Genomic DNA, 246381 nt, shown 5'->3' with positions numbered 1-246381 from the left:
TAGTAAAAGTCATTCAATATGAAGCAAAAAAATGATGGCAAGCACTTTTTTAGAGATGTTAAACATTGAATGGGGTCAAATTGACCCCAAGGATAACAGGAGGGTTAACCCTTGTGTTGTCCTTCGTGTCACGGGGACTCATTTAGTGTATGTACTGTCCTACTACCCCGGTGTTGCACTTCGGGTTCCCGGGACCCTTTCGTGTATCGTTTCACGTCAACCTCGGTCGCCTCGTCCTTCGGGTCAACGGGACCTAACCCTAACCCTCTTCGGCGGCGCCGCTGCCCTGCTCGTGGTGGCTTTCACGAGCGCGGCGGACGCTTCCATGCGAGGCAGACGCCGCCGTCTCTCGATGAGCGGAGTCACGAGCGCCCGGCCCAGCCGCTCAAGGAAAGCCCTGCGCCTGTCGAGCTTACCGCGCAGCCACTCGGGCCTGAGCTCTCGCCAGAGCACAAAGGCGTTGTAGGCGGACACGTCGAGGATGTTGTGGAACACGGCGAGGGGCCAGCGCGCCGTCTTCCTGGGGCAGCTGTACGTGCCGACGAGCTTGTCCAGGTTGTCCACGCCGCCCTTGGTGCTGTTGTAGTGCAGGATGATGTCGGGCTTGGCGTGCCTGGCGGTGCTGACCCGCGCGCCCCCCGTGTGCACCGTGTCCAGCTCGTAGGAGGTGAAAAAGTTGTTGCACGTCACCTTGTCGGTCCTCTTCCTCCTCTTCGTATTCGGCGCCACGGCGGCAAGGTCGAGGCCGACGGGGATGATACGTGGTCGAGGACCATTCGATTTCGCCGTTTCTCGACGCGAACCTTTCGCTCTCCTCCTCGTCTCACTCCTCGTCATCGCCTTCGCCCTCGTCGTCTTCATCTCCCCTGTGCCATACACCCTCTTGGGGTTCTGCGAGTGCACCTCGTTCTTCTCCTCTCCTTTGTTCGTCTTGGTCGTCGGCCTCGGCGTAGTCGTCTTCTCCTGCGTCGTCGCGTTTGTCTCGTTCCTCTCGTTCCTCGTCTGACTCACTCCCGCCTGATGACCATTCGTCGTCTGACTCGCTGTCGTCGTTGCCGTCTTCTCCTTCGTCTTCTTCTTCTTCCTCCTTTTCTTCTTCTGTGTCTTCTTCTTCTTCTTCTTCTTCTTCTGTGTCCTCTTCTACCTCTTCAACTTGGGGGACAGGGCGAGAGCCTGACGCAGCTTCCAATCTAGAGTCACACAACGGGCCATGTCGACTGCTGAAACGAGTACAAAGGTCCGAAAGAAGAAGAAGAAGCAGCAGCAGCAGCATAGATGACAGAAACAACAAGACGAATGTGTACAGTGTATAGGTGTATGTGTGTGTGTGTAATAAAAGTGTTTAGTAGGACAGTGCGAGGTTTGTTTCTTTGACCCCAAAGGCCAGGGCCGCGGTAGTGGAGAAATACCATCGAATAACACATGGGGTCACATTGACCCCGAAGGCCAGGGCCACTGCAGTGGAGAAATGCCATGGAATAGTGTGCGGGTCACATTGACCCGATGGACAACACAAGGGCTAAATTGAATTGTTGACAGCTGATGTTGCCTTCATCAAATCTAACCTGTGACCAAGTGTTGCCCAACACGACTAGATAGATTGTGAGTGACGTTATTTGTAGGTTTGTTGTTCAGTTAAATGACTGCTGTGAGATCAACGTAGAGAAAACATTGAGAGACAGAGACATATAGGAAGAGTACTCTGTAGTGTGTATATATATCAGTGTTGATATACGTTGAAGTCTGAGTGTCAACGCGCGCAAAGTTTGCCAGTACGAGAAAGATCTTCATTGTGTATGTAAAACTTTCATAGGAAGAAGTTACGGAGCACAAGTCGGTCAATAAACGGTAGCACTGTAGACAGTTGGAGACGAAGATAGGAGTTTCGGGTGCATTTTTAGTTACACAGGAAAAGAGACGTTTAGGAGTTGAATTTGATGAGGGGACATAGCCAGTAAAAATGTAATACTGACCATTACCAACTCCAATTTCGGGATCAAGTGCAGCGTACTTGTTTGTGAGTTTTTGTCTTGTTTTGTTTATGTGTTTTGTGTATCTGCTATTTCAAAATGGATCAAAATTATAGTAAGACTTCATATCAAGCCCTAACATTACAAAGAAAACCAGAACAAGATGTGCCTTAGTTATGCTTGCTTCTGAAGCATAAGTTATGAAGGGGAAAGATTTGAGGATAAAAGTATGTGAAACACGGCTCAGGCCTAAAAAAAAAAAAAAAGAAAAAGGAAAAAGAAGACCAATGATCAACAGCTTTATAGACCAGAGAGAGATAAATGTACTTTTGAAGTTCTTATACTATTACTGTTTTGTTGCAACATTTTGAATCAGTGTCATAGATTACAACGTAGAAAGAGAATCAAGAGAACTAAAATGAGTAAAGCACAAATAATGCTTCTGGAGGAGTTGTGTTTTGTGTTTATTCAGGGCCTCAATGTGTCAGAGCGGGCCGTCTCACTTCCCCAAGCTGCAGGACCAGTAAAAAGCTGAACCAGGACCATGAATCCTGGGCTCAGTATTCTATTCCATTCAGTGGGCAACATGGGCCCCCTCCATTAGACACCTGCACCAGAAACACATCTGGTGTTACAGAACGAGCGGAGAGGGAGAGGCTGCAGATTTTCAACTGCCCATGGTGGAAATTGGCACCCAGATGGTTTTCGAGATGAACTGGAGTTGCAGTTCAGTGTCGAGACTGAAAAGCAAGAATGTGACAATGCGAGAGGCCAGGGTGGGGATGACTCTGAGGTCTCCATCACCTATCAATAGGCTATTTCAGAAGGGACAGTCGAGGAACGGTCAGCGGACGGATCAGAGGACGGGGAGAGTGAGAGAGGACGGATTTTGCTCTGATGCATCGATGTAGGAGAAGAAGATATGCAAACGGAAATCATTTAATTACTTTGTCACTGTAGGGTATTTCAATATCAAGTGCAAGTTGATTAAAAGATGTGCATGAGAAATTCAATGCCAGGGTTAATGTTTCATGTAAGGGATGTAATGGCAAAATTACATTTAAGCACAATTCCTTATATTTTTATGTTTTATTTCTACTTTACTGCTCTCACAAATACTGAAAGAGTTTATCTCATTTTCCACATGCAGATTTTTATTCTAACTTTGTGAGACATCCAGTCTGGAACATTATGTGAGCTGTTAGCCTGAACCGATAAAGGTACAAGGTCACCCCAAAACTATCTCTAGTTTTCTCATGCCAGTTAAGATGTAACTGTGGGGTGAAAGTCGTACAGGGAGGAGGAGGTGAGATGACTCCAAGATGTCTCTTGTATTTCTCTAATTGTCTTCATGTGTATCAGCTTGCCTGTCAAAATTGTAGCGTCATAATAATCCAAGTGCGTGTGTGTTGTCACTCTGAAGATGCATATAAGCCTAGTGTTCTGGTGCACTCATTTGAGAAACTGACTCCACACTGGGCTGCGGCCTTTTGTGAAATCATGTTGATCCTATTTGCAAATATATCTTTTTTAATAAAATACAAAAACCCAATTTGGTTTTAGTCTCAGTCTGTCTTATTTGTTTCAATTTACTAAACTCTGAAATTTCCCCCCCTGCTGCAAAGGAAACTTCCATAACAGGGATGTATTTGTTATAATCATCATTCAAAATGTATTCCAGGGGTTCATATTGTTGCATATCACATTGTAGTACTGTATCTCAATTAGGATAAAAAAGGGAGGATTGATAGGTTGGATATTTCAGCCTACATGTTTCAAATGTATTTTATATCTTGTATGTAGTGTACTACACAAGTGTCACACAGAGGAATTGGAGCCAGGAATGTGGGAATCTATTAGGAGCATGTGTCATAAAAGGTGTAGTTTAAGAGTAGACTGTTGCACTGAAATAGATAGCTTGAAGTGTGTGAGGACAAAAAGTATAAAGAAGCAGTTATTCTGATGTTTGTAGAGACACTATGGGTACATGCTTTTAGGAGGGTGTACACATGGTTATCTTCCTTTCTAGGAGAAACCTTGGCATATACATTTGGTGCATGTCGACTGTTCTCTCTTTCATGAAAGTATGTTTGTTTGTTGTGAATAAAGCTGCATTAGTCTGAACTCAGCATTGTTCTCAGCATTTGTTCAGTCTCCATCTCCTTTCCAGATATTTCCCAGATATCAAATGCCATGAGAAAACTAGGATGGCCAGAAGCCATGAGAAACCTAGGATGGCGAGACGCGATGACAAACCTAGGATGGCCAGATGCGATGAGAAACCTAGGATGGCCAGATGCAATGAGAAACCTAGGATAGAGAGACGCAATGAGAAACCTAGGATGGCCAGGCACCATTAGAAACCTAGGATGGCCAGACGCCATGAGAAACCTAGGATGGCAAGACGCCATGAGAAATCTAGGATAGAGAGATGCCATGAGAAAACTAGGATGGCCAGATACCATGTGAAACCTAGGATGGCCAAACGCCATGAGAAACCTAGGATAGAGAGACGCCATGAGAAACCTAGGATGGCCAGAAGCCATGAGAAACCTAGGATGGCGAGACACGATGACAAACCTAGGATAGCCAGACGCGATGAGAAACCTAGGATGGCCAGATGCAATGAGAAACCTAGGATAGAGAGACGCAATGAAAAACCTAGGATGGCCAGACACCATTAGAAACCTAGGATGGCCAGACGCCATGTGAAACCTAGGATGGCGAGACGCCATGTGAAACCTAGGATGGCCAGATGCCAAGAGAAACCTAGGATGGCTGGACGCGATGAGAAACCTAGTATAGAGAGACGTGATGAGAAACCTAGGATGGCCACACACCATTACAAACCTAGGATGGCCAGACGCGATGAGAAACCTAGGATGGCCAGATGCGATGAGAAACCTAGGGTGGCCAGATGTGATGAGAAACCTAGGATGGCCAGACACCATTAGAAACCTAGGATGGCCAGACGTCATGTGAAACCTAGGATGGCCAGACGCAATGAGAAACCTAGGATGGCCAGATGCGATGAGAAACCAAGGATAGAGAGACGCAATGAGAAACCTAGGATGGCCAGACACCATTAGAAACCTAGGATGGATAGACGCCATGTGAAACCTAGGATGGTGAGATGCCATGTGAAACCAAGGATGGCCAGACGCCATGAGAAACCTAGGATGGCAAGACGCCATGAGAAACCTAGGATAGAGAGATGCCATGAGAAAACTAGGATGGCCAGACACCATTAGAAACCTAGGATGGCCAGACGCCATGTGAAACCTAGGATGGCCAGAAACCATGAGAAACCTAGGATGCCCAGACGCCATGTGAAACCTAGGATGGCCAGACGCAATGAGAAACCTAGGATGGCCAGACACCATTAGAAACCTAGGATGGCCAGACGCCATGTGAAACCTAGGATTGCAAGATGCCATGAGAAACCTAGGATAGTGAGATGCCATGAGAAACCTAGGATGGCCAGACACCATTAGAAACCTAGGATGGCCAGACACCATGTGAAACCTAGGATGGCGAGATGCCATGTGAAACATAGGATGGCCAGACACCATGTGAAACCTAGGATGGCCAGACGCCATGAGAAACCTAGGATGGCAAGACGCCATTAGAAACTTAGGATAGAGAGATGCCATGAGAAAACTAGGATGGCCAGACACCATTAGAAACCTAGCATGGCCAGACGCCATCTGAAACCTAGCATGGCCAGACGCCATGAGAAACATAGGATGGCTGTATGCGCTGAGAAACCTAGTATAGAGAGACGCAATGAGAAACATAGGATGGCCAGACGCCATTAGAAACCTAGGATGGCCAGACGCCATGTGAAACCTAGAATGGCCAGACGTTATGAGAAACCTAGGATAGCCAGATGCGATGATAAACCTAGCATCGCCACACGCAATGAGAATCCTAGCATGGTCAGACACCATTAGAAACCTAGGATGGCCAGACGCCATGAGAAACCTAGAATGGCTGGATGCTATGGGAAAGCTAGTATGGCCGGACGCCATGAGAAACCTAGGATGGCCAGACATTATGAGAAACCTAGGATAGCCAGATGCGATGAGAAACCTAGCATCGCCACACGCGAAGAAACCTAGCATGGCCAGACGCCATGAGAAACCTAGGATGGCCAGATGCGATGAGAAACCTAGGATAGAGAGATGTGATGAGAAACCTAGGATGGCCAGACACCATTAGAAACCTAGGATGGCCAGACGCCATGTGAAACCTAGGATGGCCAGACGCAATGAGAAACCTAGGATGGCAAGACGCCATGAGAAACCAAGGATAGAGAGACGCAATGAGAAACCTAGGATGGCCAGACACCATTAGAAACCTAGAATGGCTGGACGCCATGAGAAACCTAGTATGGCCGGACGCCATGAGAAACCTAGGATGGCCAGACATTATGAGAAACCTAGGATAGCCAGATGCGATGAGAAACCTAGGATGGCCAGACACCATTAGAAACCTAGGATGGCCAGACGCCATTTGAAACCTAGGATGGCCAGACACCATTAGAAACCTAGGATGGCCAGACGCCACGTGAAACCTAGGATGGCCAGACACCATTAGAAACCTAGGATGGCGAGACGCGATGACAAACCTAGGATAGCCAGACGCGATGAGAAACCTAGGATGGCCAGATGCGATGAGAAACCTAGGATAGAGAGTCGCAATGAGAAACCTAGGATGGCCAGACACCATTAGAAACCTAGGATGGCCAGACGCCATGAGAAACCTAGGATGGCAAGACGCCATGAGAAACCTAGGATAGAGAGATGCCATGAGAAAACTAGGATGGCCAGACACCATTAGAAACCTAGGATGGCCAGACGCCATGTGAAACGTAGGATGGCGAGACGCCATGTGAAACTTAGGATGGCCAGACGCCATGAGAAACCTAGGATGGCTGGACGCGATGAAAAACCTAGTATAGAGAGACGCGATGAGAAACCTAGGATGGCCAGACACCATTAGAAACCTAGGATGGCCAGACGCCATGTGAAACCTAGGATGGCCAGAAGCCATGAGAAACCTAGGATGGCCAAACGCCATGAGAAACCTAGGATAGAGAGATGCCATGAGAAACCTAGGATGGCCAGACGCCATTAGAAACCTAGGATGGCCAGACGACATGTGAAACCTAGGATGGCCAGACACCATTAGAAACCTAGGATGGCCAGACGCCATGAGAAACCTAGGATGGCAAGACGCCATGAGAAACCTAGGATAGAGAGATGCCATGAGAAAACTAGGATGGCCAGACACCATTAGAAACCTAGGATGGCGAGACGCGATGACAAACCTAGGATAGCCAGACGCGATGAGAAACCTAGGATGGATAGACGCCATGTGAAACCTAGGATGGCGAGATGCCATGTGAAACCAAGGATGGCCAGACGCCATGAGAAACCTAGGATGGCAAGACGCCATGAGAAACCTAGGATAGAGAGATGCCATGAGAAAACTAGGATGGCCAGACACCATTAGAAACCTAGGATGGCCAGACGCCATGTGAAACCTAGGATGGCCAGAAACCATGAGAAACCTAGGATGCCCAGACGCCATGTGAAACCTAGGATGGCCAGACGCAATGAGAAACCTAGGATGGCCAGACACCATTAGAAACCTAGGATGGCCAGACGCCATGTGAAAACCTAGGATGGCAAGATGCCATGAGAAACCTAGGATAGTGAGATGCCATGAGAAACCCTAGGATGGCCAGACACCATTAGAAACCTAAGATGGCCAGACACCATGTGAAACCTAGGATGGCGAGATGCCATGTGAAACATAGGATGGCCAGACACCATGTGAAACCTAGGATGGCCAGACGCCATGAGAAACCTAGGATGGCAAGACGCCATTAGAAACTTAGGATAGAGAGATGCCATGAGAAAACTAGGATGGCCAGACACCATTAGAAACCTAGCATGGCCAGACGCCATGTGAAACCTAGGATGGCCTGAAGCCATGAGAAACCTAGGATGGCCAAACGCCATGAGAAACGTAGGATGGCTGGACGCGATGAAAAACCTAGTATAGAGAGACGCGATGAGAAACCTAGGATGGCCAGACACCATTAGAAACCTAGGATAGAGAGATGCCATGAGAAAACTAGGATGGCCAGACACCATTAGAAACCTAGGATGGCCAGACGCCATGTGAAACCTAGGATGGCGAGACGCCATGTGAAACTTAGCATGGCCAGACGCCATGAGAAACCTAGGATGGCTGGACGCGATGAGAAACCTAGTATAGAGAGACGCGATGAGAAACCTAGGATGGCCAGACACCATTAGAAACCTAGGATGGCCAGATGCCATGTGAAACCTAGGATGGCGAGACGCCATGTGAAACTTAGGATGGCCAGACGCCATGAGAAACGTAGGATGGCTGGACGCGATGAAAAACCTAGTATAGAGAGACGCGATGAGAAACCTAGGATGGCCAGACGCCATGTGAAACCTAGGATGGCCAGAAGCCATGAGAAACCTAGGATGGCCAAACGCCATGAGAAACCTAGGATGGCCAGACGCCATGAGAAACCTAGGATGGCAAGACGCCATGAGAAACCTAGGATAGAGAGATGCCATGAGAAAACTAGGATGGCCAGACACCATTAGAAACCTAGGATGGCGAGACGCGATGACAAACCTAGGATAGCCAGACGCGATGAGAAACCTAGGATGGATAGACGCCATGTGAAACCTAGAATGGCGAGATGCCATGTGAAACCAAGGATGGCCAGACGCCATGAGAAACCTAGGATGGCAAGACGCCATGAGAAACCTAGGATAGAGAGATGCCATGAGAAAACTAGGATGGCCAGACACCATTAGAAACCTAGGATGGCCAGACGCCATGTGAAACCTAGGATGGCCAGAAACCATGAGAAACCTAGGATGCCCAGACGCCATGTGAAACCTAGGATGGCCAGACGCAATGAGAAACCTAGGATGGCCAGACACCATTAGAAACCTAGGATGGCCAGACGCCATGTGAAACCTAGGATGGCAAGATGCCATGAGAAACCTAGGATAGTGAGATGCCATGAGAAACCTAGGATGGCCAGACACCATTAGAAACCTAAGATGGCCAGACACCATGTGAAACCTAGGATGGCGAGATGCCATGTGAAACATAGGATGGCCAGACACCATGTGAAACCTAGGATGGCCAGACGCCATGAGAAACCTAGGATGGCTGGACGCGATGAAAAACCTAGTATAGAGAGACGCGATGAGAAACCTAGGATGGCCAGACGCCATGTGAAACCTAGGATGGCCAGAAGCCATGAGAAACCTAGGATGGCCAAACGCCATGAGAAACGTAGGATGGCTGGACGCGATGAAAAACCTAGTATAGAGAGACGCGATGAGAAACCTAGGATGGCCAGACGCCATGTGAAACCTAGGATGGCCAGAAGCCATGTGAAACTTAGGATGGCCAGACGCCATGAGAAACCTAGGATGGCTGGACGCGATGAGAAACCTAGTATAGAGAGACGCGATGAGAAACCTAGGATGGCCAGACACCATTAGAAACCTAGGATGGCCAGACGCCATGTGAAACCTAGGATGGCCAGAAGCCATGAGAAACCTAGGATGGCCAAACGCCATGAGAAACGAGGGATGGCTGGACGCGATGAAAACCTAGTATAGAGAGACGCGATGAGAAACCTAGGATGGCCAGACGCCATGTGAAACCTAGGATGGCCAGAAGCCATGAGAAACCTAGGATGGCCAAACGCCATGAGAAACGTAGGATGGCTGGACGCGATGAAAACCTAGTATAGAGAGACGCGATGAGAAACCTAGGATGGCCAGACACCATTAGAAACCTAGGATAGAGCGATGCCATGAGAAAACTAGGATGGCCAGACACCATTAGAAACCTAGGATGGCCAGACGCCATGTGAAACCTAGGATGGCGAGACGCCATGTGAAACTTAGGATGGCCAGACGCCATGAGAAACCTAGGATGGCTGGACGCGATGAAAAACCTAGTATAGAGAGACGCGATGAGAAACCTAGGATGGCCAGACACCATTAGAAACCTAGGATGGCCAGACGCCATGTGAAACCTAGGATGGCCAGAAGCCATGAGAAACCTAGGATGGCCAAACGCCATGAGAAACCTAGGATAGAGAGATGCCATGAGAAACCTAGGATGGCCAGACGCCATTAGAAACCCAGGATGGCCAGATGCCAGAAACCTAGGATGGCCATGGAAACCAGGATGGCCAGACGACATGTGAAACCTAGGATGGCAAGACGCCATGAGAAACCTAGGATAGAGAGATGCCATGAGAAAACTAGGATGGCCAGACACCATTAGAAACCTAGGATGGCCAGACGCCATGTGAAACCTAGGATGGCAAGATGCCATGAGAAACCTAGGATAGTGAGATGCCATGAGAAACCTAGGATGGCCAGACACCATTAGAAACCTAAGATGGCCAGACACCATGTGAAACCTAGGATGGCGAGATGCCATGTGAAACATAGGATGGCCAGACACCATGTGAAACCTAGGATGGCCAGACGCCATGAGAAACCTAGGATGGCAAGACGCCATTAGAAACTTAGGATAGAGAGATGCCATGAGAAAACTAGGATGGCCAGACACCATTAGAAACCTAGCATGGCCAGACGCCATGTGAAACCTAGGATGGCCTGAAGCCATGAGAAACCTAGGATGGCCAAACGCCATGAGAAACGTAGGATGGCTGGACGCGATGAAAAACCTAGTATAGAGAGACGCGATGAGAAACCTAGGATGGCCAGACACCATTAGAAACCTAGGATAGAGAGATGCCATGAGAAAACTAGGATGGCCAGACACCATTAGAAACCTAGGATGGCCAGACGCCATGTGAAACCTAGGATGGCGAGACGCCATGTGAAACTTAGCATGGCCAGACGCCATGAGAAACCCAGGATGGCTGGACGCCGATGAGAAACCTAGTATAGAGAGACGCGATGAGAAACCTAGGATGGCCAGACACCATTAGAAACCTAGGATGGCCAGATGCCATGTGAAACCTAGGATGGCGAGACGCCATGTGAAACTTAGGATGGCCAGACGCCATGAGAAACGTAGGATGGCTGGACGCGATGAAAAACCTAGTATAGAGAGACGCGATGAGAAACCTAGGATGGCCAGACGCCATGTGAAACCTAGGATGGCCAGAAGCCATGAGAAACCTAGGATGGCCAAACGCCATGAGAAACCTAGGATGGCCAGACGCCATTAGAAACCTAGGATGGCGAGACGCGATGACAAACCTAGGATAGCCAGACGCGATGAGAAACCTAGGATGGATAGACGCCATGTGAAACCTAGAATGGCGAGATGCCATGTGAAACCAAGGATGGCCAGACGCCATGAGAAACCTAGGATGGCAAGACGCCATGAGAAACCTAGGATAGAGAGATGCCATGAGAAAACTAGGATGGCCAGACACCATTAGAAACCTAGGATGGCCAGACGCCATGTGAAACCTAGGATGGCCAGAAACCATGAGAAACCTAGGATGCCCAGACGCCATTAGAAACCTAGGATGGCGAGACGCGATGACAAACCTAGGATAGCCAGACGCGATGAGAAACCTAGGATGGATAGACGCCATGTGAAACCTAGAATGGCGAGATGCCATGTGAAACCAAGGATGGCCAGACGCCATGAGAAACCTAGGATGGCAAGACGCCATGAGAAACCTAGGAGAGAGATGCCATGAGAAAACTAGGATGGCCAGACACCATTAGAAACCTAGGATGGCCAGACGCCATGTGAAACCTAGGATGGCCAGAAACCATGAGAAACCTAGGATGCCCAGACGCCATGTGAAACCTAGGATGGCCAGACGCAATGAGAAACCTAGGATGGCCAGACACCATTAGAAACCTAGGATGGCCAGACGCCATGTGAAACCTAGGATGGCAAGATGCCATGAGAAACCTAGGATAGTGAGATGCCATGAGAAACCTAGGATGGCCAGACACCATTAGAAACCTAAGATGGCCAGACACCATGTGAAACCTAGGATGGCGAGATGCCATGTGAAACATAGGGATGGCCAGACACCATGTGAAACCTAGGATGGCCAGACGCCATGAGAAACCTAGGATGGCTGGACGCCGATGAAAAACCTAGTATAGAGAGACGCGATGAGAAACCTAGGATGGCCAGACGCCATGTGAAACCTAGGATGGCCAGAAGCCATGAGAAACCTAGGATGGCCAAACGCCATGAGAAACGTAGGATGGCTGGACGCGATGAAAAACCTAGTATAGAGAGACGCCGATGAGAAACCTAGGATGGCCAGACGCCATGTGAAACCTAGGATTGCCAGAAGCCATGTGAAACTTAGGATGGCCAGACGCCATGAGAAACCTAGGATGGCTGGACGCGATGAGAAACCTAGTATAGAGAGACGCGATGAGAAACCTAGGATGGCCAGACACCATTAGAAACCTAGGATGGCCAGACGCCATGTGAAACCTAGGATGGCCAGAAGCCATGAGAAACCTAGGATGGCCAAACGCCATGAGAAACGTAGGATGGCTGGACGCGATGAAAAACCTAGTATAGAGAGACGCGATGAGAAACCTAGGATGGCCAGACGCCATGTGAAACCTAGGATGGCCAGAAGCCATGAGAAACCTAGGATGGCCAAACGCCATGAGAAACGTAGGATGGCTGGACGCGATGAAAAACCTAGTATAGAGAGACGCGATGAGAAACCTAGGATGGCCAGACACCATTAGAAACCTAGGATAGAGCGATGCCATGAGAAAACTAGGATGGCCAGACACCATTAGAAACCTAGGATGGCCAGACGCCATGTGAAACCTAGGATGGCGAGACGCCATGTGAAACTTAGGATGGCCAGACGCCATGAGAAACCTAGGATGGCTGGACGCGATGAAAAACCTAGTATAGAGAGACGCGATGAGAAACCTAGGATGGCCAGACACCATTAGAAACCTAGGATGGCCAGACGCCATGTGAAACCTAGGATGGCCAGAAGCCATGAGAAACCTAGGATGGCCAAACGCCATGAGAAACCTAGGATAGAGAGATGCCATGAGAAACCTAGGATGGCCAGACGCCATTAGAAACCTAGGATGGCCAGACGACATGTGAAACCTAGGATGGCCAGACACCATTAGAAACCTAGGATGGCCAGACGCCATGAGAAACCTAGGATGGCAAGACGCCATGAGAAACCTAGGATAGAGAGATGCCATGAGAAAACTAGGATGGCCAGACACCATTAGAAACCTAGGATGGCGAGACGCGATGACAAACCTAGGATAGCCAGACGCGATGAGAAACCTAGGATGGACAGATGCGATGAGAAACCTAGGATAGAGAGACGCAATGAGAAACCTAGGATGGCCAGACACCATTAGAAACCTAGGATAGCCAGACGCCATGAGAAACCTAGGATGGCAAGACGCCATGAGAAACCTAGGATAGAGAGATGCCATGAGAAAACTAGGATGGCCAGACACCATTAGAAACCTAGGATGGCCAGACGCCATGTGAAACCTAGGATGGCGAGACGCCATGTGAAACTTAGGATGGCCAGACGCCATGAGAAACCTAGGATGGCTGGACGCGATGAGAAACCTAGTATAGAGAGACGCGATGAGAAACCTAGGATGGCCAGACACCATTAGAAACCTAGGATGGCCAGACGCCATGTGAAACCTAGGATGGCCAGAAGCCATGAGAAACCTAGGATGGCCAAACGCCATGAGAAACCTAGGATAGAGAGATGCCATGAGAAAACTAGGATGGCCAGACACCATTAGAAACCTAGGATGGCCAGACGACATGTGAAACCTAGGATGGCCAGACACCATTAGAAACCTAGGATGGCCAGACGCCATGAGAAACCTAGGATGGCAAGACGCCATGAGAAACCTAGGATAGAGAGATGCCATGAGAAAACTAGGATGGCCAGACACCATTAGAAACCTAGGATGGCCAGACGCCATGTGAAACCTAGGATGGCGAGACGCCATGTGAAACTTAGGATGGCCAGACGCCATGAGAAACCTAGGATGGCTGGACGCGATGAGAAACCTAGTATAGAGAGACGCGATGAGAAACCTAGGATGGCCAGACACCATTAGAAACCTAGGATGGCCAGACGCCATGTGAAACCTAGGATGGCCAGAAGCCATGAGAAACCTAGGATGGCCAAACGCCATGAGAAACCTAGGATAGAGAGATGCCATGAGAAAACTAGGATGGCCAGACACCATTAGAAACCTAGAATGGCCAGACGACATGTGAAACCTAGGATGGCCAGACGCCATGAGAAACCTAGGATAGAGAGACGCCATGAGAAAACTAGGATGGCCAGAAGCCATGAGAAACCTAGTATGGCCGGACGCCATGAGAAACCTAGGATGGCCAGACGTTATGAGAAACCTAGGATAGCCAGATGCGATGAGAAACCTAGCATCGCCACACGCGATGAGAAACCTAGCATGGCCAGACGCGATGAGAAACCTACCTAGGATGGCCAGATGCAATGAGAAACCTAGGATGACCAGACGCGCAGCTCAATTCAGCGTCAAGTTGCAGCTCTGCTACAGTAGCAGATAACCTTTAACATTACCTGCTGGTATGTTAGAGTCCAGCGGCTGCTCGCTCTGTTTGTTATAAGAAACACACCGAGCAGATTAATGCGCTCACAGATAAAATTTTTGCAGATGTTACTGCTCAGTGTTTGGCTAGCTAATAAGCCGTAAGCATGTTAGCTTGAGCATTGTCGGAAGGCGCCGAACGGCACACAACGACACATTCCGCATATCCTCCGCTCAGTTTAACCGCTAACCCCCCGGTACCGGTCAGAGAGGCGTGTTTACTTTGTGTCTCGGTCCTCAGGTGCGTCCAGCGACGGGCTCCGGTCAGTTTTTAATTACCCTATATTAACAGTTAATTTTGTTACGGTATGAACTTAATCTTAGCAAAGGCAAAAAAATTAGGGCTGTCAGCATTACCACGTTAATCGTGATGCGATAAACTTACTGCAGACCTGTCAGCACTGTAGAAGACTCGGTCTTAAAGAGTATGGTTGGCATGTTCTGACCCGTCTTATACATTGCCGTCGAGTTGGACAGTAGTTTCACGCACGCATACACAGCCTGTACAACACGGAGAAGCCAAACTGGAACTTCTGCAAAGTGATGCAAGGGGATGAGAAACCTAGGATGGCCAGGTGCGATGAGAAACCTATCATCGCCAGACATGATGAGAAACCTAGGATGGCCAGACGTGATGAGAAACCTAGAATAGCCAGACATGATGAGAAACCTAGGATAAAGAGACGCGATGAGAAACCTAGGATGGCCAGACACCATTAAAAACCTAGGATGGTCAGATGCCATGTGAAACCTAGGATAGCCAGACGCCATGAGAAACCTAGGATGGCAAGACGCCATGAGAAACATAGGATAGAGAGATGCCATAAGAAAACTAGGATGGCCAGAAGCCATGAGAAACCTAGGATGGCGAGACGCGATGACAAACCTAGGATAGCCAGACGCGATGAGAAAACTAGGATGGCCAGATGCGATGAGAAACCTAGGATAGAGAGACGCGATGAGAAACCTAGGATGGCCAGACACCATTAGAAACCTAGCATGGCCAGACGCGAATCATCTCATATCTCGCTTCCTGTTTACTTTGGCTATAGTGTATAAAGTATTTGAGATTATCTCTCATTTCTTTCCTCACGTGGTACTTGATGAATTTGTTTGAAATTGTAAATTTGTTCAAATCTTAATAAAAGCATGATCGCACAAAAGACCGTCTTTCAAATGTTGCATATTTGCTTTATTTTTCCAGTAAAGCAAATATGCAGATTATACAGAGCAATGTCCCTTTGTGCAATAAGATGTTAAGCAGCCTACCTTATTAATGTTTGTTAGCGAGTAAAAGAGCAGGGCTGCAATTCCAGAATAAGATTTCCTGTCCTATTGCTGCTCAAGGAGTCAAGAAGAGCTGTTTCTGCTTGTAAAGTGAATTATATAACACTATGGTACAGACGTTTCAATGTCAAGTGAATGCTTCATTAGGTCTTCATGAAGCAACGACAGTGGTGTCAGCAGTGTAAAGCATGCATCTCATATAAAATGCCTCTCTTTTCCCGTAGCTATGATATTGAGATGAATCCTAAAGTCATCTGCAGCGCAGCAAGCAGGCTGCTTTACTTATTCACTATTCTATTTGTGCAGAACAGGCTGGTGAATGACCGATTCTAGCCCTATTTGACCTTTAATTTATTCTGACTGCACTGATCAGAATCATCAAGACTGTGGGGGGGACTACAGACTCTAGCATTCGGTGAATGAGAGTCAATTTTTATGTTTTTGTCAATGTGCAATAACGACAGACAACTATGCTTACCTGTAAAAATCGTATATTGATCTCCCACATATTAAATATTAAACACATCAATACAACTTTGAAAACTTACATAATTTCAAAATTTGGATGTGAACAGAATTGTATTCATTCTAAATTTAAGTGTAGCTACTGTGGGTGCATGTTGTTATTAATCACTCTAAAAATTGTTAAACTATTTCTTTCATTTGATTAGTGTCTTGGCATTAAAGATAAGTATGAAGTGTGAAGTTACTTTAGTTTGATTGGGAGACTAAAACACAGTGTCATATGTAGGAATCAGAGTCCAATGCCCATGTGGCATTGGTTTTATTAACCAAACAACAAACAAACCAACCATTCTTCTGTTTGCATCTAAATACATATTTAGATTTTTTTATCTTATTTGACATTATAGCTCTTGCTAATTGCTACTTCTTCTCATTTCTGAAAATGACAAGCAGGCCAAGAGGGAGCCACTATTGATCAAAACTTGCATACACTCGCCATTTCTTTATTTAATATACGATTATTGTCTCTCTGAAATTAGACACAATTTAATTGATCTGCTTGAAAGCCTAAAATAAGTGACTGGGCCCATGTTGGCCAGTACTGTCTTTGCATTTCATGCTCTCTGAACCTTGACTGATTTAATTTTATTCAATGAAATGATTCATGACAATGATGATGGTACTTCTGCCACTGTTACAGTGGCTACTAATAGTAATGATGACTATGACTGTTAATGTGCTTTAATCTTGTAATCTTATGGGTGTGCATTTAGACTCAAGCAGGCAGACTTCTTCATCATGACATTAAAGGAAAGAGAAAAATAAATATGGATGGGGAAAATATCTCATACAGTGATGTTTGTCAGGGCAAAAAAAACCCTCTCTGTATCAATACTGAAATTATTCAGAGAAATTGATTATTGATTTTATTCACTGAAATTATTTGGATTAGATGCATTCTTACAGCTCTCTAGTGGTCAAAGTGCAACATTGCACATTTCACTGCTACATCCATGTGATGCAGATTAGTCTTTTTTTTTAATATATTATATATGCCTTTGATTACCATGACAACCAAACCAAAGAGACGAACACAGAATGGCCACAGTGCTTCAGAGGCGCATTCAAAAGACGTAAATAAACGCTAAAGGCAGAGAAGGTGGGGTCCGTTCAGAAAGCAGGTTTAGTGAAAACTCTGGGTAAGTGAGGTCACTCTCCACGTATAGCAGGTTCAGTGTTGACAAATAGAAATTTACGACATTGTCATCAATATATTTTATGTAGCCTGATTATTTTTTTAGTCCACTCCCAAATCACCCATTCCCCTTTCCCAACACAGCCTTTAATTACCATGACAACCAAACCAAACAGACGAACACAGAGAGTGGCCACAGTCAAAGTGGTTCAGAAGTGGTCATAGCGACAAAAACAGTATGGCAATACAGGGAATACACAGGGGTTTGTATGCTTTAACTTTAGCGTAGCTGCATGCACAATAGCCTACTGTAATGGCTGATAGGACGCCGTTTTGCTCTGGGCTGAATTTCTGCAAAGGCTCATGGGACTGTGTTCTGAACAGTTCCTGTCTTCATCAAAGTATGTTTTTAATGATGTTCTGAAAAAGAAAGAAAGAAAGAAAGAAAGAAAGAAAGAAAGAAAGAAAGAAAGAAAGAAAGAAAGAAAGAAAGAAAGAAAGGGAGGGAGTAATAGTAATTGTGCTTTGGCAACACATGTCAAATGTCATGCCCATAAAGCCTACTGAACTGAAAGATTTAATTGAGAGAGAGACTGAGGCTGGCCAGCCAGCAGAATAATGACAGAAGAAACAACTGACTGAAAGTTAAGGCAAAAGAATGAGTTTTATGTTGGGATTTAAAGGCCCCAACAGAATTAGACTGTCTGATGCCCACGGGGAGTTTATTCCAGAGGAAGGGGGCACAATGGGGGAAGGCCTTGTGGCCTGCTGACTTCTTTTTGACAGAACAGACAGGAGCCCTGTGCTCTAAAAGCGGAGAGTACTGATTGGAGTTTAAGGTTTAAGGAGAAGTGGCGTGCCAATTTACAATTTTGTAGGTCTGGTGTAAAATAATAGTGTGGTCAAATTTGATAGTTTTAATTAAGATTCTTGCTGCAGCGTTCTGAATCATTTGTAGACTTTTAGTACTAGCTCCGGGCTGGCCTGAAAACAAAACGTTACACTAATCCAGTCTGCATGACACAAAGGCGTGAATTAGGATCTCTGCATCAGCCATGGACAAAAAAAGACCTGATGCTGTGTAAGTGAAAGAAGGCAATCTTGGTTATATTTTTAATGCTGACAAAAATCTTAAAGTTTGTTTCCAATTCTCTTTAAAGTGTTTACTTGTTTATACATTTTGGCACAATTAAAGGGTTTGTACTGCTTGTCCCTGCATGGAGTGAGAGTTTGTGTGTGCTAAAGTTTGTAACTGTATGTATCTCTGCAGTTCTTGCCATGCTTGTGAATGGTGGTATACTGAGTTTGCTCTGTTAAACTTTTATTTCTTACTTAAGTCAGAAGTCCCAGACAGAGATGAATCAATAACCAAAGACCAAAAACCCTTTGCTTAAGGCCACAAATATAGAGTAGACCAGAGTTTGGTCTACACATACTCAATTTGACACTATAAATAAAAGTGAATTGAATACCGATTTATTTCCATATAACTTGATGATATTATTATAACGTGGTGATAATTATGTAACGCCGAAGACCATTGTGTTTGCTTGGCCAGCTCATAAACTCTGTCCTCTTTTTGGCCCCTGTTAGCCCCGCCTTCATCAAGCCAAGCACAAGAATCAAAAAGTGGTGTCATACATAATTTTCAAAATAAAACTATATTTAAAGATCTACTATAGCCTATAACGCAAATATACATAGTAGGCTACCAGATCTGGCCTGGGAAATAGACCCACCTAGGGCCTAGAGTCGTCCTAATTTGGCTAACTGATACAGGATTATCTATTTTGGTGTATGATATTTTTTGTAGAGGTGAAACAAAGGAGAAATTATTGGGTAGAACACAATCATGCCTTGGGCACAAAAGGGTGTGCAATACCTGATGGGAAACATCTCAGGCACGCTTATCAGGCCTACTATCAGGCTTGTTATAGCCTTATTTTTACAGTCTATGGTTAGGGCTATGGCTTGTGGATAGGCTACTGCCTGAATGTATGATTAAGTATGGTGCCAAAAGAACATTTGGAAAACAGAAATTCCTCAGTATACTGAGCCTTTTTTTCTTTTCTTTTTTTTAAAAAATTTGTGTTTTTCTTTTTTTTTACCACTCAACGTTCATCGAGCTGGGAAACACGGGTTTTATTTTGAAAGGTCTCACCGGAAGTCTTACCTTGAATCATATTACACTTGACATTAGTGTGCTGCGCAGGCTGCCAGCTGCCAGTCGCGATGAGGGGGGGCAAAACATTTGACAAATCCCACGAAATCACTTGACTATGGCGGAGGGATTCTCCCCCGGGATGAAGCGAGAAGATCAGGAAAGGTAAGAAAATATTTAACTTTTTAGTATGTTTATTCAATTAGCTGCATACAATTGATGGCAAAGTTACTGTTTGCTGTACCTGTGTCTGTCCAAGGACACTTGCCTGAGAGGGTTCACACGTGTCCTGCAGTTTCATCGTCAAATCAACACTTCAAAACACGTATGAATCATCAGATGAATGAAGGAACCATTTTATACTATTAAAATAACTGCAATACATGCATGCATGAAATCATGGCACTCTTAATGGAGATGCTCGTTGATTAAAAAGTTTAATGTTTACCTGTAAATGACTAATAAAGTCAATGGGTGCCCATAGTATCGCTTTGCCAGACCCTCCTCCAAAACGCCATTAAGGAGGGTCTGGCTACTCCACATAGCATTCGGGGAAGGGAGGAAAACGTGCTCTGGTGTAATGACATTTCTGTAAACCAATCAGAATCGTCATGGGCGGCACTAAGATCCGCTCAGAGCCAATAGTCATGCATGAGAAAACTCTGATTGGACAGATAGTCTAGCTAGCTGTCTAAATTTACCCTGCAGAGATCTGAGCAATAGTCATAAATAGTCCTCATAAATCCATCGAATTTAAAATTCCAACACAAAGAAAGCGGAAGGAAACGGAAAATAAATCATCTGGTGGAATTTCCTGAGGCACTGGAGCAACCCCGGAAGTAGAATGTCAAGGATATAGGGTGCGTCACAAAGCCCTTAAATTGCACCCCCGTCTTCTCCACTTGCCTGCCTTCCTCACGTCTTAGTCCCTCCCACCGAGGAGGCCCGGGAGAGACGTGAGGAAATCTTTGGAAGAGAGAGGAAACGAGCTAATGTGTTTTAGAGGGATGAGACGTCCTTTCCCCTGAAGTGTCACATGAATACGTCAGCTGTTTGGGCAGAGTTAGCAACTCCTTCAGGTGCACGGCTTCCGTGAAGGCTGCTCTTGTATATCCTCGGCTATAGCTCCTCGATAATCCCTCCTCGATGCTCAGTCCTCGGGCGATGAAGTAAGAGCTTTGAGACGGCCTTCACCGAGGAGGGACAGAACAACATCCGGTTCAGCCCAGGACCGAGGAGCCGAGGAGCTATCAAATAAGTGGGATGAGATTCAGCCATATACTAATGGGAGCCTAAAAATGAAGTGATTGTAGTATTGATTGTAGGTATTGGTCTTTTTCCTGCAGGAACTTAAAGATGTCAGCAGTCGTAGTCGTGCACGGTGGGGCGTGGGCCATACCGGATGACCTTGCCAAGGCCTCTGTTGATGGAGTAAAGGTTGCAGCATGTGAAGGGTTTTCAGTGTTGAGAAGAGGAGGTAGTGCACTGGATGCTGTTGAGGCAGCTGTGAGGGCTCTGGAAGAAAACACTGTGTTTAATGCAGGTATACTGTACACAATCTTTCTTCCCAATATTAACCATATAGACACACAAATCTACATTTAAAAACTACATTTGAACCACAGGGTTATACACTCAGTCGCCAGTTTATTTGATGTATTGCAGGACTGTTGTATTAGTCTGCATTATTTTTAGCTAGGTGTACCTAATAAACTGGCAACTTGGTGTATATCTGTACTCTAATTTATGTAATTTAAATAGATCTTAGCAACAGGTTTGAAAGCCACAGCTCTTGGCTCTTATCCATTCATACACCAGTTTAAAAAGCCTCAAACTACTCCCACCTGTCCACCCAGGAGCCAATCACTGATGATCAATATCCTCTTTAATGATTAGATAGTTTTATCTATAGCTCAAAGTCTCCATCTGTTGGTGGCGATGCCACCATTCATCTAGACTCCATTTAGAATCAGAGTGGTGATGATGGTCAACAGAGCTGAGGTTGCTGACTGATTATGGGGCTCAGCCTCATAATCTGGTATTAATCCAAAATGGAGTCTGCACCAAAATCTAATCTACATTTTAGAACTGTGTAACTCCCTCATGGTGACCTCAGCAAGCTTGAAAAAAACATAAACCTGCCCAATAGAAGGTAGACTCCTGTACACTGTACAAAATAACAATCTGCTTGTGCTTGAATCGTTTGGAGACAACTTGACTTGAATTAAGATGAATCCTTTTCACGTAAGGTCTTGGCCATGACCATCACTAACATACTGTTAATGGACAGTTTTCAGAAATGAATCTGTGTAGATCAACTGTCAGCACAGTGATGCATATATTGCTTGTGCACAAATCGTTTTCTGTCAGTGTGATCACAAAACAAACACTGCCAACATGCTTCACACGGACATACAGTATGTGTTAACTCACATTTTTATAGAATTAAGCTACATTAAAGCTACATTTCAGACCGTTAAAGCTTTTGAATTATACATCAGCACCAATGGAACTCTTGAAAAATCCCTTTATGTACCAAACAAATCTGTACAAGTACATACATTCATTATTTCATAAGTACCATGCTCTTTTGCACTGTTTTGTCACCACCCTGTGGACTTGTGAGGATGGAGGAGGCAACATATGACAACAGCCTGTCATTCTTGCACTCTCTCTGTCGGCTGTTGTTAGATTTGATTTAGTTTCTCAGCATTTATAAACTACCTCCAGTTTACATGGACACTCGCTATCAGCTGTGCACGGCTTTGACAACACATGCATCTGTCTGAACCATTGTATAAGTTAGTTACTGATTGTGATTGTAGGGCATGGAGCAGCGCTAAATGCTGATGGAGAAGTGGAGCTGGATGCCATTATCATGGATGGAAAGACACTTGCCAGTGGTGCCGTGTCTTCAGTGAAAAACATTGCCAACCCTGTGTCACTGGCACGGGCAGTGATGGAAAAGGTGTTCTTTTTCTCTTTTTAAAAGGAAACCGTAAGAGACCACTTATGGTTGGAATCACTGATTTGGATCCTTTTTTTTTTTTTTTTTTTTTAAGTGTTTCTAATGGCAAAGAGCTTTTGTGTGTATTGAACTGAGTGGTATTACACAACAATAAAAATGTTTTGCCATTGAACATTTCAGACATCCCACATCATGTTGACAAGCAGAGGTGCAAACCTGTTTGCAGAGAGCATTGGCATGGCCACAGTTCCCACTGATACACTGGTGACTGAGTATGAGAGGAAAGAGTGGGAGAAGCACAAGAATTATCTCACTGGAGTAATGCAGGATTTTAACTCTCAGTGGTAAGTATCTGCAGTGTTGGACTTTATTTTGACCCCTTCTAGTCTAGTCTGGATTTAATTCATACATCTCTTCACAGCATATTTTCAGGTTGAATAGCCTGGTGTGAAACAACCCTTAAATAAATTAAATATAAACTCTGGAGCCTGCTTGGTAGAGAATGAGCTTATATACAAAATGTTTTCACAAAAGTTAAAACAGTGGGAGAATTTTTTTCAAGTCCTCTTCAAACCAAATAAAGTCAATTATTTTCAAGTTGACCAAAAACAACATTCATTAACATTGGATCACAATGTGGTTTTGATGGCCATTATACCAAGTTTCATTAAATGTGAGGATTACTTGGTAAATGCCTTCTCAATTCTCAAAACATCCTATGTATTTTAGCAAAATGTTTTCCGTAAATTGACACCTGGAGATCGGCTCTGTTTTGCCGTTGGGGATTAAGAGCAAAATGTTTTTGTACTGAAAGTTGCCATTAAATTTATTTTTGCAAGTTAGACAGTGTGCAGGAGTTTCTTTGCAACTTTTGACCTACTCGTCCCTCTTCTACGCACCTGTCTCATGTAATAGATGTGTGAAATATTTTTCTGTTCTGAGCTACATGAGAAGTGAAATATGTCCACCTTTATAACCTTTTGTTCTTATTCTAGGGCCCATGATACTGTTGGGGCGGTGTCTGTGGACTCTGCTGGTAATGTTGCATGTGCAACATCAACTGGAGGGATCAGAAATAAAATGGTTGGCAGAGTGGGAGACTCTCCGATCATTGGTACAACTTCATTTACTTGCGCTTTTTCCACTATCAGCTGCAGTTCAACTTAGATGAAATGAAATTAGAAGTCCTCATCATCATATATAATCATTAAGTCTGATTTTATCACACCATAAGCTACTGTAGCCGAACAAGCTACACTGTAAGAGCAAAATTATCATTTCAGTTATACTCCCAACTTTGTTTTTAATCATTCATATTTGTTTTGTAGTATTGTTTTTCATGTTCTCTCTTGTAAATAAGGCTCTGGAGGATACGCCGACAACTTTAGTGGTGCAGTGTCTTGTACCGGTCATGGAGAGTCTATTCTTAAAGTCACATTAGCCAGACTCATTCTTTCACATATTGAACAAGGTGAAGTATCACACTTTCAAACTATTAAGATAAGATTATTTGGGATAATCATTTAAACGTGGAATGAATGAATAATGTTAAAATAGTGTACATGTCTTATGGGTTTAGTATAGTTTAGAGTAATAACAGTTTTGCATTGTAGCCTGTAAGTTTTCTTTGTCTGGCAATACAGAATTAATGCAACAGTTGTTTATTTCAGACAGCACTCTTTTACGACTATGTTTGAGCAGAATTAATTTGACAGTATGACGATTTTAACTATGGCTGCAATGAGTTTGATAGATGAGTGTGTTAGTTTAGTTAGTTGGTTTAAAGGAACACGCCGACTTATTGGGAATTTAGCTTATTCACCGTAACCCCCAGAGTTAGACAAGTTGATACATACCCTTCTCATCTCCGTGCGTGCTGTAACGCTGTCTGACGGTTCCAGCATTAGCTTAGCCCAGCACAGATCCTGCAGGTAACTGGTTCCAACTAGCCTACTGCTCCGGATTGTGACAAAAGTGACAAAATAACACCAACATGTTCCTATTTACATGTTGTGATTTGTAGAGTCACAGCGTGTACAAAAAACAACGTAACATGAGACACAGCCATCTTCTAACAGTAAACAAACCGGGAACTATATTCTCAGACAGGCTTGCTGCGAGCATATCACTCCACAAGTACTGTATTCTTCCGCCTGAGAATATAGTTCCCGGTTTGTTTACAGTTAGAAGACGGCTGTGTCTCATGTTACGTTGTTTTTTGTATACGCTGTGACTCTATAAATCACAACATGTAAATAGGAACATGTTGGCGTTATTTTGTCACTTATTCGGAGCAGTAGGATTACTGGAACCATTCACCTGCAGGTTCTGTGCTGCCCTGATGCCGCTGGAGCCGTCAGACAGCCTTACAGCAAGCACGGAGATGAGAAGGATATGTATCAACTTGTCTAACTCTGGGGGTTACGGTGAATAAGCTAAATTCCCAATAAGTCGGCGTGTTCCTTTAAGACAATTTTCTCTATATGCTAAAAGCATATTAGCAGAATTAAATTGAAAAAAAAAATAGTTTCTGTAGGACTCAAAGAATGAAATGTGGTCTTGTCTGTTTACTTGCACTTTGATGTAAATGTTGCTGTTGTAACATTATGGCTTTCACTGACATGGGTTTGCAAGTTTTTAGAAGCTCTTGTTTGTCTGAAAATGGCAGCAAAAACAGCATAAATGGACACACTTGTCTATTTCTTGTGTTTGTTGTATGGTATTGTGGAAGGACACGACCACACATTGTTCCCTAAATGTGTTTTGTTAACTATTTCCATCTATTTCCATATTTCCTCACAGGTAAATCAGTAGCAGATTCTTCACAGTTGTCTCTGCAGTACATGGGAGAACGTGTCCGTGGTGCAGGAGGTGCTATTGTAGTTTCTCCGTCAGGACAGTGGGCAGCCACATTTACCACGGAGCGAATGGCTTGGGCAGCAGTGGATCATGATGTTCTTTGGTATGGATTAGACCCAAATGAAAGATCTAAAGAGCAGTTATCCCAATATATATAGTAGTATATTATTTATATAATATACTAATATATAAAATAATCCCAATGACCATTTGAACGCATTTTTTAATACTTACTAATCATAGAATTGACCAATATAATATGGAACTGTATTTCTTAGGTTTTCCACTTATTCACTACTTAATTTGCTACTATTGTTTGTAGTCAAATTAAACGAGAAGTTTTTTCTTCTCTAATCTGTGATGTCTAAACCATGTATTGTACAATACAGTACATGTGTACAGTGAAATATATTAATAATATATTATTAGTATCAGAGTCTCAAGATCTCTGTTATTTGAGCAGCTAGTATATACATCTGCCTAATTTTTCTTATCCCCTGAATTCTGGATTACATTTTACATATAATAATATCAGATGTCTGCTTTATTTTATTAAAATCTCTTTAACATTGTGTTTATTTCTCCACATTTCTGTTTATCTGTCCAACTCCACAATTGCACACCTAATCGCAAGTATTCAAAGTCATTATATGTAGTTCATTGTGACCATAGTATGCCTTTTAAATTCAACTTGAACACCTTCTTTAGTTAGTGGGTTCCAGTGCTGTCATGTACTGTATGCTGAAAGCTGTAACTAGTGGATAGGATAAAATAACATTCTGCTCCTATTTTAAAAATCAATTGTTTCATTTTTGGCATTCAATAAAATGAGCTCTTAAAGTTAATTGTTATAAGTACTGCATGTCTGTGAAACATAACTGACTCTGAAACTCACGGTATACAAACCTGATTCTGAATTCAAATTAGATAGTATGACCATGTGATCCTACTGTGATTTAAGACATAGGTGCAGATCTGAAGGGCTGGTTCATATGGTGCTGGAGATAGGAGTTGTTATATTTTCCTCCTAGACTGGACAAATCTTTGAATACCTTTTTTATTTTTTCATTTACAAATTTCAAATTACTTTAGTTTTTGTCCTATAAGTTATACAAATGTATATTGGGAGATGTCAGAACACAATTTTGATACTGTAGTTAGGGGTGTAGATCTGTGCTATCAAGCACGTACTGTATATTATGGATATTGAAATCTCAATCTAAAAGAGAGAAAGTCAAAAAGTATTTGATTGTGTGGTAACTACACTATTTGTCCTGAAGTGTTATACACTCACTGGCCACAACAACTTTATGATTTTTTTACAAAGCTTATTTTTTTTTCATTTTGTGTTCACACTATCATAATTCAGAATGGTAATATTTCTGTTATGTTTATTATTGAGGTCATAGTGGGTAGTGGTTTTGTACTGGATCAGTGCATTATATTGAAAGGCGTTTCTAATATTCTGCCACTCTCTATGTATGTAAATGGTGAATGGTGAACAAAATATTAGAACATAATACTGTATAGAATGCAGTCCAGTTCCACACCACTGCAAACTACAGCCTCAATAACAAACATTTAGTTAAATTAATACATTTCTGACTGTGTAAATCAAAACTGAACTATCATTGTAAAGCCATAATATGGTAAAGCTGTTTGGCTCCCTTTTACAATGGTAAAAATGCCCAAGTTGAAAATATCCCTACTTAGTGGCTTGCATGCAGTTTATTTTTCACAAAAGGCTAGAACTTATACATCCATGGCTAGAACCTGCTTTTCAAATGTAAAAAATAAATAAAATTGCTTTCCAGGCAAGATCGTGTCAAATATTTTACTTTTATATATGGAAATAAATCAACCTTTTTTTTTGTCTACGTGGGACTGCTGAATGCGTTTGAAGAGTTGACGCAAACATGCTCTATAAGACAGTTAACCCTCTGTAACGTTACTCTTGTTTACAGATACAAATTGAAAAAGCACGCTGTAGACGTGTGTTATGTCTGTACTATCAGCTGCTATGCTACCTGTAAACAGAAGCCACGTGACAATCTGTCGGGCTTTGCAGCATCGGGACGAATGACGGCTGAGTTAGAGGAAGTTACTGGGAGCAGCTGTGCTAGCATGTAACCTTACACGAGTTGGATACAGCATTGCAGTAAGAGATAGGTAAGAGTCTTATATATACGGAGACAAATATTTCTACACATCCATACAAGCGTTTGAACAGATGCATGTGGGTGTGATCATCTAACGACCGTTAGCAGCAGCTACAGAAAAAACACTTGCTACCTTAAGGCCTATGCTAAAGCGAGCTAGCTAGCCTGTTAGACAGATTTAGCATCGAGCTGTCTAACTAAATATTTTCACATTTTGTACAACATATTTTTAGCTTTTCTGGCACACGTTTATATTAGTGTAAATGCTATTTATAGAAACAGTGCTAGAGTTTTGAAACAGTGAGTTACATAGGGGGTTACCTTCCTTCATAAGTTAGCGTTAGCTTGCTAACATACATGTTAGCGTTCTGCAGCGTATTCCATGAGCGGATTGTTGTTAGCCGATAGCGTTAGCATGCTAACTAGCAAACCCTTAACTAATTGGGAGAACCTTTCATTATTAGGTGACATTAAATCAACCCGTCTATATATTTACTAACATATTTAAGTAGCGTTTTTTCTATGCACTTTCCAATTCTGGCCTGCTTAACGTTAGTTGTAACTTGAATAGCTAAAACATGGTAACTTGCAGGTAAATTGAACACTATCTTTCCTCTTTGAAGGTTTTCCAAGTTTAGAATCAGAATAGGATTTATTGCCAAGTAAGTAATACTTAAAAGGAATTTGCCTTGGTGATTGATGCATACACCAACGTATTAAAAGGAAATCAACAATAAAGCAAAGTAAGTTTCGGCAAAGACAAGAACCTTTTAATATAGAGCAGACATACACAAAAAAATATGTAAAAGACACGATAACCTAAACAAATATGTACAATATAATTGTTTTAACAAGAAAATAAGGCTTTATGGTTATGTGCCGGATCTGCTAAAAAAAAGTGAGGGGATGTGCAACAGTTCAGGATATAATATGTGCAATGGGCAGGCATATAGTCCAGAATGTTCGTTAATGTAACGTTTAGTGTCTAGGGGTGGGGGTAAAAGTCTGTCAGTGGGAGTCCCGGTGTTGCACCGAAATCTGTGACCCGTCGTGAACTGTGTCCCTCCTGTTAAAATCAGTCACTGATTAAAATGCGTAGCGCCCCCTTCCGTAGTTAAGGTTAGGGACAAGGGTTTGGTTTAGGTAGGGGGACACCGATCTCGACGGTTCACAGATTTCGGTGCAGCGAACAGAATGAATGAGCAACCATTCAAGAAGCATGGGCCCTCAAAGTTGAATCATATTGAAACCCCACCCCACCTAAAGACACATATCTTCTTAAAAAAAAGAAAAAGAGTTATCATGTTATTCACAATTTCATACTTTTGGTCCAAAATATACAAATTATGTGATTTTTGTCCTTAAACCTTAATTTGCAAAAGAAAACCCTGTATGTTTTTTTTCATTTAAAAAAATATGTTATAGGGGCATTTTCTAAGATCTCAAGTTTTCCTGTTGTGCCTGCTATCGGTTGAGCAACAGCAGACGTATATGGCTGGGTAGGTCAGTCCAACACATGAATCCCTAATGTTGCCTATGGTTTTCTGTTTCACCTCGAATATCAATTCAGTTTTCCCAATTGTTAGGAAGGAAACTACTCAAAAACAGAAAATTAAAATGAACTTAAGTAAAAAAAAGGAAGCCTAAGTCAGCAGAAAGGTGTAGTGCAAACTTAAAGTCATGTGAAGTTATAAATATATTTATTTTTATTTTGAAGCCACTGGTCAAGGGCTGATGATACTTTGCTCATCTCATTTGGACTTAGACAGGATGCTTTGCCTATTGCTGTGTATGGCTCCACTGACGTGAGTTTGGCCTTCAAGACCAATAAGTATCTGCTCAGATCATCCCTAGCTTCCTGAGATTAGACCATAATGGTCCCCTGAGCCCAGTTAAATGAACATGGTGCATGATAGCTGTCTTGGAGCATTATTAATATCATTTTTCTTGATCAAAATGGGTTATTTGACGCCTGCTTTCCCCACATTCTGTCTATGTTGTTTTCATACAGGAAGGCAGCAGCATTCATGGATATTGTGGACACCTTTAACCATTTAATACCCAGTGACCAGTTGGATGAGTCCCTGGTAACTGGTCAGAATTTGGAATGTGAAGCCAGTAATGAGTTTGGGCCAGGACTCCGACTGGAAGATTCACTGAAAAACATGCTCAGTGACAAAGACCCCATGTTTGGATGTGCAAGCTCTCAGTTTAATCTGCTGGACAATGAGGACTCCACTTTTCAAATTGCTGGCTCAACAGGTATGTCAACAGACGAAATAGACGGTAAACATACACATAACATATGCTACTACCACAACTTCATGTGACTTCTTCACAATAAAGGCCATTCACAATTAACTAGAAAACTTGGTAGAGGAAGTTTAAAGTATACATTAATAGCTAGCTTTAAATTATTTATATATAATGAATATGTATAAGTTTGAGTATATGTTTTTTAATTTTTATTTTAATTCAGTTTTAAAGAGACGATACACAATATGTCATTGTACATGTGCCAGTGTCAACCAAATGGCAAATTTTTAACCATATCGGTGTTAAATATTGTTTTTGTTTAGTAGTTTGGTCCCTTATATCGATACACAGGGAGATAAATGACATATATTCCTTTGGGCTGTTGCAGGTCTCAGTGATGGTTTAGCATCCACAGGCCTCAGCAGTGAAGTGACAGTTGCAGAGACCCAAGTCAAGCGACCTTTTGGCAGGCAGAAAAAACGTCCACGTAATTTTTTAGAATACGGTAAGTGGCCCATTTAGATTCCTGTTTTCACCAGATGACACCTTCAAATTAGAGATGGTGTGAAACACACTTTTCTGTTTTGTTTCTTCTCATTGAAACAGAGTATAGCAGTGGTCCACAACCTAACAAATCCCCCAGCACCATGCCCCGAGGACGACCTGGAAGGAAACCAGCAAACAGGCTACAGAAGTCCTTTCTTATTGAGAAAGGAGTTAAAGGCACCCAGCTGAAGAAAGAATTAATTCTGGGAGGGCGTATTAATGTTAATGATCTTGATGGTGGATTATGGCTGAATCCTTCTGTTGTATTGAGACGATTAACAGTCACAATTGCGGGATTCAGGATTGAACTGCTTCCAGGGCCCTCTTACACACAAAATGTTGAAGGGAGCCAGTCTGCGTGTCTTGAAGGTGGTTTTTCATATGCTGGGGACATTGGGTTTGCCGTGTTGCCAGATGATTCTGTCAGTGTACAGAATCCCACCCCTGAGAATGTGGCAGAGGTGAATGTAATTGCAAAGAGCTCGGCTGATGATGCAGCCCTCGGACTGGGCCCGTATGTAAATCCTAACGACGTGCAGACCTCCAACGGGACATTAATGGGGAGTGCCTGCACGCAAGAGACAAAACTTGACAATCAAAGTGTTCCTGAAAAGCAAAAGCCAGTCAGTAAAGGAAAAGATGACATCAAAGAGCCACAAAACCATGACAAGAACAGAACTACTGTTAGTAATAAGACAGATGATGAGGAAAAACAACAGATCGTGGCCAAAACACTGCTCAAGTCGAAGCAAGGAATGACTTCTAACAAGAATAAGGACTTGGTTTCAGATAAACCAAACAACATGATAAAGGGAAATAAAGTATCCCAAAACATGCCATCCAAAATCCAAAGAGCAGACCTGCACAAAATTAAATCTCTAAAAGAAAAGAAAGACATTTCACCTTTGAAAAGGCCTGCAGAAAACACCCTAAGTGAGCCTGCTACTAAAATGCAAAAGACACTGGGCACAGGAGAGAGTAAGGTGAAGCCAAAATTGACAAGTACACCTAGCTCTGTAGTGAAGAAGAGCCCATCATCTGGCAACCGTGTTGATCAGCAGGGACCAACTAAACATACTCATCCTCCCACTATCCCCAAAGTTGAGACCACTAACCCGACGCCTGGTCGTCCAGGCCATTCTTTAAAAACACCTGACGAAGGAGGTCAGGAAAAGTCCAAACTGAAAAAACCAGAGAAGATCCTCCAAAGACAGAAAAGTAAAACTGCAAGAAGCATCTCCGTGGAGGAGCCACAGCTGTTTATTCCAGACAATGCTCCTGTTGTGAAGAAGGAAGCTGCGGAGGAGCAACCCTTTAACAGCGAGACGGTATGGGATGGAAACAACTGTTGTGGCCTGTGCAAAAAACACCACAATAACATGTAAGTGTGGCAAGACAGATTGTTATGTTGTTACTGAAACTTAATTACTGCATGTTGTAGATTTAACTTGATAAGTCTGTTTGTTACAGAACTGTGAACAACATTGAATTGTTGACGGTCACATTTCCTCAGCACATGCAACGTGCAGTATTTGAGGGAGTTTAAGACTTGAGGTAGTTGACATGATGAGGGGAAGGTGACAGCTAACATACCACAATATTTGTACAATTATCAAAAGACCTGAGGCCTGTACTACTAATCAAGATCAACATGCCCTGGATTTATTTCAGTTACCCGGCTTCACCTAACTTAACAACCGCGGCCCCGCATAGCTTTGTCACGACGGTGGTTAACAACTAGTTCAATCAACCCAAGTTTCCCAATCCAGCGACGTGCCCGTTCACATAAAAGAGGCGGAGTTTGCACAGCATGACCAATCGCAAACATCTACCAGAGCTGCATATTTTACATAAGAAGAGCACATTATAATTCTGCATAAATATGAAGAACACAGACACGATTTTACAGGCAAATCGCAGGGAGGAAAGCTGGTAAAAAAAAAGCAGACGCTGTTATGCGTAGGCTAAATCACAACGCTTATCAATATCACTTCCCCATCAGTCAGGCAAAAGATCTGACCATAATTACACTTGTGCTTTCCATAAACTGTCGTTGGTTTAGCCTATTATTTCAGTTGCAACCCTGGCAGTGGTAAGCGAAAAATATAAAAACCTAATTCAAACCGATGTGTGGCATTGGCAACACACGGCTCAACAAGCCGACAAATGGCCTATATGTAATTCCCTCCACTGAAAGTATATATCTTTCATAAAAATACCCATCAGGGAATGTTAACGGGGTTGTCGATCTTTAAATGTTTTAACTTTTATGAGCGCATCTCTCTCTCTCTCTCTCTCTCTCTCTCTCTCTCTGCGCACACTGAGCTCCACCTGATCTTCTAAGAAAGGTGACGCCATTATCAATCTAGTATTGATTGGTCAGTAGGCGGTGCTTTAACACCGGTTGATCTCTAATCTCCAACAAAGCCTGCTCCCGAGCAGGTTAGGTGTTCAGCATAAGTTACCATGGCGATTTAACCCGGTAACAAGTGATCCACTGTTGTGATACACAAAACACAAATCAATCAAATAGTACAGGCCTCTGACTGACAAAAATGGGATTGTAATATTGGTGTCATTTTTTGTTCTGTGCCAGAGTGTATCTAGTGCTCAGAATGCTTATTTGCAAAAACAGCTCTTAATAATATCCATACTTTGTTTAGGTTCATGGTAGGCTGCGGCCGCTGCGACGACTGGTTCCATGGCGACTGCGTTGGTCTCGACCTGACGAAAGTACGTGAAATGGAGGAGGAGGACCAGATGTACGTGTGCTTGAAGTGCTGCGAGGACGAAAGCAAAAAGGTGGAGCCCGAGGCCCCGAGTGCAGCCAAACCAGAAGTTCAAGCGAAGGCGGAGGTACAGGATCATAAGCTGTCTCCCAAGCCCCAACCAGGACCCTCCCAGACACTCACATCAGGGGGCGTCCGACCAGTAAGAAAGGTAAGCAGTGTCACCATGAGTTCTTTAATAAAGCTGTTTGATCATGAATTCAATTAATAAAATTATTTCATGTACAAAGGATATTTTATTTGTTCCCCCAGCTAATTCATCCTCTGATATTAATCATAGCCAGGGTTACCACTACACAAGGGTTTGTTGTCTTTTTGCTTTTACTTTGCCTATACAGAAGGCTTGCACGTGGGTGTGTGATTAACATGGTGTACTCACCAAAGTTTAGTGCATTTTCCCACAGATTAAACTCACTCTGTATTTCTTTTTAAAACCTTTTTGGCGCGGGGGGAGGGGGAGTTTATAATATTATGTTACCTTTTTCACACCTTTTCATTTTTATTCATATTTTCGTTCTCAATGACTTGTAATATTAATAATAGGTCTAATGTGCTTTTTGTACTGCTCTCCTTAAACAGGATCCTGATAGAAGGCAGTCCACAGATGTCAGAGAATCAGCTTACAAAACAGGTATTTTTTTAACATTCTGGTTTTAATGACACATTAGTTCAAGGCCAGTGTGGGTTCACTGGGTTCGTGATTCTGTGTTATAATATGTAAACAATATTGAAGATGATCACAATAATACCTGACTAGTCCGTTTTCTTTTTGTTTAAATTAAAACACTTTAAATTATTACATAACATTACATTAAACCTTTTATACTGCCAGTTTAGATTAGACAAATTTCATCAACAAATATGCACAAGACTTAAAAAAAAAATTATTAGTAATGTGTTAATTATATATCTATCTACACAAATCCTCAGTTACAACTACAACATGCTTTGCATTCTTGTTGAATACAGAAGTAAATACAAATCCTCATTGTCCTTCTTCAGATACTTACAGAAGCATATTGCTGTCCTTCGCGTTATAACGAGATATTTAGTTTTGTTTTAACAAGATATTGTCACGTTATCACAACATACAAACTTATTCATCTATAACAAGAAAATGTTCTTATTACAATATACTTTTTATAATTTATCTTGTTAAAACAAACAAACCAATTGCGAAATAAGGCTCATATACACGATTTAATTAAGTTCTACTTCATGCTTGGGCTAAGACATTCTGCTGCGATTGTGGACGCTCAGCCCAAGCATGAAGTAGAACTTAATTCAGTTGTGTATATCGGCTATATTTCGCAATTTATTTGTCCGCACACCGTGTTTTCATTCAAGCAGGAGTTTCATTTTCTAACCAGAAATTATCATGCTATAAGTGATAAATAGTATATTGTAATAACAAGAAAATGTTTCTTGTTATAACTTAATACATTTGTATGTTGTAATAACATGAAAATATCTTTTTACAGCGTGAAAAACATCTTCTTACAATAAACCTTTCATGTAATAATGTGATACTGATACATTTTTCTTCTTTAGGCATGGCAGAAATACGCTTCCATAGATAATACATAACCGCTAAAGTTGCAAATAATTTTCACATTTTTGTATCACAACTCTGTGTTGAATCTTTGATATTTTGCAATCCTTGTGGTCCCAGATTCCCCCCACCTGCTCAGTGGATATTGTCATTCTATCCTCATAGGTTTTTATCTGAAACAAGAGACAAAAAGTAAGACTCCATCTTCAGCTTCAAAGAAGCCTGTGTCTGTGGAGGCAATCAGGCGAAGTGTGCGTGATTCTCTGAAAGAAATCCTTATACAGAGGTGAGTATTTCATGAGTGAAAGTTATTAAAAGAATTGTGTAAATACTAAAGTTTTTATTTTTATTTATTTATTTATTTTTTTTATTGAAAAAGTTTACAAACAACTACCTTAGTGCACCAAACATGTGACGCTTTCTGCACTTCAGGTTGAAGGAGTCTGATTTGGACGTCTCAGTGGAGAGGGCCTCTGAAGTTGCCAAGAAGACGGAGAGAGAGCTTTTTCACTTGTATAAAGACACTGACAACAAATACAAGAACAAGTACAGAAGCTTAATGTTTAACCTCAAAGATACTAAAAATAATGTAAGTACCATTTTAAATCGGGCATGATCTAAATGTAAAGTTTCTTGCATTAGCATGACTATATTTGTAATTATAATTGTCTTATTTTAATTTATTGTTTTGTATGTTTTAGGTCCTCTTTAAGAGGGTTCTCAGAGGGGAAATCTCTCCTGGTAATCTAATTCGAATGAGCCCCGAGGAACTGGCATCGAAAGAATTGGCTGCTTGGCGACAAAGGGAGAACCGACATGTAAGTAATGCCTAAGTCTATGTTGTAGTTTCTTACTAATTGCATTGCATATATTCACCCTAATAGTTCACAATAATTAAATATAAAAGTTAAGCTCAGCAAGTAGTAATATAATTATTTTTAAGGTGTTCTTTTATCAAGAATGGTTGTATTTTGGAAACAATCAGTAACCCTCTCAAAATCAATGAATTCATTTGTTTTTCTTCATTTTACAGACAATTGAGATGATTGAAAAAGAGCAAAGAGAGGCCGAGAGACGGCCGATCACTAAGATCACACACAAAGGTGAAATTGAAATTGAGAGCCAAGAACCAGTGAAGGCACCTGAGCCTGCTGAGGTAAGGGACACGGCAAATATTACTCTGCATTACTGTTTGTCAACAAGTAAGAGGGTGACAGGTCTGCTTCAGCGTCGTATTTTTTCCCCCTTGTCAGCTTCAGTCTCCTCCCAAGGCGACAGAAGTCTCAGCAGAACCTCCAAAACCCCCTGAGAAAAAAGCAGAGAGTACCAACAAGGACAAAGACACAACCAACCAACACAAGTCTCACTTATTTGACCTACACTGCAAAATCTGCACAGGTAAACCCTGACACGAGAAAAAAAGCCATTAAGCTCTTTGTTTATTTCCATGTTATCCTGCTTATAATGTGACATTATCCTCCGTTTCCAACGTGTGTGTAAACATGTGTTTTTTCTTTTTCTCAATAAGGTCGTATGGCGCCCCCTGTGGAGGAGGCACCAACCAAGGTGGTCAAAGTTGCTACTACAGTGGTCCGGAGGCAGTCCGCCAAAGCAGAAGAGACAAAGAGCACAAAACCTGCGATCGACGACGACCTGCACCTCACTGTTTTAGAGGAGAGCTTCCGAAACGCTCAAGGCTATGAAGGAAGGTAAGCAGGTATTTCTGACACTCTGCGTGGTTTCTGGTGTGCATCTTCTTTTTTTTGCAAGCTTGCTCCATTGCCGGTATATTCGACACAGGTCGGATCATATAGCTGGAAGAGATGAAGAGGCCGCTTTCCTTTCCAACCTGACGGTCCTGTGGCGAGGATACATTCATATGCACGCTGTGGCAAAACTCGTGACAAAAGCTTTCCCTGTCTCAGGCTTATTTGACAACTTGACTGAGGTAATGTGGACACAGCTCAACATATTGACTTTGAATAGCTGCTGCAAAAGTATTTTGTACTAAGTCCTGTCAGAAAGTTTTGATCTTTTTTTATTTTTTATTCTTTCTTCAATAGGATCTTCCAGACAACATTCAAGTTGGCGGAAGGATAAGTCCACAGATAGTGTGGGACTACTTGGAGAAGATTCGGGCAACTGGAACAAAAGTGAGTTTTTGGCAGCTTTCCTTCTTAAAGGGATAATACAGCCTGTAGTAAAAATCTGTCAATAAATTTAATCACCCTACATATGGTATATTGTGATCAAGAGCAGTTTATGTCCAGACCGTTAACCTCGAGATTTGTAATGCCATGTGATGCATTCCAAAGTTCTGGTCAAACTTCTTGCCCATGGATTGCAGATTTTACCGACGCATGCTTTTTCTTTTATTAAAGGAGGTGGGCCTGATTCGCTTCTCCCCTGAGACGGAGGAAGATGAGATCTCTTATACTCTTCTGTATGCCTACTTCAGCAGTCGTAGGCGTTTTGGGGTGGTGTCCAATAACCTGAAACAAGTGAAGGACATGTATCTCATTCCTTTGGGTGCCACTGAAAAAGTTCCACATCAGCTTGTTCCCTTTGATGGGCCAGGTAACCTGACCACTAAACCTACGTTATTTCCTCTCTGTAAATGATTACCTTTCTCATCTTTCACACTTAATTCATCTTTTCATTTGACAGGTTTAGAAAACAACCGTGCCAACCTTCTCCTTGGGCTCCTCATTCGCCAGAGACCAAAAAGGGATTTTCTTTCTGTTGACATGAACGAAACTGCCAGGATTATTCCTGAAATCAAGCCCATCACCGTTTCCGCAAAAGAAACCAGAGCAACAGAGGAAGATGAAAAATTGTTCCTCTCTTCCTTGACTACTGCACATAAAAAAGAGGACAAACCAGTTAACACTACTGATGATGTTGATGAGCCAATTACAGAGTCTGTGGAAGAACCATCTGCATCAGAGGAGACCAACAATCAGGAACCAGGAAAACCACTACGCTTTCTTCCAGGTGTGTTAGTAGGCTGGGGTGGGGAATTACCACCTCTGCCAGATGTTGGAGGTAAACCTGCAACAATAGCAGATGACACCCAGAAGACCCAACCAGCTCCAAAAATGGAGGCATCAACTGGAAACTCAAAAAGTCCAACAGCTGCTGCATCACGAGATCGCTTTGTCATAAAGAAGAAGGAAGCTAAACCCGTTAAAGCTGAACCGGAGCTATCCAGCCCGACTGATACATCTGCTGCTAACAACTCATCAGGAAAGGAGGCTGCAGTGGTGACCCATGGGGCACCAGTCTCTCTGAAAGATAAGCCTCCAGATGTATCGACTGAAGTTTTCCTGGCAAGCTTGTCAGCAGCTCCAGTTGGGACTGTAACTAGCAGCGCTGCCTGTGCAGACAAAGGCAACGCTGGCCTTTTGTCTGAAACTGAAAAAGCACCGACTGAAGGGAATTGTTTGTTGCAGTCAGAATCCCAGGCTGCTCCAGCTCATGCTAATAGCTCAAAGCCTCCTTTAAGTGGAATACTGAAAAAATCGTCAGCATATTACACTGTGAATGAAGATAAAACAACGGTGCTACAAAAGGATAAAGCCAGCCACCCAGCTCCTTCGAGTCCCAAACCAGTTCCTGTGTTGAGCAGCACTAGAAATCATTCAGTTACACTATTTCACCAAGGATATTTACAGGTTTCTCAGGCCAGAAACAAACCGCAGGAAGAAAGGCAAACAACTATTCCATCATTCGCTAGTGAAAAGGAAGATCCTGGCATGTCCCAGGCTAATGCTACAGTAACTCAGACAGTATATCCTCCTGCAGTCCAAGGACCACAGATCGAGTGTTACACAGACACCTCTGAGCTCCAACACGACTCCGTAATGGCACCAGCTCTCCCAGAAAACAACAGTACTGCACCTATCCCATCGCAGCAGCAACCGCCTCAGGTGCCTGGCAGCTACGACTACCCAACTGGCCCTCCTCCTAACACTTTCTCCAGCCCACACACCGAGGATCAAAACCACAGTGCACCATGGGCTCAGGGTAGCACTTCACACGCTCTTTCTGGACTTCAATCACAGTACGCTGAGAGCTACCCTGAACCAGCTGGCCGACCTTCATCCCTGGCCAAAGACTACAAGCGTCTAGATGAGAGATACTGTGACCCGTGGGAGAGGCCGCGAACAGCAGAGGACCGAGACCCCGGCAGGCAGAGCCATCACAGGGACACTCATCACGGGAAAAAGAGCAGACACCACGACCGGGAGCGGGAGAAAAGGCGTGAACGCAGCTATGACAGAGAGAGGAGTAGGCACCACGGACACTCAGACGACCGCTATGGTGAGAAAAGGAAAGAGAGGCACCACAGCGAGGATCACAGCAGCCGTCATAAGGACAGACACAGACATAGACGGGACTCTGATTATGAGAATGGACGGAGAAGTTCAAAAGACAGTTAACTCATAATTGTTTGTTTTTTTGTTTTTGTTTTTTTAAGCCCTGCTAGCAAGCGTTGGGGGCTCTAAGAAAGACTGCTAGCTTGTTGGTTACTTTGCTGGTTCAAACCACTTCAGGTATATTGGCTGATAGTGGAGTTATTTTATACAGCGATCTGCAGCTTGTATGCCATTTCCTTCATACAAGTTCCATTTTACGTTATTGACAGTACAGCCAAAATGATTTGATAATAATCAGTTGGATTGTGAAGATCTTTATAGTCATGTTCGCTTCGGACCAAGAAGAACTGAATATTGGAACAATTTCAACATTTTTAACCTTTTATTGTATGTATTGTGTTCATATTGAGCTGCTGTGCTACCAATGATCAGTAAATGTTTTCAGTCTTGTGGTAACATACAAAACAAGTGTGGACCATTTAGTGAAAAGTTTAAATTGGCATGAATGTAACACATAACATGTTTAACTGAGAGCGGTGATCTAAACAGCAGCTTTGCTTTCTTCCCCACAACTTAAATTCTTTTAAATTGCTTTAATATTTTATAACTTACTTTTTTTGAAAAAGTATGTACATTTTGGCTTGTAATATACATAGATGAAGTGTGCCTTTGCACTGTGTTTATGTACAGTTCTTAATAAAGCTAATCCTTTTTTATTATTGATTATAAAAAAACTTCTACTTCTTTCTAAATGTATTAAAGATAAAACCACCTGGATTTACATTGCTGTATTACATGTTGTAGATGTGTCTGCCTAGAAATCAGACACAGGGACTTAAATTTACATTGTCACAATTGTGTTTTAGAAATTTGTCCATTAGAATAGTGACTGACCCCCAGGGATTACAACATATTTGTTTGCGATATTTCATCCAATTGAGTTCATCCAAAAGTCAGATGAAACTCTATCTGTACAGTGTTGAAGAAACAAGTATTAAAATATAGTGTAGTGTGAACTTCCCTTTAAAAAAAAATAAAATAACTACTGCCAAGTGTTACACAAATCTCCTTATGGACTAGTTTGTAGTAGGGCTAATTACTAATTAAACTACTATCACGTCACAAAGGGAGTTTTACTACTATTCATTGCCCTCATAAACATTAAAACCCTCACTATTAAGAAATCCTAGCGGCTTGGTATCTTTAAACATATAAACATTTCTGAGACTTCCTTCAAAGCCTTTTGAAAACAACCCAGAAGTAACAATTGATACATTTCTGTATAATTCAAATCCTCCAAAGTAAAGCTGACCGCCATAGTTTAAGGCCACGTAACGCTCAAATGGGTCCATGTCTTCGAAAAGTACTTTCTTATTGTTTAGTAACACCTGGATAATTGTGCTATTTAAAGATATGGACACATTGTGCCATGTGTTGCAGCACAGTGTGAGATTTCTGACCGTTATTGGGGGCGAAAGTCTCTCTCCAAGATTGACAGCGATTTTGAGGTGGCCGTTCTCAAGTCCAACTGTGAGGTAGTCATCATCTTCATGTTCAGCCCTTCCCATCCACATTATCAAACTGTCATTTGAGCTTGTGTGGAAGCTGAAAGAAACCTGTGTGTATTGAACATTTCTTGTGTTGTATCTTGGGTCCTGGTATTTAACGTATGAGCTTCCCACAAACTTAAGAGTGTCTGTGGCTATTTCTGTGTCGCAGTACCTCCCACCCCATCCCAAGGGGCATATGCAGCGGTATGAGGTAACACTAGTTGGAGAACATAAGGAACCCTGCTTGCAGATGTTGTTTACACAGCTTACAGACTGGTTACACACAGAACCAGTCCATGACGACAGACACACACATGTGAATGAGCCATTTCCTGTTGCCCTACAGTGACCTCCGTTTTGGCACACCTTGTACCCACATGCGGTCCCATCCCAGTCCCCTACGTTTGCTCCACTTATTGCCCCCGTCTCTGTTAACTCAAACTCTTCACCGTTGAGGAGAAGTTCTCTTAAACCACCAGTGAAGCCCACTGGCCCCCCTTCATTGGCATCTGTGGAGACGAAGCTTAGAGTGGACACGCCCCCGACAAAGATGTCTGTAGCAACATCGAGGGTGGTCATCCCTTCGGTCACATTCTCTCTAACCTCCTCGTTATCCAGACTGAGGAAGCCTTGGTGACCAACTCGGCCCGCCTTCACCGTGTGCCAGGTCCTGCCGCGCAAGTCCACTCGCTCAACAGACTGCAGGACGTGGGTGCCATCCCCAAGATTGTATCGCAGCTGGACAAACCCGGATGTCAAAGAGAGGCAGAAGAAGTCTCCTGTAGGAAGAAAATAAAACATTAAAACATTTCATTAGTAAGTTCTTTGTTGTAAAAAAAAAAAAAGGGGTCAGTTCACCTACATTTTCTACAGTAGAATAATAATTCTAACGTAACCTGTTCGCTGCAGTGTCTGTCTGTTGATTACCTAGACTTACAAGAAGATTGTTTGGAAAGACACCTTACTGTTGAATTTTTTTAATGTAATGTTAAAATTTGCTTTGAGCAACACAAACTGAATTGTACTCATCCTTGCTGTATTGAGGTCTGACAGATATTTTAAAAAGCTTAAGTAAAAACATAAGTTTTATGTTTAAAAAAATTAGTAAATACGGCTCTGTGACTTATACTTGTGATAATGAGTAAAACGACTTTGACTTCAGTCGATAATGTAGCAGAGGCAAAGCTGTCTTTCATTATGAATTTGGCGGCTATAGGATCACTATGGAAATATGTAATATTAACTTCTAGTGTTTTTATAGTTAGCTTTAATTTCATGCATAACACTACTTTGTTTTATGTTACATTATGGATTGTTTTATTTTATTCCATTTTCTTTTCTGATGCTCTTTAGCATGAAATACTTACAGTTTGAAGAATAATTAAAGCTATTTTTTTTCTATGACTGTATAAAATGATGGAAGGTGCTCCAAAATTGCATTATATCATCTACTTAATGGGGCTTCTTTGTAGAGTTAAGTGCAAAGTGTCTATCAGGTATTATTCTTTCATTATACTAAAGAAACAAAGGATGATTTGGTATGTATAATGTGTGCCATTGTGGCGGGATGTAGGGAGAAAACTGATCCTGGTTCTTACGTGTAAACATAATGACATAAATATAATATTTTGTTCAATATAAAGCTGGAATTGAATGCCCTCACCAGCTCTGGAACTGAGATGTTGTGCAATGTAGACAAGGATGCCATCCGGTGATAAAGGCTGGAACTGCAGCTGCAAAACAGTCCTGTGTCTTGTACTCATAGGTGGGAATGACATCCATGAGGACTGGTTACCGCTGAAGAATGGATCACTGATGGTCACAGCTGAACAAGCAAAACAACATAGCAGTTAAATAACTGGATAGTGAAGATATTGTCTTATTAATTACCAAAACACATGATACAGATAGGAACCGTTCTCGCAGTAAAGTCCTGCAGTCCCCAGGGGGCACTGGCAGGTATATCCATTCGGGAGAGGGATGCAGGTGGAGCTGTGGGCGCACAGAGGAGGGGGACTGTGCTCGACATCACACACAGACACGGTCTCAGAACAGAGTGCTCCCTTCCATCCAAATGGGCACTGGCAACTGCAGACGGACACAGTCAGACACTGTAAAAAGCTAGTGAACACTGTCAATTCCTTTCGCTATACTTGCACTGTGTAACTGATTTTCTGTAGGTTACTGATGTCTCGTCGAAAAACATGGGAATTTACATGTGACATAAAGTTACTGGGTGGATTCAGCTTAGCATTATTTTTGAGTGGGATCCTTATAGATAATCAGAAAATAAATCCATATTATTGTTTATTTTCACTTACTACACAGATGAGCCAGAGTCCACGCATGTCCCTCCGTTTTTGCAGTGAACATGAACACAAGGGGTAACTCCACACTGACCCACGCTGCGCCCAAAGGCCGGATGTCCCGCAGGCTGTCCCAGCACTTGGAACTTTCTGTCTCTTCTTGTACGAAACTGCACATCAAAAATGCACCCTTTGAAAAGAACAAACACAAGACCTTATGTCAGCGGGATATCTTTTATTTCTCTGATAGGGAACCATCAGAGGAAACACAGCAATCTTCCCTTGTATGAAGTTGAATGGTGCGCACACTAAAATGTGATTAATCTGAGCTGTGTTTGCCACTCAAATAAGGCCAATAAAAAGGAAACACCTATTAAAATGCGAGCAGTGTTCGAAATGAATATCTTTGATGGTTGTTTATTTTATCGGGTGACACCACTGGGTTTTATACTGAAATCTGCACGACTTTATTAGATGTTAACTCTTGAATTTGATGGAATAAAATCTCCGCAGTCTCTACATTTCACATCTGTTTTTTCCCCTCCTTTCATCATGCATCTCCCTCATCATATAGGCTTTTTGCTTTAATAATGCAATTTTATCAAGACAATATTTGCTTTGGCCTGTACCTGCAGAGCACCGGGCCTTCTATAAATATAAGGCCTGAGCACAAACCATGTAGTCATCTGCACATGTAGACTCCTGTCTCTGCTGCATTAGTCATTGGCATAAACAGGATGCAGGGGAAATGTCATGCTCATTCATGAATATGCATGGCATGATGCTGTCTTTTTGGCAGACTCAAGTGATGGTTGCGGTGCTGCAAACATAGACTGTCGAAAAGCGAAGCAGATTCATAGGGAAGATTATAAAATCTGGTTATTTTTGTTTTAGCTGCACTCACTGACTCTTGTAACAGAACCAAGAAACCAGAGGAGCCAAGTCTAGCATTAATAAGTGACAGTAAAATGTGCAGTAAATCTGGTTTCAGAGTAATATTTTCTAAGTTCCCGTGGCAATCTTTAAAAACAAAAAAAATGAATGCGGTTGAAAAGTTAATGACCCTCAAGATCTTCTAGCAAGTCTGATAAAAAAATATCTACATCAAAGCAGCATGAAATCAGTTTTTTTAATAGACAAGCTCGATAAACAGAAACTTCCGCGTTTCGTGTTATATGATCAACAGCTCAAATTGAGTAACTGATTTGTTTTTTTTTCTCCCAGCAGCAGACACACTACCTCCTCTGCCACCTTTCCACAGGGGAGTGTGGATCTGTTGATAACTGGGAGTGAAGTGCATTATCAGTGTGTTCACTGCCAGCCATCATGATTAGGGCTCAAGGAAGGTCACACAGATCTGATTAGACGCTCATGAGTTCTCATTACATCCCGAGCAAAAAGGTTGTGGTACCACCAGGGTCGCCTGACTCAGGTAGTGCTTACCAGTACAGGGGGAGTATGACAGTCTGATACAGCATGGGCAAACTGATGCTTTATCACAGCTGATTTGATTTTGGAAGGTTTATTTGGCAAGCAGAAAAATGAATTATACGATGATAAATAAGCAAACGCACAAAAGCGATCTGGTCCTTAAGTATATATAAAAAAAACTCTTGTTCACCTCAAATGGATCTGCCATGACATTTTAGAATAACAAGTTTCATTGCTGTAGTGCAAAGACTGCTGAATATGGTTATGATGATATTCATAGCTGTTGTCATCATTACGGTTATGGCAATTTTGCTCCACAGTTCTGCACATTAGCGGGCACAATGAATGCTCTCCAGAATATATTCCTATATGGGGTCACCTGAGAAAAAGCATAAATGATGATGATGACAAAGATTATATTCTATGGCACCCTTGTTCAAGTGACTTGTCAGCAGTGGAATGGATTTGCACACAACGCAAAACTGTACGGGGGTGTGAACTGATTAAAGGGTGCAGATACAATCAACCTCAAAGCTTTGTTCTGCCCTCATACAGCAGTCCGAGCCTGTAGCTCCCTTTTTCATTACACCCCTTCCCCTCTGCTTACAAAGAGACAGAGATCCTTGAAAATACTCCAAGCCCCAGTGCTCTTACTCCAGACAGCAGTGTTGGGTAGTAATAAAGCCGTAGCAGTCTTACCCTGAAAGCCATGACGGAACCTGGATCCAAGTGGCAGTAGTTCAGGGGTGTACTCATTATATCCACCCACAAAGAGCTGGTTGAAAACATTGAGGCCTAACAGGGGCCCTGGAGATGATCCTGTTCGGTTACGTTGTCCGTCAACCTGAGAAAGACATAGTGAAATGTCAATACTGAAGCTAGAGTCTTAGAGTAGGCGGCAGCGTGGGAACACAGTTTATTTAAAAATCTGCCAAAACGTATGACCCCGGATTGATCGCTGAGTTATTCAGGATGTGTCCACCTATTAGCCACAGTAGCTGCCATACTCCCATGCTTTTGAAAAGACAGACCTTGCTGACTCAATGCAGATTCTTTAGCCACACTTAGATGATGTAAACATTCTGATTCCTGGTCACTGGATCAAAATAATTTGTTGGTACTAGCAGAAAACCTGATGGTGTTCACAGAAACTATAACACATTTTACCTGCCTACACCAGCACCACCAGGCAGGATAGATCTATAGTATGTACACAGTGCAACATATAAAGTATATAACATTTGTTCGGTATACAGTCAGGTGACAAATTAAAGAAAAATGGTGAATAAATGAGGGTAAACAGGGGTTGCTAAATGGTTTGATGAGATGAAATGAGGGAATATCATTCAGAACAGTATAACACAGTAACATCCCCTCTTTCTATACTTCACCATTGGTCTATTGTTCCTTCTTTACATTGTTTAATCGTAAAATGCCTCTATCTGCACTTTTGCTACTGTTTGAACTATCTGGTTAGATGCTTAACTGTATTTTGTTGCACTGGTGCTGTGTGCATTGACAATGTTGGATCTAATCTACACAAATTAATCCATTTCTACTTGTGACAACTTATCACAGGTCATTGCCTCAGTGTGGACATGGTTTTGAGAAGTTCAACTGAAGAGTAAATTTTTTCACAAGAAATAGAAACATACAAATACAAGTCAGAATTAGTTAGGTACCCCCTTAAATGATAACATCTATTTAAAAAAAAAATAGTGTTTGGAGCATTTAAGCGGTTCTGGTGGCTTTCCTTTCAATTATCCCCCATCCGTATATGAGTACAGTATGTGTATGAGTAACCTTTTTTTAATACAAAAATGACACTTTTCTAAACACCAAATCACCTTTAGCCATCCTGTTTGCTTTGACCTTCCAAATGTAACGGTGTGAATGTTGACCTGGGGGTTCAGTTGATCACTGACTATAGCTGCTACACCTGATCCAAGGTTGAATTTATGCACAACTCTGCCATTTCGTAGTCCCAAAACGAGGAAGTCATCACCATCATTGCCTGGAAAACACATAGTTTGTCACAAGCACAGAAGACATATGTAAAATATTCTGCTTACATTATTAACACTACATTTATAACAAACATTTAGAATGAACAATACATTTGTCTCCTTTAAGATGAGTTTTAGTATTGTTTCATATTTTGCCTCTCTGCTTGTTTAATTCTGTGTAACTTGATCACTGCCATCCAATAATTAAGGATGCCACTTCATCAAACCAATTATCAAGCGAATGGTTCGTAATTCATGTTTTTATATTGTGCCTTTGAATTTGTACCATTTCAAAGAGTGCTGCTTGCTCTCTGTCCTGACAAGTGTTTCATTATTCATATTCCTATTGTTTTGTTTTGCCTGCACCTTGATGCATTGTACTCTCAAGAGGAAACAAGTGCAGAAGATCCACAAGATCTTTAGCTTTTTAAATTTTTTTTATTCTTCTTCGTTTGATGAAATATGCTGGTGACAATGACGCTGGCGGTTACCTGCTACCAAATCTGACCCTACAGAAGGGAGATCCTAATTTAAAGTGATGGCTGCTGACAGCATCACATTGCACCTACACCTCAAAGTCTGTTTAATGCAATTAACACTGATACTTTTGAGATGCTTGGGTTTTTTTATACTAGCAATGCCAACATGCTCCCTTTGAACGTCAAGAGCAATAACAGTTTAACTGGATATCAACTAATTACTGGACTGCAGGAAGACTCATCATTAATGTCTCAAAATCTGCCAAAAAAGAAAATCCTCAGGGAATATTTTTGATTAGGGGATATCAGAGGAGTGGAAATCTATTAGATAGCACATTACAATACACAGCGGGTTACACATCTCAAAACACTTCTTTTTAAATCCTTAATGAAGTTTGACAACTGAAATCCAATGAAGGAGACGTCTCACAGTTGTTTTTCTCTTTTCATTTGAGAATGATTTTAAATTGCTGTGCAAGTGTCTAGATTGAGCTCACCTTGTCCTTTATGCCCAGCGAACAGCATCAGGTTGTTTTTCACAGCAGATGAATTATTGGCGAGTGTGAACCTCAGCTTGAACTCGTAGAAGAAACTGAGGCTCGGGATGGAGGAAAATGCCACGAAGGAAGTGTAACCAAACTCATCACTTCCACTGAATCTGGCACGAGTGATTGTGATGGCTGCAAAGCAAATGCATGCACAACTCATTCAGTTCATATTTGTGTTAAAATGTGACTAGTTTTGGCTGATTAAGGGCTTTGTGTGTCTGTGCTGTTATGAATTGAACAGATCTGATAATTCATCATCTCCCTCACAAGTTACCAAAAGATGGCACTATTGCTACACATTACATACCAGGGGTTAGTGAGATATTTTCCTTTCTGAATGGTATTAGATGATGACCTGTTTTCAAACACTATCACCTCTTCAGTCCTATTCTATTTTCATTAGTAGCTGTTTAAGAAGGGTTTTGGCAAGCACGCATCGCTTCATACCCAATGTTCACAAGGGTAGCACAATAATCCCAGTGATATTCAATTACAATCTCAAGTTTACTTATTCAGCATGCATGGTTGATTCAATAATGCTCTCTCTTGTATTCCATCCCAGCATACCCATCTACTTGATTTTACACTAGGGGCTCAATGCAAATTTCCCCACGCTTCAAAATAATTTTTTTTGCGGTTCTTTTTTATTTAATTTTCTTTACACACAGCAATGAGGATTTAAACACAAAACTGCTCTTCTTCAATGGAAACACCTTGCATATTCTTCTGCAGCCCCAGGCAATGGCTAAGAGGAGTTGAGAGCTAACCTCTGTGACTGCCCTCAGCTCTGTTTAGCTGCTAAATTATTAATGAAGCTGGAAATGCTTCTGTTATCATCTCTAGTCTGGTAGAGCTGTATTTGCCTATTGTTTCACTGAATGGCCCGAGTGTTACATGTAAAGCTACAGCTTATTTTTAAGATGTGGCGTGTGTGTGTGTGTTTGAATTGATCATAAACATGATTGTCTTTATGCCCTGTAATAACAATAACAAGCTCAGACCAGATACCAACATGTCAGCCATTACTACAATATTAAATGACCTTGAGTGTGTTTATACGAGGCTATTTGCTCTGTTCATGGATGAATTACCCTTGAGCTGACTGTACAAATGAATTAAGTGTCTGAACTGATCTAAACTGATATTTGCAAATTTTAGAAGACGAGGAATTAATAAAAAAATTGATTATTACAAATGGGATATGAAACTATTCGTTTAGTCAGTATTAGTAGTGTCATATTACTTATGTACAAGCGGTGGACATAATATAATGAACAAAACCAAGAAAACACTTTGTGAGGGTTATATTGTTCAAATGTTTGCTTAGACTGTGACAGGAATGTTCTGAAAACTTCTAAATCTTAACTTGAAGCCACAGTTTGCAATATTGCTATATTAGGTTTCATTATATTACAAGGGTTTGTTACCCTGTGTTTGTAAATTGGACAAGTATACAGTGGAAGGACAGGGAGTTAAATCAACACCTCTGACAGTCTCCACAAACACTGAACATTATACGTTTCACAAAACTAACATTGCAATTGCATTTTTATTCAATTTAGGTCTCAATTTCCCTGTAATTTTTAAAATAAAACACCCTATGTACATCTCTTTCAACAGATACTATAAGACTCTAAAGCTCCATATTTTAGAATCTGCAGGCAAGTTTAATCTCATACAGTAACTCGAAGCCTGGGTTGACTTTACTATCAGAGACCTTTGGGTTAGCTGAAAAACATTCATTCAAATTCACAAAGGTCCATATTCATTCTTTTGATGTAGGAGGTGATAGGATTGTTGATGTGTGAATATAATCAACAGAAATCCTTTTTTGGAGGTTTTTTGGTATACAGTATTTGTTCCTATGCATAGTTTCTTTAAGCAAAAGGGGAAGTTCTCTCCAAGGAATCTGATGAAGATGTAACCATACATCGAAACGTTAGTCACTGTTATGCACCTTAAAAAATAAAATCATCAAGTAAGAAGACATCTGTGTTGCACTGGCAAATATTTTGAAATGTTTTGCTATTTTTTCTTTAAGCAAACTCAGCATTGCATAACACTTTGTAATTATGGTTCAGTGCTGGTTAAGGTAACTAGTGGTTACAGAACATACTATTAACAAAGAAGCTTATGGACTGCCTCCATGAAATGCATTCATATATGGATTATACACCACACTCTGTCAAATAATATCACATAGCATTTCCACTTTGCTGGGTATTTGTGTAATGTGGTGCAAAGCAACAGGAGCGGCAGAAGAAAAACAGAATGACAAGCGGCACTAGATTGTGAAATGCTTTCTGAGAAAAGCTGCATGTATATGGTGTGCATCTTGGCTGCCACAGTGCAGCTGGGAACAACTGTCCTGAGTTAGAGATACTGTAAACAGTATACTATTATATTCTTTTCAATCTCGGCACAATGCAACGTTAACAGAAACGTCACTAAATCAATACTTAACTGAGGTGCTGATGCGGAAAAAGTGCTGCACAGTGCACGGCTGTTAAACCATTGAAAATGGATTGTGTGAAATGTATCTATGAAAATATGATGTACTAAAAAAAGAATGCATTACATAACTGTATGTCTGCATTTGGCTGTTGTTTATTTCTTTATTATAAGATATGGGTTAAACCAAGTATTATTTTTCTTTTCTTTTTTTTCTTTTTCTTGCTTAATGCCCTCAGCCCTCAGGGTAGGCACTTTATTTTTGGCAACGTTGGTCAAAAATTCCATAACAATCTTTCAGCATATTGTAATTCAAATGGTCTCAGAGAAAACTAGACTTCGGCACCTCCTCTTGGCTCTGTTTTGACGGGAGACTTCGGCCAATCACAGGTCATTACAGAGAGACACAGCATTCCTATTGGCGGTTGCATGAAATGAAGAAGCGCGTGCACATGTCCCTTCGATGAAAGTTCTGTTTACCATAGCCAAAGGCTCATGGCTGCAGCTAATTCAAGGCTAAACTATTATATAAGAGACTTAATTGTCATCCATCTATAGTACATAGAGGAACTAAATTAGCAACTGTGAGCTAGGGTTGGCTAACCCTAGCTCATGGCTACAGCTAATTCATGTTCATGTGTATGTGTATGTACCTAACTAAAGCTAAAGGCTTTACTAAGAATACAGAATGGTCATTCTAATAGAATTGCTACAATATAAGGGTATCTGGATGAAAGGAATGATTAGTACTCGTAGATGTTACTGTATAAGGCAGTTGCATATGCCCTTGTTCGTCTGATGGAAGGGGCTAGACAGAGAGGAGCGAGGGAGAGCTGCATTAGAAGGTCTCGCTCTACTTCAACATTATAATTTGCAAACAAAGCTAATGTTTAAAACAAACAGGGTAAACTATGACTGGATTTGAGAAGCAAGAAGTGGTAGTACTGTACTAGTAGTACTGTATAGTTCACATGGTGCATTGCCTTCAGTGTTTTAGTCTCTATTAATTCTAAACATGAATTTTTAACAGGAGGTATGGGCAACTTGTATACAAACGTAGACCATTAAGAATTCTGAGTGAAGTCATTTTAAATATCTATTAATGTTTCATGAACTCAACTCTTCAGGCATTCCAGAATCAATAGCACTTCCTAGTCTTCCCTTTCCTGTTTGTTCATAGACCAACCTTATCTATTAAAGTGCACATGGGAACCAAGAACTGAAAATCTTCTATTTAGAGAAAATATTTAGCTCTTTCATGTTTCATGCTGGACAAACAACTTTAGCTTTTTCTCAAATAGAGAAAAAAAGACAACTACCTTGCTATCACGGACAGTAGTTTGCTAAGGGTACCACATGATGAAAAATATAACAAAAAGCCAAGAGAGGCAGGGGACCTTAGGAGTGATCAGATTTGACCCTAATCTTGTCTGATGTTATCAGGATTAAAATTCAAATGTCAGCCATATACTTAGTTTGACACTGGAAGGTTAGATTACTGTGTTTGGAATGTGGGTGCTGAGTCTGTGGCATGGCTGAGCGATTTATATGCCAAGCACCCTGCTGCTCCTACAGTCAGTTTAGTCAAGCAAAACCCTTTGTTTCTGAGAACCACAATCTGTGAAGCCTATCTCTAATGGCATTACTGTTTGCATAGCATGGACAATTAAAACAGTCACTTCTTGGTCATGCTGAATTATAAGCTTTTGGTGACTGCTTTTTTTATTTAATTTTATTACAATTTTGAGTTAACTGCTCTGTGTAAATGCTAATGTCACAATGACAATGATAACATACTGATGTTTAAGCAGGTATGTATGTTGTCACCATCTTTGTTCAGCATGTTAGAATGCTAACATTAATTACGTTAATTAGCATTAAACACAAATGGGAGTGTCCGTTTTGCATGTATTTGGTCATTAACCACAGTATTGGACAAAAATAAACATGTTGAGCGGTTAATGGTGCTAGGGGAAAAGTCTTGGGATCACTAAAGTCAGAGAGACTTATCCTATGGGGATGTCCGAACAGAATGTCATGGCAATCTATCCAAACGTTCTTGAGATATTTCAGTCTGGACCAGAGTGTTGGACCGACCCAATGACATTAGCGTCCCTAAAATCATGCTGCTAGCGTGCGTAAAAACACAGTATGTTTTTTTTACAGTCAAATACAACAATATTTATTGAAATCCATTCTGTTAATCAGATGTCCCAGTGGTCCTTCAATGACTGCAGTTTATAGCTGTGCATTTTAAATGTCTTGTTCAAGGGGAGACTATATATAACACCAGTTTTTGTGTTTCAATACAATAACAGCACGGAGCCCATCACTGATATCTGACTACTGTAGATAATTGCATGACTATTATAAACTGAGGAAGAGTCAAAATTCTAACAGCTCAGAAATTATCATTAGTGTTGCTTAGCCACTAAAATCACTTTTTATGGCTGTGGAGATGTGTGATATGATATAAAAATAAAGTTATTAGCATATTGCGTTATAAGGTAGCCTATGATGAACTGGTCAACACACAGGCTGAAGCAACGGCAGGCTATCTTATTAATATTATTAACATATATCATAATGTGAGAACACATCAACACCCTGCTGTACAGCAGTAGCCTGACATTTTCAGAAAAAAAGTTCTTAAGAAAAGTTGCTTTGAGTCACACTGCTGGAATTGCAGTTGTTAGGAAATAAAATATTGTTAACTATAAGAGTTTTTTGGAATATTCAGTAAAGCTGCCATGAGTTTCTTGCTTGAGGAAGACGTTTTTTTTGCCTTTTTAGCATAATTTAGTTTCAATGATCCCTTTACTTAACAAGAGGCTCTCATTTGACCAACTGCTCAGGGCTCTCATACACCAACTGTTTGCAGATTAGCCTGTTTAGTAAACCTGCTAAATCTATGTGGCATTGATTTGTGTGGAGCCATTATTTGCAACACTTACGTTCATCACACAGTAGACCTTGTCTTCCATAGGGGCAGAGACATACGGCCTCCAATGGTGACTTTGGGATGCATGTGGCTCCATGACCGCAGGGGTTGCGCTCACAAGCGTTGAACTGGCACAGCCGGCCTGTGTAGAGCGGGGGACACTCACAGAACCAGTCCTCAGCATCACTAAACGTGTAGACATAGAGGGAGACATTATTAGGCCAGAGGTGAAAATGGACCATGACATTGCAGCAACACATCCAGATGCATTACAAGCTCACAGTGGCTTACAGAACACACAGTGAGATAAGTGATGATAAAACACCCCGTGATTTGTAAGCGATTTGCAAAGATGTTATGAGTAGTAGTTAAGAGTAAATGTGTCCAGCCTGATGAAATACTTGTGATATCTGCTGAAACACAAGCATTTGAGGGAATGTGTAGATACTGTCGGCGAAAAATAAGAATCCTAATCTAGCAGCTACTGCAGACATTTCTTTTGGTAAAGGTAAACACACACACCCTGAAAAATAACAGCGGAAAGCAGATAAGTAGTGTGTCAGAAAACTTATAACCAGAAATTTTACACGATTTTCTGTCTTCTTTCCTTGATTCATATACTGTATGTGCGCTTCCTCTCTTGGCAAGAAGATGAGGGTGATCTAGCATGCAAAGTAATATCCAGACAGGGGACTTTATGAAATGCACTAAGATGTGCACAACTCTGAAAGGTATAATATCAGATAGAGGAAGCATTGGTGGGATTTGAAATCTATAAATTAATAATGTGTTTTGAGCAGCTGCACTGCAGGAGGTATTTTGCTTCTTGAGAAACTGGCTTCATGAAATGAAATATTTACATTCTGTCACCGGAGTTGAGCATTGTTAGACATGACTGTATTGAAGTACAAAAGGATGTCGTATAATGCACTAAAAATTTCTAGTGTATGATTATTAACAGGCTGCTAATGTCAATTTTGAGACATTTTAAGGCAGGCTACACCGCTACACATTGTCGCTGCCAATTGTGACCGTTATTTTCATAATAACAGTCACAGATGAAAATTGATGACGTTTTGTTATTTGTATAATCTTTGATAAGCTGCAAGAGGAATAATCAAATATTTAATGGAGCACCTTCTGGTGCAATCTCCATGTTTCAATGCGTTGAGTGCTTAAATGTTGTTGACACACAAATTGCGTGAGTTTTCTTCCAGATGGTCCAGTTTCCTCCCACATTCAGAAAACATGCAGGTTAGGTAAACTGCTGGTAGGTGGGAATATGTTGAGAAAATGCTACTTATGCAGGGCTCTAATACTCCAACCTGCACCCTGCACAGGATAAGAATAGATGGATGGATGGATAAACAAATAAGAGTTTCTTCTAATTGCAGCAAACTTCACAGATGATTTCTTATATGCAAAAAAAGTGAACCTAAATTACTTTACAAATCAGATACTATAGATACCGTAACATTAGATCATGTTCACACATTTTGAATTAACAGCCATATTTCAAAGGCAACCTATTCATATTTTAAACATGCATCTCTGTGGACTAATTTGGACTCTACAAACTGCTTTTGTGGCTTAGTTGAGGATATATTTATTCCATTTACATATTTGTTTTATATAACATTAGATTATTTGTGTGAAATCTTCCTTAGGTCCATAAAGGCTAATATGAGTTGCAGTTGCAAAATGGGATAACAATACAAAATATTGGCCTACAAACAATTCACTACCTTTATTGGACAAAACAATTCTCTTCAGATGTGTTGAAAGCAGCATACAATTAACAGTGTGGGAAAGAATCAGGTCAAGTTCTGCCTGACATATGTTTGTCTTTGCAAGAGATCCTCATAGAACAATTTTGATCCTCAAACGCATAGAAAAACAAAACCACATGTACTATAAGGGCAGATAAACCATTAAAGATGAATTGTCACATAACTAAAGACAGGCAGGAGATATTTTTGGCTCCAAAAATGTGTAGATCGAAGAGGCAAAGGAGCACAGTTGAAAACACTTGAGTTTTAATTGGCCTAATCAAAAATGCGATGTGTGTGATGACAAAAGGTTATTTTAATTTGGCTGAGGCAATCACTTTGAATATGTAATTGTTTTAATGTTTGCACACTCTCTTAAATATGTTAATCACAAATGCATGAAGTTGGTGCGAGCCATTACATCATTCAAAGTCTGCACCGCTGCAGCACGCGGGCTGGATAATTTATTAAGGAAGACTACATTTTTTGTCTAATGAGTACCAGATAAAAGGATGAATAATTGACCGGTTAGCTTATGATATCCCTGTCAGCTTGAACAATAAGCTGTGTGGCCATATGCATTCCTCAGATTTTATTCCTTGTAAGTTATTTACAGAAGACTTCTTTTCAAGTGCTTGTTGGTATGCAAATACACTTCTACAGTAAGGCCTTGATTAGGCTATGCTGCCATGGCAGTCTTCAGTTCTCAGGATGAAAGCTTTTAGCCCACTTCATTCTTTGTTAAAATAAAAAGAACCACTGGGTTTAGCAGATATTATTTATAGATAAGAACTGCTTTGTTACAGAAACACCACTTGCTTTCCAGTATTGTAAACAGCCAATTGGACACTGTTATGCTGGAGACACTGTGATTCCTGATGGGTGGGAGGAAAAAACATTTTAAAGACAACTGTTACCTCACTCAATTATTTGTCCCTTGAATTTCAATATGAGCAGAGGGATGAAGTGGAATTTCCAAATGGCATTCACCGGACACACACAGGTTCCTGTTTTAACAGACGGCTGTTCGATATTTCCCTGACCTCTTCCAGGCACCCTTGCAAACATTTCTTTGGCGGTGAAGAAGGGTGATGTCTGTTAAGTCTCCATAACAGAGTCCTTTGAAACATGCTGCCATGGAAAAGAATACTTTAGATGATACTTGAAATGAAATCCTTATAGAAAGCATGAGGGAACTTTTCTCAAAAGATCAGATATTTCTACGGTCCAACTTAGAACACACTGCACTCTGCAGAAAGCTGTGCCTTTCTGTAACACTGTTAAAGTATATTCACATGTTTAAACTCTACACTCTTCAAATGTGCCAGTGTTTTTATTCAAGGACAGTTTTTTACATTTCTAAACTCCTGAAAAGGAAACCTTAGCATACCTTACAGAACACTGTCCTTTAATAAACTAAATTGCCTTTATGTCTCAGAAATAAAATTCCTCACTTACACAGGTTCAGACAAATTAATTGACACAAGATGATAACATGTATTTGTTTCAGACTTGAGTAAGAATCAGCTGTTAATTCAACCAGGGTGAAATTTTCTGACATTTTTTCTGTAAAAAAAAAACTCTCCACTACTTAGACTGCATGTTGAGATGTAGCACTATAATTGGTCTTCTCTCTCACTAACACACCAGCAAGGTCATCAGCATAAATGTTCCACCTATTTCTATGAAACAATTTTTCACATTTTTGTCACATACACAGTCATACACAGTACAATGTGCAGTGAAATTCTTTGTGTACCTGTTCCGTCTCAATAAAAACAATAATATCAACAATAAAATCCATAAAAATAGTAATATACAACACAATAGATGTCATAATATATGGTAAACATGTTGATATCGTCAGAGCTGCACTTGAACATATCCCAGTCTGTGCGGTCTAGAGCGTCCTGCAAGGCGGCCTCTGATTGGTCAGTCCAGCGTGTCACCTTCCTTTGCACCGCGGCTTGCTGCTTAAGCCGTTGTTTATATTTTGGCATGAGGAAAATTCCAGCATGGTCAGATTTGCTGAATGGAAGGAGAGACTTTGTTTTGTAGCAGTCCTTGAAGGGTGAGTAACAGTGATCCAGGGTTCTCTCTCCTCTGGTGGGGCATGTGATGTGCTGCCAAAGGACAGGTCTGACTCTTTTCAGGTTAATACTGTTAAAATCCCCGTCTAAGATGACGGCTGCATCCTGGTGGTTAACGAGAGCCTCATGTAGTTCAGGCAGAGCATTGTCAGTGTTTGCTTGTGGTGGGATATAAACGGCACTGATGATAACTGAGGTAAACTCCCGAGGAAGGTAAAACAGGCAGCATTTGATTGTCAGGAGCTCAAGGTTGGGTGAGCAGGAATGGGTGAGATGATGAACGTTCCTGCTGTCACACCAGTAGTTGTTCACCATGAGACATATTCCACCTCCCCTCGACTTTCTGGACTCTCTCGTTCTGTCCATGTGGTGAACTGAGAGGAGATCTGCTGGTTGAATGGCATGGTCTGGTACTGTGGGTGTCAGCCATGTCTCAGTGAGGCAGATGATGTTGCCATCCCTCTGGTATTTAATTCTGGCTCTGAGCTCGTCCAGCTTGTTTTCTATTGACTGGACGTTAGCTGGTAGGATGATGGGCAGTGGTGTGCGGGGTGCCCGGTACCTCAGCCTGTTTCTGATGCCTGCCTGTTTAGCTCTAGGCCTTCTCCATGACCTGTCGCTAGCGCATCCATTGTTGTTATTGCCGGCTCTCCTCATGATTGCGCTGAGCCAGTTTGGATCAGGAGTGAAATTTTCAGTGAGACGTCATGAATCCTGTATATTAAAAAGTGTCTTTTTGTCATATGTAGATGACATAGCTCAGGTTAGATTAGTAGATTTTGAAACACATGTAGCATTTGCAATAAAATAAAATAAGGCAGCATGGGCGCCTTGGTAGCTCACCTTGTAGAGCCCATATATAGAGGTTTACTCCTCAACGCAGTGGCTGCGGGTTCAAATCCGACCTGCAGCCATTTGCTGCATGTCATTCACCATCTCTCTCCCCTTTCATGTCGTCAGCTGTGCTATAAAAATAAAGGCCTAAAATGCCCCAAAAAATTATCTTTCAAAAATAAATAAGGCAGCATGTTGAGCTGTATCATTGTTGGAACCAAAACTGTGTGTGTGAGTGTTTAAAAGCTGGAAGTAGAAAAAAAACAGCACACACATGAGCACGGGGTGAGAGACAAACAATAGTCTGAAAGTAAATACAGCTATTAAGTGAAAAGTGGTGTGCACACTGAAGACTGAAGTCTTTTGCTGCATGAGTAGAATAACATAATGTTTTTCTAGACTGCTGTAGAGATGACTAACACCTCACTGTAGAGAATAGATTCCTTTAACTGGAGATCACAATATTATCCACAAAAACCTCCTGCAGATGACACACACGCACACGCGCACACGCGCACACGCGCGCGCGCACACACACACACACACACACACACACACACACACACACACACACACACACACACACACACACACACACACACACACACACACTAATTATTTTGCGCCTTATTTCTTCTTACTTATATATATTAAAACAAGAGCATGTGTTACAGTTGTTGGAGCAGAACTCTGCATCCCAACAGCATCACAGGTTGGTGTTCAGGTAACCAGCTTTATAAGATTTGACTGAATAAGGCTTCTAATTAATCTGATTGTTTATTTGAAGTTGTGAATGGGAGGTGTATACTGTAGACTGTTTGGTTTAGAGCGCTTCGCGTCAGGGTCCTGCATCACCGTGTCTGGGTTCTAATTCAAAATAATGACCTTCTTGCTTGATCCCTTACGTAGATGGGTTGCAAATTATTTCAAGCAGACCCTTGTCCTCTATAATGTTAATCGGCCTGCAAGCTGTAGCCACCCATTTAGCTATTGCTGTTGAAAGTTTGTTGCTTGTAGAGTTGTCGAGGCTTCTCTGTTGCAAACTATCCAGTATGACCTGCCTTTGGCAGGAGGGTTCTCTGCATCACCAATATGCTTGGCCAGCAAGTGGTATTTGAGACTCGATGTACTCCGATGGTAACTTAATTCACATCGACAGTGCATACAACTAAATTGAGACTTGTCAAGAGAACCATCTGGAAGGGCTTTGAAACTGAACTTGCCATTCAAAAGACCCTTTTGTTTATCCATTTTTGCTCAAGGAGGTTTATTTCTGCTAGCCATCCACAATATTACTGCTGCATCGCTTTCTGATTTCCCAAACTATGGAGCGACCCAAGGCTCAAATCACAAAACCCAAATGTGTTAATCGGCCTTAAAAACATTAGTGGCGTTAAAAGGAATTTGTGTTAATTTAATGTAATCATCAGTAGACATTCAGTATAGCCACATATATCGGCAGAAACTTATTGACAATGAGAAACATATATACAGTACATATGAGTAGCCTCATACTGAAAATAATCCAGATTATTTTTAGTTCCCATTTTTTCTTTTCAGTACTGTCAAGGCAGTGCAACATATTCATGGACACATGACATCAGAATAATAAGACATCAGAAATTCACTGGCCTATTCTGTTGTACTGTAGTTAGTTGTAATTTGGAGTCAGAGATCTGGTCCAAAAGAAAAAATCAAAATCAAAAGCAGAGCATTTCCTGTTCCTGTATGTTTTCACATTGAGTCATGTGAGATTTGTCCCCAAGTCATTTTAATACTTAGAGTATATAATCATTATCAGCAACTTTTAGGAAGTCAAGGTTACACAGAAACTCTTTTTTTAAACAAGAACATCTCTACATGTCTAAAAATAATTGTATGGTTGTTTTAAATGCAATCGTCCTCCAAAATTTAAAGACAAAAGCAATAAATCCTCTAATGAGCAAGTTTTCTCTAGAAATATTCTTGAGGGACTGGAATCGCACAAGATGGTAAGCTATTTTTATTTCTCATGTTGAATTAAAATAATTGTTTCTTGGACCTTGAGTTATTTTTTCAGCTTATTTGAAACGAGTATAGCTGGAACTCTGATGAAGATACATTTGGTTTCACTTTCTTTGTGAAGAACACTGGAGGTGTCTTAAGTGGAGGTATGTGTGCTGCCGAAACTGGACCATCACAGAACAAGCAAGGCACCGTCTCTCCTGCAGCCAATTAGCAAGAAATAGTATTCTCTACATGGTTTTTATTGTGTGTGTGTGGTTTGTGAGTGTGTGTGTGTGTGTGTGTGTGTGTGTGTGTGTGTGTGAGTGAGTGAGTGAGTGAGTGAGTGAGTGAGAGAGAGAGAGAGAGAGAGAGAGAGAGAGAGAGAGAGAGAGAGAGAGAGAGAGAGAGAGAGAGAGAGAGAGAGAGAGAGCGCAAACCAGAATGAAATTGGAGCAAGATGGTGCGGGAGATAAGGTAACACTCCAACTTTTTTAAAATCTGGTCTGCACTTCATCTGAAATATTGCCTGCTCTGATCACATGCTCTGATTTAGAGGCACCCCAGACGAAGCCAGACGGCACCACAGGGTGCTATGGCACCCTGGTTGAGAAAAGCTGCTCTACTCAGTAAAACTGTGGATCTATTTATGTAATCTGTGTGTCAATGTGTTCATTTTTTTACTTCAATTAGAAGATAAAAAGAGGTCACACTCTGAAAACTTTAAAGCAGCTATAATCAACATTTTTACATTAACAATGAATCAGGACTATGTGTGTGAAAGGTGTCAATCATAGTGACGAACCCACAGAGAAATGCCAAAGTCTGCAGTTCCCTTCAGCGTTTTGGTGTCTTTAAGCTAATTTTTTTGTTTAATGGCCTGTAAATGTAATCTTTTGGGTCACTCTCACCATGCTCATCAACTATACACTATCTAAAAAAATTAATGCTTGTTTATGAAAAATGCTGTTTGTTGATTTATTATTGCTCATTCATCTATCTAATTAAAAATGTGAATATAATACATACTGTATCAAGCACATCTTAGTGTGTTATTAACTGTTAAAAATCCTAAGTTGGTTTATGTATCAGACAAGGTCTTCAACTTTTAATACAACATAAACATAAATTAACAAGAAACTAAACATCGCTAGGTGCATTATAGATGTTCTCCATTCCTAGCCTCCATCCATACAGTAACCGTAGACACCCTGCAGAGTGCTGCCACCTTCTCCCACACTGAGCCCACTATACATGCCTATTACAAAAGCACAAAGCACCTCAACACAGGTGCAAGTCTCTTCACACCGCACCCACCACAAACTGGTCACAGGTACATCTGTACATCCGCCGGTTGTACAGGGATTGTGCAGTTGTATATATTTTTCTCTAATTGTCTAATTGGGAGATAATGACATGTTGCATTTCATAACTAACTGTCTGACTGTATAAATACAGGTGTCCACTTTCATCTGAAGCAATACTCTTTTCTCGGGTCTGCGCTGTGTTCCGGAGGCGCCGCGAGCAATCGTGGGGGCTGCGATTGCCTGCCATTCAAGTCAATGCTTGACATTCCACCAGCTGCGCCACGGCGCATCCCAGAAGCGTGCGTGAGGGCTCTCTGCTCCACTAAAGATTCACGGCAGGTCTATTTTCACGCGAGCCACAGGTTGTTCGGACAACCGGGCAGGAAGTGAAACAGTGAGACTATCCAGTCAATTTACCAAAAGACACCCCCCCCCCATATCGTTTATGTCTCCTTTAGAACACCGCGGACAACGAGAGATTCATCTTGGAGGTTGAAAAACATAATACGACATCACAGATCTTTTTAAGGACAACACCAGAAAAGAGAAGGCATGGAGTTAAATGCAGCACATTGCCCGGCTATTCACATTGATGTTCCTTAAATACCTATTATACAGTAATGTATCACCTGTCAACCACAAGCCATTATGCTCTTAGGTTTAATACTGATATTTCTACATGCCTAAGTGAACAGAGGACCACATGAAAAAGAGAGAGGAGAGCACCAATATCACCCCAACTGAAGCGACAATCAAAATTCTTTGTCCTCCTATTACATTGTGGCAGTGCATTCCAGGGCAACTAACAGAATGAAGAGAGCTCTGTGCACTCCTGATGACCCCTGCATGCTGTGAGGTTCAAGAGGATACTGCATTAACGCTTATTCATCACACAGATAATTGCAAGGTGCACTCTTTCACAGCATGACAAGCCAATGTGAGCACAATGCCACCAGCTCCTAATTGGTATTCTTAGAGCCATTCATATTCCAATATTAATGGTGCCTCTTTCCATTTCCTGTTTAATAAAAGTAACTGTTAATTGACAGTGTCATAACACAATGAAGAAGACATTTAAAGCAGCTATTTTCTGGATTACCTCAGGTGAAAGAGCATCATATGTAGTTAATGCATACTTAAAAAGTCAGGCAGAATTGCTGGTAAGTGGGGTGTGATGGCAGTCTGATGAGCTGTACTAGATGAAGATGAAGGGAAAACGGATCCTCACATATTTGGCCTATCACAAGGGACTACGTTTCACCCAGGGATTGCCTTAACAAGGAAAATACTGTAGTTTTTTTTTTAAGAAAGAAGTGGGAAGGAACAGGACATTACCAACTTACTCAGACAGCAACTCAAGAAATGTGTCAATAATCTCTCTTACTATTATTTTAGTAGGCCTTTTGAACATTTAAGTAACTGACCATACATTATTACATATTTCTGGGTACAATCAGTAAAGGAATGAAAGACTACAATAATGATATAATAATAATAATTTAACTTTCAATGTAATATGTGATATGAACAAGAATATTTAATGTTAAACATGTCATCAAACAATCTAAAATGAATTTAATGTGCAACAATGGATTTTTTTTACCGCTTAAGAGCCAAAAAGCGGAAACAATTGCTGTAATTATCTTTTAAGTTGGTTTGTGTCAGCAATCAGTTGCTTACTTAAACATCCAGCAGACATTTAACAACAGTAGCATTCATTTGTTGCGTCCACCTAAGGAACGCAAGTCCAATGTTCACTCTACTGTAGTATTAGCTCTGTTTTTGCTCTCCACTAACTTCTAAAGGAAATGTCAGGCTCTTCAGCAGTTTTCACAAACAAGTAGCCATGTGGGTGAGCCATTGTTAATGTGTTTTACATTAGGCCATCTTCTCTTCAGCCAGATAAGTAACTGCTGTAGGACATTTTGGCAATTTAGTTAGAGTATTTATCTGTATTACATTTTCAACATTTTATGCAATTAACAACTCGACTTTCCCAGTCCAATACTTGACAGTGCACAGTAGGCCTACATTAAAATTAGTCCAATGTAGATAAGATTAGCTTGACTGATAACTGAACAATTCTGCATTAAAAAATAGCTGGAAAGAGGAGCTGTTGCCAAAACTGTAATTTCACTAGCTGGTTGACTGGGTTACGGTGTGTTCAAAGCTCCCATTACACAGCTACAGCTCCATTCATGATTTTAGTGATTGGGAAAACAATTTAAACTGGAATACACGGAAACACTTTGGCTTCATACTGAGACACATGGGCTAATGCTGCAACAATATGTAATGAATCAGTCACTCATACTAAATTTTTTTATTACCTTTGTTGTTTATAGCATATTGAGTAAACACTCCTTTCTTTTTTTAGCACATGCATGTATGTAACACTAGTTTGACTTAGCTGCAGTTCACCTCATTTCTGGGGTAATATCTTGCATATTATGCATTATTATTACGGAAGGAAAATGCATTAGAGAAGGTGTATTTTATATCCTTAATGACTTTTAAGTTCAAAGGTGGTTTCGTAATTTTTCATTAGTGTAAAAGGTGACCTTGTACCTGACACAAGTTCCTCCGTTACGACAGGGAAGGTGCTGGCAGACAGGGGGGTCACAATTCTTGATGTTTCTTCCTCTCACTGCCTCACCCACCAGGTAAATCTCCTGAAAGTTGACCTGAAGTTCCCTGATACATCCAATGAATCTCCTCGCTCCCTTTGCACGCCCGTCATGCATCTCCCAGTGGGACGAAACATCCCCAAGAAATATGGGTCCAAAGGTTCCCTGCAAAAAATGGTGGAAAGCCAGTGATCAGGGTTATCGTTTAGTAAAGCACACTTAATCTTACAAAATATGTCTCCCTTTAAATACGAGCTGTGCAGCTAAAAATAGCATGTGTAAAAATATTAACATTAGTATTATATATATATATAAAGATCAACATGAAAGTGTCTGTTACTCTCCAGCTTAATGCGGGTTTGGCACGACCTAGACAAGAAACTGAAGTTATAATCATTTATGTTTTCAGTCCTGCTGACATCATATAATAATACACATATTGATACGATGAGAGAGGTAGAATATCTATACATTGCTGCAAGCTTTCTTTGATGTGCAAGATAATTGGGTAGAATTAATGTAGATACATTCTGTGAACTTGCAGCTTATCGTACCATAACGGTCAATTTAACAAGTAAGGCATAATTGTCTCTGCTCTGCACAAAAAGAAATGCAGCACAAGACGGTCTCCTATTAGCACTAAATTACATATATTTCATTCCCAACCATGACCTCCGAATGTTCAAATGTATATTAAATACTAATTTCTATTTAGAAGGTTTACATAACAGGTTCCCAATCACACCATGTATGATGATTAATTCATGAAAGACAAATCAACATTTATCACAGCTTCATTACACATTCTTGCATATTATGTAACATTGTGTCAGTGGATTTCAAAATAAAACTCCCCTAAGTCAAAGTGATTTTTATAGTAAATAGAATCAATGTCTTCCCTTTAGATTTTGCAGTTTATCATTACACTAATTTCTATTATAATAAGATCACAAGTACTGACCCAGCCACTATTACTTTTTTTATTCTTTAAATATATTTGTTTGGGCATTTTAGGCCTTTATTAGATAGAAGCGCTGAAGACAGAAAAGGGGGTAGAGAGAGGGGGAATGACATGCAGCAAAGGGCCGCAGGTCAGAATCAAACCTGTGTCCGCTGCGGCAAGGAATGAGCCTCTGTACATGGGGAGCACGCTCAACCAGGTGAGCTAACCAGGCGACCCTGCCACTATTACTTGAACACTTTCAAAATTGTGTTCAGTAGAAACAAAGAGCCTTTCCTGTTTATATGGCTCACTTCATTCCAGAATAACACCTACAAGTACTTCAAACTTTAGCTGTGTCATGTCCAAAATAATGTGGATACATTTGAAAATCTTGTCCAACTTTTTCCACCCATTTAGAAGAACTAACAAAACATTACAAAAACACTTGCCTTTTAATTTTTGCAACATCTCTGGACGATGACTGTACTCACTATCCTTGTTTGACCTTTTTTACATGGCTATTTGTATTATTTAAAATCTAGTCATGGCAGATATAATTACTGCTTTTCATACAAAGGGTCATTACATGTAATGCCTTACTTTAACAATGCAGGCCTTTCATGTCATTTATTTAATAGGTTCTGTATCTGACAGAAATTATTGTGTAGTTATGGGAGGCTGTATGTCAGAAATGATCAATCTTATGTGGGTCTTCAAGGCTCAGATCATCAACATTACTGCTGCATATTTGAAAGCCTATAAAAACACACGGATGACAGGGGTCCATAGGAATGTTTATGTAATCTCGACACAATGTTAAGAGCCCTAAAACTATCTTTAACAAAGCTGAAGATTCAAATAAAATATGCAGCTGTGGCTGGATACTTTTACAATGAGGTTATCCATATTTTGTGTGATACAACCACTTATGCGCCACTGGAGCTGCATGACGATGAAGAGCTGATATGGAACGACTTTATGGTGCCTTCAAATGTGTTTACCATGTTTATGAGAAGAGTCCATTCAACAGACCGATGTAATATTTATGACGTTGTAAGTGGAGTAGCAGCACTGAGTTCATGAGCGCTGCATGCTACGTTTTGAATTCAATTTGATGGCAAGACAAGTCAATGAGGCCTCCATTTCATTATTGCATTTCTAGGTAGTGGTATTATGCACATGTGGTGCCAGTGTATGTGAGTAACTTGGTCACACTAAAAAACATAGCATCACTAGGCAAAAAATGTTGTTCAGTTAATTGCAATTGAGCACTAAAAGCCTTCTTTATAAACACGACTTGACCTTAGTTAAAGATCTGGCAGTAAGAATTTCAAAGCAACATAATCAATATCTTCATATTCTTCCAGGTCTTGAACCTTTCCACTTGGAATCTGTGAGATTTATGACAGAATTTAAAAATATTATGATCTCCTCTCTCTGCTGCATGTTGGCTTCCAGTCTAAATTGCCAAGTTGCAACTTCATGATCTCTCTAAGATCTAGAGCAGGGCCATGTATAGAGCATTGCTTTTAAAGGAATACGCCAACTTATTGGGAATTTAGCTTATTCACCGTAACCCCCAGAGTTAGATAAGTCGATACATACCCTTCTCATCTCCGTGCATGCTGTAAGGCTGTCTGACGGCTCCAGCAGCATCAGGCCAGCACGGAACCTGCAGGTGACTGTTTCCAGCAACCTAGTGCTCCGAATAAGTGACAAAATAACGCCAACATGTTCCTATTTCCATGTTGTGATTTGTAGAGGTACAGCGTGTACACAAAACAACGTAACATGAGACACAGCCATCTTCTAACAGTAAACAAAAGAGGAACTATATTCTCAGGCGGAAGAATATAGTTCTTTGGCGGAGTGATATGCTCGCAGCAAGCCTGTCTGAGAATATAGTTCCCGGTTTGTTTACTGTTAGAAGATGGCTGTGTCTCATGTTACGTTGTTTTTTGTACACGCTGTGACTCTACTAATCACAACATATAAATAGGAACATGTTGGCGTTATTTTGTCACTTTTGTCACAATTCGGAGCAGTAGGCTAGTTGGAACCAGTTACCTGCAGGATCTGTGCTGGGCTAAGCTAATGCTGGAACCGTCAGACAGCGTTACAGCACGCACGGAGATGAGAAGGGTATGTATCGACTTGTCTAACTCTGGGGTTTACGGTGAATAAGCTAAAGTCCCAATAAGTCGGTGTATTCCTTTAACCCATTGGAAGTTCCTTTCTTAGTTCACAATGTCAAGTTTACAGCACCCTCGATAACCCTAAATAACTGCTAGTAGCTTCTTTTATAGCTGTTTCAAACGTGTTTTCTGCTTTATATAATTTTAATGAAATAAGCTCAATCAAATCTCATTTTATTTAATTTGACTGGTGTTGAGCACTAACTAAAATAAAATCCCATGTAACCAGTATAACTATAAATCACAGCATACATTATATAATAATATTATAAAAAAAAATTAACGAGCAAAGATCCCTGTGTAATGAATGTGTTATTAACAACAAAGAAGGAAAAGAAAAGAAGCATCTTGGCATCTCAAATTAGAAGACCATAAATCACATTGGACGAGGGGGAGGCATGTGGAGCCTGTGGGAAGGTTGAGCCCCTCTCCTGAGTCTTTCAAAGTGAAAAACACAAATTATTAATTTAATAACAAATATAGGTGTTGTTAATCAAATTAATGAGCCAGAGTGAAAAGACCGGTCTGTGATTAACAAGTAAGAACTAGCTTAGTGCTACTTACATGAATGCCATTAAGGATATTATTTTCCAAGTGTGATATTCTTGATAAATAATGTTACAGGTGCACATGTTTTTAATGGAAGCTCCTGTTCTTTATTCATAAAGCAACTGCTGTTTTTTTTAAAAACAGTGTGCTTGGCTGGCTTTTGATAACATACACTTAATGTACTCATGATGTTGCTGTCATGAGTCCTGTAAGTGATTAAGCAAAAATAAATTATCATACAATATATGATTTACCTGGATATCTACAGGCAGCAGCTACTGCAGGTGTTTTAGCTTATAGAAGTCAACCAATACAAGATAACACAAACAATATTTAGAGAAGATAAAACTTTCCAGAGAAGTAAAATCCTTCCTCGTAATATCATAAACTGCTGTGCATTGTTTTGCTAAGCCTTCAAACTCATAGATCTTTTACTCAAGCTGTAATTCCTGGATACTTTAAATGTTATTTTCATGATTATTTCATGTCTCACAAGTACCTAAAGCAACACCACCCACCGCAGGGTTGTCTTAACACCCACTTCATTTACACTAAAAAGAACAAAATATATTGCAAAAGTTGGTAGAACCTCAAATTCACTTGATTCCACATAAGTTAGATAATAATGTGCTAAATAAGTGAATAGAGTGACACATATATTTCCCAGAATAAGGAGGGGGAATAACATAACTTTGATGTGTCTAAATACAGTTTTAATATTATTTAACATTCATGAAAACAGCTGTGGTTCTCTGTGAAAACATTTGATCTGATGTATTTCCTTGATTGTTTACTCATGAATGCTAAAGTCATCCATGACAAATTATATTACTGTTGAATTAGCATGTTGATATGTGTAAGGTAAACTGTCCTGTAAAATGAAGGGAATACAAAGACATGATTATGGGTTCAAAATGCAAATGTAATAAAATGAGTGTGACAAAGGGTTGATTTGAATGCAGGCAGGTCAGGTTACCTCTGACACAGGGTGTGACACGTACTCCTCGAGATGCTGAGCTGTGCCATTATCTGCAGCTATTTCAATCATACACAACCCTCCTTGTTTGCCAACAGGCAGGTTGTATCTGTTGAGAGAGAACAGAGGGAGACTAGGGTTTGTAATAATAAATCCAGCAAAGCCTGAACAATATTTTGATGGAGAGACCGACAGAGCAGTCACAGCAATGAAGCTGCTAATGTGACCACTGAGACTATACTATAAAAATGGATGACTACATATACATTACACACTATTTTCTGGGAAACTTGCACTGGTGGATATGGTTGGAATCAATGGTGCGTTTGTGTCTCACGCCACCGCCCAAAATCCAGGAGAGACAACACAAATAGAGAATGGCTTCCACTGCTGGATTTAGATAATAAGTCCAGAAATAGGTTTCTGCTCAGTGCTGTGGTGATATACCTTAAGTTGTTGTGTTCCTCAGCAGATATGAAATTCACATAATCATGCTTGTAAATACACTACTGACAGACCATAGATTTGGATAACCAGTCAGAACCAGTTGAATTTACAGGATCAAGCACTAACACATGATATGTATTACTATTTCAAACATTTATAACAATAGCAATAATACTAAGGACACAAATCAACCAGCAAAAACATTATCACAAGCGAAAATGTTCATTATGTCATTCAGGATTAATTAATGATAAAAATGAGGGCACAAACTAGATATACATTATAAACCTAATGAGTAGGAAGACAATTTTATCATTTGACCCTCTGTGTCTCTCTGGGGAAATATACAATTGCACTAGTCATTAATGTTGCAGCCATAATGTTAAGTAGCTGGTCTACTTGTGTCATACTCCAGCTTTGGCAAAGTCAAGTGATTGCCTCTATCCAATTCATCATTGGCTTTACACCGGCAATATACAATAGCAGCCTCTTTACAGGGCTGTACATTATGCAAATGGTTGTGCACTCTGTGCCACATGCGTAAACACAATTCTGTGAGGGGGTAATCTACACGGTGGGCTTTTGTTGTATCGGTTCATCACTGTTTTGCTGTGAACATGTAACACTCTTATCTGCAAATCAGGTTTCTGCAAAAAAATTTGCCACTGTTGATGAGGGAAAAAAAAAAACCTCAAATGTCTGCTTTAATGGCCAGATGGAAACTATCAGGGCAATCGCCCTCCTGCTAATTTCAAACAGCCTTCCAGGACGCCTCCCTGAGGCAATTGCATGCAAGCAACTTTAGGCAGGACTAATTAAAGGTATGGGAATCACAAGAGCTGTTTTGTATACACACACATTGATAAATTAAGGCACATTTAAGATGGTAAACACCAAATGCAACCTAGAGAAGATGTTCATCACCATCTTGGTGTTGTGTTTCTGAGGTCATTCTCTCATTCTCAGTGAGTGGTTTCAGAAAACTACATCCCCCCCACTGTTTATCACAAAGTCACAAGAATAACAAGATCCTAATGAAAAGACTGAAATGATCCAATATTGCAATCCATGTAATTGTGTACAGACTGTTGGTGAGGTATGAATCATCACAACATTGCTAATAAAACTCCCTCTTGCTGAGGGCATTAGAAGCATATTGTGGTGCTTACGATAGTAGCTTTTTATTTGGCCTGCTAATGCTGCAAACACTGTCCCTATGAGACACAGAGAGCATGCTCACTTAAGCAAACAGGATGATGTTACTTGATGAGCTCTCGTAAGCACATTGAATGCTCCACCAGGTTAATTTACATTTGTCTTGCTCTAAGGCAAAGATGACTATTTATAAAGATGACTATGACTACTTTTCTTGGTCTAGTAGCTAGATAGCTAGGAATATGCCCCCTAGCGCCACATCACCATCACACACACACACACACACACACACAGACATACAAACACAAATGGATTATATTACACAGACAAACAAATGGGAGTGAAGAAAAAGAGGCCGGGGTTTGTCTAACGCAGAGATGAAACACTATGCCATTTCTTATTGGTCTCCCTGTACTCCATTCAGTGCTGGGGTCTCAAAGGACCAACACTAGCACATTCCCAACTTGAGGTAAACAAACAAAAAACAAATGAATATTTCATTCTCTCCAAACACACAACCACAATATAGCTGTGATCATTTTTACTTACTCGATCATCATTTATGTATTTCTTCATCTGGCTAATGCTCTAATCATAAGTGATTTGTCATTTCTAACATCCTCATTTAGACCGTGTCTGGTGTGACTAATTCAGTCCAAATGCATTACTGAAACTTTCCTGAGGATCACCACTGAAATATTACCTGCAATGTTAAGGGACCTTGCAAATATTTTCAGCACAGCACCTTTGCACGGAGGTATTTGTTAAACCGTATGGTAGGTGTTTGTCTTTGCAATCCTACAGTATTTGAACGAGTCTCCTTCACAGTCCCCTGCAGAAAATTAATAATGAGGCAGGATCATCATTAAAATATTACTATTGCATAAAATATCTGAAAGTATTGGCAACAGATGGCAGTAAAACATCATACACTGCACTGGTGCCCTTGCAACAGTTTTCCCTGGCTGATAGGCAAGATGCAATTCTTTTTTTAAAATGACTTATTGTTCTAATATTTCAGATTCTTACAAAAATCAAATGGTAATATAGAACACATTTGTGGTGAATTTATAATTTGCAAGTAATTTAGTGATTTAGAGTCAAGAATCTATTAGCTCTGCAGCTGGAGACTGTAGTGTTTCCTACCTGCTAAATGGGTCACAGATTACATATGGACGATGAGTACCACCTGTTACTTTGATATTCTTTTTAGTACAACATGAAGTAGACTTATACATCAGATATGACCGAAAAGAGAGAGGGAGAAAAAAAAAATTCTTTATAATCATGCATTATTATCACACCATAGTCAACTCCACAAGATGTCAGATGGGATCGGTTTGTTGGTTTTTCCTTAGTTGCAACAAGCATTGCATCAGACCATAATCTACACCTACATTGACTATAATGCCTGCTCTGTCTCTGGTGCAGTGACTTTCTCACACGCAGCACTGCAGCATTTGCTGCATAATTTGTGCTGTGACTGGCAAGCCTCAATTAATTTGGGTAGCCTGTGTTCTATCATTATATCGCCAGCAATACAATTAGACAGCACACAGCAAGCTGCTTGGCATTGTGGCTTCACAAAAGAAATTCCAAGTGAGCAGGCAGAGCTGCTCGTTGCTTCTTCAATTCATCTTCTATGCGACTACTTGTCGATACAACACTGAATGCTGTGTGATTGAAAAACATACGCTACCTCAGATTTGGCATTGTGTCAAGAGGATGTGGAATTAAAAACAAAAATGCTCACTATTAAGAACTCACTTTTCACCCAGTTGCACATATGGCATGGCACTTCCTCAAAATAAATGTTGCTTCCTCATTCTTCCAGCTATTAAAACCCAGTGGGAAAGTGGGATGGGACGAGAGGATGAGTTCTGTCCCGTTATTGTGTAGTTCAGAAAATGTAATCAATGGCTGTTTACCAATTACTTTTGCAAAGGGATTACTTTACCCATTACTTCAATAAACACCAATTACATCAGCGATTATTTTATTTTTGAGTTACCAATAAGCCTATGCACATGCTCATATGTGTACCAAAATGAAGAGTGGATAGATGGACACTAAACAGCCCTCTTAATTCTGTATTAGCAAGCAAGTTATCGGTCAAGGTGACAGGAGGCAAACAGTTGCTTCTGACCAGAACAGAACATGAACTCAAAGAGCCCTATTTTAACAATCTGAAACTCAAGTATCAAACGTGAAACGCAAGTAGCTTTGTGGACGGATCTTGGGCGCTGTTGCTATTATACCGGCGGGATAAATGACTCTTGCGCCCGACACAAATCTAAAATGGGTTGGTCTGAAGTAGCTAGGTGTGGTTTGGGCGTAACGTGCAATAAACCAATCAGAGCGTCATCTCACATTCCCTTTAAGAGCAGGCACGATTGTTCCATGGCGGATTGCTATTATGACGGCGGATTTGCCTGGCGCACGCCAGCGGGAGCTGTCCGAGATGCGGCAAAGTAATAAATGCCCAGCATTGCCACTCCCGGACCAGATCCCGCCGGAGTGTTCAATCCCGCCGTAGTTCAACATCCCGTCTCCTTAAATCCTCTAATATTTCCTCATTTATGTCATCAACACAATGACACAACAAGCCACAAAGAATGTTGCGACTTTTTGAGGATTGTACTGTAAAGGGCCTCCTGACCTATCCAAACACCTGAAGCACATTTTCAGTAATATTTTTACTTGTAATTATGTATGATTTGCAAAAATGGAAACTGCTGCATCCGTGTAGATGAGAGAAGCAAAGTGTATGCGCGTTGTGCCCACGCTATATTATGGCCAAATATAGCGCAAATATATTCCCTAATTTACAGACGTGCATCTGTGAAGGGAAAAGTCCTCTGTGCGTCGGGTGCAAAATAGGAACGATACATGCGTCGGTGTACAAAGGCAATTGCGCTGAGTGCAAAATAGGAAACAAAGCATTTCTTACATTTCCGTCATGCTCCTTTACAGAACAGACGTTCTGAAATTTGCTACTACTTTAAAACTTCTTTCTACAGCCCCAGTCAGTTTCCTCCTTTTACAGCAGCTGTTGCTAGGCAACATTTTACACTCACAGGTGCATTTTTACATTAAAACAATATTCAATGGTAAGGGTGGGAGGCTTGTTAAAAGTTGTAATTGCAATGAAAAATCAATAAAAAAATTGTTGAAAAAAAATTAGTAGGGTTGGAAATCACCAGAGGCCCAAAGATACGATATTATCACAATACTTTATTGAGATATTCTGAAATATTTTGCAATTTATCACCTTTTTTCATCTTTCTTCTTTGTCAACATCTGATTTATCTAAAGAAATAAATGTCTGTTTGTTCATCTCACTTTTCATCTCATTTTATTGCTTCAAAATGGGATTGTCAAGCAGATAAACTGACCAACATGTATCATAAAATATCAATATTTGGCATCTGTGTATCGATACAGTATTGTATTGTGAAAATATCACAATCCTATGCTGTACTTAATCCCCTGCCCCCCATTCAATAGTCAGTAAATATACTATTAAATACCATATAATAATATAACATTTAAACATGAACGTGTTTCATTGTATTATGAGTGAAAAGTAACAGTGACAGCAGCATATTACTTATTTATTAATGGGTTACCCACAACACTGTGGTTTTAATATTTTAGATGTTCGGTGTTTTATGTAGACTTTAGCTTTAGCGAGGGTCTAACAAAAGTTGCTATTGAGTTGCATTATAGGAAATGTAGGATCCAGTGTTTTTTGGAGCTTGACCTTCAGGGAATAATAGCCAGGACATCTTGGCTTCTGTTGGCTTTATGTCTGCTAAATTAATGTAAGGTATAAACAGTATACAGGACTAATAATCTCACAAATAACAAATGTCTCACTATAAAACACCAACTATTTTATCTTTGATCACTGCAGTGCACTTTTGTTGGTGCAAGTGCTTTTTGGTTGGAGTGAGAGCATTTTGAATTCATTTATCACACATAAGTTAGGCAAGAAGCAAATTGAATTGATCTGAATTATAAAAAGACACGCTACAATACTCTATCCAATCACCAAATAAACATACAGGTGAGGTATTTTGGGTCCTTTTATCTTCTGTGATCAACCATGACATTCACATTTCAACAGCATCCAACAAAGAAATTCAGAAAACTACATTTGCAGATGTAATGGCAAGGTGTTCATGCACGGCTCCTACTGAAGCAAAATATTCAGTGCTTTTTTAACAGAAATAATACAAGTCCATAAAGACATCGACATGAACATCAAAACCCATGAGTTTCTAGACACAAAATCCTCTGTCATAAAAAGAATATTCCCAGTAAGTCAGAGCCATACTTGACACACTACTCCTATTCCTTTGACCGAAGAGAAAAAAAAGAACCCACAAAAGTGGCATAAATTTAAATAATCAAATCTGCCTGGGATTCTGAGTTCACCTGTGACAAGGGAACAAAATGTAATGTTGCAGAATGCTATGTGTCATCCTTGTTGATCTTTGAGAATGAAAATAACTCCAACAGTGAATGCTAAGCACAAAGGATTCAACCAATAATGTATACACCCTGGCAAATGACCGGGGGAGCATTTGGAGTCTGCCACTCTCAAACTCGTAATAGTCTTGCCCCGAACATCCCCAAAGGAAAACTTGCCGACATCAAAAAAACAATGGCAACAACAAACATGTCCTCCCCAAATGAAAAATGACACAGCCTCTCCGCTGCACATTCCCCTTTGTGAAATAATTTGGCATCACAGGGCATTTAAACAGTGGCCTTTTGTCTTGCTAACTTTACAGTCTATATTGGAGTGCTACAAATGGGTTGTAGAATTTTAATGTAAAAAAAAAAAGAATTTTAATGTTAATGTTGTACACCTACTATCAATCTGCCTGTCCATTAAGCATTCTTTCACTGGAAACACAATGCACCGTAACACCATTACATTCAGAAAATCTGCATAACTATTGATAATGCACCTGAATAAATTTAAGCTATAATATCCTACATCCTTCAAACCAAAACTGCTGTTTCTACACAGACTGCAGTCAAATGCAAGCTCTTCTTTGTTAATTTCCAACAAAAGGTCAACCCAGTATGTTTCACATATATGGCATGGTCTGTTTGCATTGTTCTGGTCATTTTATGCAATCTTGCTTCACAAAAGCTGCTCTACAAAAAGAAAATGTAATTCATTCAATTATGTTTACTGTCAGAACAGGCTGATAAACTCTTGATTAAATATTCACAATGTCTTTCATCCATTTGTTGGAGATGATTAGTGAGAATGGATGGTGTAAGACTGTTTAACAGTGCTCCTCTGTGGCTCAGAGAGAATTGTAAATAATAGGGGTAAAAACACAATTCCTTTACAGCGTTTAATGAGTTTTGGATATATCTATATCTATATATATATATATATATATATATATATATATATATATATATATATGGTTTTGATACTGGAACGGAAACTACATGAAGGTAAAACATCTGTGCTGCATCAACAGCTGTGTAGACCATCCACTAGAGGGCTTTTAATGTAATTTAAATAAACCCTCCACATTGTTTAATGTGTTGTTTTGTACTTATCCTAGTAACCACAAGCAATTATATCATTATCAAAACTACAGTGATTAAAACGCCAGCATGGAAAAACATCAAGAAAGTGAAGTGCTTATTTTCATTGTATGGCGCTGTATGTTAAACAGAGGTGTCATACCACTTCTTCATGTGAACAATTGCATCAGTGCAAAAATGAAGCAAAAGGCAAGTGTTTACATTTTCTGTCATCAGAACAGTGCTCAAGATGACAAAAAGATAGGTGGGTTGAAAATAAGAGTGTGTGTGAGTAATGAAAGAGGGGAAAATGAGAAAAAAAGATGGAGATACTGTAAGTCTGTGTTAGAGTAGTCTTGCTTTGCCAGACCCTCCTCCAAAGCACGATGCAGGTGCTGCTGCAAAAAAAGGCTCGGAAAGACCTTGTTTTGGTGGAACGTGTACCTTTAAAAGTTGTTTTAGTCATGCAACAGAAAACTCAGATTGGAAAGATAGTCTAGCTAGGTGTCTGGATTTACCCTGCAGAGATCTGAGAAAAGGTTAAGCATAGTCCTCATAAATCGACCAGAGTTTAAAATGTCAACACAAAGGAAGCCCAAGGCAACGAATATCCTGCCTAAATGAGTGAAATCCGGCGGATTTTCCGTCGTCAATCCCGAAAGTGGAATGTCAAGGATATAGACTAGTGTTACAGTGACATCAGGCAATTTGCATTGTCCTTGTTTGGTCATTGAAACTTGTAATATTTACAGTTAAATATAGCCACTGCCCTGCCCTGCATAGACGATGACGGAAAGTTGAAGCATGCACTCAGTACTGCCAACAATCATCCGAGGAAAGAAGGTATTCACTGCTCAAACAAGACTAGATGATGTCATGCGCTCATTTGCATATGAATACAATTGCTGAACCGATCAAGAATAAATAGAGGCAGAGCTCAGCAGCAGGCCCTCTCTCATTTCTCCCACTGGCTCACTCTGCCTCACAGTTCCTAAGCTGTAAGCCTGTGTGCACACTACAGAGACGGAAGATCAGCTCTGCATTGGGAAGCATTGTGATCAGACCTATTTGGATGAGACAAGCAAGTGGTGCGAATGCATGTGGATCAGGTTCAACATTTGGTACCAAATCTATTGCCAAAAGCTTAGGAGTTTTCCCCAGATAATCCAAAAGAGTAGCAACATTTGCTGTTTGTGGCTTTTAAGAAATCCTTTTACTAGGTGGGCTGTCTGAAAAAAAGCTAAATCTAGTGACAAGTGTGGAAAGTTGGCAGAGGTAATTGCTTTTTATTATTAAATTGTCATCTAAGTAAGCTACAACCATCTGACTCCAGCTGAGTTTACTGCTATGCAGTTAATGTACTGTACGCCACGTTACTGCAGCTCAACATAAAAGCATTTACATACTGGGTTATATGTTTCTATGTTATGCTATATTTGTATTATGTTATGCATCCAATCTAAAGGTTTGTTGTGAAAAAACAACTTGTTAGTTGTGTGTCTTGGCTGGGATCAGAGTTATTGAAATGCAAAAAAAAAATCTTTATCACATTGGTTCTAATATGGACACAATTTTTATTTATTGCATTGACAAGCAAAATGTTAATTCATTCTTAGCAAAGGCAGCATTCTATAAAATGACTAACTTAATTCTCTGACGTAATTCAATATTTTATTATGTATTTTGTCATTGTTAAGGTTTAATCTAAGCTTTTAAATGGGCTTTTAAATATATTTTTTTAAATAGATTTATTTTGGGGCTTTTAAATAGATTTTATATATATATATATATATATATATATATATATATATATATATATATATATATATATATATATATATATATATATATATATATATATATATATATACAGTATATATATATAAATTGTACTGCTGTACAGTCATTTGAATGCTGAAGTGTGCATTTTACTTTAATAGTTATGGATCCATTGATGGGTCAGTCTTGATCTACAAGGCATCATTATGTATGCAAGATCTTTTTTTTTTTTCCAAGTAAAGAAGTATCACACTGTGGGCACTGCAACCCATACTGAATCATAACAGTTTCTGAATAAGTATAATATAATGACTTGGTCATTCAGAAGGTGTAAAGTTTGCCTAATGTATGCTGAGAAGATTAGAGACTCTCTGCCACTTACGGAAAAACACCCCACAACCATTTGCCGAAATGGCCAATTTTTTCAGCAGACTGAATCTCAAAAGGTTAATGATCCTAAATCTCTCTGTGAACTAATTGCAAGATGCCACAGACAGTAACAGATATGTTGCCCATTTTTTTCATGATCAAAACAATAAAACTAGAGTTAATATATTCACATTCTGACATTCAGTAAGCTAAATTTGGTACTTAGCATAATGTATACCTAAGGCACAAGGTATTCTCATTTATTCTTGCATGGTTCAGTACATGAAACATGTCAGGGACTACACTGTTCTGGAGGTGCACAATGATCATACAGGCATTAAAGTTGGGATTTGTCTGAAATAGTAAGCTTCATTGCACAATTCTCTGATCAACACTGATGTGGACATCTACTGGACAGACAAGTATTCACAGGGGTTTATCAAAGACACCATGAAATGCCCTTTGTAAAAATCCCATTGAACATAATCAAAGTGGGAAGCACTGAGCACTGCACACATTTTTTCAAGTCTTTAAATAGGTAAATGTGAACACTACACCCCATCCACTATGCTTTGCTACTTCCAAACGGCTTGCCAGTCCTTTAGTTGGAGGAGGGCCAAGCTACAACTCAACAAAATCACAAATGTTTGCTGTCCTGGCTCCACAATGGTGGAACAAGCTCCCCAATGAAATCAGGACAGCAGAAACCCTACACATCTTCTGTTGCAGACTGACAACCCACCTGTTTAGACTGTATACTTGGCCCATGAAAATATGAAAATAATAATAATAATAATAATAATAATAATATAATAATAATAATAATCATTCTCTTCTATTAAAATGTAGCACTCAAAGCAGTTTTGCTTATTTGATACATGGTACAGTATTTACATGATTCTTATTATATATACTGATTTGTGAGTGGTATCTTCATGGTTAAATGTACTTATTGTATGTGGATTTGGCTAAATATGTCAGCTATATCAATGTAATGTAATACATACAAAATACATTGTGTTTATTGTCTTTTTATTTTTTGTTCATGTTTTGGTATCTACTTAATTCTTGTTTCATAGTCTTTTGAAAAACGGAGTGAAAAAAGTTGCAATTTAGGAATTAAATTGGTGATTCACTTGCACTCTTTTTTTCTTTAAACAACATGAGTTATGAACATAGACTCATGTTTAACAAAATGTCATGGTTTTTGTGAGATTTGATTGGTATGATGCAGAGATTTACCATATACATCTGGAACAGTATCATTCCAAAGACAGAATTAGCTTAAAATCTTAGACATCCTTTATTTGATATCATTAGCCATTGGTGGCTTCTTAAAAGTGACCAATACTGTATTTACACTTGCTAAATCTGTACATCAATCACAAATACATCCTGATTTATAAATAAAAAGGCTATTAGGCTTGTTTCAAAAAGCACAGGTAATAACATAGATATCATGTTCAAAAGAACATTAGGGAACAAAGAGACAGGTAGAAGAGACATATCATACCGGATTGTGATTGGGATCCATCTGTTATTGTTGACATTCTGGCCTGCTGCTGCATTCAAAACATGACTCCCACCACACCCAAGTTTAGCAACAGGGCTTCCATCTTGAAGGAAAACATGAAGAAACTGATCCCCAAAGTTCTGCTCCTGATCTGAAATGGTAATAAAGTGTGTTTAGTAAAGAGTCTTTTCTTCTGTATTGCCAAATTTAAAATTATGTAAGCTACAAAATGTATGTCATTACTTCAGGCTTAACTCTCAAGATATTGAATACAGAAAATGAGTCCCCTCGGTGTGTCTAAAAGAATAAATAAAAATGTTTCAACAAGAAGATGACGGAGACATGGTTAGAAAGAGAAAATTGTTTGACATGAGCATAGTGGTAAGTAATTATATTATGCAGGGTAAATCCCAATCCATCTGTCCCACTAAGTAGCAACCAGAGGTTGCTATATTGTATCAATTTGAGCAATTTGGCCTTAGACTTACCCAACTAGTGGAGCCTTTTAAATGTCAGTGCGTTGAGTTTGCCAGTAACCTAGTTGACATTGTTGTGCGCTCCACATCATATGCCAATAGACACACAGGGAACCAAGAGTGCAAGGTTTTCACCCTCTAAGAATAGCACTGAACTGTCCAAGATTAAACGGCCTAAGATGGACACTGCATTCAACACTACTCTACTTTTTTCTTAAAGCATTCAGCTTGGATGGTCCAAATGGCATACAAGTCAGTCACTCTTGAGTGAAAAGTAACAAGACAACAGTAAAAGTCAATGACCCAAGAGAAATATAGCCAAAGGGCTTGAAGAGGTCATTTAAAAGGGTCTGGAAAACTACCATCAATTCTTACTGAGGTACAGAGGAACTTTCTAGTGGATACTTCCACCTGCAAGGGATCATAGGAAATGTTTGAGGAGAGAAGAGAGAGAGGGCTGATTTAAGACAAATCCCTACTAATACTCCTCAAGACAAGAAGAAAGCTGTTGCAGAGCCTATTCTAGTAGAACCTGCAAGAAAGTAAACACCGGGCTCCTCTACCCTCACACCACCTTTGGAAAATGAAAGAATGGACCACAAAGCACACTTTGGACATCAGTTTCCTTGATCCACCAAATTGGTCTTCTAAGAACCCAAGCTACGAGAAGCTATCTCGGTCTAATAGATAAAGCACTGTCCACTTGTGATAATAGTTCAAATTACAATGCACCAGCACAGCACCAATATTAGCTGAATCGTCTCTGTGTACAACAGTGCCATCGTGCTGTCTGGGGCTACTAAGATAACCATCCACTTTTTAAGACTCCCCAGTAGAGGAATGGTTTTCACAAGTCTGTATTAATGTGGCATTTGTGCAAATATCTCCAAGTATGGACTGTCATGGGTTAACAGAAGGCAGTGGGTTTTATTTTATAAATAAATAGATTTATTACTTATTTCCACCTTCTGTCCATGCTCCAAAGAGTCTTGGTTATAATGGGAGTATGACCTCAGCCTAATGGTGAAGTCAATAAACTGTTTCTGTTTACAGCTAGTTTAGGTTGTGAGACAAGACGCCATTATTCGATTTTACACTTCCTAGACTCCAGTACATTATATCACAATGGGAGTTTCTGCTGGTCTTGCAAGTGAGGTTGGGGGAGCGAAAGACAGCGGCAGCATTTATCCTCCCACACAGGTTACAAGGGTCTTCAGGAGGGAGGTAGAGAGAGGGTGCACACCAGTCCTGCACCGTTGTCTAAGAAGACATGAGAAGAGGGCATGCAACATTAGAATGCAGCTCTATAAGGGAGACAGAGCTAGAGCTTGCTACTCTTGTGCCAGTGTCAGGGATTACATGGTTGCAGGGCAGAGGACAGAAAAGAATACTGCCTGTTAGAGGGACCTGTTTTTGTGTTTTCAAAAGGACATTCCACACCTGGATTAGAGAGACTGACAGAGAGCCAAACATCCAGAGAGAGCTACTGAGTAGGAGCAACACTTGCTCCCTTGCATTTCACAATTACAATGATAATTGAGCCAGGACTCTGTAAAGTATATCCATGTAAGGATAGGTTGGTATAGCTTGCTGGGCTATGACTTGGACAGAGGTGTGTGAGCTGCAGAGACTTGAGTCTTCAAATTGTGTGTGCCCTCTCATGAAGTAATGGCATGGGTTGAGGATTTGGACACCACAGGAAAATGGCGTGAAAGCTGTGCTTGTTGTTTCAATGCTGCAATGCAACTGATATGAAAGCTCTGAACAATTTCTCCATAGTAAGAAGGGCATCCGGAAAATCCCCATCTCTTTGTTGGAGGGAGGCTATGCTGAGCTTAATATGCTGCCCTCTGATAATGCATTTTCTCAGCCGACATGGAAGTCTTCCCTGTTTTACGACTCAACAGGGATGCACTTAACTGTGCCATACGTGTAACCGCTGTTGCTGAATGGACCACAGGAGGAATATCTTGTTCAGATAATCCACCGTTTCCTTATGCTTGTTCTGTGGAAGGGAAGGACTTCTACCAATTCCTCACAAAATAGCATTAGGGACAAAGAAGGCAGCCAAAGTGGCTGTGAGGTGAAAATATATTTTTTAAATGTTTTTATTTGCCTGCAGCATTTAGTTAGTTTACATCCTACTTGAAGGGACAAATCTCCCTCTGTCATTCAGTAATTGTATGTCTATAAAGGTTGACTTTATATGTGAAGTTCCCCAGGGATCAACTATCGGTCCCCTGCTGTTTAGTTAGGACCAGGCTGCCAGCAGGCTACATCATCCCAGTTTTGCCATTGTTATCCTATTGGCACTTTCCGCTGCATGGTAGGGCTCTGCTTTACTCAGCTTAACTCACTCTTTCTTGATTTTCAATTAGCACACGTTTTGGATAGTACCTTGTACTTATTTTTAGTACCACCTCAGTCAAGGTTCCAAGCGAGCTGAACCAATATGAGAAGGTGGAGTTAAAACACAGCAGACCACTGATTTGTCATAGAGAATCATCAATAGCCCGCCAAAACGTCTGCACAAACCCTCATTCTCAATAGTGACTGCAATTTTTGATTTACTACATACACTAAGCCGAAAAGTAGAAGTGCAGGCGTTCCACTTTTTGGTTGCATGGATATCATGCCAAGTCATGTTTGCAACATCACTCAAACTAATCTATTATAAAAAAATATATTACATAAGTCACTGGCAGATGCAAAAGATTTAAAATAAACCAGTGTTCCAGTGTTCATCTCTAGTTGGATAACTATTTTCAATGCTCTACTTAAAAAGACAGCGGGGTGACTCCAAGTTATTCAAAATGCTGGGCTGTTTTAACAAGAAAGAGAACATTTTATCACATCTTTCCAGTCCTAAGAGCTCTATAATCGCTTCCTGTTAATTTTAGAACCGATTATAAAATGTAACCTTTAGTCTGCAAAACCCTGTGTTGTCTTGCTCCACAGTACATTGCTGACATGCATGTCAATACAATGTATGGACATCAGGACTCTAAAGGTGATCTGGTCCAGGCCCCATAGTTTTTCCAAGGATTACTAGAAGATGACAAAGCTGCTTTTAGTTGTTATGCTTCTAGCTGCTGGAATCCTTTAACAGTGCATTAAATATGCTCAAATGATTCAAAAGCATAAAAAAGTTCCCCTTTCCCATGCATTGATTAGCCTTGTTTTTATAATTGTTTTTTATTAGCTGCTTAACTGATTTTTAATTGTATTTGTTAGCATGCTACTGTAATGTCTGCATGTGTTTGCATGTTTAATGCTCTTAATGCAAATTGTAATTTTAATAAAATGTACATTTGTACAATCTAATGCAAACATACACAGGCCTGCGATAGATTGTACCATTACAAAGCTCATAATGTGTACATATATGTAAATTACTGAGCCCACACATTACTGAGCCCACAGTTAAAGGTGCTGTTGTATGGGACTACATTATATTGAGAGGTGTTTCTAATCTTATGTCTTATCTTCTTATTTACATAGATAATGCAGTCCAGAACAACATCATCAATAAATGTCCAGATGGAGTGTCTATGGCAAACTAAGCTCAAGAGAACAGCTGGAGAGCACACATTTTAGATTTTGTTAATAGTTAACTTGTTAGTTACAGATGTAATTACTTTTTTGCATATTTCTACAAGGTAAACTATTTGTCAGATTTGTAAACTACGTATTTGGCTGGTAAACATTGTACCTTGAGATGGTAAGAAGTGGAGCTACTGAAAACGTATAATTTTTTCATATCTATCGTTCTTCTCTTGCAAACAAATCTTTAATTTGTGGCATAAAATGAGGACATTTATTGATTCCTGCTTATTCAAAGAAACACAGTTTCATATCCCAACATTGACTTCTCTGTAACAAACTACTATCTTTGATACAATCAGTTTTTGTTTGTGGTGTGTAAGAGAGTTCTTTTTAAAACCATTTTTCAGATGCAAGAAGGGCATTTTCAGGAAAGCTTGAAAATATAATGGAAACATACATCAAACGTTGTGTTATACTTCAAAAATGGTATGACTGCCAGGGACCGTTTTTAGCAGTGCACACATTTCTTTTGGCTGAGAGAAGGCAAAAATGTAAATGTAACTTGAGGTAACAAACAAGCAAAGATTGTTTAATAAATTCATTTGAGGCTTATGTTCAGTAAAAAAGGATTATGACTCTCCAGCAGGTAGCGGGTCTCTCTAAGTTGTTTGTGATGCTGGTAGGAATAAAGCAGAAGCAAATGAAGTCACCTTGAACAGTCGGTGAGAGGAAAATGTGTAAGTCTGTGGTTTTCCGACTGCTGTGAACTCACAATGACCATTACCATTACCATATTTTTACGACATCATGACAACGTTATACTTTTTTATTACTATCTTTTATTATTGCATGCAATTTCACAAATTTACATATTGTTAAATTAAATTGAACTTACAATGAAAAGCCTATGTCTGGTATTTTATTGGAGTTTTTTTCTTTAACCAAACCATGTTTGTGTGGATAAATGACAAGTAAAAACATAATTATGCTTGGCACATAATCATCTATTATAATTGCTAAACTACATATTCAGTAGAGACTCGAGAGTTAATGAATGCGGCAGCAAAGACAATGAAAACCACAGACGCAACTTCCTTCTGCAACAATGAGCGTTTGTCTCCTTTTCAAAGCAGTTGTTTCCGCTTAGCACCATAACTCATTTGTTGACAAATATTATTTACTAGATATGTCAATGTTGCCCCATCTTTTATTTTTCTATTTTTCTTCAGTAAGGATATTGTTCCCTGCCGTCCCCATGGCCCTGTTACTCTGCACGGAGCCTAACAGAGCGTTCGTCCTTTTGTCAGTGCCTGTCACCTGTTCTCTCCCTCTCTCCCTCTCTTCCTCTCTCTCTCTGTCTCTCCACCTCCTCGTATTTCTCTTCTCGATCTGACAATTGAAGTCCAGGGGGAGACTTACATGTTTGCTTCCGGGAGAGGTGTAAAAAGGGGAGCGGAAAATAAAGAGATCTGGGCAAAGAGATTCTCTGCATCTCAGTGCATGTCTTCTGGTTCTCTTCTGATTAACTTTGTCTGTTTGATCTCTGGAGTTTTATCCTCTGATGTGAAAAAGATGGTGCACTATGAGCCAGCTAGATAAAAGGCACTGTGCCATCTATGTATGCTTTCTGATCATTCATCTATTTTCATGAAAAGGCTCACACTCTGCTTTCTGACATAGGCAGCGGCAGTAAACTATTAAAAATATGTTTATGGAATAAAGAATAGAGTAGGTTTAATTTAACTGACCAACTTAAAATCATGAATAGGGCTGGGCAATATATCGATATTGATATATGAGGCTAGATATAGTCTTAAATTTTGGATATCGTAATATCCTGATATGACACGTGTTGTCTTTTCCTGGTTTTAAAGGCTGCATTACAGTAGAGTGATGCAATTTTCTGAACACACCAGACTGTTCTAGCTGTTCTATTATTTGCCTTTACCCACATAGTTATCAACATAACTGATGATTATTTATCAAAATTCTCATTGTGTGCATATTTTGTGAAAGCACCAATTGTCAACCCTACAATATCGCCACAATATTGATATTGAGGTATTTGGTCAAAAGAATTGGGATATTTGATTTTCTCCATTTCGCCCAGCTCTACTCATGAATAGGTTCTCTTATTAACTTTAGGGTTAACATTAAATCCTGGGAGTGGTGATGAATCTGTGAAGACTTAGACAATCAGTGACTAAAGATCAACGCGGCCAGATAACTGGTGATTAGACGAGGCAACTAATATGACAGGGTGGAGGTGAAACGATTATGCTAGCCTGATATCAAGCACACACTAATTCACTTGACACATTACACATCTTATAACTAACTTCAGGCATTTTTCCAAAGTGATCTTCCTCTAGCTCCACTGAGATGCTCTACAGTAAGTTCCATTTTTCTTTGAATTTTAAGCTCCAATATAAAAAAAACATTATATGCAGGAAAAATGTCCCACTAATTACTTTTTATTTTTCTTCATTCACAATCAGTGTATATATTAAATATTACAGAAACTGTTACAGAAATACATAGTGCATTACATACATGTGTGTTTATTATTACAGATCTGAAATGCTGTTTGCTATTCATGTCCACTGCATGCAAAGGGATATGAAAATTGGGAACAACTTGCAGTGATTGAACACAATTTCTTTGGTGTATTTCAAAGTTTATAAATGCAAAGTCTTTCATATGAAGTGCATTGCTTTTGACAAGTGTAAAGGTATCCCCAGTCAAGAATTGAAAAGCATCCAGGGGGGCAAATTATGACTGAGAAATATAAACCTCAGTTCCCTACAGCTGCATTCTTTTTGTTCATGTAATGTGCTGCTTTTCCAAAAAATCTCAAAACAAGCATTAATTCAAGTATGGGGTAGCGTACACTGTAAAAACGGATTTTGGAGGGTAGTAATGTTGAAATTTTACTGCAAATATATTAGTCAGTAAGCAAATATACAATAATGGGTAAATTCTACCTACATTACATATTTATAACAGTAACATTTGCAGCCTAAACAAATATAATAAAATCTACCCCAAAATGATAAGTCTGCAGTTCAAAGTGCACATGCGTCAGTGCTGGTTCTTGGCCAAGATCTATCGTTTCACTGGCGGGACACTGGAGTCAAGCTGTTTGGTTTAGCTAAGGTAAGATTCCTTTTTAACAGGTTGCTGTGTGTAATAAACTTATTTAATGGTTGGTTTAGAGTTTATATTTGGCTTGCTTCTCTAGGCTGTTAACAAGTTACTCATTAAAAGTTAGCGAGCTACCGAGTGCCAGCTAGCTAGCTAATGCCAGAGTTGAAAGGCTAACGTTAGCTTCTAATGTTACTAAAACGTAGCAATGTGGAGATTGTTGTAAGAGATGTTAGTTACGTTACTTCAAACTAGCTAACGTTACCTGTCGTGGCATTTGACAGTGTCACAATGTAACGTTATTGCTTTCACGGCTGAACCATGTAGGCTCTAAATGTAAGCTAACTGTTAGCTAATATTACAGGTAATGTCACCTAACGTTAGCTAGGTAGCCGGATAGATACAGTGAGGTTACCTAATAGTATTGATAAGCCCCGACATTACATGCTTTTGAGAAAATATATTTTAGGCCAACCTTAGCTACATAAAGTTTGGCTTACTCAGCTTTCATCTTACCAGTTTGTTATTTAATATACAATACAATTGAGATAGGGGTGGATAAAAAAGGGTGAACTCAACTGTGAGGGCAGTGCAACAACCGGTCAGTCTCTGTTACACGCACACTAACTACAATATACACTGTAAATGAGGTGTAGGTGTGTGTGTGTGTATATATGTGTGTGTGTGTGTATATATATATATATATATATATATATATATATATTTTTTTTTCCACTAATAAGTGTAAAGAATTTGTAGAAATAAGTTAATCACTAAATACATCTATTCACAGTCCCAATGTGTTGAGAGAGAAAAAGGGATGCAGTTGTTTGTCGCCTCATTGAGTACCATGGGGAACATCAAGAAGATCTCATCCAAGATTGCTAGGTATGTTATTAAATGATCGATCAATTCAAGGTATCACATGGTTACACATAGGGTTGGCCTGATACAATTGTTTAATTTCCGATGACACACACACACACACACACACACACACACACACACACACACACACACACATATATATATATATATATATATATATATATATATATATATATATATATATATATATATATATACTTGGATAGCCACCATTATGGGACAGACATGCCACCCCTTTTAATGTCAGTTTAGTTTGTAATGAGGCAGGAGGTCTATCCACAATTAAAATCATAATGTAACTTGGTTATATTAATAATGCAGGTTTTTAAACCAACATACGTTATGCAAACTTTCTCACATTACTGCTAATCAGTTACTAAAATAGGGTTTTAAAAACATTTGAGGTGAGAAATAGGCAATAAAGTCACAGTTTTAATTTGTCACTGAATTGTATTGAAGTGCTGATTATTAAAAACAAACTCTACTTGGGTTGATTTGGCTTAACCAAGAAAACATTATCAATAAATGTATTGGGATAGTATCTTGTTATTGTCCTTAACTTAAAAGTGCATATTTTTGTTTCTTTTTTTAACATGGAGGATGAAAAGGAGGACAACATGGACTAAACCATGAAGGTGCTTGTGATCCATAATCCTGCAGCCAAGGAGCATACAGCAGATGTGTTGATTGCGATGGAGGGAAAGAAAGTGCTGAACGTGTGTGGAAACCAAACCAAGGCATGTGTGCTTTTGATGGGATTGATCTACGCTCTCAAAATTGAGTATTCCAAGAAGCTTGAGTATACTTAAAGTTTTTCAGAAACTCTTTTGGTGCTTGACAGAGCAAAGCTGCTCAAGAAGGTCCAGAGCCTCAAAAGTAAGCTAATGATGAACTGTTTGTCACCGTATTCAGGCACAGACTGTTTCCTGGGAACTTAATGTTGGTGCTGAAGAATGCTCACTGTACAATGCAATCAGACAATTTCATCTCCCAAAGAGCAGTGTCACATTGAAATTCACTACATTCACATGCATATCATCTCATGGATCAATGTTATTCAAAAGATACATATTGGTTGAGCAAGGACTGAACTCAGTGTGTTTCTGACTGGTACTAGGCTGTCAATTCATTTAACCAAAGGGACACGGTGTTGAGATGTGGAAAATGCTGTTTTTTGTTCAGGCACAGACTGACTGGTTATCTTCAACAATCCCATAAGGCTTTGCAAATGTAAGATGTTCATGTTTGGTATAACGAACAAACTGGAATCCACATATGGAGGGTTTAAGAAACTTGTTTCAGTTGAATATGCAGAGTGGAGAGGGTTCTTTTGTACCTCCTCCTTTCCTTATTTTTTTGAACATTTCATTAATTAAAAGAAATTGACATGATCAAATATCTCCTGTGTCTGACAATAATTTTTTTAAAGTAAAGTTTACCTTCCCTGAATAAGTAATGATTAATTACTCATATTGTTCAATTATTAATAACAATTATTAAGTATTAAGTGCTTACAATCAAGAGGTAATGTTACTTACTTTTTATAAGTAATCAGTTGTGTAATGTATTGAGAAATATTAGGTAGACTTTACCTAATTTCTTTTAGTGTATCATAGCTGTTAAATGTAGATATGCTTCACTCAAAACATGTGGTGAAATCTACCCAAACAGACAAATTGCAAATTGTTACCTCACATTTATTGAGTAGATTCTATAGGTTGCTTTTTACAGTGTACAAAAAGCTTTTGCTTTGCAATTAGTCTGCTGCTCTGTTCTCAAACCTATAATTTTCCAAGGGTCTGCAAAACTTTCCAAAACTCAAACCACTGAATTTAACAACACATGATTACCAGGCTAGTGCACACACAAACACACACACACGCATGCATGGACGCACGGACGCACGCACGCACACACGGAGATTCCTCGAATTTATAGATAACTGAAAACTCTAACATCTACTTATAAACACGTCACGTTGCTCTAATTAAGCACCTATGTCAGACAGGATACTGTATATTTGTCTTAACATTGATAGCACCATCGCCTATGTGTATTTAAGATTTAGCTGACTGACCTTTCAAGTGCGCCAACCTTATAAAAAGCACTAATTTAGAGTTCTATTAGGTTCTGAGAGGTGGCTAATTAATAGCTCGTTAAACACAAAGATTTAAGGCTTTGGTGGAACACTGAGGCACTCGGCAGCCATCATGGGAGGCCAATGTCAGCTCAAACAGAGAAAAGTCAAGCTTTTATTACTCTAAGGAGCTAACTGTTCAATCTAGAAAGAATAGTTCTCAACTGTTATTGAAAATATATTTAATGAATTAAAAGGACTTCTTTGTAATTGCATAGAGTGTCACTAGCATCACATTTTGGGTTTTTGACAGGGCAATGGACCTTACTGCTCCCCACTGAACGTTATTGGGCCAGAATCTCCACATTTTGATCAAAGGAGATGAACCCTGTGGTATATTGTAATGTTAATTAGGTCTATAAATGAAGGGTTCATTTGCAAAAACTGATATCTCTGCTTTTATTTATTTTAATAATAAATCATGTTTTTTATTGTGCACTCAAAGGGAAACCAATCAAACTGGTGCTGGTTTATTCATTTTAAGAATGCCTTTTTATGTTTTTGCAAATGATCATCTCTTCAAATGTAAATGAGAGGCCACAGACCTGTAGACAATGTCACAGATAAGGGGTTGATCTAGGTTACACCAGCAAGATAAATGTTGTGATGTCTGTTCACGGTTTGTGTGGAATAAATCACCTGTGATCACCATACAATGCATGGTGGTTACAGTTCTGTTGGACTTGCACCCAACTTGCTGTGGTGTCACCTGGGAACGATCAAGGTGGCTGCAGTTTTTAGAGCGAGGAGCTACAATTCCGGTCCACTGAGACACACAGTTGGATGTTTTTTGGAGTCATTAGGGGACCCGCATTGCCAGGCATTCATGTAGTGGCTTCACCTCTATGCTGGCTGGTACTTAATATATGCATAAATACTATGAACAGATGCATAATACAGTACACACAAAGCTGGATAAATGGAACAAAGTTCTCATGGCTCAGCTTTCTCAAGCCCTAAAAAACTACCGACTCCTCTCCTCCCAAAACAATGCTCTATTGTTAAGAGGGTCTGTCTGAGTGGTTGTCAGGGCTACCTATCCAGATCTCCTTCTGTAACAAAAGAGTGTGTATGTGTGTGTGTGCAGGTGTGGGAGAACAAAAGAGCTGGCAGGAAGTAGATGTACAATGTAGAGCTCACGGTTAAAGGGTCAGCCCAATCCTCGCTCCCCATGTGACCGACCAGCTCTTGCCTTCTTATGAGGATTTCTTTGTACGCTTTTAGGTTACAGCTCAGATCATCAGCAGCGAAGCAACAAAACAGACGGTTCGCAGCTCGCAGCTGTCCACAAAAGACAAGGCTATTTGTTGTCCTTCACCGGAGCACAGTGAACTTCCCTTCTCTCACATGACAATTGGTTGTGGTTCCTTGCCTTTCTCCTGTAGCCTTGGAAAACAGTACTCATCTTTGTGTCCCACAATTCACTGCAGCAGCAATACATAACTTGTGGTGCTGGTATCCCCTGGTGACTTCTTTCACTCCAGTGATTTTTATTATTAATATTTGTGATTGATAACTACATGTGTTTTATAAAAGAAAATTGATAACACCACAGGCAGTTGCTCCACTCTTTTCTCATCCTTGTGTACTTGCCCTCTACATTGTGAACATGCTATTGAACTTGAATCAATTTAGATTTCATTCAGTGTTTTCTTGCTGTGTTTTTCTCCTGCCTTTTCTATGGCGCCATAACTGTTACTAAGTACCCTGCTCCCTAGCACTCAGAAACAGCATCATATTTTCAATATAATCACAGGCTGAAGAACAAAGCACAGGCTGATTTTGTGTCATTTCTGCATTATTAGTGATCCAAAAAAAGAAGAGGTCGAGCGCAATAATAATAGTAATAACAAGAAGGACAGTAACAAGAGGGGAAGTATTTCAGTCAAGAAAATACCCATTATTTATAACAATTCTAGACAGCATAATGCTGTGTAGACTAGCCCTTTTCTTCTGAGGGGCTAACATCACAACATAAATCATATTTGGTTTCTGTGACTAAATTCTCACTGTAGCTGCACTGGAAACATATCTTAATGTGCCATTATGGGATCTGTTTGCCCAGTTTGTTGAATAACGTCAAATATTATATATAGTTATTATTAGAGATGTGCTTGTTTTCTTGCCAAATGTTGGATGAGAACTTTGACACTTCTTTTGTGTCTGCACAATAAATACGAAGCTACAGCCAACAGTTGATTAGCTTAGCTTAGCATAAAAACGCAGGTGCAGTTACTTTGTGTCTTGTGTGGCTGTCAGGCAAATCCAGGAAGTCACTGCACCTGGCTGAAAAAATACTTCAGCCCTGTTAAACCACAATGTGTTGTCTTCTTACTTGTTTTGTGTGTAGACTGAACGAATGAGAAATAAGATGTTAATTAGTGAGCTTTAGAGGTGCTGGTAGGTGGATTATGTTACCTAAGGGCAGAAGAAAGCAAATAAGTGTATTTCCCAAAATGTTGAACTATCCCTTTAAATAAATTAAAGGAGTAGCTTTCTTGATGAACTTTAGTGGCTGATATTGGATCACAGAGGATTTCCAGTTTGTCAATTTTTACACTAATACCTGAATAATGTCTTATTAAATGTACAAATCAGATTTTGTCAATAAGTTGCATAATTGTAATATTGCCAGCTAAGATTCCTTTTTACTTTATAAATATTTTGTAGATATGTACTCCACAGAAATTAGATTAGTCTAGTCTGGACTTGTAAATTAAAAAAAACATGCAACAGCTTTTACAGTATAACCTACTGTGTTTCTGAAGTATGGAAAATACAGATTAATATTAACATGTATCCCTCATACGCGGCACAGCTACATACGGAAGCCCTGAAAGTTTTTCCGGGCATCGTCGGCCAAAACCTAAGTTTAAGTGTACGAGTTAAACTTTGGTTTTGACCATGAATAGTATCTCCTACGTACTTTTTAAAGCACTAGGATAAGATGGTTTTAATTGTCGGCTATTGAGATAGCTGTAAGAAAAATGGACATGTTAATACATATGTTCATATTTTCCAACATCTATCTAAGTGCTTTTAAATATTTGCAATAACATGAGACAGTACTCACTATAGAGGATGGTGCCCTGCGTAGATCTTGTTTTTACTGTCAAATAGAGAATAACAGTGGTGTCCTTGACAGTAGCAGGGAGATTATTACTGGCACCAGAAGACTGGAGAAGGGATGAAAGGGGCTGCAGCTCCAAATACGATGTGCCATCAAATGAGGGGATATATACTGTGGTCTCTAGAAAGAAAAAATAAATACAAATTGATTAAAAGCATTTAAATGGTATGAGAAAAGTGAGTATAATCCTAATACTCCTTAGAAAACACATTTGTACTTGAAAATATAACCCAATTACGCTTGTATCTGAATGAATAATGACATATATAGTAAAAGCAATGCCCTACAGTACTTTTGTTAGTCAACAGAACAGCAAGAATTGGCTGGTGTGTGCCTTCGCAGCACTGATAGTTTGCCTGTGAGCAGAGTCAGCAGGGCCCTGTCAGGACTATGTGCTAGTGTGTTATTTCCCACTGGATGAAAAAAGGGTATGACTTTAAGGAGAGGTGGAGGAAGTACCCGCTCAGGTCATCAACTCCACAAGCCAGTGATTATCTGCTGGCCTTTACACAAAGGACACTGTACACCTGGTGGATAGCTTGCTGTTCAGGTGCATGACAGTCGATTCAAAATAGGCCACCCCGGCCTTAGCTCAGGGAATTCTACCATAAGAGTCCAGCTCTCAAGGAAAAGTACAGTTTATCCTCAGTTGAGAAACTCATAATATACAGTATGTGTATGGTTAAAAAAAACAGTTTATTGTATTGTAAAAGAAAGATGAATATCCTCTCATGACTCTTGTTTACTTTTCTTAGTTGTTTTTTTTGTTGGATCAATGTATTTTTTTTTAAAGCAGACCTGTGAATGAAAAAGCAATATAAAAAAATACTGAGAAATGTGATAAAGAGTTTAAATGATTGGCTTAACAGTGGCAATGGCAGAGAGGAACAGATGTCCAATCAGTGTCAATGTTTACTCAAGTAGAGTGGTTTTTGATGTTAACACGTATACATTTCACAACTCCGTGTATACAGGAGGTTCTTATACTCTGATTATGTGAAATCAGGTTAATTCTAATATGAAATGGGCAACTAAGACATTTTAAAACCTTTCTGTATTTTTTGTAATTTGTCATATCATGTTGCTTTAAGATTAAGAATAAATCAATGCACACTTTAGTAATAATTTTTATCCCATGTATTGTAACCTAAAATTTATTGTCAAAGAAGAGAGGACGAGGTAGCTGCTGCTCTTTAATGTAATTTACTGTTGGACTGCTTGATCTACAGTATGACTCAGACACTACTGGTGGACAGTGAGCGTCCGTCATTCATAATAGCTTATCCTAAAAATGGCTTGCTAGAAAAGGAGCCAAGTTATATAATAAGTGAAAATATCAGCAAGGAGTTGACAATAAGGACTCGTCAGTGGCCTGGGGGCTACTAAGCCACAGACTTGGTCCAGTTTAATGATCAGTCACCAGACCGACACCCAAGAAGAGTTTCTAGTTGGACCATTTCTCAAATGATCATAATCCTGTTATCTTTGCCTGTGGGCTCTGACACTTTCTGACTCTTGCTATTCTCCCGACCAATCAGAGTGGATGACTTTTCAGAGTTACACAAAGAGTTAAGTGGAGCAGACATGAAAGCCAATACTTGAAATTGCAAAGAGAAAATGAAAACTGTATTTCTTTTGTTGTGGAAGGAGCCGTTTCCTTGGACTGAAAATAATGAATCAATCCTGTAATGTTTGTTGGCAATTTCTGAGTAAGGCAGATTGAGCTGGCTCATTTTTAAAAGGCACCAGCAATTACAGCAAACACACACTAGATGCCCACAAAAAGAGCTGGCAGCACCTAAGCAGTGTGTTGGCAAAGCAGGAAGCCGACAACCCCTCATCAGGTCCCATTAATGTCAAACACAAAAACAGAAAACTCTACCACCCTAAAAACTTATTTGTCTGAATGCTTTAAAACAACATTTACAGGACTCTTTCTGGTCCTGATTTATGAAAACATTACCTGCAATTTATATCTTTTTTTATAATTAGATCATTTTTAAATAACACAATGAATAGTATCAGAGTCAATTAACCTCATGTATTGCAGTTGAATATTGTTATAAAATGTATTTACATAGTAAAAAAAGAGTATGAGTAATTAGTGGGGTTAGATGAGATTGAAGAAGGTAAAGGCAAACTATTAAAAAGAGAATTTAGAAGCAACTAATTTGACAAAACCAGGTTTTGTAGTTTACACCAAAATATAACAAAATGAAAAAAAAAGAGTTCACATTCTTATTAGGATTGATGTCATGGTTAGGGGAAAGTTGCTGAAACGACATAAATGGGACAAAACTGTTCTCAACTTTCATTTTATTATTCCTTTGGCCTACATCACAGCTTCAAATATACGAGAAGTAAGGACATAAGGTAATGAGCCGTAAAAGGAGGTCATGATCAATACAGACCAAGTCTGAATAATTTCCTGCCTCACTGGTTTCCTCTTTTTTGCTTAGTTCCATACCTTGTAGCCATTTACACCATAATTAATTTTTGTGATCACTTGGATTTCAATTGAATGCTCACATACTTGACAGAATGTCTTTGGCAAGGTCTATGACCCACTGCGTCTTTTTTGGAGAGATAATTTATCATAGCTCAAAACTCTGACATGCCTACATGAACTGGCTTTATCTTGACAAAACCTGTCTTATGGTTGGCTACTTGATCATGATCAAATACTCACTCAACCACCTGGCACTGGCCTGGATTACGGTACACCCCACCAGAGGGGCAGCCCCATGGTCCAAACACAAGAGAGTGAGACTCGCAGATTACACACGTCAAGCTTCTTATTTACAGGCCGCACATAACATACCAACTAAATCTGACTGAGAAGCAAGTCTGAAAGCTGCTTTGGATTTACAGTCTCCATGTGATATGAAGAAGAAAAACTATATAATTTTAGTGATTTAACCGATTTGGTGATATCGTAGATGTGTGTAGACATTTTGCGTGTAACACTGTCTGAGAAAGGCTTGTAAATCAGTTCCAGTAATACATTTGACAGTATGACACCTGACATTTAAGCTACAAGGCTTTGCTGTGTATGCAAATGTTATTGCCAATCCCTGTTGTAGTATCACATATTCAGTTAGTAGGAAAAAAAAAACTCACTGTATGCTTAGTACCAAACTGAAAACAGACACAGTTAGCGACTAGCTGGTGAACATAGTGGAGTATTTAGCAGCTAAAAAAAACACATGAGTTTCCTCATGAGTTGGTAAAGACAAAAAAATAAAAATAAAAACAGAGCTAAAAGAGAGTTAAGTTGGAGACGACTCTAAACAAATGATAATGTCAGCATTTTATCAAAGACACAAAAAGGTCCACATCATTAATCACTGGGTAGGATGACACATCTATAATTCAATTATTCTTTTCTTATGTCTATTCTTAATTCAAAAAGGTGTGAAGACAAGGCTGTCACCAAGCAAAGTCGCTGTAGCAATACACTTTCACAGACTTTGTCAGCATGTAAACAGCCTCTGGACTCCGTCTGCCTGCTATCAGAACTAGTGTTGCAAAGCACATCGCTGGATGAGTGTTCATATGAGATTGCACTCTGTTAACCTGAGAGACTGAACTGCTTTTGAGGCAGAGAAAATCCTCAAACTCAGCAGAAATTACTCTAAAAGGGCAGTGCTAGTATTTAAAGGAAAAGTTTATGAATGTGACAAGTTGAGGGATAAGCAGGAACCTACTTTATGACAGGGAAAAGGCTGGGTGAAAGTCATTTTTATGATTGATTTTTACAAAATTGTGAGAATGTAGAACATAGGATTCATTTTATAGGTATGGTGGTGAGAATTTACTGCATATATTGTATTAGTATGCATTATAACATCACACAGTCAGGGTATTATGCACCTTTGGCGTATCAGGGTTAATTTCCAATGAGTAAGGTTAGCCTTAAGCTCACACATTGTCACACAGGCAATATGTCAATGCAAAGAGTTTATGTGCTGTGATTATGTTTTGTGGCACACTATAATTACCTGAGAGGTACAATGGTGAGGAAAAAAAAGAATGAATACATGAGTGAATGAATGACTCATATTCCTTTTTCTCTACTGGCTGCTAAGAAGTTGGCCAAAGCTTATTTAATAATTGGCTTAGCAAAGCAGAATCTCTGTCATGTAAGCAGCACGTAGATGTCTCCCACGGGAAAAACAAATGAGAGTGAAGTCCTAAAAATAGCACCATTTTGTTACAGTGCCTGAAGAGACAAATAACATTTCACTAGATTACTTAAACACCTGTAAATTAGCATTTTTAGAACACATGGCAGAGTTGTCAAATAATGGTGTAAGATGCACACAGGCTGCTTAAACCATGTCAATGGCTGTTAAAATTAGCTTTGAGCAACTTTCTGTCAGATTTCCGTGTATTCTACAAGATTATGCTATTAGCCTATATCACGTTCAGAGGTTGTAAAGGTGAAGATCAATCTGGATTTCATTGCTGAAACTCTCTGAAATGCTAATAAGTATTTGCTTCGCTTACCATATTCCCAAGGCTAAAAATGTACAGCACATATGGTATATGGTGCCTATCGTTCTCAAAAGATCCTTCATTAAAACCCATGACTGACAGCATTGTGAGTGCAATGCTCTATGAGTTGCAGAGAAAGAGAAAAGCTTTACGTTCCTAGTTAAATGCTGAACTACGATTGGTCAATCACTGTTTGGGGGAGGGCATTAGCAAACATAATTACATGTACCTAAATCCTCCTACATAGCGAGACAGGTTGGAGACAGGTAAAACACATGCCCATATACTGTAGTTAGCAGTAGTAGTAACATATCTAATCTATATTAGTAGTACCATGTTGGATAATTAGTCATATAGCCAGAGTGCAGAGGTGAGTGAACATGGCCATCATAACATCTAAAATATATATCAGTTGTGAGCAGCTTGGCTTGTCTTATCAAGCACACAAACAATTATTTACATTGTTAGTGTTACTGCTGTTGTCACTGACAGATAATGACCACAACAGCAAAATATACAAGAGGATGTTTTCTACACTGTCTGTACATATCATCCATGACTAGAGAAGTAGCTACATCATAAGTGCACTGAGAAGAAATCTGTAAAGGAAATTCTCCTTAGTATGTGTGTCTAGTACTGTGGTCTCCTTAGTATAAGTGTCGGAGCGGTTGGTACAAAATAAATATTTTTGGTGGGGACAGGGGTTAGAGCTTTAGCTGAATGTTGAGCAAGTGCTGCAAGGTCGTGTTCTCATTCTCAATGAGCGTTGGAGGTGAACATGGACACAGCGATGGTTCAAGCTGCTTATAGGGATCTTTCATTTCATTAATCATATCCTGAATAATTCACATCGCTCAAAATTCTTAATGCAGCTCACTCTATTCTCCCTCATAGTGAAACCTATTAGCCAAAGAGGCTCAGCATATATTAACCAACATAATTTGTTGGCTGGCTCTTCATGATACCACTATGGAGGTCACAGTACAGTAGGTTTTAAGTTTTTCACTGCCTGTGTATGTGTGTTTATATATATATTAAACTGTCCAAGCCTACCTTTCTCACAAAAAGTTCCAGTAAAATGAAGCGGGCAGTGACAGGAAGGCAGAGCTCCACCAGACAGCTGTAGCCAATGACATGTTCCTCCGTTGTGGCAAAGATCGGCACGGCAAACTTGAGGTCCATGCAGAGGAGGTTTTGGTGTTTGTGTGGGAGCTGCCATTGTTGTTGTTGTGTTCACAGTGTCAGGGGGGGTTGACTGAGTTGTCAAATTGGAAGAACTTGTTGTGGAGGCTTCTATAGCATACAAAGTATCTCTGTAAAATTGGGCAAAAGTTTTAGTCATTTAAGTGGGCAAAAGTCCAATTTAACATTAGAATGGTTTGCTTTTAAGGCTAAACATATGAACTAAATTCCTGTGCAGCTAATTTTACACATTCAATAAGGGGGAATGTAAAGTGCAGTCATTTACCAAGTAGACAGATTTTTAACTACAATCCCAGGCAGAGAGGAAAACTCAAGTGTTATTTATCACAATAAGTGCATCAAATAGAGCAAAATGTGACTACTGGTGATTATGTTATACTTTATTATCCAAGCATCAAAATATTAACAAACAAGTGTGTTAATGTGTTGTGTGTTAATGTGATTTTTCTTGTGTAAACCCAGGAAAACTATAAAACATGTTTTGCTAATAAAAAACAACAAATACTGGGTAAAAATGAAATCAAAAGAAGAGATCACGATGAAGTCACTGATTTACTTTACCTGCATCGGTCTATGTTCCTGCCGGCGATAGCATCAGATGTGTAAAAGCTCCTGACTTTATTAATTTGAATTATTTCAATGCAGCCAGTATAGTTGTGGAAAGGTTTCGCTCTCTAAGGGAAAAAACAACATTTTATTTAGACAATTGATTGTTTTAGCAGTCCTATCCTATCTTTTACAGTTTTTTATTAAGATGCAATTTTAACGATATATATTCCATGTATGCAACATTCATGTAACTTTAAAGCATGTATGTCTAAGAGCATTAAGATTTCAGCAGGTAAACTACTCAGGACTTCTACAGTCTTACCTGATTGGATAGATATTGTTGCGGCAGACCACCTGTGAAGACGTGGTTTGTCCTTTGTATGTGTCCCAACCAGTAATGACTTGCCGTACTTTTGATTTTCTCATGACCAGAAAGAGTTAGCTCTGCCTCACACGGGGTCAGGTGTTGTCTATAAAAGAGTATGAACACTTCATGTCAAATGTACAGCAAGCACAGGTACACTAGTTGTTGTAGTTCTCTTAAATGTTTTCAACATGCAGTTTGGTGGAGAAGAGGTTGGTTGTACAAGGGGTCTTCAGTTAATATTTTTACATAATCACAAATCATATCCCAAAAAAATCTATTTCTACAAGTTAAAAAGGAAGGAACTTATGTTGCCTTGATGAGAAAAGAAATGTTTTTGTCAACTTCCTCTTGCAGATAACATGGAATTTCAAAATCTTTTTTATATAACAGTGGTCTGAGAGTGAAAAATTAAATGCTGAGATTTAAAAACTGTGTGTAATTGTTTTGTTTACTCACATACATTCATTGATCATAATCCTTTTCTGAGGTGTGACTGCTGACCTCCATTTTGTTTTATCTAGGAATCTTATACGCCTTCACACAACTATTTTGGACCCACCCCACAGACATTCATAGATTGCTAAAAACCAATTCTCCACTTTGAAACAACAGGGGAGAGCAGATAATTACCTAAGTGCAGATTCTGAACTAACCATCTGCAGCTTGAGGGTACTCTGGCCACGGATGCACAGTCTCCTCTCTAGTGTCTCCTGATACCCCTTGTTCCCTGAGAGGAAGTTAGGAGGTCCACGAAGCAATCTAGTCTGATTTGTTAAGCCTGTACTTTGCAGGCTGTTGCATATGCCGGCTAAACACTCGGGGCACTAACTCCGAGCTGCAAAAGTCCTTCCTCTAGAGCCAGCGTGGAGAAGCGGTTAATTTAGAAGCAGTCTGCCAGAGCGGCCTGGCCAGCAGCCAGAGGGCACTGTGCTCACTGTCCTTGAGAAGTCAGCCCCACTGGGTTTCTATTTAACATATTGAAAAGCGTCTTTGACGGGAAGATATATTAAAAGTCTATAATGAGTAAGGCTGTGACGTTGAGGATGGCCACGGTGTTGTAGCTCTGGGTCAAATCAGACAAAGATGGACGGACTCGGCCATCAGACAATTACAAAGAATTTGCTTTGTGACACCAGGAACCATTTTTCCATACTCCCAACCCTCTAGTTATGACAGCTCTCTTTCTTGCAATGTCTCCAAGGGGTTGGTACGGAACATTATGATTGATTCATAGTGCTGTTGTATTTTTATTGCAGAAAAAAAAAAAACAGGGGTGGGGCATTGCAGCCCCTTAAACCTGATAGGCCTTTCTAGCTGCACTTGCATATTTAGGGCAGTGCAGCTTTCTGCCATAAAGCATGAGGCAACCTTCCCACTCAGCTTTGTTTCCACAGGAGATCATTTGCTCACCTTTGGCACAGTATGTTCATAATCACCTTCAGTAGCTTACAGTATTAGCTGCACCTTGTCTCTAATGTAAATGGACTGTTCTTATATATAGCGCTTTTCTAGTCTCGACAACATAGTACAGGAACCATTCACCAACTTTCATACACTGTGGCCGAGGCTGCCGTACAAGGTGCAACCTGCTCATCAGATAATCATTCACACTCCGATGCGCAGCGGGGTTCAGTGTCTTGCCCAAGGACACTTCGACATGGGACTGCAGGGTCAAGGATCGAACCACCAACCTTCTGATTGGCAGGCAACTGCTCTACCACTGAGCCACGGCCACGTACCTGTGCTCATCTATTTTAAAATTTCATCTTCAGAAAAACTTCATAGATTTACTTCTCATTCTCTTAATCTCAGTCTTTTAGATCAATCTAATAAAACAGAAGAGTGTTTAAAAAATATTAACTCTGACCGAACAGAACTTAAAAAAAAAAAAAAAGATGAAATGGCCTCTTTGCAACACTGAATTAAATCTCTATACACTCCCCTCAAAAGCAAAGTAAAATGATTTGATATGAGTTAATCATTAGCCACATTGTTTCAGCTTCCAGCTCATACATAATAAACTTTGTCTTGAAACTGAACCACACTCTTCCTCATGTCAGAATATAATGGAGAGGGCTGGCAGCAAGATTGCACGTGCTTCGGAACAATATAACTAAAGGGGCCACAGCCTCACTTTAAATCATTTAAACATTGATTTTGTGCTAGGCTCTTGCTTGTTAATCTTTTCGTAATGAAAAACTGCAAATGAAGACTTTAGAACAGCCAATAAAACATGGTCAGTGATCACTAATGCATTTTAATAGGCACATTCTGACGTTTGCTTTAGTTCTTTAAAATGTAAGCCCATTTGCTCATTCGTAATAACATCTAAATTCGCAGGCTGGTGATTCCTGCCAATTATGTATCTTCCCCCGGTATTAGTTACAGCCTTTCTCTGAAGAAAATGTCTGCCACACTTGAAATGAGTGGATAACTAGGGATATCTAATACCACCTGAGGTGCTAACACTATTTGAACACAACTTGTATATTACTAAGACCTTCTGTAAGTAGCTTATCGTGAATGTGCCTCTTTTTTTCTCTATAGAAAATATGTTCTTGCCTGAAGCAGATACATAACACACTGCATCTGGGTTGATGTGTTTGTTAATACAACTTGTGAATTAAAAGCTGTAAAATGTAACTAACTTACTTCTGATAGAACATGCTTTTTTCTCACATTCCAACAGCATAACTTTTTCTATAAACTGAATATTAATTGACCACAACACAGAATCTTCACACCTAGATTCAAAAGGTTAATTGAATATAACAAAGAACATACCTGATATTAACAATGTGAACCTTCCCATCATCAACATGAATTAAAGTATTGATCCGTGTAACCTCTTCGTTACAGAAAAAGACATACTGAAACAGAGTGTAAAGAGATTTTTTTCATGTTACTGCTCTATGAACTGTATAAATTGACAGTGTGATAGCAGTCTTTCATGGGCAAATATAAGGAAATTTGATGTTGTGACTACAAAACTGAACAATATCCATGCCTAATAACTACAGTATATAACTTGAGTTTTACCTGCAAGATTCCATCCAGGATGAAGAGTTTCAAAAAAAAGAAATCACCATTAGTGGGTCCTTGGTCCACATAAAGTATAGTTCCCTGGGTCACTTGAGTCTGAAATCTCACAGTGATGTTGTTGAATGCGCTGAGTTCAATTCCCTCAAACTCCAGGTATGAATTCCCAAAGTACTGAACATAGCTTGCAACTGGGAAATAAAAAAATATATAGAAAGCTGAAATGGGGGGAAAGTGTAAACAAAAGCAAGACACAGTGCAGTTTATGCATCTAACTGTCAATTCTGCTGAGATTCGCTATTGATCCCTGTAAAAGGGAATTCAACTTTTCACTTGCTTCCTCCACAGGGAGGTCACTGCACAGGGTGAGATACAGAACATCAACTAATGACACTCTTGAATGAAGTCTGGCTAAGGACACCTCAGCAGGAAAGATGCTTGTTGCCATCGGGGCTCGAATATGGACTTTTTGGTTTAGTTATTCTGTTGTTGCACACACTACTGCATGTTGCTGCAATAGATTCAAGAGGTTTATTGTCATACGCACAGTAAAGAAAACTTACACCATGCAATGAAAAGCTTGCTTTGCCAGTCTTCCTTACACAACGAATACAAAAGGAGAATAATACAATAAAGCTAAAACAAACAATAAAAAAGTTGTTTCCATCAAATAACCTTGGCAACATGGATGGAATACATCAGCACAGTGCAGGAATTTAGTGTGGGAAGGAAAAAAGTAGTTATTATTTTTGAAAGCAGAAAAAAGGCTTTCAGGGCTCGGATAACATCACCGTTTTTTTCTCTTTTGCTCACTGTACAGGCATACAGTAAATAGTCTTATTTGCCAAAAAGCTGTGAAGCATGCAAATGGCACTATATTAGGCGAGAGAGGAGTCTTGGCTGAAATGAGCGTATTCATACAAGTTTATTACATGCCTCATTTTATAGTGGAATAACTTGGCTTTTATCATCCATGAGAATGGGCAATTATGGGATATTTCAGTAAAAGTTCCACTGCCCGCCAGCTTATTGGGGGTAGTGACGCAGACAAACTTAAAAGACTGCAATTGGAGGCAAGCATTAGAGGTGCTCATGCTCAATATATTTCTCATTTGAAGGAAGTGGTGCAATTTGTTGCAGAAAAGTCAAACCAGAGAGCCTGTTAAAATTAAAAGCATTCCTCGATGCACCTGTCTCATGCTCTGTCTGTTCTTGTCTGAAAAATAAAATCGTTACACTAGAGAAATCACTAAAGCTCCTTTAAAGTTGTTGCCATGATTAATCGGGCAGCCGCGAATAAGACCTTTATCAATATTTGTTACGCGTCCAGTCCCAATAGGCTACACCCCCTTTGATCTGACAGTGGGCCCCTCAGGGCATTTAGCAAACAAGCTAACCTAAATACCCACACTTTCTCCAAAGAGCAATATGACCAATACCCTACGGGAAATCCTCTGACAAAAAAAAAAGAAGACAATTATTGGGAGCAGACCTACTGTGATCTGTGAATTAATGAGGATAAATGCACACAGCAACAACGCTGGGCTGTCTACTGCTTCACTCCTGACAATGGGGTTTGCCAATGCTGATGATGGAAAATTACCCCTCAGAGACAAAGCTATTCATTAATTTTAAAGCCTTGTTTAGTCTGATGTAGTCTTTGATGCAGTCTGAGGCTGCTGCCAGGAGGCAGTATCACACCTCATTAGAAGTTAGCTTCAATCTCTCCTCTAAAGGTCTCTTGTTTTTACCGCTACCGTAGATTCTCATACCAGAATGTCTCATCCACGTCTCAAGTAACTAGTCGGGCTAAATCATACTCCAGCGCTAGGTCTGGCAACGTGAGACTGGTGCAATCTAAATGAACAAATCTGTGTACAATTTAAACAGTATCCTAATTTCTTTTCACTTTTACAATCAGTATTTTCTTTACTGCTTTAAGAGAAAAAAAGGGCTAACATAATGCTGACCAAGGAGTTTGTCACTACTGCACTCTGTTCAAAAACTTTTCTAGTTTCAATGGGGGACAAAAGTCATCACAGTGAGAATATTCCTTGATATAAATCTTTCGGATCAGATTTAATTAGGACCGGTCTTAATACATGTCCATGAAAGAGGTGAGAAAATTGATATTCGTCTTATTTAATGTAACTTAGAAAGGTGGAGCACAATGTTGCAGCACAGACTGTATGCACAAGATATTCCACTAGAAAAATATATTTGGAGAAATGTGAACTTATGAAGATAGACTTTGGGCGGTGAGATTTAATTGATACAGACTCAATGTCCCATTTATTTAAAAAAAGGCAGGACGTAAGCCCCGTTTCATCCCTGATTTATGGGGTAAGGTAATAGACTGACTGATTGAACTTGTCACAGGACAGAGATAAAATACTGCTGAGGACCATTCTTGGACACTTGCAATTTCAGAGCCCTGAGGGAAGCCAAAAGGTCATTCTGTACTGTACCTACAAAACTGGCAAAAAATGTCTTTTATTCAAGATATGTGATGTAAGAAGATTTAGTTGAATATTATTATACTGCTGACATACACAGAGGAATAAAATCCTAAATATAATATGGCTTTTTTCTAATCATATCTTTTTTGTCTGGTTTTAAAAATAACTGATTAAATGACTCCAACACACTGCACTGACAGTTACTGTACAGGAGTACAGAGGCCATAAGCTGCAGCTGAAGTGACAAATTTAGACACTGCTTTTTCCATCTCGAGGAGCATTTTTCTCATGAATATTCATAACTGTGCACATCATGCGGACGCCATCATGACTCACTAGCAAAGTTGTGTCCCTGAATATATCAAAATGGTTATAGGCAAACTAATCAGGCCCTGCCAACTCAATGATAAACAAACATGCTAACACAAATTAGTGCCTCACAGAACAAATGCATGCATGTTAAACTGAAGGTTACAAAGGTGGCTGCCCCAAGACAGGTGCTGCATGCTTGAAAGGACCCTCTGGCTAACCTCTTACTCATCAAGTTGATTTTGAGAAGCTTAAGTAATTTCATTTCTGCTACACGTGGCAGCAACAGATAACAGCTTCACCTGTACTGTGGTGATCACTCACAGGAAAGTCAACCAAATCGTGGCTTAGCTGCAGTAAGCCTCCCTCCACCAGCAGTGTCCTCTCTAGATTCCCATCAGCTCTCATATTGTACAGCTTAAATATTGTGGACCTCAACATTGAAAGTATAGTGATGACAAAAAAAACAACGGAAGACAATCATCTCAATCTGTGGAATAAGGTTTCTTTTTTGTAGCTACTAGTTTTGGTGAACTGAACCGAATACATTTTTTACATCAAAATTTCATTTTTATTAGATGTTCTTTAGTTGTTAAGATAAAATAGTGTCCTGTCAGTATACCATATTAACTAGCCCCCCTATGTTTAAATTCCCATTGACTTGGTATTTTTCAAAGGTTGTGGAGCAGTCTTAGGTTTAAAGGAGCACTGTCTGAGTCTATTTCAAGCAGCACCAGGGGCACTGCATGTGTTTAGATTGTGACCTAGTTAGATAAACTCGTGAGTTTCTGGGTCCTCTTACTTTAAAACTTATTTACTTTGATTATGCACGTATATGTAAAAGAGTGAAGAGATGTTTTGGTGTGTAGATGCTTGGGTATGTTTTTCTTTCTTGTGTCTATATTTAACCCTCTCCAAACCAATGCAATATGCACTGGAAGAGAGCTGGATCAGCTGCAGCGGGGCGGACTCCATTATGTTTGGCCCACAGTGATTTTCAGAGTGTCTCACTGAATTGTTTCAAGCTCGTCTGTGTTCAATAGGTCTGTTTTACAGCTCTGTGAACACTTTCAAAGGTAGACAGACCTCATCTGTCAAGGAGTAACAATCTGCCCAGTACTCCGAATTCCTCCTCTCACATAGATGACTGAATCCAATACCAATAACATAGAACATATTGTGTCCTGTGTCTTTATTTTAGTGTTAAAGGATATAGAGCCAAATACTGATTGGACTTATCACTCTTTCAAATTCTTGTTCTCAAATAGAAATAGAAAATGCACTTTAGTCGCCAATACAATTTTTTTTCAATTTTCTTTCACCACAGCTGCACAAACTACAGCAATCACTTAATCAGACCCAATATGTCATTGCCTGCTCTGTTCCAAAGGCTCTAAAATCACATTTGGAGAACCAACACAGTGGGAGTCTCCTCTTATTCGAAACTGGCAAACCTTGTGCAGCAAAACAGTATAGTGGGAAGGACAAGGGAAGGATAGCTTTGTAATTTGTAAAAAAAAAAATATTTTATATATATATATATATATCTCCCTGGACCACCTTCAGTACAAATTGATTGGTGTAATGGCTTATCAGTTTAAAAAAATTAGTGTCACTTTCTTGCACACATAATGTGAATAGAAGCAATAGGATACTGTAGTAATGAGAGCTTCATTGAATGACTTAATTGAGAAACATTTAAGTTGATACACTGCCATATTCAGAACAATTCCATAAACCTTGAGTCAGTTTTACAGTATATAAATCTCATTCATAATCATATTGATCTAAAGTTTTTCCTCATACAAGAAACTTATCAAAAGTATGTAGAAACATCCTAAACAGTTCAAAAACGAGAAACTAATTTGAACTGATGCAAAATTGAAACTTCTTAAATGTATGTACTGCTGCATACTGTAAATGCGTAAATGTGGTGGAAGAAGTATTTAGATTGTTTACTTAAAGAGATGTTTTACTGATTTAAATCCAGCTCTGTGTAATCTTAGTGCCATATGACGCAAAACGACATCAAACCGCACAACAACCAGCGGATTGTGGCAGATCTCTGTGGTTTCGCTCTGCGGAGAGCAGCGCCAAGAAGGGAAGCCACACATCGTTCATCCACACACAATGTCCACACCAAGATGACACAGAGCTGGTTTAAAGTTGGGAAAATATTCCTTTAAGTAAACAGTGTAAAAATACTCCATTATAAATAAAAGTCCTGCATTCAAAACCATCTTACCGATATTTAATCTAATCAAATCAACAGTGGTATAAATATAGTATCATAAGTAAAACAGTGTTATTAGTATGATGTAAAAATGTGTAAGCAGCATTTTACTGCTGACGTTGGATAAGGTGGAGCTACTGGTAGGTTATCTACTTTAGATTCAAGTAGTTAGTTATAGGTTTTTTTTTAAACTTAAAATCCCAATCCCAATAAAAAGTAACTTGTGATTATAGCTTTTGTAGTGGAGTTAAAGTATAAAGTAGCATTAAATATAATATTAAATATACCCAACATGCATGCACAGTGTGCTGTGTACCTGTGGATTGCTCAGCTGTCGATGTCGTGTTGAGTGTTGGCGTTGGCACCCTGGTTGTGGAGCCGCGAGTGGTGTTCTTGACTACAGTCGCCAAGGGAACAGCATCCGTAACAGGAGGCAGGCAGCTGACCTTGTTGATGCCATCTACACAAGAAAATGCTTCTGGACATGGATTCAACAGGCAATCATCATAGTTGCGCTCACAGTTCCTCCCCTGTGTATGGAAAATAAACAGCATTCAGATGTGTCCTCTGCAATGCTAAATGGGATATAAAGTTTACGGCTTGAATAATTAAGTTAGCATTAAGTAGGGAACTTAAGATTATGTAACAAATACAAGGCTTAAAAAAAACTACTGTAGAACCCATTTGATGCAAGATAGTATCTGACTTCTGACATCTCAAATTCAGATTATTTTCATTTTAACGTGCAACATTAAGATAAAAAATCTGTTGTATTTTTTCCTAAGAAACATAAAGTAGTAGTAGTTGTAGTAAAAGAAAAGTCAAGTCCTGCTATCTGTGTGAGAAAGGCATTTGATTTACCTGCTTTAAAAAGGGAATACATCAATTATGTTTGGACTATAAACAACAAAGAAAAAGGGTATGACACATTTTAACAGTTCAATAGGTCAGTGCCAAAAAAGGACTCAATAGTTGAGGGTGCAAGAGGGTAAAGGGTAATAAAAAAAAAAGTAAACAGACGGAAGATGGGGAATAAGGTGGGGAGCCTCACCACAAATCCAGGACAACAGAAACAGGTGTAGCCATAGCCTGGATCATTCTGAATGCATATCCCCTGGTTGCAGGGCTGTGGAAGGCACTCATTAATGTCATCCTCACAGTGAAGGCCTGTCCAACCTGCCAGGAACAAAAGCCCACAGAGTGCTGTGGTGAGCCCAGGCTCTCCCACTTCCACCCTCTGAAGTGAATATCAATCAGACTCTCCTACATTGATTTGCTTATTTTTAGGTTCACACACATACAAAGACAAGAAAAGGCTTTCACTAAAGAGTAAGATGCCACATGCATTTTAATGAGCAGGGTCTAACATTGTTTTGTCTTTTTTTAGTACAGTATGACTACAGATTTCTCCCTGGAGGAGAGCGGATGACTTTTGAATGAAGCACAGAAGCTATGTAGGCAATATGGTTACCTTCAGTGGTGGAATGCAACTAAGTATAATTACTCAAGCACTGTACTTAAGTACAAATTTAAACTACTTGTACTGTACTTGAGTCTTTTCTTTTTCTGCCACTTTCTACTTCTACTCCACTATATTTCAGAGGGAAATATTACTTTTTACTTCACTACTTTAATCTGACAGCTTTAATTAGTAGTTACTTTACAAATTAAGATTTTTGCACACAAAACACATGTAGTTTATAAAATACAATAATACAGTTTTATTATACATTACAATTAAACTACCCTACTAACGATATAACGGCCAACAAGTACAGCTGAAATGAAGTGTTTTAACGCTTTTTTGACGCTTTTGAAGCTTTTTTGGACACTTTTAATGCTTTCTTTGATGCTTTGACAATGTTTTGTCGCTTTCAATGCTTTTTTCAAGATTTTTCTGCATCAAGTACTTTTACTTTTAATACTTAGTACATTTTCCTGATGATACTTACATACTTTTACTTAAGTAACACTTTCAAAGCAGCACTTTTACTTGTAACAGAGTATTTTTTTCAGTGTGGTATTAGTACTTTTACTTAGGTAAAGGATCTGAATATTTCCTCCACCACTGGTTACCTTAAGTGACACTTTATGTTACCCCTTTTCAATCCAATATGGGCATTCTGTAAGTATTAACATGGTTTACATACGGTAAACTGTACTCTCACACATATTAGGCACAGTGAAGTGTTCCTATTCACAAATGTCTGCCATGACATTGTCTTAGTAATCTTATTCATGAGGCACAAAGGTTTCCTGTAACAGGTCTTATTAAAGGAAAAAAACTACTTTGGTTGCCTCTTTTCAAAGTAAATTGAGAAACTCACAGGACGTCTGAGTGACTCACCTGACCTGCAGTGGCAGACGTAGCTATTAATAAGATCTTGGCAAATGGCACCATTGTGGCAGGGAGCTGAGCAACATTCGTTAACATCCACTTCACAGAAATCCCCCATGAAACCTGGTGGACAGCTGAGAAAACGTATCATATTTTAAATCTGTGAGACTGTCTTGCAGTACTGTCACTTCCTTCTAGTCGCTCTGACACACTGCATCTGTAAGAACTGCTTGCTGTCATTTATCAGAACAACTTTTTCCAGTCAGTTGTTGCATTGGATTTTAGAGTTTATTATTTAAAACAGTCGTCTGGAATCTTGAGAGACACAGCAGTGAAATCAGTAAAGCAGACATTAAACTGAAAAAAGTGGGTACTTCAAACCAATGATTTTTAAATTTCTTTTTAAAGGCACTACTTTTAAATAATTTATCATTTCAAGTCCTGGATAATATCCTTATAATGAATCTGTGGAGACTTACAAAGTATCAGTTATTTAGAAAATCTGTCTTATTTTACAATAATCTACACCTACAGAGTAGTAACCTACTTTCTGTTGAACTTAACAGTCTTTTCCTCAAACTGTGTCAAAATAAGTGTAATGATTGTTATATGTCTATATTAACATATTGTCCTAACCTTCATTGCACTATACTATATTTGAACAACTCATGTCTTTACATCCAGATGCTCTCCTAAAAAAGGAATAGCAATGTGTTAGTCAAACTTGCAAATTGTCAGCTGAATATTCATAATAAATCCAAAAACTAACTGTGACACAACCATGACAAAGTACTTTGGAGTGCTGGCACAGGATATTTGCATACCACCTGAATGAAGTTCAGAGAAAACACTGTTCAGCATAGTTGATGTGGCCAAATAACTGCTCTCAAACTAAGGGCCCTGGTTTTGTCCATCGTTGGATTAAATGAATATGGCCCTCGTGTTCATAACATTAATGCTAATGAATTTCTTTGACAAAACCTGGTCGTGGCAAACAATAAAAAAAACTCACTGCTAAAAACTCAACTTGAAACTAGAGACCTTATTTAAGAGGACGAGAACACATAATTGATTGATTCAGCAGTGCATATAATCCACAGGCAAACAAATATGTAGGGGTGGTAATGGTTTTCTGTTGTGGAGTTAGTGATTTGCAGGGGATGCCAGACGAACTTAACCCCGCGCACAACATTTCAGGTTGGGAAGTTTGGTCTGGACTTGATCCGTTGTGGAGCAACTATGCTCGAACCAGAGCTGTTCGGACCAATCAAATTGTCAGGGCGGGCTTTATACAATGATGGACAGATGATCAATAGTAACGTGAAGCCTGCCTTTGACTTGCAGCTTCTTTGACATTTGTCTCCGTTGCTCTGATTGGTTGTAGGTCTATCCAATTGAGTGCAGAGGCATTGTCTTTCCTGGTTCGGTTGAAACATGCCCCATAATCACAGCCCAATGGAGCAGTATCAGACTCAGATTCTGATTAGAATCTGAGTATGATGACGTCAGGCTAACACCTTGGAGCAAAGAGAGGTACCACTCGATTCTGCAGATGTCATCCCCACTGGCTTTAAGTTTTGTAGAAGAGCAGTCATTTTCCAGATGGGCAATGAGCCTGATCATGCATCACAGCTACCTGAGGCCAAAGGAAGACCAAGGTCTGCTGACTTGCATGGATTTACAATTCACAGTCACCAGACCGTAAACCCGCTGAACATCTTTGGGAATATTTGACATCAGAAAAGGTGACAAAAGCAGAACAATGGGAACGAAACAATGCAGATTCTCAGATTTACCAAAAACCTAGCTGTTTTTTTTTAGGATTCAGTAAATGCTTACAAACCCCTGCTGTATTCATGAGGCTAAAATTCCTTTTTTGGGAATTTGACTTTTGATGAGATCTGTGAGGCACAGTTGATTAAATCATGTAACACTACAACGTCAGGAAATTGGCAAAGGGTGCATGCAAAACCTCTTGGCTGACCACCATAATAGAGAGAGAATGGAGTGGTTTGAGGCCATTTGCTGTACACGTGCGAAATTGAATGTGTACCACTTCACACAATACATGCAGATAAAACAACACTGTATTTCATGTACTGCAGATGAGGTCTGACCAAGAAACTATTGCATGACTGATTTTACATTTTAGGCCATTAGTCAGTGTGCTAGCCTGACCAAAACCCTCTCCATTCAAGTGAAAAAATATGTGGATGTACAAAACATGCTTGCCTCTGAAGCATATATTTTAATGTGATGTTAAAGTCACAGTCTGTGATGTAAATGTAAACAAGAGGGTAGCCTTCTCCACCAAAAACACAAGATTGGAACCTGCTGTCACTCAAACACAACTCTGTATTAATGATTTCTGGTGGTGTTAAATGTATTTGATTTGATTTAAATCAGCATGAAACTCTTTAATTATGTCTGTTAATAAACCTAGCCACAAAAAAATACTGAGTACTAAATCTAAATAAAAAACAATTGTTCGCACAGAATAAAAATCTGTTCCCTCGGTTTCATAAACTGTTCGCACGGATTCACAATCAATTACTTTATAGCGAAATGTTATTAAATCACAAACGATGCATCTTTCCTAACGTAGTAAGGTTAACAATGAGCTACAAACTAATTTTCATCATAACGAGCCGTCCTCCAACCTGGAGAAATATCATTGAGACGGCAGTAAAACAAGTGCTTAGGGACAGTCTACAAACTACAACACCGAAAAGAGATACAACAGAAATATGTAGTCATTAAATGATTATATAAGGTAGTGTCTCCAAACTTAACTCAATTATAACTTGTCTTCTGCTAGTTGTACTACAGCAATTACTTTAAAAAAATAGGCATATTCTTAATTTTGGTAAATATTTTTTGCCAACATATTTTAATATATGTCATAATTACAGAGAGTCATGTCTCCAAAACTACTCTGCACATAGAAGGCCCCCTGCTGGTTGTACTACAGCACATAGGTTTAAAAAATAATCATATGCATAATTTTAGGGAATATTTATTGCAAGAAATATGTTATAATTACATAGAGCAATGTCTTACCAAATACTCCAAAGAAGGTGGTTGTACTACAACAATTACTTAAAGTGTAAAATATGTACAGTATCTCACAAAAGTGAGTACACCCCTCACATTTTAGTAAATATTTCATTATATCTTTTAATGGGACAACACTGAAGAAATGACACTTTGCTACGATGTAAAGTATTAAGTTTACAGCTTGTATAACAGTGTAAATGTGCAGTCCCCTCAAAATAACTCAACATACAGCCATTAATGTCTAAACCGCTGGCAACAAAAGTCAGTACACCCCTATGTTAAAGTTAAAATAAGTTTGTAGCTCGTTGTTAACCTTACTACATTAGGAAAGATGCGTTGTTTGTGATTTAATAACATTTCACTATAGAGTAATTGATCCCAAAGTTCAAATCTGTGAATATCTTTCTAACATTGCTCACGTTTATAAAACCAAGGGCACAGATTATGAATCTGTGCAAACAGTTTATAAAACGAGGGCACGAATTATGAATCCATGCAAACAGTTTATGAAACCGAGGGCACGGCTTATGAATCTGTGCCGAGGGAACAGACTTTTATTCTGTGCGCACGGTTTAGTTTTTTTTTCTCAGCTGACCCCAGGGGGGCTCTGTAAAATAAGGCCAAAAAACAGTTAATAATGCACAATATCACAAAACATTTCATTTGATGTCCAAATTCAGCAACATATTCTAGAAGGTGCACACAATGCACAATCATGTTGCAAATCAGCAGGATACTAAAGGACATTGTTTGTCCTTACTGTGCATATTTATCTGTGAATGCACAACATACACTACATTGCATCCCTGTGATATATACACAAATTCACCTACAACAAAGTAAACATCATAAAAAATGCTGTGCTGAGGCAGTAGGCAGTCCAGTGCATCAATATATAACAGAGTAAAGTGCACCAATCTATTTGGAGTTGTGGTAGTCTAGGATATATTCAATCATGACACTGAGCATATAGCAGCACATCAGCACAAGGTTAGACAATGTAATTAACTGTAAGCTGCTGTGTCAAATCTGCACACACTTACTACATACACCTTGTATTGAGATACACTTCATCACACAGGGGAGAGCATGTCAGCGATTAAAAAAACGATGCTTCACTTGCAGCCAACCGGGAGTACTGCTACTGTACTGTATATGAATGCACAGTTATACTCACAAGAATGGTGCATTCAAGCACAATATGTATTTTATGTTTGAGACAAGGACAAATCCCAGTTCACCGACACCAATTCTTAAACATTTTACCAGTTTACATGTGAGACTTGCAACTCCCCAATGTTTGGGTACTGACCTTTAACTAAGCCCTGCAGCACATTTGCAGTTTACAATGATGACTGTTGCACATTTATCACTCACAATTTTTAATATTTTTTAAAACAATAGATCCTTGACTCAGACAGACGTAGACAAAAGGTGGTAAGCTAGTTCTATTCGTATAGGCTTCGCCCTCTAAGAGCTGTCGCTATTGGGTTAATCCCTTTGCTCAGGCGCAGTTGTGAAGATTTCTTTCGCGCTCTTGTGCCCTTTGTCCGCAGTTACTGTATATCACAGTTGCGCGACCGTAGAACTGCTCCCTATTTTTCTTCACTGTCACAAGCATGCGCACAGGCATGCGCATGCAGCTCTCTCGGTCATGCTCTACCATGGGCTGTGATGACCGGGCACTTGCTTCTCACAGCGCGGGAAAGGCTCAGTGCTCTCTGTTGCTATGGCAACAAACAACACATGGCTATACGCTTCAATTCGCCAGCCTTTCCCCGGCGTGGTAAAAGCTATCATGCTATCCCAAGTTCAGATAACGGCTTTGACGGCTTTCACACATGTGGTGCCGTAGGCGGAGCTCGGTCACTCCCACACGGTGGAAACAGCGGGGGCGAGCACCCACTCAGTATGTGCAGTACTACACAGTCACTCCTCACCCCCGGCCGTCTATCGGGAAGGGGAGAGCAAATGCATGGAGACGTCGTTACAGCCGTTATGCAGAAAAGGGATCAAAATCCTGCGCTCCACACACTGGAGGTCGTGCAGCACCTACAGACAGGGGGCTTTGCTATAAACTGGCAAAAGAGCTTGCTGGTCCCCTCACAGACAATAATTTATCTGGGCGTGGACATAGACTCAACCACTATGAGAGCCAATATCAGGTCAACACGGTCTCATGGCAGTTCATGAAATTGTCACGTTATTTTTAATCTATTGATTCGTGTACAACACGTTTATCTTGTTTTTTTCGTGGTGGCCAGCACGAAATGGGAACCATCTATATGGAGGCTGGGTTTAGGAAAAGATTAACGGGGAAAGCACATGTCACACCCCAGGACACGATCCGTGGTCTTTGGGGACACGCGACAACAACAACGAGACGGTGGAGGTTGGGTTTAGGAAAAAAACAACGGGGAAAGGACACGTCACACGCAGGGAGATGGCCGCGGGGGACGCGCGACAATAACGGGATGGTGGAGGTTGGGTTTAGGAAAAAACCAACGGGGAAAGGACGCCTCACACGCCGGGGGACAGCCGCGGGGGACGTGCGACAATAACGGGACGGTTGTGATTAGGAAAACAACAACGGAGAAACAAAACGCCACACACGGGACGCGATCCTCGGTCTCCAGGGGGAAAGTCCTGTATTGTTTGACCCATCCACCACCCCAACCAACCTCCTTACACGGATTTTCGGCATATCATACTACTTGCTACCGTAGTCGTGCTGTGATCACGACATATGCTTCCCATTGAAATACATTAGAAAAATACGAGAAAAACGTCCCCAGGAACACAAATCAATAGATTAAAAAACGTGACCATTTTACAAACTGCCGCGAAACTGGGTTGATCAGCGCCAAGGCTGGACGCACTGAGCTCTCTGCAGTCACGCATCACGCCACACACAACAGTGTCGGCTCTGTCTGTGATGCATCTCCTGGGCGTGATGTCTGCGAGTCACGTGGTGGTTCCCCTGGGTCTCCTCCACATGAGGAAGATTCAGAGATGGTTCTGTCGAATGCACCTTGACCTTATAAGCCACAAGTGGCGGATGCTGACTATCCCTCCTTCCCTACAGTCGGACCTGGCGTATTGGGGAAACTTCCGGACCCTTTCATCCGGGGTTCCCCTGGGCAGAGCAACGTCACACATAACAGTGTACACAGGCACCTCACCGGCTGGGGAGGCATGTGCGAATCACAGGTGGTGGGAGGGAGATGGCCAGTTTCTCCCCTCCCCCACATGAACTGCCTGGAGCTGTCCACGGTGCTGAAGTACTTTGTGCCAAGTGGTAGCAGAGAGACAACTGTGGGCCCACAGACACCTTTTGTCTCTCAGAGCGGTCTACATCCCCGGGGTTTTGAACCGGGCGGCAGACCTCATGTCGAGGTGGGGCGCGTGGAAATTGAATCCAACTATCGTTCAAATGCTGTGGAGCAGGTTCAGGAGAGTGAAAGTGGATCTGTTCACCTCACGCCTTTTCCCACCAACCTTGGCCCAGAGCCCTCCTATACGCTTTCCCCCGGTCCCTCTGATCCCTCGCCTCCTGGCTCGCATCCAGGAGGAGAACCTGTCAGTCATTCTGGTGGCACTGGAGCACACAAGCGCATCCTGGTTCCCAACTCTGGTTCAATTACTAGCGGGGCCCCCTTGGCAACTGCCGTGGCACAGGGACGCACTGTCGCAGCTGAACAGCGCGATATCCCACCCTCCGGTAATAAGCCAGGGGCTATGAGCCTGGCACATGAGCGGGAGCGCTTGGAGAGATTAGGCTTGCCCGCTGCAGTATTGCGCACTATCCAGGGAGCTAGAGCCCCCTCTACTACAGCGTGTTATGCAGGGTGATGGTCCGCTTTCCAGCGCTGGTGTGCAGAACCCACATCATGCCCTCTGCCTCTCGTGTTAACTTATCTCCAAATTGGTGGATGACTTGGCTCCGTCTACAGTCAAAGCCTACGCGACAGCCATTTCATCCTGCCACAAGGGCTATGGAGAGAGGTCGGTTTTTGCATACACCCTGGTTAAGCGTTTTTGAAAGGGGTTAGACAGAAACCCGTTGTGTGCTCTCTAACACCCCAATTGGACTTATCCCTGGTACTCTGAGTTCTGGGGAAACCGCCTTTCGAGCCTCTCGCACAAGCCTCTCTCAGGATGCTGTCACTGAAAACAGCGCTTCTCCTCACCTTGACGTTGGCCAAGAGGGTGAGTGATTTATGCGTCGGTTTCACCGTCCTGCCTCTCCATTAAGGGGGACGGGAGCGCGGCCACTTTACAGCCAAACCCTTCTTTTACACCAAAAGTTTTAACCAGCTCCTTTCGGTCAAGGATGTTGTCCCTTGAGGTTTTTTTTCCCACAGCCTCATAGCAACAACGCGGAGGAAGCGTCTCACCAACCCTGCCCGGTACGCGCGTTATCTCAATATGTTTTACGCACGGCAGACATCAGACAAACATAGTAGCTGTTTGTTGACTACAGATAGCGCTCTCAACGTGCGGCTTTTTCAAAGCAGCGGCTGCCCCTCTGGCTGTGCGAGGCTGTCACCCAAGCCTATTGCTGCTGTCCCCATCCCTCCTGCACTTGGGTAGCTGTGAGGAATGCAAGTGTTCTGTAGTTATTAGTCATGATCAGACATGGGCCTTACAATCAGTATTAGGCCAATGCATAATCATGACAGGTTTTTATCAAAATAATATATTATTTGATAAAGTAAACTGGTTCAGTGCAAATAGGAAGAGCAATTAGTCTATGTTCTGCTTGTGGACCTTGTGTCGCAGGTTGCATTGCATTGCATTGACTACATGAGTTTCACCCTTGACCCAATAGCGACAGCTCTTAGAGGGTGAAGCCTATATGAAATAGAACGAGTTATGTATTGTAACTCCAGATTCTATGAGTATAGGTGTAGCCCTCTAAGATTCAGGCCACCTGCTTCACCAACCTTGGCTGAAGAAAAATGCTCATGTTGGGAGCAGTTCTATGGTCACGCAACTGTGATATACAGTAAATGCGGACGTAATAGAGACCCCGTGCAGGGCACAAGGGCGCGAAAGAAATCTTCAAGACTGCGCATGCACGAAGGGATTAACCCAATAGCGACAGCTCTTAGAGGGCTACGCCTATACTCATAGAATCTGGAGTTACAATACATAACTATCGTTAGCCAAACATGCTAATGACTGCAGCTAATGCTAGAGCAGTAAACACACAATTGCTGTTGTATTTGCAGTTTTGGAAAGGCTAAAAAAAAAAAAGACCACCCTTGAAACTCATTAAATGCCCAGTGTCACTCTTAGTACAGCTCCATGTACACAACCCATAGCATGCAGGGAAATCCAACGCGTTCCATGTACTTGTTGAGCCTTGTTATGTTATATTTAAGCTATCAGTCCAGGTTGCACTCAGCAGGGCATGTTGTTCCAATCAACTCATATTATTACATGACTCCATCCAGGAACAATTCAGTCAGTATCATTACATCAAAGCAATACAATACTTTTAACGGTAGACCAACTCACCTGCATGTAAAGTTTGATCCCTCACCGTCAAGGCAGGTGGCTCCATTGAAACACAGTGAGACATTAAAAGCGGCATCTTTGCAAACATCTATATCGTTCTCACAAGTTTTCCCTGTGTAACCATCCTGACAGAAGCATGCATATTTATCAATGAGATCCACACATGAGCCTCCATGCAAACAGGGACTGGAAGCACAGTCCTGGAAATGAAAAGACAAAGGCACTTTACCAATAATACTACAAGTAAATATTTTGACAGATAAAACCGTACAAGCCATAATTCTGTGGTTAAAAAATAAAAAGACGACAACTTTGGTTTAGAATTAATTGTTAAAAGCCGATGATCAGATTATCCAATAAACTAAATGCACACTGAGAGAGATCTGTAAGCAACACAATGTTTTATCTCTGGAGTCCAGCATAAGCTGTGGCTTAAATCAATTAGGCAGACTAAGCAATTTCTTTTAATCAGGTGTTTGTACAACGCTTGCATGATCCTGGTAGATGAATTGACTTATCCTGTAGAAAAATCAATAGTAATGAGTGATACCAAAGTAAGTAAAGTTTATTTAGCACTTTTCACAGATACAAATCACATAAATTGGAATATATATGATAAATAGAAGACATGACAATACAAGGAAAACATAGGTACATAAAATCAGACAGATAAATCAGATAAAAGCCCTTGTCTAACTAAAAGCATGTTTGAATAGCCAAGTCTTCAACCGCTTTTTAAAAGAATCAAAAGCATTTGAACAAAATTCCACAGCCGGGGTGCCATTGCCTGAAAAGGTTGATCCCTTCTGGTTTTAAAATGAGGGCGGGGGACCACTAACAACATCTGACCTGATGACCTCAGACACCGCCACACAAATCGTCCTGACATTCCTTTTGAACACGCAGCAGCTTTATTAATTAAGTTCAACTCACGTCAATGTTTGTTTCACATCTGCTGCCAGTCCATCCAGATTCACAAAGACAGGAATATGAATATACTCCATCTTCACAGCTGAGAAGGCCACAACAAATTTGGGTTAGAATGTATTTATCAAAACTATTCTATGGTATGAAATCAACCAAAACACATTCATATATGCAAGTCTTTTGCTGTATAGTTCATGCAGAATCCTTAGAGAGAGCTATAATATTTTGAACAAATGAGTATTTCCCCTTGAACGGAATTAATGACTGTAATTTGGAGACCACTGAGACAACCTGTAAGCGTGTCACATTAGCTCCTTACAATATGTGACACATGTCTCCACTCACTGCGCTGGCAAGGATGTAATTAAAAATAATTCAATGCAATTTCTGCAGTGCATTTGCAGTCTGTTTCAAATGATGGTGAAAAAATCGGTACCTCCCATGAAGACAAGGCGCTGACATGCATTCATCAATGTTGGTTTCACAGTGGAGCCCAATGAAGCCATCAGGACATATGCAATGGTATCGATTGTGCGCATCAATACATTTCCCACGATTCTGGCACGGGTTTGAAACACACTCATTGATGTTAACTTCACACCATGGCCCTGGGAAATGAAGCATACTTTAGTAAGACATTACATATTCAACAACGTAATAAGAAAAATATATTTTTAGTACTTTGTCTTTAAATTAAATAAACAAACAACCTGAGTTTTGATAATTGTGCAACAACTCTGCGACTACATTTTGGATCTCTGGAGACATCTATGCACATGCTTGGGGACATGGTCCCATTTTTACACCGTTTTTTTTGTTGTTAATACAAACTGAGAGGAATAAACTGCACTGGCTATGTTTACTGCAACAAGGGAATATGCTCACAAAATGCATCAGTATGGCTCTTTCATGTTTTTAATAGTTTCTGGATGCAGTGGAGGTCTGAGGCAGAGATAATCTACTGTATATCAGGCTGAGGCTACAAAAACTTGATGAAATTATTGTTGTTGGTATTGATGGTTGATATCTTTTCATGGGATTTGTTGATTATGTGTATATATATATATATATATATATATAAAACTTAAATGATAACCAATGCGGTTATACATGCCGTTGTCAAACTATGTAATGAGAAAATGAAAAACTGTGTATCCCATTGACTATGTTAACTGCTTTGTCAGCATCATTCATCATTTTCAATAGATCTAAAGGATGTGATTCACATCCAGGTCAAACTACCTACTTTTCTTTTTCTGACAGTAATGTATTTTTGAGATTGCATTGTAACTGCAATCTTTATCATGACTAATTCTGACTCTAAAGCAGAGGAAATCATACTGTTGTAGTATCTTCAAGTAATCTGAATGAATTTGAAGCTGCTCAAGGACATTTCTTTGGCACAAACTTGGCTGCACTAAAGCACATCCCAATCATTATAACCTTCCTTTATATGTTCCTTTCTGCCCAATGGAAATTCTAGCGGCAGGTCTGTACATTTCTCCGTCAAGAGAGAGTAATGAATGAAACCTAAAGGATCATACTGGACACGTTTTAGCCTGATAAGTACACATTTGTACAGCATTCTTTACAATATTATAGTTATGAAAATGTTAAGTATACAATTTGTAGTTAATGCAAAGCCATCAGTATAGTAATTTAAGATCAAACCGCAGCATAATGTCCAGATAAAGCAGCCTCAACATCATGACATGTTTTTACTCTGTGGTCTCTTTGGTAACCTTTGAAATAAAGTGATCACAGACTGGCTGGGATGGTAAACACGAGCGTGCTGAGTGTAGTTAAGTGATATTGCATTAAAGGATTTCTGTGTTTTTTTTACCTCGAGTTACCTCTTGCTCACATATTATTGAACATCCCTTGAATGTTTTTAATGAAAGTGTTTCAAAGTGGCTTTAACTTAAATTATCAGTACCCAGCTTCCAAATAACTGAATTAGTGAAGCAGAAATGTTATCTCCTACTGATAGTTTAAGCCTTTCTAGAAAATAGAAAGTTGTTCAATCTGTTAATTGAATTTTTAGAAGAGGGATCGAGCTTACGTGGCTGATGATAGGACTAATGATTAGCAACAGAAACATGTTGTTATATGCAGCATATAAACATAACCACAGATCTCTAATGAAAGGGAAATGACAGATAAGCTGTTAAAACCCCATAGACAGTCTGCTGCCACGTATTAAAACGGTGGCTCACCAATATCTAAAACAGAGCTCGATGAATCAATTATTTGATATACAGAAAAAATAATTCTAAACAATTGTGATTTGATTAATCATTTAAGGAAGTTATTATGCAAAATCGCCAAACATTCACTGGAATATAAGCTTTTGAGGCTTTTCTAAAAACAATGTGTGACTTCAAATTGAATATATTTGGGTTTTAGTCTGTTGGTTCAATAAAACAAGCACTTTGACTTCAAATTGCCTTGCGCTCTGGCAAAATGCGCATTTTTCATGATTTTATTAAGAATCGATTAATTTAAGAATTAAACAGATTAAGGATCATAAAAATAATTGTTAGCTGTAGCACTCACCTAAACAATAATTCATGGTTACATCTTCAGTTTAAATTCAACAAAAACTTGGTTGCGTTGAATTTAAGTGATAATCCATTGTCTTTGTTCTACTGATAGTAGAGTGCTAATAAAAAGTGTAACTGACAGCTGATGTACTTAAATTATTTCCCTACAAAAGTGAACAAATTAACTAAATACAAACTATTAATATAAAGATGCAAGATGGTTTTAAAAGGCCAATTTACCCAAATGCGTTCCTGAAACAGTTTCTGGTTTACTTTCTTTATGATGATGGGATGGATACTGAAGTCCCAGAGGTAAATATCTCAAAACCTGGGCAAATAAAACCAAAGCTACTTCTCTGGCAATGAGTTTTTTTTGTAATTTGGGTGAACTGACCCTTTAAAACACCTTACACTTTCAAAATCAAAATTAACTAAATTAATCAGAAATATAAAAAAAAAGTGTGTCAAGTTAATTAAACGATATATATGACCCAAGCCCACTAAAAGAGCGGTGCATGAACACAAGGTCCCAGTGAAGTGCAGCGCTGAACTAATAGAAAAGTGTGTTGCATTTTGTACACACTGTATATTCTTACAGCTGTGCCTAGACAGTATTGTGTCTCTTAAGGCACAATGTACACAAATATGTTCTGACTTGAAGAGAACACATTAATTATCCTCAAAACAACGTATATCTTTACTGTCCATCAGCCACATTTAAGATAACTGAGGATTCACTAAGTAAGTCAGCTTTACTTATACAGTTGATGATATTCATCATTCACGCAGACCTCACAAAAAAGCAATAAGATCAGAGGAAAAATTAAGGGGAGGGGAGAGTTAATGCTGTGAAGTAAACACCAGATAACAGAAAGTGTCAAATTTTGTTTCTCTTCTGCCAACAAATCAGAAAACAGTGGTGACTGTTTATAGTATCTAATTTATAGCAGGTGCTATGCTGAGGAATTGAAGGATGAAAAATAATGGCTGACCCATCATTAATCATTTGGTTAGCTTTTCATCTGTTGGCTGAGACAGTTGTAAACAAACATAGTGACAACTGTGGCAAAAATATATTTCTTGCCTCCCGTGTTTTATCATGAAAGAGAATAAATAATAAACCATCCTTAGTGTACACAAAAACAATCATCATGTTCTCTCATTACAGAATGTAAAACCGCTCCTTTCTTGTGCCAAACTAATAACTTGTTTCATTTAGCTAAAAGGAAAGCTATATAGCAACTAGAAAATTCACAGTTTATGACTACCGGTTCCCTCAACCCAAAATAATAACAGAAAGTTGCAACGGAAAATCTACTATGGATAATGTAATAAAGAAGTGTGATGAGGGAAATACATTCATTAAATAAGCAAATTTTTATGACACTTCTATCAGATTACCCGTAGACTGATGCTCACATTTTATATTTTTATGTTTCTATTTAGGTCAGAAGTCATTAAATACTTTAGGTTCTGGGCTGGCATTTCACACCCAATCTAAAACATTAAGAGGACTGAATTATGAATGAGATATGGGATTATACATTGAATATTTGATGCTGCAGACTGGTCAATAAGTGTCTCAAATAACTTCTAAAATTAGAATACGTAATTAGTACCAAAAACACATATATAAGTCACGTACTAAGTCATGGTAGCAAGAACAGTTTTTGTCTTCAATTGATACAATAAGTAAATTCCATTATTCCATTTACATTACATGTACAGTGTATCTTTAAAGCAACAGATCTATGCAGAGGCTAAGTCACAAGATAGAAATAATGACCAAATATAATTCATCATGTTCACCCAGCAAAAGACGGAATTTACTGAAGCCTTAATAGCAAACAGCATTGCCAGGGCCAGAAAATCATCTGACAATGTGCTGACTGAGGAAGCTGCCTCAATGTGCTGATTGCACTGTACCATCACTCAGGGGAACATGCTCCTTAATGATGGGTGAAGAAGAGAAAACAGAAGGTGACGAATAGTGTGCTTAAACTGTGATTTATATAAAAACAATTACCCATTAATCATGTCGCTGTAATGACTTTTGACCTCAGTACAGAGCACAGTGCCTACAGTATGTGCACATAAATAATACATTATTGGAATTACAGTGCCTTTTAGACAAAACATCCTAAATAATGATCAGAGAGCTGAGATCTTGGCAACTGCCAAGACTATCTTACAGTGTAAGAAACGGCATGCTTTATAGTGTTTGTCAAGATGACACATGGAGAGCAAAATTACACTGTATATAGAAATAAAGCATGTGGTTAGGTTAAAGCCATAACGAAAATTGAACAAGTGATTTATATTAACACCTGGCTTGCTAAGAAGTTAGGAAAAGATAAAGACAAAAAAGCTGTTTTTTTAATCTTAATGTCTACCCTCAAAGTGGGTCACAGAGACTTTTAGAAAGGCAAAAATATATACAGTATATATATAAAAAACTGGCAGAAGTGTCAGAAATGTGAAGAGAACAATTTTCTGGCTTTTTACATCAATTATGTCTCAAAGCTCAAACATGTAAAAAAATAAATAAAAAAAGCTCAACATAGTGTTAATAGTCTGAGCATTTATACAACAGAAAAAAACATCTATATAAAATAATGCACTGCCTCACTGACCAACCACTAAGAAAATTCAATATGAATAGTGATGCAGGTGGGAATGAAGTGTCATTATAGCTTAATCACATCCATGAAAGTGAGTAGGTATAGCACAAGACTGATTTATTAGTAAGCAGCTTCAGCTGTTACAGTCAAAATGAATGTTGGCATTCAATATGCGAAAAAACACCCTTGACTACCCTGATGGCTGAAGCAAATAATATGATAATACCATCAGGTGACACAACGAGTTACAGTATCCCAGTAATAGAGGAGATGACACATCATACCATCAAAGCAAAATAACATTTCAATCAAATCCAATCAGGCTGGACAAACATGATGTGATGAATCAAACTAAAACGGCAAATTTACTATCAGAGTAGAATAAAAAGTCACACACAGCTACAGTAGCACCACAAACCCGTTTGTGTTTTTGTGAAAAGTTGCAATGCATTTGCACGCGTTACTAAAGCAAATATTTTGTATAAGTTCTAGTTTGTTTGAGCCAATCCAAACTGTATCCTCTGGCCGCTTGCTCTCTTGGGGAACCCTGTTTCCTCAGATGAGCTTAGAGCAACAGAAAAAGTAATGACTTGTACTATGCTGTGCGTAGGCCTAATAATAAAAGCTGCTTCTGTGGGAATTGGGCCATGTGTGTCAGGTTTGGCTCTCCAGAGTAGCAATACCTCAGAGATTTCCCCTCCTGCCCCCCCCCTCTCAACTGTGGAAGAATAAATTGATGATACAATGTGGAAGACAAATGAAATTAATCTTCCCAGTACCTGACAGGAATTGGCTTTAGATAGTGCACACTCACATATACACACACATGCGCTAAAATAGCTTGATATCAGTCTGAGTGGAAAATAAGACAAATGGATTGAAGTAAAACAACAATAGCGCTCTGAGACCAAAGAGGCTGATGAAACGAAATAAAGGCAACTAACAGACACTGAGATGTTTTCATCAGATAAAACAGGTGACATGAATTTATCTCTTGTTAGCTTTACTGAAAGACAGGCACTGTATCTTGCAGAGGCAGGCAGGCTAATTAAAAGTGAGTATAGTGTAGCAGTTTTTTTTACACTAAGCCAGATCTGTGTCAGACTTGCCTCAAGAGCGTGCGGCCGCAGCAGTCTTGATAAGCTTTTTAGACTCTCCTATTGATCTTCATGTCACCTGAGGGCAAAAGAGCTACCTGAGTATCCAGGGCGACAGACACACTTGAAGCCCCCGGGTGTGTTGATACAGATGCCCTCGTGTAGGCAAGGTGAAACTTCACACTCATTCACATCCAGGTCACACAGCGTTCCAAAATAACCAGGAGTGCAAATGCAGTGGAACCTGAGGAAGATGTGATAACACTCAATCATTAGGAAATAAAGTGAAATCCAGTGAAGACCAGTGTGTCCGACAGTAATTATAGCATACTTTGATTTGTGTTTAATTCAGTTCTAACTGTAACTTTAAAATACTATTTTTATTTCAGCAAAAACAGCACACACTCTTGCAGAAGGCGAAAAACAGTACATGTGTTCCAAACCCACCAAGACAAACAAAGGGTGCGTATTAAGACCCATTTAACTCAATTCAAATCCCTCTCTGCAGCTGTCGGTGGGTCTAATACCTGACCACACACCTCAGAGGAGATGCTTATCCTGTTTGCAAGTGAGATAATAAGAAGACATGTAATTAGACACCTCTGTGCTAAAATCTAAACTACATATTTTGATTAGTAAGACATAATTTTTCTTCAGTAGACCAATTACATAACATCATCACATTTCTGTCATATGTTAAATGGTATTTATTATGCCACAACGGAACTGCTGCCTAATTATGTCAACTCTAAAGGCTGAATTGATCTGAGACATATCTGTCAAAATAATTAACATTTTCTCAGTCACAATTAGTTCATATGTGTTTGCCTCAACTGTACATACAAAGATGAGACCAAATAATGTGCTTTTTACAGAGTCAAACTCAAAGTATATAATGAAAAGAAAAAAAGACAGCAAGAGCTCAGAGAGTATACCGCAGAGTCTGATTCATCACCCCAGTACAGATGGACTTGTTCGACTTGTTGGGTCAGGGAGACAGAGGAAGTGGTGTGTGCAGTGTTTGTGGTGGGCAGCGAGGTTAAAACACACCTGATGTGAACTCCCTGGACTGTGCAATCAGGGGAGAGCTCTGAGCAGGGCCAGGTCACATGGGAGGGAAATGACGGGATTCAAACTGGAGACAAACCATTTAGGACTCAAATTGGCCCTGGGACTTCGCTACCCATCTGTCCGACTAAGCCTGGAAGCCCCGGGGCTCCCATTAAGCACAGCAGAGAGAAGCACCAGTGGAGTAAAGCCCAATCTAGATACATGATGTGTTCCTGCTGAATTTGCTCTCTGTCTTTAGAATAGCAGCTTATGTGTGTCAAGGATGAAGACAGGCTTGTTATATAAACCAGAACACTTTGAAGAGGAGCATCACAACCTTGTGTGGTTTCTTCGGTTTTGTTCTCCTTTTAAAACAAATGCAAGAAATGAATGCTGCCTGGCCTTAACCGATATGCACTTTTTTTTTAAGCGCACAGTGAATGAAGGCTAAGGAGCAAAGTTTGAGCAAACAAGGAGTTATATTCATACTCACTTGTTCACGAGGTCTTGACAAATGGCAGAGTTGTGGCAGGGGCTAGAGGTGCACTCATTGATGTCTTCCTCACAGTTAAGGCCGGAAAATCCTATCTTGCAATCACAGCTGGATAGGAAAAATTCATTAATATTGATATTTTGGTCTCAGATGGAAAATAGAAGATCTATCTATGTCCTGGCACATGCACAGAGGGAAAGAATCTATAGAAATGTAATGATGATATTTAGTCTGATTGCACATACTGTACAGTACAGTGACATAAACATGGATTTTGACTGTTTAACAATAAGGGCTGCATGACAAGCAATTAAGGCAGATTTTTATTAACAATTTGACCTAATTTCAACCTAAAATGGTACATAACTAAATCCATTAAAAAATGAGCTCAGAGCAAATCTATTAACTCAGTGTATCAAAATTACAGTTTAATGGCCTGAAACATGTACAGAAATGAAGGTTACTGATACACTGGATTTAAAGTTACTAGAAAGCCTGACATTTTCTGGCCACTAAGAAATGAAAAGCTGGTTATGGATAACACATTTTACCTGTAACTGTTGACCCGGTCCACACAGTTGCCCTGGTTTTGGCATGGATTTGAGCTACACTCATTGGTGTCAATTTCACACCAACTTCCTTCAAATCCTGCAAGATAGATGAGATGGTCATGGATGAGGAAACCCCACTACATCCTGAAAAACGTCAGGGCCGATGAGAACAAAGACCCCAGTGAATGCCATTTTAATGGAACTAGTAGCCCCTGTAGCATATCTCATCTTCCTGCTCTCAGCACTCACTGTTTCCCCTTTGAGAGTGTGCAAGTCTAATAATACTTTAGTGCCACAGACAGATTGGTCTGAGGGTTAGTGGTTTGGGGTTTGGGAGGTGTGTTGCTGTGTGCGCCATTGTGCATATATGTCTGTGTGTGTGAGAGAAATCGAGCAAGTGGGGGGGGACATCTTGTTAAGTTAGGGTAAGAGAGAGAGGCTAAACCCAAGAGCTATTTTGCCCTCGTTCATTAGAGGGTTGAGGGGCAGGATGGCTAAGCAGATCAGCATGGATGTTTTGTTGTACTTTTGAAGGCAGCCTGGGAGCTTGTAATGTTCTGCCTGTCAGAGGTATTCCTCTGGTGCTTGGTCTTGGTCTGGTCCATATGATGGGTTTCTGCTGAAGAGTCAAACTAAATTAGGTAGGTTTATGAAGTAAAACTGAATAAAAGAATAATAAATGAAGACCAGAATTGTTTAAGCAACTGAAAAGCTAATTGTGAAATTAAATCACTACTAATTATGTTGAAATACCATCGATTTCTTTGAAAAAATATCTTTTAATTAATGTGGTCTAAATTCCCACTTTTAAACAAGTTCTAGTAAATTTTAATTTGTGCAATTAACTTTTTTTAAATTCCAGTATATGTACATCTATTGGGTTCACAAACTCAGATAGGAAACATCAAAAACTACAGTATATTCAAACTGCTTAATTCAATAAGTTAAGTTCAATTTGGATAAAAAAAATAAATAAAATAAAGTCAAAGAAATGACATTCGGACCTAAAAATCCAAGACACCAAGGATAAGCGATCATGCCTAACTTATCAATTCCTTATGTCCATCATTTGCTTCTGTAACATTGACTATCAGCATTCTGAGACTGCTGTTGCATTTGTCATGGTATGAGCAACCATTTCCTGTCCAATTTCACTATTCTCGTTTAGAACTCTGAGCTATTTGAACTATGATGGGTTTTGGCTTGTGTAAGTAGGAATTCTCATCTGAGAGAAGTACTTGTATTAACAATGATGAGGTTTATAATTATTTGAGACAAAGCGCATGTTTAATCTTGCAAATGTAAAAATGTGAAACCTAAGGAGGCAGTTAAATATGAAGATATGGTTTACATTATATTACATTATGCATCACTATAAATGTATATAAGATTGTATCTACTGATTACTCCATGATTACCATGTATTAGGTTTGCCATTTTTCTGCTGTACAGTATGTAATGATACCCTACATCACGAGATAACACCACATAATGCTCTGTAATGTGAACAATGCTTTTTGTCATTACAAACAAAAGAAAAACAAACAGATGGCAGACAATTATACAATAATAGTATATATAGATCATACATTTCAGAGTGCAGATTGATGTAGCAATTGTCAGCTATTATTTGTGGTTTGCTATTCAGTCAGATGAAGGTCAGTACAAATGATATGGCATAACAACAGGATGTAGCTCTCCAAGCAACTCTCACTGTTCATTTGTTATCAGCTGAATAAACAATATTGTATACGATTATGTTTAAAAGGCAGAAAGAACAATTTCCAATGCAGCTAGAGTGACGCTAATGAAGAAAAAGTACGACAGCGACACTGACGCAGCTCTGTGCATCTTGGGACGTAAGAATGAGAGGGAATCCATGAGACCACAGAGAGCACAGAGCATCTGGTGAATTATGGGACAGCACAGGTTTCCCAAGCTGGTCTGTCAGTCAAAGCAATGGTGGAAAACCTCAGGGACTATTTCGAATGTCACCGCAATGTAATGCATCTTCTGCCACTGAGCAGTGACTGGAGGCTCCTCTTTGACAGAGTACAGAGAGGAATACCCAAGGCGTGTGCATACGTAGTCATTCCATCATCTGGCTGGAGCTACAGTATGTGATCACTGCTCCTGCCAACGAATGTCTCCGAGGAGAAGAAATTGTGGGTAATCCCCAGTGAATAGCGAACTAACTTTGATGGACGTTTCAATTGAAAAATGAGTGATGTCTCCATTTTAACAGTGTGAATTTGGTCTGGACTGCTACATTTGTGACTATAGTCTTCTTTTCAAAGTTGCTGTCAGTCTGATGTAACAATTTCTCATTTAAAAAAAAAAAAAATTATATTACACTCTGCTTGTGCAATATAGATTATGGTCTTTGTCTGTGATGTCAGTAAGCTGTCTAACAATACTCAAGTATCATACTTCACTGATCGCTTAATCTGTGTATGATTTTAAAGGAATACGCCACCGTTTGTTGAAATAGGGCTTATCACGGTCTAACCTGGCTGTAGATAGGTGGGCCAACGCATTTTTTGTCTCAGTGCAAGTAATAAGGTTGTTTTTTTGTCTTTTGTTGGCTCACTTTTACTCACAACATGCTAACCGGCAACATGGGATTCCATTCACTACGGTAAGCTAACTAGCGGCGGCGCTGCCAGTGTTGCACCGGACTAAAACAATGCATGCACAAAAAATGCATTGGCTCACCTATCCAAAGCTAGGGGAGACCATGATAAGCCCTATTTCAACAAACAGTGGCGTATCCCTTTAAATGCTGAAACCAAAATACATCATCATTCCAAGTTTTCTGTATTAATGGTTTTTTTTTGTAACACAACACAATGCACAAATACACATCCCATAGACCATGGACTTTTGTTTGCATTTAAAGCTTTCACCTTCAAACAAAACACCCTCATCAGTGTAATTTTTTAAAGGCCACATGTATAAATAATGAGTTTGCACAAAAAACATGCATTCTGTACACCATGTCCCATACATAATCTGGTATACATAAAAAAGAATGTTAGCGCACCTCGTGCATAGTTCAGACCATGCATGGTTTTTCTCAAGGGTGATGGGAAAAGGTGTAGATGAAATATGAGATGAGAAACAGAATCGAATAGGGCTGGGCGATAAAATGATAACGACATGTATCGCGATAGACACAATCAATATCAATAGAAAATGCGGTCGATAAAACGTTCGATAACTTGTTTTTCTTCATCAAAAGAAACCAGAGGTTGTGAATTAAGTTTGGTTGCATGAACAAAGGCCCTCACTCTCTGGCAACCTAGCAACGTAGGAAGTGACACTCTAACAGCCAATCATGTAACAGTATCATGTTTGGTTGCGCCACATCGCTGTCTCGTGTTCTTCAATAACAGAACCGGCGTGGAGTGGAAAGTGAGTGCCGCAGTGAGCGAGGAAATCGTTGATAAAACAGGAAAAGTCAGCAGCTGCAACACGGCACTAGCAGCAGACCACCATGGAGAGGTACTCCGCATCAGCGCCTTACTAAACGCTACAAAGAAATAACGAAGGCAGACATGCTGAGCACTGTCCAGAAGCCAGGTTACCAACCTAGCACTAAACCTGCAGAAAATAGTTCCTTCTCAGGTTTCTTATATTTAGCTAACACTTTGCACTATTTTATGACACTTTATTAAGCATTTCTTACTTATTCTTTAATTTTGCACCTTAATGTTAAGAGATAATTGTTAAGTGTTCATTGTGATTTTAGACCTGTTTACATTGTAATTATTTGAGTGTTTTCCATGGTTGTGTTGACATTTCTGCTTTTATAACTGAGGGGATTATAATCAGAGCAGGGTTAAGTTTAAAATAAAAATGTTTAAATTTAATATATTTTTCTCCTGGTCCTTATTTTAAATAGGTCATAAAAAATATCAATAATTATCGATATCGACCGATATGAAAAACTTATATCGTGATACAGTTTTCAACCATATCGCCCAGCCCTAGAATCGAATAGTAAAACGTTTAGGTTGATGATGTTTTGCATATGATGCATTAATGCAACAAGCACTGCAAATATCATGGGTTATGGTTGTATGTAATAACGGCTGAAATTGTGCTAATTCTTCCATGCAATGCATCACTATCAAAATCTAACAGGGCAGATCGCCATTAAAGCACAACCATGTCCCTGAGAGCTTGAACATCTATTTTAAACTCGCCATGAGCTTTCATCTTGTACTGCACACATGCCAAATTGTCAACCTTGAACTTAATAAACACGAGTTATGAGTTATTAATTATAACAAAAAAAATTAACACAGTAGCCTAAACAGATTTCTTATCTGTACTGTTCTCATTTGGTGTTCCCCAAGTGACATGTCAGAAAAAAAACAGTATGCTACTCTCTTTGACTGAGCAAAAACCTCCGTCTGATACAAAAGGATTAATGATACTCTTAAGAATAACATTATAGCACTTTGTGTGCTTACCATGGATTTTGGTGACATGAAAAATGTGCGAACACTGCTGTCTGCTGTGGCAGTCTGCATTCACACAGAAAGCAAAAATAAAAATAAAATGAGAAAGAGTGTGGCTGCATTGATCCATCACTGCACAGAGACAAATTTGATGGAGTGTTTTTGAATTCCTGTTACATCATTGATGTGCATGCAGCAACACGAATGGCAACAAAAACAAAGTTTTGTGTAAGATTCTATAGGATTAAAGGCAGGGTGGGTAATGTTGAAAAGCTAGCAAGGTTTGAAAGTAGCATCTCCGATAGGGCTCCGATCCACACACAAGCGTGCAGGAGAACCGCTGTGTCACTGCTTCAGAGCAGATGAAGAAAAGAACGCAATTTTACTTCATGTCTCATTTCCCGGTAAGCAAACACCTAATATTATCAGAACAAATGTTTAAAACAAACACGATTACTGTCACGCACTGTTAGCAATGCGGTGACAAAGCGCATTGAGCTCAGGCTCGTACACAGGAGTTGTACAGTATGCGCAACGGGGCAAGAAGGCATTTTATTGGTTCTTTCCAAGTGGACCGCGAGACAGTGATTGGTGGGCGTTTTTACAGGTTTCCAGCAGTTACAGATGGCGGATCTTTTTCGCTAATATTTCAGAGCCCATATGTTATTTATTGCTGTTGGAGTGTAAAGACCATATCAAACAATATATAAAAAAGTGTATATAGGAAATAGTTACCAATCCTGCCTTTACAAGATAACTGTTCTAGAGCTGTCAGTTGCAAAACATTTATCAAATAACGAATATTTTGTCTGTAAATAAGAGACACATCTGGCACAGGCAGACACATCATCAATCCTGTAAAACAAATACTAAACAACTAAATTTAGGCAATTAAAAACAAATATAAATGGGCAGACAAAGCAGATATCAAATTATTCATCATGGTTGTGTTTCTCATAATCAAGGGTTACAACATGCTTGTGAGTCCTTCACATACACTGACCAAATCTAGGTTACTCGTATAAGTGGGTTACGAATAGAAACCTCTTTGCATGTAAACACCAGCCACTGCAGCCAATTTACCCCACTGCTACACACCTGGACCACCTCCTTAGTACTGCTAATGAAAGCACAAAATGATTAAACACTGAGTTTATTTAAAATGTGTTAACGGTACAGCTGTTGTAGACCCTATTTTTATACATTATGTAGAAATGTAGCCACTTTCTCACAGCTCCTCTCTGGCTTAAACATTGCTCAACATACCGCTGATGTTGTTATCATCTACTGTTATTCTACTTTGCACAGATACTGTACCATAAAACCAGGAATCTGCTAAATGTTTAAAGGAGAAGAAGTGAAAAGAGCCATGTGGAACAGCCTGGGCACAGGTGTGTTGTCTCAGAGGTCTGCACTAAAGACAGCCACCTCCATTAAATGACCTAAAATGATGAAAATACATGAGTTGCCTTCAATTGTGTGCCTCTGTTATATCATCTGTAGCACTTCAATTACAAACAGTGCTCCACGATGCAAAATCAAAAACTGACTATGCTGTGAATTTTAAAGCTACAATATTTAAAAAAGAAAATCAACAAATGGCACTCTTCGATATGATGTTTGTGAGTACTGCCAGTCCCACGGGGAATCAACACCCTGTCTATAACTCCATGCAAATTTCTGGATGTTGCTGTTTACTGGTCCATATGTTTGAGTTGGAAGGTTATCAACATGTATGTCATATGACACAGAAAGTCTCAAATGTTTTCTTTCTTTTAGCAGTTGGCAGAACAAACCAGGGCTAAAATGTGAGAAAACAGTGGGCTTGCCTTCGACAGGTGACAAGAAACGAGGACTCCCAAAGAAGATGACCATGTTGCTCTGCTGCTACTACATATGTAAGTAACAATGTGTTTGCTAACATAAACATGAAAAGTTAATACAGTATAATTATTGTTGCATTGAGTTTGTTGAGTCTTCTTTCTGACAATAGAGGAAAAAAATAGCTAAACGCACCCTTGGCTAGTCAACAAAAAAAGAGATTGTAACTTTATATACCATCAGTTTAAATTATACATATTGGCTATGCTTAAGGGCATAGTTTCCACTGGGAAATGTGTGGGACATGATTCTGCCTTTATTTTTTTTATAATTTGACTAAACCCCTACATACTCTATTAACAGTGTCCTCTACTGCCAAGATGTCATAATCTAAATGAAAAAGTATTCTGACTTAAAAGCTATAAACGTTTTAGATAGAAAATCTAAAATGTACCATCACTGTCAAAGAAACTTGAACTGCTAGATTGGGAGAACACTGTGAAATACATTGACTCTATATTAGTTTTTAAAATCCTTAATTGTCTATATAATATAATATATATATATATATAAAAAAACTCAAACAGCTCAACCAGAGCAGGCTCCAGAGGTAACTGCACTGTTCCCTTTAGGAGAAGTGCATTTTGGCCAGGTTATTTTTTCTTTTAGAGCAACCACTACCTGGAACTCTATACCAAGCACAATATGTGAATTATCAACTCTCACCTCATTTTCCAAACCATGGCTACTGCAAAATCAAACCTGTTGTCATTAGCTGGGATAATCTGAAATCTGTTGTTGATCTGTAATTTATGTAATATTCTATTGTGATGTTTTACTCTGATTTGTTTTATTTATTTAACTTCATTTATAGGGACCATCAACCTGTCAGGGACTAAGGATGGAAATTAGCATTTGGCTATAATCCTGTATATTTACATTCATTAATATACACTGTCCCTTTCTGAAATAAATAAATTTAACATAACTTGATACAAATCCAGATGCACTCATCTAGGTCGCCTTTGACTGGTGCCCTGTGCTTACAGAAATAACCTTCCTGAGCTGTAGTGAGTGCTTTGGTGACAGTTTTTACTCTGAGTTTTGCCTCTCAGGCTACACACAGGGTACCTTTTGATTGGTGAAGCTTGTTGGGGCTGTGATGGGGTTAAATAAATAAAGAAAGAAAATTATTTATGTTTATTTTAATTTGCAGGTGACAGTATGTATTTTTAATAAACAATGTGTATATTATGACATTCCTAAAAGGACACACACAACTGATTATAAATAAAAAGCTGAAGCAAGAAATATTTGGTGACTACAAATCAAAATCAGATCTCTATAACTGTAACTATGCATTCATATAAAGTAGACTCCCTGACTTTATTGTGTCCCCTAACATCTGAAACTAAATCCAAGCCGCTGAATGTGGCCATTCTCCACAGGTTTATTATATAGAGACTATTTTGGGTAGGTTACCTCTTGTTAAGCATTCAGAGGTTAAACACCAATATGTTAAAGCTACTAATGGCTGAGAATTTTTCATGAGGGGAAAACCACTAAAAACACTATGCGCTCATTGATGCAGCTGTTGTTCGGGCTGGAAACAGAGGTCTCAAAGCTAAAATGGAACAAAAGAACAACCTTTTGCCCTCAGCAATTGAATATCACCAGCGTGCTGAGACCTTTGTTCACTGAAGGGGCACGCCCTCATACTGAGACTGAACACCTGCTTCATTTTAATATTTTGTTGCTTCTCTGTGTGACTTCACTTTCAGATTATTAGACTAGATACTGCTGCAGTTCTCCAAATAGAGCAGTGGTTTACATGGACTTTGCTTAAATACAGTATGGTCATTGACTGCCTCTCTGTCATGGACTATTAATCTGTGAGATAGATTTCATTGAATTATTTTTGTTCTCAGTTATTATACTATGGGGAGAAATGATTATAGATTGTAGAGGCTTACTGTCACAGTATATTGGTTTAGTTACATTACATGTAAGTAATGAGTCAAAATACAACAATTATTTTAGTTTTCTAGTTATATGTAACATATATATTCTACATGCTACTGCTATCGCAGCCATTATGCTCCTGAAGAGATTTTTAATCTCAGCACTTTCCTCCTTAAATTATTATTAAGCATATTATGAACTAGCCAGTAAATGCGTCTTACATACAAAATTGTATAAGTTTAGGATGCTAAACTTAATCTTGTTAATCATCTTGAATATCTGCCTATAAAACAAGGATGTATTTAGTAGCGTAGGCCCAAAAGTTAAAAATCATTATGTGCTATATTTTACTATATTGAGACAAGAAATAAAGACCAGTGATATTCTCATACATCTGCCAGGGCAGCTGGTTTATAGATTGAAATACATCTACTATAAGTCATATTTTCTACCTCCTCGTAAACAAAAAAAGAGAATTATCACTTAAAATGAATGCAGGACAGACTTTTTCCAAGACATCTTTGGCAAAAAATATTCTTAACACATCTTTTTCAATATCATATTAGGTATGTGTTGACTCCCATGTTGGCACAGGTTCACAGTAGCTCATTAACCAACTGTTTGGTAGGACACAAACTCAGTCTTGTGGAAGGTGAAGGCTAGTGTAGCATGCCATGCAAATAAACGGGTTTGTTCTCCATCTGGCCATGGAACACCTCTGGGGATATTGTGAGCCATGGAGACCAAATGGATTTTGCATGTAGAGGGACCACACAGTGTTTTTGAATTAATTCCCTATATTGCAATAATCATATTCCTCCACTCTAGAGGCAATTCACTTGTCCCCTTGTCAAATAGCTCACTTTTAACACTGAAATATGCCAACTTGTCACCCAAAACCCAATGAAAATGTAGTAATGGACACTCATTAAGTCTTTTATAAATCTAAAACATTAAGTCCTACAGTCATGTGTTCTTATGTAAATATAAAAATGTTAGACATTATTACTTTTGGTCATCATTACCATTTCAAAGAACCTTTGAATATAAAGGATTTAGGAATACATACATATACTTTGTTATTGCTTATCTGCAAATAAACATAAAATCAGCTTGTAGCTTTAAATCAGCTACAAGTGGTTTTTAACTAATTGTGAAACAAATTCAATTTAATATTGATGCAACTATATGCCCTAGCAAACTAGAAAATCAGCCAGAAGATTGGTATTTCTGTATAGTTATTCTTAATGCCTGTTACCGGGTCCAATTTCTGCACGCAGACCAGAAGAACCTAAGATTACATCTTCCCAGGCAAAGTTTCGCAGTGAGTACTGCCTTAGCCAGTTAAAAGGTAGCAGGGGGATATTTGTGACAAAAGCTTAAAGGGACAGTAATAGAGGATGGGCGAAAACAGGAGTCAACCTTGGTTGGTCATTTAACAGATGGAGAGAATTGCGGAATTTGAAATAATTCAAAGCCGATCCTGAATTGGCCCTCTTCCTCCTACACAGGTGTGTAACATGTCTATTTTATTCATGAATACGAGACGTGGTTTTATATCAATATATGAATTTACGTTAGTAGCTAAAACAAAGCTAGCTAAATGGCTTATAACATAACCTTTTTTGTTAACCTTGCTACTGAGCCATGTCTTGCTGTTGGCTTATTATTATGTAGACATAACATTACTAGGGAATGTTGACAACTTGTTTGTTGACAACAAAATATCTATTACAGAGCAACCAAATCTGTTAGTTGTAGGCTTACATGTAACCTAGGTGTATGAACAGTACTAAAACAAAGTTTACCTTGTTCCACCCTTGTCATATTACAGTTGTTAATCTTCCATAAATTGATACATTACCTTAAAAAAATACATTAAAAAATAATAGTATTAAAAATAAGTTGGTCTTTCCTTCACTCACTTCCAAAAAAAAAAATGCATGCACTAGCCAGATCAAGATCTTTACGAAACGAGGCAGTGGTGCTCATGGGAACTCCCACTTTTGTCCACAAGGGACGCAAAAACCAACACAAAATCAAAGTTCGTTGTAGCTTGTTGCTTTAAATTATTATTATCAATTACAAATTGCAAATCTTGAAAAGCTAAAGTCTAAGTTGTTACAATCTCATTAAAAGGTAATAATAAAACATGTTTTGAATTTAATTATTTAGCATCTCTAAGATAAAAACCCATAGCAGTACAAACCACAATATGGCACTTTATTTGCATCTTTTCAAAATATAGAATAAATGAAGCATGCATTATGGATCTCTTGGATTGAACTTTGTGTTTTCATATCTAGTATTAGTTGTAGTTAAAATAGTTCAAATTTGTCATGGATTCTTTGTGTTCCGTAAATAGATTTTGAGGCAGCGATCTTGACTATTACAGATATAAACTGATTTTAGTACTGTGAACTAATGGTGTGTAACATGTTTTAACACCAATTACTGTATGTGTAGCTTCAACATCTAAGTCTTTTTCCATTACAATAAAAAATAATATATTTTACCTACCAAGAAGCTTGTACGTTTTGATAAAATTAAAAGAAAAAGCCTGCAATTATTTTTCACCTAAGCAAGCACAATGCATCCTTGACAGACTAAAAGACTAAGGTTTCAAGATCAGATTTCAATCTAGGATGCTGCAGTTTAATAGTGCAAACTGTTCTCTGATCAGCAAACTGAGCAAGGACACCCAGACTTACAGTATAGATTGTGTACAGGAATCTGTTGTAACTCTGCCTTGTACCATAACCTGTGGTGAGTGATGCTATGCGTGTTTGTTTCATTTGTTGTGGTTGTCGGCCAGTAACCCTCACCCCAACCTCTACCCTATCTCCCCCATTTTCAGGTTGCTCTTCTATCAGGTTTGGCACTCCCTGCTGAGGCTCCTCATTAAGAGGAAAGTGGAACATCTGTGCTGGTCAGGCAAGATGACTTAGGCCTCCTGGCCAGAGCTTCAGCAGAGAGTCACTGCTGGGGAGAGCAAAAACTTCCTACAGAAGCCCTCTACAATCAAGAGAGGATAACTGCTTCCCTTTTATTTTATTTTAAGACGATTCTTTCAGCTGCCTCTGGTTTTATTCTAGCCTCTGGGTTCTCAGAGTATACCTTTGTAGACAAAACTCATTTCCATTGTGCCTGTGTTTTACAAATCCCTTTAATACTACTCCCAGTAGGCACCTCCTAATGGCTGCCTTTAAGTTCCTGTTGAACTGACTAACACTAAAGTTGCCACATCACCCTTTTTCTGAGACTGATATAGTCTGTGAAGTGTCTTGGGAAAACTATGGCCGCACACTTAGCTTCAAAAAACATTACGTACAGGAGGTTTGAGAAAAAGGATCATTAAACCCACAGTGAAAGTGGTTATCTTCAGTGAAAGAGCCCTGCCAACTGCCATCAGATATTGTCAGAAGAGTGGCTATTAAAAAAGTTTGACAGTGACCATCCACTATCAGAGTATTACTGTTGTCTCCTGGGTATATTCACATTAGATACCAGTGCCTCTTCAGTTAACAACAACTGTAGCTAAAAAGCATGTAGCCAGAATCAAAACACAAGAGTAGAAACAAATAAAATATTGCAGATAAAAAAAAAAGTGATGCATTTTAGATACAGCATGTAATAGTTAAGCTAATGAGAAAGTACTTTCCTATTTGTAATGACTATGTCTATTATGATAAGCACATTGGTAACATTTCCAGTTTCAGTAAAGGTCAACTTGTTTCCCAACCCACCTTAAATGATAAATTATTTATTTTTTTAACAATATATAACAGAGAGTCTAACTGATACTAGACTTCTGAAGCTGTTACCAATATAGATATTTGAGTTATGAAAATCCAACAATGATATATTGGCTTATAATATTTTATTTAACCAAATATTTTTGGTATGGAGCCCATAGAGCTAACCTGTCTCCGCCAGATGGATTGCTTCGCATTTGCTCGGAATATCCATCTGGAAACTTTCCGTTGGAGAACTTTTGGGAAGGGGCGGAATACTGGTTATTTGATTGGATGAACCATCTGTCTATCACCTATGTTGGTGATAGACGGGCCAAATCAACCAATCAGATCCACGAAGCGTATGAAAATACAACCACAAGCCCGCCCCTGCTGCTGCAGGCAAAGCATAGCTCGTAAGCTCAGCATGCAAGCAACATGTCGGTAAAGGATATTTGCCATTTGTGTAACGAGAATTTAGCAATAAAAGTCACCATTTCAGGTTCCCGGACCATATTCCAAAAGAAGGATCCAAGAGAAAAAAAGCATTAGCGAGTGGCTAACAGAATTAGGGCTACCGCTGGCTGATAATACTGGTTAGCTGATTGGATAAACCATCGGTCTATCACCACCTAACCCACCTCAAAACCAACGCTGATTGGCCCGGTCGTTTGGCTAACGGCTCCAAATTTTCTCTGCCTCAAGATGCCAGACTGATCTGCGAGTGAAAAACTGGAGCTCGCGAGATCAGGACGGTCTCACGAGGCTACCATAAAGCAGTGTTTCTGAAGAATCATAACAAAGATATACTGAGCAGGAAATTTTCCAGTTCAAACATTAGCTTGTCAGTGCTCTCTGGTGGACAGACTATATAACGGCCTTACTTAATTATCAACACCTTTGCCATTTCTATACTGCAATTTCTTGTCACTTGCCGGCCAACATTTACACTGATACCAATATATATATATATACACACATTGCTGACCGAGCCATCTCCATCGACATACCATATCTAAACATCTAAAATGTTTAAATGAGCCGATGTCATAATGTTAAAATTGGTGAAACAGCATGGAGTGCTTCAAGCGCAGTTCAAATAACTCCTCTGGCTGCAAAATACACCCCATGTCTAGACAACTGATCTATTCCATAATACAGCCTCGTTAACAGCACAAACCTTCATGTTTACCCTAAGGCATGTTTTACCATGGTGCAGCTGCCATGATTTCCAACTGTGCCCACACACTGCCCGTATTTTGTTTTGGAATGTGTACCATTATGCTTTTATTTCATTACTCAAGATACAGTATCTAAAGGAAAATGAGAGGTTTTGCGTTTTAATACAGTGCAGTTTAGTGCACATAAGCGTGTTTTAAGTACACATTGGTGCCATACACTATTTTGTGCCAATTACACAACCAAGGTCTTTTACTGAGACGTGTGCCATTTCATGTTTTATAAACGCATCAAACCCCATCTCCTTCATTCAGTCATTTCCGTACCCTGCACTTCTACCAAACAACATGCAAATAAGCACAACTAAAAGCCATGGACAAAGTGGCTAATTGGTGAGGATTTTATTACAAGTTAACCTTGATAATGTTTACTGTGTGTGTCTGTGTCCATCTCGAGTGTGTGGGATGAGATTTGCTTATAGCAGTCAACTGGCAGACATAGGCAGACGTATTCCAATTTAATTAGGCCTGGGAATAATGTGAGGCCTACACAATTTCCTTGACAAATAACCTACATTGAATGGTAAATAACAAGTCTGTAAAATGGGTCGTATAACAGCTCTGCGTTCGCTGAGTATAAGCTATGTACTGTAGGATGGATTTATGGTGAATAATAATGGAGAGCAGTGAGTCACAATAATGTGTGAAGTGAAGACGACCAAGCCCACGCAAAGCTCTTGGTGCAATGTATGCAGCCAGTACCTAATTTCCCAATTCCTCTCTAAGGAAGCCTTCTGAAACTAACCCAGTGGTTCTATTTATATCTGGCAACATCTTTTCATCTCGGCGCTGATAGAGCCATTAGGCACAGCACAACCTTACAGCATCTTCACCTGCACACTGATATGTTTGAATGTTTAAACAATATATCATTTGATAAACTACCTCACAGGTCATTTTACTAAAATATAGCATTTTTTTAACTGACAGAGCTTGTAAATTGAACATAAAATGTATTTTAATGTGCTGAATATCAGTAGTTTGTGTAAAGTATGTATGTATTTCGGAATGTTATGAGGGAGCAAGAGTAAAACCAGTATGCTTTACATACACAAAGTAATCTGATTATTTTAAATATCTAAATTACAGTAGGGTAGCAGTTTTATTCAAAGCTTTTACATTTGCAGTAATTTGAATTCCTCTTTAGTATCACTGCTAACCAATTGTAGTTATATTCTTCTGTGTGAGTTCATGTCTGTTACACCGGATTCCAACAGTGACACAGTTTGTTTGTCGCTCGACACAAATATAATCAAACACGAGAAACACAAGCTAAGAACATTTATTAAGCCAAATTTTGGCAGTATTAAGTAAAATATATTTAAAATTTAGCATTCTGAGCATATGAATAGACAGTAGAGAAATTAATTTTGCTTCAAGAGTAGTAAGTTGTTTGTATTGATTTTTTGGATAATCTCCCTCACCGTGAAAACTTTTGACCACAGCTTGAATTCCCACAAAGGATGAAACTACCATCCAAGTATGCATGAGGTTCATTTAATGGCTTCCAAACAGTGCACTAGAGGACAAGTGAAATTTACTTTGTTTGCCCCTTTATGAACATGCTTCTTTATTGTACGGATATCCTTGAAGAGCAAGTATCTACATTTACAAATGTCAGAACATACAGTATGATAAGATAAGATGGCTTGCTAGTGGAACCTGCTAGTACAGTTAGATTTTTAACAAACTAGTTTAACAAAAAGTGGAGGTAAATCCAAAGCATATTTTCAATTTGGAATTATGGTACTGTGCAATTTTAACAGCTGATGTGTACATATTGGCATTTCATGTTAAATTATTAGTTACAGATAGTGTAGTTTACGTGTCCATATTTTATCCTGCTTATTCCTATCTACAGTTGTAACACAATTTTCAAAGGTAACACTGACTGGTGCATTTGCTGTGACCAAAACATAGTAAATGGTAAGAGGCACGGTTAAAAAGACTTTTATCATTTGCCATACTGATTGGCGCTAATGGGTTTATCCAGATGACTTGTTTGGACAGTTAATGAGTCAAAGAAAGGAAAATAAGTGAAAGCTTTATGCAAAACAGAAAGAAGGGTTTAATCAAGAATTGATTGCAATGACAAGCCAAATGTATTAAGTGCTGACAAGTACACATTAGGCTAATATGATCTAGCTTAAATAACCTATAGTTGGCGTTTGTTATGTAAGTTAAAAAAAAAATGCATTTAATTGAACAAAACTCTGATGTTGATTTTTATCTGGGTCTTGGCCCGGTCCGGCAAGGTTTCCATAAATAATCATCATACTGTATGAGGAGGCAGTATGTATTGTATAATGTCACGTCATAATCGATCATGTTAGTTTTATTGGCCACCTGACTGCACAAAATGAAAGTATTACTTTATTATTATTTATATGAATCAACCATGGTTAAAAAAAAAAATGCATTAATTGGCAAAGTATTTAAAGCTAAAGTGCATAGTTTCTGTCGCCCCCATGAGGAATTCTAAGTAATGACAACAACAATGTTGGAGCATCCACATGACGCAAGCCCTCAGTGATCGCACACCATCCCCACCCCTCCTCCATGCAGTTGCTAACACTGAGGATTAAAAAAATATTAAAGATTCTTTTTTTATGTCCTCTTTGTCTCCAAAGCTGACAGTTGCTGTTATCCTTTCTCAGCGGTGACATAAAACACATCACTTGAGCTTCTGCACGCGAATGTCCCCGGACTACACCATTTTGTAAACAGCCATTCTGGGCAATACAGAAATAGTTTTGTGGAGCTGATAGGCTATATTAGCTTTGTATCAACTCATTTTGGCAATGGCTTGAATGTAACAGATGTTCATTAATATAAAATAGTGGTGCACTATAGCTTTAAAAAGTGCAATTTGTCTATGTACAGTAACCTATTGAACAAAATGGTGTAGTTACTCTCGAAAAGTGGGCTAAAAGAAAAAAAGCAACATTAGTATGAGGCTGTGGCGGTGTGTTCACTCACCAGCTGGGCATCTGCAGAAGGCTGTTCCATTGGAGCGTGTCAGGCAGGTGGAGTTGTGCAGGCACGGATTGTGGAGGGGGTCACAGGGGTCATAAGGCTGGTTGCACAAGGGGCCACTGAAGAAGGGGGGACAGGTGCAAAAGAACTCCCCAGGTACAACTGACTCCTGACACTGAGCTCCATTTAGACAGGGCCCAGAATCACACTCATTCACATCCTCTGCACAGTCCACACCTGTCCAGCCTGGCGAGCACAAACACCTTGGAAACACCAGAGAGGAGATATGGCGCTGTAGAGGTCATTGTGGCATAACTTAAAATGAATCCTAAATAAAGAAACACAACTTACAACTTATTTAGTAGTTTTCCCTAAGGTTAAGGGTGTCATTATCTTTGGGACAATCATGCAAAAAATTTTAATAGCAGTGGTACTGTGTGGCGCTGTACATAAACTACCACAATAATTCAAATGATCTGCAGGACACATTCTTCTGCATACAAGTGCACAGTGGTGCAGTCCATGTATTGGCACAGCACTCCTGGATCTTTGTGTAAGACAGTGCAGGGAATTTAAAGGTTAATTGAACTTCTGGTCAGAGCAGCTTTTAATTCTGGACAGCTGAATGTAGGACACAGGAGGTTAGAACACTGAGTGGGGATTAAATGGAATTGTATGCATGCTAGACACAGACAGAGAGAGATGGAGACAGGAAAACAGAGATTTCTGAAGTATGCGCTCTTAAGGCAGGTGAATATTCCACTTGGTGGCAGTGAGTACCCAAGCACTACTAACCACTCCACCTTGCATTCCTTTTCATCCCCCAACTTATCCACCTGAAGCGGTTTTACGTCTCCCTAGCGAGAGGAGGACATTAGCTGATGCAGATACACCAGCTTTTTCCTCCAATGAGTCACAGATCCCCTGAAACCTTTTCATGCTGTGAGCCATTGATTGACTCATTTGTTTTACCTGCCATCTGCAATTCATTATGTCCGCTGCCAGTGGAAGGACATATTGCTATCTCTGAACGGCTTCTTTTTCTGCATTTATTAAGTGACTGATGCACCTCGTGAGGACAGCGCCCTCGGGCCGGCTCGCACACCTACTTGTAGCTGTTGAGAAGGTCTGTGCAGGTGGCGTTGTTTTTGCAGGGCTGCGATAAACATTCATCAATTTCTTGTTGGCAGAACTCCCCCTCCCAGCCAGAGTTACACACACACTCATAACTCTGCAATACGAAAAAAAGGAAACACAATTACACAACCATTGAAATATAGTGACATCTTATATTTGCACTTGTCTTGGTGTAGTAATTTATGTAGTTAGATTCTATTAATTATAATAGCAATGGATGCCAATATAATATAACTAGAAAGTATTGTTTATGCATATGAAAGCTGTTCATTAAGTGGTTATGGATCAGTCAGAGGGAAATCTGACATTTATTTGTGTATTTATTTACATTTTAGTGAACGGTGCAATATAGTGAATTTTCTCAAAAAGGTTGTACTCCCACTCACAAAAAGCTCTTTCCTGTGGAAATCTGTTTAAACTGTGGAAGTGTCATGCTTGTCGTACATTTTCACATTCCTGCCATGCAGATGTATTCCTCCTACCAGCCCACCCTCTGGATAATATGCACGCCGTTTTTTTCCATGCCATTCAGGGTATATTACATGTTTTGTTTGGAAAGGTATTTTCATAGACAATCAAACATGTAAAACATGTTTGATTAAGATTTGTCTGGATTTCTTAATAACCAATTAATGTGTTTCTACTCTAAATTAAGAATCAGATTTATATACAGCCACTACCCTTAATGTTTTTAACTCCTCCATTTAGAGCAGTATGTGGGCTACTTGTCCTTTATTTTATTTCAATTGCAATCTGCATTATGATAATTAATCATGGCAAGAGAGATGAATGGTCTGTTGTCTATTACTATCCAAGGTAGCAGTTTAATTTAAATTCCTTTTTGCATACAGGATGAATGAAGTCATATGGTCAAGGGTTTTTCAGGCTTCCTCATTGCCAGCATCCTGTCTAAAGGTCCTGGGTGCTGCTGGTTGAATGCATGCTAATCTTTATTTCATACACTGGAGGGGAGCCGTTAAACTTTGTCTGATATAATTTGTACACTGTGGGCTCTATGGGGACGTGGGGAAAATGCCGTCATTTCTTGACAAATTAGATACCACCAGGAGACTCCTATAGCTTACCCCTGGCAATAGAACATAATCTCATTTTTGCTGCTAAGTCACCTTCAGGGAACGCAATTCTCCAAAATAAGCTAAAGCTCTGTGGGACATGGTGTTCAGAGAGAGGAATAGCTGTACTGTAAACAAGACTAGGTTGAAGGGTTTCCAAAAACTGTCCCCATTTGAATAATGAGGGGAGAAAAAATATATAATGGTTAAACAGAGAACAGTGTGACTAGAAACATATTGGTTAAAATTTCATTTCAACCCCTCACATCAAACCCAATTTTCTTCTAATGCAGTGTCCTTTTGTCTTTGCATTTGGAGTATTCAGTTTATCCCAGAAAATGACACTGAAATGTTTTAACTATGATTTTGTTCTGGGGCAATTTTGAAACCTTGTCATAGAATCCCTTGTAGACTGTCATAATATAGAGAGGGAAAATGAGCATTTGTCCTTCAGTTATCCTGAAATTGCTACAGTAGCACTTTCTTGAAACCAATGTGTCTTGATGACAACATAAGATAATGCTAGTATGCCTTTGGTATTGCCTATGAATAGATAAAGCGGAAACAAAAGTAATATTTCTATAAATGATGAAATGTTAGCTTTGAAACCTCAAAAGCATGGTTTAGTAATCCATAACATGGCTTTAATTATTTAAAATTATAGACCATTATTGAGAAGTTTCTATATAAGAAGTTGACTGTCACAAGTTTTGAAAAATCTTGAAGATAACTTTGAAAGGTTGACATAGAAATTCATAGTAATTAGTTTGTCTTTGTGACAAAAACAATTAAAGAAAATTGTTATTACAGAATGGATACTTTTTAAGGAAAATACTTTACTTTAGTCTCACTATGTGGCTCCTCCTGGACATCATAGGCTCAAATGCATTGTTAAATATATCACATCTTTCTTACGCACTAACTCTTTTTAAACCTAAACATTAGGTGTGAACTATACACCAGAAGTTATCTGTCTTTGTCTAAAGGAAAAAAAAAAAAAAAAAAAAAAAAAAAGACTTTATCTGTGACACATCTGCTCCACCACTGCAATCTGTTAGCAAATAAGCAGCTGTTGGAAAAAGGCCCCTGGTACTCATTGCACAGTTAGTAAGCAGCATGCAGCTCCCAAGGCCTTTTTTGCAGCTGCAACAGATCAATGTTATTGGCTTAAAAACAATTGAATAACTAGAGAAGCAGAGCTGTGCCTTGCAAAAACAAAAGTCTTAAATTGTTCTCTTAAACCCAAGTGTGTGCATCTGAAACATCAGTACAGAAGGACCAGCACACTTGGAATACAATTTACTGAGAACAATGATAATTTAAAAAATCACTTTGTCTTTGATGTAGGAAAAGCCTAAATTTCACAAACTCAGTTTTCCTTCATCATTTTAACAAGCATTCACGGAAAATCATCAGAGCCCTGCAGCTACTGTGCAAGGCAGACCAGGCCTGTCTTGTTTATCCTAAATATCCTATACTGTAGTTTAATCCAAATCGCTAGATTATCTTAACTAAGATGTAACTGTAGTGCATTTTTCAGAAAGTACACTACTGTACAAGTGGCCTTTTTTACTGCACATTTGACATATGCATTCAGAATTTCCTGCCTGTGCCTAGATATGCTTTACCTAGCCAGGTATGACAGACCCTGCAACCATCAACAGATAATATATTGTATATTATAGAGAGGCTTACAAAATGTAAAGTCACTGAATGGCTTTACAAACATCTAAAATGAAGTACCAACTCTGGTGTTTTCCAAATGATTTATGATCTAGAAGATAATCCTAAAGATAAACTATTTAAATGTGGAATTACTGACAAAAAAGGTACTAGTGTGTTGTTTTCAACATCTAATTGATGGACATGTATGCACTTGCATAAGTGCATTTAATATTTATTATGTCTATTGTAAACTTGTGTTAATTTCCACATATACTTTGGTAACCTTTTGGTCATGTTGGCACATTAAAAGCTCAGCCCACAAGGCATAAATGGCCTAACTGGCAGGATTTGTCCATTATGAGATAAAATAACGAGGTGCATACATTAGATATTATGAGACATTTCCTGTTCCTATCTTGTTTCACCCAGACACCTGGCACTTAAAACATGCTTGCATCTCCCCCTGCTGAACCAATTTCCCAATAACACCAATAAAGTCGGCCAGATTTGCCTACAATATCTAAACCTGATTGTTGTGCAGATGTAGCAGAGCCCAGAGCCATGCAGAAGCTATTTTATTATTTTTAATAATACACCGCTATTCCTGTTATTGCACAGTTGTTTATATTTTACTGCAATAGAAATGCTTTCAAACATTAACTGCATGACAGTCATCAAAGATAATAAGGCAGTGATTTTTTTTATAATAAACTGTAGTGCTTTTCAATGAGTTACCTACTAGAGTAATTTACAGGACATTGTAAAGCCTTTTAAATGCCATTATATCAGCCCATTATACTGCCAAAGAAAAAATAAAGTGTCTACTTACCAGATGGAGGTCCTTACATCTTGAGTTTGTACTGCACAAACTGTTCCCACAGTCATCAATGTCTTGCTCACATCTCAGCCCAGCATAACCAGGATTGCAAAGGCAGTGAAAGCCGTCTACAACTGAAAGAAGATCAGTGGGACAGTTACAACACCTTGCATCATAAATTAATTCACTTTACTCTGCTAATGTACAACATCTCTACACAGGTGAGTGCTGATTACGTCTATAAAGCACAACTACCCACTGTGATTTCATTTTTTAATGGATATGACCATTGAAATAAACCTGTTGTTGCTAAATCTATGTGACAGGTTACCACGCTCTGCATCAACATGACAGAGTTTGACACTCTAACCATCTTTAAATGAACCTCTCTGCAATGGCCACTCAGTCTCTTTTCTCCTACTACTTTCCTCGTCCCCCGTCTGTACTTACTCGACTTTTCGTCAATGAAAGCCTGAAAGCCTTGTCATTTGTTTTCACACTCTCAACACACTTGCAGCACACTGAATGAGCGGGGAAGAAGCACAACAATGGGAGAGAGCCCATTTTGAGGGCCATTCTTTATTCAGAGGTTACAAATGCGCCAATTTCTTCCATCAAAAGTTAAAATCTCCCACGTCTATTAATTCATTCCTTCCTCTCTTTAATTATTAATGATGTTAAAGTGGGATGCATCATTCTGTTTCTCCAAAACAACACTGGTGTACAGGCTGCCAGTGACAGAGGTAATTGCACTTCTTACTGGAGTGAATTTATTACTTCCCCAGTCAGGGTCCCAGGATTCTTCATTATCCCAAAGATTTACCACGTAATCTATGCTGTCACTCTGTCTAGGTGCGTGTAGCTGCTATTACTCTCATTAAATGCTTTAGGTCCTGGGTGGCAGCAGCATTATTCATCTCAGCCACTGTGGCTATGCAGTGCTCTCCCTGGTGGCTGGCTGGCTGGCTTCTGCTGAGCACCGGCCAATAGGTCTTAGAGGCCTGCCTCACTAACCTAAGGTGAACTGGCTACACTGAAGATTAGTCAAGACAGCTTGCCGAGGTCTACTGAAGCACAGTGAAGGATAGGATACTCTTAGATAGCATTCCACTGCTATCACTGCTTTGTTCCGGCATAAGCCAGTTGAAACAACATTGGCAGGATTTGATGAAATGCCACGAAGGCTAGAAGGTAATATTACAGCAGCACAGATATTTTGCTACTGAGGGAAATCTAATTTGACCCAGGCATGTTAAAACAAAATATTTCATGGAAATGTGAGCAATTTTCAAATCTTGTCCTTTACAATACACCAACTGGTGATAAATAGGCCTCAACTTTAAGACTATTATTTTGATCAATGAGTTTTTAATCACATATGCTAGAGACCAGATAGCCTTTGATTGTATTAATGTAGCCATTTATCATCCATTATTCAAATTACAACACAACATTGAAGCTTAATTGATTTTCTTTTACAGTTATGTTAAGGAACTAATCAAGTCTACTCCAGCAGGCAATGTCCTGGATCCTCACATCAGAAGGAATAACTCCATTCCCATAACTCTTATTAGATGCAATGGTGACCTCATTGAAAACTGCATGTCAGACTGTAAGTGAGCAGAACAAATTTGACAGATTCACTGTGTGTGTGTGTGTGTGTGTGTGTGTGTGTGTGTGTGTGTGTGTGTGTGTGTGTGTGTGTGTGTGTGTGTGTGTGTGTGTGTGTGTATGTGTGTGTGTATGCTTGCATACATGCACGTGTGTGTGCATAGAGGTTTGCTTCCATCTTGAGTGTCTGTTATTAAGCATGTTAGCAAGATAGGCTATTTCCTACCATCATAGCAAAAGCCGTGAAAACAGGGACTGGAGCTGCACTCATCCACATTGATTTCACAGCGGGGGCCAGTGAAGCCCCGGGAACAGTGACAGCGGAAACCCAAAGGGAAATGGTCCTGATCCAACTCCTCCACACACACTGCACCGTTCTCGCACGGATTACTGGCCTCACAGGGTAAGAACTCACAATTATGACCTGGAGTGAGGCAAAGAAATACACGTATCTGAACAATACAGCAGACGACAATATGCCTAGAAATGCAATAGAACTGTAAACCTGGGGTTGTTAAAAGTTATACCCTAATGTAGATTTCCTTGAACACATCCATGTGGTAGATTACATGCTGTGTCAAACTCACTCACAAACGATCAACAGAGACACAAGAATATTACAAATGTTCCAGTAGAAGCTGATCCAGAGTCCTCGTTTATTTTTGCAGCAGTTTTCCGTATACTACCAAAGTGATAAACATTCAAAATTCCAAATATTTGCAATCACAGATTATCCTCGCAGATATATTGTCTGGTGAATAATGACTGAACAATAGAAATTAAATGGCTGTTGTCATTACAGTACCTAAAATATTACAAGTTTTGCGCTTGCGACAAACAAATTACCAAATCAATGGTCTCCGTCCTCAGTTCTGATTGGCAGTCATGTTCTATGCTGATTTATTAAAACAACTCATAAAAGCACACCTGTGGCTGTGAAGCACTCCATTTTCATACTAATGTACTGAAAGTTATAATTATAAGTTATAATTTGCAATATAAACTTGTTTTTGTCACTTAACAGTCACTTTGTTGTAGCAAACTGCTAGATGTGTACAGACAAATTAAAATGCCAGATATAATATTCAGATAATGCATGAATCTTTTGAAGAAAATCACTTTTCCCAAGGACAAATAAGAAAGTTATAAAACACAAACAAATGGATAGAAATAACATGCATATACACATATTGTCTTAACAAAGCAAGTACAACATTAATCACCCCACACAATGTATATTAAATTTGCGAATAACAAATGTTGAATGTTGCAAAACATGCAAAACTAGACATAACACAATGGTTATGTGTCCTACCTCTGATCATTTCTGTAAAACATGTTGAGAAAAAATTATGATTAGGACATTCTTACAGAAAGTTCTGCAATAATCTGATGTGTAAAAAAAAACAACTGGTGAAATCATTTGTAGAAGAAGTAAATGAGTTCTGCATGCTTTAATCAAAAGTGTATACAAGGCCCATTATTGCTTTTGGCTTGGACATCAGGTTGTAGTAGCCACAGCTGATGAAAGTTCAGTCTGTCTATGTCAGCATATTACATAGAAACTTAGTGAAATATTAAAATGTTGTACTTTAATATTGTGATTCTGACAACAGATCTTATGTAGATAGTTTCATAGTGGAACTACTTCATGACCAGGCAATAGCTAGTTTCCTTGGAAAAGAAGTGGCAGCACTATTATTGTCAAACACACAATGCTTTCAAAATGCTTACTTAAAGGTCCCATGGCATGAAAATTTCACTTTATGAGGTTTTTTAACATTAATATAAGTTCCCCCAGCCTGCCTATGGTCCCCAATTGGCTTGAAATGGTGATAGGTGTAAACCGAGCCCTGGGTATCCTGCTCTACCTTTGAGAAAATGAAAGCTCAGATGAGCCGTTCTGGAATCTTGCTTGTTATGAGGTCATAAGGAGCAAGGTTACCTCCCCTTTCTCTGCTTTGCCCGCCCAGAGAATTTGGCCTACCCATGAGAGAGACATCATGGCTTTCAAATGAGCAAAGTGGCAGTTGGTCAAGGCCACACCCCCACTCTCCACCTTGCCCCTCCTTCTCTCTCCTCCTCAATAGCTACAGACAAAGAAATGGCACATCCTAAGGAAAGCTCATTGTGGGACTGGCTCTAGTGGCTGTAATTCTGCACCAAGGCTGAATTTCGGGAAAGAGACTTCAGATACAGTATTAGGGGACCACTAAGGCCCTTTATAAAAGCATCCAAAGAGCACCATGTCATGGGACCTTTAACTGGCCATTGTATAAGAGGGGACCAGTATTACAGCTGCATGAGGCAATATTTTGATATAAACATTCAATCAAATCTTTCTCTGTAATGTGAAAGGAATGCCAAAAGACCTGCCAATCTCATTGAGAACCAACAACCCATTCTACAGCTGTTTGCAGCTTTCAGTCCCAGCCGCTTTGTACAGCTACATTTCCACTGCCAAGTGCCTTATTTTACTATTATCACTTTGTACTGTGGCTATCTACTATTTGGAGATACTACTAGGCTTGGAGAAAGAGTGAAATTGTGTATTAAATCAAAGGAGACAAAGAATTTCTAATTGTTTTAGACACACTTTGCTTCTCAAATGTGTGATTGAGGAAGATGAATGAGTTGCTAATTGGGTCTAACAAGAATCTGGTACAAACCAAGGCTTGTGCTTTTGTAAGATGTAGCATTGACGTAGCACTGAAAACCAAAGTGATTTGTGCAGATTGGGACTGAAAACAGTAATTATTTTGAGGTGATTCTAAGTTACTGTATGGCATACACATGCTTATTACAACGCAATCCTGTTACATACAGTGATCTGTTGTTTTAATGATCCCAAATGTTATAGACTTTCTCTGAGAATACTTGTATTCAGTTTTATTTACAAGTCCCTTTACCTTTGACTATAAAAAGCAACCACATCACAATGTGGCCACTGCAATCCTTTATACATGTAGTAGGAATGGTGTTACATGGGTAATCAACTGTCCCCTCATTTCTGCCATACTTTCTATAGTGCTTTGAATTACAGCTGAAGACTTGCAGTCATTCCAACAAGCTGTGCCCACAAGTAAACATCCTTAAATATACGGTCATTTAAGATTTTTTTGTCTTTGATCATTTGTTTATGGAGGTACAAGAAGTGTAGGACCAGCTACATCCTAAATCTACTTAACAGCAGCAACTGATAAATCCTAAAGTAATGAATTCCTATTGTGATAACCAGCCTTGCCTATTTATTTCTTAAGTATTAACACAATTTATAAATCTTTTGTTGATTTCTTAAGGTAATCAAAGGTCCCCTATTATGCTCATTTTCAGGTTCATACTTGAATTTGGGATTTTTACCTCAACCTGCTTTATAATCAAAAATGTGAGTCTGAATCTCTTCCCCATTTGGTAAAATAATCCTTCACCCAAAATCACCCATCAACATTTTTATTTTCATTGAAATGCAAAGATAATGGCATACAGTGAGGCTAGCTCTATCCTCTGACTAAATTATCAAAAGTTGTCAGTTGTGTGGCAGAAGCACACACCATAGCCTAAATCTCACTAATAACTTGAGTTGTCTTTATTTTACCACAGTTAGCAAATGAAGACATACTCATTTTGTTGAGACATATGAAGTGAGTTCAGACAGGTGAAAATAATAGTATGTGAACTTAATTAACTTTGCTTTCTGTCCCCATTCCCTCAGTGCGCATTACCTTTAAATGGAGCCACACATTGGCAGAAGTAATTATCAGGCTGGTCAATGCAAGTGGCTCCATTCTTGCAGGGAGATGAAGCACACTCATCAATGTCAAGTTCACACTCTGTACCTTTTACAGAAAAGGACACAAGGGTTGCTGGCATTAATGTTTGGCTTTTCAAAAACAGTCAATGTTAAAATCACAAACCACATCATTGCAGTATCTGTAAGTTGAATCCGAAGAGAAGTCAAGCGTTTCTCTCTCAGAGATGATGGCTTGCACAGTAAAGCTGTCCATACCACAGGCGGGTTAATATAATTTTGGAACAACCACAACCTTTCATCTGGGAATAAACAGGGGTTGAATATAATAGATAAACAATATGAACCTACTGTAAAATAATTGGGTTCAGGTTTATTTTTTAGTCAATTCTGATCATAAAACCATACACAGAGATGATGTGAACGTAGTGCCTTAAGTGCTGAATATAGCTACAACACCAGAGAGGACTCTCTATGGTGCCACAGCAAGGTATGAAACAGCAAAGGTATTCAGAAAAGTTTTCTTCAACACATTATTCATAGGGATTATTTTTTGTAATGCACTGAACCTGGCTCTGTGTGAATTATCAGCAATTATTAAGAAACAGTTCAAAAGCTGTTACTGTGTTTGACTTCTACGGGTGGAAATACATGATCCATGTTTTAATCGCGAGCCATTATTCATCTTTGTCCTTTAACAGTTGGCATCGCAGCACCACATGTGGGGACATAATTATTCTGGGTTCTGCTACTCTGCTGTCTCTATACTATAAAGAGGAGCTGCTGATGGCGGATGACTTCACAATTATACTTGTTTTAATGGCAATTCAGAATTTATGAATAAAGATGTGATTGTCCGAATATGTTGCACATGCACTGTACATATCATTCATGTGAAAACACGCAAAGATACTCCTCAGCTGAATACATGAAGTGCATTCACTAACCTGTAAAGCCAGGCATACAGACACATCCATAGCCATGAACGAGGTCAACACACATGGCATTGTGCAGGCAGGGTGAGGATATGCACTCGTCTATGTCGACTTCACAGTAGTTGCCTATAAAAACATAAGATTTTAATGAGTCAGTGGGCACACATGTCCAAAAATTGCCATACTGCAGCTTTGATTTGTAACATTTTATGACTCACTTTCCCTAAACTTAGTAAAATGTATGTTACATTTGACGTAAAGCCTCTTTGCGTTGAATTTGAAATGTGATGATTGGTGACAGTTTCAATCCTTTGGTTTCAGTATTTTAAGACAGTTGTCACAAAAATTAAGTCAGCCTGATATTTTGCTTGCGCATTTTGCAACACATGAAATAAACACATTTTACTGTTATGCTAGCAAAATTAAATTTGACACTGATATTTTATTTTGGATATTTAACAAATATGAGCTTAAATCAAGTTTTAACAGATGAGCAACTGTATTGTTACAATATTAAGAGATTGTCATCTTTCTGTCCAAGCAGCATACCCTAAGTAGGTGATTTATATATATTTATATTGTATATGAGAAAAAAATTGTTAATGTAATATAGAAAACTGATTATTCTCTTGGTTTTTCCTTTCTAATGTGTTTACTCTGAAAATAAAAAGCAGATTAGCTGCACACAAACTAAGCCGTAAGATGATTTTCTTTTGCATTATCACTATTTCACATATTTAAAGTCACTGTAAGCTTTGGAGGAGGCTGTAATATCGTGTGAAATGCCAAAGTGAGAAGAGGTCTTTGAATTAAAGCAACATTCCATGTGATTACAGTGTACTGTTTGTCCCGCTTTTGTAACAATACAAAGGTCTAAATTGAGCTTGTTTTATAACCTCATCACCTCCCATGTGGCCTGGATGTGGCCTGAAGGCTAGCATGAATTCATTGTTGACACTGAGGTTTTATTAGAGATGTTGCCAATACTGATGCTCAATGTAGTCAAGATTGTCTTTGAACCATTAGCAACAAAAATCAATCACGGCACACAGAGTACTGGCCAGATTACCATGAAACTGGGTACGCACATTCATGCTTCCAAAAGGATGATTACTGCTCCATGACGTCTAGTACTAGTTTTGCATTGCCAGACCTATCACTGTAGTGCAAACATCTGGCCATTACATTTACTGCTCAAATGAGAATAAACCTTTAACATTTTGGCAGCTCAAATAGACAACTTTGTATGGAAGATATCAAAACATATGTGTTTTTAGAATTTAATGTGGATACTGGTCCCCAGTGGATGACTCCTAATGTCTATGTGACCCCCTTGACCTTTACTCTCACCATTAGGCCATTTTTTGCTACTTGCACAAAGTATAATTTAATAGTGTAATGCAATTTGCTTAACATGTTCATGCTCCCACATATATAACCCTTTGGATTTTAATGACTCCATGCCCTTTCCTCTATCACCATCCTAAAGATAAACACTACATTTTAACCACAATGTGGGTAAGAACAATTAGGGTCAAGCAAAAACAAAATTACTATAATTTTGTTTATTCTGACAGCATCCATGATCTAGTAGTGGTACTTCGGAGTGCTAGTTTTGTTGATGAATGGATGAGCATCTGAAAATTTTGCTTTTTACAATATAAATCTCATAAATCACAAAGGATAAATCTCATCACATTAATTTAAGAACACTTCACTATTCTTTACAGATAGAAACATACTACTACTGCTACTACTACAAAGTCAATCTATTCTATATTATATAGGTGCACAAAACAGTTTTTTTCTAAAAGCAACTGTATCATCCATTTAAGTATTTATGATTTTAGTATCTAAGATACCTGCACAATTAAGCACATCATGCCACACACTATGAGCAGAGACGTTTCCCTCTTCACGTAAAAAATATTGCCCTGTTGGGATTTCTGTGGCTCCTTTGTAATTGTGCTTCAATAAAAGGTTTCCATTGAGAGGCGTCAAGGTTGAATGAAATGTGCTCAAAAAACTGTTGCCATACATTTCCCTCCGGTCGAGGCAGATGGCCGCCCACCTAGTCTCGCATTGCCAGACCTATCTCCACTGCGCTGTGTCAGCACTGCAGTATGGCCTGCTAGTACTTTCCTGGGCAGCGCTAAGCCCAATAGCGGAATTAGAGAGAGGGGATGAGTCTATGGCGCGTGGGAGACGCGCCGGATGTCAGGCTTTATCCCAACAATTTACATTGGTTTAACAAGACTACCGCCCACCTATAGCCAGGTTCTGTTCGAGGTTTCTACCTGTTGAAATAAGTTTTTTCCTCTGTAAAGTGTCCTGAGTTAACTTATTTTATGATTTGACACTATAAATAAAATTGTATTGATTTAAATTGAATTCGTAAAAACGTGCAGGTGGCAGCCAGAGTATAGTATATATATATACACTATATATAGTATATATAGTTTATTTCCCCATAATTTTAAAGTATCACCTGTAGTTTAAGGAGAAGTAGAACAAGAGCTGTGAATATAAAACATAAAGTAAAGAGAGGGAAAATCATTAGCTCCAGCCCCAAGCATAAAAAGGTATAAGTACTTAAAGCAACAATAGAGAACCTTTCCCGCTTCGGTCCCTCTACAAGTTGGAAGCGGAATTGTCCATTATATTACATTATGCAAGTTTGCCAGATCGGGTAGCGGATCTGTAGTTCGAATGAACTGGACAATGTAATGTAATGGACAATTCCGCGTCCAACCTGTAGGGGGACAGAAGCAGGAAAAGTTCTCTAGTGTTGCTTTAATATGATATCCACAGTTCAGCTGTGAGCATAGCTCTTGCCACTTTGATTTTCCTGAAATCTGATTAGAGCCACCCATGTTTCAAATCAAACCGATCACACAGTATAATGAATATATGAGTAAGGTTAGAAGATTTATATGGGGACTGAAGTTAAAAGTTCAAAATCACATTTAGCAACAATGTTAATATTGTAGAATAAGCAAGATGTTCTGTTTGCCGTGGTATGTGACGTTATGTATATAATATAAAATATATATATATAAAGTGTTTCTTAATGAATTCATGCATCACTTGTACAAACAATGAGTAAGATCCATGCTGATCACTTGAGGGTTAAGGCACCCACAGGTCTTCATTTTAATATCTATTTTGGCTGAATTCGAATTTCTGTTTCTAAGTCAGACATTACATGAAAATTGTCTAAGTGCATTCATAATACTTACATTTCCTCTTACATATATACCCATAGCCATGAATATAACCACACTGGCACTGAAGTTGCCTATCACTCATCATTCGTCACATAAAAGTTTGAGCAGTGTCAAACAAACTCAGTCACGGTAAGAAGTGTTTAAAATACCTGTGATTCCTAGAGGACACTGGCAGCTGAAAGAGTTGAGCTCATCAATGCAGGAGCCTCCATTTCGACAGGGCTGGCTGAGACATTCATTTACTTCAATCTCGCAGTTATTTCCTTAGAAAGTATGAAAGGCAGACAACATGTTGACACATTGCTTTTTAAAAATAAAATGTCACTTTAACTCACACGGAACAACATCAAGATAGCTTTCACTTACCAATAAATCCAGGTGCACAGAAGCAGTTGTAGCCACCGAGAGTATCTTTACAGATACTCAGGGCTCCACATGGTTTTACTCCACAATCAGCAATGTATATGTCGCAAAACTGGCCTGTTAAACCTGTAGAGAGAGGACAATATACTCTATAGGATTTCTCCATTTCAGAAGACAATCTTTTAAAGTAATGCCTGTTGGATGAATAATAACATCACCTAATAAAGAAGACAAGTAGCGATCATACTCCTACTATGATTATTATTAAAGAGCAAAAATAATTACAGTATTCAATTAGCTGATTTTCTTACTTCCATTTCTTCTAATGCACAAGTAAATGATGAATTGTAATGCTGATAAAAAAAACAGTAGTAAGTACGACTAGGAGCAATCTTTTTGTGAATGGGTCACCTATTTGTTTTTGCAAAAAGACCCGTGTGCTTTCACTGTCCAACCGTGGGTAGCGGTAATGTGTGCGGTAACTTAGCAATATACCCACCAAGGCAGAGAAGAAGACTGCTAGCAAGCAAACATTGACGTAAACAATGCAGGATTCATAATATTAAAAACATTGGTTTTGTGAACATTTTATGAGGAAGTAAATGTGTCCAACAGGTTTGCTTCAAGGAAACAAATAATGCATTTCTGTAAGAAATCATGGATTTAAACATAATTTAGTTTAAAGCTATAGTGCGTAGGTTCTGTCTCCCCCATGAGGAATTCAAAGTATTGAGAATAAAACTGTGGGCGCATCCACATGATACAAGCCTTCCGTGATCGTGCACCACCCCCACCGCTCCTCCACGCAGTTGCTAGTAGCCAAGGAGGACACAGATGATTAAAAAAAACATAATGGACTCTTCAGATAAGAGTTAATTATCCTCACTTGATTTTCTGCGTGCGAAAGTCGCCGGATAACACCATTTTCTAAACATAGCCATACTGAGAAATACAGAGAGAGTTTTGTGGAACTCAAAGTCTTAATTAGCTTTGTATCAACTCATCAATGCAAATGGCTTGAATGTAACGGACGTTCATTAATATAAAAAAGTTACGCACTAAAGCTTTAAGCAGTGTACCTTCAAGCACCAAATCAAAATGTATTGCAAAGCTGCATCTGACATTTACTGTAATTGCAACAGGTGATGCAATGTATGTCCGTCTTTAGCAAAATGATGGAGATTTGTAATATTCAGACCAATCTAAATCTGAATATAAATAACTGATCTATTGATTCACCTTTTCCAATAATTATTGGCCATAACGGCCACTGAACACTTAATACCTTACACACTGTTTACTTCTTGTGAGCTGAGGACCTTAGTAGCTTATTATTAAATTGATGATGGTTACAAAATGGCCATTGTCTGCAATTTGTAATATGAAATAATGTTTTAAAAAGTAAAATGATGAAATTTGTTTTGTTACGTTTCCATTAGAAAACATTTAACAGGTAAACTAATAGGCAAGTATTTTCTACTGTATGTGAATGCTGTTATTTATTTATACTTATCTATAATTACCTTAATAACCTCTACCTAGTAATTATAAATGAATTACTGCAATGAAATGTAATCACAATAACAAATTTGACTTAGACTTAATTAAATTTTGAACTGACACAATCTAGTTATTACCTCAGAAATATTACGTGTAATATGCTCTAATGACAGTATATTCCTTTGACGTAAACAATTCCTTTGATAAAATACCAGTAGAAGACTTTCGGATCTTAAATGGGAAAACATACATTCCAAGCATCCTCACCGCTTTGAAGTCAACTTACAACCTGATGAACTCAGCCCTGACTTACACATTTCATAAGGATGTGACATGTTGTTGCTTAAGGCCAAAGAGATTAGACTCCCACAGAGAGGGAAGCTGAACAAGCGCAAGCATCAGACCACGAGTGAGTCTGCAATACACATGATTCATTCGAGGAATTGCCTCCATTCGAGACAAGCCGCTGCTGGATGGTAAACCTACCTGGTAAACAATCACACTTGAACCCTCTTGATTGATCCACACACGCTGAACCATGTTGACACAGGCCATCAACACAGTGGTTTATAGGTGTTTTGCAGTATGGCCCAGAGTAGCCACGTTGACACACACATCTATAAGTATTTGCCAGCTCTTCACAGAGGAGAGTCCCCTCAGGGTTGCAAGGATTTGACACACATTGGTTCACAGATGAGGAGCATTCATTGCCATGGTACCCTGTAAGAGGTGGGATCAAAGCAGTGATTGATGTGTGCTGTGCTGTGTACAGTATCCTCCAGACTTCCCACGTCTGGCAGATATCATGGATTGTAATTTCACGTAATGCTGTCATTGCCAGTGCTTTTCCTTCCTGCAGATTTAAATTTTCTATCCAGCCAGGGCCAAAAGCACTAAAACTAAGGAGGGATTTCGGCAACAGTACACAACCTACAGAGGAAAAAAACTGTGATTTTTGTCATGTTTTTTTAACCAATTGGAATTAATTTGTGGATTTGTACATGTGCTTTCTAATGGTATTCACTAAGAGGTAAAAGCTGTTTTGGTAAAGGCACAGTAATCAACAACACTAATATATTTTTTACATGCATTAGGATTTAAAAGAGAGGGATTTATGCAGAATAAACCAAGAAGAGCACAATGACACACTGTGGCAATAATGATTATATAGCTTAGTATTTTTTTACTCAGCACAGTGTTGCATGTCTACATTTCTACATGGTATTACTATAGTATTGACTAAAGAGCAAATAACAAGCTTGATTCATACATCAAAACAAAAATTGAGCTTAACAAATTCATTACCAATTGACTGTTTAAACATGCTTCAATACCTGGAGGGCAAATACATTGCACTTCCCCAGCTGAGTTGTACGAGCAGGTTCCTCCATTTCTGCAAAACTCAACATCTGATGCACATGCAGAGACAGAGGTGGAGCAATTCTTACCTGAGAGGTAAATAAAGATTGTTAATTGAGCGCTATAAAAACAAACACACACAAAAACAAAGAGCACATCACCAATATAATGACTCTCACTACGTCTCAATATCCTGTTCTACAAATGAGTTTGACTGCAGAGAGTGATGAACGTGATGAATTAACTTGATGTGAGGTATGCATGTGTTGGGTAATGGAGCCAGTAGTGGTGATACTACAGTATAACTGCCATATCTTTGTACTATTGCAGTTTCTTCCCACAGCCAAAGGCACACACAATTTATTTAGTCTAGTTTTCTGCCTGCTTATAGTGTCACTGTACAAACATATGAATAAAACTCCCTTGCTACTACTGCTCAACAAACATATGGGCGTGAAGTATCTATTCATACAACACCAACTATCAAACTGGAGACAAAATGAGCATGTGTTAGTAATGTACAGCTTAGCATTTTGTCAACATGAATCAGTAATAATGTAAGGTAAACAGCACATTTTATAGATTTTGTAAGCAATACCATCCTTGGATATTCAGGAGATACAAAAATATATTTATACTCAATCTGCTGCAGTCGTTGGGAAAATGGTGAATGAGCTCTTACGTTGGACAATGGGACCACTTTGATGGCTATCACTGGGTCAATGACGTGACGCACATTTTTTTGTGTCTATAAGGTTAAATTAAATTTAAATACATTTAATTTAAAAAAAAGACAAACAAATTACATTAATACCTACTTTTTTAGAGGCCATATTTTAAAGAGTTTGGTTTTAATTAATTTTAAGAGAATAATTGGCGATTAATGGCAAAAATGTCTAAGTGGTGTAACCGTCAAAACTTTGTACCAAAATTTTTATCTTGCTTAAAAAGGTCAAATTTCTTAATAAAAGATCCCATTAACTACTTGGGCATTAACGTAAATTAAAGGTTATTATACATATTTCCAATATATTTTAAAATGATGCTGATATTTATTTTAATAATTTAGGGAATCCTGTCAGTCATGCTAGCTTCCTGAAATGTCAAGTGGTGTAACCACCATTTAAGGTGCCATTTTGTTAAAATCAGCAAGAAGACCACATGACAGGAAGTTACATCAGAGAAAAGGACCCCTGATCAGCATAACTGCTGCATCACAAGGTTAATAACTCTCTGATAAATATAAGTTAATAAGACATTTTTAGGTTAAGTTCAGTTCTTTGGTTCACATGTCAAATGGTATGACCCAAGTAAAACATAGAAAAAAATTATGTTGAATAAATATTTGTATTTAGTGTAAAAACAGTGTTTTGATTATTTACACCAAGGCCATATGCTGATATATGTGTCCATTATAATGCCTGACTAATTTGATTTTACATTGAAATGTCAAATGGTGTAACCGGTTACACCATTTGACTCCTATTACAAGCCTCTCAATTTTTGGCCAATCTTTTCAAATATAACTAGTTCAGTTACTGGTCCAAGAGGTTATATGAACTTAATACTATTCAGAACTATTTGTATGTGTTTTTTGTTTGAATTTTTTAAAAGTGGTGGTAATTTATCCAACACTTAATTAAGATAGCTTATTTAGCTTGGCTAGGCTAAGTCATTATAGTGCAAGGCCTTAGTGTTTAAAAAAAAGTTTACCCTTAAATTAAAATTTCCATATCATTCCATTGCAATTTTACAATAATTTCTTAACAATTTAATAACACAGAATGAGGCAGTTGAACTGTGACCTCTAATGTGTTACAAGAACAGCAACTTTAAAATACCTAAAAAATTCAAGGATTATTTAAGTATAAAATGTTACTTAAATATTAAAAATGCCATTGAAAAAATGCAGTTTATCAAATTGAATTCCGATAAATGCACCAGAATAAGTTAAAGAGGTCATATTATGCTCATTTTCAGGTTAATAATTGCATTTAGAGGTTGTACCAGAATAGTTTAACATGGTTTAATTTTCAAAAACACCATATTTTTATTGTACTGCACATTGCTGCAGCTCCTATTTTCACCCTGTGTGTTTAGCTCTCTGTTTTAGCTACAGAATGAGATCTCACTTCTATTCCATCTTTGTTGGGAGTCGCATGCGCAGTAGCTAGGTAAGGACTACTAGCCAGTCAGAAGCAGAGTATGAGGGCGTGCCACGCTAGCAGCTAGGTGAGCATTATAACGTGTGTTACAAAGTGACCACGTTTGTCTCTGAAGTAAAGGCTGGACTACAATAGAGCTGTTTGGAGCAGTTTGTGAACAGTGTTTTCTGTTGGAGATGGTAAGTCCCTTTGGGGGGGACTTTGGGCTTTTTCACTTTGTACACCTATGACATCCCAAAAGCATAATATGAGCTCTTTACCTGTAAACATGTTAAAGGGCATGCACAACCCTAAACAGACTTGCTTCTCCCTCTCTCTTTCATCTATCTACCTCTTTCTCACACACAAATACTGTTCACACACAATTTGTTAAGATGTTAGTTGTTTAATTTAATCTAATGAGTTATAATATATTTAAATATTTGTCATTGAAATGAAATTAAATGCCAAGTTCAGTAGTTTAGTGTCACTTACAAGCATCACGTCAGGTGGTGTAACTGGTTTGTGTCAAATGGGGTAACCAGTATTTTTCTTGAAAAAATGATAATGTGCAGGTAAATTTATGTTTGATAAAATGTAATACTCTACTCCACTGTAGAAACACAATTTTAAGACTTTTTACACAATTTGTCCAAGATTATTTAGAAAACAAATGTTTCCAGCACGTCTACCACTTGATATTGCAATAACAAATATAATTTAAATTTAGAAGTAATCCTAATCAAATCTATTTTTGGCTGAAATTTGGAAATAGGTAATAGTTATATTTGTATGAGTGCACTCACAAACAATGTAGTGGATGAAATATTAAATATTAATCATTCCTTTGTGGTTACACCAATTGACATTTTAGGTCCATTTGGTCCTACCTTTGTTAAAAAAAATGGTGAAAATCCTATTTCAAATGAAATAAAATGTACAATAACACAAAATATACATTTTAATGAAACTCAAGGATGCCTTCAAAAAATCTTTTTCAAAGTTTTTTCATTTTTTCATCTGCCCAACCCTTATTTGTCACTGACCCCACTACTAAAGAGTCATCAATCTGCACTATATTCATTAAAGCCTAAACTATGAAAATGATGACATAGATAACTCACCAGCAAAGCCCGAAGGACAGATGCACTCATAGTCCGCAACCAGGTCAATACATGTGGAATTATTGACGCAGTATCCATGGACACATTCATCATGGTTGATTTCACAGTTTAATCCCCCAAACCCTGGAAGAAGGAGAAAGGAAGAGAAATCTCACCAGTTTATATCAGTAAACACCAGACCTGAAAAGTTACTAATTAGTATCAAATTGCACCCAAAAGCTATTTATTGCTGTTGTGAAAATTTACATGACTAGTGGAAGCTCCTCACAAGTAAACAAGTACAAAATTTGGAGAGTAGACTGCACCAGTCTGTATTTGAGGAAATAAATTATATTTTGTCATACTGTGTGTGACATTTTTTCTAGTGATTAATTTTATTATATATTAAAGTTATATCAGCATATTTGATATTTTAAAAATAAAAAGGTAAAAGTCATGAAGTAAAAGTGAGTGCTGCCAATTTCTGACATTTACGTCCCCCATAAATATATTCCACTGCATGGTCACGCTATAAAATGACCATCATTAGCACTGTCACACATTGCAGCTACAGGAGGCCCATGACTAATGCTTGGCTATCAGCACCATCGGTGCAGGTCAAATTCTCATCATTTCTCAAACTGACCATGGAACCAATTTCCACCTCTCTCCATGTCATAAAATTTGACAATTATCCTGACTTCATTAAAAATGCATAACAGGCTTCACTCGCAATCAAGGTTTAATCAGAGGTATCTCTCACAGGTAAGATGTCAGCTGGACCAAAAATGATTGGAAAAATAGCTGAGATTTATTCCTTCTTACTCTAATGATGCAAACGACAATTTCTGATGGAATGGTTTTATGTGATAGGAAAAATTTTAAAGCAAATGTTTGTTAACCTTATGGGTATTGAACTGAAAGCCAGGAAACATGAGGAAAAGTGTAATTGAAAATCATCATGAGTAAAGATAGCAATCAACACCATATGCAAAAAAAAAAACTCTTGTTGAGAGTAAACAGGTTTTCACTCCAGCTCACGGTGTGCTAATCAGCAAAATGGACAAACTATGGTAACTCTCAACCCTCTATGGCACATGGACAGGTATTAAGATAAACCTTAGGTTGTCGTCACATTGAGGGCATGGTGTTGAGCGAGAAGATAAGGAATAAGAAATTCTTCCAGTTGTGCAAAAATGGTTGAATCCTTGTACATTCCCCATGTGCATGAAGGTCGCTATCAAAGTTTCTTTTCAGGACATACTGCAGCAAACTGAATCTGCAGATAAGAAATAGTCTGTAAGGAATGTAATGTGCAAGAAGTACTAGTTTCTTCAGTTAGTAGCAATGATTTGCTAATGTTGAATGTTGCATTTTCTGATTGTTGGAGATTTTGTTGCAGGGGTCTGAGGAATGATGTTTTAAATCCATTTTCTGCATTAATGGGTTCTTGAATTGATGTTAAAGTAACATTGCTGACATGATTTGAAAACATTGTCCATTATAAAAGATCTGAGAGGCAAGATATTTATTTTTGATTCCAAAAAAATAAATGGATATGAGTAAACTCATAATTAGGCAACTGGTCCTATTTTTTCTCTTTACTTCTTTAAACCATTTGAGAGTGTGGACTGGATTCATGACAGAAAATAGGCTACCCTGATCATTTTTACTGTAAATATTGGTCCCGTCAGAGAAATGGAAATTGGTACCAGTGCTCAAAATCTGAAAGTAAACTGCAATAGGAGATGGTTTGTATAGATCATTTAGTTTATCTGGGATTTATTTATCTAGTTACGAAAAGTGAAATGAGTTGTTGCTGCATTGGATTCCTAGATTCTTTTATAAAATGGGTTTTTCCTTGTATGGTTGTTGACCATCAGCACCAAATGGAAGACAGACTTGCTTGTATTTTTGAGCTTTAGCTGTAGTGGAAATAACTCAATGACTTTTCATCTCCCTTTGTCGAGTTATCCAAATTATCTAAAGAAATAAGAAATACACCGCCAAACAATAAAATGGAGAAAGAATGAGTATTAAAGTGTTTCTGAATCGATTTTTTATTTAAGCCAGGGTCATATAACTTCAGGAATAAAACTGGTTGGTTGCACACCAACAAAGGTCTGAATTAGCCACATTGTTGTATTGTCTCGACTATTGGGGGATCTAATTGCATTGCAACTTACCCTCTGAGCAGAAGCACTGATACAGGTCAATGCCGTCCACACAAATACCACCATTCTGGCAAGGCTCTGACTCGCACTCCTTGAGATTTACTTCACAAAATGACCCTCCAAACCCTGCAGCATATGTAAAAAAACAAAAGAAAAAAAAAGAAAACGCTGTAATTAGAATCCTTTTTGCCTGGTTTCATTCCTCAGCCAATTAGGATCAGCATGACTTTGTTTTCACAAACAAAAGCTGGTTTTCAAAGCCTGTATTGATTCAAAGAGCTTGCTGGGCACATGCAGACTCAGCTCACTGGATCATTTAATCATGTTTAATAAGAGCCAGTCACTGCCGTTCTGATGTATTACATTAAACAAGCCAAATCCAGTGATTTTTAAGATCAGTCAATCTATACACAAAGGGAACCACATTGAAACAAATAACATGGATCAGTGCACGTGTAAATGCAATCACACACACACACACACACACACACACAAACACACACACACACACACACACACACACACACACACACACACACACACGCCATTAAAGAGAAGAAACATGTCAGTGTTTAAGGTACATTATTGCTGGTGCTACACAGGCTTTTTTGTAGGATAACCTCACACTTATCTACCATAGAGTATTTGTTACGTGTTTGCAATGTTTCACACAGTCAGCCAAGGATTAAACGGAGCATACGGCTGCAAAAATGCTCTTCACAATTAGGAATGTGGGAAAAAAATGAACATAAAAAGAACAGTCAGAATAAGCAGTTTTCCTTTCAAAACTATACTGTAGGGTTATATAAAAAACAAGAACAACAGCCAAACAAAAGCAACTGCTGCATTGCTTAAACCTGTGGTATGACAAAAACATGTCTCATGCTCAGAGATGTAGTGGTAAAAAAACTATAAATTCCGGTGGACCACGACGTGGTCACCCGGTACGGTGGGCCACTGCCTACCGGTGTATGTGTATCCTGATGACATTGCTATAGGTTATCATTTGATGGTACTACCAAGGGTATCACTGGTTGTTCCCTCATCATAGGTCACACAATCACTATTCAATTCATACATTAATCTAAATTATTGTTGAAGAGACTCAAGAAGGAATAATATGGTTGTAATCTATAAAGTTTACTAAATGACAAAACAGATAGAACAACAATATTTAAGAGAGATAGAGAGGGAGGCTTATATGCAGGGCTTCCAATGCAATGCACTTGTACATAATGATTAGGGTTTAGGGATTTGGGATTATTTTCATAGTCGATTAATCTGTTGAATATTTTCGCGATTAATCGATTAGTTGTTTGGTCTATAATATGTCAGAAAAATGTGGATCATTGTTTCCCAAAAGCCCAGGATGACGTCCTCAAATGTCTTGTTTTGTCCACCGGATCACCTACAAAATCCTGGTCCTCACCTACTAAGCCCTCCACCATCTGGCCCCCTCATACCTCACTGACCTCCTCTCCCCGCACCAACCCTCACGGTCCCTCAGATCCACCTCAGCTGGTCTCCTCTCCATCCAAAAGTCCAAACTCCGCAGTTTTGGGGACAGAGCATTCTCCAGAGCAGCTCCCAGGCTCTGGAACTCCCTCCCCCAAGAGATCCGCACCTCTGAGTCCCTCACCATCTTCCAGTCCCACCTCAAGATCCATCTCTTCACCTCTGCCTATCCCTAGCCCCACGCCCCCCTCCCTTTTCATCTGTGCCTGAATCTTGTTTTGTTTTGTTCTGTTTTTATAATTTACCCTGCCCTGTAAAGCGACTTTGAGTCTGTGAAAAGCGCTATATAAATTAAATTTATTATTATTATTATTATTATTATTATTATTATATGACCAAGTTGAGGCATGTGTTGGCATTCTGAGTGCCTCCATGCTGCACTGTCACTGGACATCCGGTGATACACAGGGATGAGCTTCTTATGGTGATCATTCAAAAGACCAATATTTAGAACATTGGAGAAAGCAATCAAAGTAGACTAAATTGTTATTAGACACATTACCTTCACACTGTCAGAGATACGAAGAAGAGACAGATCCTGACTAAACACAGGCTCAGTGACCACCAACTGGGTCAGACAGACAGGTCAGAGAGAGAGAGACAGGCTCAGTGACCACCAACAGAGGTGCACTTCCTCCTCCACTGGGAAAAAGTATCTTCACTAAGAGAATTACACCTTGGAAAAATAACCAAAAAAAGTTACCACCAGAAAAGAAGCTGGTAGTTCTCCTAGGAGAGGGGACAGCAGCTCTACTGACAGCTAAACATGGATCTGAGGGACTCACAACCACTTTAGGATCCCAAAATTACAGATTGGTTTAGTATTTTATAGTAATTATAGTAGAATAGTATATATGTGACACCTACATATTTAATATATGACATGTAGGCTATGAATTTCTGTAAAAGAGAGAGAGAGAGAGAGAGAGAGAGAGAGAGAGAGAGAGAAAGTGAATCAGTCCGATTACCTCCGCTGTCTGATAACTCCTGTTTTCTGAACGATAGTTGACACATCGACGTCCTATGTGAAGGCATTTCATCATCTTCTGTCTTAATGTATAATCCCCTGCTGGGTCTTCTTGCTAATAACAACTGTTTTCGTCTTCTCTGAGGTGATTTTCGACCGTTTTCGACGCATTTCTTTAGACATTCTGAACTACCGCGGAAATGTTCATCAGCCAATAAAATCAGGCATTTAGAGTTAAATCCCCCCTTTTACTTCCACAATTGGATGCTTATAAAAAGTAAATGACCATATTTGGATCCGACAGCATTACACATGATTGTAGAGGAGAGAGAGAGAGCTTTCCAACGGTATATGAGATGACAGGGTGCAGACAGCGATCGCGGAGCAGCGGGATGATTTAGAACGCCAACTTTTGTTGAATTTAGGAGAAAGTGTAGTAAAATAAAGACCTAAATGTGTATTTTTTACTTTTTTTCACCACAAGTCTGAAAGAATATATGTTATTGAAGACAAATAGCCCAAAATCTCAAAATTGACCAGTGAAAAAAAACGATGTTTTTGCCTGCCGTGTCTCGCATTAAGCCCCCAACGTTGACTTCAAAGCAGCGCTTCGACCATTGACTTCATGACTTCAAGGCACCTAACCATTGCCTAATCCTAGCCCCGACGTTGGGGGCTGAAACACCAAACACCGCAAAAGATTGGTCAACACTGACAGTAATGCAACGCAATATGAAATATTTCGTCTTAGATTTAACAACTTATGAAACTAATATAGAACAATTTGAAACTAAAACGACATAAGCTAAATCATGGGTATCTAAAAATGGCTTAGGCACTATAGGCTAGAGGTGGATACACGCACTTTGGAGGTGGGTAAACGCTATTTCCGAATTTTGGGGGGTGCGCAAACAGCGTTTACGTGCGGTTAGCCTCCATTACATCCATAGACAGTATATAATGGACCAATAGACCCCGTTGCTCTGGACGGAGACCAGTGAAGGCTATTAGAAGCACTTTTCCGGTGATGGCCAGCTTTACTGCGCAGCCTCCAACTGAGAGAATGTGACGTGAGCAACGTGTCTGAAAGTTCTAAGTCTTCTGGTAGCTGTGCCAAGAGAAATCTCAATCATTCCCAATCTTACAGATACGGAGACTGTAGGTGTATGTAAGGAGATAACATGGGCAGAGGCTAATTATTGATCACTAACATGCTAGTTAACATTAGTAATTAAACATAAACATCTCATGTAAGTCGAAACTGCCTGCGAGCTTCTCCTGTACTATACGGTAATTCCTCTACTATGCGACAGTAAGTCACTTGGTTATGACACAATCGTTAGCCTATTTTTACAAAAACGTCTGCTACGGAGCCATAACGTGAGGTACAAGGTAATGGAGCCTTTTATACATTGTCGTGTTTCTTTGGAACTAAACAACGGACAAATAGAGTCTTTAAACGCTTCAGATGTAAAGTTATTCGCAGTCAAGTGATGTAAAAAAAAAAAATGGCGGTCAGCGGAATGCTAACAGGAGGTGATGGCCAGTTAGCAACAAAATGGCGCCATGATGGCTCGAGTTCTGAAGCAAAGCTTACCCCCTTGATTACATCCCTGACCCATGCTATAGACGGGTTTCCTGTTTACAAACATTACAGGGTGCGTGCGCATACCAGGGGCAGAAAGCCAGATTGGTGAGCTGGTCCGATAATGCAAACGCATTTTTGTCTCAGTGCACATTGTCTTAGTCCCTTCATTTCGTCATGGCAAAGCTAACGTTTTTGACCGATTACAATTTAATCATTTTTTGTGAGCTGGAGAGCTCTCGTTATGAGAAGCTAGCTATAGCTCTGTTTGCCATTCATTCCAATGGGGAAACCTCGCGGCTAGACTTTAGACATATATTGCATATATTTACACTTTGAATTTCGTCATGGTATTTATATAACACATACTCTATGGTCTTACAAAGCTAACGTTTTTGACCGATTACAATTTAATCATTTTTTGTGAGCTGGAGAGCTATCGTTATGAGAAGCTAGCTATAGCTCTGTTTGCCATTCATTCCAATGGGGAAACATCGCTGCTAGAATTTCGACATGCATTCCGGTGGCGTATTCCTTTAAGCTTTCCTTATTGTTTGTATATAACTGCTGACTCAATAAAACATGATTTTAGTTGGATCCGTTTGTCGGTCTTTAATTTTGCAATGTTACTGTGATCTATATGTATGGCTATAATTATCATTTTAGGCTAATGTAATAGCCCGTGTTAGCAGCAGGGTTACTCCTGAGTGTACCCTTATGGTTGGTTTATGTCTTAAATTAATGGCCAGGATTTCTGGGAAAAGGTACGATATGTTAGTTTCAAAACATCACTGCAGGTGGATTGTTTTTCGCAGCAGAGGTTGATTGTGGGCGAGAGGGCGACAAACACTGTCTTGGTTAGCTCGCCGAAGCTCTACTGCCACTGTCTCGGCAACGTTAGCTAATGTCCGCTAGCTAATGTAGGCTAACTATAGCCAGTTAGCTTTGTATGTAACATAACAAAAACCCACCCATCTCAGAGGAGCGAAGCTTAATATTTCATTCAATAAAGTTATGTACAAAAGGAGCACTAACGCCACAGGTCCTATGTTGGCAACGTGGACGAAGATATAGTAAACTCCGAAGGCAATCGTAATATTTACCTAGTAGGCTAGGCTAACACTGTTGCGCTAACGTTAGCAAAACATCGGCGTAGCTTTAGCTAGCCGTCTAAACTTGTCTCGAGTCCGGACCTTTAATTGTCTATGGTCCGGAATCGAGTACCACAGCCCTGACAGGTAGCTAGATATCACTTAGCTGAACAACCACAAGCTGCAACTTTTCTGATTGATACAATGGGAGCCTGACTCTTGCATATGACCCCAATCTGCCCCTCTTATGGCTTGAAGCCATAACCTCCGCCGGTTTTTGGCAAAAGCATGCTTCCCCCTAGGTATGTTAAACATCAGGCACCCATCACTGGCTCTGTTTGTACAATTAACTACGCAACAACTCCTTGGCATTTTGACTTAACGCTATGCCGATACTAGCTAGCTAGCTACACAAAACACGTCTTCTTTCTGCCCCCCGGTTGCGTGCGCAAGTAGTGATGACGTTGCCGAGAAACCCATGTATAGTGGGCTTTTGATGAAACAACAGCTTTTGAAGCTCAAATAATTTTATGGCAAAAATAAGCCTTGCACTGCAAAGTTCTTCCTTTTAAATAAATGCTAATGTAAAACAAAAAGATACTGCAGTCCAAAACAGTTTTATGGTCTAAAAACACAATTATTGCCCTGCAAAATCTGCTCTTCAAGAGTTTAGTCAAATAGAAATCTGTAAAGAATTTCCCCAGCAACCTTTTTCTATGTATTTCCTCTTTTTGCAAAATCATACAAGCAAAATGAGTTCATTAAACATTCTTAGTTCAAGGATATGATTTAGTGTTAGTAATAACTACTACTAGGTCAAAAGGTTGATCGTATGGGATATGCAGTATAGCGAGGGAGGGTATGAGTAACATGTTTTGCCACACATTAGGTTGACAAGCATTAGATAATACACATGCCAAGACTGCCAACCTGAAACGTCGAGACAAGACAGCAACTCACAGTTTGCCCTTGAGAAGTGATCTGGGACGAACAGCTCGCCGCAGGTTGCTTTCATTTACATAAGAAATCACTCACAATCCTTCTCTTTGACATCTGCTGAGCATAAGTGCAACAGGAGTAATGAAGTTAGGGTTATTGATTGGGTTACATGAACTTCTATGTAATAGCCATTCATTTGAAAAGGGAGAGCAGAGCTGGTGTGGAGTAGCATCAACTGAATTACCATTGGTTTGGCAGGAAAAAATGTTTTCACTCCAAGTACCGTAACTGTATCCAGAAATAAGCTGCATGGTTTCCTTTGCATGCAGACACAGTACTATACAGTACTGGCACTCTGTCACTTACTGCATATATATCCTTGACTTGCTAGAGTATGAAGCCTGATTACCCCTGGCAAGCCTCAGAGTATCTAACAGGTCAAGCCTCTTCCTCTTACTCCTGTGTTATCCCTGTCACCACTGGCAGTGACTGCTGTGATAACACTGTCATCCTCATGGAGGGAAATCAGTGGGACTTGACTGACACACAAACAAAATATTTTTTTCTGCAGGAGCGGTCAAATTAACCTGCCTGAATCAGCATGAGATTAATCAGGTGGTTATGAGTTTAAAAACGTTATGTACCAGTTTGGGGGCTATTCTTTCGATACATGGTCTAGCACATGATAAGGGCTCTTATGTAGTCTTGATCTGATTAAAAAAAACTTACTTTTTAGAATCAGAATCAGCTTTAATGGCCAAATAAGTGAACACACAAGAAATCTGACTCCGGCTTTGTTGCTCTCAAAGTACAAAAGAGACATACGGACATACGATAAAAAACAAGGACAATAAAGCTGAACAAGATGAAGATTAACATTTTTAAACTATGTACAGATATACATTTTTCAAAAAAAATGTATATATATATATATATATACACATATCAAGGTCAAGGTCAAGGTAAACTTTATTATCCACAAGTAGGAAATTTATGTGGTCACCATTACACGCTCCAACGTTATACAGCCTTCTACATAACATTAAAAAACATAAATACAAAACATTTAACAAAACAGACAAGACAATAGAAGCATTAAGAAAACATAACAAGCATGTATTTAAGAGTTAAATGTTGGTGTATATAGTACAGTATACCTGTAGTTTAAAAATGCCTAAGAGTTTTTAAGTCTATTGTTGTGCAGTCTAATTGCTGTAGGCACAAAAGACTTGCTGTACCTTGTAGTCCTAATTTTCCTTTGCAGGAGTCTGCCACTTGACCTGTTGCTTCTTAAAAAAATCTGATGAAGAGGATGGGTTGAATCATTTAGAATTTGTTCTGTCTTTTTTAAACTAAGGTCATTGTACAGTTGAGCTACAGGTACCTGATCAACTCCAATGATCTTACTCGCTGTTTTAATTATTTGTTGCAGTTTCTTTTGGTCCTTGATATACATGTTACCAAAGGCACAGATAAGGCCAAAAAATAAAACACTCTGCAAGAGAGCTTTGTAAGACATCTGAAGAATACAGCTATATAAATGTGGGGATCAAAGTCCCCACATTTCATGCTACTAATTTCTTTATAAACCAATTCCTGTTCGGCTATAAAATCATGGGTATCAAATCTACAATAAAAGTCATTCAAATCATTGGCCATAGCAAGTTAGTTTTCAACTGTCATGAGATGTCTCTTAGGTTTGTATCCTGTAATGGCCTGAACCCCCTGCCATGCTCTCCTAGCATCATTTCTAAAAATATTCTCAAGTTTATGTTTATATGCCGCTTTACAGTCCCTGATCATACTTTTTATGTTTTTCTGCAGTCCTTTTCTCTTCTCTATTTCCTCCCAATTGAAACAGTCGCTTCTTTTGATTAAGAAGATGTTTTAGTTCTGGGGTTACCCAGGGCTTGTTATTTGGAAACAGCTTAACAATCTTTTTGGGAATGATTGTGTCCTCGCAGAATGTTATGTACCCCGAGATAGCAAGCGCTGCGTCGTTAATGTTTTCAGTCCCATCGGTCACTACGTTCCAGTCCGTGCGCTCTAGACAGTCTTGCAGTGCCTCAGAGGCGGCAGCAGTCCAGCACTTAACTTTCACCTTTCTGGCTTTCTCACGCCGCAGCCTGGACACGTAGGCAGGCATCAACTTGATCATATTGTGATCCGAGTTCCCTAAACCGGGCAGTGCTTTAGAATGGAAGGCATCCTGTATGTTTCCATAGCACTGGTCAAGACAGGCTGTGTCATGGATGGGACAGGTGACATATTGCTGATATGTGGGTAAGTGCTCCTTTAAGCTACATGAGTTGAAGTCTCCCATCACAAAGTTAGCTGAATCTGGAGCCTCTGACTCTGCCATACATACATACACGTGTAAACAAACAGCTCTATGAGGATTGTAAACATATACAATAGGGCAATGCAAAAGTGCCAATGGTCGTAACCCTACATACTCCTTTTAGTAAAGAGACCTTGAAGCATGAGAAAAAGCATGATTTTCCACCGGTTATCAATATACCTGCATGACAAATATAACATCCGTTAAAAGGTCTTCCTCACCTCTTTCACAAGTGCAAGAGACATTTTGTCCATCCTTGGTTTCAGCGCATATTAATGTCTGTTCACTGCATAGTCCAAATGAGCAAAGGTCAATATCCACAGAGCAATCTTTCCCCTTGAACCCTGCAATGAAAACTGAGTTCACAATGCAGAAGGGAAACTCAGCCAAACCTTAGAAAATAAGCAAGGAGGATTGAATTCTTAAAACAACAGTAACACATATTACGGAACACATATGTATGTGTCTATATGTTTTATTAGGTTTAGGGACTGTTCGTTATTTATTTAAGGGGCCACCGGAGGAGTTTTGGGACCTTTAAGATAAAAAGACTTGACCTACCCTCACCAGTAAACATTTTTCTATGACCCTCCAAAATAAATTGAAAAGAGGCATGACCCTCCCCTTATGTGCTAGTTAGCGCTTAACAAAGATGTACAGATGCGATTTGATCTTTTACGGCCATGACATAAACGAGTTAACCTCTGCATTCTCATCTTACACATCACACTCCTCTGTTATGGTGTGGTGGCCATTTCAGATTTCGATTCACATTTACTCACTAACATTGTTGTGGAAACACAATAAGCATGGAAACTAAATGCACACTTCCTGCATTACTTCAAATACTAAGTTACTCCTCTAGTAAACTAGTATTCACATGAAATAAAACAAACACATTGAGACCATTCAGCAAAGGACATTGTAACAATTTAACAATTCGCCATTATGAAATCCAATTGTGGCACGGCTGTCTTGGAACACAATAGACAGACATTAAATTAAATTCAACTAAAATGTAACAGTCAACACTCAGTGTTGGACCTACAGTCTGTTGAGATGCCGCTCCAAACGCAGAAACGAAGTGCAGTCACACCATAAAACGTTAAGACACGTTGAGATAAAAGATCCGAGTTTTGCCGTAATCCAATGACACGGAAAAAAAGTAATCCACAGCGATCAGTAGATCCACAAACTGAGTCACGGTGTATCTAGCAAGGCCTATATGAGCGTCACATTCACCAGCCAGCTCCAAACAGGTGAACGAGGCCTCTCCACTTCGCCGTTTAAACAAAGTGGAATAAACGTATAAAAGTCCAAATCTACACAAAACCCGCAATCAATTAGTAAGCTGAGATCAAATGTATATACATGGCATTTAGGAAACCTTTATTGCAAGGTTGGCACTGCAAGATGTCCAGACTAGTGCAACAGTAATTTTAGTTTTTTGCGTCCTGCTGCTCTCATCGTCAGCCAGGTAATATTGTTTTTTACATGAATACAAAAGTTCCCCTCAACAAAGAATAAAAAGACATGACCCTCCCCTATTTTCCTCCGGTGGTCCATTCCATAAATACCGAACAGTCCATTAGACGTCTTTTCTTTAGCACATTAATGTGGGTATTGATTCTTGCCCTTGCAATCTACCTGCTATGAAGTATGCTAATTGTGAATCATTGACAGAGGCCCTCCCGACCAAACTGATCTGTATCACATTTATCTGCCCCACCAAATGCACGTCTGCATGTCACTGATAGATACCCATGTCAATATCTATTGTTGTAAATATAGCACAGACAGACGGTGTGACCAAAACTCATTACATGTTTGTACAAATAAAAATGACTTAAAAGGAGAAGCCCAAAATAGATTACTGTGTTTCTTCACTGACATCCCACTGTTCAACCTGTGCCCATTAGCTCATGTGGAACAACACATTTGCATTTAATTGTTACATTCGCAAAGGTGGGAGATTCATTTTATGGAGTCACGGAGGTTTCTTTTTGTCATGCTAACCAAAACCCTCTTTAACCCAGAAGCCTCTAAACAGGAAGAATGTGCCCATAACCCCCGTCGCATTAATCTGAGTGCAGTGGGTGTCTGCAAAGTAGTTCTTACTCACTGACAACGGACAGAACTATTTCAAACATCACTTCCTAATGCAAATCCTTTTTATCAAGACTTGAATATACCCACAGGACAGCGGGTATATTATACTATGTACTTCCTGTCTCCACTTTTTTTACCTTGTAATATCTTTCCAGAGCTGCGGACTTTACATCAACACATCTATCTAGATGTCTGATGACCTTCCAACTACCCTTTTCTCATTATATTATGTATTGCCTTGAGTAGTTAATGGACAGCTATTGCCTCCAACAGAGTGTTTCAGAAGTGTTTAATAACCAATTGTGCATGCAATTCACTCCAAGGTTAATGTTGCATGAAGGAATGTCACATTTACAGTGTCACCATCTCCAAATGGGACTCCCTTTTCTATCTGACAGCTACTAGTGGCTCAGCCCAACTCTGCTGCAGAAACAAAGGCAGAAAGTAAAGCTGTTTTTCACTTTATCTCAAAATGTACAGTAGTAACAAGACATACTGTAATGTATTGTTGAATACATTAAAGCCAAGTCCTTATGTACCCATGTTCAGTGGTTAATGATAACAGCCATGGGTCATAACTTGGCCCAGAGAACTGCTGGTCATCAGCATATTTAAGTAATCTCTCATCATCAACAACGTCCTGGTTGCTTCACTGAGCTGAAAAACTGAAAATCCTGTTCATAGATAGAAATCACCAAATACAGTTGTTACTTCTAAGTGAGTTTGATAAATAAAATGAGAAACGGTTCAACCCTGACCGGTGCACATTGTGAAATGGTTGCAGTTTTAAACACGTGGTTAACATTGTGAAATGAAAAAACGACTTGGTTAGGTTTAGTCAACAAAACTACTTACGTTTACGTTACATACGGTTACGTTTAGGAAATGATAATGGTTTGGGTAAAAAAAAAAAAAAAAAAAAAAGAGGTACATTTGTTAAGTAACTCAAGTTACAAACGCAAGTTAAGCACCACCTTAAAACAACAAAAAACTTCTTGGATTACTCGGTTTAAGACAAATCAGCATCTAATTTATGCTTAACTATTTCAAACTATTCCTCCTACATTTCATCTTATCTTTAATAAGTTTGGTACATAAATTTAATGGATGCGCCGAAGTCAGGTGACAATGTTATGCTACCTGCTATTGGTTCTAGACTTCCTGTACCTGTAGACTTGAATAAATGCTGCTAAATATGATCTGCAGTTTTAACCAAGTTTAAATGACACATGCTGCAAAATGTGTAAGTGGCACAACGACAGAAACTTTATACATTTAAATGGTTCTGACTTCATAGTTACCAGACTGACTCAGTGAAAGTATTTAGACATACTCCAAAAACCACAGCTGCCATCAGATGATTGGCATTGCCAATTGCTATGTGTGTTTTGAGAGCCAGGTGCAGATTAAACGATTGTATTTTCTGTCACCAAAAAAACACATTTAAAGGATTGTGCAACTCTGGCTGAAGTTTCCCTGAGAGCTTTCTGGTTTTATTTACAAAATATATAATATTATACAAAAAAATGCTACAATATACACAGTACAACTAAACACAGAGATACTGTAATGTAGTTGCAAACAGGAAACTGTGGAAGGAGTGGTAAATAGTGATAGTCTTTCTGATTCCTTGTGTGTTTTTGTAGAGAGAAGCAAGCAAACCTGACAGACCATTTATCTAATTCAATTTCTGAAAAGATAAAGTGATCAGAAACACCTGTCTATAAATCTTTCAATGAAATCAAAACAATAATGGAAGCTCTACTGACACATTGGTGTTCTGTTTTTGCCCAAATCTAATTTGAGCAACGGGCAGAAAAAATAATAAGAGCAGATTATTTACAGTGATGCATTTGCTGTGTCCATAATGTCATAAAAACACACCATGTAACAGGTGCTGCGCATGTTTCAAGGCAGTAAATATTTTAATGACTTCACCCACATTTGTGTTGATTTATGACGCAGTAAAATAGAGGGATATTTGGCTGAGGGAAAGGCACAGAGAACTAAAACAAGATTCACAATGACAACCAAACAGCAGTGATATTGTTTCACTGCATCATATTCAAACAACTTAAGTCAGAGGCTACACTTTCCAAAGAATACTAAATATCCAACATAACTTGTGCAGTTACTCTGCCTTTGTGGAATATATTGAGAAAATAATTTAGCAAAACAGACCATTGCCCGGAGTGTATTTTGTACCAGGTCAACACCTATATTTTATTTCTCAAATATTTTTCTGTAAATCCTGTTCTGTGTATTGTGGCTGTTTACTACTGAATGTGACATTGGACTGTGGCATTCTGATTTGTGCAATCAAGTAGTGATTAAGTATTTTATTACCAGAGGGCATAGTAAAATCAGCCGCACACAAAGGAATGCAACATCTCCCTCTATTATGGACCGATTATAGAGTCTTTCTGGAACATGGGCTTTGAAAAAGTTCTTAACATATACAAATGTATAACACACACAATGTTACTTGATTAAAGGGCAATGCCGAAAACTAAATCTCAGTCTAATTAGGGACATCCTGTTTATATGCATTAATGCTTAGAAAGATATAAAACTATTGTTTTCTTTACAGGTCTACTTGCTACAATTTTAACCTTGATTCTAAAAATATATTTGTTTTCAAACCCTAATCCATAATACAGAGTTATTATTTCTATTTGGTTGTGCTTATTTTAACTGGTTTCTAGCCTGCATTCAAATCTATGCACCTGCTTATTTCTGTCTTTGCTATCTTTGGAAACATATCCTGAGCAGCAATTGAAAAATGATCTAAGTAAACAAACAAGTTTGTATGTTAATGCCTGAGAAATAAACTTTTTATGTATTCCCAAGGTATAGTTTACTAAAAATTAATAGCATGATATTTTTGTAAACATGCTCAATAATACACAAGTAGTTGGTACTTACCAAAAGGACAATGACAAATGTAGTCATTTATCAGATCCATGCACGAGCCTCCATTTAGACAAGGCTGCGACCAGCAATCATTTACATTCTCAGAGCAGGTCCTTCCTGCAGGACGAGGAGAGAAACAAATAAACTCTATTTAATGTCAAAGGGACTACAGTTTACTCTACTGTATGTGAATAACAATTCTAAACACATTCAAAACATATGCAGTACACATTTCTGTACATTTTTACAACAATGAGCGGCACCTGGTTTATTGGTAACAGGATTTTATTTCATGAGGCTGCTGATTGCTTCTGATTCTACTGGCTCAAAATGTGATTGAATGATTATGTGTTCAGCATGTTGCAGCTTGAATGTATGCAGACATGGTTTAAGCTCCATTTTAATATCCTTTGGGCAAGAATAAGACACAGAATTGATTCGAGAATTTACTGACAAATTTAATGCTCCACTAGGCCTGGCCTCTGGCGATGTTTCAGACCTCTTAGATCTCTATGAGCCGAAGAGCTCATAGAGAACTAACAGCCTGACATCCTCAGGCACTGCTCTTCTATCTGCACTGCTGTCTACACCAAAGGTAATTGTACTTTTGCCATCACGACCCCATACACTGGCAAGTGCTCTGTTAATAATGTACTGTAAGATAACCATACAATTAAGATAGCTTCTGACTGTACCTCCAGCCTAAGTATATTGTACAATTTAGATATTTTCACCACACATGGCCACGATTGCTAACATTATGTCCACATTATGCCGGATGTCTAAGAGACGACTGTTTAAATGAGCATTATCTAATGCTAATTTGATTTTGGCATAATAAAATTATATAATAAGGGATATTCTAGGGCTAGGCAATAAATCGATTTTATCGATTAACTCGAATGTGTAGTTAACATCGATTTGTTTAAATGAAAATCGGTTTTCTCCTTAACATCCGCCAATGCTCCCCTCTGGGCTCCCATAGTTCCGAATGGGCACAGCCCTCCCCCCGCGCTTTTGCCATAGAGATACACAAACAACATGGCAGCGACAAGGACTAACATTAGTTCTTTTCTTAAATAGTAGTTTCATTACTTACTTAACAGTAATCTCCGCCGAAATGACCAGCAGCTCGCGGTGCTCTGTCCCCGGCTGACAGTCACCTATTCTCGGATAACTGAACCACCAACTAAAGCCTGACCTGACGGAGCACCATGCGGAGCACCAGAGCCGGTGTTGAGGAACTCTGTTGGAGCTCAACACATCTACTAAATGCCGCTGATACGACCAAGCTGTGACGGAGGTCTGTAGCGGCTTAAACAACTAGCAATCACCGCTCTGTAGCACGGAGCTCCTCTTCAACGTTTTTTTTTTACCGCTAGTTAATACGAAGGAGCTTGCTACAGGTATGCTACATTCATGAGACGATTGGATGTTAATGTTCGTTACTGAGCAACACGTGAAAATAATAGGGGCAATGTTGCGCGACTAAAGTCAAAATGACTTGAAGTGAATTACCTGTATGTGCGAAAACAGCTTTATCTCGTGCATCCGTTTTGTTATTATATTTCCCCAAAATTGGCATGAATAATCACAATGGTATACATGCCCTGTGTGTGTGCCTGTGTGTATCAGTCAAAACAAAATAAAGTTAAAACTTGTTTTGAACAATTTCTTTGTCATCTGCAGATTGATTTTAAGAAGGGAAAAAAAAAATGATTTAAATCGGATTTTTTGTGAGGCCATATCGCCCAGCCCTAGGATATTCCTACAGTATGTGATCTGCATGTTTTAACATAAACATGACATTAATTGTAACAGGTAACTTTAACTGAGTCCTTCTTGTCCTAAAACCATCAGGTAAACATGAAACAGATGTTATATACACACACATCATAAAACCAGGCATTTTTCTTAACAGTGATGAGTGAACGTATACCTTCTAGCTACAAGCTTTTGTATGTGGTTAAGTTCTAAATAACTCAGTAATACGAGTGAACCGTATTTCTTCTATTCATTACTGCACTGAAACAGAGCAAACAAGGTGTTTATGTCACTATAAAACGCATTCTAATATATGTCTGAATTTTAATAATTTCTATGTATCATATTCCAAATTTCCATCTACTTTCATCTTACAGTATTTGACTCAACCTGACAATGTTGCCCTGGCCACTGATACATTTAAAATTCCAATGTGAAAACTGGACCTAATGTGCAATAATGATGAGCAAAATCTGATGAACTTTCTATGTGAATGCGCTGTATTTCTGTCTCAAACATCTTAACATTCAAACACTAAAGCCTGCCCTAAAAGCTGATATTCCTGTGGCTGGCTATACTAATGGCTGCAAATAGGCTCACATTCACATCAGATGGTCTCATACCCTCAAACCCTGGGGGACAGTGGCACCGATAATCACTGATTAGGTCCACACAGGTGGCACCACTTGCGCAGGGGAAGCTGTTGCACTCATTTGTTTCCAGTTCACAGAGCAAGCCTTCAAATCCAGGCATGCAACGGCACGTAAAGTTATGCTGCTGGTCCAGGCAAACACCATGTTCAGAGCAGCAATGGCCAACACAGTAATCAATGTCCTCTTCACAGTAGACGCCTGTGTATCCTCTGGGACAAAGGCAGCTAGCAACAGATTAAAGAGAATTTCTTAATACTGTATAGAGGTAGAGGAATTCTTTCAACCCTGAAGGAGGAGAACAGTAAATGTCACAGGTTTTACAATCATTGACATTCTGGAGCCTGAATTGCCGGAGGGCAATCAAGATTTGAACACTCACCTGTAACCATCAATCTCATCCACACAAGTGGCTCCATTTTGACACCAATGTTGAACACAATCATTGACATTTATATGGCAGTTCTGACCAGACCAACCAGGTGTACAGATACAGGTGTAGCTACTGACATCATTGAACACACAGCGTCCTCCGTTGGCACATGGCTGTTGATAGAAGACAGAGCTGTTAGATACACATGGCATAAAATAGGTTGCTTCATGTGCAAAAATGGAATCGCTTCATCTTGTATGGTAATAGTTTAGATTGGATTAAGCAGTCAAAAATATAACCATCATTTTACAATGCAAGCACTGGTCATTTCTTGCTCCTGGCTGCCTGAAAATGATCTTCATTACAGCCACATGACACACTCATGAATACTGATCCATGCTCTATAACTGGGTTCACTCAGTATTCCATGTAGCATCTACATTGTGTCTTACAAGACAAGATCAATGGTCATTGAGGGCTAAACCTCCCAAGAGTTCTCTGTAACTAAACAGATATGCCTGCTAGCTGGTACATGTGTCTATAGAGTAGAAGGGAAACAAAGGGGCTGAGGAAGAGCTGGCTTGTGGGAAGGTGTATAATGCAGACATCATGGCATTTCTGTAAGGCGGCCAACACAAGGCTTTCTCCACAGTGAGTGATCATCTCCATCTGTCATCTGAAGAAGCTCTTCTGTTCAGGCTTGGTCGCTATGTTTTTATTTATTTTTTAACCCAGAGGGTTGATTCATCTATATCTTAAAAAAAACAACCTGCACTTTCAAAAACACAGACATTGAAAATCTTCAGTGGCACTCATCCACATCAGGTAGTCCTGTAAATGTGCTCTTCTCCTGCATGCCAAAAGCAAAAACTCTCACACAATTCCAGCTTTGTCTTCTTCTACAATGAATGCTTAAAAATCTGGAGGATGTGCAACCACATTTAAAATAAAAACAAAGAACATATGTGCTTCATTGATTTAAATATGCAGTATACAGTATTCTGGGAATATATATATACTGTATAGTTCAACACTATAGCCATTAACCAGCTGTTTTTGTATTTACGGTCAGGCCATAGGTCAAACAATATTACTTAAATATACACAGCAAAATTCCAAATGCATCAATAAAAGTCACAAGAAAGCAGTGAACTCCCTCATTAGTCTAATCGAGCTTTCTTCCGGGGTATTCCGACATGCTGTACAGCTTCTGCACCAGCTGATTGCTGTGTTTATGGATTATCGCATTTGTTGTCAATCTTCCTGTGAGACTTCTGCTTATTTTTATCCCTGTGTATAACAAAGGATTATCCCACAATTTATAAATAAGATACTTATTCAATATTTGATACCTTCTCACTTTAGTCCTCAATGTTAAAATGTCAGTTTGTGGTGACAGTCTGAAGACATTTTGCAGGTTAATATAAATAACTGGGCATATACTTTCTTACTTTACATATAAAAAGTACCTATAAAATCCAACCCCATAGAAGATGTGCTTTCTGTATTTGTATTTGGTTTGATTAAGTTAAGTTTTTTTGCCAGTGTCACACTTCTCATTTGTGCATTCATAATACACCACTACCCCGACTAGATATCAATGAGATTGTTCTGGTGTGATCTATGCAAGTTCTGTTTTATTATTTGACAAAAATGATTGTCGAAGCGCACCTAAATAAAAAAAGGGAGAAAATTACATAAAACATCCTCATTAATTAGCTTGTTAAGGTTCCCTGTTGTTGTGATAATGTGTTTGCACTGTTTTAGAGAATGCATAGAAATTGCTTCAAGACAAACAAACAGAAGACTGGGAGCTCTTTAAACATTTAGGACTGAAGAGAAATACTTAACAGAACCGCAGATGAAGACAAACACATGAGAATTGTTTTACCCACTTGAAGGTTTTTAGGGCAGGCTACACGGCAGGTATATTTAAGGCCATCTGGGAGATCCAAACACTGTGTCTTTGGTGGACATGCGTTGTTGGGTAAAGCACAAGCATCTATGTCAACTTCACAATTCTTTCCCAGAAAACCTGAAAGAAAAGATTTAATATAGTTAATTTAACTGATGCAATACTTGACCAGATCTGCTGCCAACCCATCTCCAATTATTGTCACTGTACTAGGTCATCTCTTTTATATATACACAACTAGAAAGGCTCTCGGAGAGCGCAGAGGCCATGCCCTATCTCACACTGTTAGTGCAGTGTACATTTTCCCAGTCAGGAACTAATTTTTCAGATTTTTCCAACACCACATTCATGCGGCACAAACGGCCTTTCTCGCAACGTTAACGAAAGTGGAAAAAAAAAAATTCTATCCGGCCCGAGATTCGGATCCGCTCCAATATGTAATGGGTTCTTCCTTGGCCAATGTTACACCCTTCCACCAGGTTTCGTGAAAATTGGACAATGAGTTTTTCACTAATTCTGCTGACAGACAAACAAACTAACAAACAAAGGGACAAGCCAAACCGAAAAAATGAGCTCCTTGGGGGAGGTTATTAATGTCTGTATTAGGTCAGCTCTTCTATATATCTAACTAGACGGGCACTCGGAGAATGTAGACTGCCAAGGCCACGCCAAATCTCGCAATCTCGCCCTGTGATTCAGATCTGCCCCCAAGTTAAATGGGTTATTTCTTGGCCCACGCTACACCCTAACACCAAGTTTAATTGAAATGGACCTTTTTCACAGCAGACATTTTGACTTGTCCTAGTAGGAAAAGCACAGCTGAAATTAATAACCTAAACGATGGCTCAATTCCATCAAGTGTCCCAGTAAGCTATTTCAGTGAGTCAGCATGCACAATACCAGGACCTCTCCTAAGTGGAATGCAGCCATCATTAATGGTTTTGAATACACCTGTGCTTTTCCTACTATGACATGTCTGCCGTGAAAAAGGTCTATTGGGCCAGTAGTTTTTCCATAATCCTCCTGTAAAACAGACAAACAAACAAACCGAACCAAACACATAACCTCCTTATACAAGACAAGAATTGGACCAATTTTGCGTTGACTGGAGGATTGGCCCTATATTGAAGGGTATCTGATGTGCCACAGTGCCTCCCTGACTTTGTACTTGAGCCTCAATTTAATTCTTGAGTTTGATTATGCAAACTTTCATATTGTGCTTCTTTTTTCCCCCGATTTTTCATCCAATCCCTCTATTTTTTGCTATTTTACTTTGAATACTCATCTGTAACCAAAAAAATGGTTGGTTAGTATAACAGCAGAGACATTGTCTTGTCCCTAAAGGAAATCTGTCATTGAGGTGGTGTAATTGGAAATAATGTCTGATTTGATACAACAGATTATACATTTGGCAAAACCATGAATTCTGTAAGCTTAAGAACAGTGAGAACTGTGCAGTAGTTTGACTTTGCCCATGTAACATGCGGTATTGATTTGGTAATATATTCAGTGGCAGGTAGGGCTTGGAACAAAGAAAGTGACCTGCAACTTATAATGCCACCCATGTTTTAATACTTTGCTTAGTACTCGGGTCCGGCACACAGCAGACTATTTTCTTACATTGTAAAACTCACTTCACCATGAGAAGATGCAGCAGATGAGGCATATGAGTGGAAGAGGCTTAGGTTTACTGAGATAACAGATGGGATTTAGTAGCAAGGCTGGAAAGCCAGGGTGTGCCCTGTGGAATTTCGTTACCATGGATCTGTGGCCACATCTAGTACCAGTTTATTTAGGGAGTTAGGGATTCATGATCAGGGATTACTGCAGGCTGCAAAGGCAGCTTCAGAGGCTGCTGAAAAGAAAAGGCACCAGCTTGTGTCCAATGTATGGATATATATCTCATGTTTGCAATACAGCAAATGTCAACTCAGTGTTCAAACAATACTTTCTACTTGCTGTATAATCATCTTGGGCTTACTGTTGATATTAACATTAAGAGGGAAAATACAGTCATCGTAGGCACATTTGTGAAACATGTATGTTCCTAAAAATAGAGACAGGCCTGTGTGGATAGGCACAGTCCTGATCGCTGCTCTGAGCAGGTGTAATGGGGGCGGCACAATGATAACTGTTGAGCCTTCTGGGGTGTCGTGGGTCTAATTCAACTTGACATCTGTGATGGGAGGTTCCCACTCGATAACCCCAATGACATAGCCATCAGCCCACCCCGTCGTTCATCCAAAATCACAGCCAGATTTCCACATAGATGCTCACCCAAAAAGCACAAGGGACAGTCACAGCAGATATGGTGTATTGGAAAATGAGAGTTAAAAAAGAAAAAAACATATAATGTTTTTGTATAAAGGGTCATATTCATTAATTGAAGAATGGACATACAGATCCCTATTAGGATCACCCCTCACACCATTATGTTGGAAACCAGGCATTGCATTATTAAAGTAGGATTGAGCTTAAATAAAATTAAAAGGTAAGTACTGTAATGTTAGGTTTTCCATTACCAGCACTTTTGGTTTCTATGTTATTTTTGCATTGTCCATTATTATTCAGATGGTTCAAACCTGCTGGCCTTTAAAATAGTTTGCAAGTTTTCCTTGTGTCTGCAAATGTTTCCTCCAGTTTCCTCACTAAATTCAAAGAGATGCCAGTTAGGTGAACTGGAAACTCTAAATTCCCTGTAGGTATGACTTTGTTTTTCTGTCTGTGTGTTAGCCCTGAGATTGACTGGCAACCTCTCCAGGGTGTGCCCCACAGTACGTCTCACCCAATGCACGGTGGAGGAGTCTCCAGCCCCTCACAACCCTGAGCAGGATAAGCAGCATAAGAAATGATGGATGGATGAATTACGCTTCAAGCTATCATTCACAATCTTTAAAACGATGGAGAGTTGCACCTTAGACACTTCAAGGGCTGACAGAATTCATCAGTTGATGAAAAAATACAATGCTACATCTGAATGTCACCTTAAATAGTGACTCTAATGTGCCTTGCTTCAGTAGCTGATGAGGAATTACTGGTATTGTCCTTTAATTAATTAAACAATTGAACAAGACTTAACAAACAAAATGTTTCATTACCATCCATGTTACATTTCCCTAAAGAGCCAAAAAACATTTGATGAGAACAGCGGCTAAAAATAACAGCGGTAAATTCTTGTGAGAAAAACATCATCTGGCCACTAAGATGCTATGCCCACAGTGTCTTTGGTCTGTACGTGCAGTAAAATGTTCCAGTGAAATGGGCAAGAGCAACTGCCAGACACACTAACTGTACCCTGCCAGCAACACAAAGCTCCCGCGAGTGGTCCATCAGTTTACGTTTAGTGAATGTAAATTCAGACTCAGCCCGTCAGGCACTATAAGCATTTACAGGAAAATTATATTAATAGGAGTTTCACAATATGCTATTATGAAACTCCCATTAATATATTTCCACAATTTGGTTGCATCGCTGGGTTCTGGCAAAGAGCTTGGTGATTTTTCTCAGTTGCTCATCACAGGCCAAAGCTGTAAACGGATACTGTGAATGATGTGACAAAGACCCTGGCTGTGCCTTGATGCCTCTACACTGCACAATGGAGCATGTTGTGATCAGTGAGAGGTGGGCCTTTTATACATACGTACACATACATATACATAGTACACACACACACACACACACACACACACACACACACACACATATATATATATATATATATATATATATATATATATATATATATATATATATATATATATATATATATATATATATATATATATATATATATATATATATATATATATATATATATATATATATATATATATATATATATATATATATGTGTGTATATATATATATATATATATATATATATATATATATATATATATATATATATATATATGTGTGTGTGTACTATATATATATATATATATATATATATATATATGTGTACTATATATATATATATATATATATATATATATATGTGTGTGTGTGTGTATATATATATATATATATATATATATATATATATATATATATATATGTGTGTGTGTGTGTACTATATATATATATATATATATATATATATATATATATATATATATATATATATATATATATATATATATATATATATATATCTTGTAGTTTCATGACAGAAGGAATTTGAGTGCTTTATTTCAACATATTAAAAAGTAGTAAAACATAATTTCAAATACAGTATATGAATACAAAAATATATGAACAAAACAAAGAACCCAAGAATTAAACAAATATTTTTTGTTAACAGGTTATAAGTAAGAAATATGATGGGATGAATTAATTCATGCTGACTTCTCGAGCCTAACTTCCTCAGGCAGGATATGTCACAGTCTAGGGATCCCGCTGGCAAAGGCTAATCGCCTTTGGTTTTCAGTGTACACTGAGACAGCTGAGGATCTTAGGCCATTTTAACAGAAGTTTAAAAGGTCTGCAGCACTCCCTGCTACCACAGCTAATACAGATATCACTTAAATGTCATTACAAAGCTCTAATTTTGACAATAGCCCAACGTACCTGTAGGACATTGGCATTTGTGGTGTCCTAGCAAGTCAGAGCACGTGCCATTGTGCTGACAGGGACTGGAATTGCACTCGTTGATCTCAGTCTCACAGTTTGTTCCTGAAAAATAAAAATAAAATTAGTTTGAAATGAGTTGCATTTGTATCACATCACCATATTCACATAGAGCTCCTTTTGAGTGATAACACATTGTCATTACCTGTACATTAAAATACTACTTTGACAAAAGCCCCTTTTTTCTGTATGAATAGAAGCTACAAAGAAAATGATTATTTACCATTTTTAGTAACAGACAGTTCAAACAGGGGTTTATTTTCTCTAACATCTCCCTTTGCTATTCTAGGAACTATCTAAATTCTACAGGACCCTACTAAAGAGATATTTGCAGCCTAATTATTGCTCAAGAGAAAGCTTAGCATAAAGACTTGAAGCAGGGGGAAACCGCTAGCCTGGCTCTGTCCAAAGATTACAAAGAAATCAGCCCGCCAACAACTGTAGTGCACTTATTAACATGCATCTCATTGGTTTAATCAGCCTTAGTGTAAAAACGACATGTAGGGATTATATGCAGGTCTATTTCTTAACTGGGAGTACAGACAACCTGGAGTCTTGTTATCTCTGTGACGTTGCCAGGCAGATTTCTTTTAGTTTTACCTTTGAACAGAGCCGGGCTAGCTGTTATTCCCTGCTTCCACTCTTTATGCTAAGTTAAGATAATTGGCTGCTGGATTTGGCTTCCTATTTAGTATACAGATATGAAGGTGGTATCAATGTCCTCTAAATACTTTTGTTAAGAAAAGGAATAAGCATATTTCCCAAACCGTTCCTTATGGAGTTGCCTGCAAGTGTTAGAGCAACTTTTCTCCTGAAACAATAATTAGGCCACAAATATTCCTTAATAAGATGCTGAAGGATACAGGTGGTGAGCCCCTGGAATTGCAAAGAGAGATAGGGTTGGACAGTCTCACTTTCTTGTTAAGAAAATAGACACTTTATAAGGAGCCTTGTCCCAGCTGAAGCGAGCAGAAATAGTGGGGGCTGCAGGTTGCTTGATAGGAGATTTGTTTGCTGCTGAGCTGCCTCAGCAGCTGCTAGTTCTACCGCTGTGGTTGAGGGTGGGTGTCTTCCAGTACAGGTTATTAATTTAAAATGTCCTATCATCAATAACAGAGCAGCAATGACATGTAGTGAAAGTCTCTTCTTGACAGCGGCAACCTCATGCTACGGCCCAAACACCATGATGGATATCATCTGCACGGTAGTTGCTACAGGTCATTATATTCAAAATATGCCATGCTGTGCAGCAGACAATTATACAAATATTTCCTACTATAATCTGAAAAACACCTACCCTCATTTCTGGCTGTGAATAAAATCAATTATGTAGTATTTTTTATGAAACTTCAATGATGTGAAATATGGTGTTTAGGCTAAAACGTGTTTGTACTGCAATGTCTTGAATGTCTAGAAATTATCAAATGTATTTTAAAAAAAATACTGTGATGTTGAAGGCCATATGAATTGAAGGTTATTTTGAATGAACTTCAGCAAAACACTTCTTTCTAATGTGCACAATCATTATTTACCTGCAGGTTCCTTAAAGCTAATATATTTGTATTGCCCAGATGAAGATTCAAATGTAAGACCTTATTCAGTTGAAGAATTACAGATGGTTTCACAATTTGTCTTTTAATCACACTGGATCTTTGGTGGATTCTCGCATGTAACTGAATGCCCTGTCTTATATTATTATCCACACAAATGAAGGGAGTGTGTATGAATGAGACCAAAATATATACCAACAGCTGTTGTTTCTTAAAAAATAAAGCCTTCCAAAATGAAACCCGAATGCTGGGGCGTGAGTAATGTACCCTGAGTTATGATCTATGATAGAGTACAGTGGGTTTTCTGGGCAAAGCCTGAAATTAAATTGGCCTTTCTATGCTGTATGGCCCGAAATTCCAAAGCAAAAATCCCAAGATGCCAGAAAATGATGAATTCTATCAGTCACTAAGACCTGCCATGGTGTAAAAGACAATTTTCCATTACTGAAGTGGCAACAGATTTCAGCTATGAACAGAGGAAAAAAAAAAATCTTGTTCATGTATTGCTATGTAAGGGCTTATCTGACCGACAGGACTTAAGGCTAGATTGGGAAATACGCTATAGGCCAAAACCTGAATGCACTGGGGTAGAAAAAAGAAAATCACATTCACTGGTTGTTTAAGCAATAAAACAAGAGATGAACAATATTGTGCAGTACCATCATAACCCTTATAGAGCATAAACAATGTTCTGCAAGGATCACAATCTGTAGTGTTCCATACTGTCCTTTTTTGTCAAATAATGTCTAGAATAGAGAATGTAACAATGTCTAAATAGAGATGTTCACATACTGTACATTATTATGCTGATGAGTTGCTTATGATATAATGTATGATATATATGATTATATTTCTGAAGCAGAATGGACAGTTCAGATATTTATGTTTACACTGTACTCCAATAGCATTTGTACAATCCATTGTATTGCAACACAATCTTTTTTACCTAATCTTACTGTTACTTAAGTTTTTTTATTTCTTGCACTTACTTTTATACATGTATTGACTAGTTTTTTTTCTTACTCTTATTTTTGCCCTACATTTGACTGTGAGCAACTGCAACTTAATAATTTCACTTAGGGAAAGTATTCTGAAAATGATTCTGATAAGTAAAAATCTTCTACTATGCAGTAAAATGACATAGCTGTGTATGACTTAACTACAAAACTCTCTTAAAAAGGGGTCTCTGCTAGAGACAACATCACAATAGCATCTTATTTACAGGTATGTACTGAAATTATGTTTTTTTAATTTTTTTTTTTATTCATGGTCTCCAGTCTGGGAGGTCTTAGAGCAATGACGCACTTATGCACATCACACTTGATTTTGTTGTTTTGTCTCTACGACTTAGTTTTTCCCCTATATCTCATTCTCCGTAACAACCCCTTTTGTTTTTGTGTCTCTCCCTTGTTCCCCTTGTTTGTTTTTTTAGAACAGTTGTCAGCGATAGCGTAACAACTTTCTGCCAACTTTCTGCCATGTTCCAAGTTGGCAGCTAATTAGGAAGCAGTTTGCCAGAGTACTTGGATTAAATGCAATAAGCAGCAGGCCTTACAAATGTCAAGCAGGCAAGGCTACTGGTAAATAAGCTTTAAGGTTAAAAGAAAAAAATCACTTCATCAAAAGAACTAGGCTTTGCTCAAAATCTGTAGTTGGCTTGTGATTTGTAAATCACAAACCACATATTTCTGGCCTGAAATAGTTATTTTTCAATTCATTTGCACTTTAAAAGACATTCAGTTCACTGTAGGGAGTTTTTTCTTGCACACCTGCTAAGGGTGGTCACAGGGCAGCTATGGAGCAGCAGCCCTTTACGCTGGCTTGGATTCAGTCTTTTGAGATGCAAACATGGAGGTTTGAACCAAAACCTGCCGGTTTTAAGAGCAGCCTCCAGTCTCACAATGTTGCCCTGCTGATCCATGTGCAATCAGTGCACAGTGTTAGAGGTCTTGAATGAACCTATGTGACCCCCCTGTCCCCAAACACACTGCTCTCAGATGTAACAGTTACTTATGTGTTACTAGGGAACAGACTTATTTAATTCATGTCAGCTGTAAGGACATTAGCAAACACTGACTTCAGGAAATTAAATGAACCTGTTTCATTTAATAACCTGTTTGTTAGTGGGTGTTTAAAGGTCAATGCCAAATGTATGCTCAACAAGTCTATTATAGTTTTTTTTTTATTTGAATATAATATACTGTAAGATTAAAAAATTGCCAACATTGTTTAAGCTACATAAGATTTTTTTCATCTGAAAATTGAACAGTGGTGGAAGAGGTCTGCAGATCCTTTACTTGACAAGTATAACAGTAGTAATACTACATTATGCAGAATAATGTCTACTGTAGTATTAGATTACAATTATTGATGCAATAATGTGTACATCACAATTTTAATTACACATACTGCTGGGTATATTAACCTATTACAATCTGGCATTATGTGTTAGTTGATAAATATTTCGTATTACTAATTTAAATGTACAAAGTGACTAGTAGCTAAAGCTATCAAATAAATGTAGTAAGTAAAGTAATGTCAGTAAAAAGTTCAATAATTAGCTTTTTTTTTTTAAACATTTAAACATTTCTTTTAGTCTATTTATTTTAGTTTACGTACAAAAATATTCATGTAAGACAGTGGTTCACGTTTATGTTGTGTTTAAACCCCCGACAGATAGATGGCTATGCTGAGACGCACCACTAGTTTCCTTGCCCAACAGTGCCTAACAGTGCCTGACTTTTTGCTAGCAGCTAACAATGTAGCTATGGCTGAACTCTGGCCTACTTCAGCCTATAAAAATTGGATTACTAAGAACATGTGAACCACAATCCCAAACTGGCAGTTTGATTTGTGTACTGAATTGTTTACCCAAAGTAAACTTCTTTGACTTTTATGCACACCATGTCTTTTTTTTAAATATTAGTTTTTCTAAAATTATACTTTAAAAACATTATAATATATGGCCTTATGCACAGTATCAAAATATATTGCAATATATTGAATCGTGATCCATGTATTGTGATACGTATCCCCAGATTCTTGCCAATACACAGCCCTAGTCAGTTTAAATAAAAAAACAGGTACTCCCAGTACAGGAGCTAACACAAGCTGATGTGAGCTAGCCTACCTGCCCAGGGCAAAATGGAGGCAAGCTGAAGTAAAAAGGATGCTGAAGGAAGACAAAGTATTTACAAACGTAGAATGACAACGTTGAGTTTTCTCAAAAGTTGATGGAGTAACTACTGTAGAGCTAAAACAACCAATTGCAATTAATTGTGTGAATTGGCTTTTCTGGCCCCCAAAGGTCACACCTGGCTTAAAGCAGCCTTTACATTGGTTTGCAGACAATTTAATTCATGGTTAGTCTTACCATCGAAGTAACTGGTGATACAGAGCGAGTCATAGCGCAAGTATGTTATCTAGCCAATGATGCTCAATGACATTGCCTGATATGCAAAGACAATAAAAGGAAGAAGTGGAGGCGTTCTTTCTAAGACCATTTTGATGAAGTTGGTTAGTGGTAGGGATTTGGTGGGAATCTGGGTCTACTGATACAGCCCATAATCCACCCCTATTTTTGCTACAATAACTCATCTCTCAAATCAAAGTGTTGTGCCTTTTAGATAATAAGGGGTTTTTAATAACAAGGTGGCAGTAAAAAATGCATTTCCTTCGCAAACTTTATATGACATAAAATGTTAAGGGACACCTGCCAGCCAATCAGAAACCAGTATTTTCTTCGCCATTAAAGAAGTGCATTTATTCTGGAAATGATTCATACCATCTACTTTAAAACACCAACAAAAGGCAAAATAGAAACATTTATAATTTATGGATCGCTCTCAGCATTAGAGCTCTCTGTGTCAAATGTCTTGCACGAGACTGCAGAATCACCGTCGTGATGGAGTAAATAATCAGAAAAAGACTGTCTTCACCACCTGTGTTGCACGTCTGCCTCAAATCTTTAGATAACGTTGTGCATATATTGCATATACATGTTTACAAAACACCAAATGTCAAAACAGAACACAAATCTCTGCCAACGGTATGTTGCTGTCAAGCGTTACCAGTTCCACAACAGATTTTCCCCAAACATCAATCAGTCATTTGTTGCTCCATGACCAACCTTCCCACAAGGGTTTGTAAAAATCAATCCATATTTTGAGATATCTTGCCAACAGACAGGCGGACAGACAGATGGAAAGGGAGGGGAACAGATAATAAAGCAAAGTTATCTCACCTGTGAAGCCAAGGGGGCATTTGCAGGTGTACTGCGGAGGAGATGAGGGCTGACTTGTTGTAATGCATGTGGCTCCATTCAAACAGTGGTTTGGTTTTATCAGACAGGCATCACCTACATAGTGGCAAAACTCTCCAATCCATCCTGGGGCACAAACACACTGCAGGAAAACAGCACTATATGTGTGTGATTAGGGTACGGTATAGTATACATGAGTATGAATTAAAGCAAAGATGTGTCAAACATGTTGTCAGTGTCACAAATTGACAAATTATATTCAGCAGTAGATCATTCTGCGGATATTTTATTTCCAGAAAGATTTCTTCTGTAGACTTCTGTTGACACTGAGACCTCAGTGTCAACAGAAGTAACGAGTCATTGTTTCTGAAAACATGTTTTTAAATTCTGGCAGCACAAAATTAATTATATGTTAGTGAAGGCAAACATTTTAGGGACCAAACCTGTCTGCATGGCTAGATACGGATAGTGTAAGTGAGAAATGTTTTTTTTTTTTTTTGGGTGACCTGACCCTTTTCAGCTAGAAATCAGCACTTTAATCTCAGCCATGATTTCAATTCAGTGTGCTGAAGTACAGAACCAAAGCAAAACAGTCAAATTATTATCCAAATGGTCTGCTCTGTATATCCACCAATAAAATCAGTGTTATCAATCAAATTTATTTAAAGTATAAAATCACCATTAAACATGGTCTCAATGCACTTTACAATTAAAGGTCCCATGACATGGTGCTCTTTGGATGCTTTTATATAGACCTTAGTGGTCCCCTAATACTGTATCTGAATTCTCTTTCCCGAAATTCAGCTTTGGTGCAGAACTACAGCCACTAGAGCCAGTCCCACAATGAGCTTTCCTTAGTATGTGCCATTTCTGTGTCTGAAGCTATTGTGGAGGAGAGAGGGAGGGGCAAGGTGGAGGGTGGGGGTGTGGCCTTGACCAACTGCCACTTTTCTCGTTTGAAAGCCATGATGTCTCTCTCTCATGGGTGGGCCAAATTCTCTGGGTGGGCAAAGCAGAGAAAGGGGAGGTAACCTTGCTTGTTATGACCTCATAACAAGCAGATTCCAAAACGGCTCATCTGAGCTTTCATTTTCTCAAAGGCAGAGAAGGATACCCAGGGCTCAGTTTACACCTATCGCCATTTCTAGCCACTGGAGGACCATAGACAGGCTGAGGGAACGCATATTAATGTTAAAAAACCTCATAAAGTGAAATTTTCATGCCATGGGACCTTTAAAGGAACACAGAAATAACAGACAGCAACAAAACAACTGAACAGCATTAAAGCAGTAATAATAAACAATACAAAACCAGCAACATAAGACAATAAGTGAAAAGGTGTGTTTGTGAAGGACGCAGAAAGGATGGTGTGCTATGGTGGGCTATAATAAAATAAGTAGAGGTGGGTTTTCTAGATTTTAAAATGTCAACTGAGTGAGCTTCTTTAACATGTAGTGGGAGGCCATTCCACAGATGAGGGACACGGTAGGAAAATGCTCTATAATCAATTTTGTTTACTAGGGGAATGACCAGGAGACCAGCATCAAAAGACCGGAGAGACCATGCCGATAGATATGGTGTAATAAGCTCAGATAAATAAGGTGGTGCGAGTCCATGCAGGGCCTTATATGTTAAAAGTTGAACCTTAAAATCAGCTCTAGCTTGCACTGGGAGCCAGTGAAGAGAGGCCAGAACGGGTGTTATGCAAACATATTTTCTTGTTTTTGTCAATATTCTGGCTGCAGTGTTCTAAGCAAGTTAGTTGAAGGTCTCTAGTGTCACAATTTGGAAGACCAGAAAAAAGACATTGCATAACTTTAATTACATGTTGGAAGTGGAACTGTCCATTACATTACATTATGCAAGTTTGCCAGATTGGGTAGCGCGAGCTGTAGTTCCAATGAGACAACCTGTAGGGGCACCGAAGCGGGAAAAGTTCTCTAGTGTTGCTTTAATCAAGTCGGGAAGACACAAATGCATGGATTACAGTTTCAGCATCACAAAATGATAAAATGGGTCAAATTGATGAGCCATCTAGTTTTGTCAAGAGCATCTCCATGACAAAGGAAATAAAATGAGCAGGCTACTTTTAACCCAATGGTTTTTCATAGTCCAAAGGAAACCACATCAAAATTATAAATATGGCCCATTTGCAGTGAGCAACAATTTTGATTATGTATGACCCCGGTAGAAGGCGTACCAACACAAATGGATTTTAGATTAAGAACAATCTCAGTGACCTAATGGAACACGACTGATGGAGAATGAATAGGAATTATGGGGCATTATGGAGCAGTCACAGGTGTGGTAAAAAAATATATAGATGTTAGAGGAGACTGAACAATAGAGGCAAATTACACCAGAACCTGAGCAAAGCTTCCACATAGTCACAGTGATTAATGGGTAAGAATTGGATTACTGCTGTAGAAATATTCTATCAGTGATGTTTCCGTTATTCTCCTTGTTTTTTTTATTTCAACTAATGATAATAGTTTTCTTATGCACTAAGCCTATTTTATGTTAAAAACTAGAGGTGTTCAGTAGAACACTTCTATATATTTGAACTCTTAGGTTTAAATATTTATGTATTCAAAGGAAGAAAAAAATAGCTGCCAGTCAAAGGCATTTGTCAGTAAAATCAGTCAATAACATATGTAAATAAAAATACACCCATAATGATTTTAAAATATGTTTCACAACTGAAACAAAAGATTGATTGTATGTATCACATCCTGCTTATGAATGTGGTCACTTTATGTTCATACAGTAATTAAGGTGCAGCATGAGATGTATTTTGTGGGATTCAGAGTATTTCATTTAGACTGAAACTTTGAATCACTTACCTGATATCCGCCAATTACACTCAAGCACAATCCCTCATTCAGGCAGTTGATATTGAGCAGCCTGCAGTAGTCAATTATTTCTTCACAATTCTTCCCGGAAAACCCTCTCAGACATCTGTTAAGAGGAGGTCAGTGTCATCAGAATCAATTCACCCAAAGCCTTGAGCACTAACAAGCCATATTTTCTTTTCTTTTATAAGATACATGGGGTTATAATTTGGTTTTCTACATGACCTGTTCGTGATACGGATGTGGGTGAGATAGTGTCTGCAAATTATTTTTCCAGTTTTTATGACCTGGATTGCCAGATGGGTGGATTAAGCATATCAGGACAAATTAAGGTCCATTATAAATCACGGATTATACTTTCCTATTTCAACCGCAACAATCCAACTCCTTATTTCGCTGATTGTACTGCCTAATATGGCAAAAAACACCATTCACTTGTTTAATTTCCCTTGTAATTTTCATATACTGTATGCAGATTGAATCTAAATTTTCTTTTCTTCTTTTATAGCCGTCATAATGAGAAAAACTAAATTGTCACATTTATAATATAGAGCCTTGGAGCCAAGGTCAGAATGTATGAAAACTAATCTTGTGATCTGGTACAGTATAAGAATCTAAAAGATATGGAGACCTCAAAAGCAGAGCCTAATAAACATTAATTTCCTTTTTCATCAGTGCAGCAGACCTGAAAACATTTGATATAAATCCCAATAGTGAGTCACCAAAAAACATTTCTAACTTGTCTGTTTCAAATTGGTTTGTTTATACAGCCATATTTCAAGTTGTTTTTATGACTGTACTACTTCAGTTTAGAGTTTACATATGGACAACTAGCAGTATACGCACTAGCAGTAGTTTAGGAGGAATGATAAGTATCTAGAGAGCATCAAAGGCAGGCTGTAATGTAGTAGAAGTCTGTATCCAGTGAGAAGCACATTGTTCTAAGATTAAATTAAAAGTCTGGTTGCCTTTCACTTGTACTGGTTTAAAGTGGTTGAAAGTGGAGCCAGTACAATACCGGGTGATTGACAATGCTTTGTTGAAAACTATTTTTTGAATCGAGTAGACCAATGGCATTTTTTTATTTAAATGATGGTGGTGGCATTATATTTTTCACTTTCTATGTAAAAAAACAAAAAAACTAAACTACCAATGTACTGTAAGTAGGATCAATTCATTGTTGGTTTTTGAACTAACATGGGATTAATTGACAAAAAGAAAAATATAGAATATCACCACCCAACAATGGGTCTTGAGGTCTGCCAGACCAGTATGTACAGTATTACTCCTAGAGCTTTTAAGTGAAATAAGTAAATCCTAATCACATTTAAAAAGGGAGAAAAATAACAAAGGAGGCTTTTCTATTCACTCTCAGTGGGAGACATAATCACAAGACATTGCAGTCATCTAGAAATAGGACTATACTGTACTGTATGTGAGATCTGCCTCTACTAGATCCCTGTATGTGTTTCACCTGCAGACATAATCATTTCCCCTGGACACACAGGTTGCATTGTTGAGACATGGTGATGGGCTGCATGGGTTCGGCTGCCTCCTGCATGCTGGGACAATACTACCATCGGCACAGACACATTCAGAGGCCTGCATACAGAGGCCAAACAAAACAGGTCACATCTCAGCTTGGGAAAACAGGGTTAGATTACACAATAAGATCACTAACTGTATACAAATTATCAATACAAAAGTAAGTTACTGTAGTGAAAAACTTCATTGACATTGATCTGATTATTGTGAATCTCTTCAATTATATTTAAATCAAATCTAAGTAGGCAATAATTGGATATATGTTTTCATATGAGTTTTAGACACCATGAGAGGCTAATAAATTCTAATGGTGTTGTAATTCTTTTATTTAAAATAAAAATGTATTTAATTTAGTCTGCTCTACTCTGGTATTCTTAGTTGGGCTGGGAAAATGTGCAGTGCACTTGGCAAACTGTAATGAACAAAACAAAGGTCAGGGAAAGACAATTAGACCTTACTGTATTTTCTCTAGTGTATCCTCAAGAACATTAGAAACACCACTGCCGTTGCAAAATGTATGACCGCAATAGCATTTTCAGTGAAAGGTGAAAATTGCAGCAGGCATCTAATTACAAAAAGCTTTTGATGAGAGACATTTCAAACTAGCAGTTAAACATGCGCTGGGTCATTCAATCAAAATGCTAGAGGAAGCAAACACTCTTTCCCTTAGGTCATCTTCAGGAGGAAATATTAATGCTGTTGCAGCCTTCAGAATGAAGCCATTTGATCTCATTTCAAGACACTATATTAATTTTCATGTGCCATTTCTTGTTTATCTCCCACTAAGATAACACAAATAAGGGAAATTAAATCCTCACACGCACCCCTGCAATGCAAATTTGTTCCTCTTGACATGCGTATGACATGCAATCGAAGACAACTCGGGAGTCACAGTAGACACCCCCGAATCTTTCTGGACAATGACAAACAAATCCCTCGGAGCTCTCCTCACATGTGCCGCCATTTCTGCATGGATTTGGATCACAGGGGGCTTTCCTTTTCTCACAAGGTGGGCCTGCAAAATATACACAAAATGGCAACACTTTTATTCAGATTGTAAGGATGTAATTAAGTCTAGAAACTATAACGTGTAAAAGCCTGTCAACTGGTGTTGCCCAGCAGACGTTTAGAGTATGGAGGCAAGACCATTTCTTCTAAAGACCAGACCAACTGTAAATACCATCATTGCTGTCAGAATCCTGATGATGATATACTGTAGAGCTGAACCTAATTGCCCATGGAACAACTAGAACATAAGCAAAGCCAACAATATGTTATCCAGCACATGGAAACAACGTTTACGTCAATATACGCAAACGAGTATCTAACTATAGTTGCCTCTAAGTTCTTTAGTACTTGGTACTGTACTTGTTGGGCCAGAAAAGTTATTATAATAGAAATGCCATTTTTACCCAATTCACTTGAGGGAAACCAGATTTATAGTGAAGAGCATGGCAAATGTTCTGAACAGCTAACAAAATAAATCATTAGGTTTGGTTCACCAAAAAAATCATAGTTTTCTCTATAAGCTATAAACAGGGAGTTGTGTGTGCCCTTGTGTTTTTCCTGCTCAGTGCTTGAGATGGAAAATTGCCTCCATTTCAGGGTGTTGTGTTTCATGCTGTGAGTGTGTGTATTAAAGTTTGTGCTTGTGCAACACAAGAGGTGCAGCTGCCATTCTGTGAAGTCAGGTCTACAGTAGCATTAATATAAATGAGCATTTGGGTCAACACAATAATCAGGAACGCCAGTTATTTGATGGTAATGTAAACACTGCTAACACAACACGCAACATAATAAAGAAATGTGCAATTCCATTATATGCTATTATTTTTGTCAACTGTACCGGTATTATATTTTATGTGATGTTCTATCGTTCACCTCATTCTATTTTAACAGATATAGTTTGTTAGTATAGTTAGTGTTTTTATATTGTTCTAATACATTAAATGTACAGTTTAAATTGCCTCTGTGCTTTTAAGTTGCTATAAACTTGCCTGTATGAGCATATGCTGTAGTGAGCCTTTTACATCATACTGTATCATGTCTCAAGATGCGCAACAGACTAGGTACTCCAAGAGTGCATAGTTATATTAATTATTAATTCTTACTGTATTATTAAATGTTTGTGATTGCAGTACAGAGCACAGAATGTTTCAGTCAATCTATACTGTATATCTATATATCTAAAATTACAAAATGATGCAGCCATTATTATTAATAATATTAATTTTGTCTACACTGTATAGCACTTTTCAAGCTTAACACAAAGGGCTTTCCAGATAAATAATGAAATAAAACTGCTGCTCCCACTACATTATTATTATTATTATTTCTATAATCATTTACACTTTTACTTAATTTTTAGCATTCTGTGCTGTAATATGCAACACTGTGGTCTGTAATGACCATTTACAATATGAACTGAATTAGTTTGCAGACCCACAACAGAAGAGTTAGCAACTTGGAAATTGTAATATCCCGAGCCTGAAAACAAAACAAATAAGTTGATACCTCAGTACCAAGTGCAGTAATAAAGGGAAAGTCATCATAATAATATATAAATGATTTTCATGGTGGATTTTCACTGAACTGTAAACTAAGTAGTAAGTGCTGCAGCCCGTTTCATAAGCATCTTCTGAGATAAAGTACTTATGAACTAAGCTGTAGCCAGTAGCTTTCTAAATACTGTAGGACCACAACCCTTTCACCACCAGCAGCATAACCAGAGACAGGGTAACGCCATAGTGACATTGTATGCAACGGATAAAATTAGACTGAATTCCCTGCAGGTTCAAGGTGAATAAAATTTGATGTTATTCCCTGGTGAGGGTTTTCACTTTTGTGTTCTTCACAAGCTGCCTACACATTTATCTTTCCAGTGACTCTTTCTTTGAATATTTTCGTTAATCCCCCTGCTGATACTAGTGCTCATGTCCCAGAGGCTCCTCATAGCCTCCTCTGTGGGCATCAATCTTACTGTGTACAACTTCTGGGCTTGTTTCTTCCTCAACTCATTTTCCACTAGAAATTGAGTTTTCATTACTGGTCCACTAAAAGTTGCACAAATACAAATTACGATATGTTTAGGAACACGCCCACCCATCACAGATCATTTGTATTTGTGCTGGCATTTATGTCTACGTCTACCACAGATCTGTTTATTTTAAACACCCTTATTATTGCAGTGATTATAAAGTGTAGCAATCTAATGTACATAAAGACACAACATTGTGTCAGTATTTAATTAAAATAGTTTAACAAGGATAATGAATGTATTTAGAGTCCAAATTAAACTTTAAAATTTTGACATTACTACCAACAAGACTGCAAAAACAATTAACACCAAATGGAAATGGCCCTATAAAGATGGTAATAACTTGTAACAAATACCCTAGAGGAAGTGCAAAGGAGAGTCAAATCAAAAGAAAATCTCATTTGAAACGTCCCACGAGTTTGGCTCATTATTCTGTGCGCATAGACTTTGGCCTATGAGGGCAGCCAGCGCTGGAGCAGCCACTAACTTCCAGTTGATTAATGAGGCAACAGCAGCAGGGAGGTAGACGAAGCACAAGCTCCACAGAACTCCCAAGAAGCTGTTGGGACAGCAGGACACCATGACTAAGCGAAAGCACCCAGTGGAGTCTGCTTACTTGAGAGAGCAGCGGCAATTAAAGCAAATCAGATAAAAGCTGCAAAGGCAGAGGTTGCGTGTAACTCACCAATTTGTTTGTGGTGTGAATTATATGAATTATCCATTTAAAATCAGACAAAGGCAGACATTTTTACAATGCCACTGGTTTTGTTTGATTTAACCACAAATGTCCTGTTACATCATATATGTATTGCAAATTCCACTTTCTCCTTTTTAAAAAGGTATTTTAAGTTATCATTGACTGGTCTTTAAAAGTCTTCACATTTTATCAATAAAACAAGGCTAAACAATGCTAAAACTATTCTTTGTATGTTTTAGGCCCTAAAACATACACAAATTGGATTTCCTCTTCCATGGGTTTAGAATTTTGGGCCATGGAAGACGAAATCCAATAGATGAGGAGTTGTAATATTCCAAGGGAAAAATGTAAAATTTCAGAGACTTAATAACATATTAAATTACTCTGACATACAATCTTGTATTTCAATGTTGCCTTGATAATCATAAAAAATAGACTATTTGTTAAAACATGTGCTTTATCTGATTATAAACAGCCAGCATTTAATTCAGCAGCATGCATTTGATTTTCACTACATACAAGAGGATGAAGGCAAAGCGCTATTGTTCCCTTTTAAAGATTCTGAGAATTATCTTGTAATCTTTTCTTTTAAATGTAAAATTTAGTTCAGAGTTGCTCCATGAAACATCTTATACTACACTTCACCCCCTGTACTGTACTTTCTTCTTCTGTATAGACCTAAAAACAGATGTCAGACAGCACTGGAGTAACCTTGAAACCACTTCTCCTAAATAATAAGCTGAAAGCATGGGCTGGACTCGAAAAGGCAAAGCTGTGACACTTCAAGAATGCTGCCAGGACAAATTGTGCTCCAAACAAAACAATGAATCAATGTGAAGAGCCACCTGGAGTTTTTACTCCAGAAAGTTCAATGCAGGCTTGTTTTCACAGCAGACAGTGATATCCAGGCCAACCGAAGGAGTATCCAGGTCTTGTAACCCACTTGTGTGTGTTACCCATTAACCTACTGGAGCAAATGAGGCTCATTACCTAAATCATGGGTGAAGTGGTAATGTCTCATAAACAACCTCACCAGATCACAAGTGCCACCCAACACTCGCACAACCTCCAGAAAATCACATGGCAAGCGTCGGAATTTGGCTGCTAATGAAAATGTTACAATTGTTTCCTTTTTGTAAACTACTCATGGAGATAAGCATGAGCATCCCTGTCGCCATGACATTGCTAAAGCTGAGACCACCAAAACCATGACCATGACAAACTGATCTATACGGAATTTAGTAGAATTGAGAAAGAATAGAAATCCAATGTTGAACACTACCATATATTCCATTTTGGATCTGCTCCATCTTCTTAGACCAGGCTACATTAAATAATGAAAATTTTTTTTTAGCCATGCCATACTTTTCTAGCAGACTCACAGACGTTGACCAGTATCAAAGTTCAGATTTAAAGGTCCAATATGTAATATATTTACTGTAATAAATCTAAAAATGACCCCAATGCATCATCAAATATTAAGGAAACATGCTAAGTTGAAATACTATATTTTCTGACAACAATGCTAATGCCAGTATTTTCTCCTTTTGAAATTTCCGTTCCATGACGATATTTTTGTTTGTGTTTTGGCCTGTGTTGTTATCAACTTCCCAGTTTGACAGGCAGGCCGGGTTGCCAGATATACCTGTAAAAACTTAAACCCAGCGCGCTACAGCTGTAACGTTAGTACAGCCATGAAAGCAGCAAACGAACAAACGGGATAAACGGAGAAAGATTCTACCCGACCTCGCAAAAACAATTGAGACACAGCCAGTAAAGTCATCCCGACCGGTCATGGCTAGTCCTGGCTAATGCTGCCATGATAACCCTGCTAACTGCTATCGTTACCGGAAGACCAGGCAAGCAGCCCATGGCGGTTTACAACGTGTAGTTCAGCGGCCAGAGCTGACAATGGTTTAAGCCACGAGAGGGGGGCTGTAAATCGGGAAGAGAGGACTGTGAGTTTGCAGTGTGTTTATCGATTGTTGCCATAATTCTGAGCCAATGAAGTGTGTTCAGTCGGCAAGGTAGTGGTATTTTTAGTGGTTCCAATTGTAATTCTAAGCCAAGGAAGTGTGCCTGTCTGGTGTGTGGAGAGGACGGCCTGGTTGTGGGTTTTTTGGCGGTTCCTATGTAATTCTAAGCCGAAAAAGTGTGTCTGTCAGTTGGGTACAGAGCTCCGCGTGAGCACAGGCTTTTAGTACTTTCAATATGGCCGGCATCTAACGTTAGCTACTCTGCTGTGCTGTGAAGTAATGTCTGGCTATGTGAGACAAGCGTCTAGCAACATCGTTGTGGATGCTGCGGTCTCAGACTGGCAACCTCCGTGAACTTTGAGTCTGGGGAGGAGGGGGCGGGGGAGACGACTCTCTCCAGTATTTTGAATTTGTACTGCAGTAACTATTTTAAACACTAGCTGTCAGTATTACATATTGCACCTTTAATATGCTGAGCAGGAACAATATGCAATAAATTACATTTTAAGAGATTGCTGTAAACCTTTGTTTTATCAACTGCGACACGCTCAGTTAGCCAGCAGTTTAGCACTGGCTTTTTACAAGCGCATGTCATAGGTCGTAACATGAGGTATTTGATTTGAAGTGGCCGCTTCATATATTATGATGACATATATAACATCAAGTGGGATCAGGTTTAAATCCCATAAGGAAGTGCTGATCTTTTGAAAATGTATGGTGTTTGTAGTTTTCAGCTTTGACCTTTTCAAAAGATAGTTGCCCCTTCGAGGCAAATGGCATGGTTGTGCATATGGAACCGGGATGCAGCTAAATCTCTCCCACTGCCTTTTGTAAATAGCAATATTAAAAACTGATTGGATATCTATGATTCACCTGTCAGGGATAAAAGCCACATGATTGCATTTAAAGATTGTGTTTTCATTGTCCATCTCCAATATACAAACAACCAGCTGAATAAGACCTGCTTACCAGAGAATCCAGTGTCACACATGCATTTGAAGGAGGCAGGCGACCATTGAACGCATGTCCCATTTTCACAAATTCTGTCACAGTTTTCTTTTCCGACGACTTCAGAGCAGTTTACCCCTAAAACAAATGGCAAGTCAGTTGACTACAAAACAGAAACACACAGAGATAAAAAGATGTGTCTGGGTCATGAAGTTCATGGGCATGCATAAAAGCTATAGCGTGTGCTATTTATAACATTAACTTGATGTGTCCAATAAATATATAATTAAGAAAGTGGCTTGCATAATTTTAAGTTATTTCTATATTATTTAGTTACTCTCAATGAAACAGAGTAAAATCCAAATGCATAAATCAGATTATACAAAATATACAAATGATGGGTTTCTCCGGGGAGATAAGAGTTCTTTCATGCAGACGTCACTCAACACATCAAATATCTGATTTAGAGCAATTTCATTGTACAAGAGAGGTAGAAATCTATGAAGTGTAGAGAATGACGTTTTTGATTAATTAATTCAAAGAAGACAAGAGAGCTCAACAATTGGAATCAGTTGGTTTTGTCCTTACCTGTAAAATGTGGAGGACACAGACATGTATATGTTCTGTGGTTTGGATCTGTGGATCCATTGCTCAAACAGACTCCTTTGTTTTCACAAGGGTTATCCAAACAAGCATCAGACTTTTCACAAAACCTTCCAGAGTAGTGGCGGTGGCACAGACAGTGGTATGCACCATCCCAGAGGCCTGTTTGACAAACACCGTTGCCGGAACAAAGTCGAAGCAGAGGAGAACCCTGACAAAGTTGCGTTTTAACAGACACATTGAGTCGTAAGCCAAGCCTGCACAGCTGTGTGTCTCCCTCATGCAGAGCGATGAAGTAATGATGACCCGGGATGAGCCACTTGGCCTCAACATGCTCCCTTCCATTTATATTGTGGGGGAAAAGAAACTCCTCTTTTATCTGTCCATTTGTGGAACAGCTCTCAAAGCTGTCTTTTGACACATTGAGGAGTCTGATGCCATATGACCTCAGTGTTTCATCAGCAGACACCAGCAGTTTGTCTCCATGTTGCAGCTGAAGTGGGCATATCTGTGGGAAGTTGACAGGGTGTCCAGTTGATTCCTCTCCCCCTTGAGAATCCCAACACTCAGAAACGCTCCTACAGATGTTTCCTATGAGGGTCCAATTCATTTGGATTGCGTGTTGTTTAGGGTGCCATTCAAGTGAATTTTGTCTGTTGCAAACTGTTTGGCAGTGGATCATGTGGACGGCCACAAAGACGGCAATCAAGTGAAACAATGATGCCCCCATGTTTCCCCTCTCTTTTTTTATTTAATGCAAATCAATATGGGACTTTTAAACTCAAATTGTGTCATCTGGAGAATGGATGATGCAAATGGGTTGTATCATACTACATGAGATGCTGTTCCACATACTCCAAGAGGTCCACATGAATAATAACCTGAGGAAAACAAATATTGTTAATAATGCCTTGCAAAATGAAGGTGATTTCTACAACACTGTTATTTCTACAGCTTAAAACCTGATGAAAAACACAACTATCATTAACACTTTGTTTCACTGTAACACATAGACTTGTGGCTTCAATGAGTCTAGCAGTGCTGTCATATGCAGTGCTGCTGACCACCAAGTGTGTCACAGCAGTCTCGGCTTCCCTGAGGTTTCTACAGAGAGTGACAATGTCAGATAAAATATTCTCTCTTCCCTGCCGGTGCCTGATACCTCAGTGTCACGCAGTGAGATGAGTTAAAGCAGACAGCATTGTCTTTTTCCCTCAGGCCCTTTTCATCCGTGCGCTGGAGATAAAACAACAAAGTGGAGAAGCCTCCCTACAAGAGAAAAACTGATCAGCTCACAAGGGCTGATTAAAATAACTGCATGGTGATGAGTAATAAATCGCTGAATATGAATATGGAACACCTATATCAATAAAAGGGGGAGTGAAAGTAAACGAGATTGCAAGTATTGTCATGGGCTGCGTGGGCACCCAGAAGAACTCATTTACACGAAATGAGGTCGACTATTGTGTTTCAGTGAACAAATCGGAAAGCTGACACCTGATTTCTGAAGAACAAAATAATTAAATTCTAATAAAGAGGGGGGAAAAATGCGTAATGGTTTGTGTATGTAGTTTTAGCAGGATATTCATTATACACAGCAGCGAAGGAATAAATAGAACGAGTAGATTATTTATCCATCTTTGATTCAACTTTTATTCAAAGTCGCTCTATTCAATCATTTATATTAACAATGAATCACTATGTCTAATGAGTCCCGCGTAGTCATGAACCTTTACAGAGAATTATCCCTTTAGCTCTACAGAGCAACAGAGACCACCATCGATGTCAGTAGGCTCATTTTTAGCATTGCAATCTTGTACTGTACAAGTTAATCAGCAGAACATAACACAACTGTATATGAAATTGTAAGGCTCTGTACTGTACATCAAAGGGAAAAAGCAAGACAACTTGTAAATTGACCTGCTGCATTTCTTTATTCTTTCACTTCTTCAGTTTTGTGATTGAAATGTAATAAATGCAAAAATAGTAACTTATATGTTTTATCTGACTTTGAAACCACAAAAGAATTATCCCTTCAATAGAGTTGAATCTCTTATTTCTTATTAAAAGTTCCACATTTCAAAGAACTTTCTCTTAGATTGATCTGTGTGAGTTTGACGTCCACCAAAAGACTTCTAGCTGCTCTGTTCAAAACTGTCTGTCTGGAGAAATATCATGTAATGGAGACAAAACAGCTCAATGTCACTGCAATAAAAGGACAACTAACTTAATTTTCAAGAATCAATTCAATACATTAAAAAATTCAATACTAAAAAATATAATCAAGTCCAAAGCTAGTGTGGAATTATGTGTGTCTAAACTAGTACTGCCTTCTAAACATATAAGTAAATATATAAATTGAAAAATATATATGATTTTTTTTAACTCCTTCCCAATGAAGTTATAAACATAATGGTACAGTTACTTCATTTATACGTTAAAAAAAATCAACCTAAACAATCTTTAACAGCACATTAGCTGACTAGGGTTTAATGTGAGCATTACAATAAGTTGGATCCTGTTTACACACCTTGCATTTGTTAGAATGCCAATGATAGAGAACCAACAAATAAATGCTTATGTTACTCCATGTCTGCTGGATATGTAAATGAGCAACCATTTGCTAGCACGTTCACCTTATCAACTTTAGACGGGAATACAGTATCAGTGTTGTTTTCATAGCTGGTTGCTCTGCCCCCATCACCAGTAAATACATTCAGGCAGGAGGTCAAAAAGGTACTGCAGATAGATATTGAACTTTTATAGTAGTTGCCACAAGTCAATAATATACGGCATAATAAAATATATAATATATAATAATAATACCATGCACTTACTTTCACCTAATCTACCAACCATAACAAGATGTTGGTCAGCACGACAGTGATTCTGTCTCACCAAAATCTGCAACCCAAAATTGGAGCAGAGAGACAGCTGGGATAAAAAGACCATCTTATATCACCACACATGTGACAGCAAACTGGCAAAGTCAAAAGCAGCAAGAGTAATGGATCGATGTTAGAGGAAACACTGTGGCCAGGGGAAATAAATTGCAGGAGGAAATACTGCTTTTCCCCCCCAATTTTCACAGATATGCAGCAAGGAAGCAACACACATGCAAAGTCTAGTGGTTTATATTCTAGTCAATACATCTGATCCCAATACATATCTCTAATACAATTTGATTTTAGTACAACCCAAAGTGAGATATTTAGAGGCTGTTTCAACTCTACAGTTTGCATGATGAATGCAGTTTGGACCCAAAAGCACAATAATCCTTCTTAATTGTGCATTTAATCTGAAATACATTCAATACTTATTCATACCATTACAACACTGTTGGCCTCCACTTAGATAAACAGACCAAAAGGTTTTCTGGGATATTAGGAGGCCTTAAGGTATTGATCAGTCAGGATTAAACTGTGGGCCACAAACTGAAGGGGTTCAAGTAAGGGCCAGGGGGTCAGAAGCAGCATAGGGGGGTCAACTAATCGTCTCGCACAGCCACTGTTTTCATTATAGCTCAGTTCCACCCACATTTTAGGACACCAATCACGCAGGTGTGCAGAGGGCAATGGATCAAGGGAGCTGTGTAAATCCTCGCTTGACTGATGACAGAGAGACACCGAGAGGACACAACAAATTATCACATCAAACTGCCTACGTGTCACATGTCTGTCATATGACCAAAAATAAAAAATGAAAAAAAAAAAACTAATGCAATGATTGGTCCATTAATTAATTAGGCGATTTACAGAAAAAGTAATTTGCTACATTTTTGATAGTCAATCAATTGCTTAAGTCATTTTGTTTTTAGCAAAAACGAATTTATTGTTTTAAATGTTAATATTTGCTCATTTTCTTAGTCTTCTATCATAGTAAATTGAATATCGTTCCATTTTGGACTGTTATTTGAACAAAACAAGTGACTGAAATATGTCAATTTGGGTCCTGGGAAGTTGTGAAGGCTATTTTTACACTAACCTATGATTAAACGATGTTACTATTCATCATGAAAAAGATCAGTATTGATAATCGATAATGAGAATAATTGAACCACTGTAGGCTAGATTTGATCAAAAATACAGACATAGCACAGAGAATACAGTTGGATCATAAACTAGGCCACATCTGAAAAAATTTGCTAACTTGCCATCTAATGAGAAAATGTTTTTTCTACACAAGAAGAAAAGTTTGGCTCATTAAGCAGTCAGCGCGATGCACAGAAAGTGAGGAAGATGTTGGCTAGTGAGTGTAACTAGTTACAGTATAATGGCACTTATGCAAGAATGAGGACGCACAGGTGTAAGTCGGGCCAAAGACTGTTGAGATAAATGTGCAAGGCTCCTTGTGTATGGTAATTTCTCATTATGATTTTCTTGATTCAGAGCTTCTCAGAGCCTGACAGCTGCAGTGACTGAATGTTGTTAGTGTTTGCTATTGTGCTGTATTTGCGAGTGCACTTTTGTTTGCCTGCTTGGGGATAGAGGATGACTTCATTAAAATAAAGTAGAATAAAAACTAGCAATTCAAGTTGTAAGCCTGCTACACTGATAAAAGCTTCTGTCTTTCTGTCATATATTCCTCAGGAACATCAACAAGAAAGAGCCCTTTACAAATCTCTGCACCTCAATGAAGCAGCTGAAATGATTAAATCAGAAAGTGAAAGCAAATCTCTCTTCAATTATCACTACAGATGACTGTGGTATGAGGACTGCCATTACAGAGTCCATGTCCAGTCTTTTTTTTTTATCTCCGCAATAATTTGGTAGAGAAGGAGCATCATTTCTCACCAGCATGTCAATTCATTCGAAAAGCCCAGTCCTTTTTTTGTGACAAATCAAACAATCTTTTGGAAAGTTATTTCACCTGAAAATATCTCAAAGTAACACAGCCTTTAAATCAACTGGCACATAACTCATTTCTCTGTCCACTCACTGTTAAACAGTCCTTTTCTGACAACACTGTGGTGATGGATTTGGTAGAAGATGTCCCATTTCAGAGTGGGTTAGAGCAGAAAGAGGTCAACTGCCATCATCATTAAGTATGTTGGAATGCAGAGGTTTCTGAACACATTTACAAATCAAAACCACTTCAGCTCCAAGATTTGTGATGATGGACCAGAAACATTATCATTACTTGATCATGTGAAACATAATAACTCTCAAATATCCTACAGCTAAGCTTCTAAACTATAAAAATCTGTTTATTTTTTCATGTTCTATCACCAGCAGGATGCCACTGAAACAGCACTGAGCCATTGATGTCACTGCGGAGCCACTGGAGGACTGATAAGCCAAATACAAGCAGGCTGCTGGCCACAGCCGCTGCTGGACTGATCACTTGTGCTCCCTGGGTAGCTATCTGCATCACCACTAATCAGTTATGACACTGATGAGCACCCGGGCCCTGCAACTCTGAAAACCAACCCCACATTTTCTCACTCTAAATGCTCAGTAATTGAAGCCAATGAAAAACCCAATTTTAACTCTTTAAGTTTTGCGAACCGCTAACATTTATTTACTGGGTAATAGCAAAAAGAAAATGATATCACTCTGAATTATATCTTAGAATGCTTACTAGAGCATTGGATGTTGAAGTGAACGTGTACTTTCACCTACACAAATATACATTGTTTTGTTCTCTATAACCCCAAGGAGCATTTCAAACTGCAACTGTATGATGTTTCCTAGACCGTAATACCTCAAAGAAGTTATAACCATGGGTTAAATTAGGCCAGAGCCAGCAGCAGCACAGCTTCACCAGCATGACTTCACCTCTATGAATTGCTCATTTTTGTTTGAGGCAAAACCTTCATCAGTCACTATCCCCCCCTGTAGTATAGACTGCAGTGTTTCCTGTTTATTTGGTCCTCAGGAGGAGAACCTCAATAAAGCAAGGTTGTGCGTCTTTGTTTGTTTGTAACACTTGTGCAGTGCTTCGGGGACTTGCTGTATACAGTATACTATTGCAGCCACACAGAGCCTTAAGAGGCCCGCATAAAAGAAATACTCCAGGTCTGTGATGCAGTATGGTCGCATAATCATTATCCAGTGGTAAAGAAAATTGCTTTAGGATTTTCTTTACTGTAGTGGGTTGTATGAATGAATTAATCAATGTATGAATTAAAAGTTTCATTCAATGTTCACTAACACTTAGCAAGCTGCACCTTGGTGTTAACAGCTGTTGTTGCCCGACTTAAAACAGTTCAGCTCACTTCAATCAGGCAAACACACCCTCCACCAAACCCCCTACCCCTTCTCCTTCTCCTGAAAAGCTCTAGTGCACATAAGGGGGAGAAATCAATCCCTCTTTCATTAAGATGTGTTTTTGCATTTCCTTTGCTTGAACATGAACTGAAGCTCAAGACAAATGGAGAAAAGCCAACTAACACCTGCTAAATGTGATATTATAAATATACATAAGTGAGAATAGTGCTACATAATAATAAAAACACAACAAAATGTTATTCAATTTAACATTTTTCACAGCTTCTAATGTTGTTATAATGATTTAAAAGATGGCATAGCATTTTGTTCCACCACCAGATACAAAAGTACATAGTATAGGCAATCATAAGGGCTACAGCACATATTGGTTTATGTCAGAGTAAAAAAATAATAAGCACAGTATCTGAGAGCCCTGAAGTCTCTGGTGATTAACTCTGCCAAGAACGTTAGGTTTTATTTTTTCTGTCATCAGATTTTAAAAATATTTGGGAAAATTTAGGCCATCAGACAAGCTTTTAAATTACAAATGTCTAATGATTTGCAATGATCACAACTGTTAAAAAAAAAAAATGCATTCATTTGTTGGAGATATTGCTCCCTATGCTTTCTTGTTTCACCTGATTTCATTTTCAAAAATATATCTGCTACAAATCACATGATTACACTCACTAAATAAAGAACACAAATGTATTTCTTATAACAAGTAGGTCATGTCTCACTGTTGAGTCCTATTTGCATCATAGATTGTGTCATATATACAGGGCTTGATTTCACCTTTGATCCCCTTTGGCAGTATAAGAGGCAGTCTCATTCTGTCAGGCCCTATAGCCTATCCACCACATCAGTTATGTGTATGTACAGGTATTGTGATTCAGTAGTGACGTTCTGGTAATTTGTTTTTCTCCCTCTTGTGTTACTGCATAGTACAAGATTGGGTCAGTAAAAACTATACAGCAAGTAAGCAGTTTCCCAATCGTCTGAGCTGGCAAGTCTGTATGAGAGTCCACCTGCTCTGGCCTGTCTGTTAATTAGAATGAGGGTGAAATTGACAGAGACTGGCCGGCACATTAAAGAGCTGAAGCAGGCCTGCAGCCAAGGGGTCTGCACTACACAACAGCTTAGCATTAAACTCAGCCGACGCATCTTGCTGCCCCCATTCTGCAAGGCCCAGGATTTACTATGGAAGGTAATCTGACTAGTAGGGAGCACTGCACATATGTACATGGACCATCTGCCGCCGCGTGCGTGCAGCACGGTACTAGCACGCCTCTGCTGACTGACAATTACACTGTAAGGTTACATCGTGTGTGCCCGCGCGGTAGGATGCATGCTCACCATTAAGTTGAAAAGGTGGTCCACCCTGGGACGGCGACTTGTAACATCATGTTGGAGAGTTTCTTATTCAGAGGTGAGAAGTCTCTCTCTCTCTCTCTCTCTCTCTCTCTCTCTGAGGGATATGACAGCTGAGCTAATCTAAGCGCCCACAGGAGGAAACACGTTGCTAAGGTAATGTGATCAGACGCTGAGGGCGTGCCCGGCTGCAGAGGAGAAGGACCTCTGGGGCAGGAGGAGGGCGGGGATACAGCCTGCCTTATTGATTATTAAATTAGGCTTAACTAAATATTCATTAGCCCCAAGTCGAGTCATTATCTTGTGTAAACAACTGAAGCTCTCTCAATGAATGAAAATATTTTATATGGTACCTGTGGGGTGAACAAAAATATAAAAACTAAAGTGACTGGACAGTCATATATAGCTATAATAATTGGACCATACAGTGGATCTGGATAAGAAAATACTTTTAATGAGACACACAAAATATTTAACGCACTTATTAAATTAACTGATGGTTAGTTCATGCATTAAGTCTACCCAGCAAGCATTATCGTAGTTTACTTTAGTAATCCTGTAGGATACCATCTTTTAAGGTTGCATTGGATCAAAGGAGACAGTTTGACATTTTGAGAATTTTTTATTTCACCTTTATTTAACCAGGAAAAGACTCATTTAGATTAAAAATCTCTTTTTCAAGAGTGTCCTCACCAAGACAGGCAGCAGTACAACCACACAAACACAAAATACACAAAAAAACATTAAAAAAAAAATGTATGCAACTAAATCAGCACATTTTTCAAAGTGAACCACAATCCTAAATACTAAATCCTAAATCAGGCAAAAACATCTACAGCCAGATGTGGCTGCCTCCAAGTCAATTTAAGGTGCTGTAGGTAGGATTGCGAAGATCCAGGACTTAGCCAAAACCATCTGAATATTAACAACTTCTCAGTCCCTCCCCCCTTTCTGCTAAAGACCCAAACAGTCTCCTTAGCCCCTCCCCCCACAAGAGAGAATGAATGTGTGTGCATAAGCAGTGATTGACATGCAGTTAGACATGCAACCTGGCCCTGATTGGTGCATCTGAACAGGGAGCTGTGGGTTTTTACAAATCGCACCACAGGCTGTAGGTGGTGCCAGAGGATCTGGATTATTTTTTAAATGACTTGCTTCATGTAGTTCTACTGGAAAATAGGGTCAGTTTCAGCAAATATGACAGAAAGTTATTTTTATAAGTCTTACCTACGGCACCTTTAACATCCTCTTAAAAGCGACCACTGAGACCAGCTCATTAAGTTTCATGGATTTCTGTAATTTGTTCCAGGTAGAGGGAGCAGTAAACTTAAACGCCTCTTTCCCCAGTTTAGTTCTAACCTTTGGAACAGACAAAAGGAAAAGATTGTGTAAGACCCGGTACTATTTACACAGATATAGGTCAGAAGGTAGGATGGAATAGCTTTGTATATAAATATATGCCAGTGTTTAAGTCTCCATCTTGAAAGAGAAGGCCATCCAACACATTCATACAGTCCATAATGGTGAGTGAGGGTTTTAAAACCAGAGATGAACCTCAGAGCTCCAGTGTCCACTGCATGTTAACTTTGAGACGACGCATGCATGTAGCCTATAAAACATCAACATCAACATAAAAGTGGCAGCGCCCAGCCTCTTTCTCGAACGAAAGGAAATGCATTAATTCGCAGTGTGCTATAGATGAGAAGATTGATACCACACACTTATCTGTACTATAAATATGAAGTTACAGCCAGCAGCTGGTTATCTTAGCTTAGCATAAGGATTACAAGCAGGAGAAAATAGCTAGTCTATCCAGAGGTAACAAAACACATTATATCTCATTTGTTTAATCTTCACAAAAACCAGTGTAAAAACAACTATTTACTGTTTTACCTGGGGTAATGTGCCGGACTATTTCTTGGGTTGGCACAATATAACTTCCTGGAGTTATCATCACAAGACTCCCCAAAGTATAATCATTGTGCAAATAAAGAAATGCAATATAATGTGTTGATAAGTGAGCTTTAGAGTTACTGGTAGGTGGATTTTATTACCTTTGGACAGAGCCAGCTAGTGGTTTCCCCATTTTTAGTCCAAACTGAGCTAGTCTTGTATTGCCAGACCTAGCTCCAAAGAACTGTGGAGTAAGGTATGGCCCCTCCACACTCCTAGATAGGAGGTCTCCTAGAAGCTCCGGTCGCAAAGCTCTCCGATCGCAAAGCTCTCCAGTTGCAAAGACGCTGCCTCCGCAAAATAGACGTAGACGTCTCAGGACGGAACTTGTTTTGGTGGAATATTTGCACATTGCTAAAGAAAACACCACATACAATTTTTAAATTAACTGTTCACACAATACATAACGTGAGCTATATAAATTGGCTGAATAGGCCTACATGGTTAAACATAATTTGCTCTTACCAGTGTATCGCCAGTGTATCGCCTTGTGTATTTTGTCCATCGCAAATTCCCGCCAATAAGTCCCAAAACGTCCCTGTTATAAGTCCTAAACATTTTCTTTGTAAATCTATACAATCATTCCACAAAGGAACCTAGCAGGTCTGACTTGTTGCACGATCCAAATTTTCTTTAAAACTTGCCATTTTCAGCATGTAACGTTATCTTGCCAGCTCGGCGGTTCTGGTTGCTCTTTCTTGAAGTGATTGGAGTTTAGAACGTAAACACAAAGAAAGGGGAAGGTGAGGGACAACCGGCGGAACCTCCGGTAAGTGAACCGTCCAGCTAACCAGCTGCAGGCTTTAGCTTCATATCAGTGGTATCATTCATATGTAGTCTCGGCAAGAACGCTAACAAATGTAAGCCTGTTTCCCAAAATGTAGAACTGCTCCTTTAAATATTGTTTTCTGACCCAACCCACATTAAGTGTGGTATCATCTCACAGTTCACTTCTTCATTACCTCCTCCTCTTTCTACAGTGGCAGCAAGAGACTCATTTCATAGTAACATTGTATTCATATGTTTATTTGCTCAAGGAATGTTTTGACAGCTTGTGCATGATGTTTTTTATTTTGCATTGACCTACATCCTCTTCACTGTACAGCTACATTCACGCCAGTGAGCTGCCCTGCAATCAGTCTTGTACTGATGGTTGCTATGCAACAGTATAAGTAAGGGGTTAAGTGCCTTGCTCCAGGGCAATTCAGTGGTAGTAGCCGAGGGAGAGGAGACTGTTTGCCATTTACATTCACAGTCCGGATTCCTCCAGCTGGCCAGGGATCCAACTTGTACGCTGTCCTTTCAGAAGCTGGACTGAAGTGGACTGAAGTTACTGGACTGCTACTACTGTCTGTCCAGGAAATGTTCAGTACCAGTGTCTCTAAGAAAGTCAGTTGATTAGTCAAAGAGACATCTTCCATCTTATCATAATTTTGTTTTCCATGTAGTTTTACTACCATAAAAAATGAAGCGCTGCTTTTTATGTGCACGTGTCCAAAGCAGTGGCTTAATTCTTTGACCCACTTTTAAGCCCCACCAGTAGAGAAACACAGAGCGAGATTACAGATGTTTTCTTAAAGGTCACTGGCTTCTGCTACACCTTACTTTTCTTGATTGTTTGCTCACAGTAGGATTCTCACCACACTCTAGATCTCAGTCTAGAGTCCTCTGTTGTTTATTCTTCATACTCCTTCATACTTCATATCCCGCCCTCTAAGCTTTCGCCCTAGAGAAGCTTTGCAAATAATAGTCTTGCTAGTCAGTTTCAATAAGTAATTTCAGGATCAATTTTGAGATGACTGTTCTTATCAAAATGCATCCGTATGAAGCACTTGCCTGACCTTAAGATTTGACATATTCTATCTCTTATGCTTATCCTGGTGAAAGACATTTAAGTTCTCAAATTTGGTTTGCTTCCCCACTGTGACTAGATTAACGAGCTGCCCTTTTGCTTGTAGCATTGGCCATATTTCCTGCAGCTTTAGGTATCTTCATTAGATGTAGAAATATCAACCTTCAGTGCTTTTTATGAGAATGTATAACAGAGAAAAGCAAGCATTTATCTGTATAGCTCTGCAAACTATTCTCATCATTTCAAATCTTCTTGTACTGTACCAAGTCCACAGCTGTTGTTTTGTATTGAATTGTGAGTTCTTATGTGAATCATCTCTTATCATTTTTTTCAGTTTTTACATGTGATTCCTATTTCTATATTTGGTTCATTTACAACAATAAAAATACATTTACAACCAGTGTAGTGAAATTGTGACTACATCTGCAACTCTGCATTATCTCTGTCTCTTAAAACCTCCTTATCCCCAAACAAAAAAATGAAAAACTATTTATTATACCCCTCACGATAAAACAATAAAATGTAATGATTCCAATTATATGAGTCAGTAGTGTTAAAACATAATTTAAATGGAGACCAGCTTTATGTACTATTTGATCCAAGCTACAGTATGTCCATTATTCCAACACATCCATAAATCTATTAGAGGTTGTAGGAACACTGGGAATGATCATATTTTATTACTGCAAATGTTTACATGTCATCTTGTGCATACAGAGCCAGAAAATGTGTATTAAATACACACTTTATTGAATTTAAATTGCCTAAAAGTCTTGGTAATGATTACCTTTAAAAGAATTAAGTGAAATTTTAAAGTAAATTGGCCGAGAGTCGCCGATAATCGATCTGCTGTAATTTATGCTGTACTTTTTAGCACCTTGCTGTAGGTTAGAAAGTATGTGGTCTTGAAGCACTTTACTACAGTATGTGCTGACTCAACAACTTGTTAATCATACCGACTGTTATGCACACACAGTCAGCTGCATGGAGCCCGCTGAGAAATACTCGGATCCCGCTTGAATATAATTATAATTAGATTGTTGCACAAGATCTTGCTGGCTGAATTATAAACTCAGGCACACACTGTATGTTCACTAAACAGAATGCAGTGAGTGTTGGTGCAGTATGCAGTCTAAACAATATCACTGGAGAATAAAAAGTGAGATTTGATCAGAGGTTCACCCATTCCTACATACATTGTGGCTTGTTTGTAATGTAAATAGCTGAAAATGTGAAATTTCCATTTTGTCAGTTTATTCATATGTGTCAAATAATATTTATTTTGCCAATATTGTCAGCTATTAACTTGAACAAGCAGTGCAAATGTCAAAACATACCCAACAAGAACTTCCAGATCAGAATGTCAAATGTGAAATATGAAGTGAAAAATAATGAATATAGACAGACATTGCTAAAATGTCACTGACAAACATTCATAAATGAATTATAAATTGATTACTGATTCAGAGGCAAAATGACATGTTGTAATTGCCTCAAAACGTAAATGTTTGAGGTGTGTGGTATATGGATATTCAGACACTACAGGTGATAAAATAAAAATATTATACTTCATTTCCCGGAGAGTTGTAGAGATTAATCAAAAATTACATGGAGCAGCGCTTATACTGCCCCTGAGTTATGTGACCTTTCCCGCTCTCTTAACTGCATACAGCAGAGCTCTGGGGTAAACGCTGTTGTACTGTATGAAGCATATGCTCCTTTCATACAAATGCAATATATTATACAAAGAATGTATTCCCATCAGGTTTAGAGTTAGAAAACACCTACAAAATGAGTAATAGCTGCAAACAGAGGGAAATGAATCTGTGTTTACACAGTTAAGAAAATCTTAACATCCACACAGCAAACACGTACACAGATGAGATAGGCAATGTTGTATTTGTGTGCACTACATGCTGAAAAAGTGAACAATATCAAATATAAGAACAACCACAAACAAATGACATCATTATCCTGGCAATTGGGAATGGAAATCATATCAAAATGGTGTCTATATATCATAACCTTTACACATTTCCATATCCTTTTAGCAGTAATCAATCATTGTTGTATGGTAAAACATGAACTGTGGTCACATATTGCGCTTTGCTGTTTGACTGATTACCCTGGACCGAGTTGATAGAGTAGGGAGGGCACTCAAAACAAGGACACCGCCATCTTTCTCTCTTTACCTCTGGGATTTGAATTTTAAACATAAAGGATGGTAGATTATTATCCCTGTCACCTTGCCTTAAGCAATGATATTCTGTTTTAACAATGCCATGCTGTGTCACATATTAGTGTGAAATGTTTATGAGGCAGTGAGGCAAGTGAGTTAAGGGATAGAGTGGTTTCGTTAGGCTCTTAGTCATTGGTTACAATCTGAAATAGTATAGTGTGTCTAAATTAATACAATAATGATTAAGGTTTTTCTTTTAATACAACAACTCAAATGGCTCTTTAAGTCTTTGCTTTTTTGTATTGTCCTCATTGTGTTACATTAAGATAATGATCTTTGAGCAACACAATTACAAGCTCAGAACCTTTCCCAATTTAACATGTCTTGCTGCAACAAACGCTTTATGTCAAGAAGATTTTTTTTCAGTTCACTAAACAACAAAGAACCATGATGCTTAACCTATTTTCACAACATTTAATATATAAAAAAACCTGATTCTGTCGTAGTAATTTTGCCCAACAACTAAGTTCGAAGTCAGTAAAAAACATGTATCAGCTTGTATGTTTGTGATAAAAACAAAGTTTCCATCTAGTAATCAAATGCAGCATAATCAAGACGAGCTGTTTAAACGCAGAGATATATGCTCTGAAAATAGCTCTGGGAAAGTGACAACAAAATCAATGCTCAGAGGTCAATCTACTTTGAGCTAGTAAAAATGGCTAGTGAGTGCTGGGAAAAAAGAGCAAATGTCACATGTGGTCCTGGTAAGTGCATACTATGAAGGTTACAACATTTACACAGAGCCCAGTTCTATGTGATTCCACAAGTTCATTCTGTCCTAAAAATATGCCAAAGACTAACATTGTATAACAGCATTCCATACATTTTTAATAAAAACAATTTAATAACAATGTTTCTTTCCTCCAGATCTGTACATTTCACATTGTGCATTTTTGGCATGAAAACAGTAAAATTCCACCAGGAAGAGCTCTTACTTTTTACTTATTTTCTATACCCCATTTCCATGACAATGTTATCAAAATTCTGTTGCTGCCATCGCTCTGCATTACAACAGATATTGACATGACATACCAGGGTTCATTCAATCCACCCAATGTTTGAATTGAATACATTTCTTTATACTGTACATAGAATATATATTTATAGATACACAACAACATTCTCAAATTCACCTTGAACAATGAAATGTTTTTTTGTATTGTTTATCTGTTTGAAACAAGAAATATAAAGCAGCTTTAAGGCTCTAGCTATTTTAAAAAAGGAAACTTGGGTTTTCATAAATTCTACATAAGATAACCCAAGTTTAGCGGAGATATAGTTAGAGACTTAACTCCTGTGCCCGTAAATAGACTAAGATGTGTAATATTCTAAAACCATTTAAGAAAAAAGTCGTTTTCACAAACTTTTTCAGCAAGCTGGCTGATGGATTTCACGCTAGTTTAAGGAAAGCTATAGTCAGAGGCGTCATATTACAAGAATCCAACTTTAGTGTCCTAAGAGAGCTATGTGAAATCCTCAAAGCCGCCAAAACATAAATCATCACAGAAGCACTAGACATATTCGTTTTAATGTGAACTCTACACTCACATGAAAGTCGATGCTGGAAAATCAGTGAAGTAAAAATGTCACTACCTGTCTATACTGGGGTGCTTTCTGGCTGCATCCTCAAAGTCTCTCCATGCATGGCTTCATCTACCAGATAATTTGAATCCAAGCTTCATGACACACACAGAGAAGATACTGTACCCTAGTTTCCTTTCCTTGACACAGTGTGTTATCTCATAAGACCCACCCAGAAAGAAGAGTATATTGCATCAAATGAGAAATAAGAATATAAAATCAAATATTTGAATCAAAATGATAATAAAAGATGAGCAACGACATCACAGTAATTTGTTATCAATGTAGGAGGGAAAATAGGTGTATTGCTTCACTGCCTTCTGTTGTTAACTCCTATAGATATACCATTAACTATTCACTTTACAATTTAATTAAATTGCTTTTGAATTACATTCCTTACAATTGCTTATTAGCCATTCCTACCTCCAATTCTTGTACACAACCTTTTGGCCTTAGCTCAAGCTAATTTTTGTTTTGTTTTGGCCTCAGTTTTAATGTTCAGGAAAAACACTTTCTTTAATGGAATTCAATGCAACAAAAGAAGCATGCCAGCAGTCACCCATAACCCCAAACCAGCTCTGGGACTGAATTTACAGTAGCTCTGTCTTGTGTCGCTGTAGAGGCTATTCTATCTGCCTTGTGCCCTTGTTTTGCCAAATTTCCTTCAGCATTGCACTCATACAAGTATGTTTGGATTTTCCAAGTGCCAAAATATTATAAAATATGTAGTCATCCATGAAAGCCTCCACATTGTTATCATGGGATGCAACTTTTTTTTGTGCTGTTGGCTGTTCCATTGTTACTGAGTGGTATTTTTGCAGTAAGTGATGCTCTGAGGAGATAATTTATTCAGCCGTGTGTGTTCAGTAGTTCATATATGCAACCTACAATTTCACTGTCTTTTGAAGTGAAATTGGATAGGTGGGAGCTCTGAATACAAGAATATAATGCTTGTAGCGTTGTGATCCTGGCCAGAGCTCACTGAAGGTGATTACTGGAAATTTAGAAATAGGGGACCAAAATGAGTTTCTTGGCAGGGTTGTTGTATATCAAGGTGAAAATAAGATTGTAAACATTAGCTACAGGTAAATAGTTTTGTATTGAAATTTCCCCATACCAATCCCTGATTCAAGTTTCGTATTACAATTCTTTGGGTTATGTCTGTCACTTTTGTAGCAGGATGGGAAAAGACTTGATGGAAAATGGCAGCTAATTCTGATGGTTCATATAAAAGATGAAACCTTGCTTCAAACATAGTGGGTGGCCTTTACATCTTCAACATTTCACCCTGAGATCTTGTCAAACTGTAAGTGAATATAGAACATCTAGCCCGGATTTCATTCTGAATGTGTCATCTGCAGCTTAGTTTGAAAACTGTCAAATCTCAAGAAATCACGCTTCTACACATCTGAACTTGTCCATAACGTCTCATGTCAGATGTAAAACTTAAACAAAGTCCACCTTTGAAGTGTTATATATATTTAATATCATCCATAACCAATTATCCCTGACACATTTATCCTGACCTGCACATCCAATATACCATTTCTAGTTCAGATTCTCTTATGAATATTAATTCAATAACCCATTAGCAGAGAGAACAGTTTCTGATGAGTTGATGAATGCACTTTTTCCTTCTGCAACCAATTAATTTTTATTTTTAGATTTTCTTTCCTGCATTTCTATTAAAAGGAAAATAATAATAATTGTAGCCAAGTTGTAGACATAGGATCAGGGGAAAAGGATCAAGCACATCCTCAATTTGACCTAGTTATCAATCAACCTGGTCTCCCTCCAAATGAATCATTACATCTGTGATGTGATCCAAACCAAACGCCGCTACTGTCCATTACCCACAGGTGTCTTCAAGTCATTTCTGACTTTGCTCAGTCTAGCTGTAATTCCCATGATATATTAAATGATGGTAATTGGATGAGGAGTAGCCATGACTCAGAGTGGCCGGAACATGAATCAAGTTGGACAGAGCATACCATTTGTACCCAGTGACACTGACGAGGTCATCACTCTTGAAAACCATAAGTATGTTTTTTCTTTTTGATAAGTAACAACAGTATTAGAGTTTTACTGTGATGTTAATATGATGGCTATTTTGATTTCCTGTGCTGCATCTTCATACTCACTGAGGATAAATTGTGTGATGACAATGTATTCAAAATGAGAGTTAACAATGTTTATTAACTGGTATGATTTAGAACGGTATTCACTGTGGTGTTGCACCTGACTCCAAAGACAGTATAATGTGATGGCCCTTTAGTAGACAATCCATTGCTGAGCACACAGATGAGGATGTGTTTGAATTAATGAATGTAGTACTTCATGAACTATCAGTAATGTACAAGGATTAATAGTATCTCATGCATGACTTCATGCAGAGACGATACGTTAATTAATGCATCAGTTAATGTATTTCAGTCATCATGATTTCTGATTTATTGATGATGTTCGTGTCGTCTTCATAGATAAATCTGTAGTTAAAGTGTTAAATTGTTAGTCATGACTAACTAAACATTACTTATTCATTACCTCATCATGTTTGTGGCCCTTCAAATAAAGTGCTGACCTGGTCCATATTTAACATTGATAAATATATTATTGGATACCTGAACCGAGCCCAATGGGCCGGGCCGGTTTGGACAGATATTTAGAAATTATGTTCGGGTTTGGGTCAGCCTCGGTCACATCAGCGCGATAAGGCATTGAACAGTCAAATTTAAAAAAGCGTATTATGTAGGTGAGCGCCTGTGTTAACGCACACTTGTTGCCCCGTGTGCGCTGATGCACTCATCTGTTGACATTTCCGAATGCCTTCCTACAGTTGCTTAATAAAAGCGGGCTTTCCACACAAACAAATGTACATGTGTCATTAGTATGAGACGGGTTCGGGGCGGGCTCGGACATAAACATCTTAATGCCTGGTGGACTCGGGCCGGGTTCGGTTACTGCTCTGTCAGAAGCGGGCCGGGCTTGTACAGAAAAATGCAGCCCGATCCCCCCGAATAAAAAATTAATATTAATTAATTAACTTATTGTTCCTGCATTAAGTCATGCATGAGATACTATTAATCCTTGTACATTAGTGATAGTTTATGAATAAATTCATGCTTTTTCATGCATGTGCGAATTCATGATAATCCATGTACTCTTATTATAAAGTGTTATGGAATAGTTTGAGTCATTGAGGGAAATGCTTATTTGCTTTCTTGCTGAGAGTAGTGTTAATTTTGTCACCTATTTTTAATTTAGTCTTAGTCTTGTGCCAAATATCCTTGTTAGTTTTAGTCATATTTAGTCATTCACATATCTTTTTTTGTTAGTCAAGTTTTAGTCAACTAAAAGTCTCGTAATTTTAGTCTAGTTTTAGTCAAAAGAGAACTCAAGGAATCTTAGTCAAGTTTTAGTCGACTAAAAGTCTCGTAATTTTAGTCTAGTTTTAGTCAAAAAAGAACTCAATATATCTTAGTCAGTCTTTTTTTTAAACAACAAATTATTTCTGAGATTATTTCTGATAACCATTTCAGTCAAATAGTTATATAAAAATAAATTATATAAAATTATATAAATATTAAGGCTCTTCCTTATTTCACCAGTAAATTCCTGTTAAACGAGAAAAACAACCACTGAATAGGAAAAGGGTATTTTACAATAACATTGAACGCAGCACGAGACTGGCGAGGCGAGTTTGAAGTCCCCCTGTTGGAATCCTCTACAGTGAAATACAGACAAACTTTTACACCGTTTAGCTGTCAGCATTTTAACCGTGTTTAATCCAGCTGCTAGCTAATGGTAGGCTAACGTTACCTGCTGCCAAGTATAGTGTTGTTTTGGTTGCCTCTAACGTCCGTTTAGGAGCATCAGAGAGAAGCGCAGGCATTTAAGTGGCACCGAAATCCATGTTGCTATTTGGTCCGGTAGATAACGGTCATTAAGGCACCGGTCAGTGCCGTATTAGCACCGGGTCTTGGTACCCAACCCTAGTAACAGCTGAATATTCTATCTCATGATGGAAAAGTAGAGACGATTGTAGACGAAAATGAAAAGAGATTTTATCTTAGTTTTTATTTTATGCAAAACATTTTAGTCTCATCTTTTTTTATCAACAATAATGCATGTTAATTTAGTCTTAGTCAGCGTTTTTGGACATTGGCGCAGTCTCGTCATCGTCTCGTCTTAGTCATGGAAAAAAAGGTCTTGGCGAACATATTTAGTCTTGTCTCGTCTGACAAAATTAACACTAGCTGAGAGTAAGATGAGAACATTGATACCACTTTTATGTGTGTATGGTAAGGGCCAAGTAATAGTCTGGTACATAATCCCTGTTAAAAACATGTATTTTTTATGCTTCCATTTTGGTACAGATTAAACAAACAAGCTATACAGTATTGTGTTAATTAGTGAGCTTTAGAGGTGCTGGTAGGCATTTGGACAGAGCCAGGCTAGCTGTTTCCTTTTGTGTCCAGTCTGCTGGCTGTAGCTTTATATGTTCAGTTTGGGCTCCTGGAGAACCCTGACCCTCTTTACCAGCTCAAAAGAAATACTGTATTTTGTTTTATCACCTTGTTACCTCATGAGTTTTTTAATGAGGTAATTGTTTTTTAAATGACATACTGTAAGTCCCTTTAATGAATAATAACGAAAATGTCTATTTGGATTGCTGTTGTTAACAGTACAGTAACATCAAAATCAAAAAATCATGGGATCAAAAAATAACATACTACATTTCCTTGTCTGTGAATGACCTTTTGACAAACAAAAGGAATATTTGTTCATTCGTAGCCCGAGTAACATATAGAACATTTGGCCTATTACCGTAACAATGCTTTGTAGTCATTTTTGTACTCACCATCAATCGTACAAGCCCAGTTTGTGGCAATGGGAAAGACTACCACTTAAATACTTTTCTACATATCTGGTTTTCATGAGGTTAGAAAAAAAGAGAAAATGTTGTTGATTTAGCAATTGTCTTTTACACATACAGCAGCGGGGTCTCTAGGACCCCAAATAATAAGGAAGGAAGGCCAGTGTCAATAGAATTACCACACATGTAATGATCTCTAATTCCACGCAAGTGAGTATCAGAGTGAAAGCAAAGCAATAATTAAGATGATCCTGGCTGGTAAGGGAGTGTGTGATCATATCTCTAAAGAGGCTTTGAATCTTGCATTGTTCTTGCTGCATCCAGTTTCCAGCCTTTGGTTATTTTACCAGGTGCTGTATTCTGGATCAATTGTGCCTTTGTGAGGCATGAGAGGCGGTTCGCCTAGGAGGTTCCCTTAGTCAGCACACTGGTTCCTTAGATGTAATATCCTGTTTCTATACTGTGTGCTGCAAGTTATTTGTTATATTTCCCCTGGCACTTCATATAATATGTTGTGTTTTGTAATGTGGTGTCTGTGCAGTAAAATAACTATTTGCTTACTTTGAATATATAGCAAAATAGTATATGAAATTAGAAATTATAATGCTGCACACATAATTGTGAGGGTTCTTTTCTAATTTGTCTTAACATTGTGCAGCACACACTTTTCTACTTCAATATGCTTGGATTATTTCTGTCATTTAGATTCCAATGAACCATCCAAGGTAAGATATTAAGATAAAAATACATGTACTGTATGCATGTTTCCTCTGGGCCTATAATGTACGTTTCTACTACATTGTGCTATATTTTGTGCAAGGTAGTTTAATTCCCTGAAGACATGTCACATCAATGCATGAGTCAACCTTGCCACTGAAAAGTGAGTATTTTCCACATGCAATGCTATCAATGATAATATGAACTAGAACTGCAAGCAGATATGACGGGGTCCAAGCCTCCCCGGCGCAAGTTGCCCCCCAACGACCCACCCAGCATGCATAAGCGATACCCACGGTGCAATGGTGGGGAGGCAATCAGGAAATATTGTGAGGTGTGAGCTTCAACGTCTGTAAGGCAAGGCAAGGCAAGGCAGCTTTATTTATATAGCACATTTCAGCAACAGGGCAATTCAAAGTGCTTTACATAAAACATTAAAGAGCAGTTAGAAAACAATTAAAAAACAATAATAAACAAATTAAAAACATTAAAAGACAAGAATAAAATCAATAGTGCAGTATAAGAATAAAAGTTACAGTGCAGTATAAGAATAAAAGTTACAGTGCAGTATAAGAAATTAAAGTTAATAAAATAGATTATTTAAAGAAAAGCAACATCAAAAAGATAGGTCTTTAGCTTAGATTTAAAAGAACTGAGAGTTGCAGCGGACCTACAGGTTTCTGGGAGTTTGTTCCAGATATGTGGAGCATAAAAACTGAACGCTGCTTCCCCCTGTTTAGTTCTGACTCTGGGGACAACAAGTAGACCTGTCCCAGACGACCTGAGAGGTCTCGGTGGGTCATAATGTAGTAACAGATCAGAAATGTATTTTGGCCCTAAACCGTTTAGTGATTTATAAACCAGTAAAAGTATTTTGAAATCAATTCTTTGAGGCACTGGAAGCCAGTGTAGAGACTTCAGTACTGGAGTGATGTGATCCACTTTCTTGGTTTTAGTGAGGACTCGAGCAGCAGCGTTTTGAATCAGCTGCAGCTGTCTGATTGATTTTTAGGGAGACCTGTAAAGACACCGTTACAGTAGTCAAGTCTACTGAAGATAAAAGCATGGACAAGTTTTTCCAGATCCTGCTGAGACATAAGCCCTTTAACCCTTGATATATTTTTAAGGTGATAATAGGCTGATTTTTTAATTATGTTAATGTGGCTTTTAAAATTTAGGTCTGAGTCCATGACTACACCAAGATTTCTTGCTTTGTCTTTTGTTTTTAACATTGTCGTTTGAAGCTGAGCGCTGACTTTCAATCGTTCCTCTTTTGCTCCAAAAACAACCACCTCCGTTTTTTCTTCATTTAATTTAAGAAAGTTCTGGCACATCCAATCATTAATCTGTTCAATGCACATATTTAATTGTTGTATTGGGCTATAGTTCCCTGGCGATAAGGTTATGTAAATTTGTGTGTCATCTGCATAACTATGGTATCTTATTTTGTTGTTTTCCATAATCTGAGACAGTGGAAGCATGCAGATGTTGAACAGAAGAGGCCCCAGAACTGAGCCTTGGCGAACTCCGCACGTCATATTTGTATGCTCAGATGTATAATTACCTATAGACACAAAGTAGTCCCTATTCTTTAAATAGGATTCAAACCACATTAGTACTGAGCCAGAAAGACCAACCCAGTTTTCCAATCGGTCAAGCAATATGTCATGGTCTACCGTATCAAATGCAGCACTGAGATCAAGTAATACTAAGACTGAAATTTTGCCACTATCTGTGTTTAAGTGGATGTCATTAAAGACTTTAACAAGAGCTGTCTCAGTGCTGTGGTGTGGTCGAAAACCTGACTGGAAGGCATCAAAACTGTTGTTTAGCGATAAGAAAAGGTTGAGTTGTTGAAAAACCACTTTTTCTATGATTTTACTTCAAAATGGAAGGTTTGATATTGGCCTATAGTTGCTCATTAGTGTCATGTCTAGATTGTTCTTTTTTAGGCCTGTGGGAAGATACCTGAGAGCAGAGATGTGTTTACAATCTGTAGAAGATCAGAAGCCAAACAATTCGAAACATTTTTGAAAACACCCGTTGGTAGAATATCAAGGCAACAGGAGGAGGTTTTCAGATATTGTATTATGTCCTCCAGGTTTTTAAGGTTGATCGTATGAAATTGTGTCATGTTGGAATTTGTTTTGCGTGCACACTGTGACAACACATATCCTGTACTTGATATTGAAGCACTGACTGTTTGTCTAATTTTCTGAATTTTGTCTGTGAAGAAGGAGGCAAAGTCATTGCAAGCCTTGGTAGACAACAGTTCAGATGCTATTGGTACTGGAGGGTTTGTTAATCTATCAACAGTAGCAAACAAAGCACGTGAATTATTATTGTTTCTGGCAATAATGTCAGAGAAAAAGGACGGCCTTGCATTCCTTAGTTCCAGATTATAAATGCGAAGTCTCTCTTTATATGTGTTATAATGGACCTGGAGATTAGATTTTCGCCAACTGCGTTCAGCTTTTCGACACTCTCTTTTTTCTGTTCCCACAACTATAAAATTTCTCCATGGAGATCTTTCCTTACCAGAGACAGCTTTGACCTTAGTGGGAGCAATAGCATCAATAACATTCGTAATTTTACAGTTGAAATTATCTACAAGCTCAGTGACTGAGGCCCCAGTGAGGGTGGGTGTAGAGGAGAAAAGCTGAATGAATGATTCACTGGTGTTTTCAGTGATATACTGTTTTCTGATTAACTTTGTTTGAACACTTTTGGGCAGAGAGATAGTGCCGTTAAAGAAAACACAGGAATGATCAGAGAGAGCAACATCAGTCACCACAACCTTGGAAATGTTCAGACCCTTGGAGATAATCAAGTCCAGAGTGTGCCTCTTATTGTGCGTGGGCTGTGTCACATGCTGAGTCAGTCCATAGCTCTCAAAAACACAACACAGTACTTTGGTTTCTCGGTCCTGGGGGTTGTCAACATGAATGTTGAAATCACCAGCAATAATTACACGGTCAAAGTTAATACAGATTATAGACAACAGTTCAGTAAAGTCGTCAAAGAAGGTTGCACAGTATTTAGGTGGCCTGTAGATATTTAGAAGTAGAGCTTGAGGGGAGGATCTTAGCTGAAGAGCCACATATTCAAAAGAAGCAAAATTTCCGTAAGATATTTGCGTACATTGGAATGAGACATTAAACAAAATGGCGACTCCACTTCCTTTCTTATTCACTCTATTCTCACTCATGAAACTGAAGTTAGGGGGGGCTGACTCAATGAGAACAGCAGCACTGTTATTATGGTCCAACCAGGTTTCAGTTAAAAACATAAAATCAAGATTGTGGTTGATAATAAAATCATTGATTAAAAATGATTTTCCTGCCAAAGACCTAACGTTTAGTAGTGCTAGTGTTAGTGCGTTTTCATTTTTTGGGACAGACTGTGGCTGACGAGGAATGGATGCTAAATTTGCAAAGTTTGCTGTTCCGTGCTTATTCACCATTCTTTTTCTATTACCTATCACAACATAAATTGTGGAAGAATCTAATACGTAGGGCCCAGGCTTGTCTTGGAAAAAGTCATGAGTGCTACTAGGCATGCAGCCTGCACCCGGCCCATATCAGTTAATGCTTGCTGCATTTTGCACACAAGCATACTTGTCAGTTTGGGGAGAAGGAATTAACTGCCGTCCTCGAGGGGGCAGAGGTGCCTGGCGTTTTACGATGGGAGAAGGAAGGGGGGCATACTTGGTTCCAGCATTTACCAGCTGCTTCATTTGGTCAGTGAACTCCAACATGGTGATGGGGGAAAGAGGAGAGAGCGACGTATCCTTAAAGAGGTCCTCAAAGCTTTCGTGGTTGTCAAAGGGGTTTGAGGAGTGTTGGACGGGTGAGAAGGGGGGTTGAGATTTCTCATCTCCGCTCTGTGGTCTCCCATGGTCAAATCTTTGCTCAGGTGGGGGCTGTGGTGGCTCACTGCCGCACTTTGTTGTGTCTTCCTCTTGTTTTGGTTCATCTTGTCTCGTGTCCTTGGCCAAGGGAGCAGATGTGTGGTGCAGAAAGTAAAGTAGGCTAGAGGTGAACAGCTTTACTCCTGGCTTGTTAAGGAATAGTCCATCTGCTTTAAAAAGATGTCTGCAGCCACAGAAAATGTTAAAATTGTCAATGAACTGCATAGAATGGTTGTAGGTACATGCAGTTGAAAGCCATCTGTTCAGTGCCAACAGTCTGCCGAAACTCTCAGCTCCTCCTCTGACTGGCGGTATATGGTCACTGACAAACACCTTTGCATTTAGGGAGCTGACTGTGTTCAGCAGATTCATAAAGTCACGATTCAGCACTTCAGACTTTTGCTTTACAACATCATTTGACCCTATATGCAGTATAATGTTCTTCACAGTTGGGTGTGCTGCTACGATATCTGGGATTCTTTGGGCCAAGTCAGACACCATGTCTTTGGGAAAACAGAGTATTTTGGTGTTTTTACTGCTTTTTATATCTTTCACAGCAGAGTCACCCACAATCAGAGTTTGGGGCCCAGTCATTAGCTTTCCCTGTAGCTTTTTACTTTTAGAATTGCTCTCAGTCCTTACCCTGCTGTGTGACGATGAGACGTAATCCAGGTCATGTCCAGGGTCCTGCAGCAGAGGAGCAAATCTGTTCTTCACCTGCACACTCAGTTGTTGGGGAGGCATTTTGTTGCTGATTTTCCCTTTTGCAGCTGTCCACGACTGTGTCCTACTAAGTACAGGGGTTGAAGAGGCGCTCTGCCTGGGTGGTAATGCAGGCCAGCCGGTCATATCACAAATCTCAGGGCGCTGTGTCCTGCCCGTTAGTCGTCCTCCCATTTCCCAGGAAAATGATTTACTCTTAGGCTTTGCACCAAAAGAGTTCCAGGGAGGACTACCACTTGTTGATTTATTATCCGTTCCACAGCCCTCCTGTTTCTTTGTGGTCTTGCTGGTGCTAGTTAGCCGTGTGTTAGCATGCTTTTGTCCATTGTTTTGGGTCACTGGTAAAGTGGTGTCATTTCCACATGATCCGTTCACTTCCATATTTCGTTCTAACCGGTAAATTTTGGTTTCCAGAACTGCAATCTTCTGAAGGAGTTTGTAGTAGTCCTCTATGGAGAAGGGTGGCATCTTGCTGCTAATTAGCTTTAGCTACAGTCACTTTAGGACAGGCTTGAGCTATTGGTAGGCCACGCTCACGCAGAAAAATGTTCAAATATGACAATAGCCTACTACGCCTACAAAAATGTATAGTCCAGTGATTTATAAGTATCCAAGAGCCGCTGCTCATAGTTTCTCTCAGAGGAAAAGCAAGATTATCAGCAGAAATATGCAAGCAGAAGCAGGAGCAAGCAATAGAGCGTCTGCACTGTAAGAAGCAGGAAGCTGGTGTAGTGCATTGCCTTTGCAAATTTCCCATTTAGATCGAGTCATAGGCCAAAATGCGGCTACGTTGATTATAGCGCCCCCTTATGGCTGATCTTCACCAAATTTGGTATATAGCCTCAAAGTGGGAGGTCGAACAATAATACCAAGTTTTGCTCGGATACCTATTAATTTGGCCGAGATTTGCTAAAGTTCGTGTTTTGTGGCTAACTACAAAAATTTGTTTGGTTGTAAATTGCGCATAGTTTAAGGTAGCAAAGTTCTTTTGATAACTCAGGTCAGTCTGGAGTTGCTAGGAACCAAGTTTCATCAGTCGCAAGGTCTAGTAGGAGTTTGAAAAAGTGCAAAAAACAATCTAGGTGGAAATGGGCGAGGCCTATATAAGGAGATTCACCTGAATTCAGGGAATTCGTGGATATTATTATTTTTATTGTGCAATGTATGGTTTGGGAGATATAGGGCCAAACGCGTTTGCCATTGCAAATTTCCCATTTACATTGATTGAGTTATAGGCCAAAATGCATCAACGTTGATTATAGCGCCCCCTAATGGCCAATCTTCACCAAATGTGATACCTTTTGGCAAGGCCAATAGGATTACCAAGTGTTGCGCTGATAGCATTTAATTTAGCCGTGATATGCTGAAGTGTGTGTTTGGTAGCTAGCTATGAAATTTTGTTTGGTCAGTAATTGCGCATAGTTTTACTTAGCAAAATTCTTTTAATAACTTTTAGTCAGGTCCATCTGGAGATGCTACGTACCATGTTTTGTGCAAAACAGTCGCACAGCCTAGGAGTTTGAAAAAGTTTGCTTTGCACATTGCGCAATATTGCGGAAAAAATTCTTAGCGGAAATCAGCGGGGCCTATATCATCAGATTCAGCTTGATTCAAGGAACACATGAATGTAAGGTTTCCTAGTGTGTGATGTGTAAAGTGGGAGTTATAGACAAAAACACGTTTGACGTCATTATAGCGCCACCTAGTGGTCCACATGTGTAATTTTTGGTAGTTGAGGTCCATAAGCCATTGTACATCTACCCTGTAAATTTGAAGTTGCTCACATTAGTGCAAGTGGTGAATCCAAACCTGGTTTGGCCCATTTCCCCATTAGATTTTCTTTGCACAGACAGCAACATTCTCTGCATCTGTGCTCAGAGGAGGATCATTGCATAATCATTTCTTTCTCTTTGCTTGCTATACTTAGCAAGCAACCTGACATGCCTCACCAACAATGCCCGCAGACACCTCCATCCTCATGTACTTTTTTCCAAGGACTTTTTGCTTTGACGTACATAGACCTGGCATTGTTAACATCGGCAAGGTGTGCCCAGCATTCAAGTACTTTACAGCAGTATATGTACAGGAAAAGCACAGCGTTTTTCAGGAGCCTTTCTCCTTGCAGGCTGTCGTAAAGGTGTGTGAATTTGGCTGTGTTCTTGATGTGTTTATGTTTTCATTTACCACTAAGAAAAATAATTAAGGCCAGTTACACACTGCCTGCGTGGCGTAAGCGTGGCGTCTGTTGCGTGTCAGCTGCTTGGCGGACAACGTCGGCAGTATTGACGGCAAAATAGGCTACTGAATATTTCGTTCTGTATTGACAGGTGCAATATTAGAAAATCAATTTATTTTTTTATTACATTTATATCTGCATTTAGATCAAAACCTAGAGACTTTCAAACATCAACATGTCATTTATTTATATGTATATGTATTTAATGTCATTAAATGACATTTACACATCTTTTCCTATATTTTGCCTGGAAACGCTTCCAACACGCTTGCACATCATGTGAAAAATAGGCATCGTTTCTATTTCTAGCAGGCACACGTTTTGCTCAAGCCGCGCCTGAGATGCGCGTCTCACGCAGGCAGTGTGTAAGCTCTAAACCTGTTAACATGGGAGCCGAAATATAAACGGACACGCCACGCAGCCAGTGTGTAACTGTGCATTCATGGACATCGTAAAAATGTTTTTCCGAGTGAAAACGTCACCATTCATGTAACGTCCTGTGGGAATCAGAGGTGGGAAACTTGGGCTGGATTTTGATACCCGAGTTCCCCAGTTGGTGACGCGTTGTTGACAACTGACGTTTGATGGAGGCGACTTTGGTTCACTGAACATATTTTAATGATAATAAACTGTTTAATGTGGACAAATGCCTCTGCCAAGAAACATACACAGACATAATATCTTTCAAATTATTCATAAATAGGCCTATGTATAAAAAACAACACCTTATCCGTGTCTTTTCCTGTTCGTTGTCCTGTAGATAACACAAGCAAACACTTGTCCATGTGCTGTTTGGATGCTCGTATAAGAAAACAGCAGAGAATCTTTTGTTATTGTGGCCTCCATGTTTTCACACACCTGATGCTACGGCCAACTGTTGGTGGCAGTCATGCAAAAAGTTGTTATGCCAAACGGCAATATAACAGAAGAAGAAGAACACTCATCCCGACCAAGTGAACGCTGCCAGTCGGAAAAACAACGTAACCACGGGGGCAGTCCCTGTTATTCCGAGGTGGCATAAACGCAGGGTAACCGGCCTTAATCCATTCAAAATGAATTTTGTCCCACCAGTATTCACCATATTCATTAGGTGTGTTAATTAAAGCCGGTTCCCTTGGCAAAATATTGTATATAGAGGAATACTATTCATAGTACATGAATTAAATGATATTTTGTATCATTACATGCCATTACTTCTATGTTTAATACACAGGAATCATAATTAGTATCCACTGTCATGTAATATACATGTATTGATTTAAGACTGATTGGAATCAAGTGAAACTATAAACATGTTGGAATTGTTTTCTTTCTGTATATATATATATATATATATATATATATATATATATATATATAGACATATTTTAGTCAACAAAACATGTTAAACTTACATGAAAAATTTAATATTGAACCCATTTTAATATCTGGTGAAATGGAGTAACTGACCAACAGCTAATAATGTTATCAGGTAACAACCAACAAGCTGCTGGTAGAGTTTCCTAATAACCTCATAAAGAGGCAGAATAAAAATGCACCATCACACCAAAACAAGACATCAAAACAAATCACAGATAGACACCAAATAACGCTGCATTATTTTTCTGACATGTTATCTGCTGCTGTTTTAAAAAAAACCATGACATTCAAGTAACGAAATTACAAATCGAAGCACAGCATTTCAACAATTTGAACAACAAAAGTCTAAATTGATGATCAGAAAAAAAGACATCACTGCAAACATCTGAGCTGAGCATCAATTGCTAAGTATTGTGATGTTCTTTTGATTTGAAAATCAGGTCTTAAATGCTGCTGTGATGCCAGCAAATGCACCTCTGTACCATTAAACCCCCTTGCAGGACAAATATTCTTAAAAGAGCTGCAGATCAATCGACGAATGCTTTATATCACATATACTGTAAATGGAGCGTGAGCAATTGAGGGAGCACAAGAATGTGAGGCAGTGCTGGCACTGTTCCAACAGGGAGCTTTCAAACAAAGGTGAAGCTGGCTTTGCCAGGTATAGATGTAGGAACAAACAAAACCTTGACGTGAGTTGGTGATACACAGCTCAGAGTACTCATTGTAAAGTTATGCACATTCGGTCTTTGTTGGACTCAGGCAGGTGGAGTGGAGGGCTGGAAAACCTGTCACAAGAGTTGATACATTCCAGATGAAATACACAGTACTTTTGTAAGTGATAGAGTGTCAATGAAACCTGGAAAAGGCATTGAGCCACATTCTTGGCATTTTTCCTGGCAATAATAGTTGCAGTTGTAATGTTATAAAAATAAAAGTGCCTCTTTAGTAAGCCTCTTTAGTAAGGCAAGTTCAAATGGGTGGAAAAACACTGATGGAACTACATGTTAGCTCACGACAGGCCTTGTCATGTTGTGATTATATCAAAGCTAAGGGGAGTTATTGGGCCCGATGCGAAGCGTGATATAATTAACGCATATCACGGTCATAAAGTATAGCAATACAAAAGTTATGGTCACATTCCAATTTAAATAGATTTTAAATTATAAATAATTATATTCACAATTTAAAAAAGCATCCTGGGCTGGTTGGCTGCCTCCACATACAAGGTTATTGCTAAGCAACGCTGCGCATGTAACGTCAACTTACACTAGCAGCTATCACAGGCTATTTACTTTTCTTAACACTAAAGAAAGGCACACAATAACACAAAGCAACTAACTACTATGTTCTGCCAGGTAAAATGTCCGCAAACTAGCGGTTGTAAATATAGTGTTAAAGGGATACTAAGGCCGGTTACACACTGCCTGCGTGGCGTGAGCGTGGCGTTTCTGTTGCGTGTCAGCTGCGTGGATTTTTCTATGTCTTTACACACCAGAAACGTGCCTGACGCGGTGCTGCTGCTGCTAGCCTTGTGTGGATACATGTATGTTTCCAATTGATAAAATGAAATACCATGTTAAACATAAATATATACTGATTTGATTACAGCAAAGACAACGCCGACAGTATTGATGGCAAAATAGGCTACAGAATATTCTGTTCTGTATTGACAGGTGCAATATTAGAAAATCAATTGTTTTTTTTTTAAATTACATTTATATCGAAACCTAGAGACTTTCAAACATCAACATGTCATTTATTAATATTTATTTGTGTCTAAACGACATATAAACATATTTTCCTATTCTATTTTGCCTGGAAACGCTTCCAACATGTTTGTGTGTCACGTGAAAAATAGGTGTCGGTTCTATTTCTAGCAGGCACGCGTTTTTGGGGCGGCTCGAGCTGCGCCTGAGACACGCATGTCACGCAGGCAGTGTGTAAGCTCTAACCTGTTAACATGGGAGCCGAAATATAAACGGACACACCACGCAGTTGACATGCTCGCGCGACGCATCCAGTGTGTAACCGGCATAAGACATACTTTATTGATCCCGCAAGGGGAAATAGATTTTTCTTTTCACTCTGTTGTTAGTTATTACACACATGCCTGAAATACACATGCCCAGGACCTATACATGCACTAATGAAGAGATGTCAGAGTGGGGGTTCAGTGCCTTGCTCAAGGGCACCTTGGCAGTGCCCAGGAAGTGAACTGGCACCTCTCCAGCTACCAGTCTACACTCCCTACTTGGTCCACACGGGGACTTGAACCGCAACCCTCTGGTTCCCAAGCCTACGGACTGAGATACTAACATCCCACTACTATAATTTTAAACCAGCTGTGTCATGGGAGTGTGTGTGCAGATGAACATCTTCCCTCTTTGGCACCAGCTATCAGTCTGTTAGTCTAATTTGTTTCCTCAAATGCAGAGTGATACTTATTGTGCAAAGGAATTAGACATCATAGCCGTTGTATATAGTTATTATATCACAACTATGAACCAATTAAGATTGCTTGATTTGAGATACCCGTTTTACAATATGATGCCACAATAGCTCCTGGAAAATTGCTCCAAGCTTATAACTCAAAGAGCTTATGAAACTGTACCTATGGTTGGGATGCAGGTAGCCTTTCCAACCTATTACCTCTTCATCCAAACAAACCCCTGCCTTGTATTTAAGCCTTTAAAGGTCAACCTGAGTGGCCCAGAAAGGCTGCTGACTGTAGAATGGGTCCAATGATTAACATGATCGATTATAGTGAAAATGTTATTGACATTAGCTTTAATAATGTTGCTTATTCAGCTCAATACACTGCACCATATTACTTACCGCAAAAAGGAAAAGTGTTTATTGTGCCCAGTTCTAATGGCTGCTTCATCACTCTCAGATCACAGTGATTCACCCATAATGGTGTGTTTTGAAAGCATTTTAACCCTCCACACTAATGACAGAATGAGCACTCAGACACAGCCATCATCTTTTGAAATACACAGACAGCGTACTCCCACTCACTCTGCTCCCAGAGTCTTTATGCAGAAAATATCTCCTGCTCCATGCTGCCAGTTTGAACTGCTCCCATTGGGTTTCTGTCTTTGCCATACCAGTTGGACAAGATAGACATCGAGCCTCCTTCCTGCCTCAGGCCATCCAGTTACGAAACTAAACAGGACAACAAAAACCCATGCATCTCAACTTTGCCCGCCTATAAGTAGCAGCTGAATAAATGAATTTACTCTTATGACCTCTGCTTTTGTATGATTGTAGTTCAGTTGCTGTGAAGCACTCTGACCTAAAACAACTCCCCAAATAAGATGTAAAGATAGAACTGAAATCTGAAGTTAACAGACCTTGAAGTGAACAGAAATGAACCAAGCTACACACTGTGTTGGCGGTTTAGAATAGGATGAAATGCTATTCCAGGAATGCTAAATTAGGTGTTAAAAGTCCAATATGTAATATATTTACTGTAATAAATCCAAAAATGATCATCAGATATTAAGGAAACATGCTAAGTTGAAACACTATTTTTTCTGACAACAATGCTAATGCCAGTATTTTCTCCTTTTGAAATTTCCATTCCGTGACGGAATTTCTGTTTGTGTTTTGGCCTGTGTTGTTATCAACTGCCCAGTTTGACAGCCAAGCCGGGTTGCCAGATATACCTGTAAAAACGTAAACCCAGCACGCTACAGCTGTAACGTTAGTACAGCCATGAAAGCAGCAAACAAACGAACAGGATCAATGGAGATAGATTCTACATGACATAAAAAGACCTGGCATGTTTCTAATAGTTGCGTGACCAAAGACGTTACAAACCCTGGGTAAATATTGGAGATGTATTTGAAAGATGGAGACAGCTGAGAACCCAAACACTAATCACTAATAAACACTAGTAAGTATTATACATTGCACTTTTAACTAAATGGTAAGTAAACATGAATAATTAAGAGCTTCACCTCACCTTACCTATACTGTTGCTCAATCTAGGTACTGTGTAGTGTTTAAGGTTTACTGCTGCAGAGTCAGTTTGTCGATATACTGTAGCTCTTGGCACAGAGGTTCTTTAGACGTAACATTTTTAGCTACACTAGCAGCATGGGTCTCAGGAAGGCAATCTTAGGTGGCTGGTCTACCACTTTGGTCCAGACACAAATATCGCAACTATTAAGTGGATTGCCATGAAACTAGTATAAAGCCCACTGCCTTTTCCTCTAGCACCACCATGAGTGTGACATTTTTGTTTCTTAGTGAAATATCTCCATAACTATCAGATGGATTGCCGTGAATATACATATAGGATTTAAATAAAGGGGACTTGCTTACCCAAACATACCGTGTCTTCATTATGCTATTATTAAAATAATACAGCATAGTGAGATTTGGTCTGACGAGGACATATCTCTATGCATTAGGATGACAGCTGGATGCAAGAAACTGCAGATGATTGGCTCAGTATCAAGTTGATTTAATCTTAATATTTTGCACTAAGCACTCCTCTGCACCGATAATGTGATTGACTACACAGACAGAGTGATATTTTAAGCTAAGAACTACAATTCTGAAAAAGATATTCATGGTGCATGATAAATCCTAAACACGTTGGCAATCCCATGAGTTGTGATCTAGTGTAACCAGCAGGTCAAAGTTTTTACTCATCCACTGAAATATCTTTACATCTAGATGAATTGACACAAAAAATAATGTCAAGGGCTCAGCTGTACCTGTGTTAAAAACGAATTATTAAATGTTACGTATGGCTCGCTATTATGGCTGTAGATTCTTGTTTCATCTAGGTATAGGAGAAAGGAATATCTGATTCCTGACTAAAAAAGACAATCTGATTAAAAGCCTGAAATACCCAGCAGCCTTTGGTTGTTGATGTTCTAGAGTAACATTTCAAACTTTTTGCTTGCTTGTTTTTTGTTGTTTGGCTTTTGCTCCTGTTCTCTTCCCTGTCCAATTAAACATACAAAATAAGGTTAACTTGTAAAAATCACAACACTGCATTTGCAAAATATCATTTAACCCCTGTTGCCTCGCACGTTACTCACAGTGACACAACACAGTTAGGTTTCAGAACATTTAGAAATGCACAAATGCATTGTAATGATTTGGCGTGTTTGCAGACAGAATAGAGAGCAGAAGGTTGGAAAGGGGCAAGACAGAGTGATTTTATTTCATAAGATCTCTAATAAAGGTTTTGAACCATAAAATCAAGATATGCACTCATGCTGGGTTGTCGACCTGCCCCTGTGACTACAATTACTGTCAACCAACACCCAATACTGGTTTATATGAAGCATGTAGTCTGTTTGTTCACTTTGATCTAATTATGAAGCATTGTGAAACAAGTTAGATTACAGAATTGTAAAACAATTGAAAATTGAAAAACACTCTTCATCATAAAAACTGGTTTAAGGTAAATGCTTCTTAATTTCATAATTATACATAAGAATGGTACATTTTGATATAAATGGTCAGGAATTTTAACATTTGCTTCACTACTGACTAATTATTATGAGCACTGTGACTGTGACTGGTTGATGAATATGTGCAGGAATTGGAACAAGGTGACCTTTTGCAAATATAAATATCTCTCACAAGGCAATATAATTGGCTACACTGAATACCACGGGGAGAAGAATTAAGGATAACAAGCAAAAATCTTTGTCCCTAAACAGTAATGTGATGGAGTTAAAAAAATAAGTCAAAGCTGTGTCTGCAGGCTTTTACAGTAACTAAGCATAGCATGCATATGATCACAATAGCTCTATACATTTACAGTAAATTTACACTTTGCTGATTACAAGCCCTTCTCTTAAAATAGATTAGACACGCGATGTGCTGCAGAGGTTACGCAGAGTGCTCCACGTGCAGGAAATGACAGTGTAATTACTGAGATGACTGCAGCATCCCGGAGACCTGCTTTAGCTCAGTGTGCAGCTGACAACAAACAAGCTCAGCGCCTAAATTTGACTTGTCACACCTTTGTAGGAGACCCTGCAACACACAGCAGTACATACAAACTGATCACAATCAGACAGATGTTTTCATAACATCGTAAAGTCATTGTGAGGAACATGATAAATGATTTTAAACCCACCTCTATTATCAAGATCTATAATTGTTGACAACAGATAGGACAGCAGGGGAGTTTTGAATGTTGTAATAGATGCGCTACATTCATAGTGTGTAACATTTATAGAAAAAGAATAAGAACACCGTCATGTTCATTTATAAATGAGTTTTGTCTTCTTACTTTTGCTGCTGAGGAGTTTGTGGAGCCTGTGCAGCACTGCTGCTGCAGTATAGCTGTGCTTGAGGAGTCTGTTTTTTTTTTGTTGTCAGCAGGATTTTTTTTCCACTCCTACATAATTCATAACTCTGTCCTTCACTTTCATATAGTTCTACATGAATGCGAGTCAACCCCCTCCACACAAACACAAAAATAGATTTTAGTTGTGAACATCCTTTTCCTGGCACGGTAAACCCCCTAACTCACACAGAATTTATTAACTAAAATCTGACTATGACAAAGTGTAATGCTGTGTAGATAACATTGGTGCTTGAATCAGTGGTTTCAATATATTGTACAATGTATAACAATGTGACAATCAATTTGTTCAGATATGGTGTGACGGCCATATTTCAGCATGTGGAAGGCTTTTTATCAAATCAAACATAGTCAGTGAAATGTTTCTGGAAAAAAACCAACAAACATTAACCAAACCTTTGCTCACACAGTAGCCTTCTGATTACTAGCTCTTGCAAAAACAAGCTTCATATCTTTGTATCTTGTTAAAGGAGTTATGAGAAGATTGATACAACTCTCATGTGTGTAAGTTAAATATATGAAGCTACCGCTAGCAGCTGCTTAGCTTAGCTTAGCTTATCACAAAGACAAATAGTCTGGTTCATAACCCCCAACATGTTGTTTTTACATTTTTTGTTGTACGGATTGTACAAACAACATATAACATGCTAATTTACATTTAGGGGCCCTATCTTGCACTCAGCGTAATTGCCTTTGTACACCGACGCATGTATCATTCCTATTTTGCACCCGACGCACAGAGGACTTTTCCCTCCACAGAGGCATGTTGGTAAATATAGGGAATATATTTGTGCAGCATTCTTTGTGGCTTGTTGTGTTTTACACAACATTTCCATGAATCTGGTCAGGGAGTGGCAATGCGTGATGCGCTCCTGGGGGAGCGGGTGGACTGGGATGGAGTGGGGGGAGGAGGAATGCTCACAAAGGGAGCAGGTGGTGCGTTTGGAGGCCCACGCTCCATGGCTGCAGCAATCCTCTCCAGACATGAGGAGATGTGCCCGAGAGGCCACAGCAACATCGCCACCCGGTCAAGACGGGCATTTATTACTTTGACGCATCCCGGCGTGCGCCAGGCAAATCTGCCGTCATAATAGCAATCCGCCATGGAACAAGCGTGCCTGCTCTTAAAGGGAATGTGAGATGACGCTCTGATTGGTTTATTGCACGTTACGCCCAAACCACACCTAGCTACTTCAGACCAACCCATTTTAGATTTGCGTCGGGCGCAAGACTCATTTATCTCGCCGGTATAATAGCAACAGCGCCCGAGATCCGCCCACAAAGCTACTTGCATTTCAGGTTTGACACTTGCGTTTCAGATCGTTAAAATAGGGTTCTAGAGGTGTTTAGATTTGGTACCTTTGGACTAGCCTTGCACTGCCAGAACTATCTCCACAGCACTGTGTCAGCTCTGCAGTATGGTCTGGATACACTACCTATCTATTCTGGGATAGGGGGGAAAAATGCTCTGCCTTTTTTTATTTCTTTAAGGGACTTAAACAACCTGACCAGCCTCAGAGTAACAAATGCATGGATGAATGCACAGGATGTACCACATTTTTCCAATGTTATGCAGGTTTAAAAAGGTTGTCCTTGAAGTTTGTTTCATGTGGGCATTAAAGGATATATCCTGATCAAAGATCAAACTCCAAGATTCCTTACAGTGGTGCTGCTCGAGGCCAGGCAATGCCATCAACAGTAGTTATATCTTTAGATAATGAACTTTGAGGCCAAATACAATTACTTCAGTTTTGTATGAGATTAACAGTGGATTCTGATGGAGTGTTTCCTAATAATATTGCCTATGTAGCAGGTATGGAAAAGTGTTTGTATTCCACCAAATATCCCTCATTTTACTGTGCATTCATTTTTGTTTATTTGCTGCTTATTCTATGAAGGGATTGCGTATGTTGCATGGGTAATGCGCCCCCTGCTGGTCGTTTTGTGAACGTACTGGTTGTTTTCCCGGCTCTCGTCAGACGATGTTGGATCTGGCCGAGAGCGGTAGGTGCTTTGTGTAGCGCGAGATGGATATATAAAATACGATGTTTAATATGTACTTAAGTGATTAGACAGACTGATTGTGGTTAGTATAGGTTTTTAGCAGTTAGACTGTTTCATTCTCTTCCGTGTATTTTTGTTTATTATTCAGTTCGGAGTGTTTTAGTGAGCTAGCTTACATGCTCTGTTTTCACATGTATCTGCGTTGGCATTCTCCATTTTGTGTACTGCACTGCGCTCATATAAGTATATGTATGTTCTCCCTATGTTGTTAGGTGTGTGTTGAGGGCATATTACCAACGCTGTGTTTCTCCTCTCTAAAACACTTAACAGGTATGTTATTTGCACAGGATTTATGGTGGTTTAAAATGTATATTTTGTAATGCTGTGAGGTTGTAGTTAGAGTGTGAGTGTGAGACATCTGAGAGCAGTTTTATATAGGCTATATATTACAAAGTATTTTTATATTCTCATGTTGTATTTTTGCATTCATTGTTTCATATGCAGGGATTTTATTTTATTGAGAAATGAAATTATTGGTGAGACGATGTTGGATCTGGCCGAGAGCGGTGTGTGTTGAGGGCATATTACCAACGCTGTGTTTCTCCTCTCTAAAACACTTAACAGCAATAAATATCCTGTGCCAAAGCCTGAGTCTCCAGTCGTCTGCTTCACACGTTAGACACAACGCAGGTAACCGGTACTGAGGCCAGGCCGGTTACACCTACAAGAAGCATGTATAGGGTTAATAGAATTGGTCTAAGCACAGATCCTTGTGGAACACCATGACTAACTATAGCATGCATGGAAGAATCATCGTTAACATGAACAAACTGAGATCGATCTGATAAATAGGACTTAAACCAATCACAGCCGTCCTGGGCGGCGCTAAGCCCCAATAGCGGAGATAGCGAGAGAGCAATGGACATCCGTTGAGCCAGACTATCTTTGGACAGACTTGGACTAGCGTTTACATTTTTTATGCTAAGCTAAGATAACTGGCTGCTGGAGGTAGCTTCATATTTACCGGACAGACGTGAGAGTGATATCAAACTTCTCATCTTACTCCCAGCAAGAAAGCAACCAAGCTAATATTACTTTAAAGGTCCCATGGCATGAAAATTTCACTTTATGACTTTTTTTAACATTAATATGTATTCCCCCAGCCTGTCTATGGTCCCCCAGTGGCTAGAAATGGTGATCAGGGGAAACCGAGCCCTGGATATCCTGCTCTGCCTTTGAGAAAATGAAAGCTCAGATGAGCCGTTTTGGAATCTGCTTGTTATGAGGTCATAACAAGCAAGGTTACCTCCCCTTTCTCTGCTTTGCCCGCCCAGAGAATTTGGCCAACCCATGAGAGAGAGACATCATGGCTTTCAAACGAGAAAAGTGGCAGTTGGTCAAGGCCACACCCCCACCCTCCACCTTGCCCCTCCCTCTCTCCTCCTCAATAGCTACAGACACAGAAATGGCACATACTAAGGAAAGCTCATTGTGGGACTGGCTCTAGTGGCTGTAATTCTGCACCAAAGCTGAATTTCGGGAAAGAGACTTCAGATACAGTATTAGGGGACCACTAAGGTCTATATAAAAGCATCCAAAGAGCACCATGTCATGGGACCTTTAAGAAATGTGATAGAAAGCAACAACTGTGCACTTTACAGGAATGGCGAGGTCATTTGTTGTTGTTTCTGATAAAGTCAGGATATGTTTTCTTTCCCTCCATGTTTGTAGGTTTTTTTTGTCCTCTAGGTTCAGTCGGATTTCTTAAATCCAGACTCCTGCAATTGGCTGCCAGTGAGAGGCTGGGAACACTGAAAGAAAAAGTGCATAATTCAAAAGAGTAGCAACTATTAAGTATCAGACTGAAAATGATTTTAAAAGCAAGATGATCTCATTTTTCTACATCTTGTGCCATATGGGAACCACAATAAGGTCAAAGGTTTTGTCTGTCTGAATGTTCTAACTTTGTCTTTGCTTGCATGGGATGTGTTTCCAGAATAGGTCAAATCATGTTGCCATTAATATTTCAAACATGCTAAATGGAAAAAGATGTTCATATGGTTGTGGCGTCCAAATAGCTGTCCCTTTTTCTAATAAGACAATATATATGAGAGACAATTTCCAACATCAGATCAGGAAGATGGCCCTATCAATTTCTTGTTGAGTCATTTATCTTACCAACATTGATGAATTCATTATGGTGACAATTCCTGTTGCTATAATGAAATGCCACCCAAAGATTGGCCCCTGGTTGAAATGGAGAGCAGAGATATCTACCCCAATTATTGTAGAATTTCACTTCATGGGAGATCCATCTTTCTTCTGGCTCATATTACTCAGCACGCTATTGTGTCTGCCATCGCTGAAGGTCTCTTTGACATCTAAATGAGTTAAGAACATCCCCCTTCAGCAAACCCTTTCCTTTAATTG

At 39.0% G+C, this 246381-nt stretch overlaps 3 protein-coding genes and 1 long non-coding RNA gene across 9 annotated transcripts; 3 read left to right on the top strand and 1 right to left on the bottom strand.

The window, feature by feature from the left end:
• The first annotated feature begins 19810 nt into the window (after positions 1-19810).
• LOC114572124 (isoaspartyl peptidase/L-asparaginase) lies at positions 19811-26445 on the top strand. Its single transcript, XM_028603584.1, has 7 exons — positions 19811-19938; positions 21120-21316; positions 22599-22741; positions 22922-23085; positions 23737-23855; positions 24102-24212; positions 25544-26445. Exons 1-7 carry the CDS (start codon positions 19892-19894, stop codon positions 25756-25758), a joined length of 996 nt encoding a protein of 331 aa, XP_028459385.1. The 5' UTR covers positions 19811-19891; the 3' UTR covers positions 25759-26445.
• A 1100-nt stretch (positions 26446-27545) lies between these two features.
• On the top strand, positions 27546-40336 carry phf3 (PHD finger protein 3). 2 transcript variants are annotated; one of them, XM_028603263.1, is made up of 16 exons: positions 27546-27769; positions 29771-30021; positions 30404-30520; positions 30622-31942; positions 33225-33501; positions 33930-33981; positions 35068-35188; positions 35335-35491; positions 35604-35720; positions 35936-36058; positions 36162-36300; positions 36431-36611; positions 36703-36850; positions 36966-37055; positions 37284-37479; positions 37570-40336. In XM_028603263.1, the coding sequence occupies exons 2-16, from the start codon at positions 29787-29789 to the stop codon at positions 39342-39344; spliced, it is 5049 nt and encodes a 1682-aa protein (XP_028459064.1). In that variant the 5' UTR covers positions 27546-27769; positions 29771-29786; the 3' UTR covers positions 39345-40336. The 2 variants fall into 2 exon arrangements, with proteins under 2 accessions (XP_028459064.1, XP_028459063.1); XM_028603262.1 differs by having other exon boundaries at positions 36156-36300.
• Positions 39923-214280, bottom strand: eys (eyes shut homolog). Of its 5 annotated transcripts, XM_028603256.1 has the most exons (51): positions 214144-214280; positions 206564-207459; positions 205997-206113; positions 200142-200332; positions 199247-199374; positions 197764-197878; positions 194903-195062; positions 189050-189154; positions 184461-184600; positions 182575-182738; positions 182166-182419; positions 179791-179895; positions 174978-175100; positions 166331-166444; positions 164166-164288; positions 160873-160986; positions 160025-160258; positions 158042-158164; positions 157825-157938; positions 154461-154574; positions 153488-153601; positions 149992-150189; positions 148167-148288; positions 144572-144693; positions 143466-143725; positions 127266-127362; positions 126715-126822; positions 125270-125415; positions 119347-119518; positions 118917-118995; positions 117984-118183; positions 109413-109537; positions 108117-108241; positions 107382-107595; positions 102065-102255; positions 101810-101895; positions 98981-99128; positions 98671-98783; positions 97960-98219; positions 92353-92529; positions 79089-79239; positions 68267-68375; positions 63545-63768; positions 53007-53179; positions 47551-47733; positions 46416-46582; positions 45268-45412; positions 43153-43327; positions 42747-42919; positions 42495-42656; positions 39923-41610 (listed from the first exon to the last, which is right to left on the bottom strand). In XM_028603256.1, exons 2-51 carry the CDS (start codon positions 207306-207308, stop codon positions 40421-40423), a joined length of 9192 nt encoding a protein of 3063 aa, XP_028459057.1. In that variant the 5' UTR covers positions 207309-207459; positions 214144-214280; the 3' UTR covers positions 39923-40420. The 5 variants fall into 5 exon arrangements, with proteins under 5 accessions (XP_028459057.1, XP_028459058.1, XP_028459060.1 ...); XM_028603257.1 differs by lacking the exon at positions 174978-175100; XM_028603259.1 differs by lacking the exons at positions 182575-182738; positions 184461-184600; positions 189050-189154; ... (5 more) ...; positions 206564-207459; positions 214144-214280 and having other exon boundaries at positions 182143-182225.
• LOC114571941 (uncharacterized) lies at positions 86218-88538 on the top strand. The gene is made up of 3 exons (XR_003694717.1): positions 86218-86266; positions 87048-87142; positions 87742-88538. It is a non-coding gene; the product is annotated as an uncharacterized LOC114571941 (long non-coding RNA).
• Positions 214281-246381: the final 32101 nt, after the last annotated feature.

Source organism: Perca flavescens, chromosome 17 (genome assembly GCF_004354835.1).
Source record: "Perca flavescens isolate YP-PL-M2 chromosome 17, PFLA_1.0, whole genome shotgun sequence".
NCBI classification, from domain to species: Eukaryota; Metazoa; Chordata; class Actinopteri; order Perciformes; family Percidae; genus Perca; species Perca flavescens.
This window is presented reverse-complemented; position numbering and strand designations above follow the sequence as displayed.

Coding starts and splice junctions, on each gene's coding strand:
- eys (XM_028603256.1), bottom strand. CDS start 207,308: ATGGGGGCATCATTGTTTCACTTGATTGCCGTCTTTGTGGCCGTCCAC. Junction 160,259..160,872: donor GCAATGTATTTGCCCTCCAG/GTATTGAAGCAT, acceptor CACCTCTTACAG/GGTACCATGGCAATGAATGC. Junction 148,289..149,991: donor TCACGGCTTTTGCTATGATG/GTAGGAAATAGC, acceptor ATCTTCTTTCAG/TTGTAGACGGCTTTCACTGC.
- LOC114572124 (XM_028603584.1), top strand. CDS start 19,892: ATGGCGGAGGGATTCTCCCCCGGGATGAAGCGAGAAGATCAGGAAAG. Junction 21,317..22,598: donor AAACACTGTGTTTAATGCAG/GTATACTGTACA, acceptor TTGTGATTGTAG/GGCATGGAGCAGCGCTAAAT. Junction 23,086..23,736: donor CAGGATTTTAACTCTCAGTG/GTAAGTATCTGC, acceptor TTCTTATTCTAG/GGCCCATGATACTGTTGGGG.
- phf3 (XM_028603262.1), top strand. CDS start 29,787: ATGGATATTGTGGACACCTTTAACCATTTAATACCCAGTGACCAGTTG. Junction 31,943..33,224: donor AAAAAACACCACAATAACAT/GTAAGTGTGGCA, acceptor TACTTTGTTTAG/GTTCATGGTAGGCTGCGGCC. Junction 36,612..36,702: donor GCTCAAGGCTATGAAGGAAG/GTAAGCAGGTAT, acceptor TATTCGACACAG/GTCGGATCATATAGCTGGAA.